The 288358-nt window shown below is 45.3% G+C and overlaps 1 protein-coding gene and 1 long non-coding RNA gene across 3 annotated transcripts; both read left to right on the forward strand.

Moving 5' to 3' along the window:
* The first annotated feature begins 243 nt into the window (after window positions 1–243).
* Window positions 244–23856, forward strand: LOC137523040 (uncharacterized). Of its 2 annotated transcripts, none has more exons than XR_011022501.1 (3): window positions 244–309; window positions 8908–9204; window positions 23757–23856. It is a non-coding gene; the product is annotated as an uncharacterized lncRNA (long non-coding RNA). The 2 variants fall into 2 exon arrangements; XR_011022500.1 differs by lacking the exon at window positions 244–309 and adding an exon at window positions 1089–1167.
* Window positions 23857–73134: 49278 nt separating this feature from the next.
* Window positions 73135–214915, forward strand: LOC137521914 (IgGFc-binding protein-like). Its single transcript, XM_068241791.1, has 22 exons — window positions 73135–73144; window positions 121582–121635; window positions 126748–127082; window positions 129562–130444; window positions 139991–140331; window positions 151749–152316; window positions 157939–158537; window positions 162010–162586; window positions 165970–166559; window positions 169219–169768; window positions 171494–171699; window positions 176637–176778; window positions 178260–178588; window positions 180806–181370; window positions 187204–187802; window positions 191528–192092; window positions 196295–196878; window positions 198020–198584; window positions 198891–199090; window positions 206562–206942; window positions 210738–211021; window positions 214725–214915. The coding sequence occupies exons 2-22, from the start codon at window positions 121584–121586 to the stop codon at window positions 214732–214734; spliced, it is 8925 nt and encodes a 2974-aa protein (XP_068097892.1). The 5' UTR covers window positions 73135–73144; window positions 121582–121583; the 3' UTR covers window positions 214735–214915.
* The last annotated feature ends 73443 nt before the right edge of the window (window positions 214916–288358 follow it).

Raw genomic sequence — 288358 nt, forward strand, 5'->3', positions numbered from 1 at the left:
TGATAGGCAGTGAAATGCCTCTCAAACTCTCACAACTGCTCACTGCTGCCCGAAAACTGCTTGTTGCTGTCTGGTAACTGCTCACTGCTGCCTGGCAACTGCTCACTGCTGCCTGGTAACTACTTGCTGAGCACACAGTTCAACAGTCCATGGAAAGAGGCCTCAGGCTGGGTGCACACTTGTGCGGAAAAGGTCCTGTTTTTATTGCATATGCGTTTGGCCTCTTTTCCACAAACTGGGAGAGGAGTGGACCACTCAACTCGACCCACCTGTGGACATCTGAAGTGGTGAGATCGCTCCAGACTTAAGGTGCGTACACACATGCAACTATAGTCGTTTGTAACGATCGTTCCCCGATCTTTACTAACGACGATCGTTACAAAAAACGAACCACCGACTATTAAGGCAAACGACGAACGAGCCAAATCGCTACAAAAGAAAGTTCTGTCTCGGCGGATTTTAACCAACGACGATCGTTTGCAAAAGTAGTACATCGTTGGAAACGGTCGTTCGTACTAGGCTTGACATGCGCATTTCACTATTTCTCCCTGAAACTTCTCATTTTTATGCGCAGGCGCAATAGTTGCTTTACGTGATGTAACGTTCGTTCTAACGATCAGATCGTTACACACCTTTTAAAACTAACTTTACTCAGGTCGTTCTTTCATCAATTAAAAGCTCGTTCGTCGTTCTCAACGAACGATCGTTGTCGCATGTGTGTACGTAGCATTACACTCCACACGCAAGTGGCAGACCACACGGGATGAACGCATACCACGCTGCCTATATGTAGTAAACACCCCCTCTCCCCCTCTCTGAAGACCACAGTACAATTGGTACCGGTACCAGTAGGGAGATATGAATGGGGTGGCATGTATGGACAGTGTGAGTGCGGTAGAAGTTCCTATATGGCTATTTTAACTGTTTTTATTGGTTAGGTCTGTGTACGGCACAACGATTTCAATAAAGCCAACTTTTCTACTTTTTCACAAAACCTATGAGCAACTGACCTATTCATTTTGTATCCTTAACTGCTCACTGCTGCCTGGCAACTGCTCACTGCTGCCTGGCAACTGCTAACTGCTGCCTGTTAACTGCTTGCTGAGCACACAGTTCAACAGTCCATGGAAAGAGGCCTCAGGCTGGGTGCACACTTGTGCAGAAAAGGTCCGGTTTTTATTGCGTATGCGTTTGGCCTCTTTTCCACAAACTGGTTACAGGCAGTGAAATGCCTCTCAAACTCTCACAACTGCTTGCTGCTGCCTGGTAACTGCTCGCTGCTGCAGTGCCTGGTAACTGCTCGCTGCTGCAGTGCCTGGTAACTGCTCGCTGCTGCCTGGTAACTGCTCGCTGCTGCCTGGCAACTGCTTGCTGAGCACACAACTCAACAGTTCGTGGAAAAGAGGCCTTTGTGAATTTGTAGTGAGTTTTCTGTGCGTTTGCGTTTTTCTTGCACATGCATTTTTGGGCTTTTGCAATTTGCATATATAAATCGCATATGCGTTTTGTATGCTATTTGCATGCATTTCTTTAATGTGTTTTATGCAAATCACTAGGAAGTCAACAGGAAGCGGAAATACATCATCAAACTTTTTTTGTTTAATAAGCAAAACACAGATAAAAACATGTGCAAAACGCATAAAAATGCACTAAAACCTAAAAACACTAAAACCTTTGCGTCACCATTAACTTTCATTGTGTGCGTTTTTGATGCATTTTTGAAAAAATATGCAACAAAACCAGCATTTTTAAGACTGCACATTGTAGAACACAAGTTGTTTCATGCGGCCTATTGACTTGCATTATGTGCGTTTTCTGCAAAGCTAGCATTTCTGCCTAGTGTGTTCCCTGCCTCAAATCCCCATCATTTTGGATTATTAACATCTCATAGACTCTACATATAAGTAGGGAGTTGATGCAAATAATGTGCTATGCGAGGCCCAGCGCACACCAAAAACCTCTAGCAGATCCGCAAAACGCTGGAGGTTTTTGTAGCAGATTTCAGAGCGATTCTAGGCACGTTGAGGCCCCGTTCACACCTGAGCGTTTTGCCGGCGATTTTGGCAAAATGCTCAAGTGCTAACGCTTTGAAAGCGCTAGTGCAATAGAAACCTATGGGCCCGTTCTCACTTGGGCGATTTGCGTTAATCGCCGGCGATCAACGCAAATCACTCAAACAAATTTTGTATCCTGCACCATTTTCAGGCGATTTTCCGGCGATAGCATTTAGTGTTACAGAAACGCTAATCGCAATCGTGGAAAATCGCCCCAAGTGTGAATGGCGATTTTTGGCATTCATCGTAAAAAAATCGCCAGTGCAAAACGCTAGCAAAATCGCTAGTGTTTTGCAAGTGTGAATGGGGCCTGAGAGAGGTTTTCTAAACCTGTTTTCTAAACATGCCTAGCGTTTCTGGAGCGTTTTTGTGTAGCAGATTACAAATATTGTTACAGTAAAGCTGTTACTGAACAGCTTCTGTAACAAAACGCCTGGAAAACCGCTCTGATGTAGCGTTTTTCAGAGCAGTTTCCTACTTTTCTATACTTTAACATTGAGGCGATTTCCAGGCGATCGCGTTTCAGTGCTATAAAAGCGCTAAACGCGATCGCGGAAAAATCGCCGCAGTGTCCAGTGATTTTACGGTGATTTTTGTGCGCGTAATTGCGGAAAAATAACTCCCACAAGGCGTTTTGCGCTTTCAAGTGTGAATGGGGCCTTAGGGCTCATTCACACTACAAGAGGTTTTCTGAGCACTCTGTAATTTTAAAAGCTCTTGCTAATGTTATGCTATGTGTGTGTTCACACTGGAGCGATGTGATTTTGTAAAAATCCCCCCATAGCATTGCATTAGCAAGCACTTAAAAAGCTCTCGTAGTGTGAATCAGCCCTAAGGGTTTATTCACACTACGAGAGCTTGAGGACTGCGGTGTTAAACCCCCCAGTGACCAGGCCATTTTTACTTAATTGGGCCACTGCAGCTTTAACCTCCCTGGCGGTCAATTTAATTCGCCAGGGAGGCAGCGGCATCTCCCCACCCCCTCCGATCGCCTCCGGCGATCAGGCCCATCAGGAAATCCCATTCTGAACGGGATTTCCTTTAGGGCTTCCCCCGTCGCCATGGCGACTGGCGCGATGACGTCACCAACGTCATGACGTCAGAGGGAGTCTCGATCCACCCCTCAGCGCTGCCTGGCACTGATTGGCTAGGCAGCGCACGGGGTCTCTGGGGGGGGGGCACCCTCTAACGCGGTAGATTGCGGCGAATCAGCGGCAGCGATCGAAGGTAACACACAGCTAGCAAAGTGCTAGCTGCGCGTATAAAAAAAAATTATGCAAATCGACCCAGCGGGGCCTGATAAATCCTCCGCAGCGGCTTACCCCGTGTCCAGCACGGGGTTACCGCTAAGGAGGTTAAGGCAAAGCTGCAGGGCCGCACAACACAGCACACAAGTGATCCTCCCCCTTTTCCCCCCACCAACAGAGCTCTCTGTTGGTGGGTCTGATCGCTCCCCCTATGTTTATTTTTTTATGTAAATATTTTTAATATTATTTTTTAAATAAAAAAACATATTTCTTTAAATGTTTTCTCTCCCTCCCGCCCTCCCTCTGTCCCTCAATCAGCCAATCACTGCGATCGGCAGTGATAGGCTGAAGCCTATCACCGCCAAACGCTTCTGTGTCACCCAGGGGACAGCTGTGTCACACGGCTGTCCCCAGTACAGCGCTGCTGCTGATCGCAGCGCTGTACTACCCTATTAGACGGCGGTTTCACCATCTAAGTCTCCCGAGACTGAAGGTGGGGCGGAGCTCTGCCCCCCCAAGCAGGAGATGCGCGCACGATCTGCTGCTAGCCCCATAGACGGGCCGTTCACGCCAATGGGTGTGGAGCGGTCCTGGGGCTGCCGCACTGCTCCACGTCAATTGGCGTGGAGCAGTCGGCAAAGGGTTTAGCTCCTGCTAATGTAATGCTATGGGGAATTTTTACAAAATCATATCGCTCCAGTGTGCTCATGATAGGATAACATTAGCAAGAGCTTTTAAAATCACAAAGCGCTCAGAAAGGCTCTTGTCGTATGAACAAGCCCTAAAAGCGTTTGTGTAACGATTTCCTATGATAGTGCTCACATTTAAGCGTTGCGATTTTTAAAAAACCACAAATGCGCTACCTGTACCATTTTCTGAGCGCTTTGGCTCAATGGCAGGTATAGGGAAATTGAAAAAGTGCTTTGTATTGCGATTTCCTGAGCGCTTTGATGAATAAATACATTGTATTTATTAATTTCCAGGTTAAAGAGTTCACTTTGTGTGAAATATCAAACGCTCCGCAAAAGCGCTTTTCTAAGCCGAAATCACTCTGAAATTGCCGTCAAAATCACCCATATTTGGTCCTTAAAGAGACTCTAACAAATTTTTCAGCCTTAGTTCTTCTATCCTATAAGTTCCTATGCCTGTTCTAATGTGCTCTGGCTTACTGCAGCTTTTCCTAATTGCACTGTCTCTGTAATAAATCTTATCTCCTTTCCTCTGTCGTGTCTGTCGGGCTAAGGCTTGAATGTGTGGAATGTGCAGGGCTGCTTGTGATTGGATAGAAGCGATACACACCCTCTGCAGGCCCCCTGCACACTCTGTATGACTCACACACTTTGTTTATGTGAGCCTATCACAAGCTGGTTAGTTTGTTTGTAAACACTGCCTAAAACTGGCAATTACAAGCCAGGATTGCAGCAGAGAGTGGCAGAAACAGCACAGAGGGGCCCAGGAGAAAATAAGGAATAGAATGGTATGCTTTTTATTGTAAGAATTTTAGAGTACAGATTCTCTTTAAAGCGGTTTCAGAGTGATTTCGGCTTAGAAAAGCGATTTTCTAAGCGCTTTTGCGGAGCGATTGATTTTTCACAATGGCGATTATTGCTTGTGATTGCGCTGGCGATTTATAATGTGAACAAGGCCTTAATCTTTGTAATGAAGTGAGAGGGATATGGAAGCTGACGTATTTATTTCCTGTTAAACAATGCACATTGCCTGGCTGTCCTGCTGGTCATAGTAGCAAAGAAAAGAGTCCTATTTTTATTTTCCGTTATATAGCTTTTTTTTATAGCATCGCATCATAACTTTCCTCTCTTTTACGCTATAAAACAAAGCCAAAATAATGACCCTTTGAACTTTCCTGCAGTAAAACCTTATCTCAAGCTGTCTCTCACTGTTTCTTGGCTGTTTACGTGCTCCAGAAAACAGGACTGTATTCCACCCAGTGGGTCAAATAGCTCAGAGAAGCTCTTTTGCGTGGATAACAATTGAAGTTTTTTAACTCTTCCTGTACTGGAACAATATGAGACATTGTAAAGCTGTGAAATCTTTCCTCTCCCTGATTTACATTCTGACATTTATCACATGGTGACATTTTTACTGCTGGCAGGTGATTTCACTGGAAGTAGCTGCTGCTTGCTTTTTTGGCAGTTGGAAACAGCAATAAACAGCTGTTATTTCCCACAATGCAACAAGGCTCCCACAGTGTGATGTCAGCACTAAGGAAGGCCCAGCCTAGGAGGACTCATGGAGAAGCATGTGATCAGTTTGATCAGCTGATAGATTTGTAAGGTTCTGATTTGCTGGTCCTGATCATGTGTTAAACTAGGAAGTCATCACAGCAATCAGGACCTTACCAATCTATCAGCTGATCAAACTGATCACATGCTTCTCCGTGAGTTCTGCTAATCAGGGCCATCCCTAGTCAGCATCATGGTCCTGACATCACACTGTGGGTGGGGTTTCTCCACAATATCAGCCATATAGAGCCCCCTGATGAGTGATGATCTGTTTGAGAAAAGGAAAAGGCTGGGTGCACACATAACATATAACATAACGTGAAATGTCGCGTTTTTTGTCATGTGCGTCTTTGGTGCGTTTTTGAACATCAAGCAAAAAACACCACATTTTTAAAAACGCATGTTTGAAAACGCGTATGCATTTCTGAAAAGCATTTTTTCCTGCGGCCCATAGATTTTCATTAGCGTCAAAAACGCAGCGTTTTCTGCAACGCTAGCGTTTCTGCTATCTGTGCACCTAACTAAAGATTTCTCCTGGGAACGGGGGTATCAGCTACTGATTGGTATGAAGTTCAATCCTTGGTTACGGTTTCTCTTTAACATATGCAGCAATTTTGGTGGTGATAGCAAGTGTGGGGGCTTTGCTATTAACAACTAAATTCGGCACACATTTACGTGAAATTATGAATGCATTATGCAAAATCAGTTGAATATTGAAATCATAATTACGTTCACTGGCATAACAATAGGGCCTGCAGCCCCTGGGGCCCGCTCGGGGCCGTTTTGGGGGGGCTGGAGGGATCGCAGCATGAGGGGAAAGTCATGGCTACATAACTTACGTGCGCTCCAGCGTGCACTCCTCTCTCACTTGTCTCTGACGCGACTTCTTGTTTATACAGGAAGTCATGTCAGAGACTAGAGAGAGGAATGCACGCTGGAGCGCACGGAAGGTATGTAGCTGCCACTGCCCAGACACCACCCACCGCTGCCCAGACAGTAATTTAAGCTGGAGGGGAGCGCAGAGGGGAGAGCAGAGCAGGGACAAGGTCCTCCAGCACCCAAGGCTGAGACACCAAAGTGTGCCCTTCCATCCCTCCCACCCCAACCATCACACACTGATTGCTATTAGACTAAGAGGCCCCCATGGGCCCACAACCTCCCCAACACCTTAATATCTAGTCATCTGGCTTGCAGTCACTGCTATGTATCCCCTTTTCTTATTTCTTTCTGCTTCAAACACAATTAGGAATGACAGCTGAATGAATTGTGCGCCCCCTCCTACACTGCGCCCTGAGGCTGGAGCCTCTCCAGCCTATGCCTCGGCCCGGCCCTGGGGGAGAGCCCCGAGGTGAGGGGGGGGACGTCCCCTCTCCCTGCCGAGTGTGGCCATGGCTTTCCCCTCATGCTGCGACACCTCCAGCCGCCCAAAACGGCCCCGAGCGGGCCCGCTCAGAATTTCTGCATGGGGGCCCGGTGGGGCCTAGTTACGCCCCTGATTACGTCTGGGCGTAAGTGCAAAAAATGTTGTGAAGTTTCAAGTAATCCTAATCAGCAGATTATGATCATCACCAGGCCCCCATTTACATCACAGGAGCCTATAGGCATAGATGTCCTGGCACCCTATATTCTGTCCTTCCTGAACCTACAAACACCTGCCGAACTGCAAGTTTGCTGGCTGTCCCAGCTCTCACATCTTCCTTCCCTTGCCCGTCATAGGTAGCTACAGTTGTCCCTTAGCATTAGGTAGCTAGACGTACCCTCAATATTAAGTAGCTAGAGGTGCCCCCAACTGAAGGGAGATCTCGTCAGTGGAGTGCTGAAGAGCTGGGTGAGTAACCTCTCATTTATGTCTCACTTGGGACTCTGCAAAAGGAGTGAGGCGCCCTGGGAGAGAGACTATGTACAGCTCTTTTGGGCACCAGCACCCCTCTTCCATGTGTTGTTCCCCATTTGCAGCCTCCTCCTCTATATGCAGTAACTCCTCTTCCATGTCCAGCTGCCCCTCTTCCATGCAAAGCAGCCGCAACTGCCCAAGGTCCAGGCCTTTGTGGCCTTCCCAGAAATCCGGGCGTGGTAGGAATCAGAATCATCTTCATTTCGCCAAGTACATTGGATGATGTACCCGGAATCGTATGCGGTACACATGGCAGTGGCAGTACAGTGCAAACAACAGTGCATGCATAAATCAGAGCAGACATTTTTTAAATTCAATTGAAAAAGAATAACGAGGGCTCAACAGTCCGAGTGTAGGGAGAGGACTGCATAAGAGTTCGGGGTGGGCGACAAAGTACAGACCAGGAGATGTTGTTTCCCATAGGACTATAGAGTGTTGCAACCTGGCGGGGGGTGTGGAGGGTGGAGTTCAGTAGGAGGACAGTATGGGGGAAGAAGGTACTCCTGTGAAGCAGCGGCCTGATGGGAGGAGCTTGAAGAAGCAATTGCAAGGTCAGGTGGGAGGTGACCTGTGAGATCCTGTTGATCCTGTAGGGACATTAGAGATGCTCCTAGCAGATCTAAGCTAGTCCTCATGTCTGATGGGAATCACTGTTTTCTGGCAGCATGAAAAGGAGAACAGGATAGGGTGTAAATAACTCACTGCCAGGTGCTAAGAGTAATTTGATTGTCAACCAATTATTGGCAAGTTCAAGAATAAGATATGGCCCATACCAGTAGCATAGCTGGAGATCATGGGGCCCCATAGCACAACTTTCATGGGGTTCTCAGGTGGAAGCACTCTTAAGCAGTACTACTTGCCCCCACCCTATGAATATGAGTTAATTGGGCAATTTACAGTCTCATGTAATCTACATATATTCAGTGGGCACTGAGACAAAGTCAGAGGGTAGAGAAGCACAAGAAAGTTAATGGTAAATACATTAGGTACCCACTGGGCCCCCCTTTGCACTATGGCCCCATAGCAGCTGCTATGGCTATTGCTACGCCCCTGGCCCATATGCTCTTACACATGCTATAGCGCTAACTATATGTAGCTACTGTATAGACTCCTTTACAAAATGCCACGGCTTCTGTGCACCACGGTGGTTAAAACAAGTTATGTGTACAATACGAGGTGTAGCCGGAATGTGGTAAGTCTGCAGTCATGTAATTCTCAGCTAATCCTATGTGATAAATAGATACTGTATATTTTGTCTGAAGAACAATACCTTGAAAATCATTTTTCCTTTCCGTCAGCAACAAAGCACAATGTTTATAAAATACAAGAAACTGACATTCATTGACAGTATCTTATCATTTTCCTTAAGAAATCTAAAATACCCGGTGCAGGATTTCCGAAGAGACTGTGCTTTTCAAGCTTCCTACATAATCATGGATTTCTAATGATCAGGGCTGTTTTTTTGGCAGGGCGACCGCCCCGGGCGCAGAATGGCAGGGTGGCGCAGACAGAAGTACATAACCAATAGGGAGTTGGTGATGCACGGTGCAGCCAAGAAGATTACCAGCATGATCACCTTCGTTGACTCCTCCTTGGCTGCCTGCGTCAGACGTCAAGTCATCATTATTTCACCACCACCTGATGTCCTGGAGCGGTACTGCAGGCTGTCAGTGCACGGTACCAATGGAGGAGTCGGCTTTCCGGGCTCTCTTCCCCTGTGTGTTTTCCTGGTCCCTGCTTCCTTCTGGATGAGCGGCTGGTCCCTAGTAAGTGCGCAGACCTACTTGTGACCTGTGGCTGTGTGACTGTCCCTAAAGAATAAGGGTTCACGACTCCACGGGGGTGGGTGGGGAGGGGACACAACTTTTACACCCTTCCCTTAGGTGCAATTTAGCCTAGAAACTGCACTGCTAATGATCTTTCTAAATACAAAACTGACAAATTTCAAATATAGACCGGGGCAGGGGTGTAACTAGAGGGGTACAGCACCTGCAGTCACAGGGGGGCTCTGAGCTGCGGGGGGGGGGGGGGGGCAACTACTAATCTTCCCTTCCTCTTATACAGGGGACTATACTTCAGATCAGTTGGTTTTGTGGCTACACTTTTTATGGGTGTGAAGTGTAAGAAACTATACGTTGGTTGCTATGGGCTATGGGCAACCACACAACACCTTTGTTCGGCACCAGCAACTCATTAACAGGAGCTGCTCATCACAGCAACAGCATTTTAGATAGAACTCCTCAGGCGTCCTCAGAGTTCAGGAGTTTATTCAGTCAACAAATATAAAGTACAGTTCATTACATCTTAGCAAAGCAGATTCTTCTGTAGTAAGTCCGTTGCATTACAGCTTCTTGATTACCTTCCTGGTGAATGGTAATCAGGTTATCTTCTGTCTATACTACGTTACATCTATACTACATAGCCCGGAAGCCTATCTACTATATACAACATACAGTTATGTAAGATGACAAAACATAAATAAGAGTAAAAGGTTGGAAGCCAACAAAGAGAAGAAGTGACTCTCTTCAGCCTGTAACCCCCTTTAATACTGGTCACCAAAGAATTAAATGTGACATCATCTGAGCCATCCCCCCCAAACCTACAATTGGCTCAGACAACTTGTGGTGTCATGACACACACCTACTTAATTAATATTCCGAGTGCTTTCTACCCCAGTTACAAGGAATGCCATGTTTGGTAAATATTGGCTATGTGTAAGAGAACGTGGAAAAGCCAGCGCGTGTACTGGCGGCAAGGCGGCTGATTCCGCGTCCAGCACGGCGGTTTGTCCGCAGCAGCATGCGTCCAGCGCGGCGGTTTCCCCGCAGCAGCATGCGTCTGGTGTGGCTGGGTCTGTTAGTTCACATAGGCTGAGGAATACGCTCGCGCGCCGAGAAGCAGAGCCTTCATGTCAAACGGTGAGGGATCAGCTGACCAGGTAGGTCAGCTGATCTCAAGGAAGCTGACTATTGGTTGATCACATAGGGGTGGCGCTAGAGAGCGCTGCTCTATATATAGTCACTGCTGGGCACTTTCAGGTTGTCTGCCGTTGCGAACACTTACGTGGAAGCACTCAGACCTTAGTCAGATCCAACAGTGTGTTTGAACCAGGAGGACCTGGGAATTCACACTGAGCCAGATTACTTCTGTTTGTTATTGTGTTATCATTCTGTTATACCTCAGACTAGTTCCAGGGTGTCGAGACCACGGACCTCACACCCAGACTAGGGACTCTGTATTATCATTCTGTATTACCTCAGACTAGTTCCAGGGTGTCGAGACCACGAACCTCACACCCAGACTAGGGACTCTGTATTATCATTCTGTTATACCTCAGACTAGTTCCAGGGTGTCGAGACCACGGACCTCACACCCAGACTAGGGACTCTGTATTATCATTGTTATACCTCAGACTAGTTCCAGGGTGTCGAGACCACAGACCTCACACCCAAGACTAGGGACTTGTGTTACCATTCTGTTATACCTCAGACTAGTTCCAGGGTGTCGAGACCACGGACCTCACACCCAAGACTAGGGACTTGTGTTACCATTCTGTTATGCTTCGGACTAGTTCCAGGGTGTAGAGACCACGGACCTCACACCCAAGACTAGGCATTGTTGATATCTGTTATTACCTGTTGCATTTCTGACTTTCCCTCTGCTTTCTGATTCGGTACCTCGCATTTCTGATTACCTGTTGCCAAACCCTGCTTGCTTAGGATACCGAATCAGTCTTCTGTCTTTGTACCTTATCTGTCTGTGTGTTGCCGACCTGGCTTGCCCGACCTCGAGAGCTATCTCTATCGTTAATAGATAGTCTCTGGACCTGGTAGTGACTACCACCTTCAGGTGTCACTCACTCACAGGTTCAGCCTACCTTACCCTGAAACTCCACCCCTTTGGAGTTCTCAGACTACTGAAAGGTCTCTGTTCCTCCCAAAAGGCAGTATCGCCCATACTGCCAAAGACCACCCACTCCCCGGGTGGTCTTACTCAAAGTTATTACTGTTGCATCAAACACTCACACTATAAGGTGTCCAGAGGTTAGTTATACTCGGATTATCGGTGATTCTGCAGATCATCAATAATCAGGTATAATCTGTATTCTTGGTGATACTGCAGATCACCAATAATCAGATTCTCTCTGTGTGCTGACACCGATCGTTACACTATGTTTACCTTTCTGTTGAGTAACGGTCTGGGGCAGCTCAGACCTATGGCTTTCCACCAGGGACATATTCCTGGTAACTGACTGCTAGTGTTGGGCGAACAGTGTTCGCCACTGTTCGGGTTCTGCAGAACATCACCCTGTTCGGGTGATGTTCGAGTTCGGCCGAACACCTCGTGGTGTTCAGCCTTTTTAGTTCGGGTTCGCCCGAACAGCTCAATGCCCAGCCGAACAGGCCGAACAGGGCCCCTGTTCGGCCGAACAGGGCCTGTTCGGCCGAATACTGCCCCCCTATGGGGTCGCAGGCATAAGGGGGGAGCATGCCCCGGTCACGGGGGGGGTCGGAAATTCCCCCCACCCCCTCCGCTAGCGCTCCCCCCTCTGCCCGCTTCCCCATACAAAAATTTTCCGTAAAGTTCAATAGTACCTTCAGTGGCTGGCCTGGCTGGCACTGTGGTGTGTTGTGAATGAGGAGGAGGAGGAGTCCGAGTAGGACGCGTTGAGGCCAGGCAGCGGGCGGTTCAGCGGTAGTACCCTTGTGGTACTTCCGCCCTTTCTCTGAACTCACGTCCTCTACGTGATGACGCATACGAGGGTACGCGTCACGCGTACCCTCGTATGCAGAGGACGTGAGGTCAGAGAAAGGGTGGAAGTACCACAAGGGTACTACCGCTGAACCGCCCGCTGCCCGGCCTCAACGCGTCCTACTCGGACTCCTACTCCTCCTCACTCACAACACACCACAGTGCCAGCCAGGCCAGCCACTGAAGGTACTATTGAACTTTACGGAAAATTTTTGTATGGGGAAGCAGGCAGAGGGGGGAGTGCTAGCGGAGGGGGTGGGGGGAATTTCCAACCCCCCCCCCCCGCGACCGGGGCATGCTCCCCCCTTATGCCTGTGACCCCATAGGGCCCCCAAAAGCGGGATGTTCGGGGAGTTCGGGGTTCGGGCCGAACATGCCGAACATCTGGCCCATGTTCGGCGAACGGACCCGAACCCGAACATCCAGGTGTTCGCCCAACACTACTGACTGCATCATCTCTTCTGCGAGAAACCCGTCTTAAAGGTATATACTGCAAACCAAGCCTTTTACCTAAACTCAGGCCAAATAACTGAGGCCTACTTAAATTATAACATGAAGATCATGATGGCCACACTTTTTTTATGACCCTTGTGAGATGGACCCCAAGGCCATGAAGGGCAATAAGTGGAAGCAAGGGAAGGGGTGGGAACACTGTGGATGGGCGCCCATCAAAGTTGTGCTGGGGGGCTCCAGGGATTTTAGTTATGCCAGTGCTCCCGGGACTTGGCCAAATAACATCACCACAGTGTTTCCTATAAAACAAGTTGGAAATTCTTCCTGTATATGACCTAAAGATGTCCATTAATAATACAGTCTCCACAACGATCAAATGAATGATCGATCGGACCGGGTACCATTAATGGTGCTGATCAACAATGAAATATCGTTTTATTGATCGTTACATTGATGATTCTTTCGGTCTGATAAAATTGCTTATGATTTTCCTTCCTTTGTTGGGCCCAACAATTGTTTCCGATCGAATCACAATTTTATAGCATCGGATTGCTTATCATTTTCCCCTCCGTTGGTGGGCCCAAATGATCATTTCCCTTCAAACGGTATGATCAGATTGAATGGTCGATCATTCAAGAAATTCGCCCTCTTTCCACGTATTTCAACCCCTTCTTTTATGTGAAGTCCCTCTCCTATGTCTTCTATGTACAGTGATCTTACCCAGCAACCACCTCTTTAATATTCTGCACTTTGTATACAACCTGCCTGGTAACATTCAATCTGTTTGATGCTTAAAGTGAATGGGAACCGCATTTAAAAAAGTGAGATAGATACTTACCCAAGGAGAGGGAAGGCTCTGGGTCCTATAGAGCCTTCCCGCTCCTCTCCTGGTCCCCTCGTTCCAGTGCTGGCTCGCCCAGTAGCAGTATTTGACTAAATTAGTCAAATACTGCTTTACCTGGCCGAAGGAGGCTTCAGAAGTCTTCAGGGAGCCCAAGTGCTCCTGAAGAAGGGCGGCCCAGTACTGCGCCTGTGCAAGCACGCTCTCCTGCACGCTCACACCTGTGCAGTATGGAGCCGCACGTCTTCAGGAGGACACGGCTCCCGAAGACTTCCAAATACCCTTTCGGCGGGGGATTGAAACGGGGGGGGGGGGGGGGGAGCCAGCACAGGATAGAGGGCACCGAGAGAGGAGACGGAAGGCTCTATATGACCCAGAGCCTTCCCTCTCCTTAGGTAAGTATTTGCTTCATTTTTTTTAAATGTGGTTCCCATTCATTTTAAGCTTGAAGAAAAAAAAAACAACCAACAAAATAAAGAGCTGTATCTATTCAGTAAAGCTTCCAATATGGGTGTAGGACTCACCCCTGCAACCCCTGCCAGGGGGGTCCAGAGGCTTTGGGGGCCCATCCTCCTTCCTTTCCCCAACCCCAAGTGCAGCCAATTAGCAAGAAAACCTCCCTGTTTGCTCACCAGCCCCTGCCACCTTCCCCGCAAAGGCAAAGTAGCTAGTAGCAGAGCCCGTGTCATTTTTTCCTGCTTCCAGACGCAGCTTCACAACAGAACACTCTCTGCTGCCATTCACCGGCTCACAATCATGTGACCCTCATGGGGTTCGGGCACCAAGAGGGCCCCATGTTATCTTTTTTGCAGGGGGGGGGGCCTATTAAGTTTAGTTACGCCCCTGGCTTCCTAGGTTTTGGCAGTTCATAACTTGAAATTCTTATAATGAAAGAAAAAAAAGAGGCGCAGTGCTACAATTTCTCTGAGGTCCATATCTACACTACACCACTGGCTCTCCAGGGAGTTCTTCCTGTAGCTGTGGACTTCTCCTACACTCGTTTCCATGGTGTCTCTGGACTGGGAGGTGCAAGAAGGATCTCTTCCGTCATCGAGTCTCTCACAAAGACACAAGGCAGCGGCTAACAACATGTGCTCACCACACACGTACTCGTTACCTCTTGACTTAAATTCTAACCTGTTTGTTTACTAAGTAAGTTGGCCTAAAGGTGAAATTTGGCCTAATGTAATTTGATTGTACAATGTCTACAATCATTTTCCCATACAAGTATAGTAGTCTGAGAAAAATGCCATCCTCAAAAGAGACTTGTGACACAGGTTTCTTCAAATATGTAGTGAGTAGTGGTGGAATTTACAAAACCAAGAAGAATGGCCGTAAGGTTGTCTAAAGGGGAATAAAGTGAGTGACAGCAAAATTGTTTCAAAGATTACACTGTGCAATTCTGTCCTTCAGAATGATATCCTAGATCTGCCCTGAGGTCATAATCAGTCGTCCTCCTTTAGGTGCACCCAAAGTGCTGTCTTTTTTTTCTGTCAAGATGCTGCAGGCTGTTATTTGAATAAACTTCTCAGACGTGCAAAGCTTGTTACCATGGTATGACAATTCATCTGGGCCCCTATTCAATTAACTTTCTCTCCTGCATCTTCTCCAAAGTGATATTTCCACGCCGTTGTAAATAAAATGCCATTCAAGCCACCAGGAAGCAAGAAGGAGAAAGTATCGGCGTTAAATGAAATGCACCCCTTCCTGCTGTTCTGAGCTTAACAGACACCAGAGATGACAAATACTTACCGTTTTATACATACCTGAGGCTTCCTCTAGCCCCATACGCACGGATCGCTCCCACGCCACCGCCCTCCGCTGCCTGCAGCTCCGGTATCGGGTCCTGTTACTTTGTCCAATCGTGGCCAGTCTGTGCAATCAGGGCCGGTGCCATAGAGGCAAAGGAGGCAATTGCCCCAGGGCCCCAGAGCCTGTAGGGGCCCCCAAGGGCTACAAGAGGAAAACATTTGTTTTGCAAAAAGACCTTATAGTTTTTGAGAAAATCGATTTTAAAGTTTCGAAGGAAAAAAGTATACTTTTAAATGCGGTAAATGTCACTTTTCGTAGCAATGAATTTCCTGACGGGGTTTCCAGGAGGTCCATACATACTCCGCAGCTGCAGCGCTTTGGCCAGGGATCACTATACAGCCGCAATATGGCTGTATGAAGATCCCTGGCATTTTTTCCTATTTTCCCAATTATTTTTTTTATGTTTAGAGTGTGGGAATGTTTTTTTTTTTTAAGTATGTGGGGTCCCTCCTCCTGAAACTTTTTAACCCCTTGTCCTCCATGCAGGCTGGGATAGCCAGAATGTGGAGCTCTGACCGATTGGGGCTTTACACCCTGACTATACCAGCTGCAAAAAAGGTTCCTTAACCACTTACCGACCGCCCACTGCACAGGGGCGGCCGGAAAGTGGATCCCGCAAGGACCGCCACATGTACAATTGGCGGCGGTCCTTGTACGGGCATGGGCGGAGCGATCGCGTCATCCGTGACGTGATCCTCCGCCGGGGATCAATGGCCGGGGATTTAGCCTCCAGCTCGCCGGCCACTTAGCAGTGCCGGGGGGTGGAGGAATACAAATCTCCGCCGATCCAGGCGTATAATAGGCTTTGTACTGTATACAAAGCCTATTGTACAGACTGCCTCCTGCCCCCAGTATAGGAACTCCACAAGTGACCCCTTTTTAGAAAAAAGACACCCCAAGGTATTTCTGATTTTATTTTTTGTCAAAAGTTAGCGGAAATTGATTTTTATTGTTTTTTCACAAAGTTTCATTTTTCACTAACTTGTGACAAAAAAATAAGATCTATGAACTCACCATACACCTAACGGAATACCTTGGGGTGTCTTCTTTCTAAAATGGGGTCACTTGTGGCGTTCCTATACTGCCCTGGCATTTTAGGGGCCCTAAACCGTGAGGAGTAGTTGTGAGAATCTGCTCAGCTGCCTGTGCAGACAGGGAGCTTTTTGACCACTGTTCAGGTCTGCATTCTGCAGGTCTCTTTAAGAGAGACCTTTTGTCAGTTCTGCAGCTTGCTGCAGAGGAATTTGCATACGTTTATCATGCAAATTGCCTAGCCACATCCATTGTGGGCTTGCTCTATAAGTACTATCTGTTTTCCACAATGCTTGGCTGGTCATAAGGACTCCTTCCTGTGAAACACTCCTGGAGGAGTGTCAGCCATGCTCTTTGTTTGAAGATCAGCTTAGAGTTATTCCTGGAACTTGCACTAGGCAGGTTTCCCTAGTGCAGTTAGGATTGTTTATCTGTTTTGTTTGTCTGTTGCGATTGTCCTGTCCCAGCGACAGGAAATCATTCTGTGTGTCTGGGTGCTAACCGCAACAGCGGTTGTTGCAGGTAGCCCCTTCTGATCTGTTTCCCTGAATCGTGCTAGCCTCTTTTCGCTAGTGCTGTGGATCCTTCTGTTCTGCCTCCCTGGATCGTACTATCATTCTGCGCTAGTGCTGTGGATCCTTCTGTTCTGTCTTCCTGGATCGCGCTAGCCACTTTCGCTAGTGCTGTGGATCCTTCTGTTCTGTCTGTCTGAATCGCACTTGCCCTAGCGTTAGTGGCAGTGGATTCCTCTGGTCTGGATCTTGGAGCTAACCTCGGCTGCGGTCGCTGCTGGTTACTCCTTCTGTTTGTCGTGTGCTTGGATCACACTGTTCTGACAGCAAGAGCAGTGGATCTTTCTGATACCTGGTTCGCACTGGCTTTGACGGTAAGAGCAGTGGTTCCTGTTTGATCGATTCTCGTTGTCTATCTGTTTGCGTGCGCTTGCTGGTGCCTGCGGTAAGGCAACCGTGTAGCAAGCGCGTTTGTGTGGTGTCTGTCTTGTCTTGGTTAGTTAGGCGTGCTTGTCTCTATTGTGCTTATCACGTGGAGACCACGCACGAACGCGTGCACTGTTGCAAATGAGTGCGGTGTCCGCGTTCAGTTAGCGTTTGTTATTTTCCTTGTTATTCTCATTGTATTATTTACTGTGCCTTTGCTAACCTCGTATTCTGTTCTGATCTGCCTTGTGTCACGTCTGGCGATCGCACCTCTCGCGATCGCGTTCCTATTTCATATCTGCTGTTGTGTGTGCACTGTCGCGGGGTGGCGACTAGGTTGGCGCACACACATACAACCTGTCCCTTTGCTCGTTCTCATTCGCAATAGCTTCTCTTGCGATTGCGTTCTGCGCTTCGTACAATTCCTGTCTGGCATTTGTGGAGGTACAGAGGATAGGTTCCTCTGCACTCCCCAGCGCCATCTGCCAACAGGAATTTCCCTCTATGGGCTGGGTTCCTGCAAATATATGCTTGTGGAGGATTTCCGCCGTATCAGCGCACGCGTTGTGCGCTGGTCACGGAGAAAGTTCCACAATCGTTACAGTAGTCTAGAAAACAAATGCCTCAAAATGACCTGTGAATAGGACGTTCGGCCCCTTAGCGCACCTAGGCTGCAAAAAAGTGTCACACAAAGGTATCGCCGTACTCAGAAGAAGTAGTATAATGTGTTTTGGGGTGTATTTTTACACATACCCATGCTGGGTGGGAGAAATCTCTCTGTAAATGGACAATTGTGTGTAAAAAAAAAAAAAAAAAAATCAAAAAATTGTCATTTACAGAGATATTTCTCCCACCCAGCATGGGTATGTGTAAAAATACACCACAAAACACATTATACTACTTTTCCTGAGTACAGCGGTACCACATGTGTGGCACTTTTTTGCACCCTAACTGCGCTAAGGGGCCCAAAGTCCAATCAGTACCTTTAGGATTTCACAGGTTATTTTGCGACATTTGGTTTCAAGACTACTTCTCATGCTTTAGGGCCCCTAAAATGCCAGGGCAGTATAGGAACCCCACAAATGACCCCATTTTAGAAAGAAGACACCCCAAGGTTCCGTTAGGAGTATGGTGAGTTCATAGAAGATTTTATTTTTTGTCACAAGTTAGCGGAAAATGACACTTTGTGAAAAAAAGCAGTTAAAATCAATTTCCGCTTACCTATACTGCCCTGGCATTTTAGGGGCCCTAAACCGTGAGGAGTAGTCTTGAAACCAAATGTCGCAAAATGACCTGTGAAATCCTAAAGGTACTCATTGGACTTTGGGCCCCTTAGCGCAGTTAGGGTGCAAAAAAGTGCCACACATGTGGTATCGCCGTACTCAGGAGAAGTAGTATAATGTGTTTTGGGGTGTATTTTTACACATACCCATGCTGAGTGGGAGAAATATCTCTGTAAATGGACGATTGTGTGTAAAAAAAAAATAAAAAAATTGTCATTTACAGAGATATTTCTTCCACCCAGCATAGGTATGTGTAAAAATACACCCCAAAACACATTATACTACTTCTCCTGAGTATGGCAATACCACATGTGTGGCACTTTTTTGCAGCCTTACTGCTCTAAGGGGCCCTACGTCCAATAAACACCTTTAGGCTTTACAGGGGTGCTTACAATTTAGCACCCCCCAAAATGCCAGGACAGTAAACACACCCCACAAATGACCCCATTTTGGGAAGTAGACACTTCAAGGTGATCAGAGAGGAGCATAGTGACTCCGTGGCAGATTTCATTTTTTTTTGTCGCAAGTTAGAAGAAATGGAAACTTTTTTTTCCTTTTTTTTTGTCACAAAGTGTCATTTTCTGCTAACTTGTGACAAAAAACAAAATCTTCTATGAACTCACCATGCCTCTCAGTGAATACTTTGGGATGTCTTCTTTCCAAAATGGGGTCATTTGGGGGGGTATTTATACTATCCTGGAATTTTAGCACCTCATGAAACATGACAGGTGCTCAGAAAAGTCGGAGATGCTTCAAAATGGGAAAATTCACTTTTTGCACCATAGTTTGTAAACGCTATAACTTTTACCTAAACCAATAAATATACACTGAATGTTTTTTTTTTTTATCAAAGACTTGTAGCAGAATAACTTGCGCGCTCAAATGTATAGGAAATTTTGCTTTATTTAAAAAATGTCAGCACAGAAAGTAAAAAAAGTCATTTTTTTGACAAAATTCATGTCTTTTTTGATGAATATAATAAAAAGTAAAAATCGCAGCAGCAATCAAATAGCACCAAAAGAAAGCTGTATTAGTGACAAGAAAAGGAGGTAAAATTAATTTAGATGGTAGGTTGTATGACCGAGCAATAAACCGTTAAAGCTGCAGTGGTCTGAATGGAAAAAAAGGCTCGTCCTTAAGGGGTTTTATGACTGCAGTCCTTAAGTGGTTAAACTGCCTCTCCTTGCCCTGAATCTTCTCTGAATCTGTCTATTAGTCTTTTTAAACAATCTATTTATTTGCTGCAGCTTAGAAGAACTTCAAGAAATGTTACACATGCCATGCTTTCTGATGTGAAATTTATCTGAAAACAGGTACCCAAGAGGTTAAAAAACACAGCCTGGGTATTCTGGAAATCCTTTTTTGTACTGCTCTCACTGCTGCTGCCTGGGAGGTCTGTCTCCATTAACTTTGCTGTTAGCCTCTGGCTTATCACGTTTTCTAAACAGCCGGTATTCTCCATCCCAATTCTGCCTGCTCTAATCTTTATGAATTTACATGTAGTAACGTGTTGAGATAATCACCGCACAAGGCGGTAATTTCCCACACTGCTCAGAAATGTCAGCTTTTCATGCGGAAACAGCTTTTATGAATGGAGACTTTGCTAAATGGTCGGTAAAGTCAGCTGTTTTGAGCATTACCGCATGTGGGAATGCTTTATGACTAGAGGCCTTAGTGGGCATAAGAACCCCTACTCAATTAATTTCCATCCCAATTTTATTTTTCTCCTCTCACAGGAAGCTTTTCAAGTAAAATTCAACATTTAAACCCTGTGGAGATCTTGACCTAAGTCAGTACATCCACTTTGCCTCCCGACGGAGCAGCATCTTCTCTGTCCTCTCAGATCATGTGGGCACGTCCACACAATCGATGCACATCACTCTTAGTCCAGCAATCGAGCCATTATGCGATTCCTTAAAATGTTCAGCGATCGGTGATTTCTTCTCACCACTCGCAATATTGCCCAAATGTTCGAGCATTTTGTGTCTTAAACGCGCGTGTGGACATACCCACATAATATTTATTACAAGGACATATAATAAGATACACAATCCATGTCAAGTTACAATTCATACATTTCTTTAAAGTGAACCTCCGGACTAAAAATCTACTCAGCAGCACTGAAAAGACTTGGGGCCTGATTCACAAAGCGGTGCTAACAGTTAGCACGCTGGTGAAAAGCCCTTTATCATGCCTAACCTCAGTTTAGGCATGATAAGTTTAGGTGTGATAAGTTTAGGTGTGATAAGTTTAGGCATGTTAAGTTTAGGTGTGATAAGTTTAGGCACCAACTGGGTTAGCACCGCAGTGCACAGCTGATCAAAAGTTTTGCGCTAGCAAAGTCTGGTGCACTTCGCATAGAGTTTAATGGCGCTGCTTTGCATGCGGGACTTTGCGTGCGATCTAAACTTAGCATGCCTAAACTTATCATGCCTAAACTGGCTTTTCACCAGCATGGTGCAATGGTTATCACGCCTAAAGTCTTTTAGGCGTGCTAACTTTGTTAGCACCGCTTTGTGAATCAGTCCCTAGGTGTTTCTTTAACAGGTTCACAGCATCAGAACTTTGTTTTTCTTACCCAAGCCTCATTTTTAGCTGCACAGAAGAAAACTGCCTTGGCATTTTTCCCCTAATGCTGTGCAAAGCATGATGGGTTTTCTGATGTTTTTGTTCTCATTCTGCTGTTTTGGTGCACATTTTTTTTTAATTTTTAATTTGAGATTTGAAGCCTAACGTGTGCAGCTGGGAGGGGTGATCAGGACACAGGACAGTTGGAACTGTGTCTCATGCTCCTTGTCACCTCCTTTCAACCAAAGAGATGGCTTCCCCCATGAGAAAGATGGCTGTTCCCATAAAGTCACAAACATTTGCCTGTTCTTTTAAAACAGAGTGGGTAAGAGATTATATTTCCTATCTATTTTAATTAACATAACTAATATAACTTAAAGAGGAACTCCAGTGAAAATAATTTAATATAAAAAGGTGCTTAATTTTTACAATAATTATGTATACATGATTTAGTCAGAGTTTGCTCATTGTAAAATCTTTCCTCTCCCAGATTCACATTCTGACATGTATTACATGATGACATTGTTACTGTGGGCAGATTATGTAGCTGTTCTGGCTTTAACAGACAGCTATAAACAGCCATTTCCTGTGTGTGTCATTGTTACATTGTGGCAGTTTGCCCAGAGTACCGTACGGTACCAGAGCCTCTTGTGGGAGGGGTTTCAGCACAAAATCAGTCATACAGCGCCCCCTGATGGTCTGTTTGTGAAAATCATTATATTTTTCATGTAAAAGTGGGTATCAGCTACTGATTGGGATAAAGTTCAATTCTTGGTCGGAGTTTCTCTTTAATGACAGTATGTTTGTTTAGGTTGAAGTTCCCCTTTAACTTATAATTCCTCACACCATCCTGGGAGGAAAAAAGTGTCGGTTCTCATCACAAAAGGGCAGGCCTTACAGGATCCACAGCAATACATCCCTACCAAGAGTGGGACGGGGTCCAACCATGTGCCCCCTTCAATTTTAGGTGATTCTGACTGGACTAGAACATCTCTTAAATTCTTGCCGCGACTTGCCATCACATAATTTTCTTAATTTTTGGATCCAGCTGTAGTGAGTCTGTATGTTCTCCCCGTGTCTGTGTGGGTTTCCTCCGAGCACTCCAATTTCCTCCCACATCACCAAAAAATCCATACATATATGTTAATTGGCTTCCCTCAAAAATTGGCCCTAGTTTATGATACATGAAGTACACAATATATACATAGCCATATGACTATGGTAGGGACTAGATTGTGAGCCCCTCTGAGGGACAGTTAGTGACCAGACAATACACTCACTAGAGGAGGTAGGACCAATAGACACCAGGGAACTGTATAGGGAAGCTATCACCAATAGACACCAGGGAACTGTATAGGGAAGGTATAGGGTCACTAGACACCAGGGAACTGTATAGGGGAGGTAAGACCAATAGACACCAGGGAACTGTATAGGAAAGGTATGGGGCCACTAGACACCAAGCAACTGTATAGGGGAGGTAGGACCAATAGACACCAGGGAACTGTATAGGGAAGGTATGGGGCCACTAGAAACCAAGGAACTGTATAGGGAAGGTATGGGGCCACTAGACACCAGGGAACTGTATAGGAAAGGTATGGGGCCACTAGACACCAGGGAACTGTATAGGGGAGGTAGGACCAATAGACACCAGGGAACTGTATAGGGAAGGTATGGGGCCACTAGACACCAAGGAACTGTATAGGGAAGGTATGGGGCCACTAGACATCAGAGAACTGTATAGGGGAGGAGGGCCACTAGACACCAGGGAACTGTATAGGGGGGAGGGGGCCACTAGACACCGGGGAACTGTATAGGGGAGAGAGGGGGCCCCTAAGCACCAGGGAACTGTATAGGGGAGGGCTACTAGACACCAGGGACCTGTATAGGGGTTGGTGGGAGGCCATTAGACACCAGAGAACTTTATAAGGGAGTGAGGTGACCAGTAGACATTGAGGTAGGCTGGTGACTAGGTCCCAGTGTTTTGGCCCACTTTGTATTTGCGTTTGACACCCCTTTCCTAGAATAAATGCAATATATATCTATGTATATATATTTCTTACTTCCAGTGTAGCTGTCACTAACAGTAGCTAATCAAATCTGACTGCTCTAACTTCTTACAGACAGGCTTTAGGTTAGTCTCACCTCATGGGGAATTCTCAAAGTCCCCTTTTAGTCTCAAAAATCCCTTATTGGATTTTTCAAGTACAGATAAAGTGCAGTACAAGGTTTTCAGGTAGCATGTGCTAAACGTTATCATAACCATTCTTTTACATACAAGAACTTCATTCATATCTAACAACAGTATCAAATATAACAAAATATACACATCTGATACTATAAAAAAAAGTCAACAACATCGTACTTATAGCATGCATCCACATAATTTATCCCTGTCATGTCACAATCAAGGAGTGCCTTTGAAAGTAAAGGAAATCCTGAGAATCCCCCATGAGGAGATGGGCTAGTCCCAAACCTGTCCCAAACCTGTCGGTAAAAGTTTAAGAATTGGGAGATTATAATACCTGCGTGTGACAGCTACATAGAAAGCAAAAATTGTATAATGCATTTACTTTGGGATAAATGTACAACTTATATGTGTGTGCAAATACAAATTTTAAACTTACATTTTTTTCCCATAGTACCCCTTTAAGATGACAGCAAAGAGAAAAAAAAGATGTCTGGAGAAAAAAGAAGAACTCAGAGAAAGACAAAGAGCTGAAATGGATACAAGTTTTAAGTAAGAAGGTGTAATTGTTTTATTTCAGTAAACTATATAATATTTGGTGTATTGTGTATGTGTGTTTATTACTTCTTAGATGATTGGTTAAAGTGCACCCAAATTAAAAATACCAGATTTCAGGAATAAAATCTATTTTATAAATTATAATAATAAATAGCCACCATTTTTCAGCTGCATGATGACAAATATAAAATATTTTACATTTATTGGAGGAACCCCTCCCTTCCTTTCATATTGCTGGGACAGAATCTGGCAAACTGGTGGAGGAGATAAAAAACAAAAACAAAACACAGGCTGCTACTGATAAGGTCACAGGGGAGGTGATCTCAGCTAGTGTGTGAGTTCACATAGGCGACGCCCCTGTGAGGGAGGGTAGCTGATGACAAACACACCCATGATCTATAACCTCCTAGTAAGCTCAGAAGTAATGGCTGCCACCTGTATAACCCTAGTTATGCAAAGAGAAGGGTTAAAAGCATGCACTGAAATGCTGATAGGCTTGAAGGAGTGTTTATTTATCTTTGTATATGTCAGAGTGGTGCAACTAAATATTTTGAATTAAAAAAAATGTTTGGTTTGGGTCCGCTTTAAGGGGAGTTAGCAGGGCCGGTTCTCTCATGAAGCAAGGTCAGGCCTGGATTTACCTCACAGGAGCCTATAGGCACAGATGTCCTGGCACCCTAGACTCCGCCCTCCATGAACCTCTAAACCCCCGCCGAACAGCACCACAAATGTGCTGGCTGTCCCAGATTTCACTTCTACCTCACTTCCCTTGCCCATTATAGGTAGCTACAGGTGCCCCTTAGTATTAGGTAGCCATAGCTAACCTCAGTATTAAGTAGCTAGAGGTACCCCCAAGTATTAGATAGCTAGAGGACTGAAGATATCTTCAGTGGAATGCAGAGAGCTGGGTGGGTAAACTCTCATTTACACTCTGCTCAGGACTCTGCATAAGGAAGGAGGGAGGCGTTTAGGGAGGGGTGTGAGCCACTTTTCCATCATCAGGCACCTGTAGGCACGTGCCTACAGTGCTTTATGGTAAATCCGGCCCTGAGCAAGGTGAAACATTTGCATCAGGCGCAAAGATTTCAGGGGAAGCATGTTTGTACTGTGTGTATCTTCCTGAGGAGGAATGGAGTGGCTGAGGGTGAGCAGTCTGTTTGTCACAAACTCACAGCCAGCCAGTGTGCTGTTGTGCTGAGCTGCAGCATGACATTAAATGAAGCAGAGTAAATGGTCAGGTGCTGTGCGATCATTTCAAATCTGAGGGTTCGTGGTGCATCCTTACAAGTTTGCCTCAGGCAGCAAGAAGTCTAGAACAGGCCCTGGGTGGTAGAGAGACTCCTATTCTCATTTGCCACACTGGAGCTCCTGCTGCCAAGGCAACAACCCAGATCCACCCAATCAAAGCTGTCCATTTCATTTGTGGGTTTTCTAGCATCTCTACATCTATGCCTTCTAAACAAGGACTTGTACCTCCTACAGCTGATACAGAATACTGCTGCCAGACTGCTAACCAACCAACCCCGTCACTGCCACATAACGCCAGTCCTGCACTCCCTTCACTGGCTACCTATAGAATGGAGGGTCCTATTCAAGATCGGCCTACTGACATTTAAATCACTTAATAATCTGGGCCCTGGATACATGAAAGAAATGTTACAGCTGCGTAGCAATCCCTGCAATCTCAGATCCAAGGGTTCTATAATCTAGTCATACCCAGAGTCCACCTGAAAATGTTTGGTCCCAGAGCCTTCTGTCATGCTGCTCCTACGTTATGGAACTCCTTACCTCAGCAGATCAGGACAGCTCCATCCCTGGACGTGTTTAAATCCAGACTGAGAACCCACCTGTTCAGTTTGGCATTTGCAGAACTATAACTCTATCCTCTGTGTTAATACTTTATCCTACTACCGAATCTGTGAGAGCTTAAGCGCTTTGAGTCCTATGGGAGAAAAGCGCTATAGAAATGCTATTGTTATTGTTTATTGTTATCTTCACAAGGACGTTTGAACGTGCTAGGGCCATTCCAATCACAGCCAACCTAACCTTATGATGGTCAATCAGTAATGCAAGAAAAAGTCTTGACAATAGTAAACATAAAACGTGAAAACAATCTCACCCAATGTCCAGGCACCATTCGGCAAGGGTTGTTGCCAATGAAGCTCACAAGGCCTTATAATCCACATGGGCCAGAACAGGGGCACATGCGGCAACAGGGCGGCAAGTGGTGACTGTGAATCCCAGCAGCAGCTCAGTAAGGGCCGGTTCACACGGACGGCAGGCGGCGTTGGGGCGGCCAGGAAGTTGCGTCGTCCTGTGACGTCCCGTTCGGTGGCGGCGGTACAGAGATCGTCGCGATCGGCGTTTCTCGTCCCCGCAGGGGGACATGAAGCCGCGCCGGCTAGCCGTCCCTGGACGTTGCATGCGGCTTCTAGGGACGGCCGAAACGATGCGTTAAATCAGGATCAGAACGCCGCGTTTATGCAATCGACGGTAATCGACGGTAACCGTGCAATGCTAAACGCTCCTATTCACTTGAATGGGAGAGTTTAGCCGATGGGTCCCGAACGCTTGACGGTAGATGCCGCCAAGCGTCCGTGTGAACCGGCCCTTAAGGACTTATTTATATTTTTGTATTTAAAATAAATTTTTATTAGTTTTGTGTATGTAGATGTTGTTTTCTATTCCCCTTTACCAATATGAACTACTTTACTTACTTATTCTTAAGGTGGCCACGCACGATACAATAAAATGATCCGAATTTACAGCAATTCGATAAAAACGATCGTATCTCTCAAAAAAATCGAAAGCTTTTTTTTTTCATTCAATTGAAAAATCCGATTGGATTTCCCTTTTTTTTCGATTTAAATCAATCCGGAATGCCACATATTTCTCTTCAGTTTCTACTAAAGATTGTATGGTGTGTGTTGGATTGTCAATTTATTAATATACACACCCTAGCAATTTTCTCAGAGTTTCCAATCATTTTTATCATAATTGAGGAAAAATTGAACATAAGCATGTGGTACATTGGTCATATTTTTGAAATGTTACAATCAGTCAGAAAAAAATGATTGCAATTCTTAAATTGAACAGATATTTAAAAAATTGTATGGTGTGTGGCCACCTTTAGAGACCAGAGCAGCGTAGGTGTTTTGTTTGGTAATATTTGCTAAGCTTTTTTTATTTTTAGTAGTATGTCATCTTTGTTTTTGTTTATTTTGTATGGTTACAATGACAGTCAGGTTTAATATATGTCCATAAAACCCCAAGCAGAAAGTTTACCTCCTGCTGCCGCGCATTGTTATGCTCCTGCTATTTGTTGCCATAGAGATATGGACAAAGTATCATGCTGAGTGACTCTTGTTTACCTTTCTCAGAAAGCAGACCAGATAATCCCAATCTCCAGGTTAGTTAGATCTAGGTAGAAATTGATAGTGGCTCTATCTGTAAATCTGATACACACTTACAAGGCATGTCGCCTCGCGGAAATTGGGACCTGACTGTACAGATGTGGCAATAGCCTGCAGGCTAGCGAGGTGTTCTGTTGCTATGTAGAGGAGCGGAGGGCTGATGGAGTGGCACGGGAGTGATGTCACATGCCAGGCAGGCAGCTGAGAGAACAATGCTTTCAACTGTCGTTTAGCTGAACATATTTCAGTGAACCCATTGACAAGAAGCTATAAAAAAAACCGAAAAAAAAACAAAAAACTTTCAGTAAGTTATTGAACTTTTGATAATGACCTTATCTGGAAGGCCAATCCCGCCTCTGCCTAGAGGAAAACCCAGCAGAGACTATTCTTCCTTCGCCAACTGAAGGAGTTTGGTATGGCCCAAGAGCTTCTGACAAGCTTCTACTCTGCCACTATCAAATATGTCCTCTTTTTCTCCATCCTGGTCTTGTACTCTGGCTCCTCCAACAGTGACAGACCCAAATTGTGTCATCAGATTAGCGGAGAGGATCATTTGGAAACCCCTCCCCCACTTGACCTCTACTACAACTCCAGACTGCGCTCCAGAGCGTTGAGGATTGCCAGCCGGCTTCCATCAGGCAGGAGATTTCAGGTCATCTCCACCGGGACCGCTAGGCATAGGAACTCTTTTTTTTTTTTTTCCCCTTGGCTGTCAACCTCTTGAACTCTCTCAACCCCCCTTCACCTGTTTAGGGTTTGCAGTCATTGGTTGGCTATTGAATATCTGTCTCTTAAATTGTATCTTGCTCACACTGCTGTACAGACAGCAGTGCTGTCTTATCTATTTATTTATTTATTATTTATTTATTGTACTTATAAAGCGCCAACATATTACGCAGCACTGTCTTGTCAGTAACTGTCCCTCGGGGCTCACAATCTAGTCCCTATCATATGTCTATGTATGTATCATGTAGTGCATGTATCATAATCTAGGGCCAATTTTAGGCGGAAGCCAATTAACCTACCTGTATGTTTTTGGGGTGTGGGAGGAAACCGGAGTTCCCGGAAGAAACCCATGCATGCACGGGAGAACATACAAACTCCTTGCAGATGCTGACCTGGCTAGGATGCGAACCAGGGACCCAGCGCTGCAAGGCGAGGCGCTAACCACTATGCCCCCGCGCTTTTCATATATACAGTATAGACCAAAAGTTTGGACACACCTTCTCATTCAAAGAGTTTTCTTTATTTTCATGACTTTGAACATTGTAGATTCACACTAAAGGCATCCAAACTATGAATTAGCACATGTGGAAGTATAGTACATAACCAAAATGTGTGAAACAACTGAAAATATGTCATATTCTAGGTTCTTCAAAGTAGCCACCTTTTGCTTTGATTACTGCTTTGCACACTCTTGGCATTCTCTTGATGAGCTTCAAGAGGTAGTCACCTGAAATGGTCTTCCAACAGTCTTGAAGGAGTTCCCAGAGATGCTTAGCACTTGTTGGGCCTTTTGCCTTCACTCTGCGGTCCAGCTCACCCCAAACCATCTTGATTGGGTTCAGGTCTGGTGACTGTGGAGGCCAGGTTATCTGGCGCAGCACCCCATCACTCTCCTTCCTGGTCAAATAGCCCTTACACAGCCTGGAGGTGTTTGGGGTCATTGTACTGTTGAAAAATAAATGATGGTCCAACTGAACGCAAATCGGATGGAATAGAATGCAAGATGCTGTGGTAGCCATGCTGGTTCAGTATGCCTTCAATTTTGAATAAATCCCCAACAGTGTCACCAGCAAAGCACCCCCACACCATCACACCTCCTCCTCCATGCTTCACGGTGGGAACCAGGCATGTAGAGACCTTCCGTTCACCTTTCTGCGTCGCACAAAGACACGGCGGTCAGGGCCGGATTTCTGGCAAGGCCACATAGGCCATGGCCTAGGGCACCAGAATTTTAGGGGTGGCTCAGTGAGGGGCAGTAAAGCTGTTTTATGCAGCCATCCCTATCTACAAAGACCGCTTTATCCTTTGAACTCTCTGTCCTGTACTTGTGTCATCCCTGCAAGACTTGAAAGCTCTATCCTGCAGGTACACATCACCCTAACTCTCATGGTGACACAATGGGTCCATCATTAATGAGATGGCAAACATCACATAAAAGTTCATAAGGAAAACATAGTACATTTTTGGTTATGTACTATACTTCCGCATTTGTTAATTCATACTTTGGATGCCTTCAGTGTGACTATACAATGTTCATAGTCATGAAAATAAAGAAAATGCTTTGAATGAAAAGGTGTGTCCAAACGTTTGGTCTGTACTGTATATACAGTGGGTTGCAAAAGTATTCGGCCCCCTTTAAGTTTTCCACATTTTGTCACATTACTGCTACAATCAATTTTATTGGAATTCCACGTGAAAGACCAATACAAAGTGGTGTACACGTGAGAAGTGGAACCAAAATCATACATGATTCCAAACATTTTTTTACAAATAAATAACCGCAAAGTGGGGTGTGCGTAAATATTTAACCCCACTTTGGTCTGAGTGGAGTGAGTTTCCCATAGACATTGCCTGATTAGTGCTAATGACTAAATAAAGTGCACCTGTGTGTAATCTAATGTCAGTACAAATACAGCTGCTCTGTGACGGTCTCAGAGGTTGTCTAAGAGAATATTGGGAGCAACAACACCATGAAGTCCAAAGAACACATCAGACAGGTCAGGGATAAAGTTATTGAGAAATTTAAACCAGGCTTAGGCTACAAAAAGATTTCCAAAGCCTTGAACATCCCACGGAGCACTGTTCAAGTGATCATTTCGAAATGGAAGAAGTATGGCACAACTGTAAACCTACCAAGACAAGGCTGTCCACCTGAACTCACAGGCCGAACAAGGAGAGCGCTGATCAGAAATGCAGTCAAGAGGCCCATGGTGACTCTGGACGAGCTGCAGAGATCTACAGCTCAGGTGGGGGAATCTGTCCATAGGACAACTATTAGTCGTGCACTTCACAAAGTTGGCCTTTATGGAAGAGTGGCAAGAAGAAAGCCATTGTTAACAGAAAAGCATAAGAAGTCCCGTTTGCAGTTTGCCACAAGCCATGTGGGAGACACAGCAAACGTGGAAGAAGGTGCTCTGGTCAGATGAGACCAAAATTGAACTTTTTGGCCAAAACGCAAAACGCTATGTGTGGCGGAAAACTAACACTGAACACACCATCCCCACTGTCAAATATGGTGGTGGCAGCATCATGCTCTGGGGGTGCGTCTCTTCAGCAGGGACAGGCCGCAGGGTAGCTGGTGAGAGTTGATGGGAAGATGGATGGAGCCAAATACAGGGCAATCTTGGAAGAAAACCTCTTGGAGTCTGCAAAAGACTTGAGACTGGGGCAGAGGTTCACCTTCCAGCAGGACAACAAACCTAAACATAAAGCCTGGGCAACAATGGAATGGTTTAAAACAAAACTTATCCATGTGTTAGAATGGCCCAGTCAAAGTCCAGATCTAAATCCAATCGAGAATCTGTGGCAAGATCTGAAAACTGCTGTTCACAAACGCTGTCCATCCAATCTGACTGAGCTGGAGCTGTTTTGCAAAGAAGAATGGGTAAGGATTTCAGTCTCTAGATGTGCAAAGCTGGTAGAGACATACCCTAAAAGACTGGCAGCTGTAATTGCAGCAAAAGGTGGTTCTAAAAAGTATTGACTCAGGGGGGCGAATAATTATGCACACCCTACTTTGCAGCTATGTATTTGTAAAAAATGTTTGGAATCATGTTTGATTTTCGTTCTACTTCTCACGTGTACACCACTTTGTATTGGTCTTTCACGTGGAATTCCAATAAAATTGATTCATGCTTGTGGCAGTAATGTGACACAATGTGGAAAACTTCAAGGGGCTGAATACTTTTGCAAGCCACTGTGTGTGTGTATATATATATATATATATATATATATATATATATATATATATATATATATATATATATATATATAAAATTATATTACCTATCTATTCTAATGAACATAACTAATGTAACTTAATGACAGTATGTTTGTTTAGGCTGAAGTTCCCCTGTAAGGGTAATCTTAAAGTAAACATATACATATATATATATATATATATATATATATATATATATATATATATATATATATATATATTTTTATATATATATATATTTATATTTTTATATATATATATATATATATATATATATATATATATATATATATATATATATATTTTTTATTTTTTTTTTATATACATATATATATATATATATATATATATATATATATATTCATATGTATATATATAAATATATATATATATATATATATATATATATATATATATATATATATATATATGTATATATATATATATATATATATATATATATATATATGAGTATATGTTTACTTTAAGATTACCCTTACAGGGGAACTTCAGCCTAAACAAACATACTGTCATTAAGTTACATTAGTTATGTTCATTAGAAATAGATAGGTAATATAATTTTTTACCCACCCTGTTTTAAAAGAACAGGCAAATGTTTGTGATTCATGGGGGCTGCCATCTTTGTCATGGGGGCAGCCATCTTTTTGGTTGAAAGGAGGTGACAAGGAGCAGGAGACACAGTTCCAACTGTCCTGTGTCCTGATTACCCCTCCCAGCTGCACACGCTAGGCTTCAAATGTCAAATTCAAAATGTAAAAAAAAAAAATTTGCACCAAAACGGCAGAACGAGAGCAACAACATCAGAAATCCCATCATGCTTTGCACAGCATCAGGAGAAAAAAGCCCGGGCAGTTTTCTTCTGTGCAGCTAAAAATGAGGCTTGGATAAGAGAAACAAAGTTCTGATGCTGTGAAACTGTTAAAGAAACACCAGGCCTTTTCAGTGCTGCTGAGTCGATTTTTAGTCCGGATGTTCACTTTAATCATTTTCAGGAAATTTCTTTATAAAGAATAAAGACCATGAAGAGATGAACTAGCCCAAAACCTGTCAGTAATGTCAGATTTCTACTACCTACTACAAGTGACAGCAGGTACGGATCAAGACCAAGTTGCGCCTGGGGCAAGGTCAGGTTTTGGTGCCTAAAGGTCAGGTTTTGGCGCCTAAACTGCCATTCATTTTGCCGCCTTTTTAAGAATTCAACAAACTGCGCCTGGGGCAAGATACCCGTCCCTGAGTGACAGCAACATGGGAAAAAAAGTAATTTATGGCTCATTCTACTCTGGGAGAAATGTACTTCTTATTTGTATGTGTTGTAAATGTTAAGATTTTCACAACAGTTCCTCTTAATACAATGATGCTGGCCAGCTTCCCTGCTCGCTACACAGTTTTTTGGCAGTTGAACAGAGCAACTGCCATTCACTAAGTGCTTTTGAAAATAAATATATCCATGAGAATCCCCTATAAAGAGATGGACTAGTCCAAAACCTGTCACTTCTGTCAAATTTCTACTACCTACTGTAAGTGACAGCAACATAGGAGAAAAGTAATTTATGGCTCATTTTACTCTGGAAAAAATGTACTTCTTATTTGTATATGTTTGCACATATTTTAAATTTTACAGTTTTTTTGCTGTAGTGCCCCTTTAAAGAAAACCCAGAGAAACCCCCCTATGAGAAGATGGGCTAGTCCAAAACCTGTCGGTAATGTCAGATTTCTACTACTTACTGTAAGTGACAGCAACATAGGAGAAAAGTAATTTGTGCCTCATTTTACTCTGGAAGAAACCTACTTCTCATTTGTATGTGTTTTAAATTTTAAGATTTTCGCGACAGTTCCTCTTTAAGCCAAAGTGGGATTTGATTGGTCCGTTTTCAAACTGCATAATTTGCATAACAAAATAGCTCTGCATTAACTTAAAATTATTTGATACGTATTGACTATCTCATCTTAGCAAGCAAAAAAGTACTACAAGTTAGGTGAGAAAGTAATATTAAAGTGATTTTTTTAAAATAAGAGCTATTTTTATCTTCTCATCTCTGCCAGGATTATACATACCTTTAGTTTGTGTATGCAAAGGCCAACTCCATGGTTTTCCTCACTTCCTATCTGGTTAATTCTCTTTTAGTCAGCAGTAGTGATAGTCATGTCTGGGAGAACTCATGGAGAAGCATATTATCAGTTTTGTCATGTGAAAAATATGTACTGTAAGTCTCTGATTTGCTAGTCATGATTAGAGAAGGCTCGAATCTCCGATTTTCGGTTTGCGAACCTCGAACGCGAACTTCCACAAAAGGATCGGTTTGCGTGAACTTTCATGGACCGTAATAGACTTCAATGGGGATGCGAACTTTGAAAACTAGAAACATTTATGCTGGCCACAAAAGTGATGGAAAAAATGTCTCAAGGGGTCTAACATCCGAGTTTTTGCATGGATGAGAGGGATACACGCCCAAAGTCCCGGGGAAAAATCTGGATTTGACGCACAGCAGTGTTTTAAGGGCAGAAATCACATTGCATGCTAAACTGGAAGCCTAAAGTGCTTTAAACATCTTGCATGTGTATACATCAATCAGGGAGCGTAGAGGGAAGCAGGAGATTTGGGCGCATGAGACAAGTGGACAAAAAGGGCGCCCCATTCACTGCCATTATAAATATCGTTTAATGGGCGCCGAACAGGGAAAAAAAGGCGCCGGAGATTATTAACGTTTTACAAATGGCGCCCGGAGATTTTTAAGGTTTTATAACTGTGCTTGTGATGATTTAACTTTACAAAATGAGCCCGTAACGAATAACGTTTATAAAGATACTAAACATATTTATCCTGTTTAATTAAAACATGATTTAACATTTTAACCCTTACTGTTTGTAAAACATTATTATTCACAAAATAAAGCGATCAGTACGTAACGTAAATTGTAATATATTTTTTACAATCACTATTTGTAAAACATTTCTAAAACATTATTATCCACCTGTAAGGCTTGGTGGTGTATTCTCCACAGTCAGCATGCAACGCATGAGCTGACGTGGAGGAGGTACACACACTAGCACACGGAAACAGGCTATCCCTAGTGTAGTGGAGGGGAGGACTGACTCCAATAGGAGATTGTGGCGCACAGAGCCGGTGCAGATCTGACAGCCACAAACAATGCTTTCGTTATAACGTCTCAGCGCAAAGTAGCGCTGAGCGCACAAACCAGAACTGAGGAGATCAGGACAGGTAGACAGAATGAACGCTTGCTAGCTAGCGGCTACTTAGCGACAGCAAGCGTCCAAAACCAGACAGACTGGAATGAGGCAGCCAATGCGCTGCGGCGATGGCGTGCCTCACAAAGACAGGACAGTCAGGAAACAGCAGGATTAAGATAGATGAACGTAACACAGATAAATATACAATAAGTATGTTTTCCTAGCGTATTACAATTACAGCTATCAATGAAACTATTTGTAACGTCTGACTAACATATGTATATATCGGCAATGAACCGATATATGACATAAGCAGGAACGCTGACTAGGAATGGAGTAACACAGGGAACAGGACTCAGAAGGATTCGCTATCTCTTCGCAGAGATGAACGCAATCCACAAACGGTAACAGAACAGGATTCAGAAGGATTCGTTATCTCTTCGCAGAGATGAACGCAATCCACAAACAGTAACAGAACAGGACTCAGAAGGATTCGCTATCTCTTCGCAGAGATGAACGCAATCCACAAACAGTAACAGAACAGGATTCAGAAGGATTCGTTATCTCTTCGCAGAGATGAACGCAATCCACGAACAGGACCAGGAGCAGGATACTAGCTCAGCACGGGTGCTCACGATACGCGCAAACTACCAAAACGTGCTGGAAAGCTGACTAACTGCACACAGGATATAAACAGTTTGTGTACGTATACATCAGCGACACTAATGTATCAACGTAACACAAATACAAGGAAAATAATAAACGTGCTGGTATGCATATATATGGGCAATGAACCAATATATGATGCAAAACCAGCAAAGTATCTTTAGAACAAGAAACACGAGGGGCTGAAGCGACAGCAAGACTGGCTTACACTGAAGCTATGAAAACCCAAGGAAACCCTGCAGGAAGCAGATCTTTATACTGAGGTCATCCAATGGGAGCAGACATGCAGATTCCCACACAGGTGAATGATAATCAGTCACAAGCTGACAGCAGGGAAAGACAGACAAAGCTATGCAGCTTGCATGGAAATAGATCAGAACTGCCTGAGCTGCAGCACTACTACTTCCAGCAATAGCTGCTGCAGCAGCGATCATTACACCACCCAAAAAAATATTTAAATTTTTTTATTTACATTTTTTATTTATTAATGTTTGTAAAACATTAGTATCCATAGAAGGTCTTAGGTTTAGGCACCACCAGGGGGGTCTTAGGTTTAGGCACCACCAGGGGGGTGGTTAGGTTTAGGCACTACCAGGGGGGTCTTAGGTTTAGGCACCACCAGGGGGGTCTTAGGTTTAGGCACCACCAGGGGGGTCTTAAGTTTAGGCACCACCAGGGGGTCTTAGGTTTAGGCACCACCAGGGGGGTCTTAGGTTTAGGCACCACCAGGGGGGTCTTAGGTTTAGGCACCCCAGGGCGTCTAGGGGTTAGGGATAGGTACAGGGAGGGCTTTGGGGTGGTTAGTTTTAGGCACCACCAGGGGGGTCTTAGGTTTAGGCACCACCAGGGGGGTCTTAGGTTTAGGCACCACCAGGGGGGTCTTAGGTTTAGGCACCACCAGGGGGGTCTTAGGTTTAGGCACCACCAGGGGGGTCTTAGGTTTAGGCACCACCAGGGGGTCTTAGGTTTAGGCACCCCAGGGCGTCTAGGGGTTAGGGATAGGTACAGGGAGGGCTTTGGGGTGGTTAGTTTTAGGCACCACCAGGGGGGTCTTAGGTTTAGGCACCACCAGGGGGGTCTTAGGTTTAGGCACCACCAGGGGGGTCTTAGGTTTAGGCACCACCAGGGGGGTCTTAGGTTTAGGCACCACCAGGGGGTCTAGGGGTTAGGGATAGGTACAGGGAGGGTTCTGTGTGAGAGTAGGGTTAGGTATAGTTTTAGTACAATTTTAATTATACTAATCAACAGTTATTATGAATGTACTTATATTAATATCATTGTTATAAACAATATTTTTACATTTTATTATTATAATAATAAACGATAAATCAAGATTATCCATAACAATATATAATTCTAATGTTTAAACAAATATTACTGTTTTTTTAACAAACGTAATTATAAGTTTCAGTTTAGAAACAGGGAAGATTAACGTTTTAAGAATTGCAGATTTCATACACATTATTTAATGATTTATAAATTCTCAAAACACTATTTGTAAACGAAATTCTACACAATATTTTTATAAATGATAATACTGCTTATCGTTTACACCACGCGCCCTTTTTTCCCGACGACCTTTTTTGATGTACGCGTACTACTGCTTCACACTGACACACCAAACTAATTTTGTAACGCACCGCAAACAGCTGTTTGTGAACTGACGGCCGTGCTGGACTGGTGCGCACCATGGTCAGAGTGCAGGTCATGGCGGATTTCAAGCCCATATGGTTCGTCCAGAGTCACCATGGGCCTATTGACTGCATTTCTGATCAGCGCTCTCCTTTTTCGGCCTGTAAGTTTAGGTGGACGGCCTTGTCTTGGTAGGTTTACAGTTGGGCCATACTCCTTCCATTTCTGATTGATCGCTTGAACAGTGCTCCGTGGGATGTTCAAGGCTTTGGAAATCTTTTTGTAGCCTAAGCCTGCTTTAAATTTCTCAATAACTTTATCCCTGACCTGTCTGGTGTGTTCTTTGGACTTCATGGTGTTGTTGCTCCCAATATTATCTTAGACAACCTCTGAGGTCGTCACAGAGCAGCTGCATTTGTACTAACATTAGATTACACACAGGTGCACTCTATTTAGCCATTAGCACTCATCAGGCAATGTCTATGGGCAACTGACTGCACTCAGACCAAAGGGGGACGAATAATTACGCACACGCCACTTTGCAGTTATTGATTTGTAAAAAATGTTTGGAATCATGTATGATTTTCATTCAACTTCTCACGTGTACACCACTTTGTATTGGTCTTTCATGTGGAATTCCAATAAAATTTATTCATGTTTGTGGCAGTAATGTGACAAAATGTGGAAAACTTTAAGGGGGCTGAATATTTTTGCAAGCCACTGTAGGTGCACTACTGAACAGGTATGCAGGGATTGGTATTACAAATGTGTAGCTGTCACACACACAGGTAGTCACTGAATGTGCTAGGCCTGGCAGTGGCACAGTAGGAATTACCAATAGGGAATGATCGGAAATGCCAATTTCCGATTCTGCGGTAAATCCGAATTCCGCCATTGCCAATTACTACTACCAATTCCGCTTTCCGCTACCAATTTCCGCATTCCGATGCGGATTTCCGCCGGAAATCGCGGAAAATCCCCCCGACTTTATCATCGATTTTCTCAAAAACTATAAGGTCTTTTTGAAAACTTTTTTGCATCTTGTTCACAAGATTCTGTTTAATAAACCCTGAAAATGTGTGTTTCTAGGACTTATGGGGGCTTTGCTATTAACCGATAAAGTCTGCGGATTTTTACTTTAATGTAAAATGCAGAAAATCTGCATTATCCGATATGCTGTAATTTTAAGTCAATCAGAAGACCCAGAATGAATAAGCCATCAGAGAATGCAGAAATTTCCGCCCAAATCCCCATTCTCTGATTGGTTTATTCATTCTGAGCCTTCTGATTGGCTTAAAATTACCGCATATCGGATAATGCAGATTTTCTGCATTGTACATTACAGTAAAAATCTGCCGACTTTAGTGGTAAATAGGAAAGCCCCCGTAAGTCCTAGAAAAACTAAATATTCAGGGTTTATTAAACTGAATCTTGTGAACAAGATGCAAAAAAAGTTTTCAAAAACACCCTGTAGTTTTTGAGAAAATCAATGTTAAAGTCAGCGGAAATGTCTGCGATTTCCGGCGGAAATCCGCGAAAATCCGCCTACCGCACTTGTATTACCAATTTCCACATTCCGGTGCGGAAATACAATTTCCGATCGGAATTTCGGAAATTGCATTTCCGCGGAATCCGAATGAGCATCCCTAATTACCAAGGGGCCAAGGTCCCGCAGCTGCGACTGACTGACAGGGCTGTATATGCAACACAAGTGTCTGTGGGACACACACAAAAATAGATCACAAGAGCAAGATTAGCTCTCAAAAGTGCTGTTGAGGATGACGAGTGCTTTTTAGCAATAAGTATGAGCAAGGAGCAACCTAACAAGCTGAACACAAGGGCTGCTTAAATCCGGATCCGGGAGATACCCAGATAGTTGCTATCCGGATATCTCCCAGTAAACCTGTGCGGGGTGATTATTTACAATCACTTCCTCCTTCAACCCGGAAGGAGGAAGTGTTTGTAATCACGTGACCGCCGCTTGGACCGCATCGTGGGAGGTGCCGAGGGATGGATCGAAGAAGACGTCAGACAGGTAAGCTTGACCCCCCCACCTACCCCGCACAGGTAACTGGGAGATATCTGGATAGAACTATCCAGATGTCTCCCGGATCCGGATTTGAGCAGCCCTATCTAACACAAGAGCCTAACTAAGCTTTCCCTATGTCAGCAGGTTCTCTCCCTTCTCTAATTACTGCAGCCATATGAGTGAAAAGGCTGACGCTGCCTGAGCTTTATAAGGGGGAGGGGCTCCAGGAGGGAGTGTAGCCTGATTGGCTACCCTGTGTCTGCTGACTGTGATGTAGAGGGTCAAAGCTGACCCTAATGATGTAGTATAGGGGGCGGGTCGAACTCACATATAGTTTGCGGTTCACCACCAAACCACCGAAGTATGCGCGAATAAGTTTGCGTGTGAACCATTCAGGCCATCTCTAGTCATGATCATGTGCTAAAGCAGGATGTTTTTCAGCAGCAAGAAAACCAAGAAATGTTTATTTAATTCTAGCAACATATTCAGATGTATTATTTATTGTTTTGCCTGTTAGCGCTCTGAAGAAGCTACTGTATTATGCATTTAAAGCAATAAATATAGAATATATGGTGATTATGAATGAGAAAAAAATAGCGTAACTGAGCCAATCACATAATATGTAGCCTTTCAGTTCTATCTATTGCAGGGGTCTCAAACTCGCGGCCCGCGGGCCATTTGCGGCCCTCGATACAATATTTTGTGGCCCTCGCTGGCAAAAGCTTCCTTATAGTTCGCTTCAGTGCTCCCAAGTAATCCGCAGCATCCCCGCCGCTAAACGAGGGCTGCAGAGCCCCCAAATCGCCCGGGGGGCAATCTGCGGGAAATTTCCTGGAAGGGGCAGAGCTTTCAGCTTCAGCTCTGCCCCTCCTGACGTCAATCGCCGCACGGATCGCCGCCTCTCCCCGCCCCTCTCTGTGAAGGAAGAGTGAGAGGGGCGGGCAGAGGCGGCGATGCGCCGCGATTGTGAAATCCCTTATGCTGCCCAGCCTCATCCTGACTTTGACTCCTGCGGCCCCCAGGTAAATTGAGTTTGAGACCCCTGATCTATTGGCTGCTGCTAGAGCTGAGCTGAAAGGCTACATATTATGTGACTCAATGTATATTTAGTGTAGGTTATGCATTTTAGCACCTAGCACTCCTGCACTGAACTCTTTGCTCCCCCTGATGAAACCCCCATTTGAGGGGTTGAAACATGTTGGGTCTGTGTGGGGTTATGTGAATTGATATTAACAGCTATAGATATTAGAGAGTCTTTCCCAGTTATACAATTGACAGAGTCTTAACCTACAATATTAGATTAATTTTCTCCCTTTGCTCAAAGTTAATAACTAGCTATTTTTCTACCAGTTCCTGATTAGAGATGGCCCGAACTGTTCGCAGGCAAATCTCTATGGGGGCAGTACTACTTTCGGGTCGCTATGACCTGGAGTAGTACGGCTGCACTGGCCCGGCGGTGCGCGTCTTTGATCGCGCTCCCGTTGCCGGGCACTCTCTGCGCATGAGCGTGATGTCACTCATGACGTCACGCACATGCGCAGAAAGTGCCCGGCAACAGGAGCGCAATCTAGGACGCACACCACCCGGCCAGCGCAGCCGTACTACTCCAGGTCATAGCGACCCGAAAGTAGTACAAGTGAGGAGTTCGCCGGCAAACGGTTCGGGAATCGAACCAACATCTCTATTCCTGATAAGATATTTTAATGTTTGATTAAAAGTTACATTTTAATTCCCAATTAATCTCCTCCAATAAGGTTATCAACTACAGGTAGTCCCCAACTTATGAACGCCTGTATTATGTACGACCCACCAATATGAACGGCATTAATTCTGTGCTTCCATGGGAAAAAGTCAAAAACATTTTTTTTTTCCAAATTGGACTTTAAGAAAATTGATTTTTAAAAAATGTAAAGAAAAAAAAATGGCTTTTAAACTTGTATAAGCAGGTACAGAGGGCAGAGGTGACACAGAGGAGGACACTGGAGGCACAGGGGGGCACAGACAAGGTACAGGGGACAGAGACGACACAGCGGGGGACACTGGAGGCCCAGGGGGGGGGGGGGGCACAGAGGAGGCACAGAGAGCAGAGGTGACACAGAGGGTGACACTGGAGGCACAGGGGGGCACAGAGGAGGTACAGATGGCAGGGGTGACAGAGGAGGACACTGGAGGCACAGGGGGGCACAGAGGAGGTACAGAGGGCAGAGGTGACAGAGGAGGACACTGGAGGCACAGGGGGGTACAGAGGGCAGAGGTGACAGAGGAGGACACTGGAGGCACAGGGGGGCACAGAGGAGGTACAGAGGGCAGAGGTGACAGAGGAGGATACTGGAGGCACAGGGGGGCACAGAGGAGGTACAGAGGGCAGAGGTGACAGAGGAGGAGACTGGAGGCACAGGGGGGCACAGAGGAGGTACAGAGGGCAGAGATAGCACAATGTTCCGACTTAAGAACAGATTTAGGTTAAGAACAAACCTGCAGTCCCTTTCTCGTTTGTTAACCAGGGAATACCTGTAATGTGTATTATTTTTGACCCACATTTTGTGTAATGTTAAGATGGGAACGGACTTTAAATGCTAATCATACAATGCTTAAATCACACAAAATATTACCTTTGAAACATCTTGAGAATGAGGAAACTTTAGATGCCCCCCCCCCCCCCCTTCTGCACAGGTAGACTGACAACCAATGTTGTTCAGTTGGCTAGTGCACACTTGCATGTGTTTTCCCCATGCAGATAAAAACAGGCAGCAGTGAAGCACAGCAGGCATTGGCCTCAATTCACTAAGATCATGCTAGAGATAATAAGGCAAGAGAAAACTTACCTCCACACAGTAAGAGAGTTATCTTATCTCTTCATTCCTTACGTTACCTCTTCTGTAGTTAAGTTACCTCCTCTGTAGTTATTTTCACACGCAGTTAATAAACAGCCGGTCTTTAACTCTGGAGTTATTTTAAGGATTAAAGAGTTAACTTAAAGACAGAAGAGTTAACTTTAGGTTTGCCTGAGGTAAAATGTTTTCTGAATACTACATGCCTCATCACCATGGTAACAACTCTAGAAGAGTTATTAAAGACAGGAGATAAGCTTAGTGAATTGAGGCCATTTTCTCTATCAATTACATTAGCTTCTGTGATAAAACGTTTTCACACATACAGACACACATGTGGCTTGACTCATTAAACCATGATAACTCAAATATCACACCTTATCAAAGATATCACACCTTATCAAAGTTAACACGCCTTATCAGAGTAGCATAGCGAGCGCTACAAAATTATGTCTGCTAATTGGCAATAGCACTCATCCAGCCCTGAGCCCCTGCAGGTTTGTAGCGCTCGCTATGCTACTCTGATAAGGCGTGTTTACTTTAATACGGTGTGATATCTTTGATAAGGTGTGATATTTGAGTTATCACGGCTTAGTGAATCAAGCCCTTGGTGTGCAGAAAACGCATACAGAAAACCGACAGATGAGTGTGCTCCCAGCCTCAGCTTATTACACTCACTCTGTCCATCTCTGATGGAGCAGAACTGGCTCTGCAGCCTCCTCCAGCATCACTACAGTACAAAGCACTTGGGGAGTGGTAGAGAGCTGGGGGCTGGGCTTTGTACAGAAGAGCCTGCTGAACACTGAATAGGGACTGTCTATAAATCTTAGTCTATAAAACTTGTATGATTCGTTATCAGTGACTGAGCAGACGCAGTCATTAGAACAATTGTGCAGAGAGCAGAAAAGCTTTTTTTTCCCCTTCAATCTCACAGGACGGGGTCCCTGTGGCTTCTGGGCCCCCTGTGGCTTCATCGCTTGCAAGGTCTATTGTTACGCCCCTGAACATAACCCTACTCATGGAATGTAATTCCATGATACCACTGATCACCTCTAGACCGATGCTTGCCCTTTGTAATGATCATATTTAGAATGTTGCATGCAAGGAGGAAGGTGTAAAGTGAAAAAGAACAATGTTCAGTATTTCTGTGTAAGTACATGGTCTGCTCCAGGCTATTGAGTTTATGAAATGTAAGGATTACCGGGGAATCTGGTTTATCAACAAAGGGGTGAAAGGTTAATATACAGTGATTGCAATGCACGGCTGCCTTAAAGGAAGAAAAAATATTTTTCTTTCGCAGAGTTTTCAAAAGAAGTAATTCCCCGAAATGAGTCAGTTGATTCCTGAGAATACAAGGGGCGTATTACCAGTGGCATAGCAATAGGGTACGCAGAGGTTGCGATCACACCGGGGCCCTTGGACCAGCAGGGCCCACTAAGGGCCCTCTGTCATTGTTAGGCTCGGTGGTATATTCTCCACAGTCACCACGTAATGCATAACCTGACGTGAAGGAGACACACACGCAAGCACAAGGAACCAGGATATCCCCAGTTGTAGTGGAGGAGAGGACTGACTCCCGTAAGAGATGTGGTGCACAGAGCAGGCGTAGATCCGAGCAACCACAAACAATACTTAATATACAATGGATGTGATATTCCTAGCGTATTATAATTACAGCTATTGATGAAACTACAAACGACTGACTAACATATGTATATATTGGCGATGAACCGATATATAACATAAGCAAGGAACACTAGCTAGGAACTGGAGCAATACAAGGAACAGGACTAGGAAGGATTCGCTACTTCTACCAGAAGTGAGCGCAATCCACGCAAGGTAACAGGAACAGGACTAAGCTAACTAAGCACGGGTGATCACGATAAGCGCAACCTACCGAAACGTGCTGGAAACTGACTGACTGAACACAGGATATAAACAGTTCGAGTACGTATATATCAGCGACACTGATGTATTAACGTAACACAAATACAAGGAAAATAACAAACGCGCTAGTATGCGTATATATATTGGCGATGAACCAATATATGATGCAATACTAGCAAAGTAACAAATACTGATAAACAAGAACAGGACTAGAAGGACTCACTGACTTCTACGCAGGAGATCAGTGCAGTCCACATGAATTATCACTAGAACTAGAAACACGGTCTGGGGCCAGAGTAGCAGCAAGACAGGCTTATGCTGGAACTATGATAGCCCATGGAGCACTGCAGGAAACAGTCCTTTATACTGAGGGCATCCAATGGGAGCAAACATGCAGATTCCCACACAGGTGAATGATAATCAATCACAAGCTGGCAGCAGGGAAAGGCAGACAAAGCTATGCAACCTACATAAAAGGGATTGCAGCTCCGCTGCAACAGACAATGTTTGACTTCACAAGAGCATCTTAAACTGTCATTAACTTCAGAGGGACTGTAGATGGAATCAACACTCAGTGTGAGCGCAAGCAAAACTATGCGAGCAAATGCAAGCAAAGAAATCAAAAACGGCCTTTCTACAGTAAAACTGCAGCCAGCAGTACATGCTGCAGAAGTGATCATAACAGTCAACCATATTATTAGCGTTTTATTATTGGTGCTATTCTGATAATCAACACATCTATGTGTGCATTGAATAGTGGTCATCTTTAACATGCTACTTTATGACTCTGATTACACCTCTCTGTCACTGAAACTGTCCTTGGTAGCTTTTGGTGCTCCATATAAATAGAGTGCTTGGGGCCCCATGTAAAACTGACAAGCTACTTAGGACCACGGTAATTTCTAATGATCGGTGCTGCGTGGGCTCTACAGCCCGCAGCACCGATCAGGATTGTGGCCGGGCAATCAGACTTACCCCCTTTTTTCCCCACTAAGGGGATGTCCTGCTGGGGGGGTCTAATCGCCGCCGGCCATTAGTGAGTAGGGGGGGGCGGGCTCCTCAAAGCCCCCGTCCGCAGCGTTTTCCGCCCTCCCTCCGCTTACCTCCCTCCCCTCCTTTCCCTAGGTGGCGCAGGACGGATATCCGTCCTGCGCATTTTAGGATAGGCTTCAGCCTATCATATGCCGGCGATCCCCGCCAATGCCGATTTCTTCCCCGCGTGTCTACATTACGTGTGCGAGCCGCGATCAGCGGCTCGCACACTGTTCACGGAGGCACCCTCCATGAACTGGCATGGAAAGGCCGCTCGTACGAGCGGCCGTCCATGCTATACCACTAATGACCAGGCGCCGCCTATCAGCGTTAGCTGGTCGTTAAGTGGTTAAGTGTTACTGTAATAAAACAGTATAATAGGCTGAATGTGATAGTGTGCTGGTTAAGGGCTCAGCCTTTGACACAGGAGACCTGGATTTGAATCTCAGCTGTTCCTGTTCAGTAAGCCAGCACCTATTCAGCAAGGTGTCCTTAGGTAAAACTCCCTAACTCTGCTACTGCCTATAGAGCGTGTCCTAGTGGCAGCAGCTCGGGCGATTTGAGTCCGCCAGGAGAAAAGCGCTATATAAGTGTTCTGTATCTTCTGCTCTACTCATCGTGCCGTAAGACTTTACATGCAGGTATGCTGTTCTGTTTAACGCAGTTTAGTGCGCACACCTAGTGATGATCTAATCTGTTAACTACCTGCCGACCGCACCAAGCCAATTGGCGTGAATGGCTTTCTATTGGGCTTGCAGGACAGCGCGCGCGATAACGCACGCGCATCTCCGCTCTGATGATGGAGCCCCGCTCCGCCTTCAGTCTCCCATCGGCGATCGCCGCTCGTAAACTGTTAGATGGCGAAACCGCCGTCTAATAACTATGTACAGCGCTGCGATCTAAGGCCCCTGGGGGACACAGGAGCAATCCGCTGTCATAGGCTGACGGGGGAGAGGGAGGATGGGAAGGAGATAAATAGAAAAATAAGCAAGTTTATTTAAAAAAAAAAAAATTATAAAAAAACATTGGGCGAGCGATCAGACCCAACTGAAAGAGAGCTCTGTCGGTGGGGGAAAAAAAGGGGGGGGGGGGGAATCACTTGTGTGCTGAGTTGTACGGCCTTGCAGCGAGGGCTTAAAGCTGCAGTGGCCAATTTAGTAAAACATGGCCTGGTCACTAGGGGGTTTAACACCACGGTCCGCAAATAGTTAATTACCATTACGCAAAATTTTCATACATTTATGCTGTTATGACTATATGTAATTATGATTTTGAAAATTCAATGAATTTCCATTAGTAATTTTGTGTAATTTGAACGTAATTTTATGACAATGTTAAAGACAAAGCCACCATACATGTTACTGTCATCAAAATTGCTACATATGTGAAGAGGAATAGTGGGGACAAGACAAATATTTTTTTCAAGAAGATCTTTTCGTTTTTGATAAAATCGATATTAAAATTGCAAAGGAAAAATGTTTTTTAAGATGAGAAATTGACAGTTTAAAAATAATTTTTCCTTTACATTTTAAAATCGATTTTTTTTTTTAATTTTTTTTATTTACTTGTTCATATTACTCTTAGCATACGTAGCAATGTTGGTGACGATAGCATATATGAGGGCATTGCTATTAACCGATAAAGTCAGCATGAAATTACAGGGAAATTACACAAAAATGCAAAATTACAGTTCCTGATTACAGTTACAAATTAAATTAATTACGATTTTTCCTGAAATTTTCATATGATGTTTTTGCATCCTTTATGCGAATTACGATGCAAAATTACGATTAGGCAAAATTTGTGCTCAGTTGAGCACTACATACTCCCCAATATGGTTAAAGTTAAAAAAAAATGTGGTTAGCTGGTAGTCCACCTGATACCATTCTGGGTGCTGACCTCACCAGACACTTTCCCCCATTTTTAATGTTTTGTTATTTTGGGGACTAGCAAAAAAATAATTAAAGGACCACTATCATGTATTTCCTAATCAAAATTTGCAGCATTTCAGTATACATTTTTAATTAGGAAACATGACTTATTTAACGACTTGAGGACTATGGGCTTAAACCCCCCCTAGTGACCACTGACCAGGCTATTTTTTACAAAATTGGCCACTGCAGCTTTAAGGCCTCACTGCTGGGCTGCACAACTCAGCACACAAGTGATACCCCCCTCCTTTTCTGCCCACCAACAGAATGCTCTGTTGGTGGGCAGAAAAGGAGGGGCGTGCTGGTATCACTATGATTGCTCCTAGGATGTTTTTGTTTTTTTGTTGTTGTTTTTTTTTAGAAATATTTATTCTATTTATTTTTAAATAAATAAAAGTTTTTTTTTTATTTTATTTAATACCACTCCCGTCGCCAGCCTATGACAGCAGATCGCTTCAGTGTATGCAGAGTGGACAGCCGTGTCACACTTAGATTGCAGAGCTGTACCCTGTAGAGAAGGGCCGAACGGTTCGCAGTCGAACGGTTCCAGGCGAACATCGGGTGGTTCGCCTTCGCCGGCGAAGGCGAACTTTCCCCGGAAGTTTGATTCGCCCCATAATGCTCTATGAGGGTCAACTTTGACCCTCTGCATCACAGTCAGCAGGCGCATTGTAGCCAATCCGGCTATACTAAGCCCTGGAGCCCCACCCCCCTTTATATAAGGCAGGCTCCGGCGGCCATTAGCCTCACTCGTGTGCCTGCTAGAGACAGAATAGGGATTGCTGCTGCAGACTTGTTCTCCTAGGGACAGATTAGTCAGGCTCTTGCCTTCTTAGCTTGCTTAGCTGAATCTTATTGCTATAATAGCGTCCCAGAAAAGCTCTTTTCAGAGCTCATCCTGCTCGTGTGATCAATTTTTTTTTTCTGTTTGAAACTGACACTTGTGTTTTTTAGACAGCATTGCTAATTCATACTGTGTGTCCCACTGCCAGCAGCAGCAGCACATTCAGTGACTACTACCTGTGTGTGTGATACACTTGTGTTGCTTAGACAGCATTGCTAATTCATAATGTGTGTGTCCCACTGCCAGCAGCCCACCAGCATTCAGCAGCACATTCAGTGACACCTGTGTGTGTGACAGGGAGCTGCACATTGTACTACCCACCCAGTACTGCATTTACCTACTACTAGTACCTGTTGTGTTTAGTTAACCCACCTCATCACTGCATAGACCTACGTTTGTGTTGAGTGAACCCACCTCGCTGCACATAACTACCTTTTGTGTTGAGTGAACTTGCGTCACTCCATATAACTACCTTTTAAGTTGAGTGAACTCACCTCACCGCATATCTACCTTTTCTGTAGAGTGAACTCACCTCACTGCATATAACTACCTTTGTGTTGAGTGAACTCAGCTGAATGCATCTAACTACCTGTTGTGTTCAGTGAACTCACCTCACTGCATATAGCTACCTTTTGCCTTCAGTGAACTCACCTCACTGCATATCTACCTTTTCTGTTGAGTGAACTCACCTCACTGCATATAACTACGTTTGTGTTGAGTGAACTCAGCTGACTGCATCTAACTACCTGTTGTGTTCAGTGAACTCACCTCACTGCATATATAACTACCTTTGGGTTGAGTGAACTCACCTTACTGCACATAGCTACCTTTTGTGTTCAGTGAACTTACCTCACTGCATATATAACTACCTTTGGGTTGAGTGAACTCACCTCACTGCACATAGCTACCTGTTGTGTTCAGTGAACTCACCTCACTGCATATATAACTACCTTTGGGTTGAGTGAACTCACCTCACTGCACATAGCTACTTGTTGTGTTCAGTGAACTCACCTCACTGCATATATAACTACCTTTGGGTTGAGTGAACTCACCTCACTGCATATCTACCTTTTCTGTTGAGTGAACTCACCTCACTGCATATAACTACGTTTGTGTTGAGTGAACTCATCTCACTGCACATAGCTACCCTTTGTGCTCAGTGAACTCACCTCACTGCATATATAACTACCTTTGGGTTGAGTGAACTCACCTCACTGCATATATAACTACCTTTGGGTTGAGTGAACTCACCTCACTGCATATATAACTACCTTTGGGTTGAGTGAACTCACCTCACTGCACATAGCTACCTTTTGTGTTCAGTGAACTCACCTCACTTCATATATAACTACCTTTGGGTTGAGTGAACTCATCTCACTGCATATATAGCTACCTTTGGGTTGAGTGAACTCACCTCACTGCATATCTACCTTTTCTGTTGAGTGAACTCACCTCACTGCATATACCTAGCTTCCCCCCGAGATGGACAAAATGGACAAACCAGGTAGAGGAAGAGGTAGAGGAAGACCCAGAGGAAGGCAACCTGGCAGGTCTGTGCTAGGTGGTGTTGCTGTGATTTCGTGCAGACCTGGACCAAAGTACAGTGCTCAGAACAAGGCACGTGCCATCACTTCCCAAAATTGTGAGGACATGCTTGAGTATTTAACACAGAAGAACTCATCTCCCGCAGCCAGTGCTACCAGCGCTAGTACAAGCACCACATCCGCTGCATTTGACACTTCGCAGGAGTTATTTGGTGGTGGTGAAATCACTGATTCACAGCCACTACTGCAACAACAAGAAGAAGGCGCAGGTACACCATCTCATACGTCTGAGTTAGGTGGCGATAGTATCGACGTAATGTGTGAGGAGGGGCATGATGAACCACCTGAAGTTGGTGCAGTTGTGGAGTTGTCTGAGGAAAGTGAAGCTGGGCAGGAGGATTATGATGACGATTATACGGATGCCACGTATGTTCCCAATAGAGGAGATGACCAGGGGGACAGTTCAGTGGGGGAGCCAGAGAGGAGTAGGAGGAGACGACTCCATGATAGAAGCAGAGGGAGCTCGTCCTCAGAAACAGCTGGGGGCAGTGTCTGGCGCCATGTATCGCCAGCTATGGCCAGCCAGCCGACATGCCCTTCAACGTCAGCTCCTGATGCCACCGTAGCGTCATCACCCCAGGGGGGCTCAGCGGTTTTGAAATTTTTTAACGTGTATGTCTCAGATCGGAGCAAAAAAATCTGTTGTCTCTGCCAGCAAAAATTGAGCCGTGGAAAGGCCAACTCTCACGTAGGGACAAGTGCCTTACGAAGGCACCTGGAGAGAAGGCACAAACAGCTATGGGAAGAACACCTGAGGAAAAGCAGCACCCCTCAAAAGACAAGCCACCCTCCTTCTCCTCTTCCTCCTTCAGGTGCATCGTCTTCATCCGCTTTTTCCCTTGAACCTTCACAGCCACCCTCCTTCACACCGCCTCTGCCCTTGAACGGTTCCTGCTCCTCTGCCCACAGCAGTAGCCAGGTGTCCGTGAAGGAAGTCTTTGAGCGGAAGAAGCCAATTTTGGCCAGTCACCCTCTTGCCCGGCGTCTGACAGCTGGTGTGGCGGAACTATTAGCTCGCCAGCTATTACCATACAAGCTGGTGGAGTCAGAGGCTTTCCATAAATTTGTGGCAATTGGGACACCGCAGTGGAAGATACCAGGCCGCACTTATTTTTCACAAAAGGCCATACCCAAACTGTACCGTGCAGTTCAGAGGCAAGTGGTGTCATCTATTGCGAAGAGCGTTGGGTCAAGGGTCCACCTGACCACAGATGCCTGGTCTGCCAAGCACGGGCAGGGCCGCTACATTACGTACACAGCCCATTGGGTCAACCTGGTGACCGATGGCAGCAAGCAGGGAGTACGTGGCTTGTTCAGCGGACCGACATGTCACACCTCCATGGCTTGCAGGCAGGCCTCCTGCCACCTCCTCTCCTTCTCCTCCAGCTACATCCTCTTCGCTGTCAACCTCCTCCTCCTCAGCTGAGCGTCAGTTGAACTCTAGCGGTGCTGCCATCTCCTCTTCCTCTCCAGCTACACAGCCCCATCTCCCCAGAGCCTACGCTGCATGCCAGGTACGACGGTGTCACGCAATTTTAGACATGTCTTGCCTCAAAGCGGAGAGTCACACTGGAGCAGCTCTCCTGGCTGCTCTTAACAAACAGGTAGAGCAATGGCTGACCCCGCACCAGCTGGAAATCGGCAACGTGGTGTGTGACAATGGCAGCAATCTCCTTTCCGCTTTGAATTTGGGAAAGCTGACACATGTACCCTGCATGGCACATGTGCTGAATCTGGTCGTGCAAAGATTTGTCTCAAAGTACCCAGGCTTAGAGGACGTCCTGAAGCAGACCAGGAAGTTGTGTGGGCATTTCAGGCGGTCTTATACGGCCATGGCACGCTTTGCGGACATTCAGCGGAAAAACAACTTGCCGGTGAGACGCTTGATATGCGATAGCCCGACTCCCTGGAATTCCACCCTGCTCATGTTCTCTCGCCTGCTAGACCAGGAGAAAGCCGTCACCCAGTACCTGTACAACTACAGTAGAAGGACACAATCTGGGAAGATGGGGATGTTGTGGCCCAACAGCTGGACACTGATGCGAAATGCATGCAGGACCATGCGGCCATTTGAGGAGGTGACCAACCTGGTGAGTCGCGCTGAAGGCACCATCAGCGACTTGATCCCCTACGCTTACTTCCTGGAGCGTGCCGTGCGTAGAGTGGTGGATGAAGCTGTGGAGGAGCGGGAACAGGAACAGCTACGGCAGGAGGAGTCGTGGGACCAATTTTCAGCCGAACCACAGGTTTCCTCAACACCTGCGGCACCACAGAGGGGGGAGGAGGAGGAAGAAGAGGAGTCGTGTGGGGAAGGAGAGGAGTCAGACTCGGATGATTATGAGGAAGGTGTTTCTGTGGAGGAGGAAGAGGCGGCAGCGGCAGAAGAACAACCGCAGCAGCCGTCACAGGGGGCTTCCGCTGCTCCACGTTCCTGTGGTATTGTTCGTGGCTGGGGGGAGGAAGAGGAGTTGCGTGACGTCACTGTGGAAGAGCAAGAGGAGATGGAGAGTACGTCTGGATCCGACTTTGTGCAGATGGCCTCTTTCATGTTGTCCAGCCTGTTGAGGGACCCCTGTGTCAAAAAGCTCAAGGCAAATGACCTGTACTGGGTGGCCACGCTACTAGACCCTCGGTACAGGCACAAAGTGGCAGACCTGTTAGCAACTCAACACAAGGTGGAAAGGATGCAGCACTTGCAGAACAAGCTGTCAATGATGCTTTACAATGCATTTAAGAGTGATGTGACAGTACAACGCAATAAAGGTACCACTGGCAGTATTCCTCCTCCTCCTCACCAGTCCACGCAGGCAAGGACAGGACGCTCCAGCGATCTCGGGTGATGTCGGACATGCGGACATTCTTTAGTCCAACGCCTCGCAGTAGCCCTTCGGGATCCACCCTCCACCAACGCCTGGACCGGCAGGTAGCCGAGTACCTGGTCTTAAGTGTGGATGTACACACTGCGACTGCGAGCAGCAACAATGAACCCTTGCTCTACTGGTTGCGCATGCTTGACCTGTGGCCAGAGCTGTCCTAATTTGCCATACAACTTCTCTCTTGCCCTGCCGCAAGCGTCCTGTCAGAAAGGACATTCAGTGCAGCTGGAGGTATTGTCACTGAGAAGAGAAGTCGCCTAAGTCATGACAGTGTTCAGTACCTGACCTTTATCAAAATGAACGAGGCATGAATCCCTGAGGGCTATTGCACGACCGAAGACTAAGTCAGTCCCCACACACGGCATCTCGGCCTGCAGGCCGCTTGACTGCCTTCTCCGCCACCACCACCAGGGTCCAGGACTCTAGGCGGATTCCAGAATTTTTAAGGCCGCTGCTAGCAACGGCCGCTATACTAATTTTTCTGGGGCGTGCACATGCCTGCCTAATTTTTCTGGCTGAACTGCAGGCGGCTGCAACAAAAAAACAAAAGGCATGTACATGTGCCCATCCCCTTTCGTGATCATTACCTTGCCGCGGTGAAGGGGCTTGCGTATCACAATGAAGCAATGACCGCCGGCTATATGAGTGTCTCGGGTGGGGGTGGCACACCAAAGATAATAAGGTTGTTGTTTCATTGTGGTCGGACTAAATTTGATCAGCTGGACAGTCACTGTTCTGTCATTCAGCTACATCAGCCGGGCGACCATATGGGCTGAAAAGCCACCATTGTCTGCACTCTCGTCATGGTGCGCACCAGTCCAGCACGCCCTGCATACCTTTCACTGCATCTGTGACTGCACATTATACCTGGAAGTCAGTGCATAACTTGCACTTGAATGGATACAGTTTTAAACAATTTAAAAATACAACCATCTACATTTTCAAACAATTTAAAAATACAACCATCTACATTTTCAAACAATTTAAAAATACAACCATCTACAGTTTCAAACAATTGAAAAAAAAAGCAAAACAATTGCCCTCCGTAAAACATTCTTGGCAAATGCTTTCGACTTGGTTTGTCTTCCGCTGGGTCAAGGGTTCATCTGATCACAGATGCCTGTTCTGCAAAGCACGGTCAGGGCAGCTACAGCATGGGTCTCAGCAGGCTCCCACTTCGGGCCGGAATCCAACCTTCATTCCTCGCCCATTACCTGTGGTGACAATGTCAGACTTGCCCGCCTCCATATGATTCTCGTGAAAGGAATGTGGTGTCATCTTTGCCCACCATAACTGGTTCTCGTTAAAGGTTTTAAAATACATTCATTTCAAATACAGCAAGCCCTCGATAGTCCTCCTGTATTGCTATTTTTGGTCACACTACCTCGGGGCGGGCATGCCTGCCTGCTGCCCTCCTTGCCTGGATGTGTGGTGGGAGCCGTTTGTTAGGCTACAACTCTGGACCGGAATCACACCAGGAAGGGTTCCCCCGCCATTAGCCATGGTCAGTTGTCACGACGGCAGACTTGACCTCCATAACAGATTTTTGCCGGAGACCAACCTGGTGAATCGCAGTGAAGGCACCATCAGACTTGCCCTCCATAACGGATTCCCGTTAAAGGATTTAAAGTTGATTCATTACAATTAGGGCCTCAAAAGGTCCTCCTGAGTCCTGTATTGTTATTTTCGGTCACTACCTTGGAGCGGGCATGCATGCCTGCCTGCTGCCCTTCTTGCCTGAGTAGTGGTAGCCATTGCTCAGGCTCCACACCGGATTCCATCCCTCATTCCCCGGCCATTACCCGGGGTCACAAATGGCAGACTTGCCCGCCTCAATATGATTCTCGTGAAAGGAATGTGGTGTCATCTTTGCCCGCCATAACTGGTTCTCGTTAAAGGATTTAAAGTACATTTATTTCAAATACAGCAAGCCCTCGATAGTCCTCCTGTATTGTTATTTTTGGTCACTACCTCGGGGCGGGCGGGCGTGCATGCCTGACTGCTGCCCTCCTTCGATGTGTAGTGGTAGCAGTTGCTCAGGCTCCACACCGGATTCCATCCCTCATTCCCCGGCCATTACCCGGGGTCACAATGCCAGACTTGACCGCCTCCATAGGATTCTCATTGTAGCGGTACAGAACAAGTACCGCTACAAGTAGAAAATGTAATTTAAAAACAAAACGTAAGCTTTTTAACAATGCCATGGAAAGTTGAGAAGGCAGTCACACATTACCTGACATCACTGAGTGAGGAAGAGCAATCTCGCCATGTTGCGCAGTAATCCAGCATGGCCGTCACTACACAAACAGCTGGTAACTTGCGGTGCGTTACACAGTTAGTTTGGTGCGTCAGTGTGAAGCAGTACTCTAATTACACTACCTGATTGATGTATACACATGCAAGATGTTTGAAAGCACGTTAGGCCTGCAATTTAGCATTCAATGTGATTTCTGCCCTTAAAACGCTGCTTTGCGTCACATCCAGATTTTTCCCCGGGACTTTTGTCGTGTATCCCACTCCGCCATGCCCCCTCAAGGTGTTAGACCCCTTGAAACATCTTTTCCATCACTTTTGGGACCAGCATAATTTTTTCTATTTTTCAAAGTTCGCCTCCCCATTGAAGTCTATTGCGGTTCACAAACTTTTCCGTGAACCGAACCTTCCGCGGAAGTTCGCGAACCCGGTTTGCGAACCTAAAATCGGAGGTTCAGCCCATCACTAGTACCCTGTTAATAGACATCGGTTTCGCAGTCTAACAGTCTCCTAGCGGCTATAGTGGAGCTCCCTCATTCATGCAGAGATGCACGCGCATCGGCACATGCGATCTGCAAAACACGCCCCCATGACTGCATGCCGATCGGCATTAGTTGGTACTGGGGCTGCTGCCGCGTCCATGCCAATCGGCGTTAGTCGGTCCTGGGGCTGCTGCCGCGTCCATGTCAAGTGGCGTGGATCGGTCGTTAAATAGTTAAGATAACACAACTTCTGATGTAGACAAATCACTATAGTAAATACAGTATGCATTATAGGCATGTCCCAGGAAAAGCTTGCAGGTCAGGCCCTCTCACATCAGTGTTACAGTAAACCTGAAGTAAACGTTGCTATAAATACTTACTTAGGTAGATGGGAGCCTTTGGATCGTCCAGGGGCTTTCCCTGTCCTCTTTGCCCCTCCTGCCACTGCCCAGGACCTTCTGGAACATCGCAGCCTTGCTAGTGAGGCCACACAGTGTCCTTGTGAGAACAGCCATGAATGCGCAGTAGAGTGGCAAGGAGCCGATCGTAGATGAGCGGCTCTAGCTTACTGCGCAGTTGCAGCTGATTATGTGCAGGTGAAATTTGGTTGTACGCGGTGGGGAGTCTGTCCACAATAAAATTTCCAATAAGCTCTTGTTGGCGGATCAGTGAATAACGGCGCACAGCGCCGCTGCATAAAATGGCGCCGCATTAAAAAGATACGCTTATCACTATTTTATCGTTAGTACTGCATAATAATGGCGCACAGGGAAAAAAGAAGAAAAATGGCGCACAGTAACGTTATTTATCAATAGCTAACCTACATAAGCCAAACTGCAGACGTTATTTAACTGCAAAACGGTGAATGGATTTAATGTAACCCTGTCAAGGTTAGGGTTAGGCACCACCAGGGGAGATTTAGGGTTAGGCACCACCAGGGAGGTCTTAGGGTTAGGCACCACCAGGGGGGTGCTTAGGGTTAGGTAGCTCCAGGAAGATGGTTAGGGTTAGACACCACCAGGGTGTTGGTTAGGGTTAGGCACCACCAGGGGGGTGGTTAGGGCTAGGCACCACCAGGGGGGTGGTTAGGGCTAGGCACCACCAGGGGGGTCTTAGGGTTAGGCACCACCAGGGGAGTCTTAGGGTTAGGCACCACCAGGGAAGTGGTTAGGGCAGGCTTGGGCAAACTTGGCCCTCCAGCTGTTAAGGAATCCACAAGTCCCACAATGCATTTGCCTTTATGAGTCTTGACTAGAGTTGGGCCGAACGGTTCGCCTGCGAACGGTTCCATGCGAACTTCAATGGTTCGCGTTCGCGTCCCGCAGGCGAACCTTTGCGGAAGTTCGGTTCGCCCCATAATGCACATGGAGGGTCAACTTTGACCCTCTACATCACAGTCAGCAGGCCCAGTGTAGCCAATTAGGCTACACTAGCCCCTGGAGCCCCACCCCCCTTATATAAGGCAGGCAGCGGCGGCCATTACGGTCACTCGTGTGCTGCCTGCGTTAGTGAGAGTAGGGCGAGCTGCTGCAGACTGTCTCTCAGGGAAAGATTAGTTAGGCTTAACTTGTTCCTGTCTGGCTGCATACCTGTTCTGTGAACCCACCAGTGCATACCTGTGCTGTGAACCCACCACTGCAAACCTGTGCTTTGAACCCACCACTGCATACCTGTGCTGTGAACCCACCACTGCATACCTGTTCAGTGAACCCACCACTGCATACCTGTGCTGAGAACCAACCACTGCATACCTGTTCAGTGAACCTGCCACTGCATACCTGTTCTGTTCAGTGGACCCGCCACTGTATACCTGTTCATTGAACCCACCACTGCATACCTGTGCTGTGAACCCACCACTGCATACCTGTTCTGTGAACCCACCACTGCATACCTGTGCTGTGAACCCACCACTGCATACCTGTTCAGTGAACCTGCCACTGCATACCTGTTCTGTTCAGTGGACCCGCCACTGTATACCTGTTCATTGAACCCACCACTGCATACCTGTGCTGTGAACCCACCACTGCATACCTGTTCTGTGAACCCACCACTGCATACCTGTGCTGTGAACCCACCACTGCATACCTGTTCAGTGAACCTGCCACTGCATACCTGTTCTGTTCAGTGGACCCGCCACTGTATACCTGTTCATTGAACCCACCACTGCATACCTGTGCTGTGAACCCACCACTGCATACCTGTTCTGTGAACCCACCACTGCATACCTGTGCTGTGAACCCACCACTGCATACCTGTTCAGTGAACCTGCCACTGCATACCTGTTCTGTTCAGTGGACCCGCCACTGTATACCTGTTCATTGAACCCACCACTGCATACCTGTGCTGTGAACCCACCACTGCATACCTGTTCTGTGAACACCCACGATAATAAGGTCGTTGCCTCATTGTGGTCAGACCAAATTTGATCAGCTGGACAGTCACTGTTCTGTCATTCAGCTACATCAGCCAGGCGACCATATGGGCTGTAAAGCCACCAAAACCTGCACTCTCGCCATGGTGCGCACCAGTCCAGCACGGCCGTTACTACACAAACAGCTGTTCGCGGTGCGTTACACGGTGAGTTTGGTGTGTCAGTGTGAAGCAGTACCTTAATTACACTACCTGATTGATGTATACACATGCAAGATGTTTGAAAGCACTTTAGGCCTGTCATTTAGCATTCAATGTGATTTCTGCCCTTAAAACGCTGCTTTGCGTCAAATCCAGATTTTTCCCCCGGGACTTTTGGCATGTATCCCACTCCGCCATGCCCCCCTCCAGGTGTTAGGCCCCTTGAAACATCTTTTCCATCACTTTTGTGGCCAGCATAATTATTTTTTTTTTTAAAGTTCGCATCCCCATTGAAGTCTATTGCGGTTCGCGAACTTTAACGCGAACCGAACCTTCCGCGGAAGTTCGCGAACCAGGTTCGCGAACCTAAAATTGGAGGTTCGGCCCAACTCTAGTCTTGACTGTGGCTGTAAGTCTCCTGCAATGCATTGCTCCTTAACAGCTGGAGGGCCAAGTTTGCCAATGCCTGGGTTAGGCATTACCGTGGGGGGGGGGGGGGTGTCTAGGGGTTAGGGATTGGTACAGAGAGGGTTCTGTGTGTCAACACTAATTTTCAATAAAATAAACAGAGCTGAATGACGAAAAGGCTTTAACGTTAAATAGTGATAAGCGACAAATGGATTAGCGGCAACACTGTGCGCCATTATTCACAGGCGCCATTTTCAGATGGATCCCTTGTTGGATATGTTCCAGGGTCCTTACATGGCAATGGTGGGGGGCTGAGAAGGACATGGGCATAACAATATCCAGGTGGACCATTCAGAGGCTTTACTCTATCTGGGTGAGTATCTAGGGGAGCTCTGATTTTTGATTCATCTTTTGTTTCAGGGCATACTTTAAAGGGACTCAGAGCTGAAACATTAAAAAGATTGTATACAGCCCCATCTGTTCCGATCTCTCCCACACTGCCGTACTCTGTTGCCAGCAGCTTCAGGAACCGGGTCCCGTCACTGACGTCAGTCGTGGCCAGCTATGCAGGAGAAGAGCGCCCTCTACGTATCTCTCCAGCAGCTGCTGGAGAGATAAGCAAACAGCGCACTTCTCTTACAATAGACTGGCTCTGACTGACGTAAGTGATGGAACCCGGGTTCCCATGACCCTTGGGTTTCCATGGGACCCGAGTTCCCACTAGCATGAAGCGAGGAGTGAGGAGTGTTGCTTTTTTTCAAATTCGGGTTTCCGTATTCAGAAAGCAGTTCAGCACCATCACGAGTAGAGTGATGAAGTTGCGTTCCACATCATGCTTCCTGTGACGTCAATGTTTCCTACTTCCAATCGCGATTTGGAATGGAGCTCCACGATTCATTTAGCTCGTATCGGTGCTGAACTGCTGTACACGGCTTTATCCAGGTTTCTAAATAAGGAAATCCGGATTCAAACAACAACACAACAACAACAGCACCTCTCCTGCCACTGGAAGTAGGTAAAGTATCACAGTCTGCTGCTGATAGTCCACAAGTCGTCACAAGAGCAGGCCTCCTTAGCTCCTTCACAATGACGGGGTTTGTGGCAGCTATGACACCAGGTGAAACTAGTTCATCAGACGGGATGGTATAGGCGCTGGAGCAGCATCCCGCCCGCCGCCCCCCCTGCAGCTGCCGCTTGTCTTACCTTCTGAGCCAGCAGCAGCTTCCTTTAGGATAGTCCATGTGCTGACCTCCTCACCTCGTCATAGACCTCAGGAATCCTCACAAGTTTTCCTCAAGCAGCAAAAAGTCTAGAACTGGCCCAGTGAATTGTGTTTGCCAATAGAATTTCTGAGGATGAGTGCTGTCCTCTAAAACTTTAACAGGGATGTTAGTAGGAGTCCAAACTATCCAAAACATTTCTGTGCACTAAACTAGGAACATATGTGTGCATGGTGCGCTGCACAACAGATGCTCCTGGCGGTAACCATTGGGAATATATATCAAAGTGGACCCAAACTAAAAATACAAGATTTCAGAAATAAAATCTATTTTCTAAATTATAATAATAAATAGCTGCCTTTTTTCAGCTGCATGATGACAAATATAAAATATTTTACATTTATTGGAGAAACCCCTCCCTTCCTTTCATATTGCCGGCAAATAATCCAGCAAACTGGTGGAGTAGGTGGTGTGGTGTCCAGCAAAGGAGGAATTGCTAATGGCTGCCACCTGTATAACCGTAGTTATGAAAAGAGGAGGGTGAAAAGCATGCACTGAAATGCTCATAGGCTTGAGGCCTCTTGCACACTGCAAGCGATTCAGATTCCGCTTTTTCCTCAGTTTTTACATCCGATTCAGATTCTGATTTGCAGTTTGCTCCCTGCACACTGCAAATCGGAATCTGAATCGGATGTAAAAACCGCGTGCAGTGTGCAAGAGGCCTGAAGGAGTGTTTATTTATCTTTGTATGTGTCAGAGTGGTGCAACTAAATATTTTGAATTAAAAAAATGTTTGGTTTGGGTCCGCTTTAATACTGTATGGGAGTATGTATATCATTGTTACATAAGTTGGAATATCCACCCGATTTCTCGATTCTCTCTGAAAGACGTTGATACGTCACTAAGATTCCTAGATGTGATGGCAAGATGGCGAACACGGTACAATATTCTACCGCTACTATGTGATGGTAACTCTACCTGATGGTCATGTAGTAACACGTGTTCCATAAGGAAGCCAACATACACTGCTTACAAGTGAAACTGTGACATCATGAGGAAATGAATGTAGCCACAGGCAAAATGATAATACTGATAGATAAGAGAGCCATATGCAAATGATAAAGTCTCCATACGTATCGGGTCATGTGACACCCAGTTTCAGGTGAGACCATATCCTGGAGCTTGGTGACCCAAATTTGTTGATGTGGGCAATAGCCATGTGTGTTGAGCACGACATGACTACCAATTCAACAATGTTTGACATGGCCGGGTGCAGGAACATCAGAGAACATGTCTGCAGCAAAACCCTGGGGGCGCCCCTGCAAAATTGTCATGTGGCCCCCTAAGATTGAAACTCCACCCCAGAGTACCAGAACCCCTCATCCACACACACACACACAGACACACACACACACACACACACACACACACACACACACACAGACACACACACACACACACTGTACACACACACACACACACACACACACACACACACATCACACACACACACACCACACACACACACACACACACATACACACACACACATACACATACACACACACACACACACACACACACACACACACACACACACACACACACACACACACACACACACACACACAGTGCAGGGAAGCAATATTTATCTGCTCCATTGATGGTCTACCCATCCATTAGAGCTGCACACATTGGCTGCCGTTGACTGGTTACCAATCATGTGACCGCATCCATCATGTGATCAGAAATCAGGGATTAAGAGCTCCACTGAATCCACTATACAGATTAGAGAAAACTCAGAGAAAAAACACCGCTGATTACATTAGTGTATTTAATCAAAATAAATGATTTGAGAAGTATTATAAGTGTTTCAGTCAGAAAACGAATATTTGTTTAAAAGAGAGGGTAATTGCAAGCAATTGTCCCGCGCATGCTTCCTTCTCCCTAAGGCCTCTGTCATGCCCAAGTCTGAGGGTGGTGAATCCATCACCTGTCAGATGCTCCCGCTCATGTAGGGTGACCAGATATCCTTTAGAAGGAGGACAGGACATGTCGTCTTTTTTTACCATGATTTCCTTTATCATCCAGACAGAGTTTCCGAAATTCATGAAAATGTCCTCCTTTCACAGAATCAAGCTCAGCGTTGACCGTTTTTAAATAATGACATGATGTTATACTGAATATACTGAGATTGAGAAGCCATCGCCAATACTCGGTTTATCTGTGTGACATTGCATTACATTAACCTCCCTGGCGGTCTGTTAAAACTGCCAGGGGGCAGCACAGCACTTTAATTTTTTTAATTTATTTTATTAAATCATGTAGCTAGCCTAGCGCTAGTTACATGATAGCCGCTGTGCAGCGGCATCCCCTCACCCCTTCCAATCGCCTCCGGCGATCAGAGCAAACAGGAAATCCCGTTCAGAACGGGATTTCCTGTTTGGCTTCCCCGACGACATGGTGAGGATCATCGACATTGTGATGTCAGAGGGAGTATGTAAAGGAGAATAGTTGGTAAAAGTTTAAAAAAAGACTTTATAGTTTTTGAGAAAATCGATTAAGAAATTCAATAGAAAACTTACAGCTCTTAGTTTTTCCCTTAGCAAAGGGTATTATTCGATTTATCAACATAACATACAAACATTTAAACAAACAAAAGGTAACATGCAGGTCAGTTTGTTATTTAACAATGCAGGACAACCGTAAGGGCGGGGATAGCCCCTAGAAGGTGAGAGCGCAGGACCGCAGTCCCAGAGACATAGAGGCTGAGAGCCATGGTTGCCAGGTGCGTGTAAAAGATAACGTTGTATCATTTATTAAAAAAAAGTGAGATAGAAAGGGCAAGTGAGTATGACCCGGTTGAGCACAAATCACAAAAAATGAGTACTATATCAAAAAGCTTTATTAATCCAAATAGTTAGCATTTAAAAAGACAGTAACATTTAAAAATGTGCCCGCCCCGCACCCTCAACAACCTCCCCACCCGGATACTCAGCTAACTACCCTAGCCCTGCTAACTGATAAGTGATGCTATAGAAACTGATCCAAATAATGGTGGTCCCTCTATACAGCCACCCTCCTAGTTGGTAGGATGCAAGGTAATATGCCCATAATTCTTGGATGCTCGAATTAGTCCTTAAACAGAACTTAAATCATTGTTAAGAGAAACAACAAGTGCTGGTCCTCTGATGGATCCAATATATAGCTTTGCAGACACCACAATAGAACAACATCAGCACATCCGGTATAGTTGGTCTGTAAGGTAATGGACTGGTTAGTAGGCAGCCATGAACCTAGAGTTCCATGTGAGGCAAAGTTAGTAAGCTAAAGCAATGTATCAGCAGCTGAAAAAGCATAGCAGGTCCAGCCTTGTGCAGGTTAGCAACAAGCAGGTCAGGTATTAATGCATTGGTATGATTAGTCTGTCTGGCATCAGCCTGATTCACCAACAGCGTAGTTCCATGCAAAGCCAAAGCCAACAAAGTACAGCAGGATCACTTCACCACAGCCGCTAATCATGCAGAGATGTTAGTCCAGCCAAAGGGTAGAGCACATATGCCATAAAATGCACGCTGTATCAAGGCGGCCTGCTCCGTGTGGCTAAGATGCAGACCAAATGATGGCATCAGGCAGATAAGCTGATCAAAGTTCATGTCCCAGAGGGACTGGCTTACGTGTCCCAAGAATGGCTGATGGGGTCAGGCTGGAGTGCTGGTTTCGCCAGAAAATCCACAGACTAACGCTGAGTCCACGTGTGAGAGGAGGGTAGAGGCCGGGACGCAGCACATGCGTCCTCGACCGGTTTCGCCGGACTTCCGGCTTCCACTGGAGGCTGTGCGTCACTTCAGAACCTTCCCCGCTTGGGGATCTTATCCCCCCGCCGCCGGCCAGACGTCACCGATGGGCCGGCCACACCCGCCCCCCCAGGCGGCCAATGCCAGGCGGGTGGGCGGGGCAGGCAGACACGACGGCAGATCACCATAGCAACCCGCCGGCGCGTCCGCCACATCCCACCCAGGCGCCCGAACGCCGCACAAGGGGCGAGCGAGGCGGGCGGACACCGCGGCAAAGAGCAGCCGGACCAAACACAGGCCCCGCACCGCCCCAAAACCGCGACGTCCACCCAGCCCCGACCACCCCGGGCGGCAACCACCAGAGGGGACGGGCGGGACCGGCCCAACAGCAGACCATAGCCGGACAGAGAGCTGGAAGAGCCCCACAGAGGTATCAGAATCTAACAGCAAATGTGAAAAATAGATCCCAAAGGAAACTTAACAAAATACTAAGCAAAAAACAAATAATCAAATAATCATATCTTAGATATAAGTCAAGTTGATGGTTATTATTAGCAGCACAAATCTTACGTCTAAGCAAGGGGGTACATATATATGCATACCTCTTTGTATTGTAGGTGCAGGAAGCATCTCTAGTCACAACAAGTTAGGATTTAATCTAATGATCAGAGCCAAGCAATGAAGCAGACGGGGGACACCCTCCCCAAAAAGTGCATCAAAATGCACCCCCAGACGCGAAACCCGAGCAACACAGACAACTGATGTGCCTGGAAAAACCAGGGGTATCAGACAGGGAGAAAGGAGGCATAACTGGTGTTTTCATTGAGACCTGGAGGTACCGTTGCCTCCAGATCAAAAATCCATCTAGACTCGCATTGTAACATTTATTATTGCTAGCAATCTTTCAGATATAAGTATGTCCATAATGATGGCATCTGTCATTTCAAATGAAAGGTTTGGTTTTAACCACTGGCGAGCTATGTGTAGATGAGCCGCCTTTGCCACGTGCTGAGCTAATCTGTGCTGCGGGTATTTCCATCTCTGGGGTTTATGTCCTAATAATAATTGGAGGGGATCTGGAGGGAGAGATATCTCAAGAGCTGTGCTTATAGCTGAAGCCACCTGGGCCCAATACTTCTTTGCTATTGGGCAGAACCACCATATATGCGCAAGATCGCCTACCTGTCCACACCCTCTGAAACATAAGCGGGAGTTATCCTTAGAAATAATATGCAATTTCTGGGGGGTCATGTAGGTGCGGTGTAAAATTTTGTAATTGGTCTCAATGTGTGTGAAGTAATTACTTCCTTTGGCTAGTGTAAGACAGCATTTGGACCATTGTTTAATATTAATTTCCTGTCCCAAATCCTCCTCCCAGGCTATCATCGATGGAAGCTTGTTAATTTCCAAAGGTTGGGATATGATGGAATATAGGTAAGATATAAGTCCGCCCTCCAGCGATCTCCGGCTACACCAGTACTTATAAATAGTGTGCGTTGTAGGTATAGGGTTTGATTGTATGAGAGCTTTTAGATAATGATATATCTGAACAGCTCTAAAGCTCTCTGTAGGCGGAAATGTAATATGCGAGCAAAATGTAGACCAATCTGGAAATTTGTCGTTGATAAGAAAATTTGCCAAAGTAAGGAAAGTATGCGAAGCCCACCAATGGAATGGACGTGGGTCCCATCCAGGTGGGAAATCAGGGTTGCCAAATATTGGCATTTGGGTGGGTATTACAGATTGCAATTTTTTATTAAATCTCAACCTTTGCCAGATAGAGAGTGAATGAGCTGACAGGGGTGATTGTTTTTTGTATTTTACCGGAGAAAGGCGTGGAGACCACTGGAGGGCCGCTAGACTAATTGGCGATAATAGATCATCTTCTATTTCAGCCCAGAGTGGCCTGTTATGGGTAGCATGTATCTGTGCCATCTGAGCTATCTGAGCCGCTCTATAGTAACTGAAGAGGTCAGGGACCCCCATTCCCCCCCCCTCTCCCTATTAAGATACATAACTGTTTGTCTTATTCTACTCTTTTTATTATTCGTGATGAACTTAAAGATTGAAGTTTGAAGGTCTTTTAGGGAGGCTTTAGTTACCTGTATCGGGAGTGATCTAAATAGATAGAGGATCCATGGCAAAAGATTCATACGTATTGATTGGATGCGTCCAGACCATGAAATCGAGGGAGAATTCCACCTCAACATGTCCCTCTTCAGCTCAGACAGAATCGGTTTATAATTTAATGCAAACAGATCGGATGGTTCGGTAGAAATTTTTATGCCTAAATATCTATCTATATATATATAATAGAGTAAGTGCCTCAACCTTCGAGCAAGAAGAAGAAGTAGCGCCCCGCCCCCAGGGCCGGTCCAAGCAAGAAGAAGAAGTAGTAGTGTCATATCAAACCAAGGGCAAAGAGGGATAATTTGCATATTCAGTAGCAGTGCATTGTGGGTAACCACAAATGTTCACTTATAGCTGAATTATTGCAGATTTGCTTCTGTTTTAAGAAGGAAAATTACACCAAGCTTTGCTTTTTTTAGTAGGAGGGCTTTTTGGTCTCTTTTATCCTCCTACACATTCTTAGTAGTTTGGGTCACCCTGAGCTGCTTGGTTACTCTGTTGTACTGGTCCAAGCCCTATCTCATACAGCCTTATCAATCCCTACTATGTACTGATGAGGACCAAATGTCTGAAACAGGCTGTCATATGTGGGTATGATATGACTGTGTAAAATTTAAAGCTACAGGCTTGCTTGATTTACTAAGGGTGAAAAGGAATCATTTGTATATTTAGTAGCAGTGCATTGTGGAAAATCACAAATGTTCACTTTTAGCAGAATTATTGCATATTTCTTTCTGTTTTAGGAAGGCAAATTACACCAAGCTTTGATTTTTTTTTTGTAGAGATGGGAAGTTTGGATCTTTTCAATGATTCGGATGATTCGAATTGGATCATTGAAAAGATTCGGATCTTTGATCCGAATCTCGGATCATTTTACTAGGTAAGCATTCGGGGGTGAAATGACTAGCAGGACAGGACTTTCCCTACCTTGGACAGAGAAGGGGAGGGGGGTGGACACACAGAGAAGGGAAGATGGTGAACTTAGACGGGCAGGGAGTGGACAGAGAAGGGAGGAGGGACGAGCAGAGACCAGAAATGTTTGTTTGCACACAATACCCACATGCTGCAATCATATGCTTTACATATATTTCAACTATATGTTCATCTGTATACTTTGAATGCAAACGTCACACAGTGAAAGAAAGAAATCCCCAAAGCATTCCCAGAAGTGAAGTGCAGCTGTTTAGAGCAGTGCAGGAGGATCATATTGCCCTGCAATCACAGTGCCTGCTCTTCTAGCCCAGCACGCTGTCTACAAAGTTACTGAGCTGTGCTTCTGAGCCAAAAGTTTCCAATTTGTTCACTGTGCACAACTACGGAACAGACAGCATAAAATAGGCAGCACATTGTAGCCAGTATGTGTGCTCTACACATATCTGGCAGTGGCACCCATGTCCCCTCTCTCTCATCTACCTGTCCCTGCAAGGCTGGCTCCCCTCCAACAGAGCGATCCATCTCTGCTCTGCTTCCAGGACCCAGCTGCCCGCTGAGAGGGGGGCGTGCCGCTCCTGGTCACTCCCCCTTTGCGATCCGAATCACTCATTTTGATGATTCGGATGATTCGACTCACAAAAGAGATTTGGATCAAAGATCTGAATTGTTCATGATCCGGACAACATTATTTTTTAGTAGAAGGTCTTTTTGGTCCTTTTTACCCCACTATACATTCCGAGTGGTTTGGGTCACCCTGAGCTGCTTGGTTACTCTGTTGTACTGGCCCAAGCCCTATCTCATACAGCCATATCAATCCCTGTCATGTACTGATGAGGACCAAAAGTCTGAAACAGGCTGTCACATGTGGGTTTGATATGTCTGTGTAAAATGTAAATCTATATGCTTGCTATACACCAGCGGCTCTGAATGCTTGCTTGGCCTACCAAGGGGGAAAAGGGGTAATTTGCATATTTAGTAGCAGTGCATTGTGGGTAACCACAAATGTTCACTTATAGCTGAATTATTGCAGATTTCCTTCTGTTTTAAAAAGGCAAATTACACCAATACAGTGTGTGGCATTGCAGGAAGTGACGACAGTGGAACGCACGATGGAACACGTGAGGGGGGGGGGGTTCCTGCTGAGCTTAAGCAGGAAGGTGAGCGCACATGGGGGACCCAGGTGAGGGGGGGGGTTCCTGCTGAGCTTAAGGAGGAGGGGGAGTGCACATGGGGGATGCCGCTGTACCCAATACCCCCTTCCTGCCCTCTACCCTCTTATGCGGCGTATGCTACGCCGCGGGTCGGCTAGTGTAATATACTTGGATTGGTAGGATAGGCCTAATTTGGTGGCCAGGGCCTCTGCACTGCGTTTATGGAGATTTGCAAAAAGTACTTCTGATTTATTGATATTCAAGGTAAGACCGGAGAGCTGCCCAAATTGTTTGACTGTTTGGAGTAAATTTGGGATAGATGTATGTGGGGAGGAGAGAGTTAAAAGTAAGTCATCTGCGAAGAGATTGGCTTTGTATTCAGTATTCTTAAGTTTTATGCCCTGGATGTCGGGAGATGACCTAATTGTATTCGCTAGAGGCTCGATTATTAGCGCGAATAAGACTGGGGATAGGGGACAGCCCTGCCTAGTGCCTCTTCGGATAGGTATTGGTGCAGGGGAATCAGTGGGAAGCTTCAGATATGCCACAGGGTTAGAGTATAAGGAGGTAACAGCGTTTAGGAAAGAACCACCTATACCAGCCCTCGACAGGGTGGCGTGCATAAAGGACCAGTCTATTGTGTCAAACGCCTTTTCCATGTCGAGGGATAGCAAGGCAAACGGAGTTCTGGAAGATTTAACTATGTGTAGTATATTAATTACTTTTCTGAGATTATCGGGGGCTTGGCGATGGGGTACAAAACCTACCTGATCTCTATGAGTAAGTGGACCTAGGACCTTATTCAGTCGAGCTACTAGTATTGCTGTTAAAATTTTGTAGTCGAGGTTTAAGAGGGAAATAGGTCTATAGTTTTTAATATCTAATGGGTCTCGTTTAGGCTTTGGAATCACTACTATTGTGGACTGTAGGAACTCAGGTGCTGGAGTTTTACCCTCTAAGATAGAATTAAATATCCTTTTGAGATAAGGTATAAGTATTTTCTTAAATTTCTTGTAATAGATGGCTGAGAAGCCATCTGGGCCAGGGGCCTTACCATTTTTTAATCTTTTGATGGCAAGGAAAATTTCAAGGTCTGAGATTGGAATGTTCAAAGCTGAGGCTTTGTCTGGGAGGAGGACAGGTGTCTTTAGATTATAGAAGAAAGCATTATTCTCAGTAGCATGTGTTTCTGTAGGTTTAGGAGCGTATAGAGTTTTATAATAATCTGCAAATGCTGAATGTATCTTAAGTGGATCCGAGGTGATCACGCCTTTTTTGGTTTTTATTTGTAGGATCTTGTTAGAAGAGTGGGTTTGCCTAAGTTTTCTAGCAAGTCATGTATTTGGTTTATTGTATTGTGCATTGACTTTAGATCTTGTCCATCTAATGGCCTTTTCCGTTCGAGCTGAAAGGAGGACATTAATTTGATTTTGAATATCCTGAATTTGCTTATAGAGGCATCCCGAGGGGGAGGAGGCATGGGCCATCTGAAGTAGAGATAGCTTATGCTCAAGATTGAGCTGCCTTTCATTTTTAAGTTTTTGAGAAAATCGATTTTAAAAATGCAAAGGAAAAATGTTTTGTTTGTTTTGTAATTATATATAGCGGCAATTGTGAAAATTTAAGCGGAATTTCATGTAATCGTAATGAGCAATTTACAATCATCCCTTAATCACATTATCAATAATTATAACAACACGCAGTGGGCATGAGAGTAAAGTTTTATATTCTAGTTCCATTCGACATCGGTTAGCGGTTGAGTGTCTAAAAAAGTAATAACTCATTTTTTGTCCTACTTTTTGACTGTCTGTGTCCTCCTTCTTGGTCAAACCCATCTGGATACCCTACATTTCTGCAACAGCTGGATGCTTGCTGGCACTTGGCACAGTTGATGGATGAGTCACACTTGAGCTTGGCCATGCTCAGATGTAACGTCATGTTTTTTTGCTGTTGGGTAACTCCACTTTTTGCAAAACACTGACACGAGTGAAGCTACAAATGTTGCTATCTGGCTGCATTGAAATTGCAGGCATAAAGCACTTGTGACCGGCAGATGGAATTCTGAACTGTTGGACAACAGTACAATTCAATCCTTCACCTGTAGGAGGCCTTAAAGGGTTTCTTAGATCAATTGAACATATCATATTTCATTTTATAGAATTATGTAAAATAGTCATATATAACCAAGCTGCATTCCCGCTATTTGATTTTGGCTTACATTCACATGGCACCTACCCACAGTGCCACCCTCTTGTGGATGGCTTGTAGGCGTTTACAAATTGTCCCGAGCTACATCATGAAAAAAAATACCTCCTTATAATGGCTGTAAGATCTAATTGATGCAACTAGGCTGGAGGAGGAGAGGAGGTAACATCACTTCCCGCAAGCCCTTGCAAGATTGTCCAAAAAGGGCACTTTCTTTAATAGGGGGGCATGGCTGCACAGAGTTTGACAGTGATCTATGCAGTACAATAGAGAATTTTGGGATACCTTAGGGCTGTTTCATTTGGGTAGCCGGGAGTGATGGATTTCGTGGCCTGTCAGCTGCTCTCTTGTACCCGCTGGGCTCTTCCTAACATTCAGTACCAGGACTGGACTTGCATCCCCCAAGAGCCTTGCTCAGATGCAACATGTCACTGTTCTTTGCCACCGCATAATGCCACCGGGAGTCAAATTCTGACCAAAGTGGGGTTAAAATTAATTATACAGAAATGGCGCTTGTGGGAGGCAGACGGGACATTGAACCCTATTCACAACTTTAAGCAAACCTATAAATGCGCACTCTATAGATTGAAAAACTCCAGGTTTAATAAAGATATGTTCCTGCTGTGGTTGCTGCCTGTAACTGCAATAAAAAAGTAAAGGCACTCCCCCCGGAGTCGGGACAGTACTTTTTCAACCAACTTTTTAGTACTTTTTCAGTTGCATAGTACTAAAATGTTATTTTAAATAGAAGATAAAAAATGATCTCCTAGAAGAAAAAGGCCTATATGCAATTAATTTTTTCACCTGAGTTATCTCCTAGGAGATAATTTTCATCTTCCCTGTAAACTAAATTTTCAGCATTTTACGACTGAAAAAGTACTCAAAAGTTGGTGAAAAAGTACTATCACATTTATTTTGAGTATTTTCTTGCTTGCTGGTGACTTAAAAGGCATTTTATGACAAGTTGTAAAAATATCACCTAGGTGAAAAGTCAGGAGAAAAATTGAATTGCATATGGCCCAAAGAGAATTAAATAAAGGTCTCGGCCCATATGCAATTTATATTTTCTCCTGAGCTTTCTCCTAGGAGATAAATTATTTTTCAGCACTTTTGCAATTGAAAATGTACCAAAAAAGTAGGTGAAAAGGTACTTTTAACATTATCTGAGTATTTATGTGCTTGCTGGTGGTTTAAAAGGCTTTTTTTATATAGAGTGAACAAAGGCGCCAAAAGGATAAAATATGCTAACATTTTTAAAACTGTTAGGGCGGTAGTGGTGACTCACCGTCCCAACACACAAAGCTGTCGATTATCAACAAGGAAAATGTATTTATATACTCCAAATTGAACAGGCAACACGTTTCGCAGGTATATTCCCGCTTCCTCAGGCAATAAAGAGGAGTATCACACAGCAAGTCTAGTACACGCCTAGCGCCTCTTTATTTTTAAGTTGTGAAAATATCACCTTGGTGAATACTCAGGTGAAAAAAATAAATTGCATATGGATCTCAATGCCATTAACTTTTTTCTCTTAGTTTTCTCCTAGGAGATAATTATTAATCTTCTCTTTAAAATGTTGTTTCAGTACTTTGCAATTAAAATAAGAAAAAAAAAAACCACACACACTACAAAGTAGGTGAACAATTACTATCAAAATTATTTTGAGTATTTTCTTGCTTGCCGATTGTTTTGGTTTAAAAGGCACTTAACTCTTTAGATTGTAAGCTGGCAAGGGCAGGTCTCTCTCACCCATTTGTCTTGGAATTTGTTATTAACCATTTCAGCCCACAGGGATTTTTCACCTTATGCAACAGAGCAATTTTCACATCCCATTCATTCGCTAATAACTTTATCACTTCATAACTTATTGATCTATATCTTGTTTTTTCCGGCACTAATTAGGCTTTCTTTGGGTGGTACATTTTGCTAAGAGCTATTTTTTATAAGTGCATTTTAACAGGATTAATAAGAAAAAAATGGAAGAAATTCATTATTTTTCATTTTTCGTCTATTATAGCTTTAAAATTATCCATGCTACCATAATTAACACCTATGTATTTTAATTGCCCGTTTGTCTCGGTTATGACACCATTTAAATTTTGTCCCTATCACAATGTATGGCGCCAATATTTTATTTGGAAATGAAGGTGCATTTTTTTTTCCGTTTTGCGTCCCATCACTATTTACAAGCTTATAATTTAAAAAAAATGTTCGTAGTATACCCCCTTCAAATGCATATTTAAAAAGTTCAGACCCTTAGGTAACTATTTATGTTTTGTTTTGTTTTTTGTAATTGTATTTTTTTTTCCATTAAAAATTTTATTTGGGTAATATTTTGGTGTGGGAAATAAACAGTTAATTTTTAATGTTATTATATGTGTAAATTGTAATGTAAAAAATATGTTAATGTAGTTTTACTATTTGGCCACAAGATGGCCACGTTGAGTTTTTTTTTTCTCCTTGTGCTTCTCGCTAACCGGAAGCACAAGGAGGATGTGGAAAATGTTATTGGCAGAAAGACTGAAGCCTCTAGTAAGGGCACTTCGGTTTTTCTGCTGGGGACACGGATCGGTGATCGGGAACCATGTTCTCGTTCACTGATCCCAGGGCTACCGGGGGACAGCACAGGGGGCACGGGGGCGCGATCGCGTGCTGGAGCACACCGAAGCGCGGCACCGCAACAGAGCAGCCGCCTGGACGTGAGCATCATGTCCGGACGGCTGAAATGGTTAATTTCATAGCTTGCACTCTGTTATACATTTTATTAATTATGTTACATCTGTCATTGTAATCACCAGTTCTGTATTTTGTATCAGTGTCCATATTTGATGTATATCATTGTCTGTATCATTATATACCTCTTGTTGTTTTCCTACTTTGTACAACGCCATGGTATATGTTGGCGCTTTATACATTAACTAGTAGACCTAAGCCCATTTAAAAACGGGCTCTAGGTCTCTCTCACTGCCGCCACCACCGCATGTCAGCGCACGTACCCGCCTGCGTGCACACACCCACCTGCCGCCCTCCGCCCGCACATCCTGGCCACGTCCTCCTGCTGTCCCAACAGCTACACATGCTCAGCAGTGTTGCTTGCGAATTTTCGCCCAAGTCATTTTCGCATCGAAAATCCCGTTTTTGAATTCGGGACTTTTCACGAAAATCTTCAGAAATATTCGCGTTTTCGACCAGCATCGAAAACTGAAGAAACTTCGCTGTATGCGGTCGCTTATGCCCTTATGTGGAAAAATGTCCACAATAATCCACTAATACATGCGTACATTCCACCTTCCAATGCGGAATTGTATACGTATAGAAGGGCAATAATATTTCTGCGCATGCGCAATGATACGTATAGACGCAGTTGTTGCATGCGTAGTTGACTTCGCTATACATACGTCAACCAAGCATAGCGGGCGAAGCTTCGCATAGCGGTACTATGACTACGCGGAAATACGTACGCGATGAACTACGAATTTAACGGGCATTAGGTGAAAATTAACGCGAAAATATTCGATCGAAAATTCGGCTGTTGAAATGAAATTAGTGCTTTTTTCGGCGAAAATTCTGCGAAAAGAATTTTTGCATTTTCGCTCATCCCTGATGCTCAGTAGCCAAAACACACGGGGCAGAAGGACAGGAGGATGACACAGGGACAGTTATATTACTTAGGAGAAAAGTTAGGAGAAATAGTGAATTGCATATTGGCCTCTGTCTTCCAAGATCTGACCTGTCAGATACAGAGGTACGTTGTATAATCTGGTATTGTCTCCCCTATCGCATCATTGTACAGCACTACAGAATATTTTATAACTTTATAAATAAAGATAATAATAATACTTGCATTCAATGCTGCCTGCTTTTATCTTTGATGGGACAATTACAAATAATAAAGTACTTTCTGTAACAAGACCCCAAATCTTTTCAGGAGAAATGACATTATGCAAATAAGAAAAGGTCTTTTATTTTCTGTCGGAGCTGAGCCAGATACATTTCACTAGGATAAGACTTTAAATTGTTCACATAACTGTTGCTGCGAGTTTAGAATAGTTCACCTGCCAAGTGACTAATAGTGAATCTAGTGAAAGAGACACATTGCTTAACACTTCCTGGTGCTCGGTATGGGCAGACCAGAGTGACCGGTTTGTCCCGCTAGGCATGGTTCAGAAAAAAAATATAAGTAAAACTGTACGGACCGTGGGCATGGTCTTCAGATGGGAAAGGCAGCTCGAGGTAAGTCTACGGACTACGAGACAATTCATTTTATCTCCTTTATCTGGAAAAGATTACCTACTTCTTTTTCCAAACCAGCAATTTGTGTAGCTAAAGGCACCATTTAGTATTTTACTCTGCTTTAGTTCTATTAGAGTACCTTTAATTATAATAAATAAAAAAAAAATTGAAATAAAAAGTAAAATTTTGAAAGTGGTAATTGTTTTTGGGAAACACACTAGTAAAAAGGACAGTGAATAAGAAGACCATACACTGTAAATATTATAATGAGGATTAGTAGCAGTAGTGTAAGTAGCAGTAATATTAGTATTATTGATTTACAAAGCGCCAACATATTCCGTGGGGCTGTACAAAGTAATAGGAGAAGTAGTATTCTTTTTGCATTTACTTCTACTGGGATACATGCATTTATCATAAGAACAGTATTACACAAACGTAGCTGAAAAATGTAACAGAGTTAAAATTAGTTACCACCGTTATATCAAAGTAGCCTTCTTTAAGATAACGGTAAAATACAATAGTAAATAGTAACAACAATCTTACTACTACCACTGCTACTAATACAGTACTGTTACTTCTACTACTACTACTACTAATACTACTACTACTACTACTAATACTACTAATACTACTACTACTACTACTACTACTACTACGAAATAATGTTATTTTTCATACACATATGATTTTTTTTTTCCATGGGAGGACATTTTAGTAAAGAGAGCAATAAAAGAATGGTAAACAATTATTATTATTATCATTATTATATTTATTACTATTATTATTTTAGTAGAAGTAGTAGAGGTGTTGGTTTTAGTAGTAGTATAGTCTGCATTTTTTGCTGTTAAATATGCTGAAATGAAACATATGATCACAATGAAATATAGCACACAAATGTAAAGTGTTGAATCACTTCCAGTGGCGTAGCTAAAGAGCTCTGGGCCCCAGTGCAAGTTTTATATGCCCCCCCCCCCCAAGCACTCTATACATAACAATTAATACCGCCCACTAAAATCTGCCATGGAAAACTACGGTGTCAGAGGTGCAAGAAGGGGATGAGAAACAGTGTGTTAATGATTACTACCATTCAAAGGATCTATAGAAGTGATTATTATGAGCACAGGACCAATAAAGAGCTAAATTTGCAGTTGAGGGAGGTTCTTACGGGGTCCAAGGGCCCCGATGCGGTCGCAACCTCTGCACCCACTATTGCTACGCCACTGATCACTTCATACTAATTTAGAATCATTACTCATGTAACGTGTTAAGCTTATTGCATACAAGTACTTTGAGTTTGCAATCTTGGAGGGTTCAGGTTTTTTTGTTTTTGTATTTTGCAACAATTCTACTCAATCATCTATTTGCATTGTTAGATTCCACTTTTAATTTATGGTTATAAATTATATATTAATTTAAATTATATGTCAATGTTCCTATATATCTAAATGATCGATTGGGTCAATCTGATAGTCCCTCTCTGGGATCGGGCGTCTCAGGACCTTTGGGTTTGAGGGAGGACAGGAGCCTGATGGTGCAGTATCGTTAATATGGTTGAGTGCTTGTATTGTGAGATGTTATACTCACAATGTCGGGTTGCTATCTTGCAACCACTTATGCGCATGCAGGGAAAAACCGTCTCTGCTCGGTAACCCGGATCGTCCTGGAGCTGGGCGATCGCTCTCCTTCTCTGTTCCACTCTATCTGCTTGAATTGCAAATTTGAGGAGATAGTCAGTCACCTCACTTAAGGGTGTGCTACTAGACTGGATAGGGTTTCTCTGGAGGCGCCCTTTGAGTTTAGTACTAGTATACATGTATAACCAAATGAGGTGGCTTACCTCTGTTCTGGACTCGTATTAAGTAAAAAGATTCTTTATTTAAATAGACAGGTGAACGTGTAGACAACACGTTTCACGGGTCTCAGCCCGCTTCCTCAGGTCAGTAAAACACCTTTTATGTAGTAGTAGTCAGCATGGGCACCTGTAACGTTTGGTGTGTATGTGTGTGTGTGTGTGTGTGTGTGTGTGTGTGTCTGTGTGTGTCTGTGTGTGTGTGTGTGTGTGTGTGTGTGTGTGTGTGTGTGTCTGTCTGTCTGTCTGTGTGTGTGTGTGTGTGTGTGTGTGGTGTATGTGTGCGTGTGTGTGTGGTTGTGTGTGTGTGGTGTATGTGTGTGTGTGTGTGTGTGTGTGGTGTATGTGTGCGTGTGATGTGTGTGTGTGTGTGTGTGTGTGTGTGTGTGTGTGTGGTGTATGTGTGTGTGTGTGTGTGTGTGTGTGTGTGTGTGTGGTGTATGTGTGCGTGTGATGTGTGATGTGTATGCGTGCGTGTGTGTGTGTGTGTGTGTGTGTGTGTGTGTGTGTGTGTGTGTGTGTGTGTGGTGTATGTGTGCGTGTGTTGTGTGTGTGCGTGTGATGTGTGTGTGCGTGCGTGCGTGTGTGTGTGTGTGTGTGTGTGTGTGGTGTATGTGTGTGTGTGTGTGTGTGTGTGTGTGTGTGTGTGTGTGTGTGTGTGTGTGTGTGTGTGTGTGATGTGTGTGTGTGTGTGGTTGTGTGTGTGTGGTGTATGTGTGTGTGTGTGTGTGTGTGTGTGTGTGTGTGTGTGTGTGTGGTGTATGTGTGCGTGTGATGTGTGATGTGTATGCGTGTGTGTGTGTGTGTGTGTGTGTGTGTGTGTGTGTGTGTGTGTGTGTGTGTGTGTGTGGTGTATGTGTGCGTGTGTTGTGTGTGTGCGTGTGATGTGTGTGTGCGTGCGTGCGTGCGTGCGTGTGTGTGTGTGTGTGTGTGTGTGTGTGTGTGTGTGTGGTGTATGTGTGCGTGTGATGTGTGTGTGCGTGTGATGTGTGTGTGCGTGTGATGTGTGTGTGTGTGCGTTTTATCATATTAACAAGGAGCAAGCAGGGATTTTATGAGAGTGCATAACACTTTGCACCCATTGCTCTGTTATCTATTACATAACTTATCTCATAAGGCATTATAATAAAACACTGCTGACTTAAAGAGAACCTGAACTGAAAATAAAAAGTCAAAATAAACATGGTCATACTTACCTTCTGTGCAGTCTACTCCTCAATCTCTTTCTCCTCTCCTGCGTCCCATTTGTCCACTGTGATCAATGGAATTCTCCGTCCCCCATTTTGAAAATAGCCAATACTCCATAACAGCTTCCTGGTCAGCACACTGTTAAACTGTAATATTGCCCACTTGAGCCATAGGGAAACATGGACATTACCTTGCACATTCAGTTGTAACTGACAGCTGCTGATATATAACTGACAGCAACTTGGATATTTCCGTTCTGACAAAATCTTGTCAGAACTGGAAGGGATCACTGTAATAGAAAAATGGTGAGCCTCTGAGAGGAACTGACGGAGAGTAGTGTTGGGCGAACATCTAGATGTTCGGGTTCGGGCCGAACAGGCCGAACATGGCCGCGATGTTCGGGTGTTCGACCCGAACTCCGAACATAATGGAAGTCAATGGGGACCCGAACTTTTGTGGTTTGTAAAGCCTCCTTGCATGCTACATACCCCAAATTTACAGGGTATGTGCACCTTGGGAGTAGTGTTGGGCGAACAGTGTTCGCCACTGTTCGGGTTCTGCAGAACATCACCCTGTTCGGGTGATGTTCGAGTTCGGCCGAACACCTGACGGTGCTCGGCCAAACCGTTCGGCCATATGGCCGAACTAAGAGCGCATGGCCGAACGTTCCCCGAACGTTCGGCTAGCGCTGTGATTGGCCGAACGGGTCACGTGGTTCGGACCCGAACGCGCTCTGATTGGCCGAACGGTCACGTGGTTCGGGTAAATAAATACCCGAACCACGTCATATCTCCGCCATTTGTCTGTGGGTTTAGCTTTGGGTAGGCAGGCAGGGTAGTTCGCGCTCCAGCCACGCTAGCCAGGGTCCCCCCTGTCATTGTGTCACTGCTGGGAACAGTAGTACACCGCTTGCTCAGCCACACTATATAGCATTCTGTTTACTGCCACTCTGTGTACCTCGCTCAGCCACACTATATAGCATTCTGTTTACTGCCACTCTGTGTCTGCTGGGAATAGTAGTACACCGCTTGCTCAGCCACACTATATAGCATTCTGTTTACTGCCACTCTGTGTACCTCGCTCAGCCACACTATATAGCATTCTGTTTACTGCCACTCTGTGTCTGCTGGGAATAGTGGTACACCGCTCGCTCAGCCACACTATATAGCATTCTGTTCACTGTTCTGTGTCTGCTTGGAATAGTGGTACACCGCTCGCTCAGCCACACTATATAGCATTCTGTTTACTGTTCTGTGTCTGCTGGGAATAGTGGTACACCGCTCGCTCAGCCACACTATATAGCATTCTGTTTACTGTTCTGTGTCTGCTGGGAATAGTGGTACACCGCTCGCTCAGCCACACTATATAGCATTCTGTGCACTGTTCTGTGTCTGCTGGGAATAGTGGTACACCGCTCGCTCAGCCACACTATATAGCATTCTGTTCACTGTTCTGTGTCTGCTGGGAATAGTGGTACACCGCTCGCTCAGCCACACTATATAGCATTCTGTTTACTGTTCTGTGTCTGCTGGGAATAGTGGTACACCGCTCGCTCATCCACACTATATAGCATTCTGTTCACTGTTCTGTGTCTGCTGGGAATAGTGGTACACCGCCCGCTCAGCCACACTATATAGCATTCTGTTCACTGTTCTGTGTCTGCTGGGAATAGTGGTACACCGCTCGCTCAGCCACACTATATAGCATTCTGTTCACTGTTCTGTGTCTGCTGGGAACAGTAGTACACCGCTCGCTCAGCCAGAGTATATAGCATTGTGTTTACTGCCACTCTGTGTACACCGCTCAGCCAGACTATATACCATTGTTTACTGCCACTCTGATTCTGCTGGGAACAGTAGTACACCGCTCGCTCAGCCAGACTATATACCATTGTTTACTGACACTCTGTGTACACCGCTCAGCCAGACTATATACCATTGTTTACTGCCACTCTGATTCTGCTGGGAACAGTAGTACACCGCTCGCTCAGCCAGACTATATACCATTGTTTACTGACACTATATAGCAGACTATATAGCATTGTGTGTACACCGCTCAGCCAGACTATATACCATTGTTTACTGACACTCTGTGTACACCGCTCAGCCAGACTATATACCATTGTTTACTGCCACTCTGATTCTGCTGGGAACAGTAGTACACCGCTCGCTCAGCCAGACTATATACCATTGTTTACTGACACTCTGTGTACACCGCTCAGCCAGACTATATACCATTGTTTACTGCCACTCTGATTCTGCTGGGAACAGTAGTACACCGCTCGCTCAGCCAGACTATATAGCATTGTGTTTACTGCCACTCTGTGTACACCGCTCAGCCACACTATATAGCATTGCGTACTCTGCCAGTCAGTGTGTATATTGCTGGGATCAGTAATACTCCACTCACCGTCAACCACTATATGAGCTCAACATGAGTTCCCCAGAGACCTCCGCTGTGAGCAGCACTCCCAACAACAGCAACAGCCAACGCCCCACGCAAGCTATAACATCCACCCCAGCAGCCAGTGGTCAGCAGCAGCCCTCCCCGGAGGAGAACGTTGTGTCCATCAGTCCGTCGCCAGAGCGATTAATGAGGGCTGCCATTGAGGAGATGATGGGGCCTGATGTGGAGGAGGAGGTCTGGCTCAGGCCAGCATCCCAAGTTAATGTTGAGGACGATGAGGGGTCTGTGTCTGGGGATGTTGGGGTGGCAGAGGTGGTGGGTGGGTCAGACTCAGGAGAAGAGTTGTATGATGAGGATGATGATCGGGACCATCTGTATGTGCCTCAGAGTCCGACCCCGGAAAACATGTTGTATCGTGTGTTTAGGTACTAAAATCTGCGTTCCCTCCCAGTAGTGTTGGGCGAACAGTGTTTGCCACTGTTCGGGTTCTGCAGAACATCACCCTGTTCGGGGTGACTATATAGCAGACTATATAGCATTGTGTTTAATGCCACTCTGTGTACACGGCTCAGCCACACTATATAGCATTGTGTTTACTTCCACTCTGTGTCTGCTGGGAACAGTAGTACACCGCTCACCCGCCACTGTATAGCATTGTGCTCTGTGTCACTGCTGACAATAGTGGTACACCGCTCACCCACCACTGTATAGCATTTCTGTACTGCCACTGTACTGCTGCCAGTCAGCGTGTACTTTAAGGATAAGTGAAATGAGGAAGAAATCCGGTGAAAGAGGGAGGGGCAAGGGAAGAGGTGTTTCCCCTGACGGTTCACGTACAGGCCACAGGGGAGCACCCAAGAAAACCCACTCAATACTGCCCATGTTGTCCAGGACAACAACCCTCACAGATCCAAAAGAACAGGACCAGATAATTACTTGGATGACCTCTCAAGCGTCCAGCAGTGGGTTAAGCAGCACCAGCACATCACGCACGAGGTCCGAGTCCTCAGCCAGTTAAAGTCTGGGCTTTCTTTGAAGACTGCACTGAGGATGTTACCATGGCGATTTGCAAGGTGTGCAAGACCCGCCTGAGCAGGGGGAAAAGTATTAACAACCTCTCCACCACCAGCATGAGCCGCCACATTCTATCCAAACATCCCACTCTGTGGGCAAACGCGGCAGGACAGGGTACCACCAGCAACACTGCCTCCCTTGGGTTCACCAGACTCACCACCAGACCCGCCTCAGCAGCAGCAGTAGCCCAGCCATTGCGTGGTTCACAACATTCACAAACATCAGACGATGCTGACACTGTCACTTTCCGGACTAGTGCTCTTGAGGTCTCCCAGTGTTCATCAAACACAACAACCAACAGCCCTTCGGTGTGCAGCGCTACGGTTGAGTTGTCTGTCTCTGAGATGTTTGAGCACAAGAGGAAATTGCCAGCAAATGACCCCCGGGCCGTGGCAGTAACAGCCAGCCAGCATAGCCAAGCTTCTGGCCTGCGAAATGCTGCCATATCGAGTGGTGGAGACAAACAGCTTCAAGGGCATGATGTCAGTGGCCATCCCACGTTACATTGTTCCCAGCCGCTACCACTTTGCGCGCTCTGCAGTGCCTGAGTTGCATGAGCACGTGGTCAGCTAAATAACCCGAAGCTTGAAGAATGCCGTTGCCTGCAAGGTTCACCTCACCACTGACACCTGGACGAGTGCGTTCGGCCAGGGTCGATACATCTCCCTTACCGCGCACTGGGTGAACCTTGTGGAGCCTGGCAGCGATTCCTCACCTGCTACGGCGCGGGTGTTGCCCACGCCGCAAACAGCTGGATAACAACAGCAGCACCTACCTCTCTGACTCCTTCTCCTCCAACGCATCTCAAAGCTGTACCTCATCCGGAAATGCTAACCCAGCACCAGCAGCAGTAGGATCGTGGAAGCAGTGCAGCACAGCTGTTGGCATGCGTCAGCAAGCGTTGCTGAAGCTGATCTGCCTTGGGGATAAGCAGCACACAGGGGAGGAAATTTGGAGGGGAATAAAGGAACAGACGGATTTGTGGCTGGCACCGCTGGACCTGAAACCGGGCATGAAGCTAGACACCTGGCACGAACTGGCAATGTACGCAATAGAGGTGCTGGCTTGCCCGGCAGCCAGCGTTATGTCGGAACGCTGTTTCAGTGCTGCCGGAGGCATCATCACAGATCGGCGTATCCGCCTCTCCACAGAAAATGCAGACCGTCTGACTCAAATTAAAATGAATCAATCCTGGATTGGAAACGACTACGCAACACTCCTGGACCCCAACCAAGTAACATGACCGATGAACATCTGGGATGGTTTAGCGTTTCCGGTCCCTGTTTATTGAACCTCTCATCTGTATTACATTTATGACTGCATGGCGGCAAAAAGCATTGCTGCTATATCCGCACGCTTTTTGTCCTCATGCAAGGCCTGGGTTGTTGTGTCTCACAAAGCGTGGCCTTCTCCTCCTGCGCCTCCTCCTGTTCCATCACGTGTGCTGCTGCTGCTGCTGCTGCTGCTGCTGCTGGGTTACCGTTGCCGGTCCCTGTTTATGGAACCTCTTATCTTTATTACATTTATGACTACATGGCGGTACAAAGCATGCTATCCGCACGCTTTTTGTCCTCATGCAAGGCCTGGGTTGTTGTGTCTCACAAAGCGTGGCCTTCTCCTCCTGCGCCTCCTCCTGTTCCATCACGTGTGCTGCTGCTGCTGCTGCTGCTGGGTTAGCGTTGCCGCGTGGTCCCTGTTTATTGAACCTCTTATCTTTATTACATTTATGACTACATGGCGGTACAAAGCATGCTATCCGCACGCTTTTTGTCCTCATGCAAGGCCTGGGTTGTTGTGTCTCACAAAGCGTGGCCTTCTCCTCCTGCGCCTCCTCCTGTTCCATCACGTGTGCTGCTGCTGGGTTAGCGTTGCCGCGTGGTCCCTGTTTATTGAACCACTTATCTTTATTACATTTATGACTGCATGGTGGTACAAAGCATGCTATCCGCACGCTTCTTGTCCTCATGCAAGGCCTGGGTTGTTGTGTCTCAAAGCGTGGCCTTCTCCTCCTGCGCCACCCTCCTCCTGTTCCATCACGTGTGCTGCTGCTGGGTTAGCATTACCGGTCCCTTTTCCTGGAACCTCTTATATGTATTACATTTATGACTGCATGCCGACAAAAAGCATGTTACCTGTGCAAAGAAAACAGACATTTCCCGCATTTAAAAGACAGTTTTCCCTTTGAAACTTTAAAATCGATTTTCTCAAAAACTATAAGCTCTTTTTGCTAAATTTTTTTTTCCTCTTGTACCCACTCCCAAGGTGCACATACCCTGTAAATTTGGGGTATGTAGCATGTAAGGAGGCTTTACAAACCACAAAAGTTCGGGTCCCCATTGACTTCCATTATGTTCGGAGTTCGGGTCGAACACCCGAACATCGCGGCCATGTTCGGCCTGTTCGGCCCGAACCCGAACATCTAGATGTTCGCCCAACACTACTTGGGAGTGGGTACAAGAGGAAAAAAAAATTAGCAAAAAGAGCTTATAGTTTTTGAGAAAATCGATTTTAAAGTTTCAAAGGGAAAACTGTCTTTTAAATGCGGGAAATGTCTGTTTTCTTTGCACAGGTAACATGTTTTTTGTCGGCATGCAGTCATAAATGTAATACATATAAGAGGTTCCAGGAAAAGGGACCGGTAACGCTAACCCAGCAGCAGCACACGTGATGGAACAGGAGGAGGGTGGCGCAGGAGGAGAAGAAGGCCACGCTTTGTGAGACACAACAACCCCGGCCTTGCATGAGGGCAAGAAGCGTGCGGATAGCAGGCTTTGTACCGCCATGCAGTCATAAATGTAATAAAGATAAGTGGTTCAATAAACAGGGACCACGCGGCAACGCTAACCCAGCAGCAGCAGACGTGATGGAACAGGAGCAGGCGCAGGAGGAGAAGGCCACGCTTTGTGAGACACAACAACCCAGGCCTTGCATGAGGGCAAGAAGCGTGCGGATAGCATGCTTTGTACCGCCATGCAGTCATAAATGTAATAAAGATAAGTGGTTCAATAAACAGGGACCACGCGGCAACGCTAACCCAGCAGCAGCAGACGTGATGGAACAGAAGGAGGCGCAGGAGGAGAAGGCCACGCTTTGTGAGACACAACAACCCCGGCCTTGCATGAGGGCAAGAAGCGTGCGGATAGCATGCTTTGTACCGCCATGCAGTCATAAATGTAATAAAGATAAGTGGTTCAATAAACAGGGACCACGCGGCAACGCTAACCCAGCAGCAGCAGACGTGATGGAACAGGAGCAGGCGCAGGAGGAGAAGGCCACGCTTTGTGAGACACAACAACCCAGGCCTTGCATGAGGGCAAGAAGCGTGCGGATAGCATGCTTTGTACCGCCATGCAGTCATAAATGTAATAAAGAAAAGTGGTTCAATAAACAGGGACCACGCGGCAACGCTAACCCAGCAGCAGCAGACGTGATGGAACAGGAGGAGGCGCAGGAGGAGAAGGCCACGCTTTGTGAGACACAACAACCCAGGCCTTGCATGAGGGCAAGAAGCGTGCGGATAGCATGCTTTGTACCGCCATGCAGTCATAAATGTAATAAAGATAAGTGGTTCAATAAACAGGGACCACGCGGCAACGCTAACCCAGCAGCAGCAGACGTGATGGAACAGGAGCAGGCGCAGGAGGAGAAGGCCACGCTTTGTGAGACACAACAACCCAGGCCTTGCATGAGGGCAAGAAGCGTGCGGATAGCATGCTTTGTACCGCCATGCAGTCATAAATGTAATAAAGATAAGTGGTTCAATAAACAGGGACCACGCGGCAACGCTAACCCAGCAGCAGCAGACGTGATGGAACAGGAGCAGGCGCAGGAGGAGAAGGCCACGCTTTGTGAGACACAACAACCCAGGCCTTGCATGTGGACAAAAAGCGTGCGGATATAGCAGCAATGCTTTTTGCCGCCATGCAGTCATAAATGTAATACAGATGAGAGGTTCAATAAACAGGGCCCGGAAACGCAACACCATCCCAGATGTTCATTGGTCATGTTACTTGGTTGGGGTCCTGGAGTGTTGCGTAGTCATTTCCAATCCAGGATTGATTCATTTTAATTTGAGTCAGACGGTCTGCATTTTCTGTAGAGAGGCGGATACGCCGATCTGTGACGATGCCTCCGGCAGCACTGAAACAGCGTTCCGACATAACGCTGGCTGCCGGGCAAGCCAGCACCTCTATTGCGTACATTGCCAGTTCGTGCCAGGTGTCTAGCTTCGATACCCAATAGTTGAAGGGTGCAGATGGATGGTTCGACACAGCTACGCCATCTGACATGTAGTCCTTGACCATCTTCTCCAGGCGATCGGTGTTGGAGGTGGATCTGCACGCTTGCTGTTCAGTGGGCTGCGGCTGCATGGGTGTCAGAAAATTTTCCCACTCCAAGGACACTGCCGATACCATTCCCTTTTGGGTACTAGCTGCGGCTTGCGTTGTTTGCTGCCCTCCTGGTCGTCCTGGGTTTGCGGAAGTCAGTCTGTCTGCGTACAACTGGCTAGAGGAGGGGGAGGATGTCAATCTCCTCTCTAAAGTCTCCACAAGGGCCTGCTGGTATTCTTCCATTTTGACCTGTCTGACTCTTTCTTCAAGCAGTTTTGGAACATTGTGTTTGTACCGTGGATCCAGAAGGGTATAAACCCAGTAATTGGTGTTGTCCAGAATGCGCACAATGCGTGGGTCACGTTCAATGCAGTCTAGCATGAATTGAGCCATGTGTGCCAGAGTCCTACCAGAATCCTCATCATCCTCTTGTGAGCGTTGTGATAGTTGTTGTGATGCATCATAGTCGTCACCTTCCTCCTGGTCTGCTTCTGCTGACCATTCGCGTTGAATTGTGGAAGTCCAACGTGCACCGCTCTGGCCCTCGTCAGTGGTGGCATGAAATTCCTGCTCCAACTCCAGCTGTTCCTCCTCCTCTTCTTCGTCATAGCTGCTGGGGCCAGCGTTCCCTGAGGCGGATGGCCTGATGTTGGTACCATCACGCTGATCGTTTTCTCCTTCAGATTCCCCCAGTTGCATCATGACAGCTGTTTCCTTGATTTTTAACATCGACCTCTTCAGTAAACACAGCAGTGGTATGGTAATGCTGACTGAAGAGTTGTCACTGCTCACAAGCAACGTGGATTGCTCAAAATTTTGGAGGACTTGGCAGAGGTCCAACATGTTGGCCCAATCGGATCCACAGAAGCTTGGCAGCTGGCCGGATGCGCCTCGGTACTGCGCCGTCATGTACTGGACCACTGCACTCTTCTGCTCGCAAAAGCGGGCTAGCATGTGCAGCGTAGAATTCCAGCGCGTAGGGACATCACACAGCAAGCGATGGTGGGGGAGATTGAAGCGCTCCTGCATCTTGGCGAGTGCCCCCGAAGCAGTACTGGAATTTCTACAATGTTTGGACACTCGACGCACCTTCAACAGCAGATCGGGCACGCCTGGGTATGTCCTCAGGAACCGCTGAACTACTAGGTTCATCACGTGCGCCAGGCAAGGGATGTGTGTCAGCTTAGCCAACCTTAAAGCGCGAATGAGATTACTCCCATTATCACACACAACCATGCCCGGTTTCAGGTCCAGCGGTGCCAGCCACAAATCCGTCTGTTCCTTTATTCCCCTCCAAATTTCCTCCCCTGTGTGCTGCTTATCCCCAAGGCAGATTAGCTTCAGCAACGCTTGCTGACGCATGCCAACAGCTGTGCTGCACTGCTTCCACGATCCTACTGCTGCTGGGTTAGCGTTTCCGGATGAGGTACAGCTTTGAGATGCGTTGGAGGAGAAGGAGTCAGAGAGGTAGGTGCTGCTGTTATCCAGTGGGAGGGACGGCGGTGCAGCTGTTTGTGGCGTGGGCAACACCCGTGCCGTAGCAGGTGAGGAATCGCTGCCAGGCTCCACAAGGTTCACCCAGTGCGCGGTAAGGGAGATGTATCGACCCTGGCCGAACGCACTCGTCCAGGTGTCAGTGGTGAGGTGAACCTTGCAGGCAACGGCATTCTTCAAGCTTCGGGTTATTTTGCTGACCACGTGCTCATGCAACTCAGGCACTGCAGAGCGTGCAAAGTGGTAGCGGCTGGGAACCACGTAACGTGGGATGGCCACTGACATCATGCCCTTGAAGCTGTTTGTCTCCACCAATCGATATGGCAGCATTTCGCAGGCCAGAAGCTTGGCTATGCTGGCTGTTACTGCCACGGCCCGGGGGTCATTTGCTGGCAATTTCCTCTTGCGCTCAAACATCTCCGACACAGACAACTGAACCGTAGCGCTGCACACGGAAGGGCTGTTGGTTGTTGTGTTTGATGAACACTGGGAGACCTCAAGAGCACTAGTCCGGAAAGTGACAGTGTCAGCGTCGTCTGATGTTTGTGAATGTTGTGAACCACGCAATGGCTGGGCTACTGCTGCTGCTGAGGCGGGTCTGGTGGTGAGTCTGGTGAACCCAAGGGAGGCAGTGTTGTTTCTGGTACCCTGTCCTGACGCGTTTGCCCAAAGAGTGGGATGTTTGGATAGCATGTGACGGCTCATGCTGGTGGTGGAGAGGTTGTTAATATTTTTCCCCCTGCTCAGGCGGGTCTTGCACACCTTGCAAATCGCCATGGTAACATCCTCAGTGCAGTCTTCAAAGAAAGCCCAGACTTTGGAGCACCTGCCTCCTTGCTGGCGATTTCTGTTTGCTCCTCTTTTGCCTCTCACTTGAACTTCCACGCTTGTGGTGCCTGAAATTGCGCGCCGCCTACCTTGTGGCACAAGGCGAACTCGTGCAGCAGTGTGTTCTTCAACAGACTCATCTGTGCTGCTGCTACGACGGCGATGTTCTCGTTCACAAACAAAATCTGGGTCTCTGTCCACATTGTCCATACCCTCCTCTTCCATCTCCTCAAACTCGTCATATGTCATTGTGGGCCACCGCCGTGGAGTAGAGCTCCCCACAACAACCTCTGCGCAGCACACTCCAACGTCGTCTTCCAGATCTTGTCGGCCGACCTCCTGCAATTGCAACCCCTCCTGCCCAAATTGCTCTGGGATTTGGGTTTCCGAGTCCTCTTCGGACTCGCCTTGTATTTCAGTGCGCGGTGCATTTCCCACAGTTAACGGTTGTGAATCCAGGCACAACATTTCTGGCTGTTCCTCCATTGACCTTTGAAAGGTGGAAGTTTGTTGGGCTGGGAATAGCTCCTGCGAATACCCCATTGTGTCCTGAGGTAATTCATCGGACTGGTTATCTGGCAGTTGTGTGCGTGGTGTCGCTGCCGGTTGTGTCAGCTTTGTGCCCACTGGCTCCTTGTAACTGGCTGAGGACTCGGACCTCGTGCGTGATGTGCTGGTGCTGCTTAACCCACTGCTGGACGCTTGAGAGGTCATCCAAGTAATTATCTGGTCCTGTTCTTTTGGATTTGTGAGGGTTGTTGTCCTGGACAACATGGGCGGTATTGAGTGGGTTTTCTTGGGTGCTCCCCTGTGGCCTGTACGTGAACCGTCAGGGGAAACACCTCTTCCCTTGCCCCTCCCTCTTTCACCGGATTTCTTCCTCATTTCACTTATCCTTACAGTACACGCTGACTGGCAGCAGTACAGTGGCAGTACAGAAATGCTATACAGTACCACTATTCCCAGCAGCGACACAGAGCACAATGCTATACAGTGACGGGTGAGCGGTGTACCACTATTCCCAGCAGCGACACAGAGCACAATGCTATACAGTGACGGGTGAGCGGTGTACCACTATTCCCAGCAGCGACACAGAGCACAATGCTATACAGTGGCGAACGAGCGGTGTACCACTATTCCCAGCAGACACAGAACAGTACACAGAATGCTATATAGTGTGGCTGAACGAGCGGTGTACCACTATTCCCAGCAGACACAGAACAGTACACAGAATGCTATATAGTGTGGCTGAACGAGCGGTGTACTACTGTTCCCAGCAGACACAGAACAGTACACAGAATGCTATATAGTGTGGCTGAACGAGCGGTGTACTACTGTTCCCAGCAGACACAGAACAGTACACAGAATGCTATATAGTGTGGCTGAACGAGCGGTGTACTACTGTTCCCAGCAGACACAGAACAGTACACAGAATGCTATATAGTGTGGCTGAACGAGCGGTGTACCACTGTTCCCAGCAGACACAGAACAGTACACAGAATGCTATATAGTGTGGCTGAACGAGCGGTGTACCACTGTTCCCAGCAGACACAGAACAGTACACAGAATGCTATATAGTGTGGCTGAACGAGCGGTGTACCACTATTCCCAGCAGACACAGAACAGTACACAGAATGCTATATAGTGTGGCTGAACGAGCGGTGTACTACTGTTCCCAGCAGACACAGAACAGTACACAGAATGCTATATAGTGTGGCTGAACGAGCGGTGTACTACTGTTCCCAGCAGACACAGAACAGTACACAGAATGCTATATAGTGTGGCTGAACGAGCGGTGTACCACTATTCCCAGCAGACACAGAACAGTACACAGAATGCTATATAGTGTGGCTGAACGAGCGGTGTACTACTGTTCCCAGCAGACACAGAACAGTACACAGAATGCTATATAGTGTGGCTGAACGAGCGGTGTACTACTGTTCCCAGCAGACACAGAACAGTACACAGAATGCTATATAGTGTGGCTGAACGAGCGGTGTACTACTGTTCCCAGCAGACACAGAACAGTACACAGAATGCTATATAGTGTGGCTGAACGAGCGGTGTACTACTGTTCCCAGCAGACACAGAACAGTACACAGAATGCTATATAGTGTGGCTGAACGAGCGGTGTACCACTATTCCCAGCAGACACAGAACAGTACACAGAATGCTATATAGTGTGGCTGAACGAGCGGTGTACTACTGTTCCCAGCAGACACAGAACAGTACACAGAATGCTATATAGTGTGGCTGAACGAGCGGTGTACTACTGTTCCCAGCAGACACAGAACAGTACACAGAATGCTATATAGTGTGGCTGAACGAGCGGTGTACTACTGTTCCCAGCAGACACAGAACAGTACACAGAATGCTATATAGTGTGGCTGAACGAGCGGTGTACCACTGTTCCCAGCAGACACAGAACAGTACACAGAATGCTATATAGTGTGGCTGAACGAGCGGTGTACCACTGTTCCCAGCAGACACAGAACAGTACACAGAATGCTATATAGTGTGGCTGAACGAGCGGTGTACTACTGTTCCCAGCAGTGACACACAATGACTGGGGGGGACCCTGGCTAGCGTGGCTGGAGCGCGAACTACCCTGCCTGCCTACCCAAAGCTAAACCCACAGACAAATGGCGGAGATATGACGTGGTTCGGGTATTTATTTACCCGAACCACGTGACAGTTCGGCCAATCAGAGCGCGTTCGGGTCCGAACCACGTGACCCGTTCGGCCAATCACAGCGCTAGCCGAACGTTCGGGGAACGTTCGGCCATGCGCTCTTAGTTCGGCCATATGGCCGAACGGTTTGGCCGAGCACCGTCAGGTGTTCGGCCGAACTCGAACATCACCCGAACAGGGTGATGTTCTGCAGAACCCGAACAGTGGCGAACACTGTTCGCCCAACACTAACGGAGAGGTTAGTATGTGTAATATTCATTTGCAGCTACGTCATGTGTTTAGTTTAAATAATTTTACTCAGTTCAGTTTCCCTTTAAATTCTGCTTCACATCACCTGCTGTGATTTTTTTGTTTATTAGCTGTGTCAGCCATACCATCTTTGCTGAGTTAGAAATATTTTTTCTGTGCATGAATATTTGTAAACTACGCATGGTATCTAAAGTATAAACATCTGCAAATTCACTGCTCATTAAGGTCCCTACACACGCCGGACTAGAGACGGGTCCGTCGTCACCTCCCACTGGGTGGGCGTTCCAGCGACAGTCCGGCGTGTGTACAGTCTGTCTTCAGACTCATACGGCTGTTTCTGAGCGATCCGCCTGGCGGCCCTGAGGGGCCCGCCACTCAAACACAGTATTAGCTTTTTATTGGTCCTGTGCTGATAATATTCACTTCTATAGTTGATTTGAATAGTAGTGATCACTAACACACAGCTTCTCATCCCCTTCTTGCACCTCTGACACTGTGGTTGTTCTTGATTGGATTTGGTGTGTTGTATCCATTTTTATCTATAGCATGCTTGGGGGCCCCAATGCTAAACTTGCACTAGGGCCCATCGCTCCTTTGCTACTCCTCTCACATCAGTTTTAGACCGCAACCAGCTTAAGTTAATTGCACCCCTGCAGCACCCTACACATTTTAGTTGGAATTTGTAATCCGAGCATCAGAATTTGTAATCCGGAGTTTATGCTTACTGCTTGTAGCGATAATTAGAGAGGTTAATAAACTTTATAAAGCTAAGCACACACATGTGATTATTGTCACCTGGGATCGGGAACACTCCCCCGGGCATGTGTAGCCACATCAAGAGGTAAAGGCAAAAGGTGAAAACATAACTAGTTTTAAAGTCCACCCCACCCCCATGCTGGCTCCATTTGACAGGTGAAAACAAGAACAACTCCATTGGCTGGTGAACACAGGGGCAGTAGCGTTTTTTCCCCTCTCAGGCTCCAGCGGAGATAGCCAAGCCTGATTGGGTCAGCTTTGTTGCTCAGGCATGAGGCGTCTGTGCCCACGCAATAGAGCAAACTCGATCAGACTCGGCTATTTCCGCCGCAGTACATTGGAAGACCACTGCTGTGCCTGCATGCACAAGACTTTTCTGGGGTCCGAGCACTGCATTTACTCAGCAGAGTTGAAATTTCCACATTTCCGATCAGAAATTGCCATTTCAGATTGGAATTCGGAAATCGGAAACAGAACTCAAAAAACAGAAATCGGACTTCCGATTTACCGCAACTCGGGTATTTTAGCCCAGTCACAGAACTCGGAAGCATTGGACCAATCAGAGAATGCAGAATTTTTCTGCAAAAAATTGGATCACTGCGGTAATTTTAGACCAATCACAAGACTTGATTTTGCATTTTTCCAATTTCTATTTTTCCGATTTTCTTTTTTTCCGATTTCAGTTTTTAATTTTTTTGATGCAAAAAAATTACTAATAAAATACTCCCCAAAAATCTGAAAACTGAAAAATCTGAAATCGGAAATTGAGAATCGGAAAAAACGGAAATGGGCATTGATGGAGATCAGAATTTCTGCAGAATCGGAAAGGGCCATTTCTGATCATCCCTACTGCAGTGCTGAGGAGGAAGTGGGAAGCTTCTTCAGGATTGAGGGCTTCCCACTCCCAAGGTAAGTACCCCCCCGGGGGCATTTCCCCCTTTCAGGTAGACTTGATATTGCATTTTTCCAATTTCTATTTTTCCAATTTTCGTTTTTCCGATTTAAGTTTTTCATTTTTTTGATGCAAAAAAATTACTAATAAAATACTCCTCAAAAATCTGACAATCTGAAAATTCAGAAATCGGAAATTGAGAATTGAAAAAACGGAAATGGGCATTGGTGGAGATCGGAATTCCTGCAGAATCGGAAAGGGCCATTTCTGACCATCCCTACTGCAGTGCTGAGGAGGAAGTGGGAAGCCTCGTCAGGATTGAGGGCTTCCCACTCCCAAGGTAAGTACCCCCCCCAGGGGCATTTTCCCTTTTTCAGGTACACTTTAAGCTTTGCACTTCACAAACACTGGTTTACACGACAGCCGGGGGCCCCGAACTCTCTCACTGGCTGGGGCCCCTACACCACCATGCCAAACCCAGAGGAAAGTGCAGGTGGGCCCTGGAACTCTCACCACCAGGGAATTCACCCCCAATGCCTCTGAATAGTGAGCACTTGTCAACATACAGCAGAGCTGGGATATTGTTATGTGAATTAAATCTGGATTTTTTTTTTTTTGCTTACCATTTAAACAACGTTACTCTCCACAACTGGGGCATTTATACCGTTCCTGCCCCATGGCTATAGAGCCTGTTACTGAGCGTAGTAAAACTTCCCAGGTGTGGGGTTCCCCCCTACTGTTATAACACAACGTATCACAGCCATCACATAGCCATTAGCAGTGGTTTGTGGCACCTTGCCAGGATGGTCAACATTGCCTACTATTTTCAATATTGGATGAGAGTTTATTGTGCTAACTATTTGCATTGAAATCAGAGCAATCAGATAAGCACTGACTAATGTTTACAAGTTCTCCCAAGAAATCTTTACACATTTACACACATTTACACAATGTGTAGAATGTGTAGAAATGGATGAATGGAGTTTGTAGTGTGGTAATATATTATTATCATATTATATTATTATCATAACTTGTTCATCGTGAAGTTTTTCTCTTGAACTCCTATCTTGATCCACTGCTTTAAATGCAGTCTGTCTCTTTTCTTGTTGATTTTGGGCTTCTCCTCAAATATACCTGACCTGAGGGAAATCTACCAAAGATAAGCCCAGATGTATCTCTATGTTGCATCCACATAGCTCTGTAGGTTGTTGGTACCTCAGCTTATTTCCCCCCAGTCTGTGTAATTACCCCTCGAAAAATTAGATTTTCCGTTTAAAGAGGAAATTTGACTCAAGACTCAACTTCTTCTTTCCATGACCACAAGAAATATTTACCTTTTCTTGAATAGATCGGGGGGTTCGGAATTGCTTTTTCTAACTACCAAGCAGGCAGTATCTCCCTCTGTGCATAGAACTCTCAGTAAGCAAACATCCCACACAGATCACCTGGCAGAACTACAGATGTCACCACTAGTGATACATTTCAGAATGTACATCAAGGAGAGGAAAGATCTTCCAATAGGCATTACATTATCTATAAATTAATATTGTAAACAATAAGCAATTGTATTCATTATTTTATTTTCAGTACAGTTCCTTTAAGTCAGATTTTCAGACAGGTAGAGGCGGGCTTGTGGGAATGTTCCCTCCTCTCACCCTCCTATTACCTTCTCTGCCCCACCCATTCTCCATAAAAACATATGGGGAAGAGGAGGGAATGGGAGGGGGTAATAGGAGGGAACATTGCCACAAGCCCGCCTCTGCCTGTCTGAAAGACTTAAAAAGAATCTCCATCCTAATTTATAAGATCCTGCAGCGCTGTTGTAAACAAAAGTTATAATTACCTGCGGTGTCTTGTCCCATGAAGCCGTCCCGAAGACCCCTGCACCACTCCAATGGCCCCGCCTCCCCTCTCTCCTCTGAGAAAAAATGCCTGGCTATTTACTCCAGTTAATAGCCAGCCATTTTTCCTCCTGGGAGAGAGGGGAGGCGGGGCCAGGCGTCAGAAATGGAGTGATGCAGGGCCTTTGGGGCAGCTTCGTGGGACAAGACACCGCAGGTAACTGTAACTTTTGCTTACTACAGCACTGCAGGATCTTACATATTAGGATGGAGATCCTCTTTAAAGGGAAGGTCCAAGCAAAAAAAAAAAAATGAGTTTCACTTACCTGGGGCTTCTACCAGCCCCATGCAGCCATCCTGTGCCCTTGTAGTCACTCACTGCTGCTCCAGTCCCCCGCTGGCAGCTTTCTGACCTCAGAGGTCAGGGCCGAATTGCGTACATTTTTACACATTCCCGCTAGTGCAGGAACATTAACATATACATTTTTACGCGTTAGTGGTGCAACGCATACATTTTTGTTCCTGCACTAGCTGGAATGCGTAAAAATGTATGCAATGTGGCCCTGACCTCCGAGGTCAGAAAGCTGCCAGCGGAGGACTGGAGCAGCAGTGAGTGACTACAAGGGCACAGGATGGCTACATGGGGCTGGTAGAAGCCCCAGGTAAGTAAAACTCATTTTTTTTTTGCTTGGACCTTCCCTTTAAGCTGAAAATACATTTTTTTTTCAAGGAGTGATTACGGGGATCGGGGCAAACAAGGAGAAGAGCGGACAATGTTCAGCGTAACCATATTACCAGAGAGGGCCTGAGCTTTGGGCATGTTCAGTAGCTCCTCTCATGCACTTTTTTTTATGCATGAACGGAGGGCAGGGAAGAGGCGGTGAAGGGGCGCTCCTGACTACTAAGAGGGTGTTCTGCAAGAGTTGCTCTGAGGGTAAGGACACCTCTTCTGCTACTCAAATTTGGGGAGGATTGTTGCAGTGGACAGGGGGGACCAGCAAAACAAAGGAAAGGACGCAGAGGCATGTGATGATATCACTAACATGCCTCTGTGTCCAAATCCCTGCAGACATTCCGCCTCGGGTACACTTAAAATGCCACAATTCTCTTTAGCTTTTACAAATGGCATATGCACTCTGCCTAGTCACTTTGAATTTTCGACTTATGATGTCTCCCCATCCCCCGGAGTCTGCTGCATGTTATGTTTAGGTAACTGGTGATCTTATCTTTTTAGTGTAACGATTGTGGAACTTTCTCCGTGATCAGCGCACAACGCGTGCGCTGATACGGCGGAAATCCTCCACAAGCGTGTAATTGCAGGCACCCAGCAAAAGGTGCTACACACCCGTAGAGGGAAATTCCTGTCGGCAGATGGCGCTGGGGAGTGCAGAGGAACCAATCCTCTGTACCTCCACAAATGCCAGACAGGAATTGTACAAAGCGCAGAACACAATCGCAAGAGAAGCAATTGCGAATGAGAACGAGCAAAGGGACAGATTGTATGTGTGTGCACCAATCCAGTCGCCACCCCGCGACCGCGCACACACAACAGCAGATATGAAATAGGAACGCGAGCACGAGAGGTGCGATCGCCAGACATGACACAAGGCAGATCAGAACAGAATACGAGGATAGCAAAGGCACAGCAAATCATACAATGAGGAGATGCGGAAAATAACAAACGCTAGCTAACCGCGAACACCGCACTCATTCGCAACAGTGCACGCGGTTATGCGCGGTCTCCACGTGATAAGCACAATAGAGACAAGCATGCCTAACTAACCATCGACAGACAAACATGAAACAGAGGACGCGAACGCTTGCTTAACGGTTACCTCACTGAGCCTCCAGCAAGCGGTCGAAGCAGACAAGACAGACACATGAAAACAGGGACAAGCGAGAGATAGGATCCACAGCACTAGCGAAAGTGGCTAGCGCGACCCAGGTACAGAGTAGCTGAACAGAAGGATCCACAGCACTAACGGAAAGCGGCTAGCGCGATCCCAGGAGACAGAACAGAAGGATCCACAGCGCTAGCGAAAAGTGGCTAGCGTGATCCCAGGAGACAGAACAGAAGGATCCACAGCACTAGCGAAAAGTGGCTAGCGCTATCCAAGGAGACAGAACAGAAGAGATAGCTGGTAGCAACCGCTGCACCAGCTATACTCCAAGAACAGAGATCAGAACCATTTCCTGTCGACCACCGCTGGGACAGGACAACAGCAACAGAACAAACAAACAGATAAACAATCCTAACTGCATTAGGGAACCTGCCTAGCACAGTTTCCAGGAATTACTCTAAGCTGATCCTCAAACAAAGAGCATGGCTGACACTCTCCAGAGTGTTTCACAGGAAGACTCCTTATGACCAGCCAAGCATTGTGGGAAAGACATAGTACTTATAGTACACGCCTCCAATGAATGTGGCCAGACAATTTGCATGACAACGTATGCAAATTCCTCTGCAAGCACAAGCTGCAAAACTGACAGAAGCTCTTCTTTCCAGAGTCCTGCAGCATGCAAACCCAAACAATGGTCAAAAAGCTGCCTGCCTGCACAGGCAGCCGAGCAGATCATCACATTTAGCTAGCATCCCTGTGAGACCCTCCTGAAGTTGTAATTAAGGCATATAATGACATTTATTTATGTTTGTAAAAGAATGTTTCTCCTCTGAATGTCCAGTGTATATAAGCTGTGTGTTTTAAAGGGACTCCGAGCTCACGAAAAAAAGAAAAGTTGTACTCACCAGGGGCTTTCTCCAGCCCAGTGCTGGTCGGGAGGTCCCACGCCGGCGTCCTGGCTCCTCTCCTTCTCCCCGCTCCGGTATAGCTGACAGGCCGCAGCCCGGGCGACACTCGGTGGAGTGTCGGGCTGCAGCTTCCGCGTATGACGCGGATTACGTCACACGCCGGCCGCCTCGCGTCATCACGGCGGCCGGCGTGAAAGTACTGCGCATGCGCGCTTTAATCGCGCATGCGCAGTACTTTCACGCCGGCCGCCGTGATGACGCGAGGCGGCCGGCGTGTGACGTAATCCGCGTCATACGCGGAAGCTGCAGCCCGACACTCCACCGAGTGTCGCCCGGGCTGCGGCCTGTCAGCTATACCGGAGCGGGGAGAAGGAGAGGAGCCAGGACGCTGGCGTGGGACCTCCCGACCAGCACTGGGCTGGAGAAAGCCCCTGGTGAGTACAACTTTTCTTTTTTTCGTGAGCTCGGAGTCCCTTTAACATCTTGTTAATTTACTGGAAACAAGTCTGAAGAAGGCTCATTTGCTGCAAGCTTACTTTTTGTTTACCACGAAGTTAGCCAATAAATGGTATCATCCTTTTTCAAAACTTCTTATCTTTATACTTACTCGTTTTTCCTGCTTTTAACACACTGAATTTAAAGACTGTCTGCCAGAGCCGGGACAAGGTTCTCCAGCACCCAAGGCTGAGACACCAAAATGTGCCCCTCCATCCCTGCCATCCCAGTCATCACACACTGATTGCTATTAGACTAAGCGACGCCACCGGGCCCACAACCTCCCTAACACCTTAATATCTAGTTATCTGGCTTGCAGTCACTGCCATGTATCCCCTTTTTCTTATTTCTTTCTGCTTCAAACACAATTAGGAATGACAGCTGAATGAATTCTGCGCCCCCTCCTACACTGCGCCCTGAGGCTGGAGCCTCTCCAGCCTATGCCTCGGCCCGGCCCTGCTGTCTGCTCATTTTACAGATGTCATTTGCACATTTTCCTTGATAGTCATTTACTTATTAAAGAAAACCTAAAGAGAAAATACATTGCTGAGATAATAATTGTATCTTTAGTCTCAAATAAATTGGGCTTTTCTGGAATTCTGTCATCTTAACCACAGAGTGGCTCCTTCAAGAAAGCCTAATGCCGAAAGGTGTCAAGTCCCATCCCCACTTGAGTGACAGAGCAGAACTCCATCAACTGTCTGCCAGTGGCGATCATCACTGGCACACTGTATACAAAAGAAGCTGCCCTTTGTTTATTTTGTATAGTGCTGCGATCAACTGCAACGCTGTACTGGGGACAGCCCTGTCACTTGACTGTCCCCTGGAGCAGCTCCGAATGCGATCCCCTCTCATAGGCAGATGCCTATGAGAGAGGATTGCCCTGACTGACCAACAGGGGGAGGGAGTGGATAGGAGGGAAAAAAAATAGTCACATTTATTAAAAATAATAGTGGGCAGTAAAGGGGAGGAGATTCATTTGAGTACTAAGTTGTATGGCCTTGCAGCGACTTGTTAAAAAGCTGCAGAGCACTGAACTATAAATAGCCTGGTTACTAGGGGGGTGTAAGCCTGTGGTCCATAAATGATTAATTTTTGTTTTAAAGAGAAACTCCAACCTAGAATTGAACTTTATTCCAATCAGTAGCTGATACCCCCTTTTACATGAGAAATATAACGCTTTTCACAAACAGACCATCAGGGGGCGCTGTATGACTGATTTTGTGCTGAAACCCCTCCCAGAAGAAGCTCTGAGTACCGCGGTACTCTGGGCAAACTGCCACAATGTAACAATGTTAACAGACAGGAATTAGCTGTTTACAGCTGTCTCTAACAGCCAAAACAGCTAGGAGCAGCTACATAACCTGCCCACAGTAAAAATGTCACCATGTAATACATGTCAGAATGTAAATCGGGGAGAGGAAAGATTTTACAATGAGCAAACACTGACTAAATCATTTATACATAATTATGGTAAAAAATGAAGCACTTTTTTTACTACATTATTTTCACTGGAGTTCCTCTTTAAAACTAAAAAATCTTAATCTAAAGTTTTTATGGCCTCAGGTGAATGATGGCAGTTTTAGTGTTATATCTCCAGTGTAGACACATTTTGAGCTACTGACCTTTTTTTTAGATGCCCCCCTGTACTCTGAGTTTCTCTGCCATGCAGGAGTTTTTGTCATGTAATTAGTTATCAGTGACAGTTATGCTGCAGTCTGACTCAAGTCTCACTGCAGAAATAGCTTAATTGATAGACCTGGGCCCACATGCAGTTAACTTTTTCTCCAGAGTTTTCTACTAGCTGAAATGTTCACAACTTGTCATTAAAATGCCCTTTAAACCAACAGCAAGCAAAATACCCCTATTTTATTATTATTATTATTATTATTATTATTATTATTATTATTATTATTATTATTATGTATTTATTGTTTCTGGTGGGGGTGGGGTACTTTTTCAATTGCAAAATGCTGAAAAGTTATTTTAAAGAGAATATGAAAAATTATCTCCTGGGAGTAAACTCAGGAGAACAAAATGAATTGCATATGGGCCCCAAATTCTTAACCCTTACAGTGAGAAAACAAAAGGAACACAGCCTAGTTCTATGCAGAACTGAAACTGTAAATACATGTTTATCTCATTAAAGAACACCTCTGGTCAAATAAAGATCTGAATGGCAATACATATATGTAATCTATGTACTGTGTACAGTTAGAAAAACATATAAAGTTACATCATAGTGGATAGAACAGACTTACATTTATATCTGTAGTAACACTTCCTTCTTTCTCTTCTCTTCAAAATACACCCTCAACATTGTGTCCTCCCTTCCAGCCTTGTTCCCTTCCTTGACCCGCCCTCCCCTGCTCTCTGCCTGCCTGGATCATATTACTTCTCTATGCAGAGTGTGTAAGACAGAACAGAGACAGGAGAACAGGTGCAGCCTGTCTTATCCTCTGTGGTTGCTATAATTATTATTTCAGATGTCTGTCTGTATGCCTGGATTAGATCACATGGACATGGGGGTGGAGTTATGACAACAATCCCCCAGCATCCTTTGAACTATGGTTTGGAAAGAAATCACCCTAGTCCAATTTCACACTGGGGTGGGGATTTTAAGACCATATGTGGAAAACGGACCCTGGGGTTGAGAGAATCACACTTTATTATGTGTGATTATATATATCTTGGCAACGTATTAGGTTTAAATCACACTGTAATTTTAATGTAGGTACTCTTTAAGGGCCTAATGCAGTAAACTCCGGTAAAGTTGCAGAGCACAGGGAGTGACTTTTTAACTCCACTAATTGTGATTATGAGATAAGCTGCCTTCAACTTGGCACCCTCTGAAGCATAGATTGGAACCCATTTTAACCACTTGACTGCTGAGGGGTTTTTCCCCTTTAGGACCAGAGAAATTTTCACCTGTGAGCGCTCCTCTCATTCTTTCACCAATAACTTAATCCCAACTAATCACGACATGATCTGTATTTTGTTTTTTTTGCCACCAATTAGGCTTTCTTTAGGAGGTACGAAAACAAAAGTTTGCTTTCTTAAAACAGAAAGAATTTGCGATAATTCAGGTTGGAGTGAGCTTGAGATGTCTCCCAGGGCATCGCTGCTGAATATATGCAAATTAACCATTGTACCCTTAGAAGCTAAACACACTTCCAGATCCGCTGGAATGCAATGATGTGTCAGCTTGTTAATTTGTACAGAGCCATAATAATCTAACATGCATACAGACTGTTTCGGATTGTTTGATCCTCATCAGTGCATGGCATGGATTAATTTGGCTCTATGCAGTAGGGCTTGTAACACCGAGAGGTATAGACTAACCAGCAAGCTCATGGTGACCCAGAACTCATTGGAGTGTGTAAGGGACTGCAATGGTCCTAAAAGCCCCCTTACTAAGATGTTAAGAAAAAAAAAAAGTTTGCTTTCTTAAAACAGAAAGAATTTGCGATAATTCAGGTTGGAGTGAGCTTGAGATGAGGTAATTCAGGTTGGAGTGAGCACTCCAATGAGTTCTGCTGAGGGGTTTCTTTTTGAAAAAAATATTTTTTTTTTATTTGTATCGACTATTTGTCTTAACACGTAGCAATTTTGGTGACAATAGCATGTATAGAGGTTTTCTATTCACCGCCAAATTTGGCATGAAATTACGCAAAAAATATGCAAAAAAAGCATGCAAAATTATGACTGATTATACAAAATCAATTGAATTAACAAATTGTTTTACGTATAGGCAAAATTTTGTGTAATTGTAATTATCTAATTACAATCATCACCGAATTGGAATAAATGTAGCCTGTAATAACTAAATACATAGAACAATATACACTCATCTAAAGGATTATTAGGAACACCTGTTCAATTTCTCATTAATGCTATTATCTAATCAACCAATCACATGGCAGTTGCTTCACTGCATTTAGGGGTGTGGTCCTGTTTAAGACAATCTCCTGAACTCCAAACTGAAAGTCAGAATGGGAAAGAAAGGTGATTTAAGAAGTTTTGAGCATGGCATGGTTGTTGGTGCTAGATGGGCCGGTCTGAGTATTTCACAATCTGCTCAGTTACTGGGATTTTCATGCACAACCATTTCTAGGGTGTACAAAGAATGGTGTGAAAAGGGAAAAACATCCAGTATGCAGCAGTCCTGTGGGTGAAAATGCCTTGTTGATGCTAGAGGTCAGAGGAGAATGGGCCGACTGATTCAAGCTAATAGAAGAGCAACGTTGACTGAAATAACCACTCATTACAACTGAGGTATGCAGCAAAGCATTTGTGAAGCCACAACACGCACAACCTTGAGGCGGATGGGCTACAACAGCAGAAGACCCCACCGGGTACTACTCATCTCCACCAGGGATGAGCAGAAACTACGCCAGTGCGAATTTACGCATCGTAGTTCGCATCTACGCATCGTAGTTCGTAGGTGAAGTTTCAAAACTATGCTTACGAATTTACGCGTAGGAAAGTACCGCTATGTGTAGCTTACGCCCACTATGCGAAGTTAACAAGTGTATTGCGTAGTGAGCTATGAATGCGCTACTCGCGTCTAATTTTCCGCATGCGGTTGTATGCTTACAAATTTACGCATTGGAAAGGGGAATGTACGCATAGAAGATTTGGTGATCTAAGCATTTAAAGAGGAATGAATGCCTAAAATTTTCTGCATACGGGCATAAGCATCCGCAAACTAAGCTTCGCACTACGTGTAATTGCGTATTTTAACGTGTAGTCTACGAAATGAATACGAAACGAATATTTGATTTCAAAGCTGTAGTTTGGTGAAGCGTAATTGCGTAAAACTACGTGTAGTTCCAGCGTAGCGAAGTTGGCTGACTACGACCATCCCTAATCTCCACTACAAATAAGAAAAAGAGGCTACAATTTGCACAAGCTCTCCAAAATTGGACAGTTGAATACTTGAAAAATGTTGCCTGGTCTGATGTGTCTCGATAGAGTCAGAATTTGGCGTAAACAGAATGAGAACATGGATCCATCATGCCTTGTTACCACTGTGCAGGCTGGTGGTGTAATGGTGTGGGGGATGCTTTCTTGGCACACTTTAGGCCCCTTAGTGCCAATTGGGCATCGTTTAACCGGTTCAGCACCACAGTGTCAAAAACCTTATGCATCCGAGCCACGTTCACCTCCCATTCATTCGCCAATAACTTTATCACTACTTATCACAATGAATTGATCTATATCTCGTTTTTTCCGCCCCTAATTAGGCTTTCTTTGGGTGGTACATTTTGCTAAGAATTATTTTTTTTTAAATCCATTTTAACAGGAAGGTTAAGAAAGAAATGAAAACAATTCATTTTTTTCTCAGTTTTTGGCCATTATAGCTTGAGATTAATATACGCTACTGTAATTTAAACTAATGTATTTTATTTGCCCATTTGTCCCACTTATTACACCATTTAAATTATGTCCCTATCACAATTTATGGAGCCAATATTTTTTTTTAGAAATAAAGGTGCATTTTTTCAATTTGCGTCCATCACTATTTACAAGCTTATAATTTAAAATAATATAATAATATACTCTCTTGACATGCATATTTAAAAAGTTCAGACCCTTAGGTAACTATTTATGTTGGGTTTTTTTTTATTATTGAAATTTTTGTATATTTGTTTTTTATTAAAAATTTTATTTGGGTAATTTGGGGTGTGGGAGGGAAACAGCTAATTTTAAATGAAAATTAATGTAATTGTTTAATAAAAAATGTGTGTGCAGTTTACTATTTGGCCACAAGAGGGCCACAGTCAAAAAAGTCCTGGATGCGAACGATCTTGCATCCAGGAACTAGAAAGAATACGGAGAAGTTTTCTGGGGGCAGAAATACCGCGCTCTCTGATTAGAAAGCGTCGTTTTTTCTGTTGGGAACTTAGAACGGTGAATGGGAATTATATTCCTATTCACTGATCGGGGGGCTAATGGTGGGCGGCGGGAGCACGCCTGATCGCGAGCACCACACAGCAACAGCAGCAGTGCCTATCTGGACGAGCATAGTCGTCCAGATAGGCTGAAGGGGTTAAATGCCACGGGCTACCTGAGCATTGTTTCCGACCATGTCCATCCCTTCATGACCACTAAGTACCCATCCTCTGATGGCTATTTCCAGCAGGATAATGCACCATGTCACAAAGCTCAAATCATTTCAAATAGGTTTCTTGAACATTACAATGAGTTCACTGTACTAAAATGGCCCCCACAGTTACCAGATCTCAACCCAATAGAGCATCTTTGGGATGTGATGGAACAGGAGCTTCGTACCCTGGATGTGCATCCCACAAATCTCCATCAACTGCAAGATGCTCTCCTATCAATATGGGCCAACATTTCTAAAGAATGCTTTCAGCACCTTGTTGAAGCAATGCCACGTAGAATTAAGGCAGTTCTGAAGGCTTAAGGGGGTATATTAGTATGGCGTTCCTAATAATACTTTAGGTGAGTGTATGTAGCTGGTGATTTCATAATTTACCATTAGTGCCTATGGTGACATCCCATTTCCAGGCCATAAATCACACCCAAATGAATTGCTTTGTTTTATATACCGTATTTTTTGGACTATAAGACACTCCTGACCATAAGACGCTCCTAGGTTTAGAGGACAAAGACCAGGGGAAAAAGAATATATACTAAACCTGGTGCGTCCATAGTGAAGGTGCATCTTGTGGATTATGCCCCCTTTGTACCTCATGCCCCCTTGTCCCTCTTGTGTTCTCCTCTGTCCCTCTTGTGTCCTCCTGTGTCTCCCTCTGTCCTCCTTGTGTCCTCTTCTATGCCATGTGTGTCCCCCTGTGTCCTCTGTTTGTCTCTCTCTCTGCATGGGCACAGTACAGGAAATCACCGACATTGCGGCGGGTTGGAGGTTGGTATTGGCAGGCGTTCACAAGTCAGGAACTCCCTGCCTTTGGACTATAAGACGCAGTGACTTTTTCCCCCACTATTGAGGGAGAAAAAGTGAGTCTCATAGTCCAAAAAATACAGTATCTTTCAAGAGACTATGGGGATTGGATAATTCTTAATCCTCACAATACTCCAGCTCCATTTTCTTTGTGTTGTATATTATACCTATTGACTGATTTCTATAGTATATTGCATAGTGTTTTTCTCCTGTTGGACTCAAAACGCTTTGTGAGGTAGCCACTAGGGGTACGCTCAGTAGGCAGTGGCAGTGTTAGGAAGTCTTGCTCAAGTACTCCTTACTTAATAAGATTCTGGCTAACTTAATAGGAAGTGCCGGGATTTGAACCCTTGCCACTTATGTCAGAGGCTGTGTCCTTAAAGAGACTCTGTAACGTCAAAAAGATCCCCTGGGGGGTACTCACCTCGGGTGCCTAATGAGGCTTCCCACGCCGTCCTCTGTCCCACGGGGGTCTCGCTGCAGCCCTCCGAACAGCCGGCGACAGAGCCGACTGTCAGTTCAATATTTACCTTTGCAGGCTCCAGCGAGGGCGCTGTGGCTGCTCTCGGCTCCGAACTACACGGAAATACCCGATCTCAGTCGGGTCCGCTCTACTGCGCAGGAGCCGGAAACTTGCGCCTGCACAGTAGAGCAGACCCTACGGCGATCGGGTATTTCCGTGTAGTTCGGAGCCGACAGCCGCCAAAGCGCCTGCGCAGGAGCCAGGAAGGTAAATATTGACGTCATTATTCTCGGAGGGCTGCAGCGAGACCCCTGAGGGACGGATGACGGCGTGGGAAGCCTCATTAGGATCCGGAGGCTTCCCCCACCCGAGGTGAGTACCCCCCAGGGGATATTTTGATGTTACAGATTCTCTTTAACCAGTACACTATCCAGTACACTTTGTTTTCTATATTGTACACCAGAGCTTTACTGGCAAGAGGTATTATTAGGTCAGGTCTGTCATTTTAAGCCTGCAGTTAATACAAGTCCAGGCAAGAGGTGACCACTGACCACTCTCAGTGACTCATTCTTGAAGAAGGCATTGTACAGAAATAACTTTGCACTTTGATGCAGTTACTCAGCTTGGGAAAGTCCATTCATGCTTGTAAAGAGGGTTGCTTTGGGGATAATGGCTTCAGAGTATATTTACCTAGGCTACTGTGTGTGCAATAGAGTACATTCCTATGGCTATTGTGATCATAAAAATTCATAAATCTCATTGAAGCCGTTACAGTTAAAAATAGAGAAGAAGAAACGGAGGAGGGGGAAGAAAATAAACACAACATGGTTTTCTTACGCTAAACTAGTTTTTCAGCATTTTCTTCTGAAATCATTTACAAACACGACGACACCCTTGGGATCAGTTATGACAATGTTTGATTCTGGGAATGGTATGGGGACATTTATTTAATGTCACAAGGAACTAAAGTCGCTGATTAACTGAAGGGCGTCAGCGTTTAAGCATTCCTCTACTTTGTCTCCGCCAAACGCCCACCTGGATTAAAGGGGGCCTTTATGCAAGGCAAAATACATTATTAAAAGGATTTTCTAGGCAAACATATTATATTACAACACACAGGGGCCCCACCCACTCACACCGCTCGGGACCGCGCTCTGCAAAACACACCCAGGGGGGGAAAGGGGGGGCGGGGCAGAAGCAGCGCAGATCAGCCACAACTGCCCCCACCGCCAAGGAAATTCCCCACAAAACCTCCTCCTCAATTCACACAAAAACACAAAGTAGGTAAAAGGGCTTCCAAGCAGCACCTTCCTTATAAATGATCTGCAGAAGCCTGTCAGCAGATAAGCAAATTAGAGGCACATTAAAGAGGAGCTCCAGCCTAAACAGACATACTGTCATTAAGTTACATTAGTTATGTTAACCTTCCTGGCGGTAAGCCCGAGCTGAGCTCGGGCTATGCCGCCGGAAGGCACCGCTCAGGCCCCGCTGGGCCGATTTGCATAATTTTTTTTTTTGCTGCACGCAGCTAGCACTTTGCTAGCTGCGTGCAGTGCCCGATCGCCGACGCTACCCGCCGATCCGCCGCTATCCGTCGCGCCGCAGCCGCCCCCCCCCCCAGACCCCGTGCGCTGCCAGGCCAATCAGTGCCAGGCAGCTCTATGGGGTGGATAGGAATCCCCTTTGACGTCACGACGTCGATGACGTCGGTGACGTCATCCCGCCCCGTCGCCATGGCGACGGGGGAAGCCCTCCAGGAGGTCCCGTTCTTTGAACGGGATCTCCTGATCGCCGATCGCCGGAGGCTATCATGTAGCGAGACTTTGTCTCGCTACATGAAAAAAAAAAAAAAATTAAAAAAAAAAGATTGGCTGCCCCCTGGCGATTTTTTAGCAAACCGCCAGGAGGGTTAATTAAAATAGATAGGTAATATAATCTCTTACCCACCCTGTTTTAAATGAACAGGCAAATGTTTGATTTCATGATGGCAGCCATCTTTTTGGTTGAAAGGAGGTGACAGGGAGCACGAGACACAGTTCTAACTGTCCTGTGTGCTGATCACCCCTCCCAGTTGCTAGACAACGTGAATAACAACATAGGAAATCCCATCATGCTTTGCACAGCATCAGGGAAAAACCGCCCAGGTAGATTTCTTTGATGGGGCGGAGCTTAGCTAAAAATGCAGCTAAAAATGATGCTTTGGTAAGAAAAACAAAGTTCTGATGCTGTGAAACTGTTAAAGAAACACCAAGCCTTTTCAGTTCTGCTGAGTAGATTTTTAGTTTGGAGGTTTGCTTTAAAGAGACACTGAAGCGAAAAAAAAAATGATGATATTATGATTTGTATGTGTAGCACAGCTAAGAAATAAAACATTAAGATCAGATACATCAGTGTAATTGTTTCCAGTACAGGAAGAGTTGAGAAACTCCAGCTGTTATCTCTATGCAAACAAGCTAATTAAGCTCTCCGACTAAGTTAGTGGTGGAGAGGGCTGTTATCTGACTTTTATTATCTCAACTGTTCCTGAACTATTTACTTTTTCTCTGCTAGAGGAGAGGTCATTACTTCACAGACTGCTCTGAAAGACTCATTTTGAATGCTGAGTGTTGTGTAATCTGCACATATTATAGAATGATGCAATGTGAGAAAAAACACTATATACCTGAAAATAAAAGTATGAGAATATTTTCTTTGCTGCTAATCTTCTAGTAATTATTCATAGTACAGAACCAATTCACTATATCATGGTTTTTTTTTTCGCTTCAGTGTCTCTTTAACCACTTAAGCCCGAAGGGTTGAAATTTTTTTACATCCGAGCAACTTTCACCCCCCATTAATTTGCCAATAACTTTATCACTACTCATCACAATTAATTGATCTATATCTTGTTTTTTCCGCCACCAATTAGGCTTTCTGTGGGTGGTATATTTTGCTAAGAGCCACTTTACTGTAAATGCATTTTAACAGGAAGAATAAGAAAAAAATGGAAAAAATTCATTATTTCTCAGTTTTCAGCCATTATAGTTTTAAAATAATACATGCCTCCATAATTAAAACTCACGTATTGTATTTGCCCATATGCCCCGGGTATTTCACCGTTAAAATTATGTCCCTATCACAATGTATGGCGACAATATTTTATTTGGAAATAAAGGTGCATTTTTTTCCGTTTTGCGTCCATCACTGTTTAGAAGCCCATAATTTATTAAATCATATTGATATACTCCTTTGACATGAATATTTAAAAAGTTCAGACCCTTAGGTAACTATTTATGTTTTTTTTTTTTTTATTATTGTAATTTTTTATTTTTTTTTAATTTAAACTTGTATGTGGGTATTTTTTGGTGTGGGAGGTAAACAGGGTTTTTTTAATATATTTATAGGTTTATTCTTAAAACTTTTTATTTTTAGGTGTAATTTGCTATTTGGCCACAAGATGGCCAGAATCAAAAAGTCCTGGGAGCGATCGATCTCGCTCCCAGGCCGAAGAAAGGAGACCAGAGCTCAGAAAAGCCGCAGCGTCTGAAGAGACGCTGTCGGCTTTTCTCCGGGGGGGTCCGATCAGCGAAAGGGATTTATAATCCCTTTCACTGATCGGTGGGCTAGCGGCCAGCAGTGGGGGCGCGCACGGGGGGGCCCGCGGGCGCGCGCGCGCGACCCACGGGAGTGCGCGCAGCCCAACTGGACGAGAAATCTCGTCCAGTTGGGCTTAAGTGGTTAAGTGCATTCAAACTGCAGTACCAAATTATGCAAGGCCTGAACTGACCCCAACAAACACCTCAAAATGAAGACCACTCTAAAATGTATGTTTGTTGCAGATTGCTTTGCATTATACATTTCTTTTATCTTATGCCGTTATCCCTAATGGTAGGTAGTTAATATCTTACTATATATTTTCTCCATATGGGTGATTTTCAGGGTTTCTTCATTTACTGAACGGCAGTTGCTCAGGTCCAGCTGCCAGATTAGCGAGGCCAGACATTATCACTGTATGGATCCTTCCCAGGGAGTATTTTTGTAAAAAATAAAGGAAATACTAAGAAATCCTTTTAAGTCCAAAACCTGTCTATCAACCTGTTCTTACTACCGGCTGTAAGTGACAGCAACATAGGAAAAATGAAAAAAGAACTGTAACCAAGGACTGAAATTCCTCCCAATCAGTAGCTGATACCCCCTTTCCTACAAGAAATCTTTATGTTTTCTCAAATAGATCATCAGGGGGCTCTATATGGCTGATATTGTGGTGAAACCCCTCCCACGGTGTGATGTCAAGACCATGGTTCTGACAGTTTCCTGGCTTTGAACCTCAATGTATTGTGGGAAATAATGGCGTTTTCCAACTGCTAAGCAAGTAGTACCTCCCTCTGTGCATAGAGGTCTCTGAACATTCCATACAGATCATCTGGAAGAACTAAAGATATCATTGCCTATGATAAATGAGGGAGAGGAAAGATTTGACAATGGGCAAACACTGAGTGGATCAGGGGGGCCCACACTTTTTCATCTCACAAGCTACTTTAAAATGTGCAGAGTCCAGGAGATCTACCGAAATGTACAGTATAGGTAGCTATGTATAGGTATCTTCAGTATAGGTAGTTAGGTACAGTGCTGCTCGGATACCCCTTTTCAAAATCCGGATTGGATCCGGATGCGGATACCCAGATATCCGATCCGGGTCGGATATTCGAGTTCAAAATTTTCCAATCCGAACGAATCCGAATCCGACCTCAGTATCCGGGGTATCCGGGGTATCCGGGCAAATTCAGATATTTGGATAGAAAAACCGGAAGTGGCCTTTAAATTGCTTTAAAAATGTTTTTTAGGGTAAATGAGGCATGTAGCATCATGTTTTTTTAAAGGGAAACACTCATTTATTATGTGGGGACTTAATATCCCCCCCCCCCCCCAAAAAAAAATGGCTGTCAATTAACATCAGGCCTAGGTTCCAGACAGCGGTCGTGCAGCCCACATTGTGTCCAAAGTCCAACCGCACAACTGGGACATAGCAGTTTTCAGCCCAGACACCTCCAAAAAATTACGAAGCAATTGTGTTTTGGGTTAAATATAGGTGGTATCAGCACAGCAGCAGTGGCCTGTGGCACCCTGGCGGTGGGAGCAGCAAAGGCAGCAAGAGCAGCAGCAGCAGGTGTAACGTCTGCCAGGAGCATGCCGGACATGGCACTTGGCAGTGGCATGTGGCACTTGGCACTTGGCATGTGGCACTTGGCACTTGACATGTGGCACTTGGCACAGGGCACTTTGCACTTGGCACTTTGCACTTAGCATGTGGCACTTGGCATGTGGCACTTGGCACGTGGCACTTTGCACTTGGCATGTGGCACTTGGCACTTTGCACGTGGCACTTTGCAATTGGCACTTTGCATGTGGCACTTTGCACTTGGCACTTTGCACGTGGCACTTTGCACGTGCCACATGGCACTTTGCATGTGGCGCTTTGCACGTGGCACTTGGAACGTGCCATGTGGCACTTTGCACGTGGCACTTTGCACGTGGCACTTTGCACATGCCACGTGGCAAGTGCCACGTGCCACCTGCCAAGTGCAAAGTGCCACATGCAAAGTGCCAAGTGCCTTGTGCCAAGTGCCACCTGCAAAGTGCAATGTGCAAAGTGCCATGTGCCAAGTGCCACGTGCCAAGTGCCAAGGGCCACATGCCAAGTGCCAAGTGCCAAGGGCCATGTGTCGAGTGACAGTCAGACAGCAGAGAATAAGACACTAACTGTCACACTGGCACTGCTCACAGCACAGCAGTTCTGTAGTAAGCTAACACAGTAGTACTACTACTCTAACAACTACTAGCACTGACTGCAGTACTACAGTACTAACTACACAATAACACAGTAATCCTTTTCCCTAATCCCTAACCTAACCTATACTGTAGCTAGCTAAGGCTAATAGCTGGCCAGCAGGCAGCAGCTGGCCTGGTCTGTGCACAGCACACACACAGACACATAGCAGCTGCAGCAGCCCTGCAGCACACACTCTGACTATCACACAGTGAAATCAAGCTAATTAACAATACAACAATAGTGTAGTGATAGTGAAGGGGTTAATCACTGAACAGCTTTAGGTTTATCACTGTGTACAGCACTTGCTAGGCCAGCAGCACTGGAGCATGTCTCTCAGTGAGCATTCACAAGGAAGGACAATATTTATCATCATCGCAGCCCGCCTCATTATACAGGGGGCTGGCCAGGGTTCCTTTCTGTGATTGGGTGCCAGGGCTTAGGCTGGGAGCCCTCTGATTGGCTCAATGAGGTCAGGTGGGGCTGGCCAGGGTTCATTTCTGTGATTGGGTGCCAGGGCTTAGGCTGGGAGCCCTCTGATTGGCTCAATGAGGTCAGGTGGGGCTGGACAGGGTTCCCCCTCTGTGATTGGTTGCTAGGGCTTCTGCTGGGAGCCCTCTGATTGACTCAATGGCGTCCTGGATGTCATCTACTTAGTTACAGTATCTCAATAGTCGGATATCCGCATTGCTAGCCAACTATACGCAGATAGCTATCTGGATTTCTGCAGAAATCCGGAATCTGAATCCAAATCGGATAGCTGAAAAAAGGTTGGATATCCGGGTTACCCGGATATCTGGAATCTGGATGAGCAGCACTGGTTAGGTATATGTGACTTCAGCGTAGGTAGCCAGGTATATGTGCCTTTAGCATAGGTATCTAGATATATGTGCCATCAGCCTAGGTCAGGGCCGGGCCGAGGCATAGGCTGGAGAGGCTCCAGCCTCAGGGCGCAGTGTAGGAGGGGGGCGCACAATTCATTCAGCTGTCATTCCCAATTGTGTTTGAAGCAGAAAAAAATAAGAAAAGGGGATACATGACAGTGACTGCAAGCCAGATAACTAGAGATTAAGGTGTTGGGGGTCCTGGGGCGCCTCTTAGTCTAATAGCAATCAGTGTGTGACGGCTGGGGTGGGAGGAATGGGGGCGCACTTTGGTGTCTCAGCCTTGGGTGCTGAAGGACCTTGTCCCGCCTCTGGCGTAGGTAGCCAGGTATATGTTCCTTGAGTGTAGTCAGCCAGGAATACAGTATGTGCCTTCAGCATAGGTAGCCAGGTATATGTGCCTTCAGCATAGGTAGCCAGGAATACAGTATGTGCCTTCAGCGTAGGTAGCCAGGTATATGTGCCTTCAGCGTAGGTAGCCAGGAATATGTGCCTTCAGCATAGGTAGCCAGGTATATGTGCCTTCAGCGTAGGTAGCCAGGAATATGTGCCTTCAGCATAGGTAGCCAGGAATGTGTGCCTTCAGCGTAGGTAGCCAGGTATATGTGCCTTAAGCCTAGGTAGCCAGGAATACACTATGTGCCTTCAGCGTAGGTAGCCAGGAATATGTGCCTTCAGCATAGGTAGCCAACAATATGTGCTTTTAGCATAGGTAGCCAGAAATATGTGCCTTCAGCGTAGGTAGCCAGGAATATGTGCCTCCAACGTAGGTAGCCAGGAATATGTGTCTTCAGTGTAGGTAGCCAGGTATATGTGCCTTCAGCCTAGGTAGCCAGGAATATGTGCCTTTAGCATAGGTATCTAGGTATATGTTCCTTGAGTGTAGTCAGCCAGGAATGCAGTATGTGCCTTCAGCATAGGTAGCCAGATATATGTGCCTTCAGCATAGGTAGCCAGGAATACAGTATGTGCCTTCAGCGTAGGTAGCCAGGTATATGTGCCTTCAGCGTAGGTAGCCAGGAATATGTGCCTTCAGCATAGGTAGTGAGGAATATGTGCTTTTAGCATAGGTAGCCAGGAATATGTGCCTTCAGCGTAGGTAGCCAGGAATATGTGCCTTCAGTGTAGGTAGGCAGGTATATGTGCCTTCAGCCTAGGTAGCTAGGAATACACTATGTGCCTTCAGCCTAGGTAGCCAGGAATATGTGCCTTAAGCGTAGGTAGCCAGGTATATGTGCCTTTAGCACAGGTATCTAGGTATATGTGCCTTCAGCGTAGGTAGCCAGGTATATGTTCCTTGAGTGTAGTCAGCCAGGAATACAGTATGTGCCTTCAGCATAGGTAGCCAGATATATGTGCCTTCAGCATAGGTAGCCAGGAATACAGTATGTGCCTTCAGCGTAGGTAGCCAGGTATATGTGCCTTCAGCGTAGGTAGCCAGGAATATGTGCCTTCAGCATAGGTAGTCAGGAATATGTGCTTTTAGCATAGGTAGCCAGGAATATGTGCCTTCAGCGTAGGTAGCCAGGAATATGTGCCTTCAGTGTAGGTAGCCAGGTATATGTGCCTTAAGCCTAGGTAGCCAGGAATACACTATGTGCCTTCAGCGTAGGTAGCCAGGAATATGTGCCTCCAACGTAGGTAGCCAGGAATATGTGCCTTCAGCGTAGGTAGCCAGGAATATGTGCCTTCAGCGTAGGTAGCCAGGAATATGTGCCTTCAGCATAGGTAGCCAGGAATAGGTGACTTCAGCGTACGTAGCCAGGTATATGTGCCTTCAGTGTAGGTAGCCAGAAATATGTGCCTTAAGCGTAGCTAGCCCGGTATTTGTGCCTTCAGCGTAGGTAGCCAGGAATAAGTGCCTTCAGCGTAGGTAGCCAGGTATATGTGCCTTCAGCGTAGGTAGCCAGGAATAAGTGCCTTTAGCGTAGGTAGCCAGGTATATGTGCCTTCAGCCTAGGTAGCCAGGTATATGTGCCTTGAGTGTAGGTACTCAGGTATTTGTGCCTTCAGTATAGGTAGCCAGGAATAAGTGCCTTCAGCGTAGGTAGCCCGGTATTTGTGCCTTCAGCGTAGGTAGCCAGGAATATGTGCCTTCAGCGTAGGTAGCCAGGAATATGTGCCTTCAGCGTAGGTAGCCAGGAATATGTGCCTTCAGCGTAGGTAGCCAGGTATATGTGCCTTCAGCGTAGGTAGCCAGGTATATGTGCCTTGAGTGTAGGTAACCAGGTATTTGTGCCTTCAGTATAGGTAGCCAGGAATAAGTGCCTTGAGCGTAGGTAGCCAGGTATATGTGCCTTGAGCGTAAGTAGCCAGGTATATGTGCCTTGAGCGTAAGTAGCCAGGTATATGTTTGCATATGTGTATCAGCGCCAAGGAAAAAAAGTGGCCGCTGCTGAGAGAAGAACAATGTCCACAGTTAACAAACAGGTAAATTATATATGATCAGCGCAGAGTCCAAAAACAAAAGACGAGTGTTCAACAAAGAATAAGAGCAGGTAAATCTCCACCACAATAAGTATGGGGGTCACGGCACAGCTCTGCAATCATGGATACCCAAAAAAAGGAAAGAGGCTTACCAGCTGGTGACAACCCACATTATAAGGTTGTATCAAGGCTTTGGTAGGACATTAGGGAATAACAGTCTGTCCAGGATCCACCAATTCAGCAATGATTCCTCTCACGAATGGATATCAGTAAACATCATAAAAAAACAAATAAACGACAACTCTAAGTGTAAACCGTTTAATATAGAGTTTTTACAGTAAAAACAGCTTAAAAATAGCATAAAAACAAAACTTACATACGGGGCCCATGCAATGGGAACCCTGAGAAAGTTGCACACATGTATGGGTCAGCAGTAAAGGACAGTATAAAGGTGCACCTTTATACTGTCCAAGCTGCCGCGTTATACAGCTGCCGGCCGCAAAATTTTATGTGACGTGGCCATATGGCCGCGATCTACCAAATAGGCGGTCGCGATCTACCGGCACCCCTGGACTAGATTATTTATAAATGAATATTGTAGAAAGTAAGTAATTTTATTCATTATGCTATTTTCTCTAGAGTCCCTCTTTAATTTATACATTTTAGTCTGAAAGAAATAAACTTATATGTATCAGACCACCTAAATGTAATTGTTTTTATTTTGTAATAGAGGCCTTTAAATATTAGATCTGAGGTTATGTCACATGCCTCTGTGCCAAACCTGAAGAACTTAACTTGTCACCAAAACAATCAATATTTTTCCCCACTCGCTGGGAACAGTAATGGGCATACCTGTACTACACTACACCCACAACAACTAATTTCTGAGGTCAAGCATCCTGCTTCAATAATCAGCACAGTGCATTATGGGAATGGTGATAGAGTGTTCTTGGCGTTAATGAGGCTGGGTTCACATATGACATAGTGTAAAAGGTTGCGTTGTACGTCAAGTTTAATGTTAATGTTGCGTGCATTTTTTATGTGTTTTAACTGCGTTTCTGGTGCATTTGGGATGCGTTTTTCAAGCGTTTTACATGCGTTTGTGGTTCGCTAATACAAAACGCATATGCATTTTGTAAGCGTTTTTCTATTGCAAATCACTAGGAAGACAACAGGAAGCGAAAATGCATCACTAAAAAATTTTTTAAGCAAAAACGCATAGAAGAATGCATGGAAAACACATGAAAAACGCATACCATTGCGTTCCAACTGACTTTCATTATGTGCGTTTTGGCCACCATCCTGCATAATATGCAACAGAACCAGCGTTTTTGAAAACGCATACTGTAAAACACATAGAAAGCGCACATGTTTTTTATATGCATTTTTTTTTCCTGCGGCCCACAGACTTCCATTAGCTGCAAAAATGCAGCGTTTTCCGCAATGCTAGTGTTTCTGCTATGTGTGCACCCAGCCTGAGTGATCTGGACTAAGCTAGTCACCATCTCCCTGGTCCAACCAAGGCGAGAGTGCTGTCAACTATGTCACCGTGCTAATAAAATAATTTATAGATTTGTTACATGTTTATATTGTTCTGGCAGTACTACTGCAATTTAAACAACAGTAAACCTTTTTTTAGATCTCTGTATAGGTGTGGGTGTATGTGTGTAGCTACCAACAGGGTTTTTATTTCTTTTAACCAAATAATTGAACCACTTTCCAAATGATTTGAAACTGTGCCCATTTGCAACCGCAGTTTTCTGTTCTTAGCTAAAAGGAGTTAATCCTGATGAGGTTTTATGTCCTGAGCCTTCTGGGATGCTTTTCTGTTTCACATATTCACAGATCCAGTCAGAACAATTCTCCAATCTTTCGTCTTTTTTTATGTTTTGGTTATACAGCATACAAGACCTGTTGCGGGCCACACGCCCATTGCCAAGTGCGCTAAGGGTCTAAGATTCAAGTCCAGACTGGACTGTCTATATATATGCTGCATTTGATGCTTTAGGCTGCTTCCACAATAAGACGTTACAGGCGCACGTTAGAGCAGCCTGTAACGCACCCCACCGCACAGCAATGAAAAATCAATGGGCTGTTCACAGTGCCCATGTTGAGTTACACAGTAATGCTGCACGTTCTTTTGAACTGCAGCATACTGTGCGTTCTAGCAGCTTAAAGAGACTCTGAAGCGAGAATAAATCTCGCTTCAGAGCTTATATTCAGCAGGGGCATGTGTGCCCCTGCTAAAACGCCGCTATCCCGCAGCTGAACGGGGGTCCCTTACCTCCCAAATCCCCCCTTGCAAAATCTACGACCAACTTGGTCGTAGATTTTGCTGATGCTGGAGGCAGGGCTAATGGCTGCAGCCCTGCCTCACAGCGCGTCTATCAGCGGCGCATCGCCGCCTCTCCCCCACCCCTCTCAGTGAAGGAAGACCGAGAGGGGCGGGGGAGAGGCGGAGATACGTGCTGACAGACGCGTGTGAGGCAGGGCTGCGTGCATTAGCCCTGCCTCACCAGGAAGAGATCCCCGGGCACCATGGAGGGGATTTGGGAGGTAAGGGACCCCCATTTAGCCGCGGGATAGCAGCGTTTTAGCAGGGGCACACATGCCCCTGCTGAACATAAGAGCTGAAGCGAGTTTTATTCCCGCTTCAGACTCTCTTTAAAGTTAGACTGTTTGCACATGCTCAGTATGGGTGATTTTTTTTATTTTATGGGTGGAGAGGAGGCGGGGAGAGTCCGCTACGTAGCCAGGCACATGGCTGCTTATTATTCACTGCACTTGCAGTGTTCACTTCCTGGAGTGGCCGCTGATTGGCTGGAGGGACCATGTGATGCGGAGAGCTCCGCTCACGTGGTCTCTGAAGCTTATCCGACAGAACAGGCGCACCAAAAGCTGCTTTTAATGCGGCTCTTGGTAGCGTCCTCCTCCACAACCACCAGGTGTTGCTTTAGGGGCACGTTATGCGACCTTAACATGTCATCTAACACAACGTCTTAGTGGGAATGAAGTCTTAAGGTTGGAAGGACCCTCATCCTGGTCTGTGATTCCCCATGTGCATTGGAGTTCACCTGAGGCCCATGGGTACCTTTGTACATTATGCTTTTCTGCTCACGTCCTTACATCCTTCCTTGCTGACTTTCATCCATGATCCTTATCCACCCGAGCTCCACTGTTACCCCTGTACAGGTCTTCTGATCCCTTTGCAGTCTACCACAGCAAGTGGAGGAGATTTATTCTGTGCAGCTGCCTTTGTCTCTTCCCCATCACGGTTTTATTTGTCCCATGACATCACATAAGAAAATACAACCGTCACCTCTTTATTGGATGATGTAGTGTTTATTAGGAATACACCATGAAGCCAACGTTCCGAGGTCAATCAGGATCTCTTTATCAAGGCAAAATAAGGTCAAAAGGCAAACCTGGAGCTCACTCTGGTACGGGATTATCACTTTGGGCTTGATTCACAAAGCGGTGCTAACCTACTTAGCACGTCTAAAGTCTTTAGACGTGCTAGCCAGGGTGCTAAGTAGGTTAATCAATTGAGAAATCTGGTGCTAACCTACTTAGCACCCTGGCTAGCACGTCTAAAGACTTTAGACATGCTAAGTAGGTTAGCACCGCTTTGCGAATCAAGCCCTTTGAGTGTAAGGCAAGGATTAGCGAAAATAAAGATATTCTTTTTGCATTATTTTTCACAAAAAATAATGTAAAATTCAACTTTTGAGCTAAAATGGCATCGGAAATCATTTTGTAATACATTTGTGATTTTTTACATTAAACAAATTTTCATGGTAGAAGTAACAATTTTTTTGAGTGTTTCATACATTTTCACATCGGAAAGAAAAATGTGTCTTTCCTTTGAACATATTTTCTCGAAATCGAACATAGCTTTTCGATGTGAAAATGACATTGGTGAAAATTTGCAAGTAACATTGGTGTAAGGACACCTCTACACTAGCTGAAGAGCAGTGTGCACTGTCTGTGGCTGTATCAGAATACTTACCTAACCATGACATCAGATGACATTTATATCAATATTTACTACTTATATAATGGCAACATCTTCCGCAGTGCTTTACAGAGCATACAATCATTTCACTAACTGTTCCTCAGTACTTTTCACCAACTTTTTTCAATTGTCAAATGCTTAAAAGTTATTTTACAGAGAATATGAAAAATTATTTCCTAGGAGATAACTCAGGAGAAAAAAATGTATTACATACTAGTTGATGACCCGGCATTGCCCGGGTATGTATTTGGCTGCTGTTGGCTCTGCCCGCTTTTTTCTAACCCTAACACACAAACACTCAATGACCAAGTTTGTGAGCTTTGGGGTCTTTGACATCAATAATTTGTATTTTCTCATTGAAATGAAATAAATCTGATTGGCTGTTTGTGGCTCCACCCCCTTTTCTGAATTTGTACCAGGTTTGAGGCTTGTACCATTAACTGTGCAAGAATGACAGCAATTTAAATATTCCCTTTGAAAATCAATACCGTATATACTCGCAAGCAAGCCGACCCGCATATAAGCTGACCCCCCCCCCCCCCCAACTTTTGCCTGAAAAAACAGGAAAAAATGATTGACCCTCATATAAGCCGGGGGTAGGAAATGCTGGCTGCATAATCCCCCCCAGTGTGTCCCAGTATAGCTAGTATAGTGCCCAGTATGGGAAGGTAGTGCCTCAGTATAGTTAGTAAAGTGCCCAGGATAGCTAGTATAGTGACCAGGATAGCCAGTATAGTGCCCAGAATAGCTAGTATCATGCCCAGAATAGCTAGTATCGTGCCCAGGATAGCTAGTATAGTGCCCAGGATAGCTAGTATCATGCCCAGGGTAGTGCCCAGGATAGCTAGTATCGTGCCCAGGATAGCTAGTATCATGCCCAGTATAGCTTGTAAAGTGCCCAGGATAGCTAGTATAGTGCCCAGGATAGCTAGTATCGTGCCCAGGATAGCTAGTATAGTGCCCAGGATAGCTAGTATCATGCCCAGGATAGCTAGTATCGTGCCGAGGGTAGCTAGTATAGTGCCCAGGATAGCTAGTATCGTGCCCAGGATACCTAGTATCGTGCCCAGGATAGCTAGTATAGTGCCCAGGATAGCTAGTATCGTGCCTAGGATAGCTAGTATAGTGCCCAGGATAGCTAGTATCGTGCCCAGGATAGATAGTATCATGCCCAGGATAGCTAGTATAGTGCTAGGGATAGCTAGTGTCGTGCCCAGGATAGCTAGTATCGTGCCCAGGATAGCTAGTATCGTGTCCCAGGATAGCTAGTATCGTGCCCAGGATAGCTAGTATCGTGCCCAGGATAGCTAGTATCGTGCCCAGGATAGCTAGTATCGTGCCTAGGATAGCTAGTATAGTGCCCAGGATAGCTAGTATCGTGCCCAGTATAGCTTGTAGAGTGCCCAGGATAGCGAGTTTAGAGCCCCCCCTGCTATTACCTTAGCTCCGCGGCTTCCTATTTCCCTGTCCTGCTCTTAAACAGCAGCTCTGCCCCACTGTGGCTGCTGCGTGATGACGGAGGAAGTCGCAGAGAGCGGCTTCCTGGTTACTATGGGAACCTCTCTCTGCACTTCCTCCGTCATCACGCAGCAGCCACTGTGGGGCGAGCTGCTGTTTAAGAGCAGGACAGGGAATAGGAAGCCGCAGAGCTAAGGTAATAGCAGCGGCCGCGGGGGGAGCGGGTGGGAGAGGGCAGGGGGAGCGGGGGGGGGGGGGGGGGGGACAGGCACATCACTCGCAAGCAAGCCGACCCCCCAACTTTTGACCCACTTTTTGTGGGTCCAAAATTCAGCTTGCTTGCGAGTATATACGGTAAGTGAATTTTGATTGGCTTTTGTAGGATTCACCCACCTTTCTGAATATTAATCCCAGTCACCCAGTGACCAACTGTGCAAAGTTTAAGAACCCTGCCATTAACAGTGTAAGAATGGCTGCAGTTTACATTTTCTCAGTGAAATTTGTATTTGGCTCCGCCCGCGTTTTTGAGTGATCGCGGCACATACACACACACACATATACACATATACACGCATACATACATCCGATTTTATATATATAGATAGATGGGCACCAGACTTAAATCTTAGTCAGGACAATGGCCTCAATTCACTAAGATCATAAGGCAAGAGAAAACTTATCTCCAGACAGTGAGAGAGTTATCTTATCTCTCCATTCCTTAGGGCTGGTTCAGACGGACGTTTGGAGGCGTCGCGTCCGTTGGCGTCGCGGCGGCAATGCGTTCGGGCTTTCAGCAGCGTTCGCATTGCGTTCGGAAGCGGTCGCGTTTTTTCTTCCCCTGGGGGGACATTATCCATCGCAGTTAACCGCCCCTGGAAGCAACATGTAGCTTCCAGGGGCTCCTTGAATGCCAGTAAAAATCGGGACCCGAATGCCGCGTTCGTGTAAACGCGCGTGAAAGCTTGGTACAAACGCTCCCATTCACTTGAATGGGAGCGTTTAACGCCAAGCCCCGAACGCTGGCGGTAAACGCTGCACAAACGTCCGTCTGAAGCAACCTTTAAGTTACCTCCTCTGTAGTTAATTTACCTCCTCTGTAGTTATTTTCACATGCAGTTAATAAACAGCCTGTCTTTAACTCTGGAGTTATTTTAAGGATTGGAGAGTTAACTTAAAGACAGAAGCGTTAACTTTAGGTTTGCCTGAGGTAAAATGTTTCCTGAATACAACATGCCTCATCACCATGGTGATAACTCTAGAAACGTTATTAAAGACAGGAGACAAGCTTAGTGAATTGAGGCCAATATCTGTGTGAAATTTGGATGTTTCAACTATTATAGGGGTGTCCTCCCAGTGATCCAGTTTCCTTCCTCACTCCAAATACATACTGGCAGGATAACTAGGTTCACCCCAAATGCATGCATGAAAAAAGGGCGGCGTGAAAAAAGGGCCCTGGTTAACAACGAATTTGGCGCCAGGTATTAACGAAATTTGCTAACGAGAATCTTCGTCAAGCTTTATTAACGATAATTACTGTTGCAAAAAGAAACAAGAAATAATAATGAATAAATATTAACGTTAAATGTCGTAACGTTTTTTGTCAATACTGCTTAACCCAACCCTCACACAGAACCTTCCTTTGGTGGTGCCTAAAACTAACCACTCCACTAGTGGCGCCTAACCCTAACCACCGCCCGGTGGTGCCTAACTCTAACCACCCCCCCCCCTGGTGGTGCCTAACCCCCCCTGGTGGTGCCTAACCCTAACCACCCCCCTGGTGTTGCCTAAAAATAACCGCCACCTAGGTGGTGCCTAACCCTAACCACTCCCCTTGGTGGCACCTAACCCTAACCACTCCCTCTGCAGAAACACCCTTTTACATATATTAACAATAATACCTTTGAAAACGTAAAATCTGTACTTATTAACAAAATAATATGACAAAAACGTAAACTTCTAAAATGATAACTACCTCAAAAAACTAGAACGTTATAATGTTATTAACAAAACTTTTTGTGGCGCCCTTTTTTCATGCTTTTTTCGCCATATTAATGATAATTGCGGTAAAGTCTATGGCGGCACCCTTTTTGTCCACCCTCAGCCGGCGCTCTTTTTTTCCTGCTCTCCCCCCAAATGTATCCCAAAACAATTATTAGGAGTGCCTCTACTCAAAAACTTCACTACAAACATTTTCTGATTCAGCACAAATATCAAAATAGGACTTCAACCATGTATATGAAAATGTTCCCTAGTAATTTTTCATCTTTCATTTCAGCATCACCCTTCTAATATTTCATCAACACATTATCAAAGAAGAACCACTTCACAGCTTCTGTACAGTATATCTACTCCCCTGCAGACCTCATTTAAACGCCCAGGGGAGTAAATATACGTACCCCCTCTGCCACCACTGCTGTACCCGCTCCCGCTTATTTGTGCGCTCGTTCATGCTGCCATCTGCCCGCCAGGAGATCAATGAATGGGAAAGCAATTCCTAATCATTGATCTAAGTCCCCGTAGCAATGATCGGCACCTTCTATGAGAAGCTGCACGATCATTCTAATAAATAAAAGTTTCCCCTCCTCAGTACCCTTCCTGTAAGCATACATAGTTCGCTCACAGGACACATAAAAAAAAGACTGAGGCCATCTTGTGGCCAAATGGTAAAACTACATTTCAAAGCATTTTTTTAAAAATGCAAAGACCTTTTTTTTACATTTTAAATTAACCCTTTACCTCCCACACTCCTCAATAGTTACCAACATTTATTTTTTTTGTAAAAAAATAAAATAAAATACATTTACAGTTATAAAAAATACATAAATAGTTTTCTTAGGGACTGAATTTTTTTAATATGTATGTCAAGAGGGTATAATACTGTTACTTTATACATTATGGGCTTTTTTGATGGACGCAATGATGGACGCAAAACTGAAAAAAAATGCATCTTTATTTCCTATTAAAATATTGGCACCGGACATGATAGGGACATCATTTAAATGGTGTAATAACCGGTACAAATGGGCAAATAAATTACGTGGATTTTAATTACGGTAGCATGCATTATTTAAAAATTATAATGGCCGAAAACTGAAAAATAAGGATTTTTTTCCAATTTTTTTCTTATTTTCCTATTAAAAAACATTTAGAATAAAATAATTCATGGCATAATGTACCACCCAAAGAAAGTCTAATTAGTGATAAAAAAACAAGATATAGTTCATTTCATTGTGATAAGTAGAGATACAGTTATTGGCAAATGAATGGAAGGAGAGCTAATAGGTGAAAATTGCTTGGATGCTGAAGGGGTAAAACCCCTCAGTTGTGAAGTTTAATGCTCTTTTTAAATTTGATGTCAGCAACATAGTTTAGAAAAATTGAGATTGATTAAAAAAAAGTTTATTCCCAGAAATAGCAGTAAAGTTGGGAAGGGGGTATATCACTTTCATAGCATAATTGTTTTTGAAAATAAGATCAAAATGATGATAATGATGAGGTTGATGATGATGATGATGATAGCGATGATGATAGCGATGATGATGATAATACATCATCATCATCATCATTATTTTTTATTATTACTTGTTGTAATTACTGTCTTTCTTTATTTCAGTGATGGGTTTTCCTAACATTCTCCCCTGCCTGGTCCTGCTATGTCTGGGATACAGTAAGTAGATCCAGTATAGTTTTCTTGACTATCCGTTGCTTCATTGTAGAAGTATATTTCAGCTCGAAGTAGACCATGCTGCAAAAACACCAAATTTGATTCTTTATTTGAAAGCGGCAGCGTTATCCCCTATGGCAGAGTTTCCCTGTGGGATTTGCCTACGGGGAAACTCTGCGGATTCGGCCTGATTTCTGCTCTAGTGGAAACGGGCCCTAACCCTTTCAGTGCTTCCTGCAAAGTGAAACTGACTTGTAAACACTAGACTTCTTTAGAATTTCTATTAATGGTAATGCATTTTTTTTTTGGGTAGGGGAGCATAAAATCATGCTCTGGCTAATCGTTTAGAGTAGAAAGGAACTTTAAAGTTCCAGTGCAAGCACAACTTTTTTGTAGAATGCTTTCAGACAGTTGATTACTAAGATCTTCCTTGCTGATTCATAGCAGATGCTAGTTTTCAGGACCACAGTGTGAGCTCTGACTGACTGGTAACAGGGAGCTTTAAATACACCTGAACTGAGAGGAGTATGGAAGCTGCAATATTTATTTCCATATTTATTTCCTGTTAAGCAATACCTGTTGCCTGGCTACTCTGCTGATCCTCTGCCTCTAATACTTTTAGCCATAGACCCTGAAAAAGCATGTAGCAGATCAGGGGTTTCTGACATTGTCAGATCTGACAATATTAGCTGTATGCTTGTTTCTGGTGTTATTCAAACACCAGGAAATAAATATGGCAGCCTCCATATACCACTCACTTCAGGTTCCCTTTAAGCACACAATGAGATTAATTAAGTAGAGTTGGAAGACCATGGGGAATGACATGGATTCAACAAATCTGTACTGATTTTTTATTTTGTACTAGTACTAGGTGATCTCTGAAAATTGTGGCTCCTTGTAACTGGCAGAGGACCTCGTGCCTGACAAGGATGGGCTGGTGCTTAACCCTCTGCTGGACGCTTGAGAGGTCAACCAATTAACTACCTGGTCCCGTTCATGTGGGTTATTGAGGGTTGTCTTTTGCCCATACAAGATGGGCGGTATTGAGTGGGTTTTCTTCTTTGGTGGGCAAACATGGCCTCTACGTGAACCGTCAGGGGAAACACCGCTTCCCCTGCCCCTCCCTCTTTCACTGGATTTCTTCATAGTAGTCGTTACTTGTCACAAAGAAAAATGAAATAAACTTTTTTTTTTATGGGCACAAGTTTTCCCAGCTAGCCCTGAAAGTACTGCTTTTCTTATACAACACTAAGCAACAGTAAAATTGAATAAACTGTGTTTTTTTATGGGCACAACTGTTCCCAGCTGGCACTGAAAGTACTGTTTTTTTTTTTTTTTTAAACAATAACCAAGAGTAAAATTCAATAAACTGTGTTTTTTATGGGCACAACTGTTCCCAGCTGGCTCTGAAAGTACTGTTTTTGTTAAACAATAAGCAACAGTAAAACTCAATAAACTGTGTTTTTTTATGGGAACAACTGTTCCTAGCTGGCACTGAAAGTTCTGTTTTTTTAAACAATAAGCAACAGTAAAATTCAATAAACTGTTTTTTATGGGCACAACTGTTTCCAGCTGGCACTGAAAGTACTGTTTTTTTTCTTTTAACAATAATCAACAGTAAAATTCAATAAACTGTGTTTTTTATGGGCACAACTGTTCTCAGCTGGCACTGAAAGTACTGTTTTTTTTTCAACAATAAGCAACAGTAAAATTCAATAAATTGTGTTTTTTATGGGCACAACTGTTCCCAGCTGGCACTGAAAGTACTTTTTTTTTTCAACAAAAAGCAGGAGTGAAATTCAATAAACTGTGTTTATTTATGGGCACAACTGTTCCCAGCTGGCACTGAAACTGGAACCAAATATGATGGGCATGGTGGCTGCTGGCAGTGATGAGGCAGGTGCACTGTGGCTGGCAACAAAAAAAAGATGGGCACTGTGGCTGCTGGCAGTGCCTGCTGGCAGTGGTGAGGCAGGTGCACTGTGGCTGACCTGGCAACAAAAACAATGGGCACAGTGGCTGCTGGCAGTGCCTGCTGGCAGTGGTGAGGCAGGGGAACTGTGGCTGCTGCCAATGCCTGGCAGTGGTGAGGCAGGGGCTCTGTGGCTGCTGCTGGCAGTGGTGGTGAGGCTGGGGCACTGTGGCTGGCCTGGCTGGCACCTAACCGCTAGCTCTGTCTCCTACCTACCCCAAGCTTAACCACCATGCGACTGGCGGAGCCAGCGCACGTTCAGGTATTTATATACCCGAACCACATGACCCGCTTGGCCAATCACAGCTATGGTCACAGCCAGCTAGGCTGTGTGACTATAGCTGTGGAAAAAACATCGTCACCGCTTATTGGCTGCCTGCAAAGGCACCAATAAGCGAGGGGAGGAGACCAAACAGCGCGTCCGAGCACCATGTGGTGCTCGGCTGTGCTCGAACCGGACCCGAACACGCCAATGTCCAGGGAATAACGAACAGTGCCGAGCACTGTTCGATCAACACTACTTAGTAAATACACAAACTGACGAGTGGGAAAAAAAGTGCAACTATATACAGTGTCACAGACTTCTACATGTTTCACCCCGAAAGGCTTCATCAAGAAGTGAAAAGTATGTACAGTGTATCAAAATAAACAATATGTACAACACCCCCATACCAACTAAATTCCCAGCAGTATAACACCTCCTCTCAGAGTTGGAGTAAAGTTTTAACAGTTTTTTTTACTTGCTCCTATATAATCAAATTTTAATATTTTTTTATGGAACACAATTATGGTTATGCACGGAATTACGAATTTGACAGGAAATTTAGAATTACAATTTTGCATCGTAATTGCAAATTTCTATGCAAATTTATAATGGAACAAAATTCAAGTTCAGTACTAGGAACTTCAAGAGAAGAGATCCAGCACCGTCTTCAAGTGTATTATAATCTTATAATACACTTGAAGACGGTGCTGGGTCTCTTCTCTTGGAGTTCCTGCTTGCTGTTCCTGGAGACAGAGGGACAACGACCAATATCACGTCGCTTCTAGATGGTTGGGTGCTGCCTGTAACTACTTGTCCACTACAAGTTCAGTACTAGTGCATAACTGGACATACTTTATTAAAGCAGTAAAATGTGTCCTCGGTTCCCATCACTTTTCACCCACTGCTGCGTTTGGAACAGGAGTCGGGTTTAGATGTTATGACAGCAGCAACTGTAAACCAACCAAGTTTATGAGTCCATGGAACCTCTGCTGTCACATTTTTGTCACACTATTCATACTTTTATAGGGTGTTTTCCTTTACAACGTGTTAGCACAGTGGGCGAGAATGGAAGATATTTTATCTGATTCTGTCTGTAAGCATTTTAAGATGTTTTAATGCCTGCTGATACAAATTCACTCAGCCTTGACAAGCTTGGTGGCATGTGACAACAAACAGTAAAGCTATGAAAGACGTTTATGATCTGCTGTGCAACTCATAGAGCAATAGTAACCTAGTTACCATAGTAAGTAAGCTCTAAGTAGCATGAAAAATAGAAACCTAAACAAAACTTTTCTTGTTGGTGGTGGGGATTATTTACTCTTGCTTGAAGTCCAACAGACATGACACGAAGTGAATAGTGATGGGCTCAAATTTTGCATATTAGTAATTGCGCAGTGAAATTTGGAATTATGATGCAAAATTGTAATGTGAAATTTCAAACTATTTTGCCCGTAATCATAATATTGGAATACGTAATTTCACATTGTCTCGTAACTTAGGGCAATATTCATCTAGGTGATAATGCCCGTTGAGTTCATTGCATTAGGTGAAAATTAATTTTCACACGTATGCCCATAAATGTACTCATATTTGCGGCAATATGTTCAAGACACTTTAGTGAATTCCGTGTACATTATTTTGAGTAGCTCGCAAAAATGTATGGAATTATAGAAAATGAAGATTACATGCAAAATGATAATTATAATCAAGTTCGTAATTGCGAAAATGACGTTACATTTTGCGAAAACCAAATAGAAATTTCCCTCCACTAGGTACACCATATTGGAGTGGCCAGTAGCGTTATCAGAGATTTTTTGTCTGTTCCTTTGTTTAGTGACAATTTTTTAGTGAAAATTTTGTGATCCAGCTCACTTTCCATTTCGGTGTAAGTTCAACTCTTGCTTCTAGTATCCAAAACCAAATCATGTATATATATCTTTAACCTCCATGGCGTTATGATTATTTCCAGATACAGGGTCTAAAAGCCGTGCACTTTTTTTCATGAGCTTTTAGACCCTAAAAACAATAAGAAAAAGATACCTCAGAGAGGTCTGCAGCAGCTCCTGCTTAAAGCTCATTCAGGTACAGGATTACCTCCCTGTTCTGTGGCTTTCCATCTAGAGCCTGACTGCTCTGATTACCGCTAAAGAGGTTATGTTTAAACTGGACGCAAACTCTTACACAGTACACAATGAAAAGTATTTATTCCACATAATGGGCTTGATTCACAAAGCGGTGCTAACCTACTTAGCACGTCTAAAGTCTTTAGACGTGCTAACCAGGGTGCTAAGTAGGTTAGCACCGGATTTCTCAATCAGATCGCGCGCTAACTTTGCATGCGCATAGATTTACGTGCGCAAAGTCCTATGCGCGCTAAGTCCCATAGGCTTTAATGGGCACTTCGCGCGGAGCTCGAGTTTTAAAGTTTTACGCGCGAAAAGCTCGTTTAGATGTTCTAAGGGGGTTTTCACAGGCGTGCTAACAGTTAGCTCCGCTTTGTGAATCAAGCCCGATGTTGTTGAAAGAATTCACTGCTCTGTGCTCCGTGTTTGTTTAGCCAGATCAATGTGTCTAATTAGTTCTTATCAGCAACTGTGAATAGACAGCTGTATGCAAAAGTAAAACCAAATAAAACCTCAGGGATTTTTTTTTTAGGATTTCCATAAATTAAGATTATTATTTTTATTCCATAAAGGTTATCGTGCTGTGACTAATCTTTTAGAGCAGATAGGAAGTTCTGAGTTTAGTTCCCCTTTCAGTCAAGAAAGAGAATGTGTTGTGTTTTTATTGAATAAACTATATATTAAATAAAACTATATCTATATATTAAAAATTATAATTTTTTTTTACTTAAAATATGTTTTCCTTAAATCTACAGCCCTGTGCTCAGCTGGAGTTCCAGGAACAGAATTCCTAACAGCATTCATGCAGAACCATGATAAAAGTACCGGTAGCCCAGTCCTCAAACTCTTCATCACGGCTTTTTCTGATGACACCAAAGTTACAATTAGGACCAACAAGTACGCGTTTCGAAAGGAAATCACTGTGAACAACCTTGAAGAAGCCATAGTTGAACTACCAAGTTTAATCCAAGTCATAGGCTCTGTGGAGTCCCCTTACTCTGTGCTTGTGAATTCTTCCAAGCCAGTGTCTGTTGTGTCCCTCAACTTCAAGGATCAGAGCTCAGATTCTGCATCACTTTACCCAGTGTCGGTAAGAGTTTTTTGTCATGTACCATTAGGGACAAACATCACACAGTGCTGATTTGATTGGCGAAAAACTTGATGACCTTTATGCTCCTTGCATCATAGTCATTTTTTACAACCTAGTTTGGAGGTGAAGCAAATAGGATACTGGCACCTGAAAATAGGTTGATGGGCTTTTGTGGACACTAGTTATTTTATTATTGCCAAAGAGCACATTAGTGGCATTTGGTGCATGATTTTGGTGCCTCAGTGTTCCACAGTACTTGACTATAAAATGGTACTATGCATGACACTAATAAGAGGTTAGTAGGCAGGCTGGACCCTGCTAAGTTTTCTGCCACACTGCTCCCTGTGGCCCCTGCACATTAGTTGCATACCCAGTGTGCAGCTAATGTGCAGGGGCCCTGGGGAGCAGTAGGGTAGTGTCTATCGGTGGGGATGGAGGGGGGGTGGAGGGGAAGTACTGGCTGGCAGTTTTAGGTTACAGACAATATTTAGGGGTGACAAACAGCAATATGACAATACAGGAATACAAGAAAACCAGATCACCCAGCACAGTATGAGTACAAGGTAATGCTTAGTCACTGGATGGAGCATGGAGATTAGGCAAGTTAGGTTCACTCAGATGCATAGCATGGGTTCACAGTAATGGAGGTGCATGATCAGGTAGGACACAAAAGGAGGAGGACCCTGTGCAAAGGCTTACAATCTAGAGGGAGAGGTAAGGACACAAAAGGTAGGGGACCAGAGTTCAGCTGTGGGTTTAGAGCACTTGTGAGGGGTGGTAGGCCGGAGTGAAAAGGTGAGTTTTGAGGGCCTTCTTGAAGATGTTGAAGGAGGGGGCTGCCCTAATGGGTGGAGGTAGGGAGTTCCATAGTGTTGGAGCAGCTCTTGAGAAGTCCTGGAGGCGTGCATGGGACTGGTTGATGCGGGGGGCGGTCAGGTGAAGTTCATTGGAGGAGCGGAGTGAGCGGCTAGGTGTGTACCTCTGAGTAAGATCAGAAATGTAGGTTGGACAGGTTTTGTGGACAGATTTGTAGGTCAGACACAGTATCTTGAATCTGATTCTGGACTGGATAGGAAGCCAATGGGGGGATTCAAGGAGGGGATCCGCCGTGGTGGAGCGATGGGAGCAGTGAATAATTCTATCTGCCACATTCATGATGGACTGCAGTAGGGCTGTTCGGGTCATAGGGAGACCAGACAGAAGGGCATTGCAGTAGTCAAGGCGGGAAATTATGAGGGCATGGATGAGGCGTTTGGTGGTGGCAGAGGTCAGGAAAGGGTGAATCTTACAGATGTTACGAAGGTGGAAGTTGCAGGACTTTGAGAGGCTTTGGATGTGGGGAGTGAAGGAGAGTGCGGAGTCCAGGGTGACACCCAGACAGCGGGCTTGAGAGGTAGGGCAAATGGTAGAGTGGTTAACAGTGACATGCACATCTGGGAGGTTCATATAGTTCATGGGCACTGAGACAAAGTCAGAGGGTTATTAAATACAAGAAGGTTATAGTGAATACATCAAGTGTCACCTGGGCCCTGTCTGCTCCAGGACCCATAGCAGCTGCTTTGGCTATTGCTACGCTCCTGTTTCTTTTACTTTTTACAAAAGTATTCCATCAAAAGGCTCCATAAGGATGTCGGCCATCCTCACTACTAGTCACTTGCACGCTATTTAAGCGGTTGAACTGGGCACCTGCCATTCAGAAAGTGCTTTTTAAAAAACAACTATTGCTAAAAATGGTACAATTTAAAATACATACATATAAATGTACATTTCTCCCAGAGTAAAATGAACTATAAATTACTTTTTTCCTATGTGATAGTCATTTACAGTAGATAGGGACAATCCAACAGGTCTGTCAGGTTTTGGACTAGTTCACCGCCTCATGAGAGATTCTCTTTTTTTATTTACTCATTTACAAAAGAGCTTAATGAACTGCAGTTACTTTGTACACAATTTTGGTAATTAGACTAACGGGTTAAAAGGCTGGGTGACATTTTTGTATGGATCCTGTAGGGTGTACTTTTGTAAAGAATAAAGGTGATACTTTAAAACCCCCATGAGGAGATGGACTAGTCTGTCAGATCGGTTTACCTTTTACTGGCTACTGTAGGTGACAGCAATATAGGAAAACAAAAACTAATTTATAGTGCATTTTACTTCTGGAGTGAGGTCCATTATATACGTATGCATTTTACATTTTACAACTTTTTGCAATAGTGGTCCTTTAAAATCAAGAAACCTTGAAAATCCCCCAGAATAAGATGAACTAGTCCAAAACCTGTCAGACCTGTCAGGTTTTTACTGCCTACTGTACATAATATTTTATGAATTTGAAATGTTATCGTTTTTTTGTTATAGTGGTCCTTTAAAGCTTAAATTTTATAAAGAAACTGGAGTATAAAAAGAACCTTAGCTACTTAGGTTAAAAATGTTAATTAAAATGCATTCATCTTTTTGTCCTCTTCTCATTGACATGTTATAGGAATTAGGAAATGAATATTATCTTTTTACTCCTCCTTCTGGTGCCCTGAAAGAGTTTGCTATAGTTGCCAAAGAGCCCACAACAGCAACCCTCTACCTTACTGGTTCGTTGACTTATAAGGGAAGGAAATATAGTAAAAACGGCAAAATCCCCAACGTTGGCATCGATCCTTTTGAAGTGATCCAGTTCCAAAGCGAAGATGACCTTAGTGGAACCAGAATTGTGGCCAACAAGCAAGTAGTGGTTCTGAGTGGAAACACTTGCTCTTCAAAGCTCGCCAAGTGCAACCATGTCTACGAACAGCTGCAGCCTGTATTTATTTGGGGAACTACTTACTTCATACCTCCACTTTCCTTCCAAAGCCAGTATGATCTAGTCTACGTTATGGCTGGCTCGTCAGACACGGAAGTAACCTATCAGGTGGGGTCGGTGACACAGAACACGGAATTGGATGCTGGAGAAGTCATAGAAATCAAACTGAAGCCATCTGCCCCTCTTTCGATCACTTCTTCTGATGGGATCCAAGTCATGTTCTACGGCACCGGGGGTCACAAGGGAAACATTGACTTTGACACAGTTCTTATGACTGTACCAGATTTGCTGTCTTTCTGCACTTCATTCAGAGCTGCTGGTCTGAAAGGTTTCAGCAATGAGGCTGTCCTAGTAGCAAAAACATCCGATTTAAACAAGCTAACTGTTGACCAAGCGTCTATCAGCAATGTCAAGTGGCAAGCAATTCCAGGAACGGAGTACTCTTGGGGGGAATACCCTCTTACAGACTCCTCACCACATATATTTCAGAGCAGCAGTAGTGCCTTCAGCGTGAGTGTTCTGGGCATCGCAGACATGAATAGCTATGGTGAATCGGCTGTTTGCATAAGTGGTAAGTTTCGTGTGGTCTTCAACAGAGTTATTTGCCTCCAGGCAGGTAGAACAGATCAGGTCTCAGGTAGTGTGTAGGGTGACTTTTACAGCAAACAAAAGAGGTCTTGAAAACAATGTGTGAGCGCAAGAAAAGTTGCAGCACTGCATAATTATAGCCTTTGCAAACAAATTATGAAAAAATGTGTCCTTATGAGATGGCTACATGGTATGTAACTCTTTACAGAGCAAAGGTAATATCTTCTATAGTAAACACAAGTTAATAAATTAAGCTCAGTGAACAAATTAGCCACATTCATGTCAGACAGCGCTGGCGCTTCCATTGAGGCAAAGGGGGTAATTGCCATAGGGCCCCAGAGCTTTTAGGGGCCCTCTAAGGGGTCTCCTCCCACCACCCCACCCCCTTTCAGCTGTGGTGACCAATGGCAACAGGGCTAATGCACTATCTGTTGCCAGGGTTATTATGCAGCCTAAGTCGGAAGCATAGAATGCAGTGCTGATACCTGTGTCCTGCCTGGATTAGGTAACACCCCGCTGTGTGTAGCATACAGTGTGGTGCTGCCTCCTGTGTCCTGCCTGGATTAGGTAACACCCCGCTGTGTGTAGCATACAGTGTGGTGCTGCCTCCTGTGTCCTGCCTGGATTAGGTGAGATTCCGCTGTGTGTAGCATACAGTGTGGTGCTGCCTCCTGTGTCCTGCCTGGATTAGGTGAAACTCCGCTGTGTGTAGCATAGAGTGTGGTGCTGCCTCCTGTGTCCTGTCTGGATTAGGCAAGACTCCCCTGTGTGTAGCATAGAGTGTGGTGCTGTCTCCTGTGTCCTGTCTGGATTAGGCAAGACTCCCCTGTGTGTAGCATAGAGTGCGGTGCTGTCTCCTGTGTCCTGCCTGGATTAGGTGAGACTCCGCTGTGTGTAGCATAGACTGTGGTGCTGCCTCCTGTGTCCTGCCTGGATTAGGTGAGACTCCGCTGTGTGTAGCATAGTGTGTGGTGCTGCCTCCTGTGTCCTGTCTGGATTAGGTGAGACTCCGCTGTGTCTACCATATAGTGTGGTGCTGCCTCCTGTGTCCTGCTTGGATTAGGTAAGACTCCGCTGTGTGTAGCAGAGAGTGTGGTGCTGCCTCCTGTGTCCTGCCTGGATTAGGTGAGACTCCGCTGTGTGTAGCATAAAGCGTGGTGCTGCCTCCTGTGTCCTGCCTGGATTAGGTGAGACTCCGCTGTGTGTAGCATAAAGCGTGGTGCTGCCTCCTGTGTCCTGCCTGGATTAGGTAACACTCTGCTGTGCGCAGCATAGACTGTGGTGCTGCCTCCTATGTTCTGCCTGAATTAGGTGAGACTCCGCTGTGTGTAGTATAGAGTGTGGTGCTGCCTCCTGTGTCCTGCCTGGATTAGGTGAGACTCCGCTGTGTGTAGCATAGAGTGTGGTGCTGCCTCCTGTGTCCTGCCTGGATTAGGTAAGACTCCGCTGTGTGTAGCATAGAGTGTGGTGCTGCCTCCTGTGTCCTGCCTGGATTAGGTGAGACTCTGCTGTGTGTAGCATAGAGTGTGGTGCTGCCTCCTGTGTCCTGCCTGGATTAGGTAACACCCCGCTGTGTGTAGCATAGAGTGTGGTGCTGCCTCCTGTGTCCTGCCTGGATTAGGTGAGACTCTGCTGTGTGTAGCATAGAGTGTGGCACTGTCTCCTGTGTCCTGCCTGGATTAGGTAACACTCCGCTGTGTGTAGTATAGAGTGTGGCGCTGCCTCCTGTGTCCTGCATGGATTAGGTAAGAATCCTCTGTGTGTAGTATGGAGTGTGGTGCTACCTCCTGTGTCCTGCCTGGATTAGGCTAGACTCCGCTGTGTGTAGTATAGAGTGTGGTGCTGCCTCCTGTGTCCTGCCTGGATTAGGTAAGACTCCGCTGTGTGTAGCATAGAGTGTGGTGCTGCCTCCTGTGTCCTGCCTGGATTAGGTAAGACTCCGCTGTGTGTAGCATAGAGTGTTGTGCTGCCTCCTGTGTCCTGCCTGGATTAGGTGAGACTCCTCTGTGTGTAGCATACAGTGTGGTGCTGTCTCCTGTGTCCTGCCTGGATTAGGTAAGACTCCGCTGTGTGTAGCATAGAGTGTGGTGCTGCCTCCTGTGTCCTGCCTGGATTAGGTAAGACTCCGCTGTGTGTAGCATAGAGTGTTGTGCTGCCTCCTGTGTCCTGCCTGGATTAGGTGAGACTCCGCTGTGTGTAGTATAGAGTGTGGTGCTGCCTCCTGTGTCCTGCCTGGATTAGGTGAGACTCCGCTGTGTGTAGCATAGAGTGTGGTGCTGCCTCCTGTGTCCTGCCTGGATTAGGTAAAACTCCGCTGTGTGTAGCATAGAGTGCGGTGCTGCCTCCTGTGTCCTGCCTGGATTAGGCTAGACTCCGCTGTGTGTAGTATAGAGTGTGGTGCTGCCTCCTGTGTCCTGCCTGGATTAGGTGAGACTCCGCTGTGTGTAGCATAGAGTGTGGTGCTGCCTCCTGTGTCCTGCCTGGATTAGGTAAGACTCTGCTGTGTGTAGCATAGAGTGTGGTGCTGCCTCCTGTGTCCTGCCTGGATTAGGTGACACTCCGCTGTGTGTAGCATAGAGTGTGGTGCTGCCTCCTGTGTCCTGCCTGGATTAGGTGAGACTCCGCTGTGTGTAGCATAGAGTGTGGTGCTGCCTCCTGTGTCCTGCCTGAATAAGGTGAGACTCCGCTGTGTGTAGCATAGAGGGTGGTGCTGCCTCCTGTGTCCTGCCTGGATTAGGTGAGACTCCGCTGTGTGTAGCATAGACTGTGGTGCTGCCTCCTGTGTCCTGGCTGGATTAGGTAAGACTCCGCTGTGTGTAGCATAGAGTGTGGTGCTGCCTCCTGTGTCCTGTCTGGATTAGGCAAGACTCTGCTGTGTGTAGCATAGAGTGTGGTGCTGCCTCCTGTGTCCTGCCTGGATTAGGTGACACTCCGCTGTGTGTAGCATAGAGGGTGGTGCTGCCTCCTGTGTCCTGCCTGGATTAGGTGAGACTCCGCTGTGTGTAGCATAGACTGTGGTGCTGCCTCCTGTGTCCTGGCTGGATTAGGTAAGACTCCGCTGTGTGTAGCATAGAGGGTGGTGCTGCCTCCTGTGTCCTGCCTGGATTAGGTGAGACTCCGCTGTGTTTAGCATAGAGTGTGGTGCTGCCTCCTGTGTCCTGCCTGGATTAGGTAAGACTCCGCTGTGTGTAGCATAGAGTGTGGTGCTGCCTCCTGTGTCCTGCCTGGATTAGGTGAGACTCCGCTGTGTGTAGCATAGAGTGTGGTGCTGCCTCCTGTGTCCTGCCTGGATTAGGTAACACTCCGCTATGTCTAGCATAGAGTGTGGTGCTGCCTCCTGTGTCCTGCCTGGATTAGGTGAGACTCCGCTGTGTGTAGCATAGAGTGTGGTGCTGCCTCCTGTGTCCTGCCTGGATTAGGTGAGACTCCGCTGTGTGTAGTATAGAGCGTGGTGCTGCCTCCTGTGTCCTGCCTGGATTAGGTGAGACTCCGCTGTGTGTAGCATAGAGTGTGGTGCTGCCTCCTGTGTCCTGCCTGGATTAGGTGAGACTCCGCTGTGCGTACCCTCTGCATTTGTGAGGTAAAGGAGTAGGGAAATAATGGGGACCCCAACAATGCACTTGAGGGGACATAAAATGGACACCTGATGATATTTTGTGAGGGAAGGGGTAGGAAGGGGCCTGGCAGCCAACTTTGGGGCCCTGGGGGTGCATCTGCTATTGGGGGCAGTGAGGCTCCCAAGTTACTTTTTCCCTGGGTCCCCATAGCAGCTAGGACCAGCTCTGATATCAGCATCATTAGCCAGTGACAAACCATGATATATTTCAGTAGCATTCAGAAAGTAAACACAGACTCCCTGTGACAGACAGCAGCACATGGCAGACTCCCTGTAACAGACAGCACCCCATGGCAGACTCCCTGTAACAGACAGCACCCCATGGCAGACTCCCTGTAACAGACAGCAGCACATGGCAGACTCCCTGTAACAGACAGCAGCCCATGGCAGACTTCCTGTAACAGACAGCACCCCATGGCAGACTCCCTGTAACAGACAGCAGCGCATGGCAGACTCCCTGTAACAGACAGCAGCGCATGGCAGACTCCCTGTAGCAGACAGCACCCCATGGCAGACTCCCTGTAGCAGACAGCACCCCATGGCAGACTCCCTGTAGCAGACAGCACCCCATGGCAGACTCCCTGTAACAGACAGCAGCCCATGGCAGACTCCCTGTAACAGACAGCAGCCCATGGCAGCAGAGCCGGGACAAGGTCCTCCAGCACCCAAGGCTGAGACACAAAAGTGCGCCCCTCCATCCCTGCCACCCCAGCGGTCACACACTGATTGCTATTAGACTAAGAGGTGCCACAGGGCCCACAACCTCCCCAACACCTTAATATCTAGTTATCTGGCTGCAGTCACTGCTATGTATCCCCTTTTCTTATTTCTTTCTGCTTCAAGCACAATTAGGAATGACAGCTGAATGAATTCTGCGCCCCCTCCTACACTGCGCCCTGAGGCTGGAGCCTCTCCAGCCTATGCCTCGGCCCGGCCCTGCATGGCAGACTCCCTGTAACAGACAGCAGCCCATGGCAGACTCCCTGTAACAGACAGCACCCCATGGCAGACTCCCTGTAACAGACAGCACCCCATGGCAGACTCCCTGTAACAGACAGCACCCCATGGCAGACTTCCTGTAACAGACAGCACTCTGTGGCAGACTCCCTGTAACAGACAGCACCCCATGGCAGACTCCCTGTAACAGACAGCACACTGTGGCAGACTCCCTGTAACAGACAGCACCCCATGGCAGACTTCCTGTAACAGACAGCACCCCATGGCAGACTTCCTGTAACAGACAGCACCCCATGGCAGACTTCCTGTAACAGACAGCACACCGTGGCAGACTCCCTGTGACAGACCGCAGCACATGGCAGACTCCCTGTAACAGACAGCACACCATGGCAGACTCCCTGTAACAGACAGCACACCATGGCAGACTCCCTGTAACAGACAGCACCCCATGGCAGACTCCCTGTAACAGACAGCACACCATGGCAGACTCCCTGTAACAGACAGCACCCCATGGCAGACTCCCTGTGACAGACAGCACCCCATGGCAGACTCCCTGTGACAGACAGCACCCCATGGCAGACTCCCTGTAACAGACAACACCCCATGCCAGACTCCCTGTAACAGACAGCACCCCATAGCAGACTATCTGTAACAGACAGCAGCCCATAGCAGACTATCTGTAACAGACAGCACCCCATGGCAGACTTCCTGTAACAGACAGCACACCGTGGCAGACTCCCTGTGACAGACCGCAGCACATGGCAGACTCCCTGTAACAGACAGCACACCATGGCAGACTCCCTGTAACAGACAGCACCCCATGGCAGACTCCCTGTAACAGACAGCACACCATGGCAGACTCCCTGTAACAGACAGCACCCCATGGCAGACTCCCTGTAACAGACAGCACACCATGGCAGACTCCCTGTAACAGACAGCAGCCCATGGCAGACTCCCTGTAACAGACAGCACACCATGGCAGACTCCCTGTAACAGACAGCAGCACATGGCAGACTCCCCATAATAGACAGCAGCCCATGGCAGACTCCCTGTAACAGACAGCACCCCATGGCAGACTCCCTGTAACAGACAGCACCCCATGGCAGACTCCCTGTAACAGACAGCACCCTATGGCACACTCCCTGTAACAGACAGCACCCCATGGCAGACACCCTGTAACAGACAGCACCCCATGGCAGACTCCCTGTAACAGACAGCACCCTATGGCACACTCCCTGTAACAGACAGCAGCCCATGGCAGACTTCCTGTAACAGACAGCAGCCCATGGCAGACTTCCTGTAACAGACAGCAGCCCGTGGCAGACTCCCTGTAACAGACAACACCCCATGCCAAACTCCCTGTAACAGACAGCACCCCATAGCAGACTATCTGTAACAGACAGCAGCCCATAGCAGACTATCTGTAACAGACAGCAGCCCATGGAAGACTCCCTGGGACAGACAGCACCCCGTGGCAGACTCCCTGTAACAGACAGCAGCCCGTGGCGCACTCCCTGTAACAGACAGCACACCATGGCAGACTCCCTGTAACAGACAGCACCCCGTGGCAGACTCCCTGTAACAGACAGCAGCCCATGATGGAATCGCTGCCACAGACAGCACCTCCTTACTGACCCCAGCAATAGAAAGCATCCCATGGCAGATCCCTTGTTAGAGTCAGCACTAGTGATTTTGCATATGCATAATTCTGCTTTGCAATTTGCAACTAAAGTGCAAAATAGTAATTTGTAATGTTTGGCATATACGTAATTAATTTCATAATTGTAGTTACTTGAACATTGGTCATGAACAATCGTTATTACGTGAGATATGGTATAGTTACAAATTAGCCATTATGATCATTATCATAATTACAAAAATAATCGTAATAATGAAAACTATGCAGATCCTCGTAAATACACTACATTTTTTGAAATGTATGCATCATTTTTACAGTTACGATTTTGCTATTACGATCGCAATTATAATTATTAAAAATACACAAAATTAGGCAAAAGCCAACTTTTGCAATTGATTTTTGAAACGTTTTTGTGTAGCAGATTTCATCGTAAGCCGTAACTGAACAGCTTCTGTAACAAAAACGCTTGGAAAACCGCTCTGATCTAGTGTTTTTCAGAGCGGTTTTCCACTTTCCTATAATTAACATTGAGGCTGAATAACCTCAGAAATCAGCAAAAATGCTGCAGGACCCGCGTTTGCATTTGGGGAAAAAAAATTAAACAGCTCTGGTTGCTCCATCCCATTGCAATACATTAGGCAAGCGCTTTTTAGCCCACAAGCGTTTTAAAAAAAATGCTCAGAACCGCTCTTGGTGTGCACCAGCCCTAACAGACAACAACCCATGAGAGCATTTTTGGAACAGACAGCACCCCATTACAGACCCCCTGTAACAGACAGCACCCCATAATAGACCTCCTGTAAAAAACAGCACCCCTTGTCAGACCTCAGTAATAGGGATGGTCGCTGGATTCCGCGATTCCAGACGGAATTTGGTGATTCCGGATTCGATATCACAGAGCGGAATTGCTATAGGGCTAAAACGGAATTCCGCTGAAAATTTTAAAATTCTGCGGAATTCAAATTTGTTTCCCCACCAAACTAATTTCTGCCTGATAACAACTATTTCTACTCCCTTCCTCCTCTCTCCTCCTGGAGGGAGAAGGGTCTCTTCTTCCAGGGAATTGTAGTATTTCAAAAGCCAGCTTACATACCTTGGCTGGGAATTGAACCCAGGTCTGAGTGCATGGTAGCTAGCTTTCTTCACCACTATACCACCACCAACACTACATGCTGAAGCCAGCCTAGCATGTACCATTATGATATATGGGCAGCATGGTGGCGTAGTGGTTAGCTCTCTCGCCTTGCAGCGCTGGGTCCCTGGTTCGAATCCCAGCCAGGGCACTTTTTGCAAAGAGTTTTGTATGTTCTCTCCGTGTCTGCGTGGGTTTCCTCCGGGCACCCCGGTTTCCTCCCACATTCCAAAAACATACGGATAAGTTAATTGGTTCCCCCTAAAAATTGGCCCTAGACTACAGTACTTACACTACATAATATAGACATATGGCAATGGTAGGGATTAGATTGTGAGCTCCTTTGAGGGACAGTTAGTGACAAGATATATATATATACACTGTACAGCGCTGCGTAATATGTCGGCGCTATATAAATACTAAATAATAATAATAATAATAATAATATATCCAAGAGAAAAATGAGCTTGCTTATGGATTTGTAGCATGTCAAAAGCCAACTCACATTGGCCAGGAATAGAACCCAGGCCTACCGCTCTGTAGGCTGCTATCCTAACCATTATACCACCAACACAGCACACTACAATGCTACATGCTGAAGCCAGCCTAGCATGTACCATTATGATATATCCAAGAGAAAAATGAGCTTGCTTAAGGATTTGTAGCATGTCAAAAGCCATCTCACATTGGCCAGGAATAGAACCTAGGCCTACTGCTCTGTAGGCTGCTATCCTAACCATTATACCACCAACACAACACACTACAATGCTACATGCTGAAGCCAGCCTAGCATGTACCATTATGATATGTACAAGAGAAAAATGAGCTTGCTTAAGGATTTTTAGCATGTCAAAAGCCAACTCACATTGGCTGGGCATAGAACCCAGGTCTAGTGCTTGGTAGGCTGCTATCCTATCCTAACCATTATACCACCAACACAACACACTACAATGCTACATGCTGAAGCCAAATAACTATGCTGTGTTCCTTTTTTTCTTTCTCTGCCTGAAAGAGTTAAATATAAGGTATGCAAGTGGCTGACTCAGTCCTGACTCAGACAGGAAGTGACTACAGTGTGACCCTCACTGATAAGAAATTCCAACTATAAATCACTTTCCTAGCAGAAAATGGCTTCTGAGAGCAAGAAAGAGGTAAAAAAGGGGAATTTCTTATCAGTGAGGGTCACACTGTAGTCACTTCCTGTCTTAATCAGGACTGAGTCAGCCACTTGCATACCTTATATTTAACTCTTTCAGGCAGAGAAAGAAAAAAAGGAACACAGCATAGTTATTTGTGTGCTAGGCACTGTACATACACATGTCTATCTCATTATGTCACATTTCAGTTCGGGTATCCTTTAAGCAAGCTCATTTTGCTCTTGGATATATCATAATGGTACATGCTATTCTGGCTTCAGCATGTAGTGTTGGTGGTGGTATAGTGGTGAACAGAGCTACCTACCATGCATTTAGACCTGGATTCAATTCCCAGCCAAGGTATGTAAGCTTGCTTTTGAAATACTACAATTTCCTGGAAGACGAGAAAGATATAGGATAAATAAAGTTGCTTTTGTGATTATTTCAATTTTTCCGGCGGAATCCGGAATTCCGTGGAATTTCGTAAAAATCCGGCGGAATTTTCATAGCGACGGAATTTAACGCTGACGGAATCCGCGATTTCCGGTGGAACGGAATTTTCTCTTTCTGATCATCCCTACTCAGTAACAGATAGCATTCTATTTCAGACCCCAATAATAGTGTTAGGCATCAGTAAAGGAGGGCTTGTGTAAGGGTAAATTAGGGTTAGGCTTAAATACTGGCAAATTTTGCGGTGGGGGGATCAGATAGGATACGGCATCAGGAGAGGGAGGGCTTGTATGAGAACATGGCTAGGTTAGGTGCTGGTAAGATTTTGCCAAAAATTACCAATTTTTTTCTGTCAGAATTATGTAGTGGAATATCAAAAATTTTACCAATTCTCCACTAGCTGTTTTTCCAGTGCCCAATTTACCATGGTGCATGAATGTATGCCTAAAAAGTACTAAAATGTAAAATGTATGTAAAAAAAATATGCCAAACTTATTTTGATATATTTTACTGATAAAGTTTGAAAATATCAGGAGAAAAAATAAACATAAATGGGCCAATGTGCCAATCAATTAATACTGATTTGTTTTATTCTTTAGGTTCCTCCAGACCTTCTTGTAGCCTCCTAAAGTGCAGAAAGAAGGAGGTTTGTAAGATAAGCCATGGGAAAGCCACCTGCCAAAGCACTTCGGACTCCACCTGCTGGGCCTGGGGAGACCCTCATTATCACACATTTGATGGGAAAAACTATGATTTCCAGGGCACCTGTTCTTACACCATGACCAAGACCTGTAGCTCTGATCCTGACCTTCCATTCTTCAATATTGAAACCCAGAATGAAAACCGAGGTTCTTCTCTTGTCTCTTACCTGAAATCGGTCAACATCCAAGTATACAACTATAATATTACAGGCGTTCGGTCTGAAATTGGTGTTGTTAGGGTAAGCATAGAGATAATATCATGTTCTGCATTCATGCCTATCACTTAATCTTGCCTTGCACTGTTGTAAGGATTGATCATGCAGATTGTGGTCGTGACTAGAACCAGACTGGCAGATCCACAATCTCTGCATGGCAATCCTTTAGGTTAAACAAAACCAGAAGATCACAATTGAAATACTGACGTCTGCACAACAGAGTAGAATAATAGATGTGTTTATTTACAAATATGCAGTATGACAACGACACAAACCTCCATACATATATAATCGTACAATCAAACAATACGTGGTGCACCACAAATACCAGAATCCTGACTATCTATCTATCTATACCAGGGGTCTCAAACTCAATTTACCTGGGGGCCGCAGGAGGCAAAGTCAGGATGAGGCTGGGCCGCATAAGGAATTTCACAATCGCGGCGCATCGCCGCCTCTGCCCGCTCCTCTCACTCTTCCTTCACAGAGAGGGGCGGGGAGAGGCGGCGATCCGTGTGGCGATTGACGTCAGGAGAGGGCAGAGCTGAAGCTGAAAGCTCTGTCCCTTCCAGGAAATGCCGGTGGATTGCCCCCCGGGCGATGTGGGGGCTCTGCAGCCCTCGTTTAGCGGCGGGGATGCGGCAGATTACTTGGGAGCACTGAAGCGAACTATAAGGAAGCTTTTGCCAGTGAGGGCCACAAAATATTGTATCGAGGGCCGCAAATGGCCCGCGGGCCGCGAGTTTGAGACCCCTGATCTATCCTAAGTATAAACAGCAACACACAAAATATCAGAATATATACAACAGTGCATAATCCAAATCAGCATACATAAAGGGAAGTCATACAAGCAGGAGTCAAACCAGGAAATCAGCATCAGGCAATAACATCAGGCAGAGGGTGGTCAGGCTAGCAAGGATCAATACCGGGAATTCAAAGTATAAATGCAAGGTAAGGCAGGAAACACAGGACACAGGATCAATGGCCAGAGTCACAACTGCAGCGAGCAAACAAAATGACCTAGCAATGTGCTGCTAGCAAGTCCATCCTTATAAATACAGCACATTGATCAGGTGACTGGCCAGAATATTCCACAGTTCCATCTGCTGGTGAGCCGGGGAGTTGCACAGCTCCCAGCAATATGAGAGCCATCTGCTGGTAGACAGCGGAAGTCCACTTCAAGTTCCTCAGTGCTGCCACCAGCAGGATGACAAAGGCACCGATCATGACAACTGTATTATGCTACTTACCTATGCACCTATATGCAATAGACAAGCTCTGAAGAACTCACCCGCCTATTTTTAAATCAGGCTTGTCCAACTCCAGTTCTCGAGAATAGAAAGCCTCATCCATAGTAAAGAAAAATTTCCTGCCAAAATGTAATGGGTTTTGGCAAGATATACATTTTTGCAAAAACTTTCTTAACCTCTTGAGGACCGTAGGCTTACACCCCCCGTAGTGACCACGCTATTTTTTACACTTTAGTGTTCTGCAGTTTTAAGAGCTCGCTGCAGAGCACTACAACTTAGCACACAAATTAATTTGACTTCCTCTTGTTGCCACCAACATAGCTTTCTGTTGGTGGCATCTGATGGCTAATATAACATATGTTTTTTTTTAAATTAATTTTATTTTTAATTTATTTTAATTAAATTCATCATTTTTCTTTAAATTTTCCCTCCCACCATCCCTCGCTCTCCCCGACAGCCAATCATACAAGATCAGCTCTCATAGGCATCAGCCTTTGAGAGGCAATCATCTGCTGGGCCACCCGAGGGGACAGCTCAGTGACAGAGCAGTCCCCATATAGCGCTGCTGTAAATCGCAGCGCTGTACACGTAAACACATTTTTTTTATTCTTAACAGCCTACTAGCGGTGGTCACCGCTGGCAGACTGTTGACGGAGCTCCACTCCACCAATCAAGCAGGAATGCGCGCTGCAAACCACTCCCCCAAGACTTGATGCCAATTGGCCTTACGCGGTCCTGGGGGAGCCATCTTGAGGCCGCCAATTGGCATTAGGCATTTGTAAGGTGGTTAAAAATGTGTTTTCTCAGGGAAATAGCCTTCAATGCTTGCAAAAATGTCTCATGTCATCTTATGCTCAATTGCAAATAGTGTAAATGTGTTTGCCATGCCATGAAAGTTTTTTTTCAAATATTTAGTTCATTTGTTCTTTTTCTAGTTTATAGGTTAACTTATTTGTTCAAGAGTAGTGTTGTTGATAGTGATGGATAATTTTGCATTTGTCTATTTTTTTCCCATTACAATTCTGATCATAATTTCAATTTAGTGGGTAATCTTGATTTTGTATATTATACTAGACACTTGCGCCACAGTGAGGCAAACCTCCGGGCAAGTGATCTAACCTAAATTTAAAACCTTGGGAGCAGCTAAGCAAAAAAAATGTGTAACTTACATTTGGTTGAACAGCGAGGAGAACGCCAGCGCATACCACTAAGGCTGCATCCGAAATGACCACCAGCTCAGTGTGCAGCACCTAAATAGATTTTCTGCACACTTCGCATTCAATTCAGATGCAAATCATATGCAAATCTGCTACTACTTATCATGCAAACAGGAAACTCAGGAGGAGGGACTGGGAGCAGCTAACCTGACAGTTACATAGTTACAAAGTTAAGGAAAGGTGGGGGGAAAGGCTGCGCATCCCTAAACACATGTTGCAATTGAATGGTTAATTGCACAGGCATACACCGCCTCTGCCAGACTGAAAAATGCATGCCCTGGCTGCTCGGGGGTGGGGGTAGTGAGTTGCTGCTGTGCTCCTGCTGCTGGATGGGCAGGAGGGTCGGCTGCTGCTGCTGCTGCTGCTGAAATCTGTGCAGTGGCTGTCTGGCTCTGACCACTGCCTGCACCACTTTGCATCAGCTTCTCCAACTCACTAAAGTCCTCAAAATGTCTGCTCTGTAAGTGGCTCTGCAGGCGCGAGGTACCCAACTTGAGCAGATCGCGACCTCTGCTGAGACTGACACCGCAACTGTTGCAAATTGCACGTGTCGCGTCCACTGGGCACTTGGTGAAGTACCGCCAGACTGGGGACTTCAACCTGCTCTTTGAGCTTGAGGACTTGGGTTTTTGGGTGCCCTTGGAGGATTGTGCCTTTTTGGTTTTAGTTGGAGGTTTGCTGCAGGTGGTGGTAGCGACTGAAGCAGCAGGCTGTGGCTCCTGCCTTCCACGCCCTGTGCTGGCTGCCTTGCTGCTGCCGCACCTCTGCGCCACAGACGCCTACTCCTCCGATGACGAGCTGCCTTCAACCAACTGTGCTGGTGGTACTGGTGGCACATAGGAAGGATCCTTGTAAATGGACTGAGAAGGAAAAGTTCTGAGTGGCACTCCCTGTACTGGCCTGTATTGAGACAGTGTGAGTATAGTAAAGGCTAAACAGTTCTCACCAGATCACCGACGTCTTCCTGAATCCTTACTGCTGGGACGTGTGCACAACGGATAGTATGAAGAAAGATCATGCATATCATAAACCAGAAGAACAAAGAAGCGGAATTCCGGGCACCTTCCATCCAGACTCTTTATTAGCAGTGACATCAAAATAGATGGCTTGTAGTTGGCACATCCATGTTGTGGATAGTCAGGTGGTGGTGAGATGGAGGTGGGGGGGGTGCCGGGCACCAGATGGGGCTTGCGACGGCCGTTTCACGTCTCGCTAGACGCTTAGTCACGCTGCGCTCCAATACGTATTGGAGCGCAGCGTGACCAAGCGTCTAGTGAGACGCGAAACGGCCGTCGCAAGCCCCATCTGGTGCCCGGCACCCCCCCACCTCCATCTCACCACCACCTGACTATCCACAACATGGATGTGCCAACTACAAGCCATCTATTTTGATGTCACTGCTAATAAAGAGTCTGGACGGAAGGTGCCCGGAATTCCGCTTCTTTGTTCTTCTGGTTTATGACATAGGAAGGATCCAGCAACTCATCATCATCAACCCCAAACATATCCTGTGAGCCCGCCTCAACCAACTACTCTACCCCAAAATCCCCTGCATCACGCCCCTCCTCCTCAGTGCCAACAACAAACTTCTGCACCTCCTCCTCCTCCTCCTTGGATGGCCCCATCATCTCCAACTCATACTTCTCCAAAACATCCCTGTACATGGTCACAGTCTCAGGGGAGAAGAGCATGCTCATTGAGGGCAGGCTGGTCGATGGGGTCACCATGACCATGGCCTCAAGCGCTGGTGGAGGCCTGCTGCGGACCAGAGTGCTGGTGGTAGTGGCACTGGTCTCGCTGGTGCTGGAGGCCTTGCTGGAAACGGTGGCTTCCTGCTCCGCCATCATTTCCACCACAGCCTGCACCTGTCTCTCCTTAATGGGCCGTGGGCGACGACCCGTCTCAAAGATGGGCGCAACACGCTGCTGTTGCGCCTCTGCTCCCTCCTCCCTGCGGTCAGTGGCTGGCGGCGGACCAGTCCCAGACCAGCTGCTGCTGGCAGTGGCTCCTGCAATGGCGCTGCTTCTCCTGGTGTTGCCTCACCCTCTACCTCTGCCAGTCATTGTGCACTATACAAATACAGTTAAAAAAAAGAAAAAGTAGAAGAGGGCAGGAAAGGGTGTACACTTTAATAAAGTCTGTGTTGGTGGTGACTTGGTGGTGACTAGTAGTATCAGTAGTAGTAGTAGTAGTACACACGCAGGTAACTAAGAAATACCTAGCGTACTACACTATAAGTAAGTCGTGCGGCAGACAGTCGGTGACAATTACAAACGGTCACACACGGTCAGACGCAATCAATTAATCAATAGGCTTGGGTAGGTGTCAGTCACAGGTCAATCACAACGGATGCTGGTGGTGGTGGCCTGTGTGTGTTGTAACTCTTATTTATTACACACTACAGATGATAATTAAATCACACAGTAACAGTGAAAAAAAAATAAGTGAACGGGTACTAGTAGTACAGTAGTAGACACTAGTAGTAGTACGCACGCAGGTAACTAAGTAAGAAACACCTAGCGTACTACACTATAAGTAAGTCATGCAGGAGACACTCAGTGACAATTACAATCGGTCACACACGGTCAGACACAATCAATCAATCAATAGGCTTGGGCAGGTGACAGACAGTCACAAGTCACTCACAACGGATGCTGGTGGTGGCCTGTGTGTGTTGTAACTCTTATTTATTACACACTGCAGATGATAATAAAATCACACAGTAACAGTGAAGAAAAAAAAAAGTGAACGGGTACTAGTAGTATGGTAGTAGACACTAGTAGTAGTACGCACGCAGGTAACTAAGTAAGAAACACCTAGCGTAATACACTATAAATACAGTAAGAATATGGTAAGAGGCACTGCAGATGATAACACAAAACACAACTGTATGTTGCTTGGCAACCCCCTTCGCTGCTGTGGTCAGGATAGATCCTCTTCACCTTTAGATAAACTTTCATGCAATAACACAGCGCCAGGTTTTATGTTGCTATGTGTGTGTGTTCAGATCCATCCACCTCCAGAGATATATCCCTTCACTCTGCGTTCTTATAGTGCACAGACAATGCACTCAAACAAAGAAGGAAGCAGAGAAAGTTTCTCTCAGTAGATATATGGAAACGTTTATTTCAAACAAGGCACAGTGGATGCAGAAATTTAACACTCACATAAAGAGGGTCCCATATGCCCATAGGACCCTCTACTGGTGATATCGTTTCCCACTCCAGTGGTACTCATAACCAAATACACAGGCAATGATGTCCGCAGTGCCCAGCTCGCTCTCGTCCCGACTAGTTTCGGCCTCACGCCGTCATCAGGGGATACGAGAGCGAGCGGGCTAAGGCACAGATATATAGATAGAGCATAATTACCTCCCTTCGGTCTAACTGCTGTCACCTCCCGAAGCGCCGCTCATACCGGAAGTGACTTCCGGTAGTCAGCCATACTGGATCCGGTGACGTCAATGCGCTCCACCAATGTAAACAGAGGATGCGTCGCACATGGCGCATAAGTGATACTAGAAGCGGAATTTCATACACATTACATGCAGCGATTGGTCTGCATAAGTGCAGGGTGACAGCAGTCATTTCAAACTTATTTACGCATAATGAAAATTAACAGAACAGTAGCATTAAAAAGTAAAAATATAGGTAATTTTGGCAGAACCTCTGCTGCCATCTAGTGACAACTTACATTATTTTAAAACCATTTCAGAGCAAAATAACATAACACATTCAATAAAAGGCTCATCATTTTTCACCTAACATTAACACCATATATATTGCACAAGATGTATCTATTGCACCAAAAATACACATTGCACAAACCCACAGTAATAAAAGTGACTGAAATAATGCTAAAATAAATACATAGAATATTGAATACATATAAATGGATATCTCCTACCTTAAAAACCACATACAGGTCATAACTTGATAAAAAGTCCACCCTCAGTTCAAGAGTTAGCTAAAAAACAATTCAAATTAAAATCTATATTAAGACCAATGGGGAACATACAGTTTAACCTAATAATCCAACTCATCTTTAACTTAGCCAGGTCTCTATCTGGATTATTTCCCCTCCAACACCTTGGGACCTGGTCAATAGCTGCATAAATGAGTCCCCTTGGGTTACAGTCATGTTCTTCCTTAAAATGTGCTGATACGGAATGTGCGACGCATCCTCTGTTTACATTGGTGGAGCGCATATGCGCTCCATTGACATCACCGGATCCAGTATGGCCGACTACCGGAAATCACTTCCGGTATGAGCGGCGCTTCGGGAGGTGACAGCAGTTAGACCGAGGGGAGGTAATTATGCTCTATCTATATATCTGTGCCTTAGCCCGCTCGCTCTCGTATCCCCTGATGACAGCGTGAGGTCGAAACTAGTCGGGACGAGAGCGAGCTGGGCACTGCGGACATCATTGCCTGTGTATTTGGTTCTGAGCACTACTGGAGTGGGAAGCGATATCATCAGTAGAGGGTCCAATGGACATATGGGACCCTCTTTATGTGAGTGTTAAATTTCTGTATCCACTGTGCCTTGTTTGAAATAAACGTTTCCATATATCTACTGAGAGAAACTTTCTCTGCTTCCTTCTTTGTTTGAGTGCATTGTCTGTGCACTATAAGAACGCAGAGTGAAGGGATATATCTCTGGAGGTGGATGGATCTGAACACACACACATAGCAACATAAAACCTGGCGCAGTGTTATTGCATTAAAGTAATACACTATAAGTAAGTCATGCAGCAGATACTCAGTGACAATTACAATCGGTCACACACCATTAGACTCAATCAATCAATCAATAGGCTCGGGCAGGTGACAGACAGTCACAGGTCACTCACAACGGATGCTGGTGGTGGCCTGTGTGTGTTGTAACTCTTATTTATTACACACTACAGATGATAATAAAATAACACAGTAACAGCGAAAAAAAATAAGTGAACGGGGTACTAGTAGTATGGTAGTAGACACTAGTAGTAGTACGCACGCAGGTAACTAAGTAAAAAACACCTAGCGTACTACACTATAAGTAAGTCATGCAGGAGACACTCGGTGACAATTACAATCGGTCACACACGGTCAGATGCAATCAATCAATCAATCAATAGGCTCGGGCAGGTGACAGTCACAAGTCACTCACAACGGATGCTGGTGGTGGCCTGTGTGTGTTGTAACTCTTATTTATTAGACACTACCGATGATAATTAAATAAAAAAAAAAATAAGTGAACGGGTACTAGTAGTATAGTAGTAGACACTAGTAGTAGTACGCACACAGGTAACTAAGTAAGAAACACCTAGCGTAATACACTATAAGTAAGTCATGCAGCAGACACTCGGTGACAATTACAATCGGTCACACACGGTCAGACGCAATCAATCAATCAATCAATAGGCTCGGGCAGGTGACAGACAGTCACAGGTCACTCACAACGGATGCTGGTGGTGGCCTGTGTGTGTTGTAACTCTTATTTATTACACACTACAGATGATAATAAAATCACACAGTAACAGTGAAAAAAATAAGTGAACGGGGTACTAGTAGTAGACACTAGTAGTAGTACGCACGCAGGTAACTAAGAAACACCTAGCGTAGTACACTATAAGTAAGGTGTGCGGCAGACAGTCGGTGACAATTACAATCGGTCACACACGGTCAGACGCAATCAATCAATCAATAGGCTTGGGCAGGTGACAGACAGTCACAGGTCACTCAGACCCTGCTGGTGGTGGTGGCCTGTACAGTCAGTAACTAACTAACACAGTACTGAAACTAATAAAGTAACAGACTACAGCAGTAAGTAATAAATAATTAACCTAAACTAGTACTACTAAGTACACAACTAACTAGAATCCCTAACCTACCTAAGCTAGTAGTAGCCTAAGGCTACCTAGGCTAGCAGGCCTAGCCTGCTCACAGACTAACACTAGCCTAGCACAGTATACACTATACACTAGCTGACTAAAAACAATCAAAATACTAGCTAACTATATAAGACAACAATACATGTGTTTAGGAGGTGTTTAGGAAGCAAAACGCTAGGTTTAGCAGTGAAATGCACTTGCTCAGACACAGCACAGCACTGGAGAATCTCTCAGTACCAAGCAGTCACACAAGTGCGTGGATCCACAAGATGGCCACCGCCTTATATAGAGGAGGCTCACCTCCTCTGATTGGTTGCTAGGGTTGCCAGGTCCTCGGCTGGAGGACTTCTGATTGGCCCAATGACGTCATCCCCGAATCCCGAAGCCGAAACCGAACCCACAGCTTCATCCAGCCGAATTCGAGTGCGCACATTCGGGAGACTTTGCATTAGGATTTGGCATGGATTGTATTTTTCGGGTTCGGGTTCGCATTCGGCAAACCTTAAAAATAACCCACATTTTCGGGTAAACTTCGCATTCGGGGTCCTGCTGAGCACCCCTGCTTAGGAGTACTCATCGACAACAAGTTAAATAATCGTACTCAATGCCAAGCAGCTGCAGCTAAAGCTAACAAAATTTTGGGATGCATTAAAAGGGAAATAAAAACTCGAGATGCTAGCATAATATTGCCCCTGTTTAACTCTCTAGTAAGGCCACATCTGGAATATGGAATTCAGTTCTGGGTACCACATTACAGGAAAGATATTGCAGTTTTAGAGCAGGTGCAGAGACGAGCAACAAAATTGATACAAGAATGGAAGGTCTCAACTACCAAGAAAGGTTAGATAAACTGGGTTTATTTAGTCTAGAGAACAGACACCTTAGAGGGGATCTAATTAACATGTATAAATACATCAGAGGGCAATATAATAGCTTGGCGGATGAGCTTTTTGTCCTTAGGCCTTCGCAAAGGACTAGAGGACATGATCTGCGCATGGAGGAAAAACATTTTAGACATTTATTTAGGAAAGGGTTCTTTACAGTAAGAGTGATTAAGATGTGGAATGCATTGCCACAGGAAGTCGTTATGGCAAACTCTCTACCTGCATTTAAAGGTGGCTTAGATGCTTTCCTTGTGTTGAAAGACATCCATGGCTATAATTACTAGGTAATGCCCAATGATGTTGATCCAGGGATTTTATCTGATTGCCACCTGGAGTCGGGAAGGAATTTTTTCCCTTTTGGGGCTAATTGGACCATGCCTTGTAAGGGTTTTTTGCCTTCCTCTGGATCAACAGGGATATGTGAGGGAGCAGGTTGGTGTTGTACTTTGTTCTCTGGTTGAACTCGATGGACATATGTCTATTTTCAACCCAAATAACTATGTAACTATGTAACTTGGCACTTTGCACTTTGCATTTGGCACTTTGCACTTGGCACTTTGCACTTGGCAATTTGCACCTGGCACTTTGCACTTTGCACGTGGCACTTGGCACGTGGAACTTTGCACTTGCCACTTTGCACTTGGCACTTGGCACGTGGCACTTGGCACTTGGCACTTTGCACTCATGTGCCACGTGCAATGTGCCAAGTGCCACGTGCCAAGTGCCACATGCCGAGTGACAGTCGGACAGCAGAGGAGAAGACACTAGTGCACACTAACTGTCACACTGGCACTGCTCACAGCACAGCAGTTCTGTAGTAAGCTAACACAGTAGTACCACTACTCGTCTCTAACAACTAACTAGCACTGACTGCAGTACCACAGAACTAACTACACAATAACACAGTAATCCTATTCCCTAACCTAACCTATACTGTAGCTAAGGCTAATAGCAAGCCAGCAGGCAGCAGTTGGCCTGGTCTGTGCACAGCACACACACAGACACATAGCAGCTGCTGCAGGCCTGCAGCACACACTCTGACTGTCACTGAATGAAATCAAGCTAGCTACCTAATAATCAATATAACAATAGTGTTGTGATAGTGAAGGTGTTAATCACTGAACAGCTTTATCACTGTATACAGCAGGTGGGGCTGGCCAGAGTTCCCTTCTGTGATTGGTTGCTAGGGCTTCTGCTGGGAACCCTCTGATTGGCTCAATGATGTAATCTCCTTAGTAAAAGTATTCGAATTCGGATATCTGCCAGATATCAGCGGAAATCCGGGTATGCAACCAAATATCTGCATAGTGCTATCCGGATTTGGGCCCAGGTATCTGGAATCCGAATCCGGTCGGATAGCTGAACAAAGTTTGGATATCCGGGTTACCCGGATATCTGGAATCCAGATGAGCACCAGTGAACATGAATAGTGGAAAGTGATCATTCCCTTCAACACTATTTTGGAGCTGTGAAAAAAGGGTAACTGTGCAGAAAGTAATAGGCTTTAGTCTTCTTAGGCAACTTGCACCCATATATTATGACTGTTAAAAGCTGTATGTTTTTGGGATGTGGGCGGAAACCAGAGTGCCCAACGGAAGCCACATAGACACGGAGAACATACAAACTCTGTGCAGATAGTGCCCTGGCTGGATCTCTAAATAGGGGACCCAGCACTGCAAGGCAAGAGTGATATCCACTACACCACCCTATTGTAGTATACTGCTGTAGTATAAAGTTTCTCTTACTGGAGCTACTCAGATGGACTGGGGGTGACCAGATATGGCAGAGGAGTTTGCTGCAGTAGGGCTTCTCTTTTGTTCAGCAGCAGGACAAGTATACCCAAGCTGTTGAGGACATCAAGTAGAAAGAAAATTATATTAGTTTGCTTACATTGGGCTTGATTCAGTAAACCGTGCTAACTCAAAATTCCCGATTGTGCGCAAAATCGTGTGCAAAAACGCTACCGCGGCCGTGCTATGAGTTAGCACGGTTTAGTAAATCAAGCCCATTGAGTTACCTTGTACTGGTCTTCAAATACTAAGTCCAAAAAAAAATAAAATAAATGAATGCATCAAGAGTTAAGAACAAGCAACATTTTATCCTCCCATCACTAGGCATCTTCTGGTTTGCATTAATAATAACCTGAACTATTCTTTGAATTTCTAGTTCTACCAGTACTAGTCATTAACAATGAAACCTGATTTTTTTTTTCTAGCTCAACAATCAAATAGTTCAGCTTCCACTCAGACTCCTGAACGATAAGCTGGTGGTAACTCAGAGTGGTACTTCCCTCATCTTGGTTACTGACTTCAAGCTGAAGGTCATCTATGACTGGAACATCCTCCTTAAGATCACCCTCCCGAGCAGCTTCTACAATAGTCTGTGTGGCTTGTGCGGCAATTACAACGACAACCCGAATGATGATCTCTCTGATGGTGACAACAAGCTGGAGCCTACAGACTATGGCACTCTTTGGAAAGTTCGGGGAAGCAATGATGATTCCTGCTGGGATGACTGCAATGGAAAGTGTGTTGAGTGTTCTAAGGATGATGCTTTAAAATATGGAAATAATGACTATTGCGGTATCATTAGCAAAAAAGACGGCCCCTTCAAATTATGTCAAGGTAAACTCGATCCTGCCGTGTACAAAGACAACTGTGTTTACGACCTGTGCCTGAATGGCGGCTACAATCAGATCTTGTGTCAGACCTTGAAAGCGTACAGTGATGCTTGCGCCAGAGAAGGGATACAGGTTAAAAACTGGAGAGATGGAACTGAATGCCGTAAGTAGAAAATATTTTTTCTTCTTTCCTTTGTAATCCAACACAGTTTGAAATTAAACCAATAAATGAATGGACCTGAACATCTATTTCTTACAACGTATCTGAGTGACAAATACTATAGCTAAGAACATCTAGGTGTTCATACATCATAAACCTAATTTTATTAGAGGAGATAGAAAATTCAACTTTCCACAAAACTTCTGTACATATCCATGCCTGGCCTAATTCTACACTGACCAATCATTATTAATAATGAGCTTTTTCTTGACTATGTTGGATTTGTAGTTCTGGAATTGCAATCAGAAACTGCGGGCTGCAGTTTTTGAGTTTGCAGATTTCCAAGCTTGTGTTTCAAGTTCCATGGCAAGCTAAGGTTATGGTTTCAAACAGAGGAGCTTCCCCATATCAGAGCATTGGATTTGGTAAAAACTTAAGCCAATGTGTTGTAAGACACAAGTAAGCTTTAGGTTAGCAGGAATGGTTGCATGGACACCTAGCTTTTCATCCTTCCCAGGCCAGCTAGGATGGCTTCAGCCTGTAGTGTTGGTGGTATAGTGGTGAGCATAGCTTCCCTCCAAGCACTAGACCTGGGTTCAATTCCTTGCCAATGTATGTGAGCATACTTTTGACATCCTACAAATCCCTGGAAGACAAGACAAAACAAGGGAGGAGGAGGAGGAGAAATAGGAATTTTATTTTTGTAATTTGATCCGGATATCCGATATCTGCAATATCCATGGATATCCGTGTTATGTGTCCAAATATCCGCAGATAGCTATCCGGATTTTGTAAAAAATCCGGAATCGGAATCAGATAGCATAAAAAAGTTTGGATATCTGTGCTACCCGGATATCCGGAATCCGGATGAGCATCCCTGAAAATTAGTACCAAAGAAAAGAGTCTCGTATTGTTTTCCAGTACAAGAAGAGTTAAGAAACTTCAGTTGTTATCTATGCAAAAGAGCTTCTCTGAGTTATTTGACTCAACTTGGGTTGAATGCAGTCCTGTTTTCTGAAGCACTTAGGGCTGGTGCACACCAGAGCAGTTCTGGAGCGTTTTTTTAAAGGCTTGCAGGGGGAAAACCGCTTGGCTAATGAAAGTGAATGGGATGGTGCACACCAGAGCGGTTCGGTTTTTCCACAAACGCAAACTCGGGGGCTGCAGCATTTTTGAGATTTCTGAGGCGTTTCTGCCTCAATGTTAAAGTATAGGAAAGTGGAAAACCGCTCTGAAAAACGCCAGATCAGAGCGGTTTTCCAGGCATTTTTTTACAGAAGCTGTTTAGTAACAGCTTTACTGTAACAATATATGAAATTTGCTACACAAAAATGCTCCAAAAATGCTAGGCATGTTTAGAAAACCTCTGTAAACATGCCTAGAATCGCTCTGAAATCTGCTTCAAAAACCTCTAGCGTTTTGCAGATCAGATAGAGGTTTTTGGTGTGCACTGGGCCGGAAACAGCCAAGAAACAGTGAGAAACAGCTTTAGATATGGTTTTACTGCAGGAAAGTTCAAAGCATCATTAGCTTTGCACTGTTTTATAACTTAAAATACAGAGTGTGGTTTGTAAACTGCAACTGTGACAGAATGATGCACTCTTATTAAAAAAAAAAAAAAAAAGCTATAGAACTGAAAATAAAAATATGAGACTTTTTTCTTTGCTACTTATGTTCTACTAGGTTGACCTAAGCCCATTTAAAAACAGGCTCTACGTCTCTTCACACGCCACTGTCACCAGTCAGTGCGCGCGCACCCACCCGCCACGCGCACACATGATCCCGCTGCACGTGCGCACGCCCCCGCCCCCCCCCCCCATTACCCGCCCTGCTCCCTGGCCCGTCCTCCTGTCCCAGCAGTTAACTGTACTGCACACGCACAGTACAAAAAAACCCAGGGACACACAGAAAGAGGATGACGCAGGGACAGTTAGGTTTTATTGTATAGGATTCATTTTCGATACTACACATACAATTTATTATATCATAAGTTTATGTTTGCTTCAGGCTTGCTTTAACCTCCTTAGCGGTAACCCCGAGCTGAGCTCGGGGTAAGCCGCCGCGGAGGATATCTCAGCCCCTGGTGGGGCGATTCCTGTTCTGTAAATTGCTGTACGCGCAGCCAGCACTTTGCTAGCTGCGCGTCCAGCTCGATCACCGCCGCTCTGCGGCGATCATCCGCACACAGCGGCGGAAGAGGCCCCCCCCCCGCCAGAGCCCTGCGCAGCCCGGACCAATCAGTCCCGGGCAGCGCAAAGGGCTGGATCGGATGGGTCTGACGTCAGCTGACGTCCATGACGTCATTCCGATCGTCGCCATGGCGACAGGAGAAGCCAAACAGGAGATCGCGTTCTATACGCCCTCTAGTGGTGTTTTATGTAGCTACCACTCAGGTAGCTACATGAAACAAATTTTTTTTTTTAAAGTGCAATGCAGCATCCTTGGCGGAAAAATTGAACTGCCAAGGAGGTTAAGGGTAGTGAATGAGGCCGGAAAAAGGAGGAAATGGGAAGGTAATAATAAGGAAGACATCCCTGCCTCTTCCTGTTGGAGAATTTGACTTTAGCGGAAAGATACCTGCACACAGGGCATTGCTCACAGATATTTGTATCCAGCATGAGCATACCCTTGTGCCTACCTCAGGTAGCTCTGCTTGTTGTCAAGGGTACTTATAATCACTTAGTATTAGTTGTCAAGCTGACCCCTGGGGGTTATTTAATAAGGAAGAACAGTAGACTGGCTTCATAAAATGTACTTGCTAACAGGGGCTAAAAGTATAAAAAAAAAAAATCTCCTGGGTCATCAGGGCCAGATTTACCATAAGGCAAACAAGGCATGTGCCTACAGGTGCCTGATAATGGAAAGGCGGCTTCCTCCCCTCCCCGAGCACCTCTCTCCCTTCTTCCCTATGTAGAGTCCTGATTGGAGTGTAAATGAGAGGTACCCACCCTGCTCTTAGCATTCCACTTACGAGATCTCCCTTCAGTTGGGCGCACCTCTAGCTACTTAATAGTGAGGTTGCTCAAGCTGCCTATTACTTGGGGCACCTCTAGCTACTTAATATTGAGGGTACAACTGGCTACCTTATACTAAGGGGCACCTGTGGTTACCTATGACCAGGGCCGGTTCTAGACTGGTGAGGATGCCCCCCCAATTTGGAATTATTGCACAGCACCAAAAACATTTCACCCTCAGCATAGACAGGTAGGTAGCCAGGCATAGGTACCTAGTATAGTTGCCCCCAGTATAGGTAGTATAGTTGCCCCAGTATGGCTAGTGTAGTCGCCACAGTACAGTTGGCCCAGTATAGGTAGTATAGTTGCCCCAGTATAGCTAGTATAGTTGCCCCAGTATAGGTAGTATAGTTTCCCCAGTGTAGCTAGTGTAGTTGCCCCAGTATAGCTATTATAGTTGCCCCAGTATAGCTAGCATAGCTGCCCCACTATAGCTTGTAAAGTTGCCCCAATGTAGCTAGCATAGTTGCCCCAGTGAGTACAGTTGCCCCAGTGTAGCTAGTATAGTTACCCCTGTGTAGCTAGCATAATTTTCCCAGTGTAGCTTGTATAGTTGCCCCAGTGTAGCTAGTAAAGTTGCCCTAGTATAGCTAGTATAGTTGCCCCAGTATAGCTAGTATAGCTGTTTCACTATAGCTAGTAAAGTTGCCCCTGTGTAGCTAGTAAACTTGCCTCAGTTTAGATAGTAACATTACCCCAGTTTAGCTAGTATCGTTGCCCAAGTGTAGCTACTATAGTTGCCCCAGTGTAGCTGGTATAGTTGCCCCAGTGAAGCTAGTATAGTTGTCCCAGTGTTTCTAGTAGTTGCCCCAGTGTTGCTAATACAGTTGCCCCAGAATGGCTAGTAAAGTTGCCCCAGTGTAGCTAGTAAAGTTGCCCCAGTTTAGCTAGTAACATTGCCCCAGTGTAGCTAGTATAGTTGCCCCTGTGTAGCTAACAAATTTGCCCCCGTGTAGCTAGTACAGTTGCCCCAGTGTAGCTAGTAAAGTTTCCCCAGTGTAGCTAGATTAGTTGCCTCAGTGTAGCTAGTAAAGTTGCCCCAGTGTAGCTAGTATAGTTGCCACAGTGTTGCTAGTAAAGTTGCCCCAGTATAGCTAGTATAGTTGTTCCAGTGTAGCTAGTAAAGTTGCCCCTGTGTAGCTAGTACAGTTGCCCCAGTGTAGCTAGCATAGTTGCCCAAGTGTAGCTACTATAGACTAGTTGCCCCAGTGTAGCTAGTACAGTTGCCCCAGAGTAGCTAGTAAAGTTGCCCCAGAGTAGCTAGTAAAGTTGCCCCAGAGTAGTTAGTAAAGTTGCCCAAGTTTAGCTAGTACTATTGCCCCAGCGTAGCTAGTACAGTTGCCCCAGTTTAGCTAGTGTAGTTGCCCCTGTGTAGCTTGTAAAGTTTCCCCAGTGTAGCTAGTATAGTTGCCCCAGTGTAGCTAGTAATGTTGCCCCAGTGTAGCTAGTATAGTTACCTCAGTGTAGCTAGTAAAGTTGCCCCAGTGTAGCTAGTAGAGTTGCCTCAGTGTAGCTAGTAATGTTGCCCCAGTGTAGCTAGTATAATTGCCTCAGTGTAGCTAGTCTAGTTGCTCCAGTATAGCTAGTATAGTTGCTCCAGTGTAGCTAGGTGCCCTTCCCCGTTCCTCCCCATGGCCGCCACTCGTGTTACCTGCAGACAGAGCTGGTGGCCGCTTCCTCAATGATCGTCCCCGGCCTTGCCTCCTCTCCGTCATATGCGACCTGCGGCTGCTGTGAAGAGGCAGGAAGCAGGACAGCGGATTACCTGGTAACATGGATATACATTGCTGCTACAGGAAACCGCGCTCCTGCTTCCTGTGTTTTCACAGCAGCTGCAGGTCGCGCTGCTGTGAGAGACTTATGAAGGAGGGGAGGAGGCAGGGCCAGGAACGATCATTGAGGAACTAGCTGTCAGCTCTGTCTGCAGGTAACACGAGTGGCAGCTGTGGGAAGCGGAGGAAGGAGGGAGGGGGCAGGCAGGGGAGTGGAAAAATTGCTGCTCTTAGGGCCCATGCTGCCTGAGGACGCTGCCTCACTTGGCGTCATGGGCCATCTGCCCCGCCTGTGACGGGCAAGGGAAGTAAAGGATTAGTGACCAGGCCAACCAGCATACTTGCCATTGAGTTTGGTGTGTGTTTGGTTTAGGTTCATGGAGGGCAAAGTCTAGGGTGCCAGGACATTCGTGCCTATAGGCTCTTGTGGATCATATAAGGATAGAGTAGGTATTTTTTGAGCACTAATTCATTAGTTTTCAAGCAACCCCACTATGTTCTGATAAATAAAAAGTGAGCACTTTTGACAGCTAATAGGATATCATTGTTAGAAAATACAATCCAGGTTTGCCATATTGCTTGTGTTTTATTTGTTCTTCAACCTCATTAAATACACCAAACGGAGTAGGTAGAAGAGATCTACCCTGGGAATGTTAGCCTCAATGACTGAGAAGTGAGAACCATCTGGCATGTTTACAAGGCTTTAGATTGGTTATATGAAGAGGTTTTTGTGCCAACTTTACTAATTAAAGTGTCTCGTGAGGATGTGGACTGTTTCAGTATCTCAGGTGGCATGTGAAGTTTTATTTACTTGACTAAACGTTTGTTTTTTATTCTAGCTATGGAATGCCCTGTAAATAGTACCTATAATCATTGTGGAAGTGCTTGCCCTGCAACTTGCCAAGACCCCGATGCCCCATCTAAATGCACCGACCCGTGTATCGAAACCTGTGAGTGTGATTCTGGATTCGTTTTGATCGCAGGGAAGTGCCAGCCTGAAGAAGTGTGTGGATGTCCTTACCAAGGGCATGTGCTAAGCCCTGGTGCCACCTTCTGGAACGACACTGCTTGTAAGACCAAGTGTGTGTGCAACCCAGTCACCGGAAAAGTCCAGTGCAGCAAGACCAAATGTGCCAGTGGAAAACAGTGTGATGTCAAAGATGGCATACAAGATTGCTATGCCATCAAATATGGTACATGCAGCGGCTCTGGAGACCCTCACTATATCACTTTTGACAGCCTCCACTATGACTTTCAGGGGGTATGTGAATATCTGCTCTCTGGTCTTCTCAAACCCATAAATGGCTTAGCCGATTTTCAAGTCATTGTGCGCAATCAGAACCAAGGAAACCAATTTGTCTCTTACAGCACAGCAGTCACATTCAGAATTTTTGGGATTGAAATTAAGATCCTTCGAGAATATCCAGCTGTTGTCTTGGTAAGTTATCACCTTTTTGAGCTATCCCATTTTGGCTACGGAGGTGCCCTTGAACAATAGTTCACATCCAACAGCAAATGTACTGTTCTTGATGTGAAGATTCATTTACATGCCATCATCAACCTCTATCATTACCTTTAAGGAGGTTTAAAACCCTGACATAATATTCAATAAAAACAGGTTTTCCTACTTTTTATATGCCATACGGTTATCATATTTGCATTTATGCATAAGTATTATTATTCATTTAGAAATTATAGGTTCCCAAAAGTACAGTTTTTTGCTTTGTGAGCAGACTTTGCATTTTATTAATAACCGGTTTTATTCATTCATTCATTCATTCAAGCAGACATGTTTTGACTCTCTGTCTGTCTGTGTTGAGCAGCTTCTGCACAGTCAGAGAATGTGTCACATTCCTCACTTGATACATTTAAAGGGAACCAGAGATGAACGTTTCACACAAAATAAACATATCAGTCGATAGTTTGTAAAGAATAAATGCTCTACCTGATAATTTTGCCGTTCTGGTGTGCCTTTTTTAGTGTTTTTTATCCATTATTGCTCCAGGAAAAATCAAATATAGCCGCCGGCTCATATCCCTTTTGCTTCCAGGTTATGAGTTGTTCTGGATGTGCTGTCTAGGCTATATGAGAAAGGCTGCTGCAGCCTTTCATCTGTGTGCTTTAATTTTGGTATGATGTGCAGCTGCCTGTAGGAAGTGTCTCTCATAGGAATGAAACTGCAGTCATCATCATTATCTATGCAGACAGAGTGCACACAGAGCACACAGATCATATTGCAGCCACACTTGTCTGTTTCAGAGATTCTCTCTCAGCAGCAGCAGCCCCTCCCATGTCATCACAGCTTTCAGTATGCAAATCAGGAAATCTGAGCCAGGAGGTGGCAGACTTGGGCTTGAAAAAGACTCCACAGAAGAGTGACTCAACTATAATGATTCCAGGTCAAACCTAGACTGAGCCAGTCGGGGATTCTTATCGCAGCTGATAATAGATAATAATTAAGCAGATAAGAATGAAACTAAAAGCAGGGTAGGTGTTTACTGTCATGTTCCCACTGATACATGTAATAAAATACATGAGTGTGCTTCGTCTCTGGTTCTCTTTAAGTAAACACAAGATAACATAATCTACAAGTTCGGATGCGTTCACATTTCACTGCACTGAACTTTCAAGCTCTGTGTGTAACCCTTTCATTGCATGTCTAATAAAAAAAATGCTGATTGCATATAATATAATGTTTTAGAGCAAAGATGAAATGCTGGGTTATATTCCGCTTTAACAATATATTGTGCAAAAATAAAATATTGCAGGTGACCCCTCTCTTCACCCACCCTGGACATATGTTGTTTTTTTGTGTTGTATAATTGTGGCACTTGACATGTTAAAATTAGGAGTGGTGAAATATGAAAAACCTTGTATTTTCTGCACTCACCCCTATTTATTCTCTGCAGTATGACCATAGAATTAAAGGGCAACTATCAAAGTTAACTAACATTCTAAATGCCACATATATTTCCAGTAATTACTAGCAAAAAGCAATACGAAGGCCTCTTTTCATCTTTTCATTTTTCCGTGTAAAGAAAAAAGGGCATTTACAGAGAACCGTTTTAACTGTGGGCGTTACTATGGAAGACTGTGTACAGCACATCTAGCATACAGAGACAGTCCTCACTGGCTGTAATCCTGTGACTGAAATCTCTTCAGAAAGTTAGAAAGCAGAAATATAGCACCAAATAGTTTGTAAATAACTCATCAGCTGTTCCTGTGTCTCTCTGCCTCACGCAGTGTAAAGTAAACAGAAATTACAGCCAGGAAGAACTCATTCTGAATGGAGGGAGAAGCATTCAAAAACAGGAATAAAATAAGCCTCCTCCTCTTTAGATCCTTTCTCTGAAGCTGACAATCTCTCAGCTGTTTTCATATGATCTGTCTAAAAGCAGCGTATGTGGGCAGGGCAGAAACAAACAGTAAATTGTTCTCTGTGAATAGTGACAGAGAAGTGGAACCTATCCACATGATACAGCTCTATGCCGACTATTGTTGCAAAAGCTGATAAACAAAACCTTTTTTGTTCACACAGGCTGTGGTCAGAGACTTCTGTAAAGGTTTCTATTGTTGCTGGTTAAACGCTCTATAAGTATGTGGGGTTTACAGAATGGCATTATCTTCGATAGTTCCACTTTAAACTATCATCGATAAAAATATTACCCTAAGAATGCCTATTAGTAGTGCTTATCACAAGCTTGTGATCACGACTCGTAACTCGTGATCATGAGCCATTTTCTTGCGATCACGAGAGCGTAATCGGCATTAGTAATCGGCTCTGGATACTCGTGAGCTACTCATGATCACTGGTCAGTATCTGTGATTAAAAAACCGCTGACTTTAGCGGTTAATAGCAAATTTTCAAAAAGACCTTATAGTTTTTGAGAAAGATCGATTTTAAAGTTTCAAAGGAAAAAAGTTTACATTCAAATGCGGTAAATGACAGTTAATGTATTTACGCCATTTACATGTATACTTTTTTTTCCTTTGAAACTTTAAAATCGATTGATCAATAGTAGTCGGTATTCGTGATTAAAAACAACTTTAACGGTTAAGGGCCTGAGCCCACTAACGCAGTTGTGCGCAGTTGTGTGCAGTTGTGTGCAGTTGTATCTGCTTTTCAGCATCTGTAACATTGATGTGTTGCTGAAAAGCAGACACAACTGCGCACATCTGCGTTAGTGGGCTCAGGCCCTAGTAACAAAGCCCTCACATGCTAGAAACACCACATTAGCCAGATATGTAAGAACAGTGGGAACAAGAGGAAAATGATTTTTTTAAAAAGACCTTATCGTTTTTGAGAAAATCGATTTTTAAGTTTCAAAGAAAAAAAGTATACATTTAAATGCGGTAAATACATTAACTGCCATTTACCACATTTAAATGTATACTTTTTTTCCTTTGAAACGTTAAAATCGATTTTTCTAAAAAAAACTATTAGGTCTCTTTGAAAACAAAACAAAACATTTTCCTCTTGTTCCAACTAAAACATTTTCCTCTTGTTCCAACTATTCTTCTTAACATATCTGGCAAATTTGGTGTTTCTAGCATGTAAGAGGGCTCTAGCATGTAAGTCGGCGGGTTTTTAATCACGAATACCGACTTGTGATTCTTGATTACATGCGGTTATTCGACTCAAAACCGCACTCAGGTCGGATATCCCTTTCTACTCATGATCGTGATCACAAGTCAATTCGTAAGTGGGCGGAGTCGAATTCATGATCACTCAAATTCGTGTCGGGGGTATCCGAGCACCATTGATGCCTATATTCTCCAGAAAAAGAAAAAAAAAGAAATAAAAAATTTAATTATCTTCTCCACAACTAACCTCTTTCCACAACAGAAAAAGAAAAATCCTGGAGCATGAATATTAAATGTGTGTATTGAAATTGATATTTTTGCTACAGGTGGATGGTATAAAGTCTAACCTACCTCTGGCACTGAGACCACAATTAGGCAACATTGATATATTCCAGTCGGGAAGGCAGTGCATAGTTCAAACCAACATTGGAATTCGTGTCACATTTGACTGGGAGGCAAGAGTCGGGGTGACACTCCCAGGGACATACTCTGGACGTGTGGGTGGTCTATGTGGCAACTTCAACGACCAACCAAATGATGACCTGACTGACCGGGATGGCAAACTCCAAGGGCAAATTTCTTTGTTTGGTCACAGCTGGCGAGAAGGTGAACTTGCTGATCAATGCAAGATCTCTAAGGAAATCAATTGTACCAATCTGGAATCTCTGGTAACAGATCAGAAGAAGAAACTTCAGGAGTGTGGCATGGTTCTGGACAAAAAAGGTCCTTTCAAAAACTGCCACTCTGTCATTGATCCTTCATCTTACTTTGAGGACTGTGTTTATGATATCTGTGCCTACGGGAAAAGGCCAGACCTTATATGTCGAATGCTGACTGGTTACACCGCAGCCTGCCAGGATGCCGGTGTTGTTTTAAATCAATGGAGATCTGACACTACATGTCGTAAGTATATTGATGACAAATTACTATATTACATGCCTTAGGTGCCTGACTAAGAGAACGGAATAGAGATGGCCCGAACAGTTCGCCGGTGAGCAGCATTCTGCGAACATCGGCTGTACGAATTTGTGGTGAACATTTGGCATATTCGATTCGCCCCCTAAACATTTTTATTGAGCTAAACTTTGACCCTTTACCTCACAGTCAGAAGACACTACAGATAGGTAGGGAAAGCATTAGCTAGGCCTGTGTTCTTGTTCCTCACTTGCTGTGAAAGCACTTCAAACAGGCGTTTTGAGGGCTAGCACATCGGTTTCATGTTTTTTTTTCGTGTGTGACACTCCACAGCCCACTGACACTCAGAGTTGTGTGCACACTGCTGCTGTTGCCTCATTAAGTTGCACAAAAAGAGTCTAGATAAACAGCACTGCAGCACCATGATAAGTGTCTCAGCAGATGTAGAATATACAACTGACCCCACAAAGAAAAGATCATCTGCATTGAGAAAAGATCTACAAAAAACAAAAAAAAACTTCCGAACAAGTGTATTCAACAAGTGTATTCAACAAAAACTTTATTGAATACACCAGAGCAACAAAAGTCATTAAGTTGCAGACACAGAACCACTGCAGAGCATTATTATTTCACTGTATTCTGATAGTACTATTGCATTTCTCATTTCTTTTAAAATCCGCTTGCCCATTGAAGTCTATGGTGGTTCTGGTTCACTAGATTCGCCTGTTTGCAAACATTTGCGGACGTTCGCAAATGGAAAATTCTATGTTTCTATATTGAGTCCGTTTACCCTTCTGCTACAGAGATTTGCTAAGATTGTACAACCAAGATTGTAGGCCCAATCCAATTCACTTTTTTTCTCCTAAGTTTTCTCCTAGATCATATATTCACATCTTATAACAAAGTATGCCTTTTAAGCCAGCAGCAAGGAAGAAAATACTTAAAGGGAATCTAAACTGAGAAGGATGTGGATTTTTCCTTTTAAAATAATACCAGTTGCCGGACTCTCCTGCTGATCCTGGGTCTCTAATACGTTTAGTCACAGCCCCTGAACAAGCATGCAGCAGATCAGGTGCTCTGACTGAAGTCAGACTGGATTAGCTGCCTGCTTGTTTCAGGTGTGTGATTCAGCCACTACTGCAGCCAAAGAAATTCAGCAGGACTGCCAAGCAAGGGGAAATTGCTTAAAAGGAAACATCCACATCCCTCTCAGTTAACATTCCCTTTAAAATAACTTTGATAGTACTTTTTCGTCTACTTATTAGAACCTTTTCACTTGCAGTGTTAAAAAGTTATTTTAACCCTTTGGGGACTGGCTTCCTAACCACCCCCCCCCCCCTTAAGGATCAGGCCATTTTACATGCAGGGGGGAGGGGGCGCATTTCGGGGGTCAGGCAGCCAGATCCCATGTCTACCTAGCTGAGCATGGTGTCCCTCTTGTAGCCAGGTGTCCCCCCCTGTAGCCAGCAGCCATTACTCACCTCCCAGGCTCCAGCATAATAATCATGCGCATACTTCAATATTTAATCTTTAATCTTGTTATGCAGACAATGCAAATAAAGATTTCAGTCTTTGAAACAATTCTTACAATTAGGATCTAAAAGATCTTTTCATACAATTTAAAATACATGATACAATTACAACACACAATCATCAAAATTTTTCCAGCACGTCCGATTAGATTTTTCTTGAGAAAACAGGATAATCATTCGAATTTCTTCTCAACTTTCATTTGATTCGATCATTTAGATCGAATAAACGGGAACATTAAACGTTATTATTGTACCGTGTATGGGCACCAAAAAACTAGTGATGATTGTAATCTGCCAATTACAATCTTTGCAATTTCAGCCATCCGTAATTGCAATTTGGACATTCAACTGATTTTGTGTAATCCATTGGTAATTTCAGGTAATTTTGCATCATTTTCGGCCCGACTTATGAGGTTAATAGCAAAGCCTCCATACCTGCCTTTAGCCTTGTAGTTGTTTAAAAAAAATTGATTTTAAAATGCATAAAAGGAAAATTGTTTTTTAAACTCAGAAAAATAACAGCTTTAAAAAACAATTTTCCTTTGCATTTTTAAAAATCGATTGTTTTTTTTTTTTGCCTTGTTTCCATTATTCCCCTTAAAGAGAACCCGAGGTGGTTTCTAATAATCCTAATAGCAAACAGAGGCGGGGTCTGCATATAATGCCCAGCCTCTGTTGCTATACTGCTCCCCCCCTAGGCCCCCCCTGCGCTCTGCTGTAACCCCATAAATCACACAGCCGCGCTAGCGACACACAGCGTGTCGCAGCCGACTGTTTACCTTGTGCAGTGTCAGTCTCGCCGCTCCCCCGCCTCCTCCATAGCGCTGCTCCCCGTCCACGTCCCTTCCCTCCCCGCTGATTGGAGGGAAGGGACGTGGGCGGGGAGCGGAGCTATGGAGGAGGCGGGGGAGCAGCGAGAGTGACAGATGCAAAGGTAAACAGCTGGCTGCGAGACGCTACGTGTCGCTAGCATAGCTGTATGATTTATGGGGCTACAGCAGAGAGCAGGGGGGGCCTAGGGGGGTGCAGTATAGCAACAGAGGCTTGGCATTATATGCAGACCCAGCCTCTGTTTGCTATTAGGATTATTAGAAACCACCTCGGGTTCTCTTTAACATGCATAGAAATGTTGATGATGATAGCTTGTATGGATACTTTGCTATTAGCCGCTAAAGTCGTCACAAAATTAGGTGAAAATTATGCAAAATTGTGAAATTATGGTTCCTGATTACATTTACAAATGAAATGAATTACGATTTTACCCCAAATTTTGCATGACGATTTTGCATTGTAATTGTGAATTACGATGTGAAATTATGATTATGCAAGATTTGTGCTCATCACTAGGGATGGTCAGGAATGCCAATTTCCGATTCTGCTGAAATTCCGATTTCCGAATTCATGTCCGATTTCCGATTTTCCGATTCATATTTTTCCAATTTTGGATTTTTGAGAAGTGTTTTAATTGTCATTTTTTTCTTTGCATCAGAGAATGCAGAAAAATGAAAACAAAAATTGGAAAAAGGAAATCGGAAAAAGGGAAACTGAAAAAACGGAAATCAGAAGAAAGGATGTTGTAATTGGTCTAAGATTAAAAATTTGCTGAAAAATTCTGAATTCCTTGATTGGTCCAATGCTTCCGAGTTCTGTGATTGGGCGCTAATTCCAATTTCATTTTTCGATTGGAAATTCAGATTTCCGATCGGAAATGCGGATATTTCAATTCTGCGGAATCCAAATGAGCATCCCTACTCATCACTACCTAAGACAGTCATGTCAATAAACATATGTAGATCAGCAGTGATAAAAATTTTTCCGTTCTTTCTCTTGTTTTTGTAGCAACATCCTGTCCTCTCAACAGTCAGTATAATGTATGCGTCAGTGGCTGCCCATCCACTTGCATGTCTATGCACATGGCCTTGAAGTGCGACGTGACCTGCCATGAAGGCTGTCAGTGTGACGATGGCTTCGTTCTCAGCGGTACTGAGTGTGTCCCCCTGTCAATGTGTGGCTGTCTGTTCAGGGACCAGTACTACAAGCCTGGTGATGTGTTCTACCCCAGTGACACCTGTGAGGAGAAGTGTACCTGCAATAGCGGAGGAGCGGTCTCTTGTGTGCCTGCCACCTGCAGGCCCTATGAAGAGTGCAGCGTGGTGAAAGGGATACAGACCTGTAGCCCCATCGGAACCGCTGTGTGCTCCACCATAGGCACTACCACCTACAATACATTTGATAATTTTGGCTACGACTTCAGTGGGAACTGCTCCTACATCCTGTCGAAGACTTGCCTTACGGAGAATTCAACGCTGACCCCATATATCATCCACATGCAAACCGTTGAAGGCACGGGGTCAGCCACCAAGATCGTAACCCTGGAGGTCTACAATTATACCGTTACCATTTATCAAGGGGCTGAGAACAGAATTCTGGTAAGTGTGTCTGTAACTCAGCATGTTTATTTTTTAAAGTAAGGATAAATTGTTTTCTCTTATGCTAAAATTTGTTTTCTGATGCTTCACAGAATTTATCCGCTTGCCAACCGCTTAATGCAGGATGGTGGCGGCAGAAATGCTCTGTTGTTCCCTCCGTGACGCCATAGGGTGTCATCTCACGGGGAGCGAGATTTGACGGGAGCTCACGCTCGCACAAGTGCAAGCTCCTGTTGGTAAACACAGTGGGGCCCAGTGATCAGCCTGCCAGCCAGCGATCGTCGCTGGCAGGCTGTTTATTTAGGTTATTATTGATGTATGTATTTACAGTATATAGTGCTGACATCTTACGCAGCGCTGCACAGAGTATGGTCTTGTCGCTTAACTGTCCCTCGGAGGGGATCACAATCTAATTCCTACCATAAGCATATGTCTAGGGATGCTCAAATCCGAATCCGGGAGAAACCCGATTTCTCCAAGTAAACCTGTGAGGGGTGGGCGGGGGGAGTCAAACTTACCTGTCTGACGTCTTCTTCGTCTGTCCCTGGCGCCTTCCACGATGCAGTCCACGCACATCACATGACTACAAACACTTCCTCCTTCAACCCGGAAGGAGGAAGTGTTTGTGGTCACGTGACTGCTGCGTGGAACGCATCATGGGAGGTGCCAGGGACCAACAAAGAAGACATCAGACAGGTAAGCTTGACCCCCCCCCCCCCCCCGTCCATCCTGCACAGGTTTACTGGGAGAAATCCGGATAGTAACTATCCGGGTTTCTCCCGGATTTGGATTTGAGCATCCCTACATATGTCTATTTATGTATAGTGTAGTGTATGCATCATAGTGTAGGGCCAATTTAGGGGGGAAGTGGGGGGATAAAAAAATATTTTACAAAAATTTCATTTTTTTAATAATTAAAAAAAAAACTAAAAATCGCAGCTGCAATCAAATAACACCAAAAAAAAGGATCTATTTGTGTGAAGAAAAGGAGGTAAAATTCATTTGGGTGCCAAGTTGTATGACGGAGTAATAAACCATTAAGGTTGTGAAGGGCCGAATTGTAAAAAATGGGCTGGTCACTAGGGGGGTATAAACCTCTGGTCCTCAGGTAGTTAAAGGACACCTAAAAAGAAGAGGGAAGACTCTGGATCCCATAGACCCATGCCCATTTCTAGGGGCGGGTAGATCGTGGCATTGCCCGGGGCGCAGCGGGTGTTGAGCACAAGCAGAATGTATAGCAAAAACTCTTACTCACCTTCCAGGATCCACGTGCCGCATGTTCTTCATCCTTCCTGGTTCTAGGTGTCCCAAGTGTGTGACAAGCGGCGTGTGTATCCTGGGAGGTGAGTAACAGCTTCTGCTGCACCTTCTTCATGCGCATCTTCCTCACCTGTCTGTCACTTTCTGCCTACCCAAATAGGGGGTCTCTCTGGCTACGTAAATTGAGGGAATTTCTGGCTACTTAAAGGAGGGGGGCTTCCTGGCTACCTAAAGGAGGGGGGGGGGGCGTCTCTCTGGCAACCTAACTGGGAGACTACACTAAAGGGGGGTGTCTCTGACTATGTAAAGAGGAGACTCTCTGGCTATCCAAAAGGGGCGGGGGGGAATCTTTGGCTACCCAAAAAGGAGGACTCTCTGGCTACTCAAATGTGGATTCTCTGGCCTAAAGAGGGGGGCTTCTCTGGCCACCTAAATAAATGGGGCTCTCTGGTTAAAGGGGAAGACTTTCTGGCCAACTAAAGGGGAAGCTTGCTGCTGCATCCTCTTGCTCTGTGCAGCCTGATGCAGTATGACTCGAGCGTGACAAATAGGTTTCTTCGCTGTGCTAGTTCAGCTGCAGTTGAGAGTGTCTCTACTGGGCATGCGCAAGTAAGGATGGTCTGAAATGCCTATTTCTGATGACGTGAAAACTCCAATTTCCACCAATGCTAATTTCCGATTTCCATTTTTCGATCTTCTGTTTTTCTAATTTTATTTATCATGTTTTGCATTAGAGAAGGAACCACTCAAAGAAAACCTAAATGTGTGGCACCCCCCCCCCCCCCCCAAGTATAGATAATTTAGCTATGATAAGTAGCAATACAGTTATTGGCAAATTAATGGGATGAGCAAAAAATGTGAAAATTGCTCTGGTTTTTAAAGTTTACCTAAGGTAATTCCACCAGTCAGCTCAGGTGCAGTCCATCTGAGGGCACTCCCCTGTTGCTCTCCTTTAGCTGGAAGCATTTGGTGCCTGACATGCAAATGACAGGTTTTCCCCAGTCTGACCTCTCACTGATAACTAAGTACAAGTAGCCATAAAACCCTTGCCTATTGTTAATAGAGAACAACTTTTGAGCGCAGGGAATAAATAAAAAAAAATGTCAATAGTTCATGATTGGGGCTCTGGGACACTATAAGTCTGTTTCATTTAGCTGAGGCAATAAAATATTAAACATTCTTTTTTAGCTTTTAAACCCAAAATAAAACCATGAGATTCTAAAAATAAAGTACTATTCAGGAGTAGACTGATAGATACAATTGTTTAACTCATCAATTTATTTTCAGTTTAGGTTTGCTTAAAATTGTAAAGACAGTGTACTTTGTTTTTTTCAAAACTGTATTTCAAATGAGACTGAGCTAGAGCTCTCACCAAACTTCTTTATGGCTTTTCAATTAGGTAAATGAGATTCAACGAACTATGCCCTTTGAACTAGAAGCTGGAAAACTACGAGCTGACTACCAGGGTGGTGGTGCTGTCCTTAAGGTTGATTTCGGTTTAACCATCACCTCCGACAATGCCATTCATGTTACCGTGCCTGGAAACTACCACCTACAGACCTGTGGTCTGTGTGGAAACTACAATGATAACCCCAAGGATGACCTGAGTCCCAATGATGATGATGTTGTAGCCTTTGCAGAATCTTGGGATGATTCTGATGATATCTGTAATACCATTGAGGTATGTGGTGGCAACCAAACATGCCCTGACTGCCCCCACAATGTACGAAAGCAACTTTCTGGAGATGGCTTCTGTGGCATCATTGTTAAAAAAGATGGACCATTTGCACCCTGTCACCAAGTCTTTGATCCCACTCCATATCTGAAAAGCTGCATTAACACACTCTGCGCCAAGACTGGAGAACTTTGTCCCATCCTTCAAGGTTATGCCAAAATTTGCCAGGATGCTGGAGTTGCTATGAAGACCTGGAGGTCACCAACTTTTTGCCGTAAGTTCAGCACTTTCTAGGCTTCTGTTTAGTCAGTGATTTATACTATTTAAAGCCAACCTTATACTTGATTTTTATGATATAATAGTCTTTGCACTTGATAGGAGGCCTTTTATGAATGTGGGGACACTATAAAATATTATGGTTTAGTCAATGCAGTCTTAAAGGGAACCTGAAATGAGGAACAACCTTCAGGTTTGATAAATAGCTAAGTAGTGTCTGTAGGAAAGTGTCTGGATACCATAAAGCATCTTGGTCCTCAGTCTACCTTGCTGGTCCTGCACCATCAATGTTTTAAGTAATCCAACATACTAGGTCAAATATATCTTGGATACTAATCTGATCAATGGAATTGTTCTGAAAAATAGATTGATTCAATTGATCGGATTGGGTATATGCTCCCTTCCCGCTAAATCACCCAATCAATCACTTCTAAACTGACAGCATTTATCTGATCGTCCGGTCTTTCATTTGGGAAATTGAACCATTAATGGCTACCTTTATAGTGTGACATGCCGGTATTATAAAGTGAGGCTAACCCACCCTCCTCCTACACTCCCCTGTCCTTCCCCACAACAAACAAGTCCGATCAATGTTCAACTGATAAAATGACCAACATCATTCAATATGTTGTTAATTTGCAATAGGCTTTTGTTAGATTGTATGTTTATATTGAAATACGTATTTATTGTATATTAAAAAGAAAATCTCATAGTGTATTATACTTCCAAAACTAAATTTTCAGTAACCACTCTTAGTTACCAGTGCTGCTCGGATACCCCTTTTCCGGGTCGGATATCCGAGTTAAAAATGTTGCGATCCGAATCCGAATCGGATATCCAACCTAAGTATCTGGTGTATCCGGATAGCAAAACCGGAAGTGGCCTTTAAATTGCATCTAAAATGTTTTTAGGGTAAATAGGGCATGTAGCATCATGTTTTTTTAAAGGGAAACACTAATTGATTATGTGGGGACTTAACCCCCCCCCCCCAAAAAAAATAATCTGTCAATTAACATCAGGACTAGGTTCCAGGCAGCGGTCATGCAGCCCACATTGTGTCCAAAGTCCAACCGCACAACTGGGACATGACAGTTTTCAAAAATTACACAGCAATTGTGTTCAGATAATCACTATGGCACCTAGTGTTGGTACCACGGCACAGGTAAAACATTAAAAAGGAGAGGTTCCAGGAAGCGGTCGTACTGCCGCAGTTGGGGCCTCCCCACAACTTGGACAGCACAGACCCCTCCAAAAAAATTACACAGCAATTGTGTTCAGATAATAACCATGGCACCTAGTGTTGGTAGTACCACGGCTGTAAATAAAAATTGAACTTGGCTTATAAATGAAGATGGAGCCAGGAGGTTGTGGTGGTAAAGGGTGGTGGTAAGGCAGACATAGTGAAAACCCACTCAGCCACTTCATTTCCCCCTCTTGCCAACAACAGGGGCCAGGAACTCACCTTCCACCTAAGCCTGGTTCATCTTGAGAAACGTCAGTCTGTCCACAGACTGGGTGGACAGACAAGAGCGCTTTTCGGTGACCACCGGAATCCGAGAGCTCAGCCCTACATGGGAATGCTTTCAATGTAACTTAAAGTAGTTAATGAAATTTTAGTTTTGGGACTATAATCGCACTTTAAGAAATAGGCTGATTTTCTGTTATAATTACATCACCATTTATTAAGTATTTAATGGGTATTTAATGTTTGTGAATATTTTAGCCTACAGCTGCTTGGAGGATCACAGCCATTATGAGTTTTGCGCGGACGTCTGCTCCACCAGCTGCTCCTCCCTCTACGACATCACTGTCTGCCCAAACACCTGCTCCGAGGGTTGCCAATGTGACAATGGGTACTTCTTCCAAAATGGCCGCTGCGTGACCCCTGACCTCTGCGCCAGATGTTTCATGAACTCCACGTTCTACACGGTACAATAATAACTCTTCTATTGTAACACTGAAACATGATTCAACTGAAACTAGAGATAAACAAACAGCCAATTCCATCTTTATAAAATAGTTTTTTCTTAGCATTAACATTATTATTTGAATTATTTATTTTCTTACAACATTTCTAAGTGTGTCTTTTGACTTTTGACAAACTGCGTGTGAGCTCAATACTGTTGTTTGTGCGCATACAGTATTTCGGCACCCATTGGGGTCTGACTGCAGGCTTCAGCTCTCCAGTACCTGTGCTTGTGATCTGACTGCAGGCTGTAGCTCTCCTATACCTGTGCTTGTGGTCTGACTGCAGGCTTCAGCTCTCCTGTACCTGTGCTTGTGGCCTGACTGCAGGCTGTAGCTATCCTATACCTGTGCTTGTGGTCTGACTGCAGGCTTCAGCTCTCCTGTACCTGTGCTTGTGATATGACTGCAGGCTTCAGCTCTCCTGTACCTGTGCTTGTGATATGACTGCAGGCTGTTACTCTACTGTACCTGTGCATGTGGTCTGACTGCAAGCTTTAGCTCTCCTGTACCTGTGCTTGTTGTCTGACTGCAGGCTGTAGCTCTCCTGTACCTGTGCTTGTGGTCTGGCTGCAGGCTGTAGCTCTCCTGTACCTGTGCTTGTGGTCTGACTGCAGGTTTTAGCTCTCCTGTACCTGTGCTTGTGGTCTGACTGCAGGCTGTAACTCTACTGTACCTGTGCATGTGGTCTGACTGCAAGCTTTAGCTCTCCTGTACCTGTGCTTGTGGTCTGACTGCAGGCTGTAGCTCTCCTGTACCTGTGCTTGTGGTCTGACTGCAGACTGTAGCTCTCCTGTAACATACAACAATGCAATGCGAGCAGGGAGGTGACGTCACATCCAGTGCCGCGAAGAGACATGCTGAGTGAGCTTGGTGATCAGCATTCAATGCAAGTGGGGAGGAATAATTGCGCAGAGTGGAAGGAGACACAGTGCAATGCTAAGTGGAGAGGACAGGAACGTTTAACCGGCTGGGAATGCATGGACTACGTGTGTGGGGGGGGTGAGAGCCCTAGAGGCAAAACCTGCATACGTGACATGCTGACTGCTTTGCTCTAACCACACTTGATTTTATGCTTGAACATCTTTCTGAAACCTGAGCACTGTTATAGCGGTGATAAATCCACTCACATGCTAGAACTGTCTTGCAACCATCTGGAGCTCAATGTTGATACAGCATGCAGAATAGCATGCTGTCGATTTGAATCTCCCGGGAGACAGAAGACTGTAATGTGTAAGAGAGTGGTGTGTCGTGTGCTAGTTTGAGTGACACAGCCGGCTGTGAACAGCTTAGGTTAGATCAACCAATACCTGCTCGTTTTTAAGGGGGCATAGGGGTGACAATATTTAGCAATTGTTAATAAAGCTATATTTTGATAAGTAGACATGTGAGTGATTGTGCATATTTATTGTAGCTCTCCTGTACCTGTACCTGTGCTTGTGGTCTGACTGCAGGCTGTAGCTCTCCTGTACCTGCACTTGTGGTCTGACTGCAGGCTGTAGCTCTCCTGTATGTTTGCTTGTATTCTGACTGCAGGCTTTAGCTCTCTTGTACCTATGTTCTGACTGCAGGCTTGAGCTCTCCTGTACCTGTTCTTGTGCTTTGAATGCAGGCGGTAGCTCTCCTGTACCTGTGGTTGTGGTCTGGCTGCAGGCTGTAGCTCTTCTGTACGTGTGCTTGTGGTCTGACTGCTGGCTGGAGCTCTCCTGTACCTGTTCTTGTGCTCTGACTGCAGGCGGTAGCTCTCCTGTACCTGTATCTGTGCTCTGACTGCAGGCGGTAGCTCTCCTGTACCTATAGTCTGACTGGTGGGTGTAGCTCTCCTGTACTTGCACCTGTGCATGTGGTGTGACTGCAAGCTTTAGCTCTCCTGTACCTATGGTCTGACTGCATGCTGGAGCTCTCCTGTACCTGTTCTTGTACTCTGACTGCAGGTGGTAGCTCTCCTGTACAAGTGCTTGTGGTCTGACTGCAGGCTGTAGCTCTCCTGTACCTGTGCTCATGGTCTGACTGCAGGCTGTAGCTCTTCTGTACTTGTGCTTGTGGTCTGACTGCATGCTGTAGCTCTCCTGTACCTGTGCTTGTGGTCTGACTGGAGTCTTTAGCTCTCCTGAACCTGTGCTTGTGGTCTGACTGCAGGCTGTAGCTCTCCTGTACCTGTACCTGTGCTTGTTGTCTGACTGCAGGCTGTAGCTCTCCTGTACGTGTGCTTGTGGTCTGACTGCAGGCTGTAGCTCTCCTGTACCTGTGCTTGTGGTCTGACTGCAGGCTTTAGCTCTCCTGTACCTATGGTCTGACTGCAGGCTGGAGCTCTCCCATACGTTACCTTTTCTTGTGCTCTGACTGCAGGCGGTAGCTCTCCTTTACCTGAGCTTGTGGTCTGGCTGCAGGCTGTAGCTCTCCTGTACCTGTATCCATGCTTGTGGTCTGACTGCAAGCTGTAGCTCTATTGTACCTGTGCTTTCGGTATGACTGCAGGCTTTAGCTCTCCTGTAATTATGGTCTGACTGCTGGCTAGAGCTCTCCTGTACCTGTACCTGTTCTTGTGCTCTGACTACGGGCGGTAGCTCTCCTGTACTAGTGCTTGTGGTCTGACTGCAGGCTGTAGCTCTCCTGTACCTGTGCTTATGGTCTGACTGCCGGCTGTAGCTCTCCTGTACCTGTGCTTGTGGTCTGACTGCACGCTGTAGCTCTCCTGTACCTGTACATGTGGTCTAGCTGCAGGCTGTAGCTCTCCTGTACCTGTGCTTGTGGTCTGACTGCAGGCTGTAGCTCTCCTGTACCTGTACTTGTGGCCTGACTGCAGGCTGTAGCTCTCCTGTACCTGTGCTTGTGGCCTGACTGCAGGCTGTAGCTCTCCTGTACCTGTGCTTGTGGTCTGACTGCAGGCTTTAGCTCTCCTGTACATGTGCTTGTGGTCTGACTGCAGGCTTTAGTTCTCCTGTACCTGTGCTTGTGGTCTGACTGCAGTCTTTAGCTCTCCTGTACCTGTGCTTGTGGTCTGATTTCAGGCTTTAGTTCTCCTGTACCTGTGCTTGTGTTCTGACTGCAGGCTTTAGCTCTCCTGTACCTGTGCTTGTGGTCTGACTGCAGGCTGTAGCTCTCCTGTACCTGTGCTTGTGGTCTGACTGCAGGCTGGAGCTCTCCCGTACTTACCTTTTCTTGTGCTCTGACTGCAGGTGGTAGCTCTCCTTTACCTGAGCTTATGGTCTGACTGCAGGCTGTAGCTCTCGTGTACCTGTCCTGTGCTTGTGGTCTGACTGCAGGCTGTAGCTCTCCTGTACCTGTGCTTGTGGTCTGACTGCAGACTGTAGCTCTCCTGTACTTATGGTCTGACTGCTGGCTAGAGCTCTCCTGTACCTGTACCTGTTCTTGTGCTCTGACTGCAGGTGGTAGCTCTCCTGTACCTGTGCTTGTGATCTAGCTTTAGGCTGTAGCTCTTCTGTATCCGTACCTGTGCTTGTGGTCAGACTGCAGGCTTTAGCTCTCCTGTACCTGTGCCAGTACAGCCCATTTTATATAACGATGTTAGTAGTGCTGTTTATTTCTTCTGGAAGATCTTAGACTGATTTATGTGCATGCATGAGTTGAATGGTAGAGCATAGCAGGTCTCTGCAGGAATCCCAGGATTCATGGGCATGAAATGTTTGCTTGATTGCTGACTGGTATGGGTAGAGTAGGGACCCTTTCAACTTGGAGGGAACCTCTACGCTGGTGAAAGGGTTTAGTGCGGAATGCTTTTGCATGCAAACCATTTTGGAAGCGAATATCCCTCATTTGTTGCAACCAAATACAACTTTCATGACTAGAGTTCCAGCTTGTTGTGAGTGTTGGAGTGCAGAGGAGTAATAATGGTTTGTGTGTATGTAAGTAAATTGACTGCTCCCTTCAACACTTCCTTTCCTATTTAAATCCCGGGCCCTTAAAAGCATTAGCATAGCTTCCCTTGCTTGTTGTGAGTACTGTTGAAAGTGGCGTCGCTGACCATTGCCCTGCTTCTGCTCACAGGAACAATATTATAAAGGAAACCAGAGATGGCTTTATCCACTTGGGGACCACAGGGGTAAACCCCCTAAAGACCAGGCTATTTTTTTTTTCAAAATTGCCTACTGCAGCTTTAAGACCAAGCTGCAGGGCCGCACAACACATCACACAAGTGATTCCCCCCCCCCTTTTCTCCCCACCAACAGAGCTCTCTGTTGGTGGGGTCTGATTGCCCCCCGTGTTTATTTAATTTTTTATAAATATTTATGTTATTTTTTATATTTTGTACTATTTCTCTTATTTATTTATTTTTTTAAATCCCATTCCTTCCCCTCAGCCGGCCAATCCTGGCGATCGGCTGTCATAGTCTTCTGCCTATGACAGCCGATCGCTCTCTAGTGTCCCAGGGGGACAGCCGTGTCACAATGATCGCAGCGCTGTACTGTGTGTAAAGACGGCTGTTTCGACGTCTAACAGTCTCCCGAGCGGTGATCGCCGCTCGGAGACTGAAGGTGGGGTGGAGCTCCGCCCCCAGCAGGAGATACGCACGCAGCCTTCGCGTGATCTCCTGCAAACTGCAGCCCCAGGACTTGACACCAATTGGCATTAGGCGGTCCTGGGGCTGCCACCGAGGTCACGCCCACGGGCGTGACGCGGCCGTTATGTCGTTAATTCATGCATTTATTCTTACCTGGGGCTTCCTTTGGTCCCATCAGGGTGCCTGGGTTCCCTCGCCATCCTCCCTGGCTGTTTTGTTCTCTTAGAATCCTTCCCGCTCCTAGCCAGCTGTGCTCTTCTGCGTATGTTTGGCCCGGACATACATGCACCCCCTGTCGTGCTCCTGTCTTTTGACTGCATATTAATTGAGAAAAATGTTCTCACCTTGTATAACTGAAGGTATTTTTTTCTCCCCCCAGGTGAATGATACAGTCATTTCAGATGACTGCAGTCAGACCTGCACCTGTACCGGCCACCACGTGATGGTGTGTGACCAATACAGCTGTGACGACGATGAGATTTGTGAAGTCCTGGATGGAAGAGTCCAGTGTGTTAACCTAGGTAAGTCTGTGCCACTTTTCTAATTCTGGTTTCATAGATTCATTAAAGGAAGTGAAGAGGGGTATGGAGGCTGCCATATTTAATTGTGTAGTAGTGTTTGAAGTGTTGCACAGTGCGCGCACCCCTGCCACATCCCTGTGCACTTGGAACTTTACCACTGTGCAGGTGCATTATAGCAGAACCCTCCTATCTGCGGGGGAGGGAGGGGGTGCGCAGGGGGGGGAGGGGCATGCACAGAAGAGTATGGCCAGTTGGATTACCAGGAGGATTTTCAAAATAACGGAGAGGCCGAAGAGGATGGAATGGACCCCATGCACCTCATGGGGCTGGAGGTAGCACCAGGTAAGTATAAATACAGATATAAGGCCCATCTCAGGTTTACTTTAAAGTGGACCTCCGGAGTAATAAAGAAAATCTTGCAGCCTCCATGTAAAAAAAAAAGTGATATTTACCTGAGAAGTCTTGTCCCGCAAAGCTGTCCCGAAAACCCTGCATCACTCGACTTTGGTGCCTGGCCCCGCCTCCCCTCTCTCCCCAGAGAGAAAAATGCCAATATGTTTACTGTAGTAAATAGCTTGGCATTTTTCTCTGGTGAGAAGGGAAGCGGGCCAGACGCCGGAAGTCGAGATATGTGGGGTCTTAGCTTGGCGTGTTTCTCTGCGGAGAGAGAGAGGAGGCAGGGCCAGGCGCTGGAAGTCAGGTGATGCAGGGACTTTGGAACGGCTTCGTGGGACAAGGCTTCTCAGGTAAATATAACTTTCTTTACTTAAAGGGATACTGTAGGGGGGTCGGGGGAAAATGAGCTGAACTTACCCGGGTCTTCTAATGGTCGCCCGCAGATATCCTGTGCCCGCGCAGCCGCTCACCGATGCTCCGGCCCCGCCTCCTGTTCACTTCTGGAATTTCTGACTTTAAAGTCAGAAAACCACTGCGCCTGTGTTGCCGTGGCCTCGATCCCGCTGATGTCATCAAGAGCGCACAGCGCAGGCCCAGTATGGTCTGTGTCTGAGCAGTACACTCCTGGTGACATCAGCGGGAGCGAGGACATGGGCGTGCAGGCGCAGTGGTTTTCTGACTTTAAAGTCTGAAATTCCAGAAGTGAACTGGAGGCGGGGCCGGAGCATCGGTGAGCTGCTGCGCGGGCACGGGATGTCTGCAGGGGACCATTAGAAGTCCCGGGTAACTTGAGCTCATTTTCCCCCGACCCCCTACACAGTATCCCTTTAAAGGCTGCAGGATTTTCTATATTACTGTGGAGGTTCACTTTAAACACTTGGTTGCTGCAGGAATGATCTGATTGTAGTTTTCCTACTGTTGGCAGTGCTAAGGTTGAATACCTGGAGTTATTGTGCACCTATCTATGGAGTGGGAGCCTCTGGCAGCAGCACCAACATTTTACGCTACACAAGTATAAAGTAGCGTCTGTATGAGCCTTCTATTGTGTCTACTTTATTTACTGTCTCTTGTAACCTTAATTTCAGATCCCTGCAAGTCAGTCTCATGCCGGAACAAGGAACACTGTGAAAATGTCAATAACAAGCCAGTGTGTGTCCCTGATTACTCAAGCTCTTGTACTGGCTGGGGAGACCCCCACTACACAACATTTGATGGCTACAACTTTGATTTCCACGGCACCTGCACCTATGTCCTTGCCGAGTACACCGGTATTGACGTCACCTTGGAGTACTTCCGCGTCGAAGAGAAAAATGATAACCGTGGAAGTTTGACCTCCTCCTCTGTCAGACTAGTGAATGTCTTTGTTTACGGGTTCAACATCTCTATACTGAAGGAGGAACCTGGACAAGCCAGAGTAAGCGCTTTTACTTTTGATAAACACATCCATTCTGTAGCCAAGTGCACAAGATCCCCAATCTGTAATTCATTTGTAAACTTTTATGTGTAAAGAAATCCTGACCAAACTCTGGTTTTTTCATAGTACATGTCAATTGGAAACTGAGATTTGTTGTGAGAGCAAATTAGAATTTGTTTTTCTTTCCAAAACCAACAAGAAAAAAATCCTGGAAGAACATGTACAACCTATCCAACTAGGATCTTCTTCTATGGGCAATTCCTGAATGAAATCAGTAAAAACACAGAAGGCCCACATTTTTTTTTCTCACATAAATAGTGAAAAATGTCTACTGACAAATGAAAGTGAAAATTGTTGATGACATTGTAGCCTATTGCGAACATATTATTTTTGCAAATTTGCACTGACCATGATTAATCTTAAAGAGAACCCGAGGTGTGTTTAAAGAATGTTATCTGCATACAGAGGCTGGATCTGCCTATACAGCCCAGCCTCTGTTGCTATCCCAAACCCCACTAAGGTCCCCCTGCACTCTGCAATCCCTCATAAATCACAGCCATGCTGTGAGGCTGTGTTTACATCTGTAGTGTCAGTCTCAGCTGCTCCCCCGCCTCCTGCATAGCTCCGGTCCCTGCCCCCGACCCTTCCCTCCAATCAGCAGGGAGGGAAGGGATGCAGGCGGGGACTGGAGTTCTGCAGGAGGCGGGGAGAGCAGCAGACTGACACTATAGAGATAAACACAGCCAGCTCTGACAAGCTGTTTGTCAGCAGTGTGGCTGTGATTTATGAGGGATTGCAGAGTGCAGGGGGACCTTAGGGGGGTTTGGGGATAGCAACAGAGGCTGGGCTGTATAGGCAGATCCAGCCTCTGTATGCAGTTAATGTTCTTCAAACCCACCTCGGGTTCTCTTTAAAGAGGAGCTGTGGCGAAAAGTGAAGAACAAATAAATCAAGATATTGCAAAGTGAGAAGTTAAAAAATAGCAAGAAGTTTTAAATCAGGATGATACCATTTATTGGCTAACTAAAAATGAATAAAAATAAGCAAGCTTTCGGCCTTGCAGCCTTCGTCGGGCTTATATCCTGTTAGTTTGCAGGCTGGTTGTACAGACAGCTGTATACATGCAACATCAAAGGGGAAAACAGATATTTTTTTCAAGCATAAATACATGTCATTAAGATGCCTTAATTCAAACAGACCATCTAAATGGGGTTAGAGGTTGTTAGCTGAGATAAGAATCCTTGTTTACGCCATGCTCACAGACCTGGGATTAGGATTGACCCTGAGGTATCGTAAATTCTTAATTCACAAGTTCAGCTAGAATGGCTGAGAAAGTTCAAATATCATCAGCCTCATACCAATATAAAAAGCTGTTGTCCTTATTCAAATCCTTCTCCACAGCTTTGAACCAATTTATACATTTTGTTTCTGCTATTAATCGATCATTTGACGTTTTGAAGCCACCCTTCAGGGCAGTGACACGAAGATCATCCATGCTGTAAAAATAGAAGATAGATGAAGAAATGATTGATATTCGCCATGCAATCTGTTAATTTAATTAACCCACAATCAGGCTGCGTGTCATCGTTTTTACTACTGGCAGACATGAAAAAAACAGCAGCAACTGTCATTATCTATAACCACACCCACCAACAATGTGATATGCTTAAAGGTTATTTTTTTTATAGATATACATATGCACAGAGGGAGATACTGGTGGCTTGGCACAATGCAACAAGGTTCACAGACATTAAACTGGCAGGACCTAGATGCTGACATCACACTGTGGGAGGGGTTTTACCACGATATCAGCCATTCAGACCCTGATGATCTAAAGATTTCTCATGAGAAAGGGGGTATTAGCTACTGATTAGGATGAAGTTCAATCCTTGGTTACAGTTTCCGTTTTAATTATGATTAGTACAAAATATATTAAAAAATTAATCACTTCTTTGTGGTTTTGCAAGGCAAATTCAGAATATGCAAAATTCTAAATTTGTTTAAGGTTTCATGCAAAATGTCAGAATTTTGTCGGATTCATAATTCAAGAATGTTGACCATCCCTAATTATAGCCATGCAAATATTAAAAAAATAAAAAGGTGTGATTTGAATGAGTATAACCTAATGGGCTGTATACTTGCTGGCAAAAGTTTGATGTTAATTTATTGCAATATTAACATAATCATTCTCTTTTATTTTTATTTATTTATTTTAAGGTAAATGGGGAAATTAGATTCCTCCCGCTCAGTTTGCAAAACGATAAAATCACTATTACCCAAAGTGGGGTCAATGCCGTCCTGAAAACTGACTTTGGACTTAGAGTTTCCTTTGACTACAACTGGCAAGTAGAAGTCACTCTGCCAAGTAGCTACTATTCGGCAACTGGTGGTCTCTGTGGAAACCTTAACAGTAATCCTCGGGATGATAAAATGTCCCGTGACAACAAGCAGCTTAGTGCCATCACCAAGTGGGCAAAGTCATGGAAGGTCATTGAGGATGATGACTTCTGCTCTGATAGCTGTCAAGGAAACTGCCTAGAGTGCAATGAGACGCGGAAGGCCATCTATGAAGGAGATGACTTCTGTGGAGTCATTGAAGATGATGATGGGCCTTTCAAAGATTGCCAGTCTTCAGTCAGCACCACCCTTTACTTTACAAGTTGTGTAAAAGATGTCTGCACCCATGATGGCATTGGGCTTTGTGCAGCTTTGGAGGCCTATGCCACAGCCTGCAGGAAGCAAGGAGTGGACCTACCCAATTGGAGAAATGCTACCGGATGCAGTAAGTATTTTTTAAACTATTCTTTTATATATATATATATATATATATATATATATATATATATATAATGAACACAGATCAGAACAGCTCAACTGATTTTTGTAAATGAAAGCATATCTGACTTGGTTTAGAATTGTCCAAACTACCAAGTCACAGGGTGCTCAGCTCGTACTCACAATTTCATACTCACAATTTCAAAGATCTATTCCTTCATCCTTGCTAGTAAAGCTAGTGGACACCAAATAGGGCCCTAGGCTGAGAAACTAGTGTGGACCTCTAACCATATACAACCACTGGTTTCCCTTGAATAAACACATATCTTTGTGGGAGAGATAGAAGAAAAAAAAAGGAAGCAATGCAAATCAAAGAAAACGCCAAATGTAAAGGAGAATAAGAATGTTGGTGGAAAAGTAAAACATCCAGAGTTATTAAGATTCTCTCAAACTAAAGATTAGTGGAACATGAGGGATCCTAGCCTGAAGGTGTGAGAATGTAATCATATCATTCTCTAACCTTTCAGCAGCAGTCCGTACAGCCTGAAATGACTCAGATGAGGGTTTGTAACACCTATCTAGTGAGGGACAACATAGGCCAAGTTTTCTGGATCTTTAGTAAGGAGGCTTTTAGGACCATTGTAGCCCCTTACACACCCCAACGAGTTCTGAGTCACCATGAGCTTGCTGGTTAGTCTGTGCCTCTGGGTGTTTCAAGTCCTACTTCATAGAGCCACATTAATCCATGCCATGCACTGATGAAGACCAACCAGTCTGACACAGTCTGTATGCATGTTTGATTATTGTGGCTGTGTACAATTAACAGCTGACACATCATTGCATTCCAGAGGATCTGGAGGTGTGTTTAGCTTCTAAGGACGACAATGGTTAATTTGCATATTTCAGCAGTGATGCACTGGGAGACATCTCAGAGCCAACTCCAACCTCAATTATCAGGTTTGCTTTTAAAGGTGCGTACACACACACTACTGTAAAGAACGACAGTTCCGTCAGACCCTCCCCCTGGGCGGGTATTCTTCTAACAGTAGAGCATGTGTACAGTCTGTCAGCAGATTGATAAGGCTGTTTCTGAAGCCTTATTAGCCTTATTAGTCTGCCAACAGACTGTACACACGCTCTACTGTTAGAAGAATACCCGCCCAGGGGGAGGGTCTGACGGACCGTTGTTCTTTACAGTAGTGCTTGTGTACATACGTACCTTAAGAAAGCAAACTTTTGCTTTCCATAAATTCTCGAATGCTCTATAGTCTGGGAGGAGAAGTCTGTAGATGAAGGAGAAAAAGAAAGCAGACAGTGGTGAGACAGAGAAGAGTGGGGTCAGACGACAAAAAAAAAAAAAAAGATGAGATGGAAATCAGAGGGGGGAGATAGAGAAGAGAGAGATGAGACAGAGAAGAGAGGGATGAGACCAGTGGTGGGCCGAAATTTCACACATGCGAAATTCCGCATCGAAGTTCGCAATCATGCATCGCAATTGTAATGCGAAATCTCTGAATCAAAATACATTTCATATGTTATAGTAATATTTTATAATTTCACATAATTTTTTTGCATAATTTTCGCAAACTTTCACGTCATTTTGTGCCGACTAGTGGTTAACAGCAAAACTCACGTATATGCTATTGCTACCAAATTTGCTACTTATGTTAAGGAGTGGGTACAAGTCAAAAAAAGAATTTTGCAAAAAGACCTTGTCGTTTTTTAGAAAATCCATTATACAAATGCAAAGGAAAATGGTTTTTAAACTAATTTTTCTGGGTTTAATAAACACTTTTTCTTTGCATTTTTCAAATTGATTTTCTAAAAAACCACAAGGTCTTTTTGAAAAACTTTTTTTTGACTTGTAAGCACTATTCTTCTTAACATAGGTAGCAATTGTGGTAGAAATAGCATGTATAGGGGCTGTGCTATTCACTGCTAAAGTCGGCATGAAATTAGGCGAAAATGATGCAAAATTTAATGTGAAATTACGAATGACTATGCAAAATCAGTGCTGGTCGTAATGGAAAAATCTACGCTTACGGATCATTACGCGTAATTTTACGCTATTACGCATTACGCAATTACGGTGACGGCGTAGGAAATTATCAACGGTTCATCACTGTAATTACGCGTTAACTTACGCAGTTACGCGTAAGGATACCGTAACGTAGGCGCTTACACTACGATGTTACGTGTAGTGCCGTAATACCCATTAATGCGTACTTTTTGACGCATACGGATGATGTGTACGCAATAGCCATCAATGTGACAGCTATTGCATACACATCAATCATATGCGTCAAAACGTACGCTTATATATATGAAGCAAAAGAATTAAGTATAGGGAGCTCCCTATACTTAATTATTTTGCAGCATTGTATATTTATGGGTGAGACAGGCTAATAAGAGGTTCATGATATCCCGTACCCCATTTGTCCTTCTTATATATATGAAGGGCGGTAGAAGATACTATTGGTTGCTTAGGATGTTGTCTGATTGGCTACTCTTAGAAAAGGGAAGTTTTTACGTTAGTAATTACGCGTAAAATTACGCGTAAGTCTTCGTAAAATTACGCATACCTAGCAATTACGGTAGACAGCGTAATTACAATTCCACTTTACTGCTTACACATAAATACTTACGCGTAAGACCGTAAGTTACGCGTAAATTTGCATTGAATTACGATGCGTAATTACGCTCATGCGTAATTTCGGCCCAGCACTGTGCAAAATCAATTTAATTCACAAATTGTAATTACATATAGGCGTAGCTGCGAAAATGTACTCAAAAATTTGCGTAATTGTAATTAGCTAATTATGATCATCTAGATGAGACAGAGAAGAGAAAAATTGCTACTTACCTAATCAAGTAAAACTCTGTGAACTGGTGTATTATTACTAAGCATGCTTTAGCTAGCAACTGCGTTCAATGTTTAACCAGGACATTATCTGCGGGGGGTGTGTGTATTGTCCCCATGTTTGCATGAGTTCCCACTGGGTACACTAGTCTACTCCCACATCTCCAAAATATGTTAAAAAGTTCCAATCAAAATTGTCATTAAACAATTGCAGGGACATTAAACTATAGTAGGTATCATAGGCAAATGCAGGGGGGGGATTACAGCTGCCCAGAATCCCCCCTCAGACCAGGGCCGGTGCAGTGTCTGGGGACAGGCACAAGTTGTGACACCAGAATATCTATACAATACAATACAATAACATTTCTATAGCGCTTTTCTCCCATAGGACTCAAAGCGCTTAGGCTCTCTCAGATTCAGTAATTAGTAGGGTGAAGTATTCACACAACAAAAGTTATATTTCTGCAAATGCCAGACTGAACAGGTGGGTTTTCAGTCTGGATTTAAACACGTCCAGGGATGGAGCTGTCCTGATCTGTTGAGGTAAGGAGTTCCAAAACGTAGGGGCAGCATGACAGAAGGCTCTGGGACCAAAAGTTTCCAAGTGGACTCTGGGTATGACTAGATTATTAGAACCTGTTGATCTGAGAATGCGGGGATTGCTACGCAGCTGCAACATATCTTTCATATATCCAGGGCCTAAATTATTCAGGGATTTAAATGTCAGTAGGCCGATCTTGAATAGGACCCTCCATTCTATAGGTAGCCAGTGAAGGGAGTGCAGGACTGGCATTATGTGGCAGTGACGGGGTTGGTTGGTTAGCAGTCTGGCAGCAGTATTCTGTATCAGCTGTAGTCGGTACAAGACCTTTTTTGGAAGGCCAGTGTAGAGAGCATTGCAGTAGTCCAGTCGGGATGTGATAAAGGCGTAGACTAAGGTTGGCAGATCTTCTGGGGGTATGAGGTGCTTGATTTTTGCAATGTTCTTCAGGTGAAAATAGGATGATTTCACCACAGCAGAGATTTGAGTTCTGAAGTTTAAATCCCAATCAATTAGAACTCCCAGGCTACGCACATGATCAGAGCTGCGCAGATCCGTGCCTCCTATTCCCAGTGGTGAAGACTGCAAGTTAAGTTGTTTTGTTATCATGCTCTGCCCTCCTATCAGAAGGACTTCAGTTTTGTCTGCATTTAGTTTCAGCCAGTTGTCATTCATCCATTGCTGTAGTTCACGTAAGCAGGCGTTTATAGTTAGAGTTGGGTCTGTCACACCAGGCTTGAAGGAAAGATATAGTTGAGTGTCGTCTGCATAGCAGTGGTATGTCAGGCCATGTTTTTGGATTAGTTTTCCCAGCGGTAACATGTAAATCGTGAAAAGCAGGGGAGAGAGGATTGAGCCCTGGGGCACCCCATACCAAAGTGATACAGGGGTGGACAGGAAGGGCCCCATAGACACTTTGTGGGTTCTGCCACTCAAGAAGGATTGAAACCACTGAAGAACTATGCCATCAATGCCGCAGTATTCCTGTAGCCTGTTTATCAAGATGTCATGGTCAACTGTATCAAAGGCTGCAGAAAGGTCTAGCAGTATGAGGATGGAGCACTCTCCTCTGTCTCTTGCCATGAGCAGGTGGTTGCATATTTGGATGAGGGCCGTTTCAGTGCTGTGGTGTTTCCTGAAGCCAGACTGGAATGGGTCATAACTGTTGTTTTGTAGGATTTTGGCTTCTAGCTGGAGGTAAACAGCTTTTTCAATTAGCTTGCCCAGAAAGGGAAGGTTAGAGACAGGTCTGTAGCTGGTCATTGCATCTGGGTCCAGGGAGGGTTTTTTGAGGAGAGGCCTGATGATTGCTTCCTTCAGTAAAGCAGGAAATATCCCTGATTTTAAGGAACAGTTAACAATTTTTAGGAATACCGGTACGAACAGGTCGGGGCAGTTCAACATGAACTGTGTTGGGCCAGGATCTAGGTCACAGGTAGTTAGGCGGACGTGAAGGAGGATATCTGCAGGTATCCTACAGCCTAGAGCACCATGCTGCTTCGTGCACTATGTGCCGCCCCCTTTCTTTCCCGGCTACAGTTGACTTTGGATGTAGCAGCAGCAGGCAGCAGCAGCATATGTACAGGAACTAAACAAAGCACTGAGCCAGGTATGAGCACAGCCTGTGCCCTGCTGTGTGAATGCTTCACTGTCCCCTTCATTAGCAATGTCAGTTGTCCTCATTATTATCTGTATCCAAACTACTTCTAATCTATCCCGTTGTTGATCGGGAGCAGATTGGACATTTAGGAAAAAATCGTCAGATCCTGTCAGTCGGACGGGAATTTGCATTGTGTGTAACCAGCAGGATGTATTACCATATCATTATACTGTAATGTGCGTGGCTGAGGGAGACCTTTCAGGAATCCCCCCCTTGAAAATCCTGGGTTTGCCCCTTGGTATAATAAGATTGTGAGCTCCTCTGAGGACAGTCAGTGACATGGCTATATACTCTGTAAAATGCTGCAGAAGATGTCAGTGCTACAGTATATAAATACATAATAATAATATGGTAGGACATTAGACTATGATTATGGTAGGATTAGATTTAGATTGTGAGCTCCTCTGAGGACAGTCAGTGACATGACTATGTACTCTGTAAAGTGCTGCAGAAGATGTCAGAGCTATATAAATACATAATTATATTAATAATAATAATATGGTAGGACATTAGACTATGACAATAGTAGAATTAGATTGTGAGCTCCTCTGAGGACAGTCAGTGACGTGACTGTGTACTCTGTAAAGTGCTGCAGAAGATGTCAGTGCTACATAAATCCATAACTTGCCAGCCTTTCTGCTTCGGTGTTCTGCTTTGGCAGAACATCTAAACCACCAGTATTGTGGAATGGCACTTTTCTTTTAGCTGAGGTCTCCGCTGTTCTTTCCTGTCCACCAACCTAAATATGATCCATCATTGTTTTGTTTCACTCTCCCTAGACATGGCCTGTTCTGACAACAGCCACTATGAATATTGTGGAAGCGCTTGCCCAGCTGCTTGCTTCGACCGAAACGCCCCAGACAGATGTACAGATGCCTGTGTGGAGACTTGCCAGTGTAACGACGGATATATCCTCAGTGCTGGAAGTTGCATCGATGTCAGATCTTGTGGTTGCCGCTACAATGGGGTATACTACCAGGCCAATCAGGAGTTTTGGTCTGACGACAGGTGTAGCGTACTATGCAAGTGTGACCCCAACGTGGGCATAGTGGTCTGTACTGAGAGTAAATGTAAAGACACTGAGAGATGCATGCTAAGAAATGGTGTCAGAGACTGTTACCCAGTGAGCTACTCCACTTGTGTAAGCAGCGGCGACCCGCACTATACGACATACGATGGCCAGAAATATAACTTCATGGGCACCTGCGTCTACATGCTGACCGGGTTGTGCACTGAGGATCCATATCTGACGCCTTTCTTGGTCACCGTTCAGAATGAGAAGAGAGGAGGAAAAAGTGTTTCTTACACAAAGTCAATTACCATGGAAGCCTACAACCACACAATAACCCTCACCCGGGACTACCCACACAGAGTTGTGGTAAGTGTTCCATGAAAATAAAATGGTATTTATCCTTTCAGTCCTATAACACATTGATGAGGGGCTGATGCAGATACTTACAATACTGCCAAGAAGAGACACAAAACTAAAATTGCCCTGAGATTCTCTATGCATTAACATAGTTAAAACTAGGGATGCTCATTCGGATTCTGTGGAAATGCAATTTCCAAAATTCCGATTGGAAATTGCATTTCCGCATCGGAATGCGGAAATCGGTAATGCAAGTGCGGTAGGGGGATTTCCGCGGAAATCGCGGAAATTTTCGCTGGAAAAATTTCCGCGTGTGATTGTATGCTTTTTGCATCTTGTTCAGAAGATTCTGTTTAATAAACCCTGAAAATTTGGTGTTTCTGGGACTAACGGGGGCTTTGCTATTAACCGCTAAAGTCGGCGGATTTTTACTGTAATGTGAAATGCAGAAAATCTACATCTGCCTGTTTTCTGCATTTTACATTACAGTAAAAATCCGCCGACTTTAGCGAATAATAGCAAAGCCCCCGTAAGTCCTAGAAACACCAAATTTTCAGGGTTTATTAAACAGAATCTTCTGAACAAGATGCAAAAAAGTTTTCAAAAAGACCTTATAGTTTTTGAGAACATCGATGTTAAAGTCGGGTGGAATTTCCACGATTTCCGGCGGAAATTCCACATTGGAATGCGGAAATTGGTAGCGGAAAGCGGAATCGGTAATTGGCAATGGCGGAATGCGGATTTACCACGGAATCGGAAATTGGCATTTCCGACCATCCCTAGTTAAAACTATGCTGCACTTACAGCTGCTTAAGTCTGATGTGACCTAGTTTTAACGCCAGTGGCTCCCATGCATGGGACACGATTGCAGGTCCCCACCAGCATAAAACTCAGCTGTATAAAGATGGCTGAGTTCCGTGACTCGGTCAGGAACCATTTTCATTGTCTCCTGACCAGGGATGGTCGTAGTCAGCCAACTTTGCTACGCTGGAACTACGCGTAGTTTTACGCAATTACACTTCGCCAAACTACGGCTTCGAAATCAAATATTCGCTTTGTATGCATTTCATAGACTATGCGTTAAAATACGCAATTACGTGTAGTGCAAAGCGTAGTTTATGCGGATGCCTATGCCTGTATGTAAAAAAAATTCCGTTTTACTTCCTTTTGAAAGGAACTCTTCTATGCGTACATTCCCCTTTCCAATGCGTACATTTGTAAGCATACAATCGCACGCGGAAAATTAGACGCAAGTAACGCATTTGTAGTTTACTATGCAATACACATGTTAACTACGCATAGTGGGCATAAGCTACGCGTAACAGTACTTCGCTACGCGTAAATTCATAAGCATAGTTTTGAAGCTTCATCTACGAACTACGATGCGTAGATGCGAACTACGATGCGTAAATTCGCACTGGCATAGTTTCTGCTCATCCCTACTCCTGACCCTCTGATCACTGTGAGCCAATCACAGTGATCAGGAAGTCATGTAATAGGCAAGTGGAGAATGCCATCTTCACGCGGACCTGTCAAGGGTCTTCTATGATGGGTGCTCTCTGAAAAAACAAAAAAACCTCTGCATAGTAATCTTGGGGAGACCCTGACCTGGGAAAAGGGACTGGAAGGGAGGAGGGGTCCCAGGGATAAAAAAAAAGGTATAGTAAACTATTTAAAATAAATAATCTTACCTCAAATGAGCAAATGGGTTTTTAACATATTAACTGGACACTTAGGGCCATATGCAATTCACTTTTTCACCCGAGTTTTCTCCTAGGAGATAATGCTTCATCTTTGATTAAAAAAACACTTGTTAGCACTTTGCATTGGCAATAGTACCAACAGGTAGGCGAAAAAGTACTGTCAGCATTATTTTGAGTATTTGTTTGCTTGCTGGGGATTTAAAGGGCATTTTATTTACAAGTTGTAAAAATATCATAAAGTAGAAAACTCAGGTGAAAAAAAGAATTGCATATGGCCCTTAAAGAGACACTGAAGCGAAAAAAAAATGATGATATTATGATTTGTATGTGTAGTACAGCTAAGAAAAAAAACATTAAGATCAGATACATCAGTCTAATTGTTTCTAGTGCAGGAAGAGTTGAGAAACTCCAGTTGTTATCTCTATGCAAAAAAGCTATTAAGCTCTCCGACCAACTTGGTCGTGGAGAGGGCTGTTATCTGACTTTTATTATCTCAACTGTAATTGAACTGTTTACTTTTCCTCTGCTAGAGAAGAGTTCATTACTTCACAGACTGCTCTGAAAGACTCATTTTGAATGCTGAGTGTTGTGTAATCTGGACATATTATAGAGTGATGCAATGTTAGAAAAAACACTATATACCTGAAAATAAAAATATGAGAATATTTTCTTTGCTGCTAATCTTCTAGTAATTATTTATAGTACACAACCAATTCATTATATCATATATTTTTTTTCGCTTCAGTGTCTCTTTAAAGTGATGATGCATTTCATGGGGAAGTGTTGACTTGTCTCATGTAAGACACAGAGATAGTATGTAAATTTTTATAAAAAATGAATTAAAACTTACAAATTATATTCATGTCTGATTTCGAGGTTAGCCAATACTCACTGCACCTTTTAATTTAACCACTTCACAACTGAGGGGTTTTACCCCAGGAGCACCAGAGCAATGTTCACCTTTCAGCGCTCCTTCCATTCATTCGTCTATAACTTTATCATTACTTATCACAATGAAATGAACTATAACTTGTTTTTTTTCGCCACCAATTAGGCTTTCTTTGGGTGGGACATTATGCCAAGAATTATTTTAATCTAAATGTGTTTTAATGGGAAAATAGGAAAAAAATGTGGGAAAAAAATTATTATTTTTCAGTTTTCTGCCATTATAGTTTTTAAATAATGCATGCTACTGTAATTAAAACCCATGAAATGTATTTGCCCATTTGTCCCGGTTATAAAACCATTTAAATGATGTCCCTATCACAATGTTTGGCGCCAATATTTTATTTGGACATAAAGGTGCATTTTTTTCAGTTTTACATCCATCCCTAAATACAAGCCCCTAGTTTATAAAGTAACAGTGTTATACCCTCTTTACATAAATATTTAAAAAGTTCAGTCCCTAAGGTAACTATTTATGTATCTTTTATTACAAAAAAAAAATTGGGGAGTGAGTTAATTTTTTTTTTGTGTAAAACTATGTATTTGAATATGAAAAATGCTTTAGGGTGTAGTTTTACTATTTGGCCACAAGATGGCCACAATAACTATTTGTTTATGCGACCTGCAAGCGTTGAAAGGACGCTTGCAGGAAGTGCTATGAGGCTGGGAAACTTTTTTTTTTCTTCACAATGATCGCTGCTTCTCATAGAAGCAGCGGATCATTGCGGGGCTTAGATAAACGAACGGGAAACAGTTTTTCCCGTTCATTGATCTCCGGGTGAGCAGGCGGCAGCACGCACAAGTGAGCGGGAGCATGGGAGGTGCGGATATCTCCGTCCCTGGGGGTGAAAGGATGGAAAAAGGGACGGGGATATACGTACGGCTGGGGGTAAAGTGGTTAAACTGCTCTTCATTTTTGTATTCCCATTGCGTGCACCTTATCATGCATTTGGTTCTGTTTTAAGGAGAGCGATGTGTTTCTGTTATTGACTTATCTAAGAGTTTATGTATTGCATTGGTTAAGGAGAAGTTTTTCTTATGCAGAGTTGCCCAAAATTATCTGATTTTAATCTTTTTTTTTTTTAGGTTGATGGAGTTGTCAAGTTTATCCCGTTCTCTCTGGGATCTAATCAAATCAAAGCTTTCATGAAGGGAGAACATGCATTTGTCAGAACGGACTTTGAAGTTACCATGAATTACAACTGGGACAATTATGGGCGTGTCATGGTCCCCAGTACCTATGCTAATGCCCTTTGTGGTTTCTGTGGAAACAACAATGAGGATCCAAGCGATGACATCACCCCAAGTGATACATTCGATGATAAAATTAGTTTTGAAGACAGGTTTAAAGTGAGAGATGTACCCGGGTGTATAGTGGGCTGCAAAGGAGAGTGCAGTGAAGACTGCAGTGACAAAGATAAGAAGACCTACTCAAGCCAGAAGTACTGTGGAATCCTTCAGATGGATGATGGACCATTCAGCCAGTGCTACAAGATCATCGACCCCAAGCCGTACTTCACTGACTGCGTGTTTGACAGTTGCCAGTATGAAGGCCAATACATAGCCGTGTGTGCGGCCATCACCCGATATGTCACAGAATGTCAAGAAAAAGGTGTTGTCATTAATGAGTGGAGGAAGTTCACAATCTGTGGTAAGTAATATAATATCTGTATACATGACTTGGAAATACAAGAATAATTTTTTTTTTAATTTTACTTGTGGATGGTGTTGAGAGTGGTCAGAAACATTTTAAAGGTTGTCATTAGTGATGATCGCAATCTGCTAATTATAATTACACAAAATTTAATGTAAAATTTTGCAATTATAGCCACATGTTATTATGATTTCGTAATTCTATTTATTTTGTGCAATCTGTTTGTAATTTCGCCTAATTACCTGTAATTTTGTGCCAAATTAATGGTTAAAGGTTAGTAGAATACTTGATACCTTTACCAAATTCGCTATGTATGTTCAGGAGGATAGTGGGAAAAAGTTGAAGATTTTTTTTCTTGTAGTTGTTGAGAAAATTGATTTTAAAAATTGGAAATGTTTTTTAAACTCGGTAAAAAGATATTTTGCCGTGGTACACTTTAAAGGGAACTTAAAGTGACATGGAAGCTTCCCAGTTTATCTTACCTGGGGCTACTTCCAATCCTCTCTAGTCACTCTGGTCCCTCACTGTCATTCCGCTCTTCTCCCTTCAGCGGTTGTGCCTCTCTGAAATCTGGCCAACTCAGCCAGTTGCAGGCCACTGTACATGGTCTCAGGTGTGTGCCTCTACAATCGTCTCCCTTGACCAGGAGAGTTTGGAATTGCACATTTTTTTGGCCTGGGCAAGTGCAGACACCTCCCAGAAACAGGACCACAATTAAGGCATGTGCAACCTGGGCCGCATCTGCAGCATTTGGTCGGGCACATTGGCTGAAGGGGACAGAGCACAAAGACTGTGAGGGTCCAGGTTGACTACAAGTGGTTGAAATACGCCCCAGGTAGGTTAAACTGGAGACCTTATGTTCCCTTTTAAGTATAAAAACAATTTTCCTTTACATTTTTAAATCAATTTCCTCAAAAACTTTTTTTTTTCTAGTTCTTACTACTCCCCTTAACATACGTAGCAAAATTTGTGACCATAGTATGTATGTGGTTTTGTTATTAACCATTAAAGTTGGTACAAAATTAAGCATAGTGGACGAAGGAGGAGCACCAGTGGCACATTCAATGATGCTTCTGCCAGGGCTTCACTGAAGACGAAGAAGGGAATGGCAATGTTTGCCGTCACGGCAGGTTACACAGTGATCGGGAGATGCCGATACCAGCATGGATTTCAATTAATTGGTTAAAAGATTTGGGCAAGCACCATCAATTTATAACAAAATCTGAATAAATCAATAATATATATTCTAATATATAGCCAGGAGTGTGCAGAAAGGAACCAATCAGCATATATGTATCAAAAAGAACAAGAAGTTCCCTAAAAAACCGCACCACTCAACCAATATATTCAAAAGTATAAATCATCTTTATTGAGTACAGAAAACAATAAAAACACTTAAAACCAAAGTCTGCGGGGCACTCTGTAATAATATACAAATAATGGTACAATATCCACCAGTAAACACATAGCCCTGTAAAACAATGATAACATATAGATAGCGTGTTTTTACATTCAAGAAGGAAAAAAAAAAAAAAAGACGAAGCTGCGCATCAGAGGCAGCGAATCGCGATGGCGAACGCGGGGCACGCTGCTTTCTTACCTTGATCATTTGCTCCCCGGTAAGCTACACTTTTTTCACTTGTCTTACACTTATCATTCTACTTTGGCACGATCCTTTTCTGCTATTTCCAGTGTTTTCACTGGTTTTTCCCAGCTTTTTTTCCCACACTTGTTGGCTATACATTGTCTTGTGGATGGTCTCCTTATATAAATACATTTTTTCATCCATCCTCTGTGGTGTCACTATTGCACTACTGTTCATGACATATCACCATTTGTAATCCTACCTGGGATATATACATCTTTTGTTCTATCCAAGTGATTTTTTCCTTCTTGAATGTAAAAACACGCTATCTATATGTTATCATTGTTTTACAGGGCTATGTGTTTACTGGTGGATATTGTACCATTATTTGTATATTATTACAGAGTGCCCCGCAGACTTTGGTTTTAAGTATTTTTATTGTTTTCTGTACTCAATAAAGATGATTTATACTTTTGAATATATTGGTTGAGTGGTGCGGTTTTTTAGGGAACTTCTTGTTCTTTTTGATACATTCAATTAATTTTTTGTGAGCCTGCCATCTCTCATGTCGTATTGGTGGAGGGGAAGGGGAGGGGGGGTGCATCTCCCAGGGGAGTGAGGCAACAGTGGTGCTGTACTGAAGGTAGTGTTGGGCGAACAGTGTTCGCCACTGTTCGGGTTCTGCCGAACATCACCCTGTTCGGGTGATGTTCGAGTTCGACCGAACACCTGATGGTGTTCGGCCAAACCGTTCGGCCATATGGCCGAACTAAGAGCGCATGGCCGAACGGGTCACGTGGTTCGGACCCGAACGCGCTCTGATTGGCCGAACGGGTCACGTGGTTCCGGTAAATAAATACCCGATCCACGTCATTTCTCCGCCATTTGTCTGTAGGTTTAGCTTTGGGTAGGCAGGCAGGGTAGTTCTCTCTCCAGCCAGGCTAGCCAGGGTCCCCCCAGTCATTGTGTCGCTGCTGGGAACAGTAGTACACCGCTCACCCACACTATATAGCATTGTGTTTACTGCCACTCTGTGTACACCGCTCACCCACCACTGTATAGCATTGTGCTCTGTGTCGCTGCTGGGAATAGTAGTACACCGCTCACCCACCACTGTATAGCATTGTGCTCTGTGTCGCTGCTGGGAACAGTAGTACACCGCTCACCCACCACTGTATAGCATTGTGCTCTGTGTCGCTGCTGGGAACAGTAGTACACCGCTCACCCACCACTGTATAGCATTGTGCTCTGTGTCGCTGCTGGGAACAGTAGTACACCGCTCACCCACCACTGTATAGCATTGTGCTCTGTGTCGCTGCTGGGAACAGTAGTACACCGCTCACCCACCACTGTATAGCATTGTGCTCTGTGTTGCTGCTGGGAATAGTAGTACACCGCTCACCCACCACTGTACAATCAATTTTCTCAAAAACTATAAGCTCTTTTTCAAATATTTTTTTCCCTCTTGTACCAACTCCCAAGGTGCACATACCCTGCAAATTTGGGGTATGTAGCATGTAAGGAAGCTTTACAAAGCATGAAAGTTCGGGTCCCCATTGACTTCCATTATGTTCGGAGTTTGGCGCGAACACCCGAACATCGCGGCCATGTTCGGCGAACGTTCGCGAACCCGAACATCCAGGTGTTCGCCCAACACTAACTGAAGGTCAGCTCCACAGCTCAAATACCTCACTCCCCATCGCTCGAGATATGGGAGCATCATTGGTATTCACTTGAGTAACACTCTTAATAATTAATAGCCATCACATGAGTGAAAACGGCAATTGGATATGTCAGTAAACCTCATGCAATGGCCAGGTGATAAGTGGCTCACACACTACAAGCTTCTAATCACCATAGATAGGATATGGCCATACAGGTCTCCTTTAAAACTAGTTCTCAGCACTGGTGCAGGCTTTACCAATGTAAATTGATCGCAATGATGGATTCTTTTCTACAGTGGTTGAATAAATAATTCTAGGATCAATTGGTCACTTCCATCAAGCAGTTCTGTATATGTTTGTAGAATGGAACAAAGACACAAAATATATTCTCCAATATATTAGGTAAAGATCTATGGCTAGCACCAAATACTGACCAGAAATAGAAGATAGGATATGACATTCAAGACTATGCTCCATAATTAATCAACCAGATATGACCAATTCCCAAAGACAAGTATAGAATCTGGGCACCGGTCTAAATTCTTAGAATGCCAATTTCTGTAACATCTTCCCCAAACATGATGGACAACAGGAGTATGTGGTATGGGCTTACTGTGGTTTCATGGGTTCCCCCACTTAATCAGAGACCAACACACTTGTAAGTGTTTTTGTCTCTGAAGCGGGAACGACTGCGTACCACATACTCCTATTGTCCATCCTGTTTGTGGGAGGCATTCTAAGAACTGAGACTGGTGTCTTGATTCTGTGCCTCCCTATGGGAATTGGACACAAAATATAGTGTAGGAGAATTATTTTGCAGGAACCCTAAAGAGACAGACACAACTTAAGGTGACTTCATCAACAGGAGATGCCTTACAAATTATTTGACCAACCAAAGTTGCCTTTGAAGCTTAAAATCACCTAATTTTGCATTGTTGTTTTTTTTTCAGCACCATCTTGTCCTTCCAACAGCCACTATGAACTTTGTGGACCTGGCTGTCATGCCACATGTTCTAGCCAGACCTCCTCTTCTGACTGTCAAAAGTCATGTACCGAAGGATGTTACTGTGACACTGGCTTCATCCTAAGTGGAGACAAATGTGTCCCCATCTCTAACTGTGGCTGTGACTACAATAACAACTACTATCAAAAAGGAGATATTTTCTACCCTGACGAAATATGTAATGAGCAGTGCCAATGTGGGGAAAATGGAGAGGTTCAGTGCCAGGCTGTACCATGTGGTCTCAATGAAGAATGCAAAGTAGTTGATGGAGTCCTTGGCTGTCATTCCAAGACGACGGGCTCTTGCTTTGCTGCTGGCAACAGTCACTTTGTGTCCTTTGATGGTCTCAGCTACAGCTTCCAGGGCTCTTGTTCCTACATTCTGTCTGAAGTCTGCACCTTCAGCCCAGAACTTGGAAACTTTTCCATCATTGCGGAGAGCAAAAACAGAGACAGTGGAATTAGTGCGTTAAAGGTCACCTTACAGGAGTATGAGATTATCATGGAGAGAGGAGTACAGTGGCAAGTGAAGGTGAGTTTATCTTGTTAGCTGGTGCTTTTGTACATAAATAATCTACTTTAGAAGGCTGCTGTTATCATATCAAGTAACATTTCTAAAGTATAGTCAATACATAGTGCAAACAGTCAAGGCCGTAACCACAGATCACTGGGCCCCCTGTGAATCATTGGGTCCCCTTTCCTATGTTACTAGCATCCTTACCCCCCACAATGTGCCATCATCTAATCTTGACTGTCACTGATCTAATCCCCAAGTGGGAAGGGGGCACAGAGTTTTTCTTTCCTCCTCCACCTTACCCCTTCTCATCCTCCCCGTCTGTTGCTGTTCATCCTTCCTTTAACACACCCACAGAAAACTGGTGCAGTAACAGTGCTTGGACTTAACTATTCAGCGTTGGATCAACACTGAGCTCCTTCATCCGATGATCATTTTCCTTTGCCTCCATATTGGTCTTCCAAGTGTTGCATGACTTCAGAGAAGCTCAGACCGAGAGGAGGGCAGAGAAGAACTAATAGTTGCATAAGTAGTGCAGCGAGGACCCAAAACTGTAAAGCCCAGCACTACTGCTGCACTGATCTACGGATCTGTTAAAAGAAAGAGGGAAAGCAACAGCCAGGAAAGCTTTGGAGGGGGCCCTTGTAAGCATATTCTTTTGCTGAAAACATGGGGAGGGGTTGTGGGGGTCTCCAGAAGGCAGGTCTTATAGAAGCAGGGGGAGAGTAGGGGGTTCATGGAGTGGCAGGAGTTCCATGGGGGTGGGAGGGGGGAGTTCCCCTGAACTTCACTTTATTTTATCTGTGTAATAGTCAATATAAGTTTTGTCCATCTTGAGAAATATATACTGTACCTTGGCCCCTACTCAATTATTTTTTCTCCTGTGTTTTGTGAGGTTTTTTTAAATATAATTGTGCAAAAATTAATTAAATCACTTCTATTGTTTTCCAAACAAAGTAAGACCCACATTATCACTCTGTCCCTGAAGATTTCCCGTCACTTCCTGCCCAAAAGTTATTGGCTTAATAAGAAAGTTTCCATTGCAGTCTACATGCATCTTAGAAAGATTTCCCTTACATCTTGCCTCGTGGACAGCCACCAGTTAAATGACTTATTGTTACATTTGTGTTAGAGTAATTTTTTTCCTCCTTCATTTTAGATCAATGAAGAAGACCACAACCTGCCTCTGGTCTTGGAAAATGGGAGAATTCACATCAATCAAGAAGGATCCAACATCGTAGTACAGACAGATTTTGAGTTGTTTGTTTTGTACGATCTAATCACCTCAGTCATGATCAAACTTCCTGGTGTGTACCAAGGCAGTGTGTGCGGTCTGTGTGGTGACTTTAATGGCCAACCTGCTGATGACTTCCGCCTGCCATCTGGGAAAGTGTCCGCCAGTGCTGAAGAGTTTGTAGAAGGCTGGTCTGCTGATGAGATGGTGAAAGATTGTAGTTGTAAAAAGAACTGCAAAGGCTGTGATGAGATGAGAGCCGCCATCTTCAAACGTGATGAGGCCTGTGGTCTACTGCTTAGTGATGATGGACCTTTTGCTAACTGCAAGGGGCTGGTCAACGTCACTGAATATTTTGAGCAATGTTTGTTTGATATGTGTGGAAGTGATGGTCAAGCACAAATACTGTGTCACAGTCTACAAGCATATGCCACTGCCTGCCAGGCCGCTGGAGCCAACATTACCCCCTGGAGAACATCCACATTTTGTGGTGAGTGCTCATGGCTGAATCCTTTCTCATGATTGATGAGTAGGGATCCCCAAGTCTACAAGAACTCATGAAAGGGAAGCATGGGACCAGTTTGACCAGCCGATAGATTTCCAAAATCCTGATTTGCTGTGATCACTTCCTGTTTTACCACATGATTGTGACCACCAGCAAATCCATCAAGCTATCACCTGACCACATGGTTCTCCATGAGTTCTCCTACACATAAGCTGCACAAGTGATGAATAACAATTTTTTTGTTCCAATAACCTCATATTAACTTTAATATTTCTTTTTGTCAATTTTCAGCACCCAACTGCCCAGATAACAGCCATTACGAGTTATGCACCCACACATGTGAGGTCTCCTGTTCTGGGGTGACTGCTCCTGGTTCTTGCTCTTCGCTATGCTCAGCCGGTTGTGAATGTGATGAAGGGTATCTGTTTGATGGTGGACGTTGTGTTTCCATGGACCATTGTGGGTGTGTTTACAATGGAAGATCTTTTAGTGTAAGTTTTACGCCTCCTGATAAATTAAAGTGAACCCCGACTTTTGTTGTGAAATAAGCAATCACTTCAGTTCAGCTCTACACAGTGCTAGGGTTAATAGCAAACATTATTTCAACTTGCTTAAGACCGGTTCACATTAGCGTTTTTTTACGGAAGGGGCCATACGGATCTGGCCATCAGGATCAGGTAAAAACTGTCAGTTTTTACAGCCAGTGTGCTGTAAAATGTCCATTCTCTAGCTGCAAAAACTTCTGTTTCCATTCCGCTGGGCACCAATGGTCCGAAAAAATAGGTCCTGCAGCATTTTGTTGTCCGTTGAGCGGAACGGACAATGGATCCATACAAGTGGATGGATGTGAACGGATCCATTGATTTAACATTGGATCCGTTCGCATACCGGACTATTTGAACAGTATACGTTCCGCTCCAGTTCCGCTCATCGCTAATGTAAACCGGGCCTTATTGTGCTTTTGTGCATGTAAACACACAATCACTTCACTATGATCTCACCTAAAATATAAGCAAAACGGTTAGGAACTAGAACTACAGGTAGTCCCTATGATTACTAGTATACAATTAAATTCAAAAATATAAAAATGTGTTTATTGATCAAACTATTAATAACATATATATTTTAAAAACAGCATGCGATGGCCATCCCGCCACAACATCACTCAACACTGTCACAACATAAAGTACTACTGCTGACCAGCAATCAAAGGATAAAGGACATAGGGATGCAAATATCCACAGCAGCAAAGCACAGCACAGTTCCAATGAATGGGCATAAAGGGCTTGATTCACTAAACCAGATAACACGGGCATTTTCATGTGCGTTTTTCCCGTTTGTGCGCAATCACGAATTTCCACACGCAATTGTGAGTTTTTGCATGCAATTGCGACTTTTTGAAAATTCGCGATTGCGCGCAAACCTGCACGAAAGAGGCCGTGATATGAGTTTTCACGTTTTAGTGAATGAAGCCCTAAGAGGGTTATGCAGAAGCACAGTTCCAGCAAGCAACATCTCACCAAAAAAAAAACAAAAAAAAAACCTGTGCACAGATTTTGAGGTATTCCAAATTTTGACAATACTGCATTGATAGTAGAGATGGTCGGAAAATGTTCATGAAATACAGATTTTCTGAACTGTCTGCAGGGCCGGATTTACCATAAGGCAATGTAGGCACGTGCCTACAGGCGCCTGATGATGGAAAGGTGGCTCAGAGCCCTCCCCTACTGCCTCCCTCCCTCCTTCCCTATGCAGAGTCCTTATTAGAGTGTAAATGAGAGGTTACTCACTCAGCTGTCAGCATTCCACTGACCAGATCTCCCTTCAGTCATGGGCACCTCTACCTACTTAATACTGAGGGTACTTCTGTCTGCCTAATACTAAGGCGCACCTGTAACTATTTATGACGGGCAGGGGAAATAAGGAAGAAGGGCCAGCTGAGCCAGCCAGCACACTAAGGGCTGGTTCAGACGGACGCTTGCAGAGCGTTTACAGCCAGCGTTCGGGGCTTGGTGTTAAACGCTCCCATTCAAGTGAATGGGAGCGTTTGTACCAAGCTTTCAAGCGCGTTTACACGAACGCGGCGTTTGGGTCCCGATTTTCCCCTGGCGTTCAAGGAGCCCCTGGGAGCTACATGTAGTGTAGCTACCAGGGGCGGTTAACCGTAACGGCTAATGTCCCTCTAGGGGAAGGAAAAACGCGACCGCATCCAAACGCAACACGAACGCGACGCCAACGAACGCGACGTCTCCAAACATCCATCTGAACCAGCCCTTGTGGTGAGGTTCAGTGGGGGGTTTGTAGGTTCATAGAGGGCGGAGTCTAGGGTGCCAGGACACCTGTGCCTATAGGCTCCTGTGAGGTAAATCCAGGCCTGTCTTTCTGCAACAGTAATCAGCATTGGAAATCAGTATTTTGTGGAAATGCTACATTACTGTAAATTTTAGCGCAATCCCAGAGCTTAGCAGCATTAGACCAACTACAGTATGCAGAATGTTTCTGTGTAAAATAGAATACCATGGAAATTGTAGGCCAATCACAAGATTTGGTAAAACTCGGCAGTATCCGAGTCTTGTGAATCAGTGCTGGGCCGAAATTACGCATTAGCGTAATTACGCATCGTAATTCACTACAAATGCACCGTAAGCGTTACGTGTAAGGTTACGGTATTACGCGTAATTAATTACGCGTAGACCGTGGGTTACGTTTTACGCGTAACAAATTACGCGTAAGACAGTAAACTCCCATTGAAATTACACAGTCTGCCGTAATCGCGTAATATTACGCTCCCGTATAATATAAAAAAGCCGCCGACTTTAAGGGTTAATAGCAAAGCCCCCTTAAGTGCTAAGAGCCTCAAATTTGGAGAATATATTAAGGAGATCAGAAGGAATAAGAGGAAACATTTTTTTTTCAAAAAGACCTTATAGTTTTTGAGAAAATCGATGTTAAAGTTTCAAAGGAAAAATATATACATTTAAAAACCCGCCGACTTTAACGGTTAATAGCAAAGCCTGCTTAAAATTTAGAAACACCAAATTCACAGGGTATATTAAGGGGATCAGTGGGAATAAGAGGAAAACATTTTTTCAAAAAGACCTTATAGTTTTTGAGAAAATCGATTTTTAAGTTTCAAGGGCAAAAATGTCTTTTAAATGCGGAAAATGTCAGTTTTTTTTGCACAGGTAACAATAGTGTTTTATTTTCATAGATTCCCCCAAGTGGGAAGAGTTTTACTTACTTCGTTCTGAGTGTGGGAAATATTAAAAAAAAAACGACGTGGGGTCCCCCCTCCCAGACCTCTTTAACCCCTTGTCCCCCATGCAGACTGGGATAGCCAGAATGCGGAGCACCGGCCGCGTGGGGCTCCGCACCCTGACTATACCAGCCCGCATGGTCCATGGATTGGGGGGTCTCGGAAGGGGAGGGGCAGCCAAGCTTTCCCCTCCCCCTCCGAGCCCTTGTCCAATCCAAGGACAAGGGGCTCTTCTCCACCTCCGATGGGCGGTGGAGGTGGAGGCCGCGATTTCCTGGGGGGGAGGTTCATGGTGGCATCTGGGAGTCCCCTTTAAAAAGGGGTCCCCCAGGTGCCCACCCCCCCTCCCAGGAGAAATGAGTATAGAGGTACTTGTACCCCTTACCCATTTCCTTTAAGAGTTAAAAGTAAATAAACACACAAACACATAGAAAAAGTATTTTAATTGAACAAAAAACATAACCACGAAAAAAGTCCTTTAATATTCTTAATTAACCAAATAATACTTACCTGTCCCTTTAAAAGCCAGTTCCCACGCAATATCCTCGGAAATATACTAATCAGTTACAATGTAACAAAGTTATTACAATGTAACAACTTTGTTACTTTGTAACACCACCGCACCCGACGTCACTCGCCGCCACCGCCGCCCCCGCACGCACCCGACAGAGCTCTGAGCTATATAGCTCAGAGCTCTCTAAGCATCTTTGTATTTGGGCTCCAAGGAGCCCCATTGGTCCTTAGCAGACCAATGGGGTTCCTTTAAATCAGAAGGAACCCCATTGGTCTGCTAAGGACCAATGGGGCTCCTTGGAGCCCAAATACAAAGATGCTAAGAGAGCTCTGAGCTATATAGCTCAGAGCTCTGTCGGGTCCGTGCGGGACGCTAAGTCCCCGCCGCCTCCCGCTGTCAGCCCCGCCCACATCTGTCACCCACATGTCACCCACATGTGGGTGACATGTGGGTGACATGTGGGTGACATGTGGGAGAGGCGGGGTGGACAGCGGGAGGCGGCAGGGACTTAGCGTCACTCGCCGCCACCGTCGCACCCGCACGCACCCGACAGAGCTCTGAGCTATATAGCTCAGAGCTCTCTAAGCATCTTTGTATTTGGGCTCCAAGGAGCCCCATTGGTCCTTAGCAGACCAATGGGGTTCCTTTAAATCAGAAGGAACCCCATTGGTCTGCTAAGGACCAATGGGGCTCCTTGGAGCCCAAATACAAAGATGCTAAGAGAGCTCTGAGCTATATAGCTCAGAGCTCTGTCGGGTCCGTGCGGGACGCTAAGTCCCCGCCGCCTCCCGCTGTCAGCCCCGCCTACATCTGTCACCCACATGTCACCCACATGTGGGTGACATGTGGGTGACATGTGGGAGAGGCGGGGTGGACAGCAGGAGGCGGCGGGGACTTAGCGTCCCGCACGGACCCGACAGAGCTCTGAGCTATATAGCTCAGAGCTCTCTTAGCATCTTTGTATTTGGGCTCCAAGGAGCCCCATTGGTCCTTAGCAGACCAATGGGGTTCCTTCTGATTTAAAGGAACCCCATTGGTCTGCTAAGGACCAATGGGGCTCCTTGGAGGCCAAATACAAAGATGCTTAGAGAGCTCTGAGCTATATAGCTCAGAGCTCTGTCGGGTGCGTGCGGGTGCGGCGGTGGCGGCGAGTGACGTCGGGTGCGGTGGTGTTACAAAGTAACAAAGTTGTTACATTGTAATAACTTTGTTACATTGTAACTGATTAGTATATTTCCGAGGATATTGCGTGGGAACTGGCTTTTAAAGGGACAGGTAAGTATTAATGGTTAATTAAGAATATTAAAGGACTTTTTTCGTGGTTATGTTTTTTGTTCAATTAAAATACTTTTTCTATGTGTTTGTGTGTTTATTTACTTTTAACTCTTAAAGGAAATGGGTAAGGGGTACAAGTACCTCTATACTCATTTCTCCTGGGAGGGGGGGTGGGCATCTGGGGGACCCCTTTTTAAAGGGGACTCCCAGATGCCACCATGAACCTCCCCCCCAGGAAATCGCGGCCTCCACCTCCACCGCCCATCGGAGGTGGAGAAGAGCCCCTTGTCCTTGGATTGGACAAGGGCTCGGAGGGGGAGGGGAAAGCTTGGCTGCCCCTCCCCTTCCGAGACCCCCCAATCCATGGACCATGTGGGCTGGTATAGTCAGGGTGCGGAGCCCCACGCGGCCAGTGCTCCGCATTCTGGCTATCCCAGTCTGCATGGGGGACAAGGGGTTAAAGAGGTCTGGGAGGGGGGACCCCACGTCGTTTTTTTTTTAATATTTCCCACACTCAGAACGAAGTAAGTAAAACTCTTCCCACTTGGGGGAATCTATGAAAATAAAACACTATTGTTACCTGTGCAAAAAAACCTGACATTTTCCGCATTTAAAAGACATTTTTGCCCTTGAAACTTAAAAATCGATTTTCTCAAAAACTATAAGGTCTTTTTGAAAAAAAAAATTTCCTCTTATTCCCACTTATCCCCTTAATATACCCTGTAAATTTGGTGTTTCTAAATTTTAAGCAGGCTTTGCTATTAACCGTTAAAGTCGGCGGGTTTTTAAATGTATATATTTTTCCTTTGAAACTTTAAAGAGAACCAGAGATGAAGCACCCTCTTGTATTTTACCTTATAAATCAGTGGGAACATGACAGTAAACACCTAATCTGCCCTTTGTTTCATTGTTCTCTGTGTAATCTGACTGTTATCACGTCTGATAAGAATCCCCGACTGAGAAGTCAGGCTGCTCCGTCTAGCTTTGCTACAGAAAGATTATAGCTAAGTCTGTCTTCTGTGGTGTTATTTCAAGCCCAAGCCTGCCCCCTTGTGGCTATGCTATAATGACTCAGCTGTAATTATTCCCAGCAAAGCCAGATTTAATTGCTCAGTCTGGGATTCTTGTGACTGCTGTTAACAGACACTTTTAGCAGTGAGGAGGAAACAGAGAGCATGGTAAGTGTTTTCTCTAATGTTCTTACTGATATACATGGTAAAATACACAAGGGTGCTTTCTCTCTGGTTCCCTTTAACATCGATTTTCTCAAAAACTATAAGGTCTTTTTGAAAAAAATTTTTTTCCTCTTATTCCTTCTGATCTCCTTAATATATTCTCCAAATTTGAGGCTCTTAGCACTTAAGGGGGCTTTGCTATTAACCCTTAAAGTCGGCGGCTACCTAACATTGATCCATGCGTCAACTTTTCCGCTTGGCAGCATGACCTTACGCATTAATTGCTAGTAGGAATTTACGCGTAAGCCTATAACGTAACAACCTGAATTACGGTATTCTTACGCGTAATTGCGTAAGGGCAATGCGTAATTACAGACATGTACCGAAATTGAATGTCTATGCCGTAAGCGTAATTTCGTAATGCGTAATAGCGTAAAATTACGCGCAATGATCCGTAAGCGTAGCTTTTTCCATTACGACCAGCACTGTTGTGAATGGTAAAAAATGTCTATGGTATTCCGATTTCTGCTGAAAAAAAAATCTGCATCCCGTGATTGGTCCAATGCTTCTCACTCTAAAGCATTTGGCCAATCAAAAAATTTGGTTGTGTATCAAGGATGTCCTCATAACAGCGGACATCCACAAAATAATGAAGATTCTGCAAAAACAACTTTCTTTCTTTTTAATTACACAACTTTATTGACAAAAAAGTAAAAAAAAAAAACTTTCTGCAGAAATTGGTAATCGGAATTTCTGATGTCTTCGGAAATCTGCGGAATCGGTAATCGGCACTTGCCGGGATCAACATTTCTGAGGAATCTGAAATCGCCATTTGCGACCATCACTTATCAATAGTGAAATATGTCTACTGAACTTGCTCAAAGGGCATGAATGTAAAAATTCTATGTGAAAATGTTATACAAGGTTGTAACCTACTGTAAACATATTTTCACTAATTTGTACTGACCATACCTGATCTTTTTGTTAATATGAAAATATTTTCACAATGAACTACAATTTTGCAATTACTTGCCATCTGTAAAAAATTCTGATTTTTTTTGTAATTGGCCAATGACTGCCCAGTCAAAATCTCTTGGCCCTCATGTTAAGCCTGGTGCATACTTTCAATATTGATTGGCCAATCACTGATCAATTTTACTATCTCCATGTAATGTGAGAGTTTACCTAAAAAATCTGTTTATAGTATTTAACACCTGCTGACCCTCATACTATATGCTACAATTACAATGCATCTACCTGGTGGGAAAGCAGCCTTGAAGCGGATCTAAACTCTTGCAAAGCAGACAAGCAAAATACATATAGTTGCTGAGAAATTCACCCTGTGTGTGTTTACAAAGGGTGGTCTGTCTCATTCGGTCTTATCAACAAGTAATCAGCAAGTTTAAACCAGGGCTGTCAGCTGTGTCTGAACTGCGCCTTTGTGTGCCTTTTTTTCTGGGCTAAAATGTACAAATGGGAGGTTAACCCTTTCTGTGCTCCCAGGATACCTGGAAGTAAACACTGCACAGTCTTTGTAAGATTTCTGTAAGTTGTAAATAAGAAATGTTTTTCTTGAAAGGTTATTATGCTGTTGCTTATCTTTTAGAGCAGAGATGAAGTTCTAAGTTTAGGTCCACTTTAATTAATAACTTTCTACAGGGAAAAAAAAAATAAAAATAAAGTAACAGCCTTCTTGATGTCAAACGTTAGACAATTATGTATTTTTTTTTAATTCTTCACAGGTTGGTGAAACGATTGTCTCCTCCAGCTGCCTCCAGCGATGCACCTGTCAGACTGGAGGGATTGTTGAGTGCACTGACTACAGTTGCTCGGACACACAGTTCTGTGGTCTGCTGGCAGGGAAGCAAGATTGCTACAACCAACGTGGAACTTGCACTCTCAGTGCTGATGGTGGACTGATGTCGTTTGACCAGTTGTCTGGCGCTGTAAACCCTGACAACACTTTTGATCTGGTCTCGGTGTGCAACCTGGATGCTGAAACGTGGTTCAGATTTGTGGTCATTACACAGGGCTGCAATAAGGATGCTAAAGGCCTGACCTCTGCGGTCCACATCTACCTATCCAATGTTTCCATTGCTATAACCCCAAGCGGAACAGTATGGGTGAGAACTATGTAGCAAAATGATTAGTAATGGTCAGGGCCAGATTTCTGGAAGGGCCACAAAGGCCTTGGTCTTGGGAGCTGAAAAAGCAGATGGGCGGCTGGACTTGGGAGAAATAAGAGGCCACATGTCAAAGTAAAATCATGTCTCCTGGCCCAAAGCTACCCTACTTTACTGTGTACACAGCCTGAATTCAAGAGGCCTGTGTAGCTTCCTTGCTTCCCGGTGTGCAATGAGACAGTCACAGCTTGCTCTGCTGCATATGCTGTGTCCTGATGATCACATGTTTTGCTGCATATGCTGCAAATGCTGTGTCCTGATGATCACATGTTTATGCTGTGTCCTGATGATCACATGTTTCAGTGATTACCATGGTTGTAGAAAGCATAACCCTTGAATAAAAAGGCTTCCTGCAGAGCACACATTCACGGGGGCCTTGGGGACTGAAAAGTACAAATCCAGCCCTCGGAATGGAGTAAAATATGTCTAGCAGAACAAGACAGTGTTGTTCTTTTTTTTCACAAATACTTAAATTTCGGTCAAGCTTCCTGTCTAGTAAATATAATAGTGCTTGGATTCAGGGCCGCCTTCAGGGCAGTACAGGAGGTACTGCTGTATGGGGCCCTAAGGCAGTCTGGGGCCTAAACTGTGGCAGTTCCACATGGGCCCTAGCTGTCAATCACTACTGCGGCGTGGCCCCTTTAAAGTGAATGTTTACCAAGTTAAAAATAAAAAAGTTAGATACTCACCTAAGGAGAGGGAAGGCTCAGTCCTAATGAGCCTTCCCTCTCCTCTCCCAGTGCCGGTCCCGCGCAGGATCCCCCGTGGCAGTATTCGACCAGTTCGGTCAAATACTGCCACTTCCGCATGCCGAAGAGAGCTTTCGGAATCCTTCGGGAGCACTCGGGCTCCCGAAGATGGGCCGCTCCACACTACGCATGCGCGAGCGCCCTCTATGACGCACTCGTGGGTGCGTAGTACGGAGCGGCCCGTCTTCGGAAGCCCGAGTGCTCCCGAAGACCTCCGAAGTCCCTGCGGCGGCGGACGCGTATGGGGGAGCCAGCGCAGCACCGAGGGCACCGGGAGAGGAGAGGGAAGGCTCATTAGGACCAAGCCTTCCCTCTCCTTAGGTGAGTATCTGACTTTTTTATTTTTAACTTGGTAAACACTGGCTTTAAACCAAATGAGCTGTGTGGTGAAATGCTGTTGATGCCAGCTGCTATATGCCCCCTCTACCCCTTATGCATGACTGGAGCATACATGGCAATGCAGGGGGGAGGATTTCAATGGCCCTGCCCCTGCATTTGGCTCCACCCCCTTGGGAGTCTAAAATGGCGGGTGGAGGAGGCCTGCTGCACCACTACAATACACCTATCACGACCAACATGTGATTTGAGATTGTCACTTATCATGTGGAGGCACAGGGAAGGAGGGGATGAGGTATGGGGTCCCAGTAGGTTTGCCCAGTATGGGGCCCAGAAAATTCTGATGGCTGCCCTGCTTGGATTGATCAATGAGACAAAGGTAAATTGCCGGCAAATGGGTGCCCCATAGACTGTACTGTTAATTGCAGCTACAGTGGTTTCATAATATGGTGGTGAAGATATTGGAAGAGGGGATTTTTTGTAAGGAATGGGTTGCAGACAGTGATGATCACCGGCTGCAATCCTAATAGGTTTTATTCGGATTTCATCCAAGTAATTAAAGCACCAGTGCAGGTGGGAGAGGAGGGGTTAAACTTACCCAGCAGGCATCTTCTTTAATCCATCCCACGGCGCCTCCCACGCTGCGTTCCAAGCGTTTCACATAACTACAAACACTTCCTCCTTCAACCCGGAAGGAGGAAGTGTTTGTAATCACGTGACCACGGCTTGGAACGCAGTGTGGGAGGCGCCGTGGGATGGATTAAAGAAGATACCTGCTGGGTAAGTTTAAGCCCCCCCCCCCCCTCGCCCACCTGCACAGGTACTTTAATTACCTGGATGAAATCCGAATAAAAACTATTAGGATTTCATCCGGTGATCATCACTGGTCGCAGATATTGGTGGATAAAGCCGGGGGTGCAGATTAGGGTTAGTCCCCAAAAAGGGAGGGTCTAAGTGAGAACAGGGTTAGGTTAAGCAATAGTAAAATATCGGTATTATAAAATATTGTATTACTCATTGCCCAATAGTAGAATATCGGTAATTCTACCAATATTCTACTAGCATGCCGCAATGCTGCTACCAACCTTTTTACAAAGCATGCGTCACCCATTGACTTACATTACTTCTGTCATCGCTGAAGTCCAGCGGTAATGCGCTGTTACTACTTCGTTAGCTCGGTGGCGGATCAGGCACTTCCGGCACAATGATAACAGCCTGCATTAAGTATGCAAGCCTCCAAAGCTATGCACTGCCTTTGCGGCCCCTTGCGGCAATGCAGAGGAACGCAACACAGGAGGAATCCTAGGTAAGTGTAAAAGGGGTCAAAACTCTAATCTAGTTGGAACTTGGTGAAGATTTAGAACTTCTGTCAAGTTTTTATTGCTGTCACTCACCTTTTGTCCTGCTGGCACCCTGGGTTTATTGTTTAATCTTGGGGCTTCCTTGGCAGGAAGTAAGGGGGGGGGGGGGGGGTCTCTTAGAGGAGATAAATGAAAAAAATAGCGATCTGATAGATGTTATATAAACTTTCCTCATTCTGTTCAAAACGTATAACTAACTAAGAGGTAAATAAAAAGGAAGCTTTCTGCTAATAAGCCTTCTTCAGACTTAGTTACTGAATATTAACAAGATGTTAAAACACACAGCTTATATATGTTAAGGCCAGAACCCGAAGTTTGGCCACTTCGCGATCTGGCTGGCCACTTCGGGTTCTGGCCGGCCAATGTGCAAAGTGGCCACTGCGCTGCGGCCAATGTGTGAAATTACATTTATTCCTCAAAGATTAATGTCTTTACATGCGGGCAAATGTAACAAAACTTAGTGAATGGAATGGAATTAAGCCGGCGGCAATGTAACAGATCAAGCCGCGGCTTCTGCTCTGCCTCCTCTCCTCCCCCCTGCCTCCCTCTCTCCTACTGGCAGCCGGCGTCACACGCGTGTCCCCGAGAGTCGTTTGTGGCTGCAGGGAAGCAGAGCGGGGAGGCTGCAGACGTCGCTTCTGCCAGCACCCGCTCTGCAGGAACGAACGGCAGGATTGCCTGCCGCGACGAACGACTCTGGGGGGACACGCATGTCCCAGCAGGCTGCCCAGTATAGAAGAGAGGCAGGGGGGAGGAGAGCGAGCTGAAGCCGGCGGCTTGATCTGTTACATTGCCGCCGGCTTAAATCCATTTAATTCACTAAGTTTTGTTACATTTGCCTGCATGTAAAGACATTAATCTTTCAGGAATAAATGTCATTTATAACATTGGCCGCTGCGCAGCGGCCACTTCGCACATTGGCCGGCCAGAACCTGAGGTGGCCAGCCAGAACGCGAAGTGGCCAAACTTCGGGTTCTGGCCGTAACATATACACTGGATATTCAGAGGAGAAACATTCTTTTGCAAAAATAAATAAATGTAACTAGATGCCTTAATTGCAACTTCAGGAGGGTCTCACAGGGATGCTAGCTGATTTATGACAAATAGATAACACCGATTGTTTGCTAAAGCATCACATACCACAGACTCTGGGTGATGGGGAGACATTGTAAATCCAAAGTTCAAACCTAACTAGGCAGTGTACAAAACTAAAACAGAAACAAGTCTAGGGTTGAGTGTTGGACTTTTGCATTACATAATCTTACAGAGACATGCTTTTTGTTTTACAGGAGAATGGTCGGCCAGCTGACCTTCCATATGCTTTTGGCCAAGTGACAATAGTTACCACTCAAGGAGGTTTATTGATGACAAGTGGTGAGGACTTCCAGTTTACTATACTGGAGAGTGGAGACCTGACCCTAAGTGTCCACCAGAAGTTCTCTGGGGAACTATGTGGGGCCTGCGGAAACTTTAACAGGGATAATTCTGATGACCTTACGGATCCCAAAGGAAAGTCTGTTCCGAGCTTCGTTCAGTTCATCAGTTCGTGGAGAGCCATAGACTTTGCCAGATGGTAAGTGTGATGGGACCACATTCCATATAAGCAAATACGGGCACAATATCAAAATGCTGATGGACAGTGGACACATGGCACTGCATCATAAATGTTGTAAATGGATCATGAAATGGTGATCGAAAGTGGACACTACAGAGTAATAAACAATGTCCACTGCAGTATCAATGGTGTTCATAGTTTACTAAACTGCGGTACCTCCTACCTTGTGCAACCTCCTCAGCAAGGGAGGATGTCCAAGAAAAGCCAAGTGGTTGGGCACTTAAAGGACATCTGAAGTGAGAGACATATGGAGGCTGCCATATTTATTTCATTTTAAATAATACTGACTGCCTGGCAGTCTTGCTGGTCTCTTTGACTGCAACAGTGTCTGAATCACGCACCTAAAACAAGTTACCATATTTTTCGGAATATAAGACACACTTTTTCGTCCCCAAAACTAGGGCGAAAAAGTGGATGCGTCTTGTATTCTACAGGTATGGTATTTTGGCCCCAAAACATACTTACCGGATCCTGCCACCGCGATGCTCTCCTCCTCCGCCCCACTGCCATCAACCGAGGGTCATCCGAGAGTCCCAGCTGCGATCATCAGAGGGTCCTAGCCATCCCATCCAGTATTCCGGCTCTTGAGTGTCCCATCTGCCGGATCTTCTTTACTGCAGACTGCAGCCATGCGGTAAACACGTGCTGCTGCCAAGGCCCGGCCCTAGACTTTTTGCCGCCTGAGGCAATTTTCAAAGAAATCGCAGCCTACGCAGTACTGTAGATAGGCAGTGTAGCTTAGATAGAGACAGTTTTGGGGGATTTTAAGGTCCCCATAAGACATCCAGGCACCACAGACGCACCTAGGTTTAATTTATTTTTTTCCCCTGATTTTTGCCCTCTAAATCTAGGTGCGTTTTATATGCCGGATCATCTTATATTCCGAAAAATACAGTAGTTAATCCAGTCAGACTTCAGCTAGAGTTGCGTGCTTGTTCAAGGTTTATTGCTAAAAGTATTAGAGGCAGATGATTAGCAAAACAGCTACTGCAAGGAAATGAATATGTCAGACCTTGTCAATAAAATGCCTTTTAAAGTGCACCAGAGATCAAAATAAATAAAGAATCAATACTTGCCTGGGGCTTCTCCAGCCCTATAAGCACATGTAAGTCCCTCGCCGTCCTCCCGTGGTCTGCCGCTCATCTGCGATCAGTCCCGGTAACAGGCTCAGTTAGGTCCAGTGTGGGTCTTCTGTGCATGGAGAAGACCTTAAAGAGAACCCGAGGTGTGTTTAAAAAATGTTATCTGCATACAGAGGCTGGATCTGCCTATCCAGCCCAGCCTCTGTTGCTATCCCAAACCCCACTAAGGTCCCCCTGCACTCTGCAATCCCTCATAAATCACAGCCGTGCTGTGAGGCTGTGTTTACATCTGTAGTGTCAGTCTCAGCTGCTCCCCCGCCTCCTGCATAGCTCCGGTCCCTGCCCCCATCCCTTCCCTCCAATCAGCAGGGAGGGAAGGGATGCAGGCGGGGACTGGAGTTCTGCAGGAGGCGGGGAGAGCAGCAGACTGACACTATAGAGATAAACACAGCCAGCTCTGACAAGCTGTTTGTCAGCAGCGTGGCTGTGATTTATGAGGGATTGCAGAGTGCAGGGGGACCTTAGGGTGGTTTGGGATAGCAACAGAGGCTGGGCTGTATAGGCAGATCCAGCCTCTGTATGCAGATAATATTCTTCAAACCCACCTCGGGTTCTCTTTAAACACTGAAATGTATCACAGGTCAGGTGGCAATATATTTAGTCCTGTCAGGGGCATCTCTGTGGACCGTTTCTTTATTGAACATACTATAGCCAGTTCAAAATATACCTGGTCCCCCATATTGCTCTGGGAGGAGACTTCCACATAGCTAAACAGCCTAGGCTTTGACATCACTGGGAGGGCAAGGCCGCATTGAATATTCAGCAATATATAGCTATAGGAACTGTTTGTGATGGTAAAACCCGGATAATTAATGAAAAATAGAGATGGCCCGAACTGTTCGTGGGCGAATCTCTATGTGCCTGTACTTCTTCCAGGTCGCTATGACCCAGAGTGGTACGGCTGCACTGGCCCGGCGGTGCGCGTCCCAGATCACGCACCTGTTGCCGGGCACTCTCTGCGCCTGAGCGTGACTTCACTCATGATGTCACACACATGTGCAGAAACTGCCCGGCAACAGGAGCGCGATCTAGGACGCGCACCGCCGGGCCAGTGCAGCCGTACCACTCTGGGTCATAGCGATCCGGAAGTACTACAGGGTGAGGTGTTCCCGAACCGTTCGCCGACATCTCTAATGAAAAAGTCTCCTGGATAGTGATCTGCTAATTACGATTACGTGAAATTACATGTACATTTTAATAATTACGGCTATACATAATTACATAATTACATATGCATAAGTCAATTGACTTTGTATAGTCATTCGCAATTACGCATGACTTTGCGTGTAATTTACATGTGCCATACAGAGCGGCCGCTCCAGGAAGTAAACACTGCACGTCACAACGTGCAGTGAATATTAATTAGCCATGTGCCTGGCTGCTCTCCACTCCTCCCCAACATGACTGCGCATGTGCAGACAGTCTAACGCGGCTTAAGCCGCTCTAACGCCGTAGCATGCTGCACTTTCTTAAGAACGTGCAGCGTTACATGTAACGCAACATGGGCAGTGTGAACAGCCCACTTGTGTTACATTGCTGTGCGTTGGGGAGCGTTACAGGCTGCACTAGTGTGCGCCTGTAACGTTCCTGTGTGTAAGCAGCCTAAAAATGCAAAGAAAAATGGTTTTTAAACCCCAAAAAAACATTTTTGGTATTTTTAAAATCGATTTTCTCAAAAACTCCTTTTGAACAATACTATCTGTAACGTGTACTTAATATATGTAGCAATTTTAGCAGCAATGGCATGTATGACGGCTTTTCTATTCACCGCCAAAGTTGGCACAAAATTACGCGAAAATGTATGCGTAATTACGATTAGGAACAATTAACTACGAAATGTATTATGCTATTGCCCCGAAATGTTGCGTTACAATTATGATGCGTAATTGTGTATTGCGATGCGTAATTACGCATGGGCATAATTTCTGCTCATTACAACTCATTACAACTTCTGAATAATTTTCTGCATTCTACTATATGTCACTAGGGTGCCCCTTTAAAGGGACACTTAAGTCAAACAAAAAAAAAATGAGTTTTACTCACCTAGGGCTTCCAATAGCCCCCTGCAGCTGTCCGGTGCCCTCGCCATCTCCCTCCGATCCTCCTGGCCCCGCCGGCAGCCACTTCCTGTTTCGGTGACAGGAGCTGACAGGCTGGGGACGCGAGTGATTCTTCGCGTTCCCAGACACATTAGCACCCTCTATGCTGCTATATGGTATATTATATATGCTATAGCAGCATAGATGGCGCTATTGTGGCCAGGAACGCGAAGAATCACTCGCGTCTCCAGCCTGTCAGCTCCTGTCACTGAAACAGGAAGTGGTTGCCGGCGGGGCCAGGAGGATCGGAGGGAGATGGTGAGGGCACCGGACAGCTGCAGCAAAACTCATTTTTTTTGTTTGACTTAAGTGTCCCTTTAAGTGGAGCCCTTGGAGTGGGTTTAGGAATCATCTGTTTCAAGTAACTGGCTCACTGTTTTTTGTGTTTTATTTCACTTTGTACCTTTGCTTTCTCTGCAGTGGTCCTTGAAGACTGAAGCCCCATCAGACTGCTCTCCCTAATATGGCCCACCACTGGCTCTGTGTAGCAGGGCTGGAAGATGGTTTATTTCATATACATTAACTCTGTAGTTTCTTACACAAATAAAGTGAGCCGCAGTCTTGCTGTAATGATTTTTGGTGCAATAAAATGAAGTGGAGATAAATGCGGATTTATTGAGTTGTGCGTTTAATTTGTGTTTTATGAAATCACGTATTGCTTTTATTGCAAAACATTAACATCATAACTAAGGCCTGAGTAAAATAGTATCACAGTATTTAGTATTTTTTATCACTTTTCTCCAGTGAGAAGTATGCAGCAAATCAAGCGCATGGCTAGACTTATTGCAAGTACTAGTATTGCTAAGCCTACAAGTAGTGTTGGGCGAACAGTGTTCGCCACTGTTCGGGTTCTGCAGAACATCACCCTGTTCGGGTGATGTTCGAGTTCGGCTGAACACCTGGTGGTGTTCGGCCAAACTGTTCGGGTTCGCCCGAACTGCTGAATGCCTGGCCGAACAGGGCCCTGTTCGGCCGAATACGGCCCCCCTATGGGGTCGCAGGCATAAGTGGGGAGCATGCCCCGATCGCGGCCGGGAGGCCGGGCAGCGGGCGGTTCAGCGGTAGTACCCTTGTGGTACTTCCGCCCTTTCTCTGACCTCACGTCCTCTGCGTGATGACGCATACGAGGGTGCGCGTGACGCGTACCCTCGTATGCAGAGGACGTGAGGTCAGAGAAAGGGCGGAAGTACCACAAGGGTACTACCGCTGAACCGCCCGCTGCCCGGCCTCCCTCAACGCGTCCTACTCCGACTCCTCCTCCTCAGTCACTTCATAGTGCCAGCCAGCCACTGCAGCAGCCAGCCACCACCACCGGTACTATTTTACTTTCGTCAAACTTTTGTATGGGGAAGCGGGCAGAGGGGGAGCGCTAGCGGAGGGGGTGGGGGGAATTTCCGACCCCCCCCCCCCGCGATCGGGGCATGCTCCCCCCTTATGCCTGCGACCCCATAGGGCCCCCAAAAGCGGGATGTTCGGGGAGTTCAGGGTTGGCCCGAACATGCCGAACATCGCGGCCATGTTCGGCGAACGTTCCCGAACCCGAACATCCAGGTGTTCGCCCAACACTACCTACAAGTACTGCCCCCCCCCCCCCTCCTTTTTTAATATTGGTATTCCTTTGCCAGCACTGTCATTTTCCCTGTACTGGGCCTCCCTTCCACTAATTACTTCCACAGTACCTTCGCCACCCTCCGCCCACGTATGCAGGGGGGACCCGAGACCCCCAGAACATATCATCCAAGGTAGTAAGGGGTCTGTATACCAAGTTTTATTCAAATTGGTCAAGCCGTTTTCGCGTGATCGCGGCACATACATACATACACACACACACACACACACACACACACACACACACACACACACACACACACACACACACACACACACACACACACACAGCAGTCCGCGAGAGAGGGCAGCAAATTGGTAAACACAGGATGTTAACCCTATGTCTGCTTCCTTTAGATTTATTGTTTATCTTTAAAGGTTACTCTGCTGGGGCTTATCTTTTAGAGCAGAGAGGAAGTTCTGAGTCAGGTCCTCTTTAAGCAGTTTAACACTGTCAACTTTGCTAAAGGGTTTTACTGAGTTAAAACAAAAACAAACAAAAAACAGAAAAAAAATGTTTTCCTTTGAATTTTTAAAAATCTATTTTTCTCAAAATCTTCAGAGTCGTTTTGATTTTTTTTAAACTTGTTATCACTATTTCCCTTAGCATGCCAAGTGTAAGGCTTGACAGGCTATGTCCACAATCAGTCCCTATGCCCCAATCTAGTGCCACGGCTCTGAGCCCGGTCCACGGTCTTCACCTATAGACAAGCCCCCGCGTGAACAGTACAGTTTGTCTCCTGACTACGGTTACCCCCAGGTCCTAATGTGCAAGGCATACAGACTGAAGTAGAGAGGACAATAACCAGCCAGAACCCCACTGAGGCAAGTATAACACAGTTAAACAGTTCATAAGTATCACACAAGACTAGTACCTTTGATTTAGGAGGTTTAGGCCCTCAGCAACGACTGCCAGCAAGGTGACAGATAGTTCAGGAAACAGGCAATGGTTGATCCAGGCAGCAAGCAAGAGAGTCCAAGCAATGTCAGCATACAAGAGTATCCAAGTAACGAACAACGGTTGGTCCAGGTAGCATGCAAGAGTTTCCAGGTAACAAGCAAGGGTCGGTCCAGGCAGCAAGCAAAGAATGTTAAGGTAACAAGCAAGGGTCAGTCCAGGCAGCAGGCAAGAGTATCCAGGTAGCAAGCAAGGGTTAGGTAAATAGCAGACAAAAATGGTCAAATACAAGCTAAGGTCAATTCCAGATATTTCAGATAGTATGACTGCGCACCCAGCAACAAGCCACAGCTATGCTTATCACGGGTGATGACTGGGGAGCACTTTGCGCGTTTAAATACAACTTCCATCCAATCAGTGGCAGGCCACACTCCACGCATCCAATCACAGCAGACACACCTGCCTGAGTGTCAGCTGAATAACCAGCTGACGCTTGTGCTGTCAGCTGAACGCAGTCATTGTTTACCTTTGCAGAGGGCGTAATGAGAACGCGCCCTCCGCCTGTGTCCCAGCCTGCACGTCATCAGTAGACATGGCTCGAACCTCTGATTTTCGGGTTCGCAAACCTCGAACACGAACCTCCGCAGAAAGTTCAGTTTGCGTGCACTTTCGTAAACCGCAATAGACTTCAATGGGGATGCGAACTTTGAAAACTAGAAACATTTATGCTGGCCACAAAGGTCATGGAAAAGATGTTTAAAGGGATCTAACATCTGAGTTTTTGCATGGAGGAGTGGGATACATGCCAAAAGTCCCAGGGAAAAATCTGGATTTGATGCACAGCAGCGTTTTAAAGAGAACCCGAGGTGTGTTTAAAGAATGTTATCTGCATACAGAGGCTGGATCTGCCTATACAGCCCAGCCTCTGTTGCTATCCCAAACCCCACTAAGGTCCCCCTGCACTCTGCAATCCCTCATAAATCACAGCCGTGCTGTGAGGCTGTGTTTACATCTGTAGTGTCAGTCTCAGCTGCTCCCCCGCCTCCTGCATAGCTCCGGTCCCTGCCCCCGTCCCTTCCCTCCAATCAGCAGGGACGGAAGGGATGTAGGCAGGGACTGGAGTTCTGCAGGAGGCGGGGAGAGCAGCAGACTGACACTATAGAGATAAACACAGCCAGCTCTGACAAGCTGTTTGTCAGCAGCGTGGCTGTGATTTATGAGGGATTGCAGAGTGCAGGGGGACCTTAGGGGGGTTTGGGATAGCAACAGAGGCTGGTCTGTATAGGCAGATCCAGCCTCTGTATGCAGATAATATTCTTCAAACCCACCTCGGGTTCTCTTTAAGGGCAGAAATCACATTGCATGCTAATTTGGAGGCTTAAAGTGCCTTAAAACATCTTGCATGTGTATACATCAATCAGGTAGTGTAATTAGAGTACTGCTTCACACTGCCGCACCAAACTAACTGTGTAATGCACCGCAAACAGCTGTTTGTGTAGTGACGGCCGTGCTGGACTGGTGCGCACCATGGCGAGAGTGTAGGCCATGGCGGTTTTCAAGCCCATATGATCGCCGGGCTGAGGTAGCTCAATGACAGAACAACAGCTGTTTTTCGAATTTGGTCTGTCCACAATGAAGCAATGACCTTATTATCTTGGGTGTAAACCCCCCCCCCCCCCCCCCCCCGAGACACTCACATAGCTGGTGGTCATTGCTTCATTATGATACGCAAGGCCCTTCACCGCGGCAAGGTAATGATCACGGAGGGGAATTGACACATGTACATGCCTTTTGTCTTGTTTTTGCTGCTGCAGTGCAGCCAGAAAACTTAGGCAGGCATGTACACGCACCAGGAATATTATTATAGCGGCCGCTGCTAGCAGCAGCCTTAAAAATTCAGGAGTCCGCCTGGAGTCCTGGACCCTGTTGGTGGTGGCGGCGGAGGCAGTCAAGCGGCCTGCAGGCAGAGATGCTGTGTGGGGACCGACTTAGTCTTGGGGCAGACAGTCACACGGCGTGCAGTCAGAGATGCTGTGTGTGGGGACTGACTTAGTCTTCGGGCAGGCCTGAGCGTGCTTTGCAGACCAGGCTTCTGTGGTCAGATGGACCCTTGACCCAACGCTGTGTGCCAGAGATGTCACCACTTGCCTTTCAACATCACGGTACAGATTAGGTACTGCCTTTTTTGAGAAATAATTACGGCCTGGTATCTTCCACTGTGGTGTGTGGCTTTGCTTTTGTGTGCTGCTTTTCCTCAGGTGGTCATCCCATTGCAGTTTGTGCCTTGTAATCATGTGCCTTCGTAAGGTAGTTGTCCCTACATGGGTCTTGGTCTTTCCACGGCTCAATTTTCGGTAGCAGAGAGTGCAGATGGCATTGCTCTCATCTGAGGCAGACACACAAAAAAATGTCCACACCGCTGAGCCCTGTGAGGATGGCACTTTGGTGATGGCTGCCGACGAAGTGTTAAGTGGGGTGCCAGAATCAGAGCAGGAGGAGGAAGATATGTCACGCTTCTGTGCAGAAGCTGAGGAAGATGAGGTGTTCTGTGTTAAATAGTCAACTACGTCCTGACAATATTGGGGGTTGATGGCACGTGCCTTCTTCTGAACAGTGTACTTTGGTTGAGGACCACATGAAATCATGACAGCGCGACCTCGAACAGACCAGCCAGGTGGCCTGTCTCTGCCTCTTGTCTTGTCCATATTGGGGGGGGGGATGAGGTGAAAGGTATGCACTTTTTATTGACTAATATAATGTACGGTTACACAGGTGCAGTGAACAGGTTGCAGTGACTGCTGGTACAACAATGTGCGGTTACACAGGTGCAATGAACAAGTTGCAGTGACTGCTATTACAACGATGTGCGGTTACACAGGTGCAGTGAACAGGTATGCACGGACTGGTATATAAAACAGCGTGCGGTCACACAGGTGCAGTGAACAGGTATGCAGTGACTGGTATTACAAATGTGCAGCTGTCACTCACACACACACACACACACACACACACACACACACACACACACACACACACGTACCGTGAACAGGTGCAGTGACTGGTAGTATATAACACTGCATTCGCTCACGTAGGTAGGTAGGTGCACTGAACAGGTGGGTATGCAGTGATTGGTGTTACAAATGTGCAGCTGTCACACACACAGGTAGTCACTGAATGTGCTGGGCCTGGCAGTAGCACAATAGGAATTACCAAGGGGCCAAGGTCCAGCAGCTGTGATTGACTGACAGAGCTGTATATCCAACATAAGTGTCTGTGGGACACACACAAAAAAAACCAAATAGATCACAAGAACAACATTAGCTCTCAAAAGAGCTGTTGAGGATGAGGAGTGCATTTTAGCAATAAGATCAGCAAGAAGGAGCAACCTAACAAGCCTAACACAAGAGCCTAACTAAGCTTTCCCTATGTCAGCAGGTTCTCTCCCTTCTCTAATTACTGCAGCCACACGACTCGAGTGAGTGAAATGGCCAGAGCCGGGACAAGGTCCTCCAGAACCCAAGGCTGAGACACCAAAGTGCGCCCCTCCATCCCTGCCTCCCAGCCATCACACACTGATTGCTATTAGACTAAGAGGTGCCACGGGGCCCACAACCTCCCCAACACCTTAATATCTAGTTATCTGGCTTGCAGTCACTGCCATGTATACCCTTTTCTTATTTCTTTCTGCTTCAAACACAATAAGGAATGACAGCTGAATGAATTCTGCACCCCCTCCTACACTGCGCCCTGAGGCTGGAGCCTCTCCAGCCTATGCCTCGGCCCGGCCCTGGAAATGGCTGACGCTGCCTGCGTTTTATAAGGGGGGGGGGGGCTCCAGGAGGGAGTGTAGCCTGATTGGCTGCCCTGGGTCTGGTGACTGTGATGTAGAGGGTCAAAGTTGACCCTAATGATGTAGTATAGGGGGCTGGTCAGGTTCGCATATAGTTCGCGGTTCACCGCGAACGCGAACCACTGAAGTTTGCGTGAATAAGTTTGCGAACCGTTCTAGCCATCTCTAGTCATCAGCGGGGAACAAAAGCTGAGACCCCGAAGCGACGGATTCTGCCCGGTTCTCGGCACAACCATCAGTATTCACAGATAAGTTCCTAATACCAAGCCAATTTTGGTGATGATCACATGTATGGGTGCTTTGCTATTAACAGCTCAAAATTTCTCGTAACTAAGCAAAATTACAAATGGATTACACAAAATCAATTCAATTCAAATCATAATTATTTCAATTATTGTTATTCACTCATATTTATTATTATTAATATTATTAACCACTTCACCACTGAGGGGTTTTACCCCCTGACCACCAGAGCAATTTTCACCTTTCAGCGCTCCTTCCATTCATTCGTCTATAACTTTATTATTACTTATCCTAATGAAATGAACTATATCTTGTTTTTTTTTTGCCACCAATTAGGCTTTCTTTAGGTGGGACATTATGCCAAGAATTATTTTATTCTAAATGTGTTTTAATGGGGAAATAGGAAAAAAGGTGGGAAAAAATTATTATTTTTCAGTTTTCGGCCATTATAGTTTTTAAATAAAGCATGCTACTGTAATTAAAACCCATGACATGTATTAACCCATTTGTCCCGGTTATAAAACCATTTAAATTATGTCCCTATCACAATGTTTGGCGACAATATTTTATTTGGAAATAAAGGTGCATTTTTTTCAGTTTTGCATCCATCCCTAATTACAAGCCCGCAGTTTATAAAGTAACAGTGTTATACCCTCTTGACATAAATATTTAAAAAGTTCAGTCCCTAAGGTAACTATTTATGTTTTGTTTTTTATTGTATTTTTTTTTTTTTTTAATTACAAAAAAAAATAAAAATTGGGGAGTGTGGGAGGTAATGAGTTAATTTATTGTGTAAATGTAATGTTTGTATATGTAAAATGCTTTTAGGGTGTAGTCTACTATTTGGCCACAGAGTGTTTGTTTACATGCGACCTGTAAGCGTCCGGAAGGACGCTTACAGGAAGCAGTAGGAGGCTGGGAGACGCACAATGATCTCGCTGTTTCTGAAAGAAGCAGCAGATCATTGCGGGGGCTAGATCAATGAACGGGAATGGATTTTCCCGTTCATCGATCTCCGGGCGAGTGGGCGGCGGCGTGCACGAGCGGCGGGTGCGTGCACACGAGCGGCGGGAGCGCGGACAGCGGCGGTAGCGCGGAAGGTACGGATTTCTCCGTCCCTGGTTTTTTAGGAGGGAAAAAAGGGGCAGAGAAATTCGTACCACTGGGGGTAAAGTGGTTAATTTCACATACAATTTTGAAATTATGAACACACTTACCGTATACAGTATTCCGGCGTAGAAGACGACCCCCAACTTTTTCCAGTTGAAATAAAGCGTTTGGCTTGCCGTATAAGACTACCCAGTTCAGTGTGAGGGTGTCGGGTGTCATGCAGAGCTTTAAAGTACCTGATGCTGCACTGTGCTGCTGAAAGGTAACATAGATCGCGCTTATGTTTAAAAAAAACAAAAAAACCTTGTAATATCTTCTGCGCTGCTACCCGCACAAGCGGCTGATCGGAATAAGCTATTACAGGGGTTTTTTTTAAACAGAGATCACGATCTATGTTTTTTTTTTCAGGGCACAGTGCAGCATCAGGTAATTTAAAGAGGAACTCCAGTGAAAATAATGTAGTAAAAAAAAGTGCATCATTTTTTTCCATAATTAACTATAAATGATTTAGTCAGTGTTTGCTCATTGTAAAATCTTTTCTCTCCCCGATTTACATTCTGACATTTATTACATGGTGACATTTTTACTGTGGGCAGGTTATGTAGCTGCTTCTAGCTGTTTTGGCTGCTACAGACAGCTGTAAACAGCTAATTCCTGTCTGTGAACATTGTTACATTGTGGCAGTTTGCCCAGAGTACCGCGGTACTCAGAGCTTCTTGTGGGAGGGGTTTCAGCGCAAAACCAGTCATACAGTGCCCCCTGATGGTCTGTTTGTGAAAAGCATTATATTTCTCATGTAAAAGGGGGTATCAGCTACTGATTGGGATAAAGTTCAATTCTAGGTTGGAGTTTCTCTTTAAAGCTCTGCATGACACTCGACACCCTCACACTAAAAAATTGACACCTGGCGTATAAGACGACCCCTGACTCTTCAGAAGATTTTTAAGGGTTAAAAAGTCATCTTATATGCCGGTATATACGGTAATTATGATTTGGAAATTTAATTGATTTTGTGTAATTCATTTGTAGGTTTGCTTAATTACGAGTAATTAGTAGATTATGATCATCACTCCATTTCAGGTGTGCTTTAAAGGATACTCGAAGTGACATGTGACATGATGAGATAGACATGTGTATGTACAGTGCCTAGCATTCCAATAACTATGCTGTGTTCCTTTTTTTCTTTCTCTGCCTGAAAGAGTTATATATCAGGTATGTAAGTGGCTGACTCAGTCCTGACTGACAGACAGGAAGTGACTACAGTGTGACCCTCACTGATAAGAAATCCCCCTTTTCATCTCTTTCTTGCTTTCAGAAGCCATTTTCTGCTAGGAAAGTCTTTTATAGTTGGAATTTCTTATCAGTGAGGGTCACGCTGTAGTCACTTCCTGGCTGAGTGAGGACTGCCACCTACACACCTGATATTTAACTCTTTCAGACAGAGAATGAAGAAAAGTGACACACCATAGTTATTTGTGTGCTAGGCACTGTACATACACATGTCTATCTCATCATGTCATTGTGAGGATCCGCTCGGCTGCCTGCGCAGGCAGGCAGCTTTTTGACCACTGTTCAGGTCTGCATTCTGCAGGTCTCTGAAAGAGAGACCTTTTGTCAGTTTTGCAGCTTGCTGCTGAGGAATTTGCATATGTTTGTCATGCAGATTGCCTAGCCACATCCTTTGTAGGCTTGCTCTATATATACCATGTGATATCTAAGACCTGGGCTGGTCATAAGGGATAGTCCTGTGAAACACTCCTGGAGTGTCAGCCTTGCTCTTTGTTTAAAGATTAGCTTAGAGTAATTCCTGGGACTGCACTAGGCAGGTTCCCTAGTGCAGTTAGGATTGCATATCTGTTTTGTTTGTCTGTTGCGATTGTCCTGTCCCAGCGGTGGTCGACAGGAAGTCGTTCTGATCTGTTGTTCAGTATAGCTGGAGCAGCGGTTGCTACCAGCTATCTCATCTGATCTGTCTTGCCTGGATCGCACTCGCCTTGCGCTAGTGCTGTGGATCCGTATCTCTCACTTATTCCTGTTTTCGTGTATCTGTCTTGTCTGCTACGAACGCTTGCTGCAGGCTCAGTGAGGTAACCGCGTCCTCTGTTTCATGTTTGTCTGTCGGTGGTTAGTTAGGCGTGCTTGTCTCTGTTGTGCTTATCACGCGGAGACAGCGCATAAACGCGTGCACTGTTGCGAATGAGTGCGGTGTTCGCGTTTAGTTAGCGTTTGTTATTTTCCTTATCTTCTCATTGTATGATTTGCTGTGCCTTTGCTACTCTCGTGCTCTGCCTTGCTGTAGCCTTGTGTCACCTCTGACAATCACCTCTCTCGCGATTGCGTTCCTACTTCATATCTGCTGTTGTGTATGCACCGTCGCGGGTTGGCGACTAGTTTGGTGCACACACGTACAATCTGTCCCTTCGCTCAATCTCATTCAGGGCTATCTTGCCCTGTGTTTCTTCCCTTCGTGCAATTCCTGTCTTGCGTCTGTGGCAGGGCAGAGGAGCTGTTCCTCTGCACTCCACAGCTCCACCTGCCGACAGGAATTTCCCTCTACAGGTGCATTGCACCTTTTGCTGGGTTCCCTCAAATTATACGCTTGTGGAGGATTTCCGCAGTGTCAGCGCATGTCTTGGTCGTTACAGTATGACCAGCCCAACCAAAATTCCCAGTGTAGAGGGAATTTCCGATTTGTACGATTTTGTCGAATATGGCTCTTGTACCTTTAAGAGATTTAAAAATCTTGAACCTGAAACTGCGGATGAATTTTTGTCTGTTGCACAAAAGGTGGATCAGCGCAACACCAGGCCGCCTCCGAATGGCCTCCATCAGAGATGCGCTGAGCCCCCCCAGGAACTACAAACGCACCTTGTCTTGCGTCTGTGGCAGGGCAGAGGAGCTGTTCCTCTGCACTCCACAGCTCCACCTGCCGACAGGAATTTCCCTCTACAGGTGCATTGCACCTTTTGCTGGGTTCCCTCAAATTATACGCTTGTGGAGGATTTCCGCAGTATCAGCGCACATCTTGTGCGCTGATCACGGAGAGAATGCCTCAATCGTTACAGTCACATGTCACTTCGGGTATCCTCAGGGGCGTAGCAATAGGGGTTGCAGAGGTTGCGACCGCATCGGGGCCCTTGGGCCAAAGGGGCCCCGAAGGGCCCTCCCTTAACTACAGTATTACCTCTCTATTGGTCCTGTGCTCATAATAATCACTTCTATAGATACTTTGAATAGTGGTAATCATTAACAAGCTGTTCCCCATCCCCTTCTTGCACCTCTGACACTGTAGTTGCCATTGGCAGGTTTTGGTGCACCGTATCAATTGTTTTGTTTAAGTAAATATCATCAATAACTCAACAGAAACTGATTATGTAATGCTGGCATAAATAAAGGAAAAAAATATTTCTCTACTTGTTATTGGTGGTTCCGTTTGTGGGGGAATACAGTGTAATAATATTGGAATTTCTCACCTGGTCTGTTGCGTGAAATATAATTTCTACTTCCTATAATATGTGAAGAGTTTGGCTGATTATACAGCAGAGAATGTCACAAGGCGAGTCAGTCCTGTTTGTTATCAGGTAGCAGATCGCAGAGTGACAAATGATCTGCGGACTGTGACACCTTTCAAAGCTGCATAAAGGGAAGAATGTGTCTCTACAGCTTGCATATATATATACTGTACAGTATGTGTGTATTTGTGGGAAGTATAGCAGGGCTTCAGGAAAAAAAATATAATTTCACTTTAAAGAGACTGTAACAAAATGTTGAGCCTTATTTCTTCTATCCTTTGGGCTTGATTCACAAAAGAGTGCTAACTGTTAGCACGGCAAATTTCATGCGAATTTTCGCATTGCGTGCGATCGCGAATTTTTATGCAAAACAATAAAATTTTTGCACGCAAACGCAAATTTTTGTGCGAAATCGATATCGTTTTCCCGTGAAAATTCGTGTTTGCGCACAAAAACTTTATCGTTTCACGCAAAAAATCGCGATCGCACGCAATGCGAAAATTCGCGCGAAAACGGCCGTGCTGACAGTTAGCACTCTTTTGTGAATCCAGCCTTATATGTTCCTATAGCTGTTGTAATGTGGTCTGTCTTACTGCAGCCTTTCCTAGTTGCACAGTGGCTGTATTATCTCTGTTATATGATCTAATCTTCTCTCCTATGTCGGGTCTGTCGGGCTGAGGCAGTCAAGCTGGAATGTGCTGTGCTGTTTGTGATTGGATAGAAGCTATACACACCCTCTCCAGGCCCCCTGCACACTCTGTATGACTCACACACTGAGCTCCTCTCAGCGTATCTCTTGCTATGTCTTTTGTTTGTAAACACTGCCTAGAACTGGCAGTTACAAGCCAGGATTGCAGCAGGGAGTGGCAGAAACAGCACAGAGGGGCCCAGGAGAACATAATGAATAGAATGGTATGCTTTTATTGTAAGAATTTTACAGTACAGATTCTCTTTAAATATGAAAATATGATCCGTACTTTGAAATCACTCAACTCCCGCACCATTCAATCCCCCCTTAGTGTACCTTACAAAGCTAGGTAAAGGAAAGAATGTGACTTAATCACAAATTTTGCACAGATGTAATTTTGCATTGAAATTCATAATTACAATGCAAAATCGTAATGTTAAAATTTAGGGAAAAATCGTAGTTTATTTTGTCTGCAATTTCGCACAATTTTTACATAATTTTATGCCAAATTTAGCGGTTATTAGCTAAGCCCCCATACATGCTATTGCCACCAAAATTGCTACATATGTTAAGGAGAATAATGGGTACAAGCTAAAAAATAATTTTTCAAAAAGACTCTGTAGTTTTAAAGAAAATTGAGTTAAAATGTGCAAAAGAAAAATGTTTTTTAAACTGTCATTTTTTCTGTGTTAAAAAAAAAAACATTGTTAATTTTTATTTTTAACATTTTCTAAAAAACGACAAGGTCTTTTTGAAAAAGTCTGCTTCTCCTCACGCAGTGCATGTTATGCACAAGGGTGTACTGTTGAGGCTATACTCACTATGAGAGCGCCCCTCTTGCTGTGTTTTTAAGGCTTCACAATCTGGATTGATCGTGTATGGACTACTGGCGCGACTATTTTCATTGAAGCTTACTTGGGACACTGTGTCAATTGTATAACCAGCAGCCTGAAACAGAAAACCCAGGAATATAGACTGAGCGCAATATCACAGCGATATAAACATACACAAAGATAGTACAGGACCCTCTTGCCCGCCGTGTCTCTCCCAGCCTGCATATACAGCTTTAAAGCATACTTGAAGTGACATGCGACACATTGGGCTCTATTCACAAAAATTCTCAAAAATGTACTTATCACCTAATTCATAAAAAATAACCTTTCAGCACATTTAGAAGCAAAATAATCACACAAAGTAAGTTGTTCCTGATTAACTTCATTTCAATATGACTTTTCTTACCTAAATTACATTATATTTTTGCTCTTTGGAAGCTTAAAAAGTAATATGGATAAGGTCAAAACAGAGGAAAACAGGTGAAAAAGCTTTGTGTAATGCCTGGCAGATCTCCTGTTTTCCTTCAGCCAATATACCCCAATCTAGTGCGGTACGAGAATACTGTCCGCAGTTATAAATGGACGCAAAGCTCATGTCTAACGGCAACGTTCAATGCCCGCTCGGGGACTTTTTGGGGGCAGGAGGGGTCGCAGCATAAGAGGAGAGCTGTGGCCGCAGATCGGTGGGGAGGGGGGAAATCCCCCCCCCCTCCCTCACCTCGGGCTCTCCTCTTAGCGCTCCCCTCCTGCAATCAATCATTGGTGGTGCTCTTGGCAGCCTCGGCAGAGGCAGGCAAGCTGAGCACATACCTCCTTCTGGCCGGAGGTCTCCTATCACTATGTGCTTTATGGAACTTCCTGTGTAAACAGGAAGTTCTATGAAGCTCTTAGTGATCGGAGGCCAGAAGGAGGTATGTGCTCAGCTTGCCTGCTGCCACCGCCGCGGCTGCCACGAGCACCACCAATGATTGCAGGAGGGGGAGCGCTAAGAGGAGAGCCCGAGGTGAGGGGGGGGGTTCCCCCCTCCCCACCGATCTGCGGCCACAGCTCTCCTCTTATGCTGCGACCCCTCCTGCCCCCAAAAAGAACATTCATTTCATCTTTCGGCTTGGAAATTTACAAAACTGACTTTGCCGAATCATAGCCGTTATAAAAACCAATAAATTCAGGCACGGCGCCGATTTGGAAGGTTAATCATAATGGTAACCAAGCTACAATGGGATGAACCTGCGCGTCCATTTCATCTTGCGGCTAAATAGCAGTTTTCGATCTAGTACCGTAGCTCGGAGATTGGCCCATGGTCTTCACCTATAGACAAGCCCCCGCTGAAACAGGACACTGAATATGTCTCTTGACTTTGGTTGCCCCCAGGTCTTAAGGTGCAAGTTATAGCGGCTGAGGCTGGGAAAATCAGAGTACCACCAGAGAAAGCAAGACTATGCAGCTGCGTGATATTAGGCGATAGAGCAGAATGCTCTTGTGCAGGATATTACACAGATCACACCAGGATCTATGGACAATGGAGCAAGATTGCTCAGAGCAACCGCAGCTCTGAGCTTCCGATAACCGCCACAATAAACAAGACACAGTGGTTGCTCAGTGCGACCGCAGCACTGAGCATCTGATGTCGGCCACACTGAGTAAAGAGGACTGACAACAGACAAACAAACGGAATGCTTGCCAATCTAATCACTGCCTCAACTACAGCAAACATCCACACTGGCACGGACAAGACAAACAAGTAGGAGTGTAACTAATAGCAACTGCTGCTATAGTTACGTCCACAGGAACAGAACCAGCAGGAACAGACAGACAGACAGACAGAAGGATTGTTTGCCAATCTAATTTCTGCCCCAGCAATAGCAAACATTCACACAGGTTCAGACAAGACAAACAGGAAGGAACATAACTAATACTGTAGCAACCACGGCTATAGTTACGTCCACAGGAACAGAACTAGCAAGAATACTACCAGTCACCAACGAGGTGAAGGCAGTCTCCAAGCTATCAAGAAAGGAAAGACTTTACTGTGCCCCCGCAGGTCCAGTGAAAGTCTAAGCAGACAAGGCAAGGTAATGCAATACAATTCAAACTTCACACAAGGAAACCAGCAGTCAACTAAGGCAAAGCTGAACGCTATGACGGGCAAGGTGTGAGAGGAGGAGAAGGCTTTTCTATGGCTGGACATCAGCCAATGAGAATGGTAATCACTCAATCCTGTGTTAAGGTGGCCACACACGATACAATAAAATGATCCAATTTTACGGCAATTCGATAAAAACAATCAGATTTCCCGAATCTGGTCGGATTTCCCATTTTCTTCGATTTTTATCGATCCGTAATGCCAGATATTTTTCTTCAATCCTTCTAAAGATTGTATGGTGTGTGTTAGATTGTCAATTTATTAATATACACACCCTAGTGTGAGCAATAGCGGAGCCGCCACCGCGCAGGGCAGCGTGGCGGTGGCCTCCGCATCCCAGCCGGCGGTTTCTAAAATGTCCACGGAGCCGCCGGCACAGAGCAAGGCGAGCGCCGCTGCGGCTGACAGGATAGCGGCGGGTCCCGCTGCTCAGCCGGCGGACTTCCGTGTGCGGGCGTGCGTGGACCAGGGACCCGGCCTCTCAGTGATCCAGAGGCAGAGGGTCATGCGCGCGCGAGAGAGAGGCGGCAGGATCTTTATTCTCTTAGGAGACAGGTCAGCTGATCCGGCGATCAGCTGACCTTAGCCAGCCAATCACATGCTGACTTCGGCTCCAGCCCCCTGGGCGGGCTGGTGGAACTGGGCTTCAGCATATAAGCCCACAGATGTCATTTGCTCACTGTCTGCTGTTGTGAATACTTAGGTGTAAATGCTCAGACCTTAGCTCAGTTCCCTGGTGTTGATATTAAGGACATCACACCTCAGTATAGGATTGTATTGCATATTTATCTGTGTCTTGACTTTGGCTATCCCTGACTACTCTCTCCTCTTCTCGATTTTGTACCTTTGCCTATCTGATTCTTAGTTGCCGACTCTGCCTGTTTAACGGACTCTGAATCAGCCTTCTGTTCTTGTACTGATACCGTCTCTCTGTTGCCGAACCTCTGCCTGTCTGACCTTTCTCTTTTCCACAGTGGAACGTCTCCCACTGGTGGGATATCTCTGAGGCTTGCCTCTCCGAGACGCCTGCCCTAGCAGACTATTACTGCCAGGTGCTGAGATCCCAATAATCACTTGGGCCGAGGATCTCACACATGGGATTCCCATTCAGAGGTAACCACACCTCTAAAGAATCAAAGTGTGGTGGATATTTCCACAGTCTTTGTATATTGCATGTTGATTGTTATCTCTGCTACTACAGTATCCAGAGGTTAGTTACACTTGCATTATTGGTGATTCTGCAGATCATCAATGATCGAGTGACATCTGCATTATTGGTGATACTGCAGATCGCCAATAATCAGATTCTCTCTGCTTACTAACACCGATCATTACAGAATAGCAGACCACTAGTATGGATGCATTACACAGTCAGATCGAGACTCTAACCACCTCACTTAATAACCTCATTGAGGTGGTTCGCAACAGACTCAGATCAACCAATTGGCTGGGTCTGTACGGGTCTTGCAGACGACTGTGGCCACAGTGCAATCCCCTCCGGTCACAGATCTCCGTATGCCTGTGCCCGAAAAGTTTTCAGGGCAAAGATCTGACTTCCAGAACTTCCGCAACCGGGTTTTATCTTACTTTGAGTTACGGCCTACTCAGTCAGGTTCTGAGCAGCAAAGGGTAACCTTTATTAAAACCTTATTGTCCGGGGACTCACAAACTTGGGCGTATGGTCTTTCACCCGAGGATACGGCACTGACGTCAGTTGAGGAATTTTTCAAAGCAATGGCTGTAATTTATGATGATCCGGATGCTTTGATCACTGCCGAGAGGAAACTCAAAACTCTCAGGCAGGGTCGGGACACGGTTGAAGTTTATGCGGCAGAGTTCCGAAAGTGGGCGGCGTCATCTAGGTGGGGGTCTTATGCCCTATTAGACTGTTTTCTGTCAGGCCTATCAGACGCAGTCTCTGAACTAATGTTAGGGCACCCTGAACCAAAGTCCGTCGATGACGCCATTTCCTTGACGATTCGGGCGGACCGCAGGTTATGCTATCAGCGTCAGTCAAGGAGCAAGAATGCAGTAAGAGCTCTCTCTTTTGCATCCTCATCACCAACCCCTCCTACTGATGAGCCGATGCAAATCGGACATTCTTGGTTGACTCGGGCCGAGAAAGAGCGAAGAAGGGCTGAAAGACTTTGTCTATATTGCGCAGAGGAAGGCCATATTGCTCAAAATTGCCCCAAGAAATCGGGAAACGCTGCTGTCTAGGTGTAGTTAGAGGTAATACCCTAGACACACAGAGCTTACCTCTCAATCAGAATAAGCGCTTACTTCTCCCGTGTTCCATTTCTTGGAGGATTTTGACGGTTTGCACTAAGGCTTTCATAGATTCTGGGTCTGCAGCTAATTTTATAGACTACGAGTTTGTGAAGGGGCTGGGTGTTCCTTTACAACCTTTAGATAGACAAGTAGTCGTTACCGCAGTGGATGACTCTCTTTTACAGTGCAGACAACCTCTCTCTCAGACACCCATGTTATCATGCACGATTGGGGTTTTACACAAAGAGAGTTTACAGTTTCTTGTTTTGCGCATGGCAACCTCCACCGTAATCCTTGGTATGCCCTGGTTACAGCTCCACTCCCCACAGATAGACTGGGCATCAGGTCAGCTACTCAGTTGGTCACCTTACTGCCGCAATCATTGTTTGGGGAAAATTGCCTGTTGTACTGCCAAAATAGAGGTTAAAGGGGTACCAGTGCAATACGCTGAGATTGTGGATGTGTTCTGTCCCAGGTCCACCGATAAACTCCCACCACATCAGAGTTTCGACTGCCCTATTGACTTAAGATCTGGTTGTATGCCCCCCAGAGGTCATCTCTATAATTTGTCCGGACCAGAAAAGCTGGCAATGTGGGAATACATTAAGGACAACCTGGCAAAAGGATTCATCCGTCCTTCCCGGTCACCGGCCGGGGCGGGTTTCTTTTTCGTCCAAGAGAAAGATGGTGGTCTTAGACCTTGCATTGACTACCAAGGTCTAAACAAGATCACCATCAAGAATCGCTATCCGTTGCCTTTAATAGACAATCTCTTTTCCCAGATTACCAATGCCAGTATTTTTTCAAAATTAGACTTACGTGGGGCATACAACCTGGTGCGCATCAGGGATGGCGACGAGTGGAAGACGGCCTTCAATACGCCCGACGGGCATTACGAATACCTCGTTATGCCCTTCGGGTTATGTAATGCCCCGGCCGTCTTCCAAGAATTAATAAACAAGGTATTCAGAGAGGTGTTGGGGAGGTTTGTCTTGGTATACCTTGATGACATATTGATTTTCTCTCCAAACCTTGAGGCGCATCGTAAACATGTTAAGTATGTGTTGAAGAAGTTGAGACAGAATTCATTGTATGCAAAACTAGAGAAGTGCCTCTTTGAGGTCACTCAGATTCCTTTTCTGGGGTATATTATTTCTACTTCGGGTCTCTCTATGGATCCAGAAAAGGTTACGGCTGTCTTAGAGTGGCCACAACCGGTAGGTTTGAAGGCACTTCAAAGATTCCTTGGTTTTGCTAACTACTACCGGAGATTTATCAAGGGATTCTCTTCGGTAGTAGCACCTCTGACTAGTCTTACCAAAAAAGGGGCTGACCCATACCATTGGTCACCGGAGGCTCAGTCAGCCTTCGACATCCTAAAAAAAATTGTTTTCTCGGCACCTATATTAAGACATGTCGATGTCACTCTTCCCTTCATAGTGGAGGTGGATGCCTCGGAAGTTAGGGTGGGGGCTTTCCTGTCTCAACGTTCTGGTTTACAGGGCAAGACCCATCCCTGTGCCTACTTCTCACATAACAGGGAGCTCCTTGCCATCAAGTTGGCCTTTCAGGAGTGGCGTCATTGGCTGGAGGGGGCAGAGCATACTATTATTGTATATACTGACCATGAGAACCTGGAGTAAATTGAGGGGGCAAAGAGACTTACCCCCAGACAGGCCCGTTGGTTTTTGTTCTTTTCTCGCTTCAGATTCATGATCACGTATACTCCAGGTTCTAAAAACGTCAAGGCAGATCTTCTTTCTAGATGTTTCGAGCCTGAGACAACTCAGTCAACAGTCCCAGAAGGTATCCTACCCTCCAAGGTGGTGTTAGCGGCCATTGACACCTGGGAGGATTGGGCAGTTACACTAGCTACTTACCAGTTAGATACCCCGGAAGGGAAACCAGAAGGGGTTCTCTTCGTGCCACTTCCTTTCCGATTACAAATCATGCAGTTATTCCATACCCATAAGAACGCAGGTCACCCTGGGGTCGCTCGCACTTTGGATCTGCTCACTAGGTGTGTGTGGTGGCCTTCATTGGCCTCAGATTGTAAGGCCTTTGTGAGGGAGTGTGTGGTCTGCGCCAGGAATAAGCCTTCCCGCCTGGCTCCGGTGGGCACCCTACAATCTTTGCCAGTGCCAAATGAACCGTGGACCCATCTGTCCATGGACTTCATTGGCGAGCTCCCCAGGTCCGAGGGTATGACAGTCATTTGGGTAATTGTAGACAGATTCAGTAAAATGGCACACTTTGTTCCACTTAAAGGATTTCCCTCAGCCCAGGAATTGGCCGACCTCTTCATACAACATATCTTCCGGTTACATGGTATCCCGGTTGATGTGGTTTCTGATAGAGGAGTCAAATTTGTATCGAGATTTTGGAGGGCTTTTTGCCGTACGTTGGGGATGAACCTGTCTTTTTCATCAGGGTATCACCCACAACCCAACGGGCAAACCGGAAGGGTTAATCAAGCTCTTCAGCAGTTCCTGAGATGCTATGTGGCGGATGCACAAACCGATTGGGTTAGGTTTTTACCCTTCGCGGAGTTTGCACACAACAACCTAAAGAGTTCGTCAACAGGGTTGTCCCCTTTTCAGGTTGTGTCAGGAAAATCCCCTAAGTTTTCCCAATTTCCGGTGTGTTCCTCTCCCTTCCCGGCCCTGGAGGATTGGCAGAGGACTTTAAGGGAACTTTGGGGACAAGTGAAGAAGAATTTGGGAGTGACCTTTCAGAGACAAAAAAAAAAGGCCGACAAAAGACGCTCTGTCAAATGGCACTTTACTCCAGGAGACAAGGTGTGGGTGTCAACCAGACATTTGGCACTCAGACAACCGTCCACCAAATTGGGTCCCAGGTTCATAGGGCCTTATCCGGTGGTCAAGAGGTTCAATGATGTCTCTTATGTTATTGATCTTCCAGCCAGCATAAGATGTGGGAGATCATTCCACGTCTCGCTACTGAAGCCGGCAGTGTATGTGGAAAATTGATTGCAATCCTTAAATTGAACAGATATTTTAAAAATTGTATGGTGTGTGGCCACCTTTAGGCTGATTGAAGCCTGCAAGCTGACTGTAAATGGAAAAGACTCATTACAAATGCATGCCAAATTATGCAAAAACATGCATGTAAGAAATCCAGAGCTGTCTGGCTGCAGTTCAACTGCAGCAAGCCATAGGTGGATTGATAAAAACAGCTGCTCTGAACTGCAGAGTGATTGCAAATGGCAATGAGACTTATTGCGAATGCAATCAATACTAAGCAACCAAATGCAAGCATAGAAATCAAAACTGCTTGGTTGCAGCTCCCCTGCAACCGACAGGACATGCTACAGGAAGGATCCTTACACTTTGTGAATCATGCCCAATGAGATAAACATATGCACATATAGTTCTAGCCCTACTAAGACATTGGGCCATAAGCAATTAAATTTTTCACCTGAGTTTTCTACTAGGAGATCATTTTTCATTTTTAATTTAAAATAACTTTCCATTACTTTCAAACTTAAAAAAAAGTACCAAAAAGTGGGTGAAAAGTACTATCAAACTTATTTTAAGTATTTTTTTTTTTTATGCTTTCTGGTGGTTTAACCACTTCTGTGCCAGGGCTTTTTTTGCTGATCGGTGCTGCGTGGGCTCTCCAGCCCGCAGCACCGATCAGATAGCAGCCAGGGTGATCAGACTTCCCCCCTTTTTTCCCCACTAGGGGGATGTCCTGCTGGGGGAGTCTGATAGCCGCCGGCTGTTTGCGCTTGCGGGGGGGGGGCTCTTCAAAGCCCCCCTCCGCAACGCTTTCTGGCCTCCTTCCCCTTCCCTCCCTCTCCCTCCCCCTGTGAGCGGCGCAGGACGGATTTCCGTCCTGCTCCTGATGGGATAGGCTTCAGCCTATCAGATGCCGGCGATCCCCGGCCAATCAGAGGCCGGGGATCGCCGATCTCCTCTACGGCGCTGCTGCGCAGCAGCGACGTATACATGTAAACAGCGGGGAAGATCTTCCCTGTGTGTTTACATTTACCCTGTGAGCCGCGATCGGCGGCTCGCAGGGTGTTCACGGAGACACCCTCCGTGAACTGACATGGAACGGCCGTTTCCGTGGAATCCACTTCAGGATTCAGGGGCGTACTTAAGCGTACGTAGAATCCTGAAGTGGTTAAAATGTATTTTATTGACAAGTTTAAAATTATCACCTAGGGGAAAACTCAGGAGAAAAAGTTAATTGCATATGCGCTATTATCTAAAGTCCTTTCTGTTTTACAGTACAGCAAAATAAAAATAAAAAAATAAAAACCTCTTATCTATGCAAAAGAGCTCGTTTTACAGCTTGTCAAATTCAGCACGGTAAATAGCTAAAGCTGTAAGCCCGTTGTCTATCAGGGAGAAGATAGAATAATAATTTTTAACTGCAAGAAACTTCAAAAGGTCATTACTTCTGCTTCTTCTTTTCAGCTTGAAAGGCTGAGTGTGGATTCTAAAATGCACCTGTGACAGTCTGATGCAATCTTAAAAATAAAGCTTTAAAATTGTAAATACGACTATGAGACTCTTTTCTATACTACTCATTAGAGATGGCCTGAACGGTTTGCCAGCGAACTTGTTCGCGCGAACAACGGGGATTCGCTGCGAACCGCGAACACATAGCGAGTTTCGACCCGCCCCCTATACCACATCATTGGGCTAAACTTTGACCCTCTTCATCACAGTCAGCAGACACATGGCAGCCAATCAGGCTGCACTCACTCCTTGACCCCTTTAGTGAGAGAAGGGAGAAGTTGCTGCAGAGATAGCGAAAGCATTAGTTAGTAGAGTTGGGCCGAACCTCCGATTTTAGGTTCGCGAACCGGGTTCGCGAACTTCCGCGGAAGGTTCGGTTCGCGTTAAAGTTCGCGAACCGCAATAGACTTCAATGGGGATGCGAACTTTGAAAAAAAAAATTTATGCTGGCCACAAAAGTGATGGAAAAGATGTTTCAAGGGGTCTTACACCTGGAGGGGGGCATGGCGGAGTGGGATACACGCCAAAAGTCCCCGGGAAAAATCTGGATTTGACGCAAAGCAGCGTTTTTAAGGGCAGAAATCACATTGAATGCTAAATGACAGGCCTAAAGTGCTTTAAAACATCTTGCATGTGTATACATCAATCAGGTAGTGTAATTAAGGTACTGCTTCACACTGACACACCAAACTCACCGTGTAATGCACCGCAAACAGCTGTTTGTGTAGTGACGGCCGTGCTGGACTGGTGCGCACCATAGCGAGAGTGCAGGTTTTGGTGGCTTTACAGCCCATATGGTCGCCTGGCTGATGTAGCTGAATGACAGAACAGTGATTGTCCAGCTGATCAAATTTGGTCTGACCACAATGAAGCAACGACCTTATTATCTTTTGTGTGCCCCCCGAGACACTCATCTAGGCGCCGGTCATTGCTTCATTGTGATACGCAAGCCCCTTCACCACGGCAAGGTAATGATCACGAAGGGGAATGGGCGCATGTACATGCCTTTTCTTTTGTTGTTGCAGCTGCCCGCAGTGCAGCCAGAAAAATTAGGCAGTCATGTACACGCACCAGAAAAATTATTACAGCGGCCGCTGGTAGCAGCGGCCTAAAAAATTCAGCAATCCGCCTGGAGTCCCGGACCCTGTTGGTGGTGGCGGAGAAGGTAGTCAAGCGGCCTGCAGGCAGACATGCTGTGTGGAGGGACTGGGAGCGACTTAGTCTTCTTGGGGCAGGCCAGGCAGCCAGTCACACGGCGTGCAGGCAGAGATGCTGTGTGTGCGGGGACTGACTTAGTCTTGGGGCGGGCAGCAGCCCTCCGGGATCCATGCCTCATTCATTTTGATAAAGGTGAGGTACTTAACACTTTTGTGACTTAGGCGACTTCTCTTCTCAGTGACAATGCCTCCAGCTGCGCTGAAGGTCCTTTCTGACAGGACGCTTGCGGCAGGGCAGGAGAGAAGTTGGATGGCAAATTGGGACAGCTCTGGCCACAGGTCAAGCCTGCGCACCCAGTAGTTCAAGGGTTCCTCATCGCTGTTCACAGCAGTGTCTACATCCACACTTAAGGCCAGGTAGTCGGCTACCTGCCGTTCCAGGCGTTGGTGGAGGGTGGATCCGGAAGGGCTACGGCGAGGCGTTGGACTAAAGAACGTCCGCATGTCCGACATCACCATGAGATCGCTGGAGCGTCCTGTCTTTGACTGCGTGGACACGGGAGGAGGATTAGTGGCAGTGGTACCTTGCTGGCGTTGTGCTGTCACATCACCCTTAAAGGCATTGTAAAGCATAGTTGACAGCTTGTTCTGCATGTGCTGCATCCTTTCCACCTTCAGGTGAGTTGGTAACAGGTCCGCCACTTTGTGCCTGTACCGAGGGTCTAGTAGTGTGGCCACCCAATACAGCTCATTCCCCTTGAGGTTTTTTATACGGGGGTCCCTCAACAGGCAGGACAGCATAAAAGACGACATCTGCACAAAGTCGGATCCAGTACCCTCCATCTCCTCTTGCTCTTCCTCAGTGACGTCACGTAAGTCAACCTCCTCCCCACAGCCGCGAACAATACCACGGGAAGGTTGAGCAGCACAAGCCCCCTGCGACGCCTGCTGCGGTTGTTCTCCTGCCGCCGTCCCCTCCTCCTCCCCCAAAGAAACACCTTGCTCATCATCCTCTGAGTCTGACTCGTCTTCTGCACACGACTTCTCTTCTTCCTCCTCCTCCCCCCTCTGTGCTGCCGCAGGTGTTGAGGAAACAGCTGGGTCTGATGAAAATTGGTCCCATGCCTGTTCCTGCCGTAACGGTTCCTGGTCACGCTCATTCGCAGCTTCATCCGCCACTCTACGCACAGCACGCTCCAAGAAGTAAGCGTAGGGAATTAAGTCGCTGATGGCTCACCAGGTTGGTCACCTCCTCAAACGGCCGCATGAGCCTGCATGCATTTTTCATCAGTGTCCAGTTGTCGGGCCAGAACATCCCCATCTTCCCATACTGTTTCATTCTACTGTAGTTGTAGAGGTACTGGGTGACGGCTTTCTTCTGTTCTAGCAGGCGGGAGAACATGAGCAGGGTCGAATTCCAGCGAGTCGGGCTATCGCAAATCAGGCGTCTCACCGGCATGTTGTTTTTCCGCTGAATTTCCGCAAAGCGTGCCATGGCTGTGTAAGACCGCCTCAAATGCCCACAGAACTTCCTGGCCTGCTTCAGGACATCCGCTAAGCCAGGGTACTTTGCCACAAACCTTTGAACAACTAGATTCATGACATGTGCCATGCAGGGTATGTATGTCAGCTTCCCCATATGCAAAGCGGCAAGCAGATTGCTGCCGTTGTCGCACACCATGTTGCCTATTTCCAGGTGGTGTGGGGTCAGCCACTCATCCACCTGTTTCTTAAGAGCAGCCAGGAGAGCTGCTCCAGTGTGACTCTCCGCTTTGAGACAAGACATGTCTAAGATGGCGTGACACCGTCGTACCTGGCATGCAGCATAGGCCCTGCGGAGCTGGGGCTGTGTAGCTTGAGAGGAGAACTGCCACTCAGCCAAGGAGGAGGAGGACAGCGAAGAGCATGAAGCAGGAGGAGAGGAGGTGGCAGGAGGCCTGCCTGCAAGCCGTGGAGGTGTCACAATTTGGTCCGCTGCGCCCTGCTTGCCATCGTTCACCACCAGGTTGACCCAATGGGCTGTGTACGTAATGTAGCGGCCCTGCCCGTGCTTGGCAGACCAGGCATCCGTGGTCAGGTGGACCCTTGACCCAACGCTCTTCGCAAGAGATGACACCACTTGCCTCTCAACTTCACGGTGCAGTTGGGGTATGGCCTTTCTCGAAAAATAAGCGCGGCCTGGCATCTTCCACTGCGGTGTTCCGATGGCCACAAATTTACGGAAGGCCTCAGAGTCCACCAGCCGGTATGGTAACAGCTGGCGAGCTAACAGTTCCGCCACGCCAGCTGTCAGACGCCGGGCAAGGGGGTGACTGGCCGAAATTGGCTTCTTCCGCTCAAACATTTCCTTCACGGACACCTGACTGCTGCTGTGGGCAGAGGAGCAGGAAGCGCTCAAGGGCAGAGGCGGAGTGGAGGAGGGTGCCTGTGAAGGTGGAAGGGAGAAAGCGGCAGAAGCAGATGATGCACCTGAAGGAGGAAGAGCAGAAGGAGGGTGACTTTTCTTTTGTGTGCTGCTGCTGCTTTTGCTCAGGTGGCCATCCCATTGCTGTTTGTGCCTTTTCTCCAGGTGCCTCCGTAAGGCACTTGTCCCTACGTGAGTGTTGGCCTTTCCACGGCTCAATTTTTGTTGGCAGAGCGAACAGATGGCTTTGGTCCGATCTGAGGCACACACATTAAAAAATGTCCACACCGCTGAGCCACCCTGGGATGTGGGCACTATGGGGACCTCAGCAGCTGATGCTGAAGGGCAAGTTGGCTGGCTGTACATAGGTGGCGATACATGGTGCCGGACACTGCCACCAGCTGTTTCTGACGAAGAGCTGCCCCAGCTTCTTTCAGCAACTTCTCTCCTCCTACTACTCTCTGACTCCCCCTCTGAACTGTCCCCCTCTTCATCTCCTCTATTGGGAACATACAGAGGAGTGGGTCCACTGAACACAACAGGTATGCAGTGGCGGGTCCACTGAACACAACAGGTATGCAGTGGCGGGTTCACTGAACAGAACAGGTATACAGTGGCGGGTTCACTGAACACAACAGGTATGCAGTGGCGGGTTCACTGAACAGGTATACAGTGGCGGGTTCACTGAACAGAACAGCTATGCAGTGGCGGGTTCACAGAACAGGTATGCAGTGGCAGGTTCACTGAACACAAAAGGTATGCAGTGGCGGGTTCACTGAACATGTATACAGTGGCGGGTCCCCTAAACAGAACAGGTATGCAGTGGCAGGTTCACTGAACACAACAGGTATGCAGTGGCAGGTTCACTGAACAGAACAGGTATAAAGTGGCGGGTTCACTGAACACAACAGGTATACAGTGGCAGGTTCACTGAACACAACAGGTATGCAGTGGCGGGTTCACTGAACAGAACAGGTATACAGTGGCGGGTTCACTGAACACAACAGGTATGCAGTGGCGGGTTCACAGAACAGGTATGCAGTGGCAGGTTCACTGAACACAACAGGTATGCAGTGGCGGGTTCACTGAACAGGTATACAGTGGCGGGTCCACTGAACAGAACAGGTATGCAGTGGCAGGTTCACTGAACACAACAGGTATGCAGTGGCGGGTTCACTGAACAGGTATACAGTGGCGGGTCCACTGAACAGAACAGGTATGCAGTGGCGGGTTCACTGAACACAACAGGTATGCAGTGGTGGGTTCACTGAACAGGTATGCAGTGGTGGGTTCACTGAACAGGTATGCAGTAGTGGGTTCACAGTACAGGTATGCAGTGGTGGGTTCACAGAACAGGTATGCAGTGGCGGGTTCACAGAACAGGTATGCAGTGGCAGGTTCACTGAACACAACAGATATGCAGTGGCGGGTTCACTGAATAGGTATACAGTGGCGGGTCCACTGAACAGAACAGGTATGCAGTGGCGGGTTCACTGAACACAACAGGTATGCAGTGGTGGGTTCACTGAACAGGTATGCAGTGGTGGGTTCACAGAACAGGTATGAGGTGGCGGGTTCACAGAACAGGTATGCAGTGGCAGGTTCACTGAACACAACAGGTATGCAGTGGCGGGTTCACTGAACACAACAGGTATGCAGTGGTGGGTTCACTGAACAGGTATACAGTGGCGGGTGCACTGAACAGAACAGGTATGCAGTGGCGGGTTCACTGAACACAACAGGTATGCAATGGTGGGTTCACTGAACAGGTATGCAGTGGTGGGTTCACAGAACAGGTATGCAGTAGTGGGTTCACAGAACAGGTATGCAGTGGCGGGTTCACTGAACAGGTATGCAGTGGTGGGTTCACTGAACAGGTATGCAGTGGTGGGTTCACTGAACAGGTATGCAGTGGTGGGTTCACAGTGCAGGTATGCAGTGGTGGGTTCACAGAACAGGTATGCAGTGGCGGGTTCACAGAACAGGTATGCAGTGGCAGGTTCACTGAACACAACAGGTATGCAGTGGCGGGTTCACTGAACAGGTATACAGTGGCGGGTCCACTGAACAGAACATGTATGCAGTGGCGGGTTTACTGAACACAACAGGTATGCAGTGGTGGGTTCACTGAACAGGTATGCAGTGGTGGGTTCACAGAACAGGTATGCAGTGGCGGGTTCACAGAACAGGTATGCAGTGGCAGGTTCACTGAACACAACAGGTATACAGTGGCGGGTTCACTGAACAGGTATACAGTGGCGGGTCCACTGAACAGAACAGGTATGCAGTGGCGGGTTCACTGAACACAACAGGTATGCACTGGTGGGTTCACTGAACAGGTATGCAGTGGTGGGTTCACAGAACAGGTATGCAGTGATGGGTTCACAGAACAGGTATGCAGTGGCAGCCTGGCAGGTTCACTGAACAGGTATGCAGTGGTGGGTTCACTGAACAGGTATGCAGTGGTGGGTTCAATGAACAGGTATGCAGTGGTGGGTTCAATGAACAGGTATGCAGTGGTGGGTTCAATGAACAGGTATGCAGTGGTGTGTTCACAGAACAGGTATGCAGCCAGGAACAAGCTAAGCCTAACTAATCTTTCCCTATGAGAGACAGTCTGCAGCAGCTCGCCCTACTCTCACTAATGCAGGCACACGAGTGACCGTAATGGCCGCCGCTGCCTGCCTTATATAAGGGGGGTGGGGCTCCAGGGGCTAGTGTAGCCTAATTGGCTACACTGGGCCTGCTGACTGTGATGTAGAGGGTCAAAGTTGACCCTCCATGGTGCATTATGGGGCGAACCGAACTTCCGCAAACGTTCGCCTGCGGGACGCGAACGCGAACCACGGCTGTTCGCATGGAACCGTTCGCAGGCGAACCGTTCGGCCCAACTCTATTAGTTAGGTCTTGCTAGCTTCCTCCTTGCTGATATTTGTTGCTGAAGAGCACCACAAAAAAAAAGCTCTTTTGAGAGCTAATGTTCTTGTGATGTGTTTTTTGTGTGTGTGTGCCACTGACACTGCATATACAGCCTTGTCTGTTGCAGCTGGCCCTTGCTAATTGCTTTACTGTGGCAGGCCCAGCACAGTCAGTGTATACCTTTCACTGCATCTGTGTGACTGCACATTGTATTATACCAGCAGTCAGTGTATACCTTTCACTGCATCTGTGTCACTGCGCATTGTATTATACCAGTAGTCAGTGTAAACCTTTCACTGCATCTGTGTGACTGCGCATTGTATTATACCAGCAGTCAGTGTATACCTTTCACTGCATCTGTGTGACTGCACATTGTATTATACCAGCAGTCAGTGTATACCTTTCACTGCATCTGTGTGACTGCACATTGTATTATACCAGCAGTCAGTACCTTTCACTGCATCTGTGTGACTGCACATTGTATTATACCAGCAGTCAGTGTATACCTTTCACTGCATCTGTGTGACTGCACATTGTATTATACCAGCAGTCAGTGTATACCTTTCACTGCATCTGTGTCACTGCGCATTGTATTATACCAGTAGTCAGTGTAAACCTTTCACTGCATCTGTGTGACTGCACATTGTATTATACCAGTCAGTGCATACTTTTCACTTAAATGGATGGCAGCCTTACCCTCCATAGCAAATTCTCATTATAGGATTTCAAGTGTATTAATCTCATCATTATACAGCAGTCAGCAGGGCCTAGAAAGAGTCCTCCTGTATTGTTACGTTTTGTTATGTTTCGTCACTACCTCCCCGAGTCCAGGCTTGATGACTTCATCAAGCCGAGACCTGGACTCGGCCTGCATATCTGCATCCAGTGTTGTTGCAGCGGGTGCGTGCACATGTGCACGCTCCTGCTGCTAGTTCCCAGCAGCACTTACAGGAGATCAATTGGTGAAGGAGAACGTGTTCCCCGAGCCCACTGAAGTCCCAGTGAATGAATTCATGACGCATGTTGATTCATGAAACTAAAAGTACAAATAAAGTGAAAAAAAAAAAAAAAAAAGATAGGAGCACTTCCTGGTAACTTTCAGGATAGTGTATAGCCCCATCTAGTAGCCAAAAAGTAAAATTAAAATTAAAAAAGTAAAATAATAAATCTTTAATATAAATCACATTTATTTCCAAATAATACATTGTTGCCATACATCGTACTAGAAAAACAAAATTTGAATGTTGTGATAGCCGAGGCAAATTGACAAATAAAATGTGTAGGTTTTATCTATAGTAGCATTTTTTATTTTAAAACTATATGAATGGAATTGGAGAAATTGTGTATTTTTTTTTTCCCCTTGTATTTCCATAAAACATTCATAGAAAATAAAGTAATTACTGAAAACAAGTATCACCCCCCAAAAAAGCCTAATTTGTGGCGAAAAAAACAAAACAACAAAAACAAGATATAGATAATTTAGGTGTGATAAGTAGTGATACAGTTATTGGCAAAGGAATGGTAGAAGGGCTAAGGCTGGTTTCACACCAGGACGTTGCGTTTTAGGGGACGTTATGGTCGCATAACGTGCCCCTAACGCAACGCCTGGTGCTCTCTGATGTGGACGTCAGAGTGAGCCGCATTGTGCAGCTCACTCTGGCGTCCGTGATGCCGTGATGCGTTCTCTTGGACGCATGCAGCATCACGTGGTCCCGCCTGGCCAATCGCCGCACAGAGCGGCCGCTCCAGGAAGTAAACACTGCACGTCACCCAGTGCAGTGAATATTAATTAGCCATGTGCCTGGCCGCTCTCCGCTCCTCCCCAACATTACTGAGCATGTGCAAGCAGTCCAACGCGGCTCTACCGCTTATGTAGTACTGCATGCAGTACGTTGTCTGATGGTGCAGCGTTACTAAGTAACGCAACGTGGGCACTGTGAACAGCCCATTGATTTTTCATTGCTGTGCGGTGGGGTGCATTACAGGCTGCTCTAACGTGCGCCTGTAACCACCCACTGTGAAACCAGCCTTAAGGGGAATATTGTTTCCATCTTTAGAGTGAAAACAACCCACAGGTTGTGGTTAACCCAGGATTAAATTATATCCCAATCAGTAGACGATTCCCTTTTCCCCATAAGAAATCTTTACCTTTTTCTTAAATAGATCATCAGGGGGATCTGTATGGCTAATATTGCAGTGAAACCAATATACTTTCTGTATATGCGCAGTTACCGGGGGAACCGCTCTCCTGTGTTCTCATCACTGCAGAGCTGCGGGTCGCCGCTGACTGAGCTCTATTAGCAAGGGGAGGACCAGGGACTGGTCATAGAGGAGGTGGTCACCACTCAGTCACAAGGTAAAATGAGCGGCGGCCACGGAGAGGGATAGGTGAGCAGGCTGGCTACCTACTGGGAGTACCTATCTGGCTAAACTATACTGGGGCAACTATACTGGCTACGTATACTGGGGTAAGCTATACTGCCTACCAATACTGGGGGCAACTATACTGGCTACCTACTGGGGGCACCTACCTGGCTAGCCTATACTGGGGTAACTATGCTTGCTACCTATACTAGGGGCAACTATACTGGTTAACTATACTGGTGGCAACTGTATCGACTACCTATACTGGGGCAACTATACTGGCTACCTACTGGAGGCATCTACCTGGCTAACCTATACTGGGGCAACTATACTGGTTATTTATACTAGGGACAACTATACTGGTTACCTATACTGGTGGCAACTAAATTGGCTACCTATACTGGGGTAACTATACTGGCTACCTACTGGGAGCACCTACCTGGCTATCCTATATTGGGGCAACGATACTGACTACCTATACAAGGGGCAACTACACTGGCTGCCTCTACTGGGGCAACTATAGTGGCTGCCTATACTGGGAGCAACTATACTGGCTGCCTATACTGGGGCAACTATACTGGCTAACCTATAGGGTAAACTATACTGGCTACTTATACTGGGGACAACTATACTGACTACCGATACTGGGGGAAACTATACTGATTACCTATACTGGCAACAACTATACTGGATATCTATACTGGAGCAACTATACCGGTTACCTATACTGGCAACAACTCTACTGGATATCTATACTGGGGACAACTATACTGTTTACCTATACTGGGGCACCTACTTGGCTAACCTATACTGGCTACCTATACTGGGGGCAATGATGCCGGCTACCTATACTGGGGGCACCTATGCCTAGCTAACCAATACTGGGGCATGGGGGCATCTATACCTGACCAGCCTGTACTGGGGACACCTATGCCTGGCTACCTACACTGGGGGAAACTATACCCTGATAACCTTTACTGGGGGCAACTATACCTGGCTGACCTACACTGGGGAACCTATACCTGGCTTCCTATACATGGGGCACCTACACCTGGCTAGTGCTGTGTGATAATTCCAAATCGGGAAAGGGGGGGGGGGGGCATCCTCACATTTTTTCCTCAGGCAGCAAAAAGTCTAGAACTTGCCCTGACTACCATCCTGCTGGGAGATCATCCTATGTTCTGGTGTTATTACTATATGATATAACCTATTGCTAACTGCCTATTGCTCTCTTTAAAAAAAAACTTGGTGCATACGGAATGTTACTGGTTCATAGCCGTCTGAACACAGGATGGAATATTATGTTATAATTCATATTGAATGTTATTGTTCCTCTTATTTTAGGAGCAGATTTTTGAGTTTGGTTCTCCAATGTTCTATCCTGTAATATGTCACAAGAGGGTGCTATTACTTCAGGCTTATAACTGTCTATATTTAACCATAGCTAAAACATTGATAGATTGTTACAGTCCGAGGTTCTTAGTGCTGAATCACACTCGATGGACTGCATTGTTGGCCTAATATTGTCTCTGACAATCAGGGCTGCTCATCCGGATTCCGGATATCCGGGTAACCTGGATATCCAAACTTTTTTACGCTATCCGACCAGATTCGGATTCCGGATACCTGGGCCCAAATCCGGCTAGCTATCTGCGGATATTTGGCCGCATAACCCGGATATCCGCGGATATTGCGAGTATCCGGATCCGAAATACTGTAACTAAGGAGATGACGTCCTGGAGCCAATCAGAGGGCTCCCAGCAGAAGCCCTAGCAACCAATCACAGAGGGGAACTGTTATGATCACGTCTGCAGCATGTACTGCTGGCTGCAGTTTTACTGAAGACAAGCAGTTTTTGACTTCTTTACATGCTTTTGCTCGCATAGTTTTGCTGGCAAACACACTGAGTGTTGATTCCTTCTGCAATCCCTTTCTTGCAGGCTGCATATCATTGTCTGCCCTTTCCTGCTGTCAGCCTGTGATTGATTATCATTCACCTGTGTGGGAATCTGCATGTCTGCTCCCATTGGATGACCTCAGTATAAAGGACTGCTTCCTTTAGGGCTCCATGGGCTATCATAGCTTCAGCATAAGCCTGCCTTGCTGCTGCTCTGGCCCCAGACCGTGTTCATAGTTCTAATGTTAATTCATGTGGACTGCACTGATCTCCTGTGTAGGAGTCAGTGAGTCCTTCTAGTCCTGTTTATCAGTATTTGTTACTTTTGCTGGTCTTGCATCATATATTGGTTCATCGCTGATATATACGCATACTAGCACGTTTGTTATTTTCCTTGCATTCGTGTTACGTTAATACATCAGTATTATAATAAATGTGGTTATAGGCGCTACTCAAAATTAACAATAATGAACAACAATAATGAACAGTGTAACAAAAAAGGACATGGGTCGCCACACAGTGGGATGGGATCCACCTCCCTAAATGAATGAAATAAAGTCTGTGCAGGCGCTCAACATAGAAGTAAAAGCCAAGTCCCAGTCTGTATTCAAATGGGAAAAAAAGACGATCTCATATATTCACAGATCAATATGCACCAGGTACTCTCACCAGATCAGTAGGCTGACTTAATCACAAATCAGCAACAACAGCTTAGTAACAAACTCCAGAGATCTTCTGCTATTCTAAGCGTCTGTGGACTAAAGGAAACATGCAGACATAGCGTAATACTGCTAGATTGTAGATTGTAATGACAATACACCCTGTGTTAAGGTGATCAAGTGATCCACTGCGTGTTCCCACCACCAACAGTGTAATGGTTAACCGCTCACCAGATTCCAATGCTGACCCTTTGTATCGATCAGCTATGCACGCTTTTGTTTTAAATCCTAGTTGCCCAGATGGGATGCAGTTCCTTAAAAAACTCTTATGCAGATTTTCCAGTTGACAAACCCGTTCTAGAAGCGTTTCTGAAGCAGGCACAGCAATTCCTTGTTTTCTTATGATCTCTATATTTCACAATTAAGGCGGAACAATATAGCTGCATTCATCCGTATGAATTCTCAATGAAGACAATAAGAATTTATTATGCACAGGCAACACGTTTTACCAGTCTGAGCCTGCTTCCTCAGGCCAATACAAGTGCTGTTTGAAAAGCTATAAAGTCTTCTAAAGTGTTGATCCAGTGAGCTACCAAGGTGTGGTCAGTGCCTCAAACAGTCACTAGTTCCAAGCATTTATTTATCCCGTGTAGTATACACAATTCCTTATTTGTAGAGGGCTCAGGAAATCTGAGCCCTCTACAAATAAGGAATTGTGTATACTACACGGGATAAATAAATGCTTGGAACTAGTGACTGTTTGAGGCACTGACCACACCTTGGTAGCTCACTGGATCAACACTTTAGAAGACTTTATAGCTTTTCAAACAGCACTTGTATTGGCCTGAGGAAGCAGGCTCAGACTGGTGAAACGTGTTGCCTGTGCATAATAAATTCTTATTGTCTTCATTGAGAATTCATACGGATGAATGCAGCTATATTGTTCCGCCTTAATTGTGAAATATAGAGATCATAAGAAAACAAGGAATTGCTGTGCCTGCTTCAGAAACGCTTCTAGAACGGGTTTGTCAACTGGAAAATCTGCATAAGAGTTTTTTAAGGAACTGCATCCCATCTGGGCAACTAGGATTTAAAACAAAAGCGTGCATAGCTGATCGATACAAAGGGTCAGCATTGGAATCTGGTGAGCGGTTAACCATTACACTGTTGGTGGTGGGAACACGCAGTGGATCACTTGATCACCTTAACACAGGGTGTATTGTCATTACAATCTACAATCTAGCAGTATTACGCTATGTCTGCATGTTTCCTTTAGTCCACAGACGCTTAGAATAGCAGAAGATCTCTGGAGTTTGTTACTAAGCTGTTGTTGCTGATTTGTGATTAAGTCAGCCTACTGATCTGGTGAGAGTACCTGGTGCATATTGATCTGTGAATATATGAGATCGTCTTTTTTTCCCATTTGAATACAGACTGGGACTTGGCTTTTACTTCTATGTTGAGCGCCTGCACAGACTTTATTTCATTCGTTAATACATCAGTGTCGCTGATATATACGTACATGAACTGTTTATATCCTGTGTTCAGTCAGTCAGCTTCCAGCATGTTTCGGTAGGTTGCGCATATCGTGATCACCCATGCTTAGTTAGCTTAGTCCTGTTCCTGTTACCTTGTGTGGATTGCGCTCACTTCTGCGTAGAAGTAGCGAATCCCTTCTAGTCCTGTTCCTGTTACCTTACGTGGATTGCGCTCACTTCTGTGTAGAAGTAGCGAAACCTTCCTAGTCCTGTTCCTTGTATTGTTCCAGTTCCTAGTTAGCGTTCCTTGCTTATGTTATATATCGGTTCATCGCCGATATATACATATGTTAGTCAGTCATTTGTAGCTTCATTGATAGCTGTAATTGTAATACGCTAGGAATATCGTATCCATTATATTTAACCACTTCAGGATTCTGCGTACGCTTAACTACGCCCCTGAATCCTGAAGTGGTTTCCATGTCAGTTCACGGAGGGTGTCTCCGTGAACACCCTGCGAGCCGCCGATTGCGGCTCGCAGGATAAATGTAAACACGCGGGGAAGATCTTCCCCGCTGTTTACATATATACGGCGCTGCTGCGCAGCAGCGCCGTAGAGGAGATCGGCGATCCCCGGCCTCTGATTGGCTGGGGATCGCCGGCATCTGATAGGCTAAAGCCTATCCTATCCGGCGCAGGACGGCTTTCCGTCTTGTGCCACACACAGGGGACGGGAGAGGGAGGGAAGGAGGCAGAGGGAGGACTAGTGCTGCGGAGGGGGGCTTTGAGGAGCTCCCCCCCCCGCTAGGCACAGCAGCGCGGCGGCGATCAGACCCCCCCAGCAGGACATCCCCCTAGTGGGGAAAAAAGGGGGAGGTCTGATCGCCCTGCCTGATTTCTGATCTGTGCTGCGGGCTGAAGAGCTCCCGCAGCACAGATCAGCCAAACCACCCGGAATCCGGAAGTGGTTAAGTATTGTCTGTGGTTGCTCAGATCTACGCCTGCTCTGTGCGCCACATCTCCTACGGGAGTCAGTCCTCTCCTCCACGAAACTGGGGATATCCTGGTTCCTTGTGCTTGCGTGTGTGTGTCCTTCATGTCAGGTTATGCATGTCGTGCTGACTGTAGAGAATATACCACTGAGCGTGGCAGGAACCCTGGCCATCCCCACCTGACCTCATTGAGCCAATCAGAGGGCTCCCAGCCTAAACCCTGGCACCCAATTACAGAAAGGAACACTGGCCAGCCCCCTGTATAATAAGGAGGGCTGCCATGATGAGATATATATCGTCTTAGCTTGCTGAATGCTCACTGAGAGACATGCTCCAGTGCTGGTGTCCTAGCAAGGGGGCTGTACACAGTTATAAACCTACAGCTGTTCAGTGATTAACCCCTTCACTACTATCATTACACTATTGTTAAATTGTTAATTAGCTTGATTGATGTCATAGTGTGACAGTAAGAGTGTGTGCTCCAGTGCTGCTGGGCCTAGTAGCAAGGGCTGTACACAGTGATAAGCTGTTCAGTAATTAACCCCTGCACTACTATCACTACACTATTGTTAAATCGTTAATTAGCTTGATTGATGTCATTGTATGACAGTCAGAGTGTGTGCTCCAGTGCTGCTGGCCTAGCAGTGATAAACAGAAAGCTGTTCAGTGATTAACCCCTTCACTATCACTACACTATTGTTAAATCATTAATTAGCTTGATGTAATTTGTATGACAGAGTGTGTGCTGCAGGCAGCTGCTATGTGTCTGTGTGTGTGCTGTGCACAGACCAGGCCAGCTGCTGCCTGCTGGCCAGCTATTAGCCTTAGTTATATAGGTTAGGTTAGGGATTAGGGGATAGGATTACTGTGTTATTGTGTAGTTAGTTAGTACTGTAGTACTGCAGTCAGTGTGCTAGTAGTTGTTAGAGTAGTAGTACTACTGTGTTAGCTTTCTACAGAACTGCTGTGATGTGAGCAGTGGCAGTGTGACAGTTAGTGTGTCACGTTGGCAACTGCCACGTGACACATGGCAAGTGCCACGTGACATGTGTCAAGTGACACGTGACACGTGACAAGTGCCACGTGACACGTGCCAATTGCAACGTGCCAATTGCAATTGCAAAGTGCCACGTGACACATGGCAAGTGCCACATGACAGGTGGCAAGTGCCACGTGACACGTGGCAAGTGACACATGCCAAGTGCCACGTGACATGTGCCAAGTGCCACGTGACTCGTGTCAAGTGCCACGTGCCACGTCCGGCATGCTCCTGGCACACATTACACCTGCTGCTGCTGCTGCATTGCCCTGCTCCTGCTACCTGTGCAGCTCCCACCGCCAGGCCAGGGTGGCACAGGCCACTGATACCACCTATATTTAACCCAAAACACAATTGCTGCGTAATTTTTTGGAGGTGTCTTGGCTGAAAACTGCCATGTCCCAGTTGTGCGGTTGGACTTTGGACACAATGTGGACTGCATGACCGCTGTCTGCAACCTAGGCCTAATGTTAATTGACAGCCATTTTTTTGGGGGGGGGGGATTTTAAGTCCCCACCTTATCAATTAGTGTTCCCCTTTACAAAATAATGATGCTTCATGCCTCATATACCCTAAAAACGTTTTTAAAAAAATTTAAAGGCCACTTCCGGTTTTCTATCCGGAAATCCGAATCCGCCGGATACTAGGGTCGGATATCAGATTCGGATCGGAAAAATTTGAACTCGAATATCTGACCCGGATCGGATATCTGGGAATCCGGATCCAGATTTTGAAAAGGAGTATCCGAGCACTGCAGCACCGCTGACAATGCATTCTATTAACCAGAGGGATTTATCCTCTAAAAGGGCTTATTCACCACTTGATTCTTTAACTGTCTGACAGTTCTGTTCTGCTTGGTCATAATTGGTTTACTATAGTTTTATGATGGTTGCACCATTGTTTCACCAATCTGGATTGCCAGTTTATTATTATCGTTTCACATAATCCAAAGGAATTGCTCTAAGGCCTTGTTCACATCATTTAGTGCAGATGGCTGTGCAATCGGAATTCAACGTGTCCAATCACACGCCATCTGCGCTACTATGCGCTGCACTGCAGGTTTGATTTCGATTGCTATACAAGAAACACATTTTACCAAAATTAAGGCAGGTTTTGGCCACACGGGGAGCCCGGGGCAAAAGTAACTTAGGGGCCCCCTGCCCCTATCAAGGTCAGCCCCTGGGGCCCTCCCCCCTGACTGCTCTCCATGGCCCCTGCATGTTCTGTAGCTCAGCTGCCTTGTAATATCTCACCATCTCTGTCTTCAGCCCTGTTGCCTGCATCTACTCCATTAGGTGCACGGTATGTGTAAATAACATGCGTCGGGCATAGAGTAGAGGCAGGCAGCATGGATGAAGACAAATATAACATTGTGATGGAACAGCCGCCAAGAAAGGTGAGGAACTTCCCTCCCATCTCTTGATGGGAGAAACTGCTGAGACAGGTGAGGGACCTCCCTCCCATCTCTTGATGGTAGAAACCTCCGAGACAGAAGAGGACCTTTCCGCCTATCTCTGGATGGGAGCAACCGCCGAGATAGGTGAGGGACCTCCCTCCCATCTCTTGATGGGAGCAGCTGCTGAGACAGGTGAGGGACCTCCCTCCCATCTCTTGATGGGAGCAGCTGCTGAGACAGGCGAGGGACCTCCCTCCCATCTCTTGATGGGAGCAGCTGCTGAGACAGGCGAGGGACCTCCCTCCCATCTCTTGATGGGAGCAGCTGCTGAGACAGGTGAGGGACCTCCCTCCCATCTCTTGATGGGAGCAGCTGCTGAGACAGGTGAGGGACCTCCCTCCCATCTCTTGATGGGAGCAGCTGCTGAGACAGGTGAGGGACCTCCCTCCCATCTCTTGATGGGAGCAGCTGCTGAGACAGGCGAGGGACCTCCCTCCCATCTTTTGATGGGAGCAGCTGCTGAGACAGGTGAGGGACCTCCCTCCTATCTCTTGATGGGAGCAGCTGCTGAGACAGGTGAGGGACCTCCCTCCCATCTCTTGATGGGAGCAGCTGCTGAGACAGGCGAGGGACCTCCCTCCCATCTCTTGATGGTAGCAGCTGCTGAGACAGGTGAGGGACCTCCCTCCCATCTCTTGATGGGAGCAGCTGCTGAGACAGGTGAGGGACCTCCCTCCCATCTCTTGATGGGAGCAGCTAAAGAGACAGGTGAGGGACCTCACTCCCATCTCTTGACCATCTCTACTCCTCCAGACTTCGTTGTTCAACTGTATAGTCAGGCCTAGTCAGCTTTCCATGCAGACATGTTACCTGTATGCTGTAGACTATCTATTGTGTGCTGTTATGTGATATGTAAATTTGCAGTTCATGTATGTATTGCATCCTTTATAACATTTGTTCACAGTTTCACACCAACTTAATTTAGCTCATCACAAGTTTGTGGTGGGAAGTTATACTCAGGTACACAAGTAAAATTCAAGTTTAAAGATGCTGTAATTTATGTAGAAACAACATTCGTGCAGACTTAATGTCTACACAATGTTATTTGACTCTGATAGTTCTTAGACTATCTGTCTAAGAAACAATATTAGAGGGTAGATGGAATATTTCAGCAATTTCAAAGTTTTAAAATTATACGGTTGTATTTCTAAGTGCTTTTTATACACCTAAACCTGTTTTACCTGATTCCCAAACATGTGATTCATAAATATCTTAGTAAACACTTCATTTATTAAACGCCAATGTCACCATGGCTGTGATATATGCTGGGCTGGCCTAGAGGAAATAAAGAAAACTGCGTAGGAAAAAAATCCTAAGAATGATGAGACTCATGAGAAAGTGTGATAAAGTACCCATACACTGAGGGGCCTATTTGGTGAACTTAGTCTATGGGATTGATTCACAAAAGAGTGCTAACGTTTTCGCGTGCAAACGCAGATTGTACCGCAAAATCAATATTATTTTTGTGTGAAAATTCGCGGTTGCACGCAAAAACTTTATCGTTTCATGTGAAAATTCGCGATCACACGCAATGCGAAAATTCGCGCGAAAACGCCCATGCTAACAGTTAGCACTCTTTTGTGAATCAAGCCCTATGTATCTGTGTCCTCTGAGACTGAGCCTCCAGGAAACACAGATGAAACTCGAAAAATGTGAATATCATGCAAAAGTTCTTTTGTTTCAGTAATCGAACTTAAAATGTGAAAAAAAATACAGTATATTAAATAGGTGTCAGGATTGCTCCTATAGCATGTTCTGTCGGTTGCAGTGGAACTGCAACCGGGCAGTTCTGACTTATCTGCTTGCATTTAGTTGCTCAGTTTGGATTGCATTTGCAATAAGTCTCATTGTCATTTGCAGTCACTTGGCAGTTCAGAGCAGCTCAGGATGCTGTCATGATTCCACTTTTTGCTTGCTGCAGTTGAACTGCAGCCAGATAGCCCTGGATTTCTTACATGCATGTTGTTATTATTATTATTATTATTTAGTATTTATATAGCGCCAACATATTACGCAGCGCTGTACAGTGTATATATATTTTTTTTCTTGTCACTAACTGTCCCTCAAAGGAGCTCACAATCTAATCCCTACCATTGCCATATGTCTATATTATGTAGTGTAAGTACTGTAGTCTAGGGCCAATTTTTAGGGGGAGCCAATTAACTTATCTGTATGTTTTTGGAATGTGGGAGGAAACCGGAGTGCCCGGAGGAAACCCACGCAGACACGGAGAGAACATACAAACTCTTTGCAGATAGTGCCCTGGCTGGGATTCAAACCGGGGACCCAGCGCTGCAAGGTGAGAGTGCAAACCACTACGCCACCGTGCTGCCCGTGTTGTTGCATAATATTGCATGTATTTGTTATGAGAGTCCTTTCTATTTCCAGTCAGCTTGCAGCTTTCCATCAATCTAGCACAGGATTGCATGATTACCATTCAGCTGTGTGGGAATTTGCATATATGCATCCATTGGCTGATGTCCACATAAAGGGTTACCTCCCATTCCAGACCCCGCCCGACATAGCGTTCAGCTCTCTGAGTTGTTGCTGGGTCCATGCTGTGAAAATATTGTATATTGCCTTGCTCTATATTTCCCTGCCTGCTGGATGTTTGCTGCACCCGTGGGGGTCAGTGAAGTCCACTATCCTGCTAGTTGGAGACTGCCCTCACCACACTGGTGACTGGTAGTTATCCTGCTTGCCTTGTTCCTGAGGACGTAACTGAAGCAGCGGTTGCCATTAGTTTTGCTCCTACCTGTTTGTCTTGTCTATGTCAGTGTGAATGGTTGCCGTCGCTGCGGCAGCGACTAGTTTGGCAAAGCATTCCGTCTGTCTCTCTGTTGTCTGTCTTGTTACTCAGTCACAGGCTCGGGCGGCAGTCGCCGTGAGCAGCCAATGTATCTTGTTCACTAACAGTCAGTCTGTCTGTCTGTTGTTTGTCTTGTTACTCAGCCTGAGGTTTAGTGCGGCGTCGCACTAAGCAGCCATTGTGTCTTGTTATTTGTGGCGGTATCGGAAGCCCAGAGCAGCGGTTGCTCTGGGCAACCTCGCTCCTTTGTTCATTACTCCTGTGACAACCAGTGTAGCCTCTTCCATCACCCAGCTACATATCCTTGTTGTCTGGTGGTACTCTGGCTTTCTTGCCCTCAGCTGCTATACCTTGCACCTCCAAGGCCTGGGTGTAACCAAAGTCAGGTAGGTGTTGCTCTTAACCTCCTGTTCAAGCGGGGACACGCCACATAGGGTGAAGAAGGTGGTGGTAGATTGGGGCATAGCAGCTGAAGAGAAAGCAGAAGATATGCCAGGCATTACAACAGGCTTATTACATGCAACGTGAGATATTACAAGGCTTTAATTTTTATCATTTTGATAGTAATGGCAGCTTTGAAAACCCCAAATCAAAATCTAAAATCTAAAAAATAATCAATGTTAGTGAGGAGGAGGACAAATTTCACAGAAATGTAATTTTGCATTGTAATTCAAAATTATGGTGCAAAATCGTAATACAAAATTTTGTAAATGTAACTGGGAACCATAATTTTTCAATTTTGCATAATGTTTGTGCAATTTTGGGCCAACTTAGGCGGTTAATAGCAAAGTCCCTATACATGCTGTCATCATCAAAATTGATATGTATGTTAAAGGACCTCTGTCGCGAAAATCTTAAAAGTTAAAATACATGTTAACATATACAAATTAGTACGTTTCTTCCAGAGTTAAATGAGCCATAAATTACTTTTCTCCTATGTTGCTGTCACTTACGGTAAGTAGTAGAAATCTTACATTACTGATATTACGACGTCCATCCTACCATGTATGGAGGGAAAGAGCGCAGAGAAGAGGGAGCGATCATGGGCAAAGTGGGGAAGTGGGGACTTCTCCCCCCCTCCCTTACCTTGGGGCTCCCCCTTCCTCACTCTCCCCCGAACCCCCTCCCCACGAACTAAAATTTGCGGGCGGCTGGCAGCAGGCCACACTGTGTTCAGCTGCAGTTCCTGTCTCATCCACTGAACTGATTCAGTTCAGTGTGATGAGCCGGATTACTCAACTCACAGGAAGGAATTGGCTCAAATGAATCGGACATCACTACTTACCCGGCGCTTGGAACAAGGAAGAGGTAAGTCCACACCCCACACCCCCCCCCGCCCCGCTGCCAGCCACCTGCAAATTTTAGTTCTGGAGGGGGAGAGGGAGGAAGGGGGAACCCCCAAGGTGAGGGAGGGGGGGACGTCCCCCTTCCCTACCGCTTTGCTCACGGATCCCTCTTCTCTGCGCTGCCTCCCCTCCTTGTGGGGACATCTGGCTACCTATTCTGGGGCACCTATAGACCTGGCTATACTGGAGACACCTATAGACCTGGCTACATATACTGGGGTCACCAATACACCTAGCTACATACACTGGGGACACCTATACACCTAGCTACATATACTGGGGTCACCTATACACCTAGCTACATATACTGGGGTCACCTATACACCTAGCTACATAAACTGGGGTCACCTATACACCTGGCCACCTTTTCTGGGGGCATCTATACACCTGGCTACCTATTCTGGGGACATTTTACACCTGACTACCTATTCTGGGGACACCTATAGACCTGGCTACCTATGCTGAGGGTACCTATTTTTGGGGAACTGCTGTCAGGTATTTTTGAGGAATCGCTGTTAACAGATTAGGGGCTACTTAGCACGTCTAAAGTCTTTAGATGCGCTAAACAGGGTGCTAAGTAGGTTAGCACCGGTTTTCTGAATCAGATCGCATGCAAAGTCTTGCGCGCACGCTATGTCCCATAGGCTTTCATGGGCACTTCGCGCGGAGCGCCCTGCGCTCTGTGCAGTGCGCGCATACAGTTTTACGCGCATAAAGTTTTGCGCGCGTAAAGTTTTGAGCGTAAAAAGCTCATTTAGATGTGCTAAGGGGGTTTTCACAGGCATGCTAACAGTTAGCACCGCTTTGTGAATCAAGGCCTAAGTGTATTTTGGGGAACAACTGCCAGATTATGTGTATGTTAAGGGAACGGCTGCTGCCAGATTACGCGTATTTTGGGGAACTGCTTCTAGATTGTGTGTATGTTGGGGGAACTGCTGCTGCCAGATTGTCTATTTTGGGGGAACCACTGCCATATTATCTGTATTTTGGAGAAACTTCTGCCAGATTACATGGTGGTTTTTGGTGAAATGCTGTCAGATTACATCTATTTTGGGGGGATACACTACGGCAGAGCTCAAACTTCCCCAGCAGACCTTTTACACCACTGCTAAGGTCATGTATATTTGGCACCACCCATGACCATGCCCAGATTATGCTTGACCACACCCATTTTTGGCACGCCGCACTATGCGCGGTGCAGGGGTTCTTTGGGTGAGTGCACTCACCTCTTTTCCCAGGACTAGACCCCTGGACTAGCCCAAAACCTGTCGGTAATGTCAGATTTCTACTACTTACTGTAAGTGACAGCAACAATGGAGAAAAATAATTTACGGCTCATTTTACTCTGAAAGAAACAAACTTCTTATTTGTATGGGTTTACATATATTTAAAATGTTAAGATTTGTGCGGCAGTGGTCCTTTAAGGATTACCAATAAGTAATGCACATGTAGAGGTATTCATTACCAGCATAGCACCAATGAAAGCTAATAAGACAGATGAAGGAAGGACCCAAGTGGGCCCCTCTGGTTCACAAGCACTGGTAAGGATTTAACCTCTGCATCCCCTCTTGCTACACCATTGGTGGTAAGCAGGTGTGCTACTTATGCTGCAGCTAGTGACACATTTATTTGAAGTATGACTTACACAAAACTGTCACTAAGAATGGAAATCTCCATTAATTCTCAATTGCTAGAAGCTGTTTTTTTTCTTCCAAATAATAAAAGAAGAAACAAGTCTGTGATGGGAAGTTAGACGCAGGTACACTATTACAATTCTAATTAAAAGATGATGTGATCAATATAGAAATGTTGTTTGTGCAGACTACTGTCTACAAATGTTATTTTACTCTGATATTTCTTAAAATATGTGTCTCAAAAATAATTTTAGAGGGTGGATGGAATATTTCGGCAATTTCAAAGTTTTTAAATTATACCCTTATAATCTCCATTGCACGCCATACATCTAAACCTGTTTTGCCTGATTCACAAACATGAGATTCACAAATATCTTAGTAAAAACTAGTGATGAGCACAAGTTTCGCATAATCATAATTTTGGATCATAATTCAGAATTTCTGATGCAAAATCGTAATGCAAAAATTTCAGGGAAAAAAAGTTAATTTAGTTTGTAAACGTAATAAGGACGTAATAACGTAATAAACGTAATCATTTTCCAATTTCACATAATTTTGTGAAGACTTAAAGAGGTACACCAGTGAAAATAATGTAATTAAAAAAGTGGTTCATTTTTACGATAATTATGTATAAATGATTTAGTCAGTGATTGCTCATTGTAAAATCTTTCCTCTCCCCGATTTACATTCTGACATTTATTACATGGTGACATTTTTACTGTTACATAGTTACATAGTTATTTTGGTTGAAAAAAGACATACGTCCATCGAGTTCAACCAGTATAAAGTACAACACCAGCCTGCTCCCTCACATATCCCTGTTGATCCAGAGGAAGGCGAAAAAACCCTTCCCTTACAAGGCATGGTCCAATTAGCCCCTAAAGGGAAAAATTCCTTCCCGACTCCAGATGGCAATCAGATAAAATCCCTGGATCAACATCATTAGGCATTACCTAGTAATTGTAGCCATGGATGTCTTTCAACGCAAGGAAAGCATCTAAGCCCCCTTTAAATGCAGGTATAGAGTTTGCCATAACGACTTCCTGTGGCAATGCATTCCACATCTTAATCACTCTTACCGTAAAGAACACTTTCCTAAATAAATGGCTAAAACGATTTTCCTCCATGCGCAGATCATGTCCTCTAGTCCTTTGAGAAGGCCTAGGGACAAAAAGCTCATCCGCCAAGCTATTATATTGCCCTCTGATGTATATATACATGTTAATTAGATCCCCTCTAAGGCGTCTTTTCTCTAGACTAAATAAACCCAGTTTATCTAACCTTTCTTGATAAGTGAGACCTTCCATCCCACGTATCAATTTTGTTGCTCATCTCTGCACCTGCTCTAAAACTGCAATATCTTTTTTGTAATGTGGTGCCCAGAACTGAATTCCATATTCCAGATGTGGCCTTACTAGAGAGTTAAACAGGGGCAATATTATGCTAGCATCTCGAGTTTTTATTTCCCCTTTAATGCATCCCAAAATTTTGTTAGCTTTAGCTGCAGCTGCTTGGCATTGAGTATGATTATTTAACTTGTTGTCGATGAGTACTCCTAAGTCCTTCTCCAAGTTTGATGTCCCCAACTGTATCCCATTTATTTTGTATGGTGCTAGACCATTAGTACGTCCAAAATGCATGACTTTACATTTGTCAACATTGAATTTCATCTGCCATGTATGTGCCCATATAGCCATCCTGTCAGGGAGAGACTCACCTCTTCAGCGGCGGCCAGTATGGACGCCGCTCGCAGCGCTGACGTCACCGGATCCCCGAACTTCCGGTCGGCATCAGCTGGCGGCGCCGGCGGCCGTCACAGCCACAGGTCATCATTGCAGGGCCGGGCAACGCGCTCACGCACGGAGCGTCAGGCCCTTTATGCCCTGAGGAGAAGGTTGCCTTGATCCGCCCTGTTGAGGCACGCTCCGCCCCTTGCTGACATCATCCGGGGGGTGGGGGTTCCTGGAGGAACAATCTGCATTTAAGCAGCAGACTGTCAGTACTCTTTGTCCGCTGTAGCGATCACACTCTGTGCTAGCTCTCGGATCCACAGTATACTTATATATTGGTTACGCCAATATATAGGTACTGGAAGAAATATACCATTGTATTTACCTGTGTCTTTGATCTTTTGCCTGTCCTTGACTCTGAGTTTGCCTAATCCTTCTGTACTGCTGCCTATCTGATTTCCCGTTGCCTACCTTGCTGTGCCCTCGTTTACTCTCTTGCCTACCGTCTCTGTACCTTGTATCTCTGATCTCTGTTGCCGAACCCCGGCTAGCCTTCTAGACTCCGCCTCCGCCTCCTGAGTTTGTACCTCGTATTTCTGATTACCTGTTGCCGATCCTTGCTTGTCGACCATCCCCGCCAGCGGGCCCTTGCCGCTGGACGGTAGTCTGTGTTCTGTGGGCCCTCGCCACAGAACAATACGCTATCATTGTTTGCACCAATCATTACACCCCATTTTGGGTGGACAGAGGTTAGCGTATATATCGGATTATCGGTGAGACTGCAGATCACTTATAATCAGGTATATCTGTATTTCTGGCGATACTGCAGATCTCCAGAGATCAGTCACTCTCTGTCCTCTCTAGTTGTTACGGAACGTGACAGTACAGCGGACCACTTAATATGGAAGCCCTGGTCCAGCAGGTCAATACTCTGACTACAGTCGTTGCTCAATTGGACCAGACCATTAAAAACCAGCAGGTCCAGATCAACCGACTAACAGAGACTGTGCAAAACTTGCAGGCACCAGGTGTTCCCGCTCCCATAGCACCTGTCGAACCTAAGATGCCGTTACCGATACCATTTTCAGGGGAACGTTCCGATTTCCGAAATTTTCGGGATCGCTGTCAGTCTTATTTTTTGATGCGTCCTATCTCATCTGGTTCAGAATTACAAAGGGTCACGCTTATAAAGACCCTTTTACAGGGCAACTCACAGACCTGGGCCTACAGCTTACCCTTAGGTCATGAGGCCCTTACCTCTGTTGAGAACTTTTTTAATGCCATGGCGGTGGTATATGATGATCCAGATATAGCCGCCACAGCTGAAATGAAACTCAAGAGACTCAGACAAGGTCAGAACTCTGTTGAGACTTATGCGGCAGAGTTCCGCAAGTGGTCGTTCTCCACCAGGTGGGAGGCACAGTCTCTTTTAGATAGGTTTCTGACGGGGTTAGCTGACTCTGTATCTGAATTAATGTTAAGTCACCCTGAACCCAGAACTCTGGATGAAGCCATAAGCCTTGCTATTAAAATTGATCGAAGGGTACGTTTTCATAAGTCATCTAGACAACGACCCATTATGCGACTTCAAACTCCCATAAGTCTTCCCAGCTCTCCTTCCACTGATGAGCCCATGCAGTTGGGTCATTCTAAACTATCTGAGACAGAAAAGTTAAGAAGAAGAAAGGAGGGTCTATGTCTTTATTGTGGGGAGAAAGGTCATATCGCATCTGTTTGTACCAGGAAGGCGGAAAACTTCTCCGCCTAGGGTTAGTCGGAGGTACTACCCTGGGCGAGAATTCGATACCTCCCAGAGATAAAGTGTTATTGCCTATTTCCATTTCCTGGAATAAACAGGTCAGTTTACTGCAGGCTTTTATTGATACAGGCGCTGCAGCCAATTTTATGGACTCTAGTCTAGCTTTAAAGATGGGCATACCAGTCATCCCGTTAGAAAAACATATCATAGTCACGGCCATTGATGATTCACCATTACAGGATAGTTTGCCGGTCTCCGTCACACCTGAGTTGACATGTACTGTGGGGATCTTACATTGTGAGAGGTTACGATTCTATCTAATCAGAATGCCTTCTTGTCCTATTATTTTGGGCCTACCATGGCTACGTCTGCATTCCCCACAAATAGATTGGGCCTCCGGGCAATTATTATCCTGGTCACCATACTGTCAGAAGCACTGTATTTCCCAAATACCTCTCCGTGCCACTCAGTTAGTTCTTCAGGGACTCCCTCAGCCATATGTATCTTATGCCGACGTGTTCTGTCCACGATCTGCTGATTCACTGCCACCTCACAGACCGTATGACTGCCCGATTGAACTCAGACCTGGAACCATGCCTCCCAGGGGTCACCTTTACAATCTCACTGGTCCCGAGAAAGTGGCCATGAGGGAATACATCCAGGAGAACTTGGAGAAAGGGTTCATTAGACCCTCTAAGTCACCCGCTGGGGCAGGGTTTTTCTTTGTAAAGAAAAAAGATGGTGGCCTGCGGCCTTGTATTGACTACAGAGCTCTTAACGCCATTACAATTAAAAATCGTTACCCGCTCCCCCTGATCGATGATCTCTTTAATCAGGTCACAGGTGCCCAGATATTTACCAAGTTAGATCTCAGGGGAGCTTACAATTTGGTCAGAATTAGGCAGGGGGACGAGTGGAAGACAGCGTTCAACACTCAGGACGGGCATTACGAATATATGGTCATGCCTTTTGGTCTGTGTAATGCTCCCGCTGTCTTCCAGGAGCTGGTCAATGACATTTTCAGGGACGTTGTGGGGAGGTTCGTGGTCGTCTATCTAGATGACATCCTGGTCTTTTCTCATGATATCAAGGAACATCGGTCACAAGTTCAGTATGTTTTGCTCAAATTACGTGAGAATTCATTATATGCTAAATTAGAAAAGTGTTTATTTGAGGTCACAGAGGTTCCATTTTTAGGGTATATAATCTCGAGTTCCGGGTTATCTATGGATAACAGCAAGGTCACGGCGGTTTTGAACTGGCCCCAGCCAGTTGGACTGAAGGCCCTACAACGATTTTTGGGGTTTTCTAATTATTACAGACAATTCATAAAGGGGTATGCCGCCTTGATAGCCCCTCTTACTGACATGACCAAGAAAGGGGCTAACACCGTCAATTGGTCTTCCGAGGCCATTTCCGCTTTTCAAAACCTTAAGACAGCGTTCTGTTCCGCCCCCATTTTGCATCACGTGGATTCTTCCAGACCATTTATTGTGGAAGTAGACGCATCTGAGATTGGGGTTGGGGCAGTCTTGTCACAATACACCGGGTCACAGGGAAGACTCCATCCCTGCGCTTTTTTTTCGAAAAAATTTTCCGAGACAGAGAAAAATTATGATATTGGCAATAGGGAATTGCTTGCTGTGAAGTTGGCATTTGAAGAGTGGCGACACTGGCTTGAGGGGGCAGAACATGTGATCACAGTTTATACGGATCATAAGAATTTGGAGTATCTGAAGGGGGCCAAGAGATTGAATCCCAGACAAGCACGGTGGTCTTTATTTTTTTCCCGGTTTGACTTCATTATCACATTCAAACCGGGAAATAAAAATGTCAAAGCAGATGCCCTCTCCCGATGTTTTGACATAGAGTCGGTATTGCCCTCTGAACCAGATCCAATTTTATCTGAGAAAGTGGTGTTGGCTTGTGTAGATTCGAGGGAGGATCTTGCCTCTGTTCTTCTTTCCTTATCAACTAGACAGTCCGACGGGGAAGCCACCTGATCTGATGTTTGTTCCGTTACAGTTTAGGTTACAGGTGTTGCAGTTGTTCCATTCATCCAGACTGGCAGGTCATCCTGGAATTGACAGAACCAGAGAATTGTTATCCAGGAGTGTCTGGTGGCCCAACTGGAGGAGGGATGTCGAGGAATTTGTTGCCTCTTGTGCAGTATGTTCACGGAGCAAACCCTCACATATATCCCCAGTAGGTACCCTCCAACCCCTGCCCATACCCTCTGAACCCTGGACTCACATATCCATGGATTTTGTGGGGGAATTGCCTTCTTCAGATGGTAACACGGTGATTTGGGTCATTATTGACCGATTTTCTAAAATGGCTCATTTTGTGCCATTGAGAAAATTTCCCTCCGCCAAGGAACTGGCTGAACTATTCGTAGTCCATGTCCTTCGCCTTCATGGGGTCCCGGAGAATATAGTGTCTGACAGGGGGGTGCAGTTTATCTCGGAATTTTGGAAAGAATTTTGCAGAGTACTAGGAATTACGCTTTCATTTTCATCTGGTTATCACCCTCAGACCAATGGTCAGACAGAGAGGGTGAACCAGTCACTGGAACAGTATCTCCGGTGTTATGTGGCAGATAACCAAACAGAATGGGTACAATACTTACCATACGCCGAATTTGCCCATAACAATCTCCGGAGCTCTTCCTCAGGGTTTTCACCCTTTCAGATTGTTAATGGGAGATCTCCCAGGTTTTCCCCCTTTCCTGTTAGTTCTTCTCCTTTTCCTGCCCTAGAAAACTGGCAGGAGACACTAAAATCCCGATGGAAGGAAGTAAATGCCAATTTAAAGAAGTCGGTTTCACTCCAGAAAGTACAGGCTGACCGAAAGCGGTCACCTGAGTGGGAGTTCTCTCCCGGGGATCTTGTATGGATTTCCACTCGGCATATCGCCTTACGGCAACCTTCAGCTAAGCTTGGGCCTAAATTTGTGGGTCCATATCCAGTAGCTAAAAGAATCAATAAAGTTTCTTATCAGATAACGTTGCCTCAATCTATGCGTGGGGTGAGAACATTTCATGTGTCATTACTAAAACCTGCGGTGCATGTGGACCCTGGTCCTCCTCCTGTGTTAGTGGATGGTGAGCCTGAGTATGAGGTCGAGAGAATACTGGATTCTCGATTTCTTAGGAGGTCTCTCCAGTATCTGGTTCATTGGAGGGGATACGGTCCTGAGGAGAGATCATGGGTACCAGCTCATCATTGCCATGCACAAGAACTCATACAGGAGTTTCATGACTCCCATCCTGATAAACCTTCCTTAGCGCGTTCGGAGACCACGCCTCAGGGGAGGGGTAATGTCAGGGAGAGACTCACCTCTTCAGCGGCGGCCAGTATGGACGCCGCTCGCAGCGCTGACGTCACCGGATCCCCGAACTTCCGGTCGGCATCAGCTGGCGGCGCCGGCAGCCGTCACAGCCACAGGTCATCATTGCAGGGCCGGGCAACGCGCTCACGCACGGAGCGTCAGGCCCTTTATGCCCTGAGGAGAAGGTTGCCTTGATCCGCCCTGTTGAGGCACGCTCCGCCCCTTGCTGACATCATCCGGGGGGTGGGGGTTCCTGGAGGAACAATCTGCATTTAAGCAGCAGACTGTCAGTACTCTTTGTCCGCTGTAGCGATCACACTCTGTGCTAGCTCTCGGATCCACAGTATACTTATATATTGGTTACGCCAATATATAGGTACTGGAAGAAATATACCATTGTATTTACCTGTGTCTTTGATCTTTTGCCTGTCCTTGACTCTGAGTTTGCCTAATCCTTCTGTACTGCTGCCTATCTGATTTCCCGTTGCCTACCTTGCTGTGCCCTCGTTTACTCTCTTGCCTACCGTCTCTGTACCTTGTATCTCTGATCTCTGTTGCCGAACCCCGGCTAGCCTTCTAGACTCCGCCTCCGCCTCCTGAGTTTGTACCTCGTATTTCTGATTACCTGTTGCCGATCCTTGCTTGTCGACCATCCCCGCCAGCGGGCCCTTGCCGCTGGACGGTAGTCTGTGTTCTGTGGGCCCTCGCCACAGAACAATACGCTATCATTGTTTGCACCAATCATTACACCCCATTTTGGGTGGACAGAGGTTAGCGTATATATCGGATTATCGGTGAGACTGCAGATCACTTATAATCAGGTATATCTGTATTTCTGGCGATACTGCAGATCTCCAGAGATCAGTCACTCTCTGTCCTCTCTAGTTGTTACGGAACGTGACACATCCTATCCAGATCCTGTTGCAATATGACACTATCTTCCTGAGAGTTGATGATTCTGCACAATTTTGTATCATCTGCAAAAATAGAAACATTGCTCACTACTGCATCTACTAGGTCATTAATAAATAAATTGAAGAGCACTGGGCCCAGAACAGACCCCTGTGGGACCCCACTGCTAACAGTCTCCCATTTTGAGTACTATCCATTGACCACAACTCTTTGTTTTCTGTCCATTAGCCAGTTCCCTATCCATGCACACAGACATTTCCCCAGTCCTTGCATCCTCAATTTTTGCACCAGACTTTTGTGGGGAACAGTGTCGAAGGCCTTTGCAAAGTCCAAGTATATCACATCTACAGCATTCCCAATATCCATATTAGCATTCACTACCTCATAAAAGCTGAGCATGTTAGTCAAACAGGACCTGTCTTTAGTAAACCCATGTTGATGCTGAGAAATAAGATTATTTTCTACTATGAAGTCATGTATAGTATCCCTTAGTAACCCCTCAAATAGTTTGCATACAACTGATGTTAAGCTTACAGGTCTATAATTTCCTGGATCTGATTTTTTGCCCTTCTTAAATAATGGGAAAACGTGGGCTGTACGCCAATCCACTGGGACTCTGCCAGTTGCAAGAGAGTCACAAAAGATAAGATAAAGGGGTTTATCTATAACTGAACTTAATTCCCTTAGGACCCGAGGATGCATGCCATCCGGGCCAGGTGCCTTGTCTATTTTTAATTTATTTAGTCTTGCCTTCACTTCTTCCTGCGTTAAGTATTTAATATTACAGTTAGAAGATTGAGACTCTTCCACCTCTGTAGTTTGCAACAGTGCTGTTTCTTTTGTGAAGACAGAAGCAAAGAAAGCATTTAATAACTCTGCCTTACCTTGGTCATCCACCATTGAGTCCCCCCCCCCCCCCCTCATCCTTTAGGAGTCCTATACAGTCAACCTTTCTTTTTTTTAGAGTTAATGTACTTGTAAAACTTTTTTGGGTTAGATTTGATATCCTTAGCGATTTGTTTTTCAGCTTCAATCTTTGCCTGCCTAATTTCTTTTTTACAATTTTTATTGCACTCCTTATAATTGCTTAGTGCAGCCTCGGTCCCCTCCTGTTTTAAGACCTTATAGGCATTCTTTTTCCTCTTCATTTTATCTTTAACCTTTCTATTCATCCATAGAGGCCTTTTTTATTCCTAGATATTTTGTTTCCATATGGGATATACATACTACAATATTGATTGAGTATAAGTTTAAAAGCTTGCCATTTCCCTTCAGTGTCTTCCCCTTGTAGTACATTATCCCAGTTCACCAAACTTAGTGCCTGCCTAATTTGATTGAACTTTGCTTTTCTAAAATTCATAGTTTTAGTGGTCCCGCTGCCCCGTGGCCTATCAGTCACCAGATCAAACGTTATCATGTTGTGATCACTATTTCCTAAATGTTCTTGAACCTGCACATTTGATACATTATCTGGTCTATTAGAAATTATCAGATCCAATAACGCATTCCCCCTAGGTTGGTTCAGTTACCATTTGAGTCAAGTAATTGTCCTGTAGTGCTGCCAGAAATCTGCTGCTTTTACCACAATGGGTAGCCTCAATACTCCAGTCAATGTCTGGAAAGTTGAAGTCGCCCATAATTATGACCTCATTTTTACTTGCAGCTTTTTTCAATCTGCTGTAGTAATCGCAGTTCTGCAGCTTCATTAATAAGAGGTGGCCTGTAGCATACCCCAATAAGCAATTGGCAACTTTTATTTCCACCATGAATATTTACCCAAACGGACTCCACATCTTCGCAATCTTCCTCCATCTCATCGTTGAGGACAGCTGTAAGAGAATTCTTAACAAAGAGACAAACCCCTCCACCTTTTTTCCCTGTTCTATCCCTCCTAAACACATTGTATCCTTTTAAATTAGCTATCCAGTCATGGCTTTCATCCATCCATGTCTCGGTTATTCCCACAATGTCATAGCCTTTGTCATTCAGAATGAACTCTAGTTCGTCTATTTTATTTGCAAGGCTTCGAGCATTGGTTACCATGCACTTTATATTTTTACCACCACATTTACCAATTTTGTTTACATGAAATGGGCTACTTGAATTTTTACCAACCTCCTTAATCTTTACACTGTCCCCACCCCCCTCTCCACCCCCCATAATGTTAGGTTCCAACTGTCTTTTTACCTCATCTTGTCTACGTATTGAGACTTTATCCTCCCGCCTCCCCCCAGATCCTAGTTTAAAATCTCCTCCAACCGTTTAGCCATCTTCTTCTCCAATGCAGCTGCACCCTCCCCATTAAGGTGCAGCCCATCCCTGCTGTAGAACCTGTAGCCGACTGCAAAGTCTGCCCAGTTCTCCAGGAACCCAAACCCTTCCTTCCTACACCAATTTCTCAGCCACTTATTTAACTTCCTAAGCTCCCTCTGTCTCTCAGATGTAGCACGTGGCACTGGCAGTATTTCAGAAAACACCACCTTGGAGGTCCTTGCTTTAAGTTTATCTCCAAGTACCTGAAAATCCTTTTTGAGGACCTTCCATCTCCCACTAACTTTGTCATTGGTGCCAATGTGTACCATGACAGCCGGGTCTTCCCCAGCCCCACCCAGTAATCTGTCAATTCTTTCCGCTACATGCCGAACCCGAGCACCCGGAAGGCAACAGACTGTACGGCATTCACGGTTTCTTCGACAAGAAACTGTGAACTTGTTGGCAAGTGGTGTAGCTGCTGCATGCTGTTTTGGCAGTTGGAGACAGCCGAAACAGCTATTTCCCACAATGTAACAAGGTTCACAGACAGGAAACTGCCAACAGTACCTCGGTCCTCAGAGCTTCTTGTGGGAGGAGTTTCACCACAATATCAGTCATACAGCGCCCCCTGATGGACTGTTTGTGAAAAGCAATGGATTTCTCATGTAAAAGGGGGTATCAGCTACTGATTGGGACAAAGTTATATTCTTGGTTGGAGTTTCTCTTTAAGTGTTTGATAGCAAAGCCTTCATACATGCTATCATCTCCAAAATTGCTGCACATTTTAAGGAGAATCATGGGAGCGAGTAGTTTTTGAGAATGTCAATTTGAAAAGTGCAAAGGAAAAATGTTTTGTTTTTTTTTAACTCAGAAAATTGTTTAAAAAACATTTTTCTTTTGCATATTTAAAATTGATTTTCTCAAAAACTACTAGGTCTTTTTGAAAAATCATTTTTGACTTGTTCCCACTATTCCCTTTGACATTAAAGAGACTCCGTAACAAAAATTGCATCCTGTTTTTTATCATCCTACAAGTTCAAAAAGCTATTCTAATGTGTTCTAGCTTACTGCAGCACTTTATACTATCACTGTCTCTGTAATAAATCAACTTATCTCTCTCTTGTCAGACTTGTCAGCCTGTGTCTGGAAGGCTGCCAAGTTCTTCAGTGTTGTGGTTCTTCTATGAACTCCCCCTTCCAGGCCCCTGTATGCACACTGCCTGTGTGTTATTTAGGATTAGAGCAGCTTCTCTCTTCTCTCTTATCTTTTACAAGCTGGATAAATCGTCCTCTGAGCTGGCTGGGCTTTCACATACTTAGGAATTACAGACAAGGGCAAAGCTGTTTGCAGGAAGAAACAAGCAGCCTGAAACTTCAGTGCATGAGAACAGGGGGAAAGATACACACAAATAATCTCTTGAGATTCAAAAGGAAGGCTGTATACAGCCTGCTTGTGTATGAATGTATTTTCTATGTGTGGACATACTGTACATCAACCTACTTCCTGTTTTGGTGGCCATTTTGTTTGTTTATAAACAAACTTTTAAAAACTGTTTTTAACCACTTTTAATGCGGCGAGGAGCAGCGAAATTGTGTCAGAGGGTAATAGGAGATGTCCCCTAACGCACTGGTATGTTTACTTTTGTGCGATTTTAACAATACAGATTCTCTTTAACAGCAATTTTATGATGATAGCATGCATGGGGGTTTTGCTATTAAGCGCTAACGTTGGCTACATTGTATGCAAATTTAGCATAATTACAAATGGATTAAATGTAATCAATTGAATTTCCAAATCGTAATTACATATAACCCTATTTGTAAAATCTATGTAAAATTTTGGTAATGGCAATTAGCAGATTACAATCAGCACTAATAAAACCTTAAAGGGGAACTGAAGTGAGAGGTATACGGAGGCTGCCATATTTATTTCCTTTTAATCAATACCAGTTTCCTGGCAGCCCTGCTGGTCTATTTCTCTGCAGTAGTATCTGGATAACACCAGAAACAAGCATGCAGCTAGTCTTGTCAGTGTCTGTCTAGTCTAGTCGTGTCTGACTTTAAAGTCTGAAACACCTGATCTGCTGCATGCTTGTTCAGGGGCTATGGCTAATAGTATTGGAGGCAGAGGATCAGCAGGGCTGCCAGGCAACTGGTATTGCTTAAAAGGAAATAAACATGGCGGCCTCCATATACCTCTCTCTTCAGTTCCCCTTTAATTTATCAAATGCCTGCGTCACCATGGCTGATCTATGCTAACCTAGAGGAACTAGCGGAACTGAGTAGGGAAAAAAAAGGAGGGAAAAAAAATCATAAGAATTATGAGACATATGAAGAAGTGCCATAAATTGCCAATTGTAGCGATGATTGTAATCTGCTAATTAATAATTTTCGCAATTATAGGCATATGTAATTAAGATTTGGATATTCAACCGATTTCATGTAATCCATTTGTAATTTTGAGAAATTTTTGCACAATTATGTGCCAACTTTAGAGATTAATAGCAAAGCTCCCAATACATCCTGTTGTCAGCAAAATTGCTACGCATGTTAAGGACCTTGTAATTTGAGAAATTTGAGAAAAATGACTTTTTTTCCACTTTTTTTTCCTGCCTTGTTCCCACTATTTCCCTTAAAATGAACCTAAACTGAGAGGGATATGGATGTTTTCATTTAAACTATACCAGTTGCTTGTCAGTCCTGCTGATCTCTTTGGCTGCAGCAGTCCAAATAGAATAAAGACTGGGTCTCTACCTAGATTTATGCAAAATTTGCAGATTTATTAAAGTACCATAACCACTAAAAAAAAAACCACAATGTTTCAGCCAGAGGCCTTTCTCAAATGTTGAGAAAGGCCTCTGGCCGAAACGTTGTTTTTAGTCCCTTGCTTTAAACCTTGTCCATTGCTAACCCTTTAATTGACAAGCTCTTACTAGGTACGTTTTGGCAGGCAAATGCTTTAACTGCCAACAACATACTTAGGACAGGTTTTTGAAAGTTTGTCTCCCAGGAAGCAGCGGGAGGGGGGACCGATATCATTCCTCCCTCACTTCACATGGATCCCCCTCCTCTGCCTCCCTGTAGCGCTGAAGCAGTGATCGGAGTGTAATTACTCACCTGATCGCTCGCTCCATGCCACGTGTTCCCTGCCGGCAGGCGTCTCCTCTCTACATCATACAGGGATCGAAAGAGGAGAGAGGAGCCTGCTGCCGGAGGGGACACTGCACGAAACCAATGATTGGGTGAGTAATTACACTACTACCGCTACTCCAGTGCTACAGGGGGCCACAGGAGGGGGGCCCATGTGGAAGGAGGGAGGATAAGGTCGGCCCAGGGCCGAGGCAGAGGCTGGACAGGCTACAGCCTTTGAGCGCAGCACTGCAAAGGCACATTCCTCTGCACTTTCCCCACCCATCTGTTCCATTCCTTTGCCCTCTCCCCACCTGTTGTGATCTCCCCCACCAAACTAATCTCTCCGACACTGAGTTCCCTGGTATCCTCCAACAGCAGGAAGCCGACTTCTTTTGTAACAGAACTGGTGTCGGCTTTCTGCAGAGTTGCCTGTAGACTAAACTTGCACCTGTGGTGTGAGATGCAGCTGGACTGTATGGAGGAGGGACCTCCTGCTACCATTCAGGCAGCAACAAATGCCTGACCGACCGTGCCCACAGATCAGTGGACAGGAGGACAGACAGAGACCCAGCTGTAGACACCGTGGACGGATGCCTGGGAAGAAACAGGTATGGTGGGAGGAAGGGGGCTTTAAAGTGAACCGAGCACCTTTTTTTATCACTCAGGACATTTCTATAGCACATGAAAAATGCATGCCGACAATCTGTTTCATTATTAAAATAAACTTTCATTTTACATTGTATTTTACATTCAAAGTAGTTTAATTAGCCTGTTTCAGCAGGCCTGCACGACCGTCCCTAACCGCAGAGACTTCAGGAACCGAATTGTTTTATTGGACTAATTACCAAGAGGTAAACAATGCTATTAGCCAACAAAGTGGGTGAGTAATTAGGACTGTTTCTTCAAAGACATTGTGTGTGTCAATGTGTCAAGATAGCATCTCTGACTTCTGTAAATAAGGAATGTGAGAAGGGGAAGGGGGGACATGGCAGCTTCTATGCCAGGAGAGATTCCAGTGAAAGAGAATGTGCTCAGTTCCCTTTAAAAGGGGCAGAGAGATAATCACACACAACAAATAGTTTCCTATTTAACTCTCCCTTTTGTGATTTGAGGGTAGATTTAGATTGAGAGCACTGCAGTATTGAGACACATTGCGTGTGTGTGTGTGCTCGCGTGCGTGCATGCGTGTGCATGTGTGTGTTTTTGGTGGGGCGTACATTGAAAGCGTGCCATAGATTAAGAAGTCAGAATGATGTTTACTTACCTGAGACTTCTTCCAGCCCATTTAGTCTGTTAGCTCCCTCGATATCGTCCCAGTCCCCTCAGTTGTGCTGTTTCCAGCCCTGTAAAGTCTGCGTTTTGGCTGAGTTATGGATTATCGCGAGTGTGTGTAATAAATCACCTTTTTGCTTCGACACCAGCCACTTCCTAGAGTGGCACCTCACAGACTGTGAGATAACTTGACTCTCCACACAGCAAGCATTATTAGAGATAGACCGTTCTCAGGCTTCTTCAATATACAAGTAGTTTATTCAGGAATTAGAGATACAGATACAGTTCGTCATATCTTAGCAAAGCAGATTCTCAGGTTGCGTTACAAGCACTTGATCACCTTCCTGTTGAAGATAATCAGGTAATCTTCTTAGGTCTATCCTATGTTACATCTAGACTATCTATGTACAGCATACACTATATCAGATTACATAAATGAAGGAAAATAATTAGGGTCCAGTCAGTAGAAGCCAGTAGATGGAGAGCGTGAAAGTAAGAGTCAGAATGCGCTCCGCTGGCCCATCCGGCCCTTTAATACTGACTAGGAAAGAGTTAAATGTGACCTCATCTGAGCCCTCCCCCAGACTCGACTATTGGCTTAGATCCCTTGTGGTGTCATAATACCCACCTACTCGATTATTTTCAATGATGCCTTTCACTTAGTTACAAGAATGTGGTATTTTGTAAATATGGCCTATGTTGATTGTTCTCGTAGTCCATTTGTCTGGGGCAGTGTAGGCCTGTGGCCTTCCTTCAGGAACATGTTCTCAGTATCTGCTTGCATCATCTGCTTCAAGCAGACACTGAGATGCTTCTGCCTGCATCTTTGAAAACTCTTTAAAAGTATACTCTACTCTGCGAACAAGCCTTTTACGTAAAACTCAGTCCAGATAACTGAGGCCTACTTAAGTTATAACAGTGTGCAGTCCCGCCCATGCACAGCCCCTGATCGCACTGGGGAGTGTTATGTGCATGTGCAGTTTAAAGTGTACCTGAGACGAGGAGTGTCTCAGGTACCATACTTACCTGGGGCTTCCTTAAAGTGAACCTCTGGACTAAAAATCTACTCAGCAGAACTGAAAAGGCTTGGCGTTTCTTTAACAGTTTCACAGCATCAGAACTTTGTTTTTCTTACCAAAGCATAATTTTAGCTGCATTTTTAGCTAAGCTCCACCCATCAAAGAAAACTGCCGGGCGGTTTTTCCCTGATGGTGTGCAAAGCATGATGGGATTTCCTATGTTGTTATTCACGTTGCCTAGTGGCTCGGAGGGGTGATCAGCAGACAGGACAGTTGGGAACTGTGTCTCATGCTTCCTGTCTCCTCCTTTCAACCAAAAAGATGGCTGCCATCATGAAATCAAACATTTGTCTGTTCTTTTAACACAGGGTGGGTAAGAGATTATATCACCTATCTATTTTAATTACCATAACTAATGTAACAGTATGACAGTATGTTTGTTTAGGCTGGAGTTCCTCTTTAAAGGGATACTGTAGGGGGGTTGGGGGAAAAGGAGTTGAAGTTACCCGGGACTTCTAATGGTCCCCCGCAGGCATTCTGTGCCCACGGAGCCACTCACCGATGCTCCGGCCCCACCTCCCGTTCACTTCTGGAATTTCAGACTTTAAAGTCTGAAAACCACTGCGCCTGCGTTGCCGTGTCCTCGCTTCCCCTGATGTCACCAGGAGCGCACGGCGCAGGCACAGACCATACTGGGCCTGCGCAGTACACTCCTGGTGCCATCAGCGGGAGTGAGGACACAGCTGTGCAGGCGCAGTGGTTTTCAGACTTTAAAGTCTGACATTCCAGAAGTGAACCGGAGGTGGGGCTGGAGCATTGGGGAGTGGCTGCGCGGGCACAGGATGTCTGTGGGGGACCATTAGAAGCCCCGGGTAACTTCAACTCATTTTCCCCTGACCCCCCTACAGTGTCCCTTTAAGCCCTGTTAAGGCTGCTGGTCACTAGCTGTCTCCCTGGGTGACTACTGTCACACGCAATTGTCCCCAAATGCCTGGACGAGCCACATTTCGCTGCACATGCGCTCAGCCAGGTGCAATCTGCACCTGCATAGTAGTGCTATAGTTTCCTGAATGACCTGCTTTGGGGAAGGGGGGGGCACGGTTTGGAATCTCTGCCTCTGGTCCTGTGCTCCTCCTCTTCCCCCTATGCCTGACTACTATGCCCCTTATGCCTGACTACTTTCTCATAGTTACACCAGTGGCCATGTCCACTCATACCCATAGGCAGAAAAGAAGGAGGGAGTTCTTATGTATTTGTATGTAGGTGAGGAGGCTCCATCATGACTTTGGTTTGTGTACAGTCTGTAGCTATGCCTCCCAAAATTCTTGTTACAGAGCAGGTAACACATCCAGTCAGGCCTCGGGGCAAATGTACCTAACTGCCAAGCTTTGGGCTGTTTTTCTGACTGAGTCGTTTTGCTAATTTGATGAACAAGTACATCCAGTTTTTAGCCCCTGTGGGCAGCCAGCCTGGAAGGACTGAGAGAAGAAATATACGTCTTTTGGGATTTTCTACTGTAAAAATCGGAAGATAATTTAATAACTGAATATCATTCTGAAGCTATGTCTACAGAACTGTGTATACAGACATGTGATGTCACACAAGTGAATAAAGCAAGAATACTCTTCTAGAAACAAGGGTAGGTAGAGCCATTTACCTCCTAGAACAGGCCAACCGAATATCTACTAGGTACAAATACACAAATGTGTTTTGTGGGTTATAGCTAGAGATGCTGGCAATGGCGAACAGCTCACCAGCGAATCTCCATGGGCAACCTGGCCGCATACTACTTCCGGGTCGCAATGTCCCAGAGTAGTACGCATGCCCATGGCTGCACACATCCTTTAGTACGCATGCCCTGGCCCGGCAGTGTGCATCCCTGATTGTAACAACGTGCACTGCCGGGCCAGGGCATGCGTACTAAAGGACGCGTGCAGCCACGGGCATGCGTACTACTCTGGGACATTGCAACCCGGAAGTAGTATGCGGCCAGACTGCCCATGGAGATTTGCTGGTGAGCTGTTCGCCAGCTTCTCTAGCTATAACTCACAAAACACATTCGTGTATTTGTGCCTGGTAAATATTCGGTTGGCCTGTTCTTGTTTTATTCACTTGTGCGACCTGGAACTAGTACAGGGCCCGCTGTTCGCCTACATCTCTAGTTATAGCCACTTCATCAGGTAGCAGTGCTGAGTGGATGTACCTTCAGCTGGTGGTGAGAACCTGTCTGTTATTCTGGAACAGTTCAGGTCATTACTAGTGATGCCCTCAGACATTTGCACACCATTCACAAATATTTCTGTTAAAGTTTGTGAACCACATAATTTTGTGCCAACTTAAAGGAGTACTGTAACCATAAAAAGAAAATGAGTTCAACTTACCTGGGGCTTCTACTGGCCCCCCCGCAGACATACTTTGCCCTCTCCGGTACTCAATGATCCTCTGGTCCTACTCCTAATACCATATACATAGTATTAAAGATTGAACCTTTGCAGCCTCACTATAGTACAGTAGAGTTGTGTATACAGTCTGTTAATTTTACATGTTTGGCATGATTACTTTTCCAATACTATGCTACATGCATAGTTAGAAGTGCTATTTCAATATGGTTACACTATTGTTACACAGTGGAACAAGATGGTTTAATTTGTTATAAACTTCATAAAGTAGAAAAACAGGCAACCAACATGTCCAGCAGAGCCATGAATGTTAGATGTTATTTGCACAAGAGGGAGCCTCAAGCTTAAAATCCATATATGCCTCTCGATAAGAGCTATTTCTGCCACCAGAGGGAGCTCCAGATCTGTCCTTATTGTATTTATATGAAGCCTACATGTGGACCCTCACTTGCTTATATGCTGATTTACTTATTAGGATTTTAGCTTATTTTACAAAATAGAATACTAACCATGGGCAATTGCTATCAGGTTAACCCAAAACACACTTAGAAAAACCTTCCCCAACTAATAAAAATAAATAAAAGAATACTGTAATCTGAAAGGTGATCAAAACTTAGTAGGACACCAAATTACTCCACCTTGCGGGCAACTAAAATGTGGTATTATTTTGGTTAATTATACTGTGAGACCTGTTTGGCATGACCTCACAGAGCAACAAGGTCAACGTGTTGAGATGTTTTAAATTGGTATATACTAACTAGACAAGCAAGTCCATCTCACTTAGTACTCTGAATGCTAAGACCTGAGAAATATGGCACAATGGTGGAGACTTATGAGAATGAAAAGGCATATGAACCTAACTCTATCTGTTACTATGATACCAGCCATAGGGCAGCTTTTGTAAAGGATATTTCTATTTAACTTAGATTTTAGGGGTCAACCAAGCAATCTCTCTACTTAGATAAAATAGCATGGGGTTGATTTACTATAACCAGGGCCGGGCCGAGGCATAGGCTGGAGAGGCTCCAGCCTCAGGGCGCAGTGTAGGAGGGGGCACACAATTCATTCAGCTGTCATTCCTAATTGTGTATGAAGCAGAAAGAAATAAGAAAAGGGGATACATAGCAGTGACTGCAAGCCAGATAACTAGCTATTAAGGTGTTGGGGAGGTTGTGGGCCCTGTGGCCCTCTTAGTCTAATAGCAATCCGTGTGTGACAGCTGGGGTGGGAGGGATGGGGGGCGCACTTTGGTGTCTCAGCCTTGGGTACTGGAGGACCTTGTCCCTGCTCTGACTATAACTATAGCTCCCCTTACTGCACGCTTAGCATGCCTTATCAGAGTTAACATGCCTTATCAGAGTTAACATGCTTTATAAGAGCAGAGGTAATATGCCTTATCAGAGTTAGCGTGCCTTATCAGAGAAGCATAGCGAGCGCTACGAACTTATGCCTGCTAATTGGCAATGACAAAAAGCTCCACTCGTCCTGCCCTGAGCCCCTGCGGGTCCAATCACTTTAAAGGACATTATCCCCGCTCTTTGATTGGCCCAATAGGCTATCTGTCACTTGACAGGAAACTTTGACAGTCAGCCAATCAAAGTGCGGGGATAATGTCATTTAAAGTGATTGGACCCTCAGGGGCTCAGGGCAGGACGAGTGGAGCTTTTGTTATTGCCAATTAGCAGGCATAACTTTCCTAGCGCTCGCTATGCTACTCTGATAAGGAACGCTAACTCTAATAAGGCACGTTAACTCTGATAATGCTTGTCAACTCTGATAAGGCATGCTAATTCTGATAAGGCACACTAACTCTGATAAGGTACATTAAATTCGATAAGGCACGTTAACCCTAAAATGCATGCAGTAAGGGGAGCTATAGTGAGAGTGAAACAACCCCCCCCCCCCCATATGTGCTATTGTGCTTCTGGGTGTCAGCCATAGTGCAACACCCAGCCCCACATATCGCTCCCCCCACTAGAAGATTTGCATTTACCAAATCCCACATTTAGCTGCAGTGACCCAAGAGAAAGTGTCATATTCGGAGCCCTCTGTGAGTCATAGGGATGAGCATAATGACCTAATGACCATGACCAATACACAAAATGTTGCGTAATTCACAAAATTACGATTATGGCCATAATCAGAAATTTGCAATTTCGCAGAATTATGCAAAATTTAGCGTTTATGTAAAATGTCCTCATTATTATTTTTTCGCAATTATGGTAGTTGCCGTGGCAGAAACAAATCGTAAATTCTCATTTAACATGGAAATTCATCCGTTCTCAAAATTGTGTTCCAGTCCAGAGCCTCCTGATACAAAGTTACATAGTTATTTTGGTTGAAAAAAGACATACGTCCATCAAGTTCAACCAGAGAACAAAGTACAACACCAGCCTGCTCCCTCACATATCCCTGTTGAGCCAGAGGAAGGTGACAAACCCTTACAAGGCATGGTCCAATTAGCCCCAAAAGGGAAAAATTCCTTCCCGACTCCAGATGGCAATCAGATAAAATCCCTGGATCAACATCATGAGGCATTACCTAGTAATTGTAGCCATGGATGTCTTTCAACGCAAGTGACAGCACGTGCAGGGACCTTTGCATTATCAGATACTAGCTGATAACCCGGCGTTGCCCGGGCATATATTTGGCTGCTGTTGGCTCTGCCCACTTTTTGTAACCCTAACACACAAACCCTCAATGACTAACTTTGTGAGCTTTGGGGTCCTTGGTATCAATAATTTGTTTTTTCCCATTGAAATGAAACAAATCTGATTGGCTGTTTGTGGCCCGGACCCTTTTTAGAATTTTCCATTAACAGTGTAAGAATGGTAACATTGTAAATATTCCCCTTGTAAATCAATAGGTGAATTCTGATTGGCTGTTGTAGGCTACACCCACATTTCTGAATATTAATTCCATCCACCCAGTAGCCAACTGTGTCAAGTTTGAGAACCCTGCCATTAACAGTGTAAGAATGGTTGCAGTTTACATTTTCCCATGTAAACAATTTAGTTGTTGGCACTGCCCACTTTTTCTAACCTAGACATACAGTCACTTAATTACCAAACTTATGAGCTTTGGGGCTCTTGGCATCAATCATTTGTATATTCCCATTGAAATTAAACACATCTGATTGGCTGTTTGTGGCTCCACCCTCTTTCTGAATTTGAACCCCAGTCACCTGGTGACCAACTGTACCAGGTTTGAGACTTATGCTATTAACAGTGCAATAATGGCAGCAATTTAAATATTCCCCTTGAAAATCAATAGGTGAATTTTGAGTGCTGTTTGTAGGCTCCACCCACTTTTCTGAACATTAATCCCAGTCACCCAGTGGACAACTTTGTCAAGTTTGAGAACCCTGCGATTAACAGTGTAAGAATGGCTGCAGTTTATTTTCTAATGTAAAACGTTTTTGGCTCCGCCCACTGTTTCTATCCTTGACATACAGTCACTCAATGGCCAAGTTTATGAGCTTTGGGGTCCTTGGCATCAATACGTTGCATTTTTCCACTGAAATTAAACAACTCTGGATGTTAGTAGCTCCACCCCTGTCCAGAATTTGAACCCCAGTCACCCAATGACAGGCCGTACCAGGTTTGTGAACTCTGCCATTAACAGTGTAAGAATGGCAGCAATGTAAATATTCCCCTTGAAAATCAATAGGTTACTTTTGATTGTCTGTCGTAGGCTCCACCCACTTTCCTGAATATTAATCCCATTCACCCAGTGACCAACTGTCAAGTTTGAGAACCTTGGCATTAATTGTGTAAGAATGGCTGCAGTTTATATTTTTTCATGTAAAAAAAAATAGTTGTTGGCTCTGCCCACTTTTTCTAACCTTGACATATAGTTACCCAATGACCAAGTCTATTAGCTTTGGGGTCTTTGGTATCAATAATCTGTATAGTCCCATAAAAATTAAACAACTCTGATTGACTGTTTTTGGCTCTGCCCCCTTTCCAGAATTTGATCCCCAGTCACCTAGTGACCGACTGTACCAGGTTTGAGGCATCTGTTATTAACAGTGTAAAAATGGCAGCAATTTGCATATTCCCCTTGAAAATCAACAGGTGAATTTTAATTGACTGTTGTAGGCTCCACCCATTTTCCTGAATATTAACCTCAATCACCCAGTGACCAACTTGTCAAAGTTTGGTAACCCTGCCAATAACAGTGTAAGAATAGCTGCAGTTTATATTTTCTCAGTAAAATTTGTTTTTGGCTCCACCCACTTTTTTTTACCTGGACACACAGTCACATACTCCGCCCACTTTTCCTGGATTTGTAACCTCTGTCACCAAGTGACCAACTGTGCCAAGTATGGGGGGGGACCTTTTATATTTTTTTCATTGACTTGAATGGGTGAAATCTAATTAGCAGTTTGTAGCTCCGCCCAGGTGTGCAGGGCGGACCCGAGACCCCCGGAACCTATCATCCCAAGTAGTAAGGGATCTGTATACCATGTTTTGTTCAAATCGGTCAAGCCATTTTCGAGTGATCGTGGCACATACACACATACACACATCACGCACACACACACTCCGGTTTTATATACCGTATATACTCGCATACAAGCCGAATTTTTGACCCCCAAAAAGGGGGCCAAAAGTTGGGGGGTCGGCTCGTATGCGAGTTATGTTGGTCCGCGGGTCCCCCCCCCTCCGCTGGTCCCCCGCTCCCCCCACGTCCGCCGCCGCTGCTATTAGCTGCCCTATTCTTCTATTCCCCTCTCCGTGCTTGTAAACATTCACAGCAGCGCGCCCGGCGCTGCTACTGTGATGAGGCAGGAAAGAGCGCTGCTTCCTGTTACTATGGGAACCGCTGTTTCCTGGCTCGCCGCTCGTCACAGTAGCAGCGCCGGGCGCGCTGCTGTGAATGTTTACAAGCACGAAGAGGGGAATAGAAGATGCAGGCAGGTAATAGCAGCGGCGGTGGGGGCGACTATACTACCTACACTGGGCACTTTACTAGCTATACTGAGCGCTATACTAGCTAAACTGGGGCACTTTACTAGTTATACTGAGCACTATACTAGCTATACTGAGCACTATACTAGCTATACTGAGCACTATACTAGCTAAACTGGGGCACTTTACTAGCTATACTGAGCACTATACTAGCTGAGCACTATACTAGCTAAACTGGGGCACTTTAATAGCTAAACTGGGGCACTATACTAGCTATACTGAGCACTATACTAGCTATACTGAGCACTCTACTAGCTAAACTGGGGCACTTTACTAGCTATACTGAGCACTATACTAGCTATACTGAGCACTATACTAGCTAAACTGGGGCACTTTACTAGCTATACTGAGCACTATACTAGCCATACTGGGCACTTTACTAGCTATACTGAGCACTATACTAGCTATACTGAGCACTATACTAGCTATACTGAGCACTATCTACCCATACTGGGCACTTTAGTATCTATACTGGGACACACTAGGGGAATAAGGCGGCCAGCATTTCCTACCCCCGGCTTATATAGGGGTCAATCATTTTTCCCTGGTTTTTCAGGTAAAAGTTGGGGGGTCGGCTTATATGCGGGTCGGCTTATATGCGAGTATATACAGTATATAGATTGCAAGGCCCAAAACCAAGTGTGTCAGCATGCATGATCACTAAGAGCACCTTGACAAAGAGCACCTGTCTTAGAAGTAGCTGCAGATAGAGCCTTCTGATACATTTAACGTGACAACATGTGCAGGGGCCTTTGCATTATCAGTAATTGCAATCAAATCACTGACTTTCCTGAGTTTATCTATTGCTTACATTTGCATATTTACTATTAGAAAAACAAATATATCCATTTTCGTAAATAACTTTGTTTCTATAGAAAACACAAAACTATGCGACGGAAATTGCGCTTATAGAATTCTGAATTACAGTCTGTATGGCACTAATGAAATTACAAATTTGCGTCGTAGCGGAAAAATGTGCGTCCGTAGTAAAGGAAACGTGAAATTACGCAAATTTCAACTAGTAAGTCACCCACGTGGATATTTACAAAATCATTGTCCTAAGTGGACTCTGCCATATCATTTAGTCTGTTTGCAATGCTTGTCAGTTTGGTACTCTATCTAAAACTAAGCACCACATAGCTAAGTTACACAACTTCTCCCTTTCATCATGAAGCACCCCAAAAATTTCCTATCCTACGCAAACAATAAGGTAATCTGGAAAATAATGTCCTGGAATACAAATAGCTTGAACATTCCTGAATATGGTCTTAGTGATGATCGTAATTATGATTATGCAAAATTTAGCATAATTTTTTTCAGTTACAGCCATACATAATTACAATTTGGGCATTCAACTGACTTCACCTAAATCATTCCTAATTTTGCGTAATTTGACAAAATTTTGAGTAATATTGTGTCGACTTTAGCGGTAAATAGCAAAGCCCCATACATGCTATCACTACCAAATGTATGTTAAAGGGGTTCTGTGGATCATTAAGGCTGGTTTCACAGTAGGACGTTGCGTTTTAGGGGACGTTATGGTCGCATAACGTGCCCCTAACGCAACGCCTGGTGCTCTCTGATGTGGACGTCAGAGTGAGCCGCGTTGTGCAGCTCACTCTGGCGTCCGTGATGCGTACTCTTGGACGCATGCGGCATCACGTGGTCCCACCCGGCCAATGGCCGCACAGAGCGGCCGCTCCAGGAAGTAAACACTGCACGTCACTGAGTGCAGTGAATATTAATTAGTCATGTGCCTGGCCGCTCTCCGCTCCTCCCCAACATTACTGAGCATGTGCAAGCAGTCTAACGCAGCTCTGCCGCTTATGAAGTACTGCATACAGTACGTTGTCTTATGGCACAGCGTTACTAAGTAACGCAACGTAGGCACTGTGAACAGCCCATTGAATTTTCATTGCTGTGCGGTGGGGTGCGTTACAGGCTGCTCTAACGTGCGCCTGTAACGTCCCACTGTGAAACCAGCCTAAAAAAACAAAAACTGACACTTACCTGGGGCTTCTATCAGCCCCCTGCAGCTGTCATGCCCCGTGCTGTCCTCCTCCGATTCTCCGTTCCCCGCCACCAGTCCCGGTCCAATTATTCCTCTGACACAACTGCGGCTGCGTGGCCATGGCCCACTCACATCTCCGGGTGCTTACTGTGCAGGCGGAGCACAAGAAACGTAAGCTCCCGGAGACGCGAGCGGGAGTGAGCACTATTCGTCTAGTTAGACGAATAATTGACCACCGGTCCTGGCGGTGGGGATCAGAGGATCGTAGGAGGACGGCAACGGACATGCCAGTGGCAGGCGGCCGATGGAAGCCCAAGGTAAGTGTCCGTTTTTTTTTTAATGATCCACAGACCCCTTTAAGGGAAAAAGAAAGAACAAATCAAAAAAAAAATCATTTTTCAAAAAAGTCCTTCGTTTTTGAGAAAATCGATTTTAAAAATGCAAAGGATTTTTTTTTTCTTTTAAATCAGAAAAATGTGTTTTTCTTTGAATTTTCAAAATTGATTACCTCAAAAACTACAAGTTCTTTTTGAAAATTTTACTTACTGTATTTTCGCTATTCCCCTTATTGTACATAGTCATTTGGTGACAATAGCATGTACTATTACTAGACTTTGCTATTAACAGCTAAATTCGGCACAACATTATGGTTCTTGATTATGATCGCATACAAAATAATTATGATTTTTCCTGAAATTCTGCATTACAGTTTTGCATCATAATTGCAAATTATGATGCAAAATTTCAATTACCCGTATTTTTCGGAATATAAGACGCACTTTTTCTTCCCCAAAACTGGGGGGAAAAAGTGGGTGCGTCTTATATTCCAAAGGTACGGTATTTTCGCCCCATAACATACTTACCGGATCCTGCCGCCGCGATCCTAGCCTCCTTCGTCTGTCCGCCGTCATCCAATGTCGCAGCAGCCGCCATCAGAGGGTCCAGCAATCCCATCCAGTATCCCCGACTGATCCCCGCTCTTTAAGTGTCCAAGTCGCCGGCTCCTCTTCACTGCAGTCATGCTTGTATGCAGGCTCGCAGTGATTACGCGCTGCCGGGGCCGCCTTCCTCCATAGTTACGGCGTCCTCTTCTTAGATACAGTGCCCCCTTCTGTGTGACGAGCGGCGCATGTGCGCCGGGGTCACGCATGACGTCAGGCGCACGTGCGCCGCTCGTCACGCAGAACGGGGCACTGTATCTAAGAGGACGCTGTAACTATGGAGGAAGGCGGCCCCGGCAGCGCGTAATCACCGTGTGATCACCCCGAGGCTGCATACAAGCATGACTGCAGCGAAGAGGATCCGGCAACCTGGACACTTAAAGAGCGGGGATACTGGATGGGATTGCTGGACCCTCTGATGACACCTAATGGGACCCTCAGATGACGGCTGCTGCGACTCTCGGGTGATGACAGGCAGATGGAGGAGGGGAGGATCGCGGCGACAGGATCAGGTGAGATGCAGCAGGGGTGTAGTGTAGTGTTGTTTGGGTTGGCCGAAGGGGTTACTTAGTGAAGTGTAGTGTAGTTTGGGTTGGCTGCAGGTGTTAGTGAGGGAAGTGTAGTATACTGTAGTGTAGTGTAGTGTAGTGTAGTGTAGTGTAGTGTAGTGTAGTTGTAGTAGGGGTTAGTGAAGTAATGTGTAGTTGATGGGGGCAGCAGGGGTAAAGTGTAGTGTAGCAGGTGTTAGTATAGATGGGCAGTGTAGCTTAGATAAAGACAGTTTTGGGGGAGTTAGAGGTCCATAAGAAGCCCCTGCACCATAGACGCACCTAGGTTTAGTTTATTTTTTTTTCCTGATTTTTGCCCTCTAAATCTAGGTGCGTCTTATATGCCGGAGCGTCTTATATTCCGAAAAATACGGTATGTGAAATCCGTGCTCGTTGCTAATGGTCGTCCTCATTCCAGTTACTGCAAAAAGAGAAAGTCCCTATAGCTATGGTCCAGGAAGCAGGAAAATATCTTTTTTGAAAGATAAATATTACAACAGAAGCTATCATGCTGCAGTAACACACCACATCCAAAAACATCTTGGAAGCTTTTCGCCAATATTACTCAAATTTATATAATAAGGACAATTACAAGCCGTGTTGTATGTGTTATACAACACAAACCAACCACAACATAAGTGAGATTTCATAAAAGCATTTCTTAAAAAAATCAACATAAATTTCCTCCTCCAGATACCCTGATTAATGAGAGTCTGGATCAACTTATTTCCAAAGTGGGTGGATAGTTCCACGACTAGAGACTGGACAAACATTAAAAATAATTCCCGTAAGATTCACCTGCAAAATTTACTATGGTGCAAACCCACTTAGACCTTGAAGTTCCAGGCACTTGATGACCACCCATGAATAACCCCAACTTTAACAACCATTCTTTGTGGATATAGCAAATACAAAATCTCGAGGTTGGGTAGTCTGCTTACTCCACTGCAACAAAAACTGGGCTAGATAAAAACTTCTTGAAAGGATGGCAGCAAGGACTCTAAATACATTTTCATTCAATGAAACATATTGAAACAGAAATATGTGGCATTACCTAAAGTACCTACACATTTTTAGTTGCACTCACTGTAGCAAAGGCGTCAATATTTGGCATATGTAATTTTCAAATGTTTAAATTTTATTTTTAGTTTAACTTTTAAATGAAAAAATGTAAATGTTTAATCATACATGTTAAACTATTATTTGCATGCACTGTAGCAGAAGCGTGAAATAAGTGGCATTTTAACTGCCTTAAAAATTTTAGTTGCACCCACTGTAGCAGAGGCCTTAAATATTTGGCAAATGTAATTGTTAAATGTTAAATTTTTAGTGTAGTGTCATCTAAGTGCTAGTTATTAGGTCTAACTTACTCCTCTCCTCCTCCATCTGATGGCAAGAACACTTGCAATTCACTTAGGTCCTTCAACATATAGGAAAATAACTCCTCTGAGCAACCACTTGAGGACAGTGGCATCGCAATTGGGGATGCAGAGGTTGAGACCGCATTGGGGCCCCTGGACCGGAAGGGCCCACTGGGTGCCCTCCTTCATTCATCTTATTAGCTTTTTGTTGGTGCTATGCTGTTAATGAACACCTCCATATGTACATTGCATAGTGGCAAACCTTACCAAACAGCAAAGCTGTGCCTGTACCATTTTTTGGGGTGTTTTTACTATAATGGAAGGTTTAGGAAGAGTACTGAACGCTCACAAAACCACTTTATGCAGTGATTGCGTTTACATTTTTGAGAATAAATACATTGTATTTCTTCTTTTCCCGGGTCAAAGAGTTCACCCCTGACTTGCGTCAGGGAGTGAATTACAAAACTGCTCTGGAAAAAGAGCTTAGAACAGCGCTTTTACCAGAAACGCAGCTCTCAGTGGAGCGTTTGGGGGGGAGGGGGGAAGCGCACAAAAATGCAAAGGTGTGAATAAGGCATCAGGACTAGTTCACACCAAAAATAGCTAAGTGTAATCGCAAAAGCTTAGTATATTTTGTAACGATTTGCAGTAGCGGTTTCTGGCATGTGCCTATCAATTTTCTATTTATGCCTATCGCCAATTTACAGTGTGAAATTTCTAGTTTTCCCTAGTTTCTCTCCAAGCTCTTGGTACCTGCCTTAACCACTTCGCCGCCAGGGTACAGTATATCTACGCTCCTTTGGACTTCACTTCCCCGCCCGGAGCGTAGATATACGCACCCCCCGCCGCCGCTGTCCGCACTCCCGCTCGCACTCCCGTGATCGTGCACGCCGCTGCCCGCTTGCCCGGAGATCAATGAATGGGAAAATCCATTCCCGTTCGTTGATCTCTGCCCCTGCAATGATCGGCATGCTTCTACGAGAAGCAGCCGACCATTGTGAAAAAACTCAGTTTCCCAGCCTCCCTTCCTGCAAGCGTCCTTCCGACGCTTGCAGGACGCCTAAAAAAAAATGTGGCCATCTTGTGGCCAAAAAGTAATACTACACCCAAACATTTTTTTCACATACAAATAAATTATTTTTACTATTAATTTTAACTAATTAACTCCCACAATCCCCAATTGTTATCAATATTTTTTTTTTGAAATATTAAAATAAATTAAAAAAAATTACAATAAAAAAACTTAAATAGTTACCTTAGGGATTGAAATCTTTAAATATTTATATCAAGAGGGTATAACACTGTTACTTTATAAATTATGTGCTTGTAATTAGGGATAGATGCAAAACTGAAAAAAATGCACCTTTATTTGCAAATAAAATATCGGCGCCAAACATTGTGATAGGGACATAATTCAAATGGTGTAATAACTGGGACAAATGGGCATATAAGTTACATGGATTTTAATTATAGTAGCATGCATTATTTAAAAACTATAATGGCGGAAAACTGTAAAATAATGTTTTTTCTTCCAAATGTTTTCCTATTTTCCCATTAAAACACATTTAGAATAAAATAATTCTTGGCATAATGTCCCACCTAAAGAAAGCCTAATTGGTGGTGAAAAAAACAAGATATAGTTCATTTCATTGTGATAAGTAATGATAAAGTTATAGGCGAATGAATGGATGGAGCGCTGAAAGGAGAAAATTGCTCTGGTGGTCAGGGGATAAAACCCCTCAGTTGTGAAGTGGTTAAAGGACCTCTGTTGTGAAAATCTTAAAATTTAAAATATATGTAAACATATACAATTATGAAGTACCTTTCTTCCAGAGTAAAATGAGCCATACATTACTTTTCTCCTATGTTGCTGTCACTTACAGTAGGTAGAAGAAATCTAACAGAACCGACAGGTTTTGGACTAGCCCATCTCCTCATGGGTGTTCACAGGGATTTCTTTATTTTCAAAATGCACATAGTGAATGGCAGTTTCTCCATCTTATTGCCAAAAAAAGTGTACGGTGAGCAGGGTGGCTGGTCAACAACTTTGTATAAATCTTTTTCATGGAGTGTCTTTATAAAGAATAAAGGCCATACCGAGAAACCCCTATGGAGAGATGGACTAGCCCAAAACCTGTTGGTAATGTCAGAATTCTACTACTACCTACTGTTAGTGACAGCAACATAGGAGAAAAGTAATTTATAGCTCAATTTACTCTGGAAGAAACTTACTTCTTATTTATGTGTTTTACATTTTAAGATTTTTCTGACAGTTCCTTTTTAAATAGAAACCGTAACCAAGAATTGAACTTCATCTAAATTAGAAGCTGATACCCCCTTTCCCATGAGAAATCTATTCCTTTCCTCAAACGGATTGTGGCAAGATTGTGGTTGAGGAAAATAGAAGAAATGCAAATATATTTGTGAAGAAACGCGGAAAAGCCGCCGCTTGGACGCAAGATAGGGCGGCTGTTTCCGCGTCTTGCATTGAGGAACGCGGAGAAACCGCCGCGTCTGACGCGGCAGTTTGTACGCTTAGGACTGCCTCTCACAGTAAGGTGGGACGCGGAGAAAACGCCGCACGCTCGGACAGCGTGGTGGCGGATTCCGCATCC

The sequence above is a fragment of the Hyperolius riggenbachi genome, chromosome 6 (genome assembly GCF_040937935.1).
Source record: "Hyperolius riggenbachi isolate aHypRig1 chromosome 6, aHypRig1.pri, whole genome shotgun sequence".
Taxonomy (NCBI): domain Eukaryota; kingdom Metazoa; phylum Chordata; class Amphibia; order Anura; family Hyperoliidae; genus Hyperolius; species Hyperolius riggenbachi.

What these genes read in the sequence shown, in the direction of transcription:
- LOC137521914 (XM_068241791.1), top strand. Translation starts at nt 121,584, where the DNA reads ATGGGTTTTCCTAACATTCTCCCCTGCCTGGTCCTGCTATGTCTGGGA. An exon ending in AGTCCAGTGTGTTAACCTAG is followed by an intron (nt 176,779 to 178,259) that starts GTAAGTCTGTGC and finishes CCTTAATTTCAG; the next exon opens with ATCCCTGCAAGTCAGTCTCA. An exon ending in ACTACCCACACAGAGTTGTG is followed by an intron (nt 187,803 to 191,527) that starts GTAAGTGTTCCA and finishes TTTTTTTTTTAG; the next exon opens with GTTGATGGAGTTGTCAAGTT.